Source organism: Pezoporus wallicus, unplaced genomic scaffold (genome assembly GCF_028554395.1).
Source record: "Pezoporus wallicus isolate ANWC-B61680 ecotype Strahan unplaced genomic scaffold, APGP_CSIRO_Pwel_v1 contig_4161, whole genome shotgun sequence".
Lineage (NCBI taxonomy): Eukaryota > Metazoa > Chordata > Aves > Psittaciformes > Psittacidae > Pezoporus > Pezoporus wallicus.
The window spans coordinates 919,096-1,162,888 of record NW_026639584.1 but is presented as its reverse complement, the minus strand read 5'-3'; the positions used below and the strand labels follow the sequence as shown (position 1 = coordinate 1,162,888).

General features: G+C 41.7%; 4 protein-coding genes and 2 long non-coding RNA genes across 9 annotated transcripts; 5 read left to right on the top strand and 1 right to left on the bottom strand.

Moving 5' to 3' along the window:
• Positions 1 to 3,616: 3,616 nt before the first annotated feature.
• On the top strand, positions 3,617 to 16,769 carry GABRP (gamma-aminobutyric acid type A receptor subunit pi). The gene is made up of 9 exons (XM_057415131.1): positions 3,617 to 3,865; positions 5,226 to 5,323; positions 7,687 to 7,754; positions 9,731 to 9,948; positions 10,833 to 10,915; positions 13,198 to 13,335; positions 14,553 to 14,705; positions 15,210 to 15,403; positions 15,987 to 16,769. Exons 1-9 carry the CDS (start codon positions 3,810 to 3,812, stop codon positions 16,287 to 16,289), a joined length of 1,311 nt encoding a protein of 436 aa, XP_057271114.1. The 5' UTR covers positions 3,617 to 3,809; the 3' UTR covers positions 16,290 to 16,769.
• An 8,445-nt stretch (positions 16,770 to 25,214) lies between these two features.
• On the bottom strand, positions 25,215 to 26,771 carry LOC130602333 (uncharacterized). The gene is made up of 3 exons (XR_008972876.1): positions 26,572 to 26,771; positions 26,177 to 26,277; positions 25,215 to 25,308 (listed from the first exon to the last, which is right to left on the bottom strand). It is a non-coding gene; the product is annotated as an uncharacterized LOC130602333 (long non-coding RNA).
• A 1,458-nt stretch (positions 26,772 to 28,229) lies between these two features.
• LOC130602332 (kazal-type serine protease inhibitor domain-containing protein 1-like) lies at positions 28,230 to 39,220 on the top strand. 2 transcript variants are annotated; one of them, XM_057415123.1, is made up of 5 exons: positions 28,230 to 28,475; positions 30,075 to 30,563; positions 36,049 to 36,209; positions 37,812 to 37,956; positions 38,858 to 39,220. In XM_057415123.1, exons 2-5 carry the CDS (start codon positions 30,107 to 30,109, stop codon positions 38,986 to 38,988), a joined length of 894 nt encoding a protein of 297 aa, XP_057271106.1. In that variant the 5' UTR covers positions 28,230 to 28,475; positions 30,075 to 30,106; the 3' UTR covers positions 38,989 to 39,220. The 2 variants fall into 2 exon arrangements, with proteins under 2 accessions (XP_057271106.1, XP_057271104.1); XM_057415121.1 differs by lacking the exon at positions 28,230 to 28,475 and having other exon boundaries at positions 29,667 to 30,563.
• Positions 39,221 to 47,391: 8,171 nt separating this feature from the next.
• On the top strand, positions 47,392 to 200,285 carry RANBP17 (RAN binding protein 17). 3 transcript variants are annotated; one of them, XR_008972889.1, is made up of 27 exons: positions 47,392 to 47,701; positions 48,612 to 48,702; positions 49,894 to 50,060; positions 52,898 to 52,963; positions 53,496 to 53,600; positions 56,251 to 56,416; positions 58,011 to 58,084; positions 58,534 to 58,653; positions 58,909 to 59,055; positions 60,161 to 60,333; positions 62,916 to 63,109; positions 66,971 to 67,076; positions 68,673 to 68,808; positions 127,101 to 127,174; positions 134,820 to 134,893; positions 140,069 to 140,139; positions 140,225 to 140,333; positions 145,016 to 145,119; positions 151,277 to 151,365; positions 157,526 to 157,633; positions 160,084 to 160,166; positions 169,972 to 170,186; positions 171,358 to 171,496; positions 177,473 to 177,639; positions 192,758 to 192,856; positions 195,235 to 195,410; positions 196,714 to 196,845. XR_008972889.1 is itself a non-coding variant. In XM_057415157.1 (27 exons), exons 1-27 carry the CDS (start codon positions 47,618 to 47,620, stop codon positions 199,981 to 199,983), a joined length of 3,186 nt encoding a protein of 1,061 aa, XP_057271140.1. In that variant the 5' UTR covers positions 47,394 to 47,617; the 3' UTR covers positions 199,984 to 200,285. The 3 variants fall into 3 exon arrangements, 2 of the variants coding, with proteins under 2 accessions (XP_057271140.1, XP_057271141.1); XM_057415157.1 differs by lacking the exon at positions 195,235 to 195,410 and adding an exon at positions 199,887 to 200,285 and having other exon boundaries at positions 47,394 to 47,701; positions 196,714 to 196,841; XM_057415158.1 differs by lacking the exons at positions 47,392 to 47,701; positions 49,894 to 50,060; positions 195,235 to 195,410 and adding an exon at positions 199,887 to 200,285 and having other exon boundaries at positions 48,638 to 48,702; positions 196,714 to 196,841.
• Positions 82,648 to 84,064, top strand: LOC130602359 (uncharacterized). Its single transcript, XR_008972890.1, has 3 exons — positions 82,648 to 82,787; positions 83,670 to 83,849; positions 83,931 to 84,064. It is a non-coding gene; the product is annotated as an uncharacterized LOC130602359 (long non-coding RNA).
• Positions 200,286 to 209,843: 9,558 nt separating the features above from the next.
• TLX3 (T cell leukemia homeobox 3) lies at positions 209,844 to 212,005 on the top strand. Its single transcript, XM_057415132.1, has 3 exons — positions 209,844 to 210,252; positions 210,648 to 210,891; positions 211,718 to 212,005. Exons 1-3 carry the CDS (start codon positions 209,844 to 209,846, stop codon positions 211,926 to 211,928), a joined length of 864 nt encoding a protein of 287 aa, XP_057271115.1. The 3' UTR covers positions 211,929 to 212,005.
• The last annotated feature ends 31,788 nt before the right edge of the window (positions 212,006 to 243,793 follow it).

The window sequence follows — 243,793 nt, the reverse complement described above, 5'->3', positions numbered from 1 at the left end:
GAAAGTTATTCCACAGCAGTGAATACAGGGAGCAAAAGGGGAAGTCTCCGCCTCTGCTCTCTCTGTAGCACCATTCCTATTTGCTGGTTGTGTTGACACTGCACAACACAACTGGGCCTGGGTGGAGGAAAGGTTGGGAAACTGCTTCCAGGGCTGTGCTGCTCCAGCTGCAGAGCCAAGCCAGGGCAAAGCCAAACAATCCCCATCTCACCGTGTCTGAGATGAAAATAAGCATCCTCATCCCTTGTGATGTCCATCAAACCTCGTCCTGGGAATCAGAGCCCTTGTGAAAACTCCCCATTGAAATGGCTGCTGGAATTCTGGGATACAGTCTTACCTGTGCGTAGTCCAGGCAGGCTGATGTTTCTGTGCCGGGATCTGCACAAGGACCAGGCATGTGGGACAAGGGCTGAGCCACCCCTGCCCACAGCACAGGAAGCCTTGGGGGGCTTCCTGCAGAGCTTGCAGGGGAAATGACAAATTATGCCCGAGTTCATCATGGAAATCTTCACTTTGTGTAGTAAGTAAAGGCAGCACCTAAACTGGCAAAGGAAATGCAATCTGGTTGTGTTTCGACATGTCTTTTGTTTCTCTCTCTTCCCTGGCCAGGTTTCATTCTGAGATGCAGGGGTGCCTGTGTTGCATGTTCTGCAGCCGTAGCAATTTTGCTCCAGTTAAATTTGACAGGGTGAATTACTGTCATAAGCTTAGTAAACAGGTTGGTTGGTTGGTTTTTGTGGGTGGCTTTTTAGATCTTCAGAAATGCTCCCATTGCCTGTCGTTGGGATGTCATCAGCACGTAGAAAACTGGAGCATATGCTAATCCCCTGTTCTGTGTCATGAGACACAGATGATGCTTCCAGATGGGAAGTGGGAGGTAAGGCTCTGCTGCATCCCTCCCAGTAGTTACTGCTCAGGGGAAGGAGACTCACTCTGGGTTACACGGGCACCACTCCAGGCCCCATCAGTGACAGTGTACATCTCTCCTACCCTATGCCCTGTAACCTACAAACAGAACTGAAGCTGTCAGGGATTTTTCCACCTTTTGTGTTTTCACTCTTACCACCCCTTCACAGACAGAGGAATAAAGCAGAAGTAAGGAAGTGCAGAGTGAGCTGTAGCAGGAGACACGCTGCTGTTGGTTGGTGTAAAGAAACATGACTTCATTAAATCCTCTGGAAGTGGACACAGGCTTCCACAGAGCTGGTTTATCATAACACCTGTATCTTTGTATAATGCTCACTGCCAGCAGGGAGAGCACAGAGCTGAGCCAGAAGCCATTGTATCCTCCTGGTTTTCATTCTCTCCGTGTCTACATAATGGATGATTTTTATGTAACTTTGGCACTGGGTGCAGTCTCTCCCCTAGCTGTACTGGTGCTGCCTTCATGACCACTGCTGTGCTGGCATTGTCTGCACCGTGCTTCCGTGACCACAGAAAATGTCCAGATTGAACAGTGCTTAAGGTTCTTATTTTGTTTCTATGAAAGTGAACTAAAATCTGGATGGAGAAACGTAAACACACAGTCTTGTAACCATTTCTTTCCCAGTGTGCTGTATAACAGAACTGGTCGAAACTCCTGCACTCTAAAAGCAGAACTGAACTGTATTAACTGACACACTGCATAGTAAAGGGATGCTCTGGATACACTCAGCTCTGTGCACCGATATCCCCTTTTCTTGCCCATGAGTGCTTTGGTATGCCTTGTTTCTAGCTCTCTTGGGTACTTGCAGATCCCCCTGTCACTGTTTCAGTCTCTGATGTATTTATTATCTTCACAGCCATCCTCTGAAGGAGGAGAACGAGATTTTCCTTCTTTTGCTAAGAATTAGCAGAGTTGGGGAGGAATGGAGGCTGTGCAGCTCACTGCCTGTGGCAGCAGCTCTGCATTTACCTGAGTTGGTCTGCTCCAGCTGTCTTCACTAGGTAATGGTAGCACATGCTGCAGTGTTCTTTTCAGTTACCTGACAAGGCAACAGGGTCCCAGGAGGGCTTTTTACTACTCAAGCTCTCCAACCACTAGTCAGAATAAACAGAATTTGGCTTGCTTTTATTTTTTCAAAAGAAGGGCTTAGCAACTAGGATCAGGTAGAATAAAACTCATGCACCATGATTCTAGCGATGCCAGTCCCTGTGTGAAAAAGGGGTTCCTCAGCTCTTCATGAATCCTCTTAGACTTGAACTAAATGCCCATTTGTAAACTCATCTTTTCTTCCTCCAAGTTCTGCTTTAAACTACCTGGACTAATCCTTCTTCTTTCCCATCAGAACTGTGGTCTGACATTGTTCTGGGCAACTAGATGATCCCCTCTCTATCCCTGCATGATCACCTTATAGTGAGGAGCACTCGGCACTAGAAACATCTGAACATCGTATTCAGAGGAAGGACTAGAAGTGCAAAGCCTTGTTAGGAATTCAGATGTTGGACACATATTAGTGTATCTGGTTTTGAACAACAGCCTTTCTCCAGTGGGATTTCCTGAATTTGTGATGCTTGAATGTTCAGATGCTTTTAGTGGCTCTGTATGCTCAAAGATGTTCTCCTGGCCTGAAGCCCTGCTGCCCCATGGCACAGCACCAGATCCATACAACTAGTGGAGAAGGCAGAGTGGCCTCTGGACTGCAGTGAGCTGCCAGGAAGAAACTAACCTGAGCAGAACATTCCTGCTTTTTGGGTTGCTGCGGAACAACCAGGTTTGAAGTTGAGGTCCTAACCAGTTTGTGTGATGGAGAAGGCTCTGAATCTGAAGCTGAGATCTTACTCTCAGAGGTGCCAAGGTACAGGGACTAAAGATTTGCATAGTCATTCCCAATTTGTAACAGCATAAAAACCAAGAAGACTCAAATCCATCCAAGGATGATGTTGCCTTGCCTGTATTTGCAGGAAAGCTCTGACACACAGGGTACGCTTCCAACAGTGTAGTGAGGCAGGGCAGGCAGTACTGTGTGTGCAGCTCAAACTAACGATGGCTGAGTAACCATCTCCCCTTGGCAGCTACGGCAGTGTCATACTCACCATCCCGTCCTGTGGCAACACACACTGGCAGTGTGGCAGAAGGCTTTCTGGATGCTCGGGAAAAGGGGTGCATCTGATGCAGCATTCCAGGCAGGGAGCTGCACTGCAGCGTAGTGCACTGCCGTGGTGCCTGCTCCATGGGCAGCATAAGCCCCTGGAGTCTTGGGCCAGAAGCCAAGATTTGGTTCCACTCCCAGAAAAGTCAACGAAACCCATTTTAAGTGGAATGATTTCATCCAGTTCTGCATGCCGAGTGCCTTGCCAACATCACTGTTCATAGCATGAGTTATCCCAGGTACAAGCTAATGGGGTGCAGGGCTGCAGCATTTCTGTGCAGATTTGTGAAGCCCTGCGCTAAAAGATGCTGGATCTGTCATACATGGGCAGGATTCCACTTGGCTTTAGAGTCTAAAAGCACCTGGGAATTGTCTGAACCCTTTTTTCTTTAACAAGTCCCTTCCCATTCCCAACAGCAGCTAACCACCATCCCGTGCAGAAAGAAGAAAAGCTGCCACAAAATGGCAGCTCAAATGTGGTGACCTTGTCAGTGGCTTCAGACCTGGAGCTGTCACTAGTGTCTCATGTGGAAAGTATTAAGGGAGCAGCGACACAGGCTAGAAGAAAGGGCAGGAGCCACTGTATTGGGAATGTCAAACATCACACATGGTGCTGGCTCTGCAGGGCTTCTTTTCCCTGTGCCCTTCCCTTAAAATAGTCTTCCTTAAATCACTAAACTTTGCTTTTCCTTTCAGCTTCACAGAGAAGCCCAGCAAATACAGAAATAACCTCTGGAGATGTTCTGCAGATATTTCTGCTTCTTCAGTCTGTGTCTTTTCCTTCCAACCCAAAGGTAAGCAGGGTGTTTGTTTTGTTTCACAGGGAACAGCTGAATTATAGCTCACATAAGTAATGTGGGTCAAAAGCAAACTATGGTTCCAATTATCCAACCCATCCAAAGAAAGCTGAATGCTGTAATGGATGTAGTGTAGAAGAGACCAACCTGCATAGGCCCCCAAAACACAACAGACGCATTAACAGTGCAACCCCCGTTTCCTGCTCAGGACCACAGCAGCTTGCAGTTTGGGCTGGAAGTGTCTCCCACAGGGCTCCCAGCTGTGTTACTGCCATCCCTGGAACGATAAGTCCTAAATTTCTGCAATGGTTTATGTTTATACTGTGCACAAACCGGTTCAGTTCTGCTGTAAGGGCCTTTTTGGTCTAAAACTCACAGCAAAGCTCCCAGGACTAATAACCCAACTTGAAATGGAACAGAAGACACAAATCATCAAAGCTTTGAATAACTGCACAGCTAAGTTCTTACAGCCCCATGGTGCTGAGGTGCTGGGGAGAGGCACAGACACTGCCTTCCACCTCCTTTGGCCCTTCACAAAGCAACAGCAAACTCTTAACCATTCCCTTATTTTCACCAAGTGAGCACATGCCCCAGAGGGACACTGCAGCAGAGAACTTACCTTTTGCAGTCCCCCCCCAACCCTCGAGCTGCCTGTACAGATCCATCAACCTCCTAATGCCAGGTAACAGCACCATTGTCCATCCACCCAACATGAATTTTGACAGGGTCAGTGAGAGCTGAACCCTCTGTATGCACAACAGCTGTGGTGGCTCAGCCCTCCAGCCCACAAAGCTTTGCTGGTGTCTGTGAAGCTCTACCTTTCCTCTTCTGGTGTACTCGGAGGTTTTACTCCTGAGAGTAGCTGCAGGCACTCTGCCAGACACTAACATGAGGATGAAAGCTTCTTTAGGGGACTAGTGATGAGGGAGGAGGAGCTGTTGGTCTGTAACTTTTGTCTCAGGTTCTCAAAAGCAGACAGGAAAAAGAAATGCATTTTCCTTACACAGACTGCATGAGGGGAGGGAGAGATTGTGGGTTATTATTAAGACCTGTTATATATAGACCTTGCTTGATTTGTCTGGGGCATCTTAAGAACATCCTTAAGCTACCACGTGTGCAAACCTGTATCTGTCAGCTGAGGAAACTTGCCATTTTCCACCTCTTCAGAATGCTGGCTTTTCAGCCAAGACAAGCAATGAGCACAAGTGCTTGTGATTTCAGTGATCGACTTCCTTTTAATAAACATTGTATGCAGTTTGTTTGGCTGCTGGAGCACAAGCTGGTAACACAGCTGCAGCTGCACACCAGATGTGCCTGGCATGCCCAGCCACACGTAACTACGTATTTTTGTCCCCAGGAGGTGCTCCGTGGGCCACACGTCTGACACAGCATCCCTCCCTGGATTTGAGAACCTCACCACCGGATACAACAAGTACCTCCGGCCCTACTTTGGTGGTACGTTGGCGCTGAGCATTTGACCAATTGAAGAACAGTCTGTAAGGCTTGTGTGGAGGGGAGAGTGTGCATTCAGCTTTCTTTAGGATGCCCCAGTTTAAAAGATCATGTTTCTTTTAAGCCAGCCAGTAGCCAGGGATGCCCTCCTCTCTGCACATCCACTGATGTGCTGAAGAGATTGTGCATGCATGTGTGGGACATGAGTATGTCCCCATCTATGAGGTTAAGAACAGGGAATTGATAAGCCTCAATACTTCTGTGAAAGACCTGACAAGTAGCTAAATTCAGCTCTAACTGTATATGCTTTTGTTTAGAGTCTGACCCTTGTGATTTTCTGCTTTATTCTGGTTCATGTGTATCTCGTGGGTATACTTAGCGAATGTATGCATTTAGTGGACTGTGGCAATAGAGGAGTAAAGCAATTCTCCTTGCCAGAAATACTGACTCTTGACACATGATTTTACTTCACACTGAGACACAAAGTAAACCTGCTTTAAGCCCTCATAAAACTGTAGGGAGCACCTGAAGGACAGTCAGCTAGATAGGAGCTTACCTGAAGCTAACCTGAGGAGCCTACATGAGGCTATTCCACTTTGGGTGTCAGGTTTCCCACTCTCCAGGTAAATGCTGTGAGGAAGGAGTTTCTCAGAATGATGCTCGCCACCTGACAAGTACTGATTAAAGTTTAAAGAACAGTTACAATTTTTTTTTTTACTTAATTTTACTTTTTTTGCCAGAACCCATTAATGAAATTCCACTCAATAAAAAACTTCCCCATGTGCTTTCACCAGGACTTAGATGTTTCCCATTGTACTTCCTGCAGACTGGCAGACTGTAGACTTCTGCTACTGGCAACTTTGAGCTTCTTCCGTTTTCTGACTGGGGACAATACAGAATTTACCATCTTGTTTTGCCTAGAACGTCTGATCACATGCAGGATGGAAAAGCTCCTCCAGATCATGTCACATCACTATACAGATGCTTCTGAACTGCATAACAGCGGTTAACTTGCATCTACACCAGCCTACACCTACCAGTACTATAAATGCTAAACAGTAGTCAGGACTGTGGTTTGACCTCCTCCAGAGACCCTGAGTCCTCATAGATCTACCCCGGTCATTAATTTGAGTGGGCTTCAAGTGTGAATATCTAAATATCTGAAAACAAGGCCAGGTTGGGCACAGGGGCTTGGAGCAAGCTGCTCTAGTGGAAGGTGTCCCTGCCCATGGCAGGGGGTTAGAACTGGATGAGCTTTAAGGTCCCTTCCAACACAAACCATTCTTTGACTCTCTTAAGATGGAAGACACGAACGACAGCTCCTGTAAAAAATACCCACCATCTGGAAATGAAATTACATTTTGGATTTTTAAATAGTTTGATTAAAAATTAAAAATCAATTAAAAAAAAAACCACAAACAAAAGCCCCACAAAACTACCTGGAAGCAGATTTAGAAGTTGCATCCTTTGGGCTTTCCTAAATGGTGTTCAGATTATCAAAAGGAGTTTCAGCACGTCCCACGAGGGAGGGCCTTGCCGTGGTGTCACCTCGGCAGCGAGGGATGTCTTGGAAAGCGCCATTCCTACTCAGCGCCCCGACTTCAGCCCGGATTAGACAAACCCGAGAGAGCCCAAGGGAAAGGCTTTGTCCTGCTGCTGTGATGCTCTGCTGCAGGATCCGGAGAGCTCTCCCCAGCGCCGGCAATTCCTGGGCAGGAGCTGCCCTCCTGTGGTGGGTTTTACCGGTCGGCGATGGAACAGGGAACTACCGGGGCTCGGGCTGGGCGCTGAAAACTTGCTTTCAAATAGACCTGTTAATACAGTAACCAAAAAGAGACAGAGGCTGCTGCATTTCTGCGCTTTAACCCGGTGCATGGCCTCGGGAATCACTGACTTTCTCTGCCTGTTTGTGTTCCCCCTCTGAGAAACAGGGCTGTGATCACTGCGTGGTTGTGAGGTCTCCCAGAGCCCTGTGTGACAAACAGCACGGTTGACCGTTCTTGCCACTGTGTGGGTTTTGTGGCTGGGTGACAAGGGACGGACTGGCCCTGGCTGACTGCCCTGTGGCTAATGCTTATCTAAAGTGGCCTTTCAGTGCCCTGGAACTGCTGCTCTTCCCAGCTGGTGCTCGTGGGTATTTGTTCTCTGCTCCCATCACCAAACACAGGACTCCAGCTCCCCAACAGAGACAACTTCATTTTGGATCACAATGTCATTTGTGAGTCTAATGCTTTGGAGCTGTGCCTCTATGGGCTTCTGCAGTGTTAGGGATAGCATGTGATGCTGGAGGGGTGCCATGCTGCACACAACCCTGGGTGGTTTCATTGTGCCTTGCACTCTGCTTTAGCTTTTCTTTCCCTCCACAGGAGAGCCTGTTCAAGTTGCAATGAGTCTGGACATTGCAAGTATTTCCAGTATATCTGAGAGTGACATGGTAAGTGAAAGAAATCTTATTCTATAAGAGTAGTATCTGCCCAAGAAACTTGTCATATATTCCTGTGTGCTCAGCCCAGAAACTGTCATATTCAAGCTGCTTTGCTTTTCTGTGTCTGTTGATCACTTTCAGAAGTGTGATGAGGACACAGCTCATTTATGGCTGCAGACTGCAAAGGTAACAAAGTAATGTGGGCTTCTAAGTAAATATAGATGGCTTCAAAGGTCCTACTGGGCAAAACCTCAGCACCTCCTGGAAACTGGGCCTCTTGGAAACTGCAAAAGTCACTCCTGTGGGACATTTTGTGTCCTTTACCTTTCCTCTGTGCAGGAGCTCTCTGTGCAGGGTAGGCCTCTGTTGGATGTGCTCCTGCTGACTGAAGACACAGACAGGGTTTCTTCTCAGGGAGGAGAAATGAGGTTTTGAGCTGTGACACATGCTGAGCTCAAAGGTCTGGTGATCCCAAGAGAAAAAAAAAACCACAGTTTCCAATATACAGAAAACATTTTCCCAGCAGTGCTGAGTGTGATTTCTTCCACTTCTGGTAACAGCTGGATTTCAAATACTGATTGCTGAAAATTCCTGTTTCGGGTTCACCAAAACTATGGGCAACTTAGGTAAATGCAGTAAATAGTTTCACATAAAAGTTCAATCAGGAACAATGTCAAAACTTAATACCAGCACTTTCATGAACACTACTGGCTTGTTTCTTATCCTCTCCCCCAGCAAATTAAACAAGTTCACTAAATAAAATATTGTTCATTTTGGGGATGGGGGGAACCAGCAGAATCAATTATTCACATACCTCTAACCTGAGTAAAGGGCCTTGTAAAGCAGCTCCTGTTCTGGAGCTTTTGTTCTCAATGGTCCATCTAAATTGCTCTTGCCGCATGGAAAACACTACAGAAGCTTACTCTGTGCCTCAATAAAAGCTGGAAAATCAACCAAGAGTCTTCACTTGAGTCACTGTTAGAATTCACTGTACTGGCAGCCATAACAGTGCGTTATTTGACATGGTTTTTCCTCTGTCACAGGCAGTAAAGTTTTAAAAGTTGCAAGAGCTAAAGCTGATACCAGGTATTTACTCAGACCTTTTCTCTTACAGCATTTTACAAATAACAGATCAAATTAAACAGGACTGCTTCATCCTCCACAGACTGGCAGCATTATCTGTGGTGAAACATAGTGACCTCACACTGTTAGCACCATCGCCAGCATCAGTCTGCCTGTGACAAGATGTTTGGAAAATGAAAGGCATTAACTGGCTGCATTTACTTTGTCAACAAGGAAGGAAGTGAAATAGGGCATCAATGCCATGGGTCTGTCCAGCAGCTCAGTAAAGAATTCTCTTTAGAGCCAAGTACTGTGATTATTCTTTTATGACAGGGCACTGTAAAAATGCTCCAGTCACTGCATGTAGGTTTTGGCAGACTGACCTCAAGTTAATCCTAATGCTCTTAGATACAAAACTCCAATTAAAAAAGATGCTACAAATTTGGGGGGGTTATTTGTTTGGGCTTGTTAAGACCTCAGTGAAATAACACATTGGATTTGATTACCTTTTGTTCTCCAAAGTGCTGATGTCTTTCATGATCACGTTTATAGTACGTGTGTAATCTTCCAGCTCTAGACAACAAGTGATTATTAATGTCAATGACTTGCTGAATGTGTCCACTTCCTATCTATTTTCTTACCTGCAAAATGGACACCAAAATATCAGTTACAGTAACAGCTCATTAGAAAAAGTATATGAGTATGATCTTTAGATCTCAAACGCTACCTTAGAGTGTAAGTATGTGAGAAATGTGATACAGGAAATAAAACTATGATGAAAACCCACCAATCAGATTTACTGCATGTATTTGAAGCTGAGCTTGGATAGGTTAAATTTGTGCTCTGCCACTTGTCACACACAGAGGCACCATGCAGATGTGCTGGACATGCATCCTCACAGCTTTTCCTCTCTGTAATCACAGGATTACACAGCTACCATCTATCTGCGGCAGCGCTGGACAGACCCCCGCTTGGTCTTTCACGGCAACAAGAGCTTCACGTTGGATGCTCGGCTGGTGGAATTGCTCTGGGTACCAGACACCTACATTGTGGAGTCCAAAAAGTCCTTCCTGCACGATGTCACCGTGGGGAACCGCCTCATAAGATTGTTCTCTAATGGCACTATCTTGTATGCCTTAAGGTAAAGCCACCTTTGCTTTGCTGCTGCTGATGGGTCAGGATAGATTTCTAGAATTACACTGGACAGAAGCAGATACCAGCTATCTCCGGTAATGAGCTTGGGATCAACAAGCCAACTGTGACAATACTCTTCTGATCTGTTACCCCCTCTTTGGGCCACGTGGAAACGCCAGTCAAGGCTCAGGATTCCCCACCATGGTACGTGCTGTGTCCTGAGCACAGTGCCTGCTCACAAAGCTCACATGTTGAGGTGTTACCCTAAAGAAGTCCAGTCAAATCAGATGGAGGCAGGACAGGAATGGAAGGAGGGTATCATAACAGTGAAAGTTTAACAGGCAGTGGGAAACTCTTTACCCAGTGCATGTAGCCATGATTTCTTCTTTTTAGCAGAAAGTGTACTTGTAAATATACTGCAGAGCTGTGTTCTGTAATTGTGTTAGGAAATCATGCAGTGTTATGTCTTCTCAGCTCATGGTAACTGTGTCCCAGTTACCTTAACTGCAAAGTAAAACTCATTTACAACCCACATTCAAGCAAGCCGGAGTATGTGTGCAGTCATTTACTGTGCCTCAGGTAACAAGCAGTGACTTATTATGAGATGCAAACTAGCACTGGAAAACACGTAAATCTACACTAAATCTCCCACCATAGCAAAGCAAAATTCCTCCTTTGGTTACATTTTCACCAGTGGGCTGCAGAGAACACATCATCCTATGGAGGGTTCTCCCGCACTATATCAATCCACTCATTACATAAGTCAAAATTATCTAAATGACAGGGCATTTAAAACCAGAGCAGAGTCTTTGTGGTCTATATTGCTATAAAAACCAGCTATTTCATTACATGGTTTTATTGCAACTTTCAGAGTTCCTTCTTTTCCTACAGGATCACTACAACTGTTGCTTGTAACATGGACCTGTCAAAATACCCCATGGACACGCAGACCTGCAGACTGCAGCTAGAAAGCTGTAAGTGTAGCATTCTAGAAAAATCATTCATTTATTCATATGTCACTATGCAACTTGAGTATATGGATTGATCCCAGTGGCTTTCTGGAGTAGACTCTTATTCCCGCAAACATTAATGTCCGAAAGAAAACAACTTTGCTTCATCGTTCTTCATCTGTGGTGTAATCCAGAGTTCAGATTATCACTGCAATTTATATAAAAAGATATTAAAGTGTAGATCGCTCAATTCTGTTCAACAGAAAGGATGAAGTAACAACAGAGCATCTGCCAAATTTGGTCCATTTTGCCCAAACAGCTTCTTCAAAACTAACTGGTGAGGTAAGTGCACGGGACAGAGTACAGCAAGGCACCATCTTTGCCTTTCCCAAACCTCCACTGCAACAACACAGTGTGAAGGGTGGCTCTTACCAGAATATGAGTTGAACAAACTCTCCAACACATGAACAGAAACTAAGGCAAACCCAACGTCATGGGATGTGCTTCTCCCTGAAGCCTGCCTGCTGCAGCAACACAGGTGATGGGACTCTGGTTAAACACAAGGAGTCTCAGCCTTGGAAGCCTTAAAAAAAAAAAAAAAAAAAAGGAATAATTAGTGAGTTCTGCTCTCCATTAAATTAAAAGTTAATTCTCAGGAAAGCTTGCTGGGAAGGACTCCAGGACAAGCTGGGCCACTCCAGGGCTTGTAGCCAGGAGCTCAGCAAGAGTAGTGCTGCTTTTCCATATCTGTACAGCTCCGGAACAAGCAAGCAACCATCTCCCACTTCATGTCACAAAAATCTCAGTAGTGAAAAGGCCAGATTTTAACTTCTGGGGTTGCAGCACGAAGCACCTAGGGAAGCACATATTACTTTCACATTAAAATCCTATTAGTTCACCATAGTTAACTTTATTACAAAGAATAGCTCCTGAAAAAACAATGATTGGCCTCTTCTGCTAAAGCACGACATGTTTGTGACTGTTTGAAAAGTGATTGGGTCCTACATCATGCTCAGTTGTGGTATAATTCCAATGAAATTACATGCACATTGCCCACTGGAGATTTCATTAGGATAAGTGCCCAGAAATAATGCTATTTAAACACACACCAGATGAATTAACAACGATCTATCATTTATTATAAAATTTTCCTGAGTAACCACAATGTATAAAACTGCTTAGAAACTTTCCAAAGTCACATGCTGAGGATTCTACACTGGGATTCATACCCTGGACACGTCATTTAGGAGTTCATCACACTCAAGCGCTGATAATTTTATCTAATAAGAAAACACAATTAGATAAAAACAGAGCTGCAACTGCATCTTATTCCTTCTACCAGGCCAAAGAGGTTATTATCAGAATCCAAGCATCCCTGCTCATCTTCTCAAAGCAGAGCACTTAATAAAAGAATCCAATTGGTGAGATCCTAAATGGAATGATATTTTTGAAGCGAATGGCAGCTCCATACAAGCTTTATTCCTCAGTCCAACCTGAGGTCACGTAATGCCATCACTTACATTCCTGGAGACGATTATTTAGCTGCCATATATGGAGTTTACTGATAACTGCTTCAATTGTTGATCTCGTGTGTCCCTCCATTTTGAGGCAGGAATTCAGCCTTACCTAAATGTCAGATGCATTTATTTGCCTTCTGTAACTTACAGCTTTTAGGGATAGGAGGAATGGTTTGTAGAAAAGCTGCCTTCATGAAGAAGTCTCATGGGCAGTGCATACCGAGGCATTGAGCCTGGTTCAGAACCACACAGCAGCCTCAGCTCCAAGCTCTTGACTACCTGAAAATGCCTCTTCTGCTATTTTTAAGCATTTGAATAGATAGTTCAGTGAAATGTGCCCTTGCCAGTTGGTAAGGAGCTCAGGGGGATCTGTATCCTCTGTTTTCTTACCACTGGGTTTCTCCTCCTCTCCTGACTGAAGAGACTATATTCAAGGGGTTATCACTGCATGTATTATCTATCCTACTGCATGTTACCAAACTGTGGATGACAGGAATGTGTTATTTTCTAAAATGCTAAAATACTTTAAAGTACAAATACCCCATGTAAACAACTGAAATAGGTTCTCTGTTGCCTTGCATGTTATGCATCATTCCCAGTGTCTGAACCCGCAGATTGAAAGTACAGCAATGAAAGAACAGCCAACCTCTACCCATGGTCCAACACAGTCAACAGGGTCTTTGTCCAGCCTGGATTGTGTTTCTGTTCTCACTCAGGGGACAGGGCAGGGCAGTAGCTGGGCTTTTCCTGGCTAAATCACAGTAATATGGGTCTTTATGTTCTCCTCAGGGGGATATGATGAAAACGACGTCATCTTCACGTGGCTGAGAGGAAACGATTCTGTCCATGGCATAGAAAAGTTGCGTCTCTCTCAGTACACGGTGGAACGTTACTACACCCTCGTCTCAAAGACCCAGCAGGAAACAGGTATATCAGTGAAAGAGAAAAGCAAGAAAAGCTCTCAGGTTATTTCTCCTCACAGCTCCCTTCCCTTCTCTGGGCTTGAACATGTGAAGTCTTTAGCAAATCTTAATCTCACAAAAAGAGATGGGCAGAAACATGCTGAAATCCAATTAGTTGCAATCAGGATGTTGCGTAAGACGGAAGTCCATGGAAAGATGGGGATTTTGATATACTATATTCACTTGATAGATTTGGAATTATCTTCTTTTATCTCCACTTCTTTCCTTATCCACCAAAAAAACCTGTCCCCTCCTACCAGGTGCGCAGAGATCCATGTTCACAGTAACTGGGAGTAAAAGTAACTGTTAAAATATACTTTTGCTTGTAAATTACAATTCTGTCCTGATGAAATAAGATCCCTTTGTACATCAGAATTCAATGTCTTTTTCATTATCAGTGTAAATACTCTTCTCTCCAATCACAGCCACTATGAATAGGGGCAAGACTTCCTCAGAATGACCAGGTTCTAAACATAAGTGTTTTGTTGTTTACTGTAGTGTACACAGCCCACAGACAACACAGGGTTTGTTTCTATGTTTCAAAGGGAACTATTGTTTCAAGAGCAGAAATATCTCCTGAAAATGCCAGTAACCCAGCTGAAAAATGGAGTTTAAACAAGTGACTGATTTTTTTTGAGCACAAAGAGACATGGGTATCAAAGATAACAAATAATGCATGCAGGGGTCTAATTCCCTCTGATGATAAGGTATCGGATGCTATTGGATGTAAGCCAGAGCCTGTTGGAATGGAGATAAAAATCTTGTGTTATTTCTCAGCCACCAGATAAGACTGAACTTTGCAATGTCCCTCCACAGTGGAGAAAATGTGTTGTGCTGAGTATAAGAGCAGATAAAAACATCATCCATCCTCTCCTCTGAGTTAAGACACTGGTACAAAATGTTTCCACTGTGGATTAAGTTCAGGAGCCCCCTTGCAAGCCACATATTGTTTTAGATGTCTCTTGCCAAACAATGCTGTGTGCATGTGTCCTCTTGTCTAGGGTATGTTAGATAAGTAAAACTTCTGAGGCAAGAAGTCAAGCTGTGTAAGAAATGCATCTCCCCTGATTTCAGTGCAGCTCTGCTGATGTACATCAGCTGAAGGCTGGTGCTAGGCTATCCCAGCATCAGTCCAAGTGTCCTTGGGACCTCATGTTCAGAGTTTCTTCCTTTCATGAACAGGCAGTTACCCACGACTGATCCTGCAGTTTGAGCTGAGGAGAAATGTCCTTTACTTCATTTTGGAGACCTATGTGCCCTCCACTCTGCTCGTCATGTTGTCCTGGGTTTCTTTTTGGATCACATTAGATTCAGTGCCTGCAAGGACTTGCATTGGTGAGTTATTGCCCAAGGGCGGGCAAGGGAGCCTCTGAGGGCTGGGTAGATGGTTGTTTTTTTGAGTTCTCTTCTCAGTGATAAACGGTCTGTTCACTCTCTCTTTTACTTGCGGTAGAGCTGGGTTAGCAGTATGGAGGATGTGCTGTGGCCAGCACATTTGCCCACCTGCAGAGCTGGGTATGGCTGAGGCTCCCAGCAGATGCACAGCAGGAAGTAGAGCACATGTTATTTGGGATGTGCTTTGGGCAGGGAGGGGAGGATTTTTTTACTGAAAGCAAGAAAAATAAGAGCCAAATGCACATTGGAGCCAAGGTGTCAAAGGCAGGAAGAGACTGAGTGGAGCTAGTAGCTAGCACTACAAAAGCTTTTAAACTGATGGATGATTTGGATTTGGTAAGTGATGTGCTCTATCTGGCAAGCAATAGAGAGTGACAACATTTGAAGAAGGATAGGCCAAGCCTTTTCCAAAGTGACCCCAAAAGATCTCTTCTGCTTTCCAAGGAGTAACAACGGTGCTTTCCATGACAACTCTGATGATTGGGTCACGAAGTTCACTTTCAAAAACCAACTGTTTCATTAAGGCCATTGATGTTTACCTCGGCATCTGCTTCAGCTTCATCTTTGGTGCCCTTGTGGAATATGCAGTGGCTCACTACAGCTCATCACAAAAGTGTGCAGCTAAAACACCTCAAGAGGTAAAGCTTGATCTACCTTAAATAAGCCCAGTTATCTTGGATCTTTCTAAGATTACTCCTCCATTAACCCTTCTTCCTCCCTTCCCAGAAGACAGTACCAAACATCAGTCCCACAGTGTTCTGGGGGTGGGGGTATGAGAATGAATTGTTCAAAGTGCTCTGCTTCATCGTGAGAAATCAAGTAGTATGGCTATAGTCCAGTGGTCAAGGGTCCAAATCCTGTCAGAGGAAAAAGGGGTTTCCCACCTTGATGCTGAGTTCCCCAGCCATTAAGTTACTGCACAGACATGAAGAGATGGATGTCTTGTAGGAGATGGATGTTGGGGTGCTTAGTGACATAGAGTGAGACTTGTTCAGAGATCTCAAAAATACCTCTAGAAATACCATGGTGGAAACACAGGCATCTCTGGGACTTCAGACACTCCTAAAAACAGGCAGCAGCTGAAAGGCACCTCTGAATGTTTGGATGAACACATATGAAGCTGTGGTTTTATCTTTACCTGTATGGTCTCCTTTTTGATTAAAGCACTTCTCTGCAGGAGAAGACAAGTCCTAAAATTAACTGCATACTCTTTCTTCCTAGGGGCCTTCAAATGAACTCACTAAAGACATGGCAGAGGTCAACATTGCTAACATCCTCACCAGCTACAGACGGAAAATCAGCTTTACAAGCATTGAGATTTCCAGTGATAATGTTAACTGCAATGACTTGACCATGAAAACTCATGAGAAAATCAAACGTGTCTTGAGAAACAAACTGCACAGGATTATTGGTTATTTTACAATTCAGAACCCCAGCAATGTAGACCACTACTCCAAATTGCTTTTCCCTTTGTTCTTCATGCTGGCCAATGTGTTTTATTGGGCTTACTACCTATATTTTTAGTAGAAATTAGTGGCTTTATTCTCCTACTTCAGTAGGAGAGGAATCTTGCCAGGTATCTAACCTGGTATCTACCCTCAGTGAATCCAATGTGCACAAACTGCTGTGTTGTGCTTCCTGAGGTACAGAAAGAGTATGAGGTATGCAAGGTGCAAAGCCTTGGTGCTTCAGCATTAGCAATGTTGACACTGGACAACTGCTTGTTCAGCTGAGTGGCTGTATTGGGCTCTTCTGCTCATACCTGCTCTTCATTCCAGCATCCAGCCTCTCACCTGGCTGAAGATGGGTGTGCAGGACTGCATGAGGCAGGCCGCAGAACACTATAGGTGGCAAAATTATCTTTGTGTACTCTGAGGCAGGATGGAACCTTGTAATTTAGCTCTCCAAGAGGATGTAGGATTATAGCTGTTATTCTTTGTTTGCCAGAGATAACAGAGCAACTGTGATTGCAGTCTCAATAGCTCCTCTGTTCAACGGGACCAAAGGCAGCAGTAGTGTGCCCTGCGCAGGCTCCATGCATTCTGCTTCCTTGTCCTGGGGTAATGTAGTGCCAGATCAGGGGGTTTGGTGTGGCTGGCATCGGCGCAGTGGTATGCCTCATTGTTTTCAACACCTGTTTGACTCCTTGAGGTGACCCTCACTTGCTGCAGTTATCCATTCCTGAGATACAGAGGGTGGTTTTGTTTGTAGAGCTGCATTTTTTCAGAGATTCAGGAACACCAAATAGAAGCACATCTCTTGCACTGTTGTGGTGCAGTTGAACAGATTCTACCACAAATCCTTGTGTCTTCCTCGCAAATTCTTTCTCATCCTGCAGAGTGCCTCCTTCAGCTTCCAGTGCCAGAAGCAGCTCTTGTTCCTTGCTAGCCATATGCAAGAGTGGCCAGTATGTCGTCCCCTCCTTTATGTGGCTGTGCAGCTGTGGCAAGTCAGCAGTGCTACTGGGTGAAAATCTGTGTTGGGCTGACCTACAATGATCTAAATCAGCCTTTCACTCACTATTTTAGGCTGAAACAGTGTCAGGCTTCTGCAGAAATCCAGCTGGGCTCTGGGAACTGCTGGTCAGGTTTGGTTATCCTGCGATTAGCAGGACTGAGAGCTTTGTTTTAAAAATAAGTATGGGGCAAGCACACATATTTGAAAACCAAATGCCATTTAGGGCTGCTGGTAGTCTTTATTTCCCAACTTTAAAATGGACATTCTATGGCAGATTTCCCCCTCTTCCCCTCCTTTTGGTCTATGCAGCCTTCATAACTTTGAGGGTGAATTCTTGCAGTCCTATTAGGGAAACCTGTCATTGCCTGCAGTAGCCAGCATTCAGCAGGAGTTCTGACTGAGCAGGTAGCTTATGTTACAGTATCATGCACACAGTTGTTTGCTTAGGGTAAGAGTCTCTTACTAGAGGTTCCTACAGAAGCTGGGAAAAGCACATGAAACTATGGATTTTTTGCTTTAATAACTTTTTATTGAACCACTTCTCCACACTCTATTGTGACGGATCTAAACCACATATTCATAAATCACAGCTTTTACAAAGAGCAGCACAAGAAGTCAAAGGGGAGCAGACTGACAATGGCAAGTGAATAAACACAAACTCCAATAATGAAACATTGTCTTGTATGTACTGGCATTTAAAGCCCATCCCATAAAATGTAATCAAGTGAATGTGTGTGATATGAACACAAACCCCTAGACAGATCCTCTATTAAAAACAAAACCAAAATCATTACCTCTTTCTGTATCAATTTCTGTCTTTAAAACCCAACTAAAATGTCCTAATGTGTTCTACACCAGCTGCCAAATACTGTTGACAGGAATTTCTTTGTATGTTATAGTAGACTGCCACTCTCAAGGCCTGCTTTCATCAGATGCTGCTTCCCTTACAACTTTCTGCTCTGAAGTTGCTCAGGACATATTTTAAGTTACACCTCTGTGTAGCAAAATGATTTTTATTGATCCAGTCTAGCAAACAGGATGTTGTCTTGAAAAGTGTCAGCTCTGTCTGTTCTCATTTCTCGCTTATTTTGGTTACTTCAAGAAGGAAGGAGGGGAGGGACAGAAGGTAGTAGGAGAAGGAGGGTTTTTTTTTAATGCCTTGTGAGAGTATTCTTAAAGAGCTGCTGGCTTGACCAAGGGAAACATCTTACTTGAGAAACTCTCAAAAACTAGAAAATATGGACTTCAGAATGGGTTACAACTTACACAGGGGAAGTTTAAATTGGATATAAGGAGGAAGTTCTTTCCTGTAAGGGTGGTGAGGCACTGGAATGGGTTGCCCAGGGAAGTTGTGAATGCTCCATCCCCGGCGGTGTTCAAGTCCAGGCTGGACAAAGCCTTGGGTGAGATGGTTTAGTGTGAGGTGTCCCTGCCCATGGCAGGGGGTTGGAACTGGATGATCTTGAGGTCCTTTCCAACCCTAACTATTCTGTAATTCTATGATTTGCTCCTACATGCAATTTTTCTCTCACTGATGGACTTCAATACACCTCACACATGACCGTCTCCATATATAGTCCTACTGCAACACAAGATATTTACTCCAACATCAGTTGGGATGCACACAAACTGGTCCTGAGGCCATTTCAGTGGTCAAACTGATGCTCAGTAAAGACCAGATATAGAGAGTAAGAGACAAAGGAAGGCACCTAGGCTCTGTCCTGCTGCAGGTGCATCAGGCATGGCAGGGGAGGCAAAATTAACGTTTGCTAATATATCCTAGAGTGAAGCAAGTCAGCTGCACTGATGTCCTGGAGCAGCCTGGGGTTGTTACCGGTGTTGCTGTCATCCCATGTGGGATGCAGGAGGAGGGTAGTGACAGATGAGCGTTGTGAGCCCAGATGTGTTATTCAGAGCAAGGAGGATGATGCACTGCACAATCTCAAGTCTTTCCCATCTCAGGTGTTGTCTAACACAAGCTAGAAACAGCACTGAATTCAAGATTAGACTTTCATATCCCCATAGGTGTAGAGTGCAGAGTAGTTTCCACATCGCTGGTGTGCAAAGACAAGCCCTAAAATGTTGGCAGACACCAACTGAAAATAAGCATTTCCCACAACGGACCAGTATGTAACACAAACCGCAAGTGAGAACAAAGTCACAGGCAAGCACTGAACACAGCTCTGTTGCTTAAGGGCTAAGCCTTGCACAGTCTCCACAGGGAACAGGATGGGTTCTGAGTAGCAGCCCAACCTCTGAAAGAGCCGCCAGGCTGATGGCTCCTGAGGTGGGAGCTCTTTTGCCTGCCACTGACATCTGCCCTATAGCTCTGAGGAACTTGGCACCACAAATCTGTGTGAGCCGCAGGACAGAACTACCCCAGTGTTCACTATTCCACCATGGCCCCAGTTTGTTTGTGCTCCTGGCAAAATGTGAATGTATGGAGGAAAAGACCGACCTGCTTTTTGAGCAAATTCTGCTTGAGTGATGATCTGGTCTGCTGTCTTATGTGTACTTCCTAAAGGTGCAGCTTCTGGAATCTTTGTCTCTTGTTAAGAACGTTTGCACTTTAAGGCTTTGTGGACAAATGCTTGTAAATATGTGTTAGCATAGGAAAGCAGAATGGATAGTGAGCCAGCCAACAGGAGGAACTTGAGGAGCTCTCAAGAGATGCAAATGCTTGTATCTGGTGCAACCCAGAGGAATACAAAGTCTCGTAACATGCTGCAGAGAGTCACCCTAGCTAGCACTGGGACCAAAAGCAGTCTAGCCACAGCAGCATGAAACATTTTTGGGATTCATTTAATCCTGTTTAAAGTATAAAGGCACAGCACTACAGAGGAGAGTTAAAATAGGCTAACATAGCCTATTTGCAGCCCTCTTCTAGAGCTAATATATATATGCCTAAGCCTGTAGCAGTGAGTGACAGAGAAATACCGCCACCTTTTAGTACATCCCAACATCCCCTTGCTTCTTTCAATGCTCCCCTCCCCACTCCTTGTTTTGCCTCTAACTCTTCTTGTGCCCTCTTCAGCCCAGCACAAGCAGGAGCTGGTCCTGCTGCAGCATCCACCAGCGTGAGCTGGGAGAGAGTGAGTTTTCATTTTCAGGATGATGAAGGGCTCAGCTCAGAGGTTTCAGAACATGTGGTTTACATTATGATTTCCAAGAGGTATTTCTACATGCAAACACTACCATCTGCTGTAAGGAGTACTTTGCATTTTTAAAAGGTTAATTCCATTGCAAACCTACTGCTTGAATTGGTAGCAGACCCCACTCTCATTTGCTTACTGTATTTAGTGTCACAACACACAGCCAGACTGCAAGCCATGTCTTCACACGGGAAGACTGTTTAGTGCTTACAATTGGCACAGGGTTTCTCCAGATTCTCACTGAAATAACTTTTCACTGATGAATAAAAGCTGTTTTAAATTACAGCCTGTTGTTACATTTGGGATCAGACAATGGGCCTCTTGCTGACCTGAGGTGAGTGTTCAGCCTGTAATGAATAATTTGATGCATTTTCTTTCTTTCTCCCTCCCCTTTTGAGATCTGTCTCAAACAGGCTGCAGTTCTCAAAATTCCTGTGGTTTGAAACTCCTTTTAATTGTGTTTTGCTCCCAGCAATTCACCAGGAGAACTCGATACTGAACTGCAAGCTGCTTTGGTTGGGCATGAAAATCTGTGCTATGTCTTACTTTTTTCATCAGATTAGTGCAGGAACCTATGAGTGCAAACAAGAAAGCTGTATTTGGGAGCTAACAATCTGGGTGATCATCCCTGCTAGTAAGCTAAATGAACAGAAGAGTTAAGAAAAGGAAGAAATCATCTGGTTTTGTTTTTCCCAGTGTGTTGTAGGGGTTTTACTTTCAGCCACGCTGCAGAGTTCGGCCATTTACCCAAACCTCTACCAGCAGAAGGATTTGGACAGAAATGGCCTGTTTCAGTTTCAATGGTTTTTCAGTTCCACCAAATTACCAAGCATGTAGATTTTTATCAGTCTGGTACTCTATTATATTTTATTGGATTGAGACCCCCCCCCAGAATAAAAATCCTTAAACTCCGGAGAACACAGAATTAAAGTTCCACACGTAAGGTCTGATTACGCAGATGACTCTCATCATTGCTGTCAGACCAAGTCCTCCCAGCAGTCCAGAGCTTTTATTTTACCCAGTTTGAGACATACGCCCACCTGCAGTGCCTTGTTTTCCTTGTTTCTCCCAAAGGAGAGAATAAGTTTTGGCTTTATAGTATCAGTTCAGATTTTCCCAGAGATGTCCTGGCATTTCCTCTCCCTGCAGTCCACAACTTTGTGCTCTGAAGCACAAAGACAAGTAGGTTTGCCTTTGCAGTGTGCTGTATGTGGTACAGGAGAGCAGCATGAGAGCAGTATCATTTTCATTCTATTGATAGAATAAGAGCAATCCACTCCTGCAGCATCAATGGACACCATTGACATAGTATTTTCTATGAGGGGAGGTAGTCACTTCATAGAAAGCCTCTTTAGGGCAGATTTAGATTCATGTCAGTTGTCATGAAACATGATGACAAACGTAAGAAATTCAAGACAGCTTGTGCTTTCAGACATGTCTTTTGGACAAGCAGGTCAGCAATTAATGCAAAACCATTATGACTTTCAGTGCATGTGAGATGTTTGTGGTTGGTATCTCTAACCACACTGCAGCTGGAACAGGCTGAGACTTCCAAGAGTGTCAGCCTGGACAGGAAAACAATCTGCAGCATGGCCCGTTGGACAGGGTGAAGACATCTGCCCTGCCCGCTCAAGCATGAAGCTGGCTAAGCTAAAAGAACAGGGTGAAATCCTGAGCCCACTGAAGTTAATGGGCCATTGATTTAAATGGGCTCAGGCCTTTACTTCTTAAGTCATGCTCATGCACAGTTTTCATTCATATTCCCTGACTTAATGCTGTTTCTAGCTACCATGCCCTTGATTAGAAACAACCATGTAAAGCTAAGAGCTATCACAGATGAACTGAGACCCCAGAAACAGCAGGAGAGTGAAGGGGCCAGGACCAGCACTGTGCTTCTAGAAATCGGCAAAGGGAACCCAGAGACCTGACCCCAAAAGCGTACCCATTAACAAAAGGTAGGAGTAGCAAATATCCCTAGAAAAGCCTCATCTTTTCCAGGGGCACAGTGTGGTCTTCAACATTTGTGGTAGAGATCCACACTGACAGTTCTGTTTGTTTCCTTTTTAACCTCTGAGTATTTAGAAGAATGATCTTACCTGGAGATTGCTGACCAGATCCTGACCAGAATTATAAGCCTGAAAGCCCAGAGGTGTCAATCTGCAGGATTCTTTGACGTTGTCCTGTTAGTCCAAAGTCCTGAGAACAGCAGGAAATCTAACAGCAAGAGGCAATACCTGTGCTCCCAGCCCTTCTTTCAGTGGTAAGTGCTGCCCTCCAAGCTTGCTTCAAGCCTTGCCCACTCTGAAGCTTCCTGCTGTCCCCTCCCTAAACTTCTACCTTCTACGGCTGTGCAACTCAGTGGTCCAAGCCACCCCAGACTGAAGCCAGCAAAGCCTCCCCTGCCCACACACAACCTGCATGTCCCCTTCACTGGGCAGCACAGTGCATCTCTTCAAGCTCTCTGGTCACATATGAACATAAATGTTTGTCAGAAGTGTTAAATTTTGCAACAATTCCAACCAAAGCACAGTGGTGGGAAGAAGATGCCTGCTCTCTTCTGCACCTGCTCTGCTGGGTCACTTTGATCTGACCATTGCTGTCCAGACACTAGGCTTTTTGCAAGACTTGGTTGGAAGCTGTATTAGCAAAGCTCACAGTCTGAACCTGTTTCTGCTGCAGATCTATTTCCCTTTGTAACAATGGTCAGAGCTAACTATGTCTTCAAAGAAGATATGGGAAGAAGCTGTGGAGTCTGATCTATGGTTTTGCAGAAGGAGCAGGAGTCAGCACAGCCAAGCAGCTCCAGGAGGTCCCACTCCGCCTTTCCAGACTGTTGTGGGACTCCAGGCACCCTACCAACACCATGCACGCTGTGGGCCTGCAGCCCTTAACTCTGGATGCTCCTAAAAGGGTAAGTGAATCACTTGAAAATATTCCATTTATACACAAAGCAAGAAAGACACTTAAAAAACTCCACTTAAAAAGCCTTCCACTTAAAAAACTCCCCTCCTCAGCTCTTCTGCATCCATCTCAGAGCAGTGCCGGCCCAAGGGGAGGGTCCAGCACCGTATCCTGTTTCCCTCAGGAGATAAAGTGTGTTTTATACAAGGTCTATGTGCAGCAGAGAATTTTACTTTATATCAGAGATCAGTTTCTGGTTGCTTTTCTAGAGAAGGACCATTACAGTCTATCTGTACAGTTCCTGTAATAGAAAACACTACTTTCTTCAGCAATACTGTGAGAGAAGGCAGGTGAAGCTGAAGGAAAATCCCCTAAGCTTCCTCTCTGTGCCCAATTTCCTGGCTGGTTTTAGGGACAGGTAGTTTTTGCTAATGAGACTTTCCATTATAAAGTTTCCATTGCTTTGGAAAATATTAACTTTGCTGAGTAGATCAAACAGCTCCTGCAGTTACAGTTAGAATATCCTAAAGATTTAGTTCCCAGTAATAACAGGGCTAAACCACAGCACCGCCAGAGGCAAAAACTATATTATTTGAAATGAAACTTCTCATAAATATCCAGCTATGAAGTCATTTTATATCAGCTGCTCTTATATAAACTGGACAAGGCAAACTGTCCTATCCATCAACATTAAAGTTGCCAAGAAAAATTACTCTATATTCATTGTCTGCAAGTTTCCCAGATCTCCCTCCCTCTCTCTTTGGCTTTTCCAGGAAACACTGTGGTTTGCTCTGTTTAAGAACTTTGCTGATACGTGCAACTCATAACAGCATCAGTGTCATCTTCAGGCTTAAGCCTACTCTTGTCACCACTCCTCTGCTGCAAAATGGATGGACAGATACACACAAACACACCTGACTCTTTAGCCACAGGCCAGAGCTAACATTACTTTTCAGTCTTTGCTAAGTGGAAGCACCTCAAACACTGGCAGAGCTAGAACTATGCTGGTTTGGGGTTGGTTGGTTGGGTTTTTTCTTCCAGCCCCTCTCCAGATGCTTAGAGCACGTTTGTTGCAGGTCTGTAATAAGGACCAGGCCAGCCTTCAAACATACTGCTGAAAGTTGCACCCAGGAAGGCTTGAGCATAGCAAGAGGCACACATGGGCTCTCTCACACTCATGCCATCCACCCCTTGGTGGCATGGGTGAGTGTCACCCACAACCCCAGGACAGGCTGGGGATCTCAGGGCCTTACCTATATGTTCCAGCCCTTTCTGCTCTGTTAAATTGAAGAGGCTGCTGCACTAGAACATGACACCTGTGGTCTGTGCAGAACATGGGGATGCATTAGTGCTCTCTAAGGCAGAAAGGGGACAAACCTTCATGCCCCTCCTCCCTCGAGAGGAAGGAGAATGATGCTGGCTACTGCTCCTATATTGCACTTGTGATTAAAGTGCATACAGAAAGGTTCAAATGAGCAGCTAAGGTTTCACAGGCTGGAAATGTGGTCAAGACACAGGTGGGAAATGCCCCCATGACACCTTCTGTGCAAGTCTCTCCATAGTAAGTCTCACTTCTCAAAAGAATAACTTCAGAGAAATGTCTGATTACCTACTGCTGATTCCCTAAATGTTTCTAGTATTATCCTCCTATTATGGAACAGGAGGCTTGAGTGTTTCTGGATAAAACTACAAAACTTTCAGAAATGGGGTCTACTTAAAGGCTAGCAGAGACCTGAAGGAGGCTTGAAGTGAACCCTTCAAATATTTGAGCCCTTGGAAGGAAACACCAGCTTGTGAAAAGTGATTTCCAGACTTACTTGAGTAAAAAGGAATCAGCAAGTTTATATTAAATAAAACCCAAGCATTTAGTACTAGAACAGCGCTAGCCTTGCAAGTTAAAATTTGAGCGCCTACAGTCACCAAGAGCGATGCTGGACTGTGACACAGGAGGAATCTATAGTCAGTCACTGCTGGAGACAGATCCAGGCTGAGTCACCAGAAGCCTCGCCAAAGCCTTACATGAGAACAGTCAACTTGCAGGAGACACATTAAATTTCCCTTCTCCCCCCCCCCCGCTCCTTTAGTAAATCACATGTAAAACCATAAAAAAGGGTTAATGATCCTACATTTTCACTTTAGAAAGAAAATAATTAAAATATATTATTAAAATATGCAAAATTTATAATTTAATTATACAATTACAGAGCCTTCTAGTCTAACAGCCCCACTGTATTTTGCGTATCAGTGATCAATTGCTTTCTTAAAGCTCACAGCAGAATCATTTACTTGATGCTTGAGAATAAGTTAATTACGAATCTCCTGCCTTTGAATAATGGATTTAATAATCATGTTACAGTAGAATTAACTTACATGTCACGTGCTTGCAGCACTAATGATGAGGGTCATGAAAGCAATGTGTCAGCAAATAGGATGGGCACCAGCAAAGGCAGAGTATGTATATGCCAGGACACCCCGTGCCTGCATTGCTGCTGGTCAGCAGTTCTGTTAAGAACCTGCAAGTGGCATCCAACCATTTTTGCATCATCTCTCATTAACCTCCATCATTTGTCACTTACTTCTCCAGAATCAAATACTGTTTTCAGGTGAGCTGAGCACTTCAAATGAAGCTCAATTCTGGATATTGTGTGGACAATGTTATCCTAGGAGATTGGTTCAGTATCAGGTAATGCACATACCCAGCAGGCACAGCCACCTGTAGTCTGTGATTGCCCAGTATAACAGACCAAACATTAACTTTCTTTAATGCATCCTTTGTGCACGTAACACAACTATAAAGTTTCTTGGATGCAAACATGCTGAGTGAGAAAAGATTTGCTCTCTCTAAAGGGACCTCAAGAATAGATACTCAAGACACAGAGCACTGTAGTTTCCAACCTTTACCTGTTCAAGGAGAGGCACCATTGCAGGACAGAGAAGGTAGAAGGGACATCTCAAAGTTTTTTGTGGTCTGCCATTATTCCTCACAGGGCTCCTGTGTGTGTCTGTGTAAGAACCACATCTGCAAGTCTGGCAGGAGCCAGATTCAGAAGCCTTCACTTAAATCTCATACTGACACAAATAAGAACAGAATGAAGAGCTGAACCACATTTTGTCTGAAAGAGCAGTACCTCAGGAATCACCAGCAATGGGATTTCAAATTGCATCAGCCAGGTACCTTACTTATTACCATGCAAAGTAAAGCAATGCAATACAAGTCAGCAGCTTAGCATAACACTGGGCCCCAAGAAGGAGGCAGGAAATGAACAGGAATACAATTTCCTTAACAATTCACTTACAGGAATTATTCTGCAAGACACTGCCCATGTCCTGGTGAAAGATGCAGTCTGAGGGTACAGAAGTGCTGGACCATATTGCCATGTCCCCACCACTGCCCATCACCCAACTTAGGTACCAGTTCTTTCACAGGATGGTGACAGAGCTCCTTGTGCTGATCATGCCATATGGAAATATCCAGAAAAAGCCAAAGAAATTGCTGCATGACCAATACCCTGCCTGCTAAGACTGAAGGCATACTGTTAGAGAAATTATTCACCAAAATGTTATTTCACAGGTGAAGGTAGAAAGCTCCCCTCGTGCACTGCAGCTGCTCAACTCCCGTCTTTGAGGGGTGGTGGAGGTTTCATCTGCACTGCTCCTCAGCTCTCCAGGCAGCTTTTGGGGCATGGTGTGTGAAAAGCAGACAGTGCTTTGGTGCCCGTCTTGCAGCTCAACCACTGATGCTAATATTACCACTGCTGCTTGTGTATGGTTCTGGGAGATATTTAGGGTTAAGATAATTCAAGACCTGTGATTCCTGCCAAACCCACCAAAGCATGCTTCAGGTGTTAGAGGCATACAGCAATAATGTGTGTTTTAGTACTGAACCAGACAGGACTATGCCCTTAGATCTGTGGCTTTAACCCCAGCAGCTCATCCTGCTCTATTTCATTGCTCCCACTTTATCCTCTTGCTCTGACCCTGCCACACATCCATCCGGTGTGGAGAAGTACAGCAACGCTCTTCTCAGCTTGTCACAGAATGGCTTGCTAATTTTAGCTAGCTATCAGCCATTTCTCCATGTCATACCACAGGGCGTTAACCTCTCCCCACCCCAATTTGTTCCAGGTGAGTTCAGGAACCATTAGCCAAATATCCTCTAGCTGCAGACTGCCTATTAAAGGGCAGCTGTTCAGACGAGACCACTGGCATAATTTAGAGGCTGAACCCACATTACATTAGTCAGGTAAGTGCCAGAAATGCTTTCTAGGATATTTATGATGGGTTTCCTCAGGACACAGAAGGTACTTCCTTGTATACTTCTGGTTTACAACCCTCAGATCATACTTCCTAGAAGACAACAGGCAAAACTCAGCCTTATAGGGGCAGTGGCATCCTGCAGCCTCCCCCTTGCTTTGGCTCCACTTTGCACACATGGTTTCACCACTATGGTTGTTTTTTACTTTATATGAGCCTTAACAAATCCTTTTCCTATAGATATTCATCCCCCACAACTGTAGTAACAGGACAAGGGGTAAGGGGTTAAAACTTAAAAAGGGGAAGTTTAGACTGGATATAAGGAAGAAGTTCTTTACTGTTAGGGTGGTGAGGCACTGGAATGGGTTGCCCAGGGAAGCTGTGAACGCTCCATCCCTGGCAGAGTTTAAGTCCAGGCTGGACAGAGACTTAGGTGACATGGTTTAGTGTGAGGTGTCCCTGCCCATGGCAGGGGGGTTGAAACTGATCTTAAGGTCCTTTGCAACCCAAACCATTCCTTGATTCTATAAAACAGACAGTGATGAGTAAACACTATAATGCAAAACTAAACATCCAATTAGAATTTGGTGAGGAAGTGTGAAATGTAACACATTCACCAGAATAAGAATGTGGGACAAAAAAAAATCAATTTCCCATTAAATTCTGTGGTTACTTTTTTTTTTCTAACTCTCAATGTTAAAAGCATCCGTTACACACATAATTTACTCCTTTGCAGTCTGATTCTGTGTTTAAAGCAAGAACATGCACTACGAAATATGAATTAGCCCAGCTATCACACAGTGATAAGCAGTGTTCTATAGGTCTCTTCAAGCTGGCCTTAAAAAGTGTTCCACCCATGCAGGCCAGGGGGAAATTGCATTATATGCAGTAGTCTGGGAGAAAGAACTGATTTGGAAGCAGCCTGCTACTTCACTCCAAGCAAGAGGTGATCTCAACTGGTGCAAAAGGCATGAAGCTGAACTTCTGCATATCCATGGAAAAGCCGTGGATAAGCCATGGATCTGTTTGGGATGGAAGGTAAACTTCCCTCCCAAAAGATTTCCCTCTGTGGATGTGTCCATAGGATGTAAGGCTGGTGCAACAAAATGCATCCTTCATTGAGCTTTTGTAAGGAGCTAAGCACCATGAATATAAAGAGTTGGAAAAGCCCCTTGTGGAAGATTTCAGGACAAGCAGGCACAAGCACGATTTCTCTTTCATTTTATTAAGTGTCTTAGTCTTACGTGTGTATCTTGAAAATGTGATGTACGCAGAGTTATTTTAAGCTACCACACAGAGATGTTCCATTTGTAGGGAGTGGTCATCTTTGACACATGGCATTGGCCCATATTTGCAGGTCTCCAAGTCCACTATGCATCACTTTTACCTCCAAGGCAGCAAGATGCATCTCTGCTTAGCTGTACCTGAACACTGGAAACAGCAGCCGATGGTCTACAGAGTAGAACTCTTGTTGGCAGTGAAAGGGAGGGGAGTTTACAAAGAAAAGTGCAACACCTGGTGAGAAATGACCCTGCAAATGCATCTCCGTGAACCGGTAGAAATTTATGCACAGAAAAAGGGGGGGGGGGAAGATCTCAGAGTTGCCTCTTTCATCCTCCTTCCTAATTCACAGTGTAAGCACGTCTTAGGAAATGAAGGCAGAAAAGTGCTCTGAAAAGATAAGTGATGTGTCTAATTCTCCAGCAAACCCCCCTTCTGAGGTGCCCGAAGATGCTGCAGCAGCTGGCTCACCCTTTATCTATGTTCTAAACCTTTTGCACTTAGTTCTTAGAGCCAAGTGTGGACCACGTTACTCTGGGTTGCAAACCAGACACCCATAAACACTGAAAAGAAACTAAATGGAGAGAGAATGATGGATTCTGCCATGTGTCTGATCATCTCTCATCTTAAATCCAAGAGTTTAAAGTCAATTCCAGCTGTCTTGGATTGTCCCTTGCTTACAAAGAGCCTGTAAGTAAATTGTTAATTCAGAACCCCCAGCTGTGATCATTAATGGATGAAATCTGGTGTTAAACCTTGCTCTGTTCTCAAAAACATAGGGTCTTGTCAAGGGTACAGCTATCTTTGGTCCTACTGTGTGCATCTTTTTCTGACTTTTTCAGCTGAGAGGGGACAAGCTCATAGCAGTTCATTTCTTCATTTTACACTAATTTACCCCATTCCCCTTTCTACAATAGCTGCAATATAGCTGCTGTTTCAATAGAGCAATGTTTTGCAAATTTGGCTCAAGGAGACACTGAGCAAACAGCTTTTCAGAGAGCTTCAACTCAGCTGTCAGAAGGGGCAGTTTGGTTTCTGTGCAAGCAATAGTCACATTCCAAACTGCATTAGAGAAAAGCCGGTGGGTTTGCATGCATTTTTGTTACCAGTTCAGACTAGGAATCTGATGCTAATTTCTTCTTAGAGCCTGTGTTTGCAGTAGAATTTATATTCTAAAACAAAAGGATTGTACTGTTTTTCTCTCACTAGCTTGCTCTCTTTTTCCTTTTTCTTTTTTTTTTTCTGCCCCTGGCTTTACTCCAAGGACCTTTTCTGCTCGATCGTTACATTCTGAAGATGAAGCACCCAATGGTTACAGCAGTGCTGGTAGTGCTGGTGCAGGTTTCTCAGAGTTTCCCTGCTTTGTACCACCGAGGCTGGTGGAGACTGTTAAGGGAAGCAGATAGTTGTGGAAAATGCAATTTGGCACTTTGCTCTGAGCCTAAAGACTGTCCAGCTGGGACTGTATTGGACCGTTGTGGCTGCTGTCCTGAGTGTGGGAATGTGGAAGGTCAGATCTGCGACCTGGACCAGGGCAATCATTTTTATGGGCAATGTGGGGACAACCTCGAGTGCAGGTTGGATGCTGATGAAGCAAGGTTTGGGGAAGTCCCTGAACCTCAGTGTGTGTGCAAGTCTCAAGAAAGCATCTGTGGACCTGAAGGGAAAACCTACGAGAACATCTGTCAATTCAACAAGGCTTATGCTACAAAAAGAAATATCAGCATGAAACACAAAGGGCCATGTGAATCAGGTAATATGTACAGAGGCACTTCTAAACCGAAAAATGATCTTGTTCTTATTTTCAAACATGTAATAGATGCTCTAGTCTAACTTTATTAAACTAATTCTGCTTTTTTCTTATCATTGTTTTGTTATAATACTACTTTGTGTTAGGCATTTACTTTGTGGTTCAGCAGCTGGTAATTTTGTATGTTACTAGACTCTGTATTAGACTAGTGGATTAAATCACATGGTGACTACTAAGACACAGATCTGCAGACTAGTTCTGCTCTGAATAAGCAGAATATGAGGTATTTTCTACAAGAATGTGTAGTTGGGGAGAGGTAAGCTTGCAGGATAGTCTGGGAGGACTGGACAAATAACTATATGAGGACTGACCTTATATTGAAGTGGTGAGAGCAAGGCATACCTTATTCATATATATATACACACATACATGTACATGTATGTATGTGTTTATATATATATGTGTATGCAGAGCGTATCCACCTGTGTGTATATATGATTAGCAGTGTAGAGACAATAGAAGATGAGGCTTAATTAACAGGTCTTTTGCTCTTGCAAAGAAGTCCAAGATAACAGAGTTTTGGAATCATTGTAAAATCTAGCTAACCCATGAAACAGAAATCTAAATATTATAACAAAATCAAACTGAAACTGTTTCCCTAAATACATGCACAGAGCATGAACAGCTGTCTGTGATGATTTTTAGTGGAAGGATTCTTAGCAGGGTTGTACTGGGGAATCCTGTCTCTTGCTCATATACTGTTCTTGTTCTTCACATTATTACAAGTCTTTACTCCTGAGTACCTTTCACCTAAGTCACATGAATATAAAATGAAAAAGTGAACAGGCTTTTGTTTTCTGAATGAGAAATTATTCTTTTTTAACAAGTTAATGGAATATTTTCTGAAATCATAGAATCATAGAATAGATATGACATAGAAATGAAGTAGGAGAAGTCTCTGAGTCACAAATGGGTCACAGTTATGGGAATCTAAGATTGCATCTCTGGCAAAGGTCCACATGTGAGAGCAACTTGGGTATGTTTTACCCACTCCTCACTACCTATCTGTTGCCTCCAATTTAGACTGTATGCTGTGCTTTGATATTGAATGAACACTGGATATTGAATGCTTGAAAGGAAAAGTGATGAACAACTAATACCAGATTTCTTTCCTCTTTCTCAAGTTGCAAGAGGACAATACAATAAAGAATCAGGAATCAATACAATAAAGAATTTGCCATTAGGGTATTAAGTTGGGAAATGAGGCTTGTCAGTAAAGAGACATTCAGAAAACCCAATGCATACCAGCCCACAATATGACTGAAAGCCTGTTAGCTCTCTCACAGGTGTTCTTCTTCAGGGTTAGACCAGCACTAGTTCTTGTGGTATAACCCTTTCAGGCACATTTCAGTTAGAAGGGCCACTCTACAGCAAGTAATGGTAACTCTGCAGCAGAGGCAGCTGTTCAGGCTTACAGGCTTAAAGCAATGCTCTGCTTTAATTAATTAAACAGAACTGCCCATGTATAAAAATCTTTAATTTGGAAGTACTGCCAGTTTTAATTGCTGATGTTGTCATCCACCGGGCCTTGCAGTCACCCCTGAGGTGAATAACACTGCATGTAGAGCTGCTTTGCATGCAGGAATCACTCCCAAGGCTTTCCCACTGCTTCCCTGGCTTCCCAGAAAGGCTGGACTCTCTCACCAGGAATGCAGAGAAATTTCCTAGGTTGGCTCATCTTACTGAACTGCTCAGAAGCCTGGTTGGAAGTTCATAGCCATGTCAGTGCTGTGCAGAGTTCAGTTAAAGAAAAATGGGGGCTCGTCTCTTTGGCTCCTGCCAAGGCCACTGTCTGTGCCCTGCTGCAGCAGAGCGCTCAGGTGACTGCTGGGCTCGCCGGGGAAAGGAGGGGATAAGCACAACTGTTAACTTCTCTGAGCAGCAGCTGATCAAAGCAGCAGATTCTCTTTTAGACCCTGCAAGGAGCCTGGGTCTTTTAGCAAGCAGCACGATACACAGGTGCTACCACGGGGCTCCTCTGAGAGTCTACCAGTAAGTCCCCTCTTTGGCAAGGCAGCTATCTGAAGCAGCACAGTAGGCATGTGAAGGTGCTCCCTGATTTAGGCTGCTTTTTCACGCCTGCAACTGATGACAAAAGGCAACCGGGAGTCTGGCTCCAAGAGCAGCAGCCTCGCTGCGGCACTCGCTTTCCGCTGACTCCAATTTGCATGAGAAACAAACACTGAACACTGGGGGGTTTCGGTACCAAGCTATAAATACAACCTTCACTCAACTCAAAGAACTTTGTTTTGTTATTTCTCCTTCAAAGCATCTGCTGTTTCCTATTGATGCCAAATGGATTAATTGTATGCAGCAAGCAATGAATAAATAGATAACAACAAACTCCTTTCATCACAAGAGTATAGCCTTTTCTCTTCAGTGCATCACCAGAAAACGAAGAAGAAGAAGGCCCAGCTCCCCAAAACAACAGTGGAAAAGTCTTTCTTTTCCTGAAAGCTAATTTTGATCAGTTTATCTAATAATTTACCAAGGCTACCAAGTACATTGATTATATGTAGATTCTCCACACTTAATTCATCCCCATTCACATTCAGACCTCTCTTGCTGATGATTTAATGATGTAACAGAACAATCTAGAAGTGATTCTCTGTATTTAGCTATGTCACATAGATTATTTTAAATGTAAATTTCATATTAAAAAACAAATAAGCCATGGAATTTTCTGCCATTTTCATCAAATCAGACATAGATTAGAAAAAATTAGTTAAGGCAAAAATAAATATCTAATTCGTTAGTTTGGGGTAATACTGGGTTAATGTTGTTTGTGAAAGGTGAAGCAGTATTTTGACATTTTCTGGCTTCTGGTCTATTTTTTCTATAATACATGAGGATAATTCACAATGGGGACTGTAAAAGGAAAGGAGCAACTACTGCACATATACTCCAGGAATCAAAATGACATGTTATTATAACAGTAAAGATCTGTTTCTAAAGACACAGTTATGCAAAAAAAGTGCACACAGATACACATGGCAGAATTTAGCTGAACACAAAATCTGAACCACACAAACCCAAAGTTTGGGAATTTGTGTTAAAGTGATATCTTGCTACTTCAATTTTCTTCTGTAAAATAGAACAAAATGGTGGCTTGAGATGTATATTATTTTATTTCTGGATGCACTTCAAATTTGAGTCAGTAATGCAGGTATTTATTGAACGTTCAGATTCAGAAAAGGCAGTTTGGTTATTCCTACTTGCTACGAGTTTGAACTCACATGTTGCCAGTCCTGGTCAGCCACAGTCCAGCAAAGCCTTAACTACCCCTATAGAAGTGCCCAGCTGTGTGGGACTGAGCATACTACCTCAGCATTCCAAGCTGTCACAGTATTCTCCTTACAGTTAATGGAAGATGTATTTCCAGTGTGGAATTCATCTTCATGTATGGTAGACAGTGCTGGATAAATTCCTCCTAGGGGAAAAGTCATAATGAATCTGTAATTGAGACCCTTAATTCTCGAGGCTAAGGGTACATTTACACTGCATGGTAAAGCCAGAGCCCTCACCCTTGCACAGCTGAGCTATGTCTGTGGACACTCCCGTAAGTAGGACAGATCTTGGCAACACTTCAGTGTTGTTGGTGTATGCACAAGACACTTGTGTTAGCACCACAACAAAACCACCAGTCAGGCAGCATCTGTCTATTTAAAGAGGTTTTCCTGCTGTCTCTCTACAGCAGTAATTTAAAGAACTCATGTGAGACAACACAGACATTTGGTTTCTATTTTACACTTAACTTTAAGCTTAACTACAGCACACATATGACTAAAAGAAACATGGCTGCTTTGAGTTTTAATATTTCAAATTATATTTTAATATCAGACCATATGTGGTAAGTTCATGGGTAAAAAATTCTCAACCAAAATATTCAGTTAATGCTGATCTGAAGACAAGATTTTTGAAACAATATACAGTTCTCATGAAAGAATGAGCACTTAAGGGTTTAAGTATCCTAGCCTGAGAGCCTTACTTTACTTTTCCTGTTTAATGTGTCATTCATCAATGGGGAATTATTTTGCTGTATAATTTGTTTGCAATCAATTTTACTCAGGATGCATCTGACATTTTCTGCAGATATAAATTCTGAAAAACTGACAAATGCATTAGAAACTTTGCTCAAATACCTGGAATAGGCTGTTGCTATTTCAAATGGTGAACCATAATTGCTGTACATACTGATTCAAATCTTGCAAGTAAAAATATATTTCCCATCAATTTCTACTTCCAAGCATCTGGGATCTGTACAAAAATCAAAGCAATAATTAAACACAAATCTAATGGCCCAGAAAACATATAAATTTTTAAACACTGGTATGGAGATAGAAAGAAAAGAGACTTTAGAAGGAAAAACACTTCTTGCTGAGGACAAATAGGTCAGCAAAAAAAAAAAAGCAGAGATCTCCAAAACAGGAGAGGTGTGATAACAGTAACTGTTATTTTTCTCTCTTCTCCTCAATATCTTAGTCTCCTGTTAACATTTAGTATATTCATACATGCTTACAGAGGGATGTGTAAATGATGTATGAATGCATCAGGTGATAGTTTATTTTTCCTGTCTTCAAATCCCTGGACTGGCTCCCTCTCGTGGTTAACGTCAGCTTTTTCTTTCGGAAAAAGGATCATACAGAGGCAAAAACCAAATCGGTGGAGGGGGTGAGGGTAAGAGAACAGGAAACAAGTAAGTGGAAATCTAATTATTGTAATAAACATAACATAAAACCTTACAAAATAAACGGATTTCAATCCCTTTTATTCCTTGTCTCATAACAAGAACATCAGATGAAACCGACAGCAATTCTGGATAAATGTGGAATATATTTAATGCTGTTACTCTGTAACTTGTTGCAATGAGTCCCATGGGTAACAGAGGGGGACAAGATCTTAGCAAGCTCAAGGCAACGATGTAGTCAGTAAACACAGTCTGACAAACTAGCAATTGCACTATTTTCACTTTCAAGATATCCAAAATGTAACAGAAATTCACAAGAATTATGTACAATGAAGTTACTCTGTGATCGTCTGCTACAGAATTTCTTCGGCTTTCTTCTGAAGGTCTCGCTGAGTACTGGCTGCTTGACTGTGGAGCCTTGAGTCTAGCCCATGGTAACAGTTCACGGGACATAAATGAAACTTTTGATTTCTGCTTAAGTTTCACAATCATGTGCAATGGGAAGGACAGACAGGTCCTTTGAGGGAGAGTTGTTGAAAACCCTGTTCACCTTTTAAGGGGACACAGGTATTCTGAGCTTTAAAAGCTGCTTGGAATCATGTGGCTCTTCATAAAGTGTGAGATGGCAAAAGGTAAACTGGTTTTATAACGTAAAGTAGGAATTAATGTTTGTATGCTTTTGTGTTTGTGTTGTCCTTTGCTCACTGTCTCCTAAAGCACTGTGCTGTTGGTTCCTTGCAGCTCCTGTTATTTCTATGCCACCTCAGGATGCCCAGAATTACACAGGAAATGATGTCATTTTCGGCTGTGAGGTGTCAGCCTATCCTATGCCACATCTTGAGTGGAAAAAAAAGGGGAATAAAATGTTCCTGCCAGGAGATGATACCCACCTCTCAGTACAGGTAAAACCTGACTTCTCCAGGTCATACGGTTTCGGACGAAGGAGTAGGGGGATTAATGAGTGAATTCCTCCTGCAGAATACAGTAGTGCTGTAATGAACAGATTCGCAGTAGAGGTCCTGTGACTATGTAAAGAATTATGATTTCAGTCAATGCAAGGATCACTGCTTTAGCAGTCTAAGCAAAAGAAACGACAGGGTCCTACCTGCCCTGCTTCAGGGAAAGAAAAGATGAAGATTGTCCTGATGTAGGTATGACTCTGGAAAAACTGACTGAACATACAAAGGGAACCATTTAGGCTACTACCTAAAAGAAGGTGGGTGCATTCTGGAAAGGGTGGCAGTAATTTTTCTACTCTTAATGCAGAAGCACAATTCTGCATAGTATCTAAACTCCTTTGCAAGATGCTGTTTCTGGGACCTGCCATTTCAGTTCAGTCCCTGAGACATTCAAAAAGAAAGCAAAAAAATTTGCTCATTTTATGGAGGATACTGTGTTTTAATCTAAGTGGAAAGAGTAGAATGGCATTAGTACAGGCTTCAAGCAAACCTAGAAATAGCCTGAAAGTCTAAGCTAAAATTAAATAAATCAAAATGCTAATTCTTTTAAATGGAAATAACATTCTGGGGTGACAAGCTAACAACAACAGATGTACAAGCAGACTGTAATAGGGCTGAAGCCGCACCTGCATGCTTCTCCAGCGGACAAAGAAGATGAACAGAGACTGTATGGAGAAATACATGGCAAATTTAGCTTTTTGCTTACACAGCCCAGGAGTGGTAAGATAAAATGGACATGGGGCACAACCTCAACAAAAAGGTAGCTAGCAAAAGCACAGAAAAAGCTAAGTAAATTACCAAAAGTACTAAGAGTCTAAGTTACTTAGAAATGTTTCCAGATGCAGCATGAACACAAGTGGGATCAGCAGACTTAAAATTGCTCGGAAGGAATGGTGCAAGGAGCCACATGCAAATGTTGTCCAGCTCAGAGGCTAAACTGAACCCTGTTAACTTAGTTCATGAATAGATTCACCACAAAAGCATCTCTGTTAACATGTGTTAATGGTTTTGTTTGGAAAAGAAATTCCGCCCCCCCCCTGCTTTAAGAGGCTTTAGCCCAAGCCAGTTGAGAGTGATTGTCGTGAATTGTGAAAGCTCATGGTGTGTCATGTCAATCCATTAAAACCCCAATGCTGAGTGTCAGCTTGGTCAGGCCCCTTGGCCCTGAACAACTCACCCAGACCCACCTGCCACTCTCATGCTGAAAAGACTTACGAGCTTGAGAAGAGGCAGCAATGCTCTCAAGCAACAAGAAGTGCTGCTGGGACAAGAGACAGGAGGAACACTGGGAGTCCGTAGCATGGAGGAAACAGAAATGAGAGCACTGTGAAGGACAACGAAATTTAATGAGCAGAGATGGGGAAGAGTGAACTCAGAGACACAGAGCAGTAAGTTAAAACATAGGGCAGCAGAACCAAGCAGAATGAAAACATGGCAGCAGTTACAAGTTTGGAATGATGTTTAATCCATCAACAGTTCCTTTGACAAATATCACGGTGTCTTCTAGCTACTTAATCTCAACTTTATTTTTTCCTCTTCTTAAAGGCAAGAGGTGGGCCTCAGAAATATGGTGTGACAGGCTGGCTGCAGATTCAAGGCCTCAAAAAATCAGATGAAGGTGTTTACATCTGCCACACCAAAAATAAGCATGGTGCAACATATGCCTCTGCAAGATTGAAAGTCATTGATGGTAATTATTTTGGGGTTTTGGATGTAAAGTATATAAGAATGCATACAAGCAGGCTGCAAAGGATGGGCTTGTCAGAATGCAAATGAAGGATATGAGAAATTACCTAAAGACGTCCATATTTTAATTTTTCTGTCCTTTTCTTCTACTTTATCACCTAATGGGTTAATAGTGTAATATTCTGCTGTGTATTACACCAGCTTCCAGAAATCAGCAAGCTGTGGACTGTAGCCATACAACTGAGACACATCCCACTCCACTCACCTTTATCCTACAGAAGTCCTCTGATGTTAACAGGAACTCTCACCCAGAACAGCTGCTGTAGCTGGGGTAGTCTCTGAACCATGGCAACTCTGCTTAGCTCTTTATTTTTCAATATACTGGGAAAGAAACACCTGTTGCTCCTTAATAAGAGTGTTTGAAAAGATGTAAGAAACAGCTCTACTATCATTCTGCATCAGGCCTAGTCCTGCAGAGTAACACCCTTCTTCCTCTGAAGAGAACTGGGTTTCCTGGCAAATATGGAATAAAGATGCATTGTTTTATATTTGCCTCGTGATCTAGAGGAGTTTGTCACTGGTCTAGTTTGTCACTGGCCTTGTTTGTGCAAGTGGCTTTCAAACTTATTGGCTCTGGTTGTAAGTTCAGGTACATATGATCTGCAGATGACTGAAATCTCAGTTTACTAGTATAGGGAATTAAGTATATTTTCAACATCTTAAAATGTGAATGATCTAGAAATTTGGCCTATAAGCATTGGGTCAAGTCATCAGTTAAAAACCCTCTCCCTTCGAATAGATAATGAGGATTCAGAAACACTGAGCTTGCCATAGAGATCCAAACCCATCTTTCCTCTGTGTTCCTATGTACAACTAATTTAACCTGATTTAATTATGTCTTGCAGGCTCATCTCCTTCATTTGCATTTAATGCTGGCAGTAGAAGTGCAAGCTACAGCGTTGAATATGGGGAGTATTATGACCATTCTGATGAGGAAGATGATGAAGAATACGAATCCGGGGACTATGAAAATTGAAACAACTCTGAATAACAGTTTTTATACATCTGCTGTCCAATACCTTTCATACTCTGTTACATCTACTAGTAGTCTCTGTGCCGTAAATGGCCCCACTGATAATACACATACTCACTTCTGTATCCACCTTCCTGAAATTCAACTTTGGCTGCAGTGTATCATTGTACTGACCAGAAATAAGAGCAATTGTAAACCCACACATTCAGACTGTTGAATAAAATCCTTAAGCATGCACCTGTCTACAAAGTATACTGAATGGATCACATTTTATATTCATTTTTAAGACGTAAATTGTAATTTCTTTCAAGCCTTCTGTCTGGAAAAAATGTTCATAGTTAAAAAAAAAAACCAAACCAACAAAAAAAAAAACAAACCTTGTATCAATTCTTTTTTCTATAATGTATTTAGAAATATCAGAAGATTGTTCATGTGGCAACAAGCCTAAACGTGAAGGCTGCAAAACAGTCTTCAGTCTCCTTAGTCTATGTTTTATCCTAAGTTTCAGCAAGATTTTCCTTCTTATTTGAAATTTTCCATCATTAGTCTCATCAAGGGCAAGTTCTCTCTCTGTTGGGGGTTATTTTGTTTACTTTTAATAGATATAGGAAGCAATGGTAGTCTAAAGCAACTGCATAGTTTTACTAGCAGTACTCACAATTACTCAGAAAAGGTCTCTTGTGCACTCAATCAGATGAGCATGCCTCTGGCTCTGAATTAATGTATGACAGAAGATTCTAAGTTATGAAAACCACTTTTGAGAGGCAGTTATACCTATTGGTGTCCATTGGCTGAGGATGAATGAATAGCAGTAAATTACTGAATGGTGTTAATGCCTAAGGAATAAAAAGTTCAGGCATCTACATGCAAAGCCTCAGTATTTCCAGTCATCTTTATCCAATGGACAAAAATCTGTAGTCATTACCGGATGCACTGAAGTAACTTAAGTTAATGGTGTTAAGGAAGCTTTAAAGGTAACCCGACTGTATGCATATACCTACAGCATAGATTGTTTTAATGTATATACAGGGCATCACAAATTTTCTTTAACACGCTGGCTGGTTTGTGCTTTTTTGCAATTAGACAGATTTTTCCTTTCAATTTGAGTTAGATAAAGAGATTGGCTATAGACTGTGTTTGCCGTGAGGTATTATTGATCCTTCTCCAAGTAGCAAACAAGCAAAGAAGAATCTATTTTTTTTCAGACTTCCTAGGGTATTGTCAGCTCATGAGCAGAAAGTATGCCACTGTGTCACTGAAAAGATTCATTAGTTTCATTTGAAGTAAGAAATGGCTTCATATTTAACTACTGATTCTGCTGTTACGGGCTCTTCCTGCTCTTCTTAGTGATAGGCCTAGTAACTTTTTTTGCTTATCCACTGTGTATTAACTTGAACATAAAATTGTGTTAGTAAAAATCACTGAACGTTTTTTAAGCGGTTTTTGGTTTTGTTTTGGTTGGTTGGTTTGTTTTTTTATGGAACTATTTAATCTGCAGACATACACCAGATCAACTGTAATCTGTATTGCAAATGAATTGATTAGATTACTAAACCAATCACTAAACTGTGGCAATATACACTGGCATAGGATAGTAAGTGGCACAGAAAAGAATTTTGAAATGATTAGCCATAGGAAAGAATTACAATTCTCCAGGCTTTTTTGCTGTTGTTAATGTAAAATGAAAACCAGAAATAAAAGAATGTTTGAATGCGAAAGCTTCTTATCAGAACCATACCACATGCCAGGCTGCGAGTGTTTGGATGATGGAGTACATCTACTTGGAAAAAGCTAAGCTAACTTTCCAAGAACAAAGGGTTCTAAATTAAATATACTGAATTTGTCTATGTATATTTTAATATATTTAATAATTTGTTGCAAATTATCAGCCATTTTTTATCAGTAAGAAAACTGCATTTTAGGAAAAATCCTGATGTGATGCAAAAAAAAAAAAAAGGAAACAGATACCTTTATCATTGGCTAGTTCGTTTTACAAATGGCTGGTTTTGTTTTTATGCTTTAATTGAGTCAGTTAAAATAAAATTTAAAAAGCATGGAGAAGGTTCAGCCCTATATAAGCAGTGTGGAAAATGAATGGACATAATTGTGAATGCACTGCCTGTAGCAACAGATCTATTCCCAAAGTAACAACAAATTCAAGAAGTTGGTTTTATTCCACCTACCAGAAATGAGCTGGAAACTGTATATGAATGCTGTGGGGAGGTCTCAGTAGTGCATCTTCTGAGGCAGACCTAAACCCCTTCCTTAATTCAGATTCCACTGAACTCAGCAAAAATTTTATTATTATCTTCCATGAAAGCAAGTTTGAATTTCACATCCTGCTGATATCTGTCTCACAAGCATTGTCACTGTGTCACTTCCCCCTCCTATGAAAAGATAAAGGAATTGTATGAAAGTTCCTAAATAAATTACAATTCTTAATGCAGCTTTGTCGTTTAGGCTAGGAGTCTGACAGTCTGGGGTAGTTTCACAATCTAACATTCTTACTTGTGTTAAATCCCAGGAGTTTTGTCAGGTATTAGTCTAGGAATCCATTAATTCTTTAGCCAGACCAATTTTTTTCCCAATTAAAATAATCAGTCTATGGTTGACAGAAATCACATGCAAAAATGCAACTGCTCGTGTCTTGGAGATTAAAACGATTCAACTGATGATTAAGTAAGGTAGAGTCACATGGCTCCACTGTGCAGCTGAGCACACACCTGAGCAAGTGCTCCCTGCCTACTTCATGGGACAAGCTCTGTGCTCTCAGTGTCTGTTTATGCCACCTGCCAACACTACCTGCAAACCCAGGGGGAACAGGTGTTTCTGGCTAGGAAGAAACACTGGCCCCAAGCAAGCTGGAAACCGGCTCATTGCTGCAGAAGCCACAAGCTCTCACTAGCACTTAGCAATGCATGTGCATCTCTCACGCTGAGCGTCCATAGATTAAACTTGGTTCTTAAACTATTTAACTTATTAACCTTATTTCTGCATGATTTTCCACAGCTTAATGGCAATGGCCCATCACCTGGAGCAAGATTCATAGTCATTGCTAGGGCTGATGCTCTGCTCACAAGGTCAAGGTTTTTGAAGGATATGCAAGTTTCCTCTTTTTGTCCCATCTTAGCAAGCAGCTTCTGGCTCTTAGGACAGTTTGTAATTGTATTGCATCTGAATGTCTCCCAAATTTTCCACATTATAATTTGTGGCTGACTTTTCTAACCTCCGAGTCACCATGCCATCCCTTGTTCCTCAGTCCTGGGAATTCCTCTGTTTCACTCTGTCTGCTTCCTTTAAAATCCTTTCTGTTCCCTTTCTTCTGTGTGTTACCACCAGTTCTTTTATTTTGCTCCTGCTGTTTTGTGACTTTTCTTTTAGACTATGGCTATATATAAATTATTCTATTTCTTCACAGGATAATGGATGAAAAATGAGGCTAAGGCCCATGCCAGGGATGAGGCAGTCATTAGGGGACTGCGCAAGCCGAGCCCGCTTTTCAAGTACAATCCAACTGACTCTCAGCAGTGTCAGACACCAGTCACTTGTGAGGGCAAGAGAACAAGAAACTCCATTTAAAACCATTTTCCATTTTCATTTTGCTTCATTCTCCAATAATTACTTAAAGTATTTTGTGCAGTGATGCTGAACTCCAACTGTCGTAGTTCACATACAAAGAAATTACTCTTCCTGCCCTAATTAGACTGCCGTAACAGTTTCTCAACCCCACTTCTAAGAGGTGAATCCAGCTAGGAATATGTCCAATTCCCTTTTTTATTACAGGTGCAAAGCAGCTTCCATTTCCAGAGTAATTCTACCAGTTTGTGCCTCTTCTCTGGGACTACCAGGCTTCACATGGGAATTTCTGCAGTGGTGCAGCAGGGAAACATGAATGATTTCACACAAACTGCTCAAGCCCTGTATCACCTGCTAACCAGAATAAAAATGGCATGGACTTTCGATCACAGTTGAGAAGCTGGCTGCATTAAAACAGGTTTTACCGTGCAGACACTTGTACACATTGTTCAAGTTACTTTTTGCCCTTAACTTGGAGGTTGACCTTTTTCTGCCTGGGATTTCCATGCTGTGCTTTCCTTACTTAGCCTGAATTATTCCTTGAACTCTAGAATGTCATAGATCCAACTCCGCCTTTGCAGTTCTTAACATGTAAAACATCTATGTTAGTTTAACAGTGCTTGCTATCACAGACCCCACCTGTTACCTGTACCAGGGTTAGCAATATATGGGATTCACCTTTTCCAACTGGAAACTGACACAACTCTGTTCTCCGAATCTAATTTTTTAGATCCTTTATAAGCACCTGTCAAGGAGGATTCCCCCCTTTCTGGGCTAAGTGAGCAAACTGTCCCTTCAGACACAGCTGTCCCTTCAGACATATCTCTGCTCATCACCTCTCAGCAACTGTGCTGTTTTCACTGAGGAACGCTTTCCTTTCGCTGTTGTCACCGTCCTAAATTCACTGGAACCCGCACATCCTGCAAAGCCACATACAGACTTATAGCAGCACTAAACTGGGGTAACCACTTAAAACCACACGTTTCCACTCAGGAGAGCCTCCTCTGCCTGGTGCTGCCACCAGGAGCTACAGAACACACTCCCACACTCTACCACATCCCCACGCCTCCGCGTAGGGCTGCGCGCACAAAATGGCGCCTCCCGCGTGAGGCGGCCCCTGGCCCCGGCCGGCCCCTGAGCCCGCCCCTGTGACAGCCCCGTCCCGTCCCGCCTCAACGGCCGCCCCCGGCGCGGTCCCGGCCAGCCCCTCGTCCCCGGCCGGCCCCGGCACGGCTCGGTGCTTCCCCGTACCCTGGCCGGGCCCACCGCTGCTGGGGAAGATGGCGCTGCGCGTCCAGGTCAGAGCACCGGCGCGGCGGGGTCCGGTGGCACTTGGCGTGGCCGTAGGGGTGCGACGGGCCGTGGGGGGCCGGGGCCGCGGCGGGACTGCCGTGAGGGGGCGGTGGGAGAGCGGAGGGCGGGAAGTCCAGAGGTACGCGGTGAGGGGCGGAGGGCGGCGCTGGGGACCGCGGGTTGCGGGGGGGTCAGCGCTCGCAGAGGGGCACAGGGTGCGCGGGAGCGACGGGCGGGTGAGGAGGCGAGCGGGAGCTGGCTGGTTGGCCGGAGTGCCGAGGCTAGGTCGGGCTGCTGGGGGCTGGGAGGCTGGTGGCAGGCTGCGGGGTAGTGCCGCGGAGCTTGCAGCGGTCGTGTCACCGTGCCCGTGGTGCGCGGGGCCGGGTCGTAGTGGCGGCGGTAGTGGCATGCGGGCTTTCCCTCTTCCCGCTGCATTAGCGAGTGTCGGCTGGAGACCCGCGCTGGGCTGCGGCTGCTCCCGCCCGTGTGAGGCAGCAGCACCTGCTCTCCCGCTGCTGCTTCTCCTGCGGGCGCTGGTGGGGCTCCCTGGGCAGCAGGGGCAGCCCCGCCAGGGCTCTGAGAGGAACATCAGCCACCGCAACTGTGCCTCAGACAGCGCAGGAAGAAAAGGGGGGGGGGGGAACGTCCCCAGAGGACACTTGCTGAGGTGTTAAGCGCTCCTCCGGAGTCCCCTGTGCTATCACTGGATTGGTGGCATCAGGCTTTGGCAGTGCTGGAGAGGCCATTTTAGGCATTTACTTAAATAGTTGGCGACCAGGCATGCTACGTAAAAACACTACTAAAACATCTTTTGTTATCACTCATACCCAAATGGCCTTTTTCTGTTTGTTTAGTTTTTATTTTTTTTTTTCCTCTCCTTTTAAGCAGTGGCATTTCAGCAGTTATGCCCATCCTGTTGCTCTTGCATAGAGCTGGTGGAACTTTGTTGATAGAACGTTTTCAGTCTGCAAACGCCAATTAAAATGTCTGTGGGAATTCGGCCGTGTCAGCAGAACTTTGATCAGGAACCTGCCTGGTTTGCTGCCAGTTTGCTTGGCTCCGTGGCTGCCTGCCTGGTGGGTTGCTGTGGAGCCGGGCCCCTGGCATTCCTGGCCCTTGGTTCTTCCACAGGCTGGCAGGAGACCTGCCAGGGACTTGGAAGAAGAGGACCAGAAGTGTATAGAGAACTTTACTTATTCTTGAATATTATGCAGTTGTGACAAGCAGGTGGAAAAATTAAATAAATAAATAAGTCAATCACAGTATCTGACCTTTTTCATTAGGGTGTGAAGCTGTTTTCTTGGAAAAAATTACACTTTGTGATCCAGAATGCCACTTACACAGGTCTGTTTCTACCTGTGACTTGCTTAAAACACTCAGCATCTAACTGGAAGATCATCTTCATTGACACAAGTGTTGTTTTCTTAGGAATCACCTTTCAGCTATTGATAAAGGTCTGAGGGAAGGAGGGATCTGAAGGCATCCGTTTCACATGCAGATTGTGACAGTCTTCTTTCTTGAAGAAAATACATAATAAATACAGAGCAGGTTTTTTACTTTCTGTTGGTTTCTCAGAGTATTTTCTTAATAAAGTTAATCTCTGTTGCACAGCTGAGTTGCTGTTGTACACAAGACGGTTGTGTTTGCTGATTTTAGGTTGTACTTTTTGGTTTCACTGTCTGAATCAAGGAAAATCAGCATGTTTCCTTGGTATTACACATACAGTATAACCCAGGGAACATCTGACATGTTCCTTGGCAGTCTGAGCATTCTGTGTGCTTTCTGGCCATACCTCAAGTCTACCAATGAGAAGCTTTGTTGTAATTCTCCTGAGACCAACCATGTCCAGATAAAGCATTTCGAAGTGCTGCAGGTCATCAGTCTCAATATCCGATAAAGCAACTTTTCTCTGAAGATTGTAACCTAGGGTTTTTTTCAGGCTTGCTTTAAAAATACCCTCATTGTCACTCAGATAAAATGCTTCAGTTTTAACTTTTCAGCAAGAAGTTAATCCTGATCCTTAGCCTACATTTCTAAATTTTGGTGTATCCTTAATATATTAGCACAGTATGTTAAAGTGCCTATGTTATTGAAATCCACCATCAGTTTTTTGTGTGTGAGTGATTTGTTATCCAGCTTATAAATTACTTGCTATTTTAATGACAGTTAGTATACAGGTGATTAGACCTTGGTGGTTGTGCTGATATCCATCCCAGTTGTATTCTGGACTTTCTCAGGCTTGCTGCCAGGTTTGTCCAGACTTGAAAGTCAAATTTCAGATCACATATAGATGCATCTTTAACTTTTTCTGGTTATGAGATGATAATTCAGTTTACGCCTCTCGGATCATATTGGAATTATACCATTTTGGAAAGATGTATTCTCTGAAGGCTGTCTTTGCTAGATGGCCTTATTCCCATGGTTTAGCCCAATTGCATGGGGTTTATGTTGTTTTCCCTGGCATGTGTGCTTGCATTTTATAAGTTAATTTTAGGTTAATTTTCACTTTAATTGGCATAGCTCTTGCTTAATTTAAAATTGCATTGCTGGGGTTGTTACCTGTTCCTTATTTTTCCTTTACTCTCTCTGAACATAGTGGGGGGGGGACCAAAACCAAAAGATGTCTCTACTAAGCTCAGCCTTTGAGGTATTTGATCTGTTCATTGCAGAAGCAAATGTGCTATTTCTTAAAATTTCTCCAAAGGAACATTTCTCCTTTTTGACTGAAACTCAGGGACTCTTAAAATGTCATTGTTACTGAAATTCAGAAAAAGCTGATTAAAGCCAGGAAGTCAATATGCACAAAATGAGGAAAAGGCCATGATGATGGTTTGGGGGGGGGGGGGGGGGGGGGGTGTCTAGACTGTGCCGAACCAGATCTAATGTATAAAATATCTTTTTGGAAGGGCTAGTGAACAGGCTTTCGACTTTTAAATGAGACTGGTCAAATACTGTGGTTTCTCTTTTCTTTCTAGGCCATGCTTAAGTCATGAAATATTTACTGGATACCCTTTAATGACGTGGCTAGTTCTTGCTGGGAGTCACACAGGCTTTTGGTGAATGCTAAAACTTTTGTTTGTGTAATGATCCCAAAACATGCTCAAAGGGTTCATCTGTCCTACGAGAATGAATCCCTCATGTAGGAGAGAGAGGTTCCCAGCATGCACCTTCTTTACCAAAGAGAATTTTTTCACCTTCTTAGTAGAGGGGAATTTTAGCTCTTCTGTTGCTATTGTAGTTTCACTTCCACTGATATTTGCATTAGCAGTTGTAGGCAATTCTAATTTTTTCCAGATGCATCAATTTAATGAGTAATTACAGCTTTTGAAATGAAATTTGCCAGAAGTTTTCCAAAATAGCATAACTCAAACTGCTCACTGTGCTCTGTCTTTACATCTCTCTTTGGAAGAATGATGGAATTACCATCTAAAGACTCAGAAAAAATAGGGGAATTGAACCGTATTAAGAAATACTTTGGTAGCTGAGAGAATAAGAAATAGCAACTTAATTTTCAGTGTTACTTTTGGCTTCTTGTCACAGAAAGACTCCTGTTTTTTTGTTTAAATGCAAATCAACTGGAAAGCTTAACATAGGTAACAGTTCATGTTACTGGTATAGTATCTAGGTTTATAAATACTTCAAGAAATCTATGTGGTTGAAAATTCTTTATGAAGGTTTCAGTTGTATTCTTTCCTAACAGAGTCTGGCAGAACTCGAAGTGTTGTGTAACCACCTATACGAAGGAACTGATCTAGAACAGCGAATGCAAGCTGAGAAAGTAGTCTTAGAGCTTATTGACAGCCCAGGGTGTCTTAGCCAATGCCAACTTCTATTAGAACAAGGAACAGTAAGTATCTCGAGTGTTATACATAAATGTAATTTTGCTTGTGGAAGCTCACGTATGTTTCTCAGTTGTGGGCCATTACCTGTCAGGCCAATTAAGGCAAAATGCTTTCTCTTTTGAGACATACTCTGTTTCATAAATGATTCTAGAAATTTTTCCATTTGGAGGTGGTCTTTATAGAAGTGATAAAACCTTGTGTTAGAGGTATGAGGGACAAAAAGGGAAAGCATTTTAGCTTTCAGTACTTTCAGAAGGGTTGTAATCAGGGGTTGTGTCATCTGTAGAGCAGTGTGAGGACACAGTGTGGTGTAAGTCAGTGCTTGAACATCATATTAGCTACCGTGACAAGAAATAAAGTATTAAAAGAAAAAAAAATCCGCAAAGTGCTTATGTGTTGTTCTGTTGTCTGCTAGTTTAAACCATTCTAACTCTAGATAAAGCAATCGAGTTGATTCTTATTTGATAGTCTAAGCTAAGTCTAATATAATTCTTGCTGTGTGTTTCAAATAATTCAAAAAGAGAGAGAAAAAAAAAGATAAAACATAAAAAAATATCTTTAATCCAGGGCTGGACCCATGATAATCATCTCATGGTTCTAAATTATCAAATGATTTAAAATCAGGTTTCAAAACTAAAGAACTCTACTGAATAGTGAAATTACTTTAGATGAATGGTTTACATCAAAAGAGATGATAATTTTAGGTCTCCACCTTTTTATTAGTGTTTTGTAATTTAGGTTTGTTGAGAGTGAAACAAAATAAATCTTTTATAAGTTTTTGGCACCCAAAACAAAAATAACTAAAATCTGGTAACCAGATCTGGTGTATTGATTATTTATCAGGTTTTGACTTATTGTCGCTGACTTTAATTAGCCATTTTTTATTTAATAGTATCTTTTGGTGTGCTTTTGTAGACATCCTATGCTCAGCTTCTAGCAGCAACGTGCTTGTCTAAGCTTGTAAGCAGGGCATCTCCATTACCTGTCCAACAAAGGATTGACATTCGTAAGTAATGTTTGTGATTCAAATTTCATTATATAAGTTGGATCTAAAACTTCATGTTAGCACAGTAACCACTTGGTCTGTTTTTTCTCTAGTTCTTGCTATTTACCAAGCCTGTTATAAATAAGGTAGTCATTGTGAAAGAGTGAACATAAAGGTGATTGAGAGGTGTTTCCTTGTTTCTCTGCAGTTAGCTCATAAATAACATTTCCTGTTTTCAAAATTAAAATAAATTCATTAGCTCGGATTAATTAATATTTTTTCAAGAACCCTAATTTTTTCATGGTAGGCTTTGTACTTATCCTGCAAGATGCTGAAGTGATCTAGTATGTATTTGTAAAGGATCAAAGTTGCAGATATTGTTAGTACACCTGCCAGTCACAGGTAACTTTGCTCATGATCAGCTCTTAACCTTTGTAGAAATCATGCCAGGTCAGGTTTCTACTTGCAGGATTAAGATCCTACAAACTTCTTACTTTTCAGGATCTATGTTAAAGTCATTGCTATATTCTAAAAGAGTAAGCAGGTATGTGTTAGGTCTTTAATAGTGAAAGGCTTTGCATGAGGAGCATACGATTCAATTTGGGTTTTTAGCACATTTGCACTGTTGTATCAGTTCTGTGAGTAGTAGTACTCAAAAAGGCATGTCTGAGAATCAGCCTGTTCTGATGAAAGGTTTCAGTGTTCTGTTAGATAAAAATTAACTTGAATCAGCTTTAATTATGCACATTTCAACAGCTTTTGAAACAGGTTAGCTTTGTTCTAGTTAGAGAGGAATTTCTGCAGCTGCAGTGTGCATTGCCTGAAAGGATGTTCTAGGTTGAATTGAGAACGTTCAGGGGGAAATCTTGTCTGAAAACACTTTGTGTATCTTGAGTTGGCTGTGATTGCTGCTGTTACATAGTGAAATACTCAGTCCCCAGTGTATAGGTCCTTAGTGAAAAGTTAACTCTGTTTTACCTGCCACAGTTCTCTGAATTCACAAACTGTCATCGCATGTGTCTTAGAAAAATGATGATGTAATGTGCTTTGTGTTACTAAATGTTGAGCTGTATTTAATGATTTGGCATAACTTATATTAACTATAAAAATATAGCTTTTAAAAAATCCATACTTTGGGTTTCTATTAGAACCATTTAATTAATTTTCTTTTCAGAAGACTTTTGTTGCTGATTATAAAATGCTTCTTTCCAGGAAATTACATTCTGAACTACCTAGCATCTCAGCCCAAACTGGCTCCTTTTGTCATCCAAGCTCTTGTGCAAGTCATTGCTAAAATTACAAAATTAGGATGGTTTGAGGTACTAAAAGATCAACTCATCTTCAGAGACATTATTGCTGATGTAAAAAAGTTTTTGCAGGTAGGAAACAGTCCTTCACTTTTGCCATTTTTTTCTGTTTGGACCTCTTCCTTTTTAGTGGTTGGCATGTTATGTCACTTGGGTGGGAAAAGTGTGAAGAGCATTGCTTAAAATAGAAGATCTCCCTGCAGTGAAGAACCAGTGTGGGTTTGATACTTGTGAGCTTGTGGGGTTTGATGCCTTATAGTGTTCATAGTGCTGTCATGGTTTCTGTTCGTTTTCTTTCTCCAGAGCACTTTTTCATAGTGTGGTTGTAAACCATCAGTCCCTGTTGTCAAGCTATTCTGTGTATTGCCTTTTTTTTTTTTTTCTGTTTTCAACGGATGTGGAGATACATTTCTGATAGTGTTAGCTCCAGTTATCTTATTACCTGATACTGCACCATCGGAAGAGTGAGACTGTCCAGGGCTTTAAAGCATGAGTCTGATTGTTATTCTTGTAATAATGACTGCTAAAATTGTGCCAAACTGTTCAGTTGTAGAACTGTATTTTTTCAGATGCCTGTCATGAGTAAGAAAGACACCCTTAGGACACCAAACAAGTTGTTGGAGTGTTCACTGTTACAGTCTTACATTGTTGCTTTTGTGTATCATCAGTGGGACTTCACCTGCAATATAATGCTTAGGAGTAATCACTTTACATCCTCTTCTCTGAAGAAAGCTTATGTAAAAGTAGAACTGAAGTACACAAAATTACAGGACACTGTACTTGTTACATGGTTGTGGTCCTTGTTTGCCCCATTCCTTTTTCACTTAATGAGAAATTAATGCCTTGTATTTGCGTGCATGAGCAGTTAGGCATCTGCGTGTGTATATGTTCTCTGTCCATACATGTAAAGAAGAGTGAGAATAAAAAATAAACCAAAAGACATTCTGTCTCTCCTAGGATTGTAGTGTACAATCTAGGGAGATAATAAGTTTAGAGTGTTTTTATAACTTTACCTGTTTTAGCATATGTATTTAAATCTGACCTAAGTACGTTCTAGGTAGGGATACGGGAAAGTTTAGGAGGACAGATCACTCATCTTCCCTCTCCAGTAACTGGATGAGGCAGGAATGTTCTTGTTTTATATTTCTTTCCACATTGTTTCCTGTTTCCACGTTGCACTGGTCACTGTGAGAAAGATATGTTACAGGGTAGGAAGATGATCTTGGTACATAGGATTTGAAAATTGGAAGTAATTTACTCTGTCAGAGTGCACAGTCATTTGCTGTGGACTGTTCACTTTTCAAGTTTACAAGTCAAATCTGGAGTAAGCACTGTCAGACACAGTGGCTAAAGATAGAGGACATATAGCACCTTCTGTGGAGTAAGTTTGAAGAATGTGGTTGGCTGTCACAGGTTATTAGCCAGACTTGGTTATTTCATACATTTAATGTGTACAGAAAGGTTCTTAAAAGGTTTTCTGGAAGATGTTTAATGTCCTTTAAGAGTTTAATACAGATTAATCTTTCTGAGTGTCTGTGTGAGCATAAAGCCTAGTGCTTATTTTGAGGAAAAAATAATCAGGAAATTTAAGCTATTTGGAAATTTACTTCCAAAATGATCTATTATGTGTTTGTGTGTTGGTGATTGTGGCAACTCAGCAAGAAGATAGGAAGTTATATTTCTTGCCAATAAATTTCTGATTTGTTTTTCCATCTTCGTTTATAATACTGCTGAAGTTAATGTACTTCTTGAGTTACATTGGGAATGTCTAATAAAAGATAAGTTGCAATATTCTGTTTATTAAAAACAAACATATGATTCTACAACAGTTTGCAGTTATTTTTATGAATGTACTGTAATTGGATTTTGCATTTATTATTAAACTGATTGCAATGTGAGTCTTAAGTGTAGCTCATTAAAAGTGCAGATTTAAATACAAAATTTAGCTTCTTAAGAGATTTCTTTAGTTAAATTAAGAATTCCTGTAGAAAAGAAAATTAAGCCATAGATCTACTAGTGAATTAAATTTTAGGTAAAAATGTAAAAGATAATCCCTAAACAATACTAATATCTGTTAATAATTAGCATATGGTAGTTTCAAATACATATGCATTAGTATTCCAGTTTAAAGTTCATCCAGTATGAATTTGAGTGTGATTTAATGTAGGAAAATGGGTTAGCAGCTAGGACTGGAGTTCTGTTCCCAGCTCCTTCATAAGTCACCACACAGCTTTTCACACCTGTGGGAAAGGGGAGGTTGCATTTTCCATGTCTGTAGGCTGGTGTGATGTAAGGAACGTTCTTATAGACTTATTTTAAAAATGTGAAATGTAAAAGGAAGTTCTGTTCAACTTACGGGACAGGATGTTTAATCTTACTGAATGCAGAAAGGGCAGCAATGTAAATGTTGCCTGAGAGTTCTCTGACATTTTGTCTGTTGCTTCATAAGTTGAACTTTGGGTGAAGTTGCAAAAATGAGTGTGGTTGTGACAGGTATCAAAGATATTTTGACAAGGATGACATTGCTTTTTGAACACTTGGGGAACTGAGCCTGCAAACTGCAGCTGTGAAAGTAGACATAGAGATCTTCCCCCTGACTCGGTGATAAGCCCCAATTGCAGTTGATTTTAATGGGCTACTCACAGTCTTATTTTCAGATGGGTTTTTGTTAAATCATGATTGATAATGATTTTTTCAGAGCCACATAGGAAGTTTGAAGATCTAGTTCTACTGATGTTGATAGAATTTGGCATGAAAGTCTTCTAAACAGCTTAGGGTATCTCAGCCTAAAAATTCTTCTTGATTCCAGAAATGTTGGAAAATAGAAAATTGTCTGATTCTAGAAATGTTGAAAAACACTAACTACAAGCTGTGATGTTTGAGCATTCCTGCCTGTTTTTTTTCTGTAGGGCACTGTGGACCATTCCGTAATAGGAGTAATGATTCTCTCAGAACTGACTCAGGAAATGAATCTAGTAAGCATGTTTGTTGGGTTTTACTTTTTTCCTTCCACAAAGGATGTATGTATTGCTCAGGAAGCAACGTGTTGAATGTTTTTGCCCTTCAGAAAAATGGCTGGAGAAAGATTTCTTAGACATGAAGGGATTAATACGTACCCTCCTCCCCCCATCAGAATAGAAAGACAGACTAGAAATTCACAGTGCAGGGATTCTACCTGTACCAGATACCCTCTGTCAGATATGGCATGTAAGTTTCTTTCATCACAGTCACTAGAACTGATAAAGCAAAGCGAGTGATCAAATTCAAGTGTATTTCTGCTAATGATATTCTTTTGCCTACATCTTAACCTGAGGAAGTGCCTTAGAGCTTTTCATCCAGATATACAACCTTGAAGGATAAAAACAAAGGACTTCAGGAAGCTGTCAAGAACTGTGTTTAGTGCTGGACCATAATTTTAATTTTTAGTGTCAAATAATCTGACAGATATATCTGTCATAGTTATGGCAAAGAAGGGAACAGTGTTTATTCTGTCCTAACTTTTCTTAGGTTGATTATTCGAGACCTTCATCAAAACATCGTAAAATTGCCACCTCATTCCGTGACACCTCTCTAAAGGACATACTGATGCTTGCGTGCTCACTTTTGAAGGAGGTGAGGCTCTTTATAATTGCACCTAAATCATTAACATCATAATTGTCCCAGTTTGAGTCCTTAAGCTTTTCTGAGTTTAGGAATTCTGTATTTAAATGGATTATGTGACACCCAGTTAAGCTCAAGTGACTGAAAAACTACAATCATCCTTGTGTGTCTCTTGCTGTCTCTCAGTCTGTCTGTGCCATCTCTCTTTTTATATCTTGCCATAACGAATGAAATACCTAAATTCTGAGCTTCTCTTTTTTTTTGATGTTTTTCTCGATTGCATCTCAGTTTTGTTGGGTCTGCCATCTCAGTATTTGCTAAAGCATTATTTATTAAACTGGGAGTGACCAAGAAGACAGACAGATGCTCTGTCTGGTGGTATGGCAGTGCAGTCCAATCTGGCCAAAGTGGTTTTCCCCTTCCCTAGTTCTCTTAACCTCTCTGTAGCATTTTGGGGTTATTCAGGCTGCAGCCTCTCGAGAGCCTCGACAGGAGGTGGTGAAGAACTGCACACTGTAAGCTAGGTCTCTCAGGACCAGGTAGGTTGAACTGAGATCAAGGCTGGAATTTGCACACTTTCCCTTTTGCGTTGATCAAGGCCTTCTATAGCAGTGGAATTGGCACCATGAGGTACCATTCTAATTTTCTTTAAGCTCAGGAAACATTTTGCTTTTGAGAGCAGCTTATTTTTTTAATGTTGCTTGATTTCTATTCTTTGACACTTGGGAGTGCTGGTTTATTTGTTTTCTCTGAAAACCAAATGAATTGGGTGGTGAAATTTGGACGCAGGCCCTTAAGCTAAGAATTTAAACACAGATGCCATCTCAGTGGATCAGTGGATAATGGTTACAATTACTTTTTTGGCTAAAGAAATAATTCTCAAGGTTGAGAGTTGTGACTGAGTTACTGCTTAAAAAAAAACAAGAGAAACTGTGTTAACTTAAATTTCTTTCAAAGTACGTTTTTCGTCTAACTAGCATGTTTTACCTCACATTGGCAGTCAGTTTCAAGGGCATGTGTGGTCAGCTTCCAGTGCTCAGGTGACAAGCAGTGTATTTATTTAATATATAGAGCAATTAAATAGTGTGTTAACCCTCACCTCTGAAGGGGAAATCCTCTGCTGATGTACAAAGGATGTTTTAAATCAGTGTTGGGATTGAACATTAATGGAGAAATTGTATATAATTTAAAACAATTGGATAGTTTGGAAGCATCTTCTTAGAGATAGTAAACCCCATTCCACAAAACGGTAAATATAAGTGTGAGAACCTGTATCCTGCAACAGGTTCCTAGCTTTCTTGAAGCTCAGCTCGTCAGCAGGTGCTTTCTTAGTCTCTCATATGTTGAAAGGTATGTCTGAGTAACATCACGCAGATTTCCATACAGAAACATAAGAAAATTAGAATTTGCTTCTTTATAATGCCAACTTCAGTAGAGTAGGCTGGGTTTAGAAATATTTCAGGGTCTGTAATACACTGAAAAATACACTCACACAACTAATTCCACAACCACTAATTCCACAACTAACAAATGTGGAATCACTAAAATAATCCCAAGAGATTAAACATTACTGAGAAGACTGGTGGCAAAACAGGTTCTGTTCATACAAGACGTACTAAAATTCAGTGTTGATTTCAAAGCTAAATTCATAATTTAGTGTCAATTCTAATGTGGTGCAAGAGTTATTATCAAGTTAATGAGGCATCTGATGGCACACAGTTGATTTAAATTCCTATCATCAGAATTTTAAAACTTCCTGTTAATAAACCTAAGATGTGACTTTGAATTTAAATAAGGAGCAGATGAACTAGATGGAGTTGTTGCATTTGCGTTTATTTTACTGTTTTTCTAGGCAAAATTATGTCAGTATTTTATGTTCACAATCTGCATCAGTGCTGAGTGCATTTGAGCTTTGTTTTCAGTGCTATTATATTGTGTATGTAATCTTGAGGTAGTAATATCTTCAAGCTAAAATGTTATCATTATAGAAGGGGATGGATAAAATGTGTTCTCACAGTATGTTGAGTATAGACTTCAAAATTCAGACAGCTTGTTTAGCTTAAAGTACCTTTTTATTCTGACACTATGCAGGTTATAAAGCAGTAGAAACAGTAACAGCATTTGTACAGATGTTGTAAATAGCTACATTTAGATTCCAGACTGCTCATTTCATTGTTTTTTTAATGCCACTTTTTTCTACACTTAGCAGAGGAACAGTTTAGCCGCTTGGACATCAAACTTAAAAATAACCAATTGTAGAGGTATTTTTTACCCACATGATTCATATAATCTGTACTCCCCGCTGGTCTGGAGTAACTGAAGTTACATGACACCTTACAGTTTAATTTTTGCAGTGAAGTTAACACTCTTTTTAACAAACAGTGTTGGTGATGTGCTGAGTTTTACCTGGAAGTATTTTATGCAAAAAGATTATTTCACCAGGCTTTGTAAAATTTGTAAGTCTGGGAGCTTTAGCATGACGTGGAAGATGTCTCTGAGGCAGTAATAATAATTTATTGTTGAAGGATTTATTTTTTTTTCTCTTAATACGTGCTCTCTTGCTTTGAACTTTGCAGTTTTATATCCAAACCTTTCCCTTTTCAAAGCTGTTTTTAAGGCATGTTCTGTGCAGGTGACCTAACAAGGTTTCTTTTCTCTTTAGCTCTTGGCAAAACCTTTAACCCTTCAGGACCAACGGCAGCAAAGTCTAGCAATGCAACTTTTGAAGCTTGTACTAAACTGTCTTAATTTTGATTTTATTGGAAATTCAGCTGACGAGTCTGCAGATGACCTGTGCACTGTGCAGATTCCAACAAACTGGAGAACAAGTAAGAAAGGACCATAACTGTTAGTCTGAAATTTATATCCAGTGGTTGTATAACTGCTTTTGTCACAGGACTTGCAAGTATGAAATAGTTTCTAATGTGGAGTGGATTTTTTTTTTGTGGCGAGTTGTTTGTAAACCTCTTCTGCTATTTCTGTCACATTTCTCCTATTGTTACTTTTACAGAAAGAAATAACAGTCTGTAACATAAACATTCACAGTAAATTAAATTTTTCTGATTAGACACTGAATGCTATTCTCATTCCTGGCTTGAGCACCTTGAAGAGGTACTGCAGTTGCAGCATGTCTGTTTTCCCTTGTCTTCTTCCTGATGAGAAAAATGTGATAATCATGGTTTAGTGTGTTCTAGTATGTGAGCTTGTTAATAGAGGCAGCAGGAGGATTGCATCTTGATTCTTAGATTCTAGAGCTTTGACTTCCTGGTATACAGTGCAGACGGTGGTCTAGTATAAGTATGTCTGTGGTGGTCTGACCCTGGCTGGAGGCCAGGTGCCCCCAAAGTCACTCTGTCACCCCCCTCCTCAGCTGCACAGGAAAGAGAAAATACAACAAAAGGCTCATGGGTCGAGATAGGGGGACAGGGGGAGATCACTCAGCAATGGCAGTCATGGGCAAAACATACTTGACTTGAGGAAATTAATTTACTACTGGCTAAAATCAGAGTAGGGTAATGAGAAATAAACCCGAATCTTAAAAAACCTTCCCCCACCCCTCCCTTCTTCCCAAGCTCAACTTCACTCCTGTATTCTCCACCTTCTCCCCTCCAGTGGCACAGGGGGGACGGGGAATGATGGTTGTGATCAGTTCATCACGTCTCTGCTCCTTCCTCCTCAGGGGAGGAGGGTTTTCCCAAGGCTTTAGTTAAGATACTTCAGATTGTCCGTGAAGGGATCTTTCTTTGGTCATTAAACGCAGAGAAAGCCTAAAGGAGATTAAACTTTATTATGTGAGGCTTTATTTTACATCAGTCATCCTATGAAATAATGCTTATAAATGGAATAACTTTGAAATATCACTTCATTTGTGAGATTTATTAATTGTGAATTATTGGTGAACTTCTACTCTGTTGTTACCCCTTCATAAAGTGTGGGGTAGTGTTGTAGTTCATTTGCATTGTAGTTCATTCAGTGTGATTCCTCAGTGTATTGGTAACTGTTTAAAGCATTTTCTTCTGTTTATCAGTCTGTAGACTTCAGGATAGTCTTTGGAACTTCTGTTAAAAACTTGTCTTTTTTTAAATACAGACTAAACTCATCCTTAGTATCTGAAACCTGTCTTCTCTTAGTGTACTACCATAGTAACCTGAAGGAATCAGTTTACCTACATCTATAACAAACCTGACAAAGTATTGTATCATCAGTAAAGGAAGTATTCTTTATGAGCTGTAGCACAGATTAAATGTGATAAAAAGAGTATGGTGCTTTGATATTTTACAGTGAACTGATTAATCCATCCATTCATAATTTATTCTCAGTTACAGTGATACCTCTTACTGTTTTGGTTACAAAGAAGATGATACAGTTAAAGATAATTACTGCTTGTAGAGTGTGTTAAAACCAATTTCTCTTTTTCCATAGTCTTCCTGGAGCCAGAGACCTTGGACCTGTTTTTTGATTTGTATCATTCCCTTCCACCTATGCTGTCTCAGTTAGTAAGTGAAACTTAGTGATTTACACTCAAGTAATGATGGAAGATAGTCTTTTAACAGCTATACCTTGTACAAAAGACTGTTTTATTCCCTGCATTAGCATTTTATGAGTTCTTATGGGTCAGTGCCAAGTCAAAATGTCTTTTCTTTCAACTTCAGCCCCAGTTTTCATTTCTGAATCGGAAAGCATCCAAATACCTCCTCCCCCAGTTCAGCATTACTCGGCCACCTGATGATAAGTCAGAAGCTGTTATAAACAGGAATTTTAAAACTGAGCCACATCAGTGTTTAGTGATTGCATAGACATTGCTGCAAAAATAATTTTCAGCTGCAGAATGTACTACAGACAGCAATGGGATGGATTGCTCTAAACATTTAAGATATATTTATTCTGAAAGTTTAATTATTTTTTTTTAGTCTTACAGTATTTTTTAATTATTACTATTCTTTAGGCACTTTCTTGTTTAGTGCAGTTTGCTTCTACAAGGAGATCTTTATTCAGCAATCCAGAACGTGCCAAATATCTTGGTAATCTGATCAAAGGAGTGAGACACATCCTGGAAAATCCACAGGTATCTCTTTAATTTTTATTTGATTTATTTGAAATGCTAAAACATCATGGATTTGTTGTTCCAGTTACACCCTTCATTAATATACTCAGTTGATCAAAACCACTTTCAGCCAGATTTCTGTTTGCTTTGATTTCCTATTCAAAACAAAGCAAAAGTCCTGTGCAAATAAAATTGGCACCCAGTTAGCAAGACTGCTTATACAATTTCTGTTAGATTAAGCTATTAACTTCTGAAAAATTGCTGCTTTTTATTTAGGGTTTATCTGATCCGGGTAATTACCATGAATTCTGTCGGTGTTTGGCTCGGCTAAAAACCAACTATCAACTGGGAGAGCTAGTAATGGTGAAAGATTACCCCCAAATCATCCAGCTTATAGCAAATTTCACTATTACTAGCCTACAGGTAAGAGTATATACAGATTTGGTTTTGACTCTTGAATGACAAAGAGGACTGGCCCCGGTTCTCTGTGGTGTTTGTGAGGAGGTGGTAATGCTTGTCTTTACGTGAAGTGCATTTTGTCAGAGATGTAACTCAGATGTAATCTAAGTTCTCTGGAACCGGTTTGCACTCTTCTGATGCAGTTTTGTAGTGGGAGCAGTTTTAAAGGAAAGAACGACAACTGAAGCACGGCATCGATGAACGTTAATCCTTCAACCTTAGTTCTTGCCCTCAAAAAACAAAAATCCAACAAACTACACCCTTTATACAACCCTAAAATACTTAACACCTATGCTCCCATGTAGACTTTGAAGTGCCTACACTGACTAGGTTCTTGAGTTGTGCTTTTGTCCATGTATATATATGTTTACACACACACAACTTCCTGTGTGCTGAGCTGTTGAGTGCAGAGTTCCCATCCGAGCTGGATTAGGAAGATTCGTGGAATAATGGCTACATTTTTGTGGGACCTACATCTGTACAAGGACACATGTCTCATGGTCAAGATTCTCACAGTGTTAAAAATGTTACAGATTTGTTTTTGAATTACGCCATGATAGAGTCATGCACTGTTTGAGTAATAAAAGAGTTGTTATTTTATCATTTCCTCCAGAGTCGTTCTCTAGTGTTCAGGGTAACAGCTGAAGATAGTGACCTTCAGGAGAAGATTTTGACCTCTGAATTCCTGAATTATCAATGGCAGCTCCATAAGCTTGGAAGAGAAAAAAAGAGTTGAGATGCATTTTAATTCTTTACATTCCTTCTTAGGTGGCTCTGGACAGTTTCTTATTCCACATTTAGGATTTGTGAATGGCCCTTTTATAGCACTTAATTCTCACCGTGCACTGTTTAAGAATCTAGGCCTAGGTCTGAGTCCTGGATTTTACTGAGAGGAGGTAGGAGTGCCTAAAAGTAATGCTGGATCTAATGTATGCCATAGCATGTCTCAGTTCTGATGGGGTCCTTCGGTAGCTATGTGAATTAATAAGACTAAATAAAACCATCATGTTTCACAGCTAAAATTTCACACTGGGATGCTTTAACAGAAGTATGTTTTCTTTTCTTATAGCACTGGGAATTTGCTCCAAATAGTGTTCATTATTTGCTAACTCTGTGGCAAAGAATGGTAGCATCTGTTCCATTTGTGAAAACGGCAGAACCCCACCTCTTAGATACATATGCACCTGAGATAACAAAAGCTTATATTGCTTCTAGACTGGAATGTGTTCCTGTAGTTATAAGGTAAACTTGTAATTGCAACTTTAAGATTGTAATGTGGAATGTTTAATTTTCTGGTTTGCTGGCATATTATGTTTTGTTTAAAATGGAAGTACACTGGTTCTCATTACCGTGGTGATTTCTTTAGCTGCTCTTAGTTGGCTGATATAATTTTACTCATTTTGCTTATTAAATCCAGGCCAAAATCAAATGTAAATTCTAATTGTGTTTCCTTTCATGGGCCTTTGTGTTTTGAAACAAGCCTATTCCCCACACCCCTTCTTTTTCAAGGCTATCTAAATTAACTATTGTGACATGTTTTCTCAGTGAATCACTTTCTAGGGCCATAGAGGGTAGAGTGATGGGGGAAAGCAGATTGAACCCCATTCATGAGAAAGGGTGAGACCGAATAAAACAAGCTAGTGAGTGTCAAGATTGAAAGTGGCCAGTTTAAAAGTTCTTAGCTCAAATCTTCTTTTTAATAGTTTAAATAAATGACCTGTAGTCCACAATATAATATAGCACATAAGAAAAAGGTGTTTAGATTACTAGGAAGGATTTAGTTTTCTTCAAGGGCTTTTATAAATTCCTACTGATAGGATTTCCTGTCAGACTACAGGACTGCAGAATAAGTCACATCTGCTTTTGGTTTTCAATTTTGCATTACTGAGATGATGTTATTTGTTCAGTTTATGTGAGGAAGTACATTCAACTTTACCATTATTGTCCTTTTTGTCTTATCTTGGCCAACATCTCATGTCTGCAAATTACATCATTTGCCATTTTACTGTTTAGTAACTAAGCTGTAGCTGGTGTTATTTGCCTTAAGATATCACCATAGGTACGTTAAAGGCTGACGACCTTAATGGCTCGGAATCATGAGCTTCACTATCATTGTCTCAGAACCAAGAACTCATAGAACCTAGGGGAGCTTCCAGTGTTCCAGTGCTAGGACAGAGACGGAGAAGCAGCTGGTTGCAGATGCAGTGAGTTTTCATGAGCCTTCTTTCAGCCAGCCTACAATTCTAGTAGCATTTTTATCTTCTCTGTTCAGCTTTTCTGTAGTGGAATCTCAGGGTTGAACCTTAAATCTCAGCTTTTTTCTCTACTGAGTGGTACATTACATATCACCTTCCAGATGTGAAGCACTTAGTAGGGCTGAACTGCTGGGTCAAACCATCTGGCATGACCAGATCTGTTGAAATGAGCTGTTGTCTTCATCAGCACTGAAAATTCAGTGATGGCACTGATGAGAGATTTCCTGAATGTCCTTGATACATTTTGGAGGAGCAAACTGTCTAATCCATGAAAAAAGCCAACAGGGACAAGATGAGGAAAGTACTGATCTTCTTTTCTACCAGTCCGTCATTCTTAAGACAGTCTGTGTAATGCTGTTGGTATGTATCCATTCTTAGCTCTAGGTGATTAGTATACCACTGTTGTATTGTCTTATTCTGTTATGTGATGAAAATCCTCAGCTATGGCATTTTTCTACATAGCAATATCAAATGTAGACTTTAGCATCAAACATCCAGACCATTCTTGAGAAACGTGGGATGTCTGGGAGTCAGTTTCATAAGACTACTGACGTTTGCTCAAAGGAGATGAACTGGTGTCTTTGCAAATGAATCCTGTTTTCTGGGATGACCATTTTTCTTATAAACCAGTCAATAGCATCACCCACCATTCAGAAGCCATACAGGTCCTTCAGACAGAGAAAGAACAATGGAAGGAAAGTTACTTTTGCCTTTTGGGGGGTTTAAATAGCTGTTCTCCCTTTCAAGTAAGGGTGAGTGAGGAGGTAGTGATTCTTCTGCAAAGAGTCAGCAAGAGGATGCTCTTCTACAAACTATAAGGAGAACTTTTATGTCACGTATTTGTAAATACCTGAGGAGAGGGCTGAGGAGAGGTCTGTTTCAGCCCATCTTGGACATTAGAATTTTCAGCTGCTGTATATCTGTTGGAGTTTGGTTGTTAGCACTGTTAGCTTTGTTAGCTTTTTGGATGTTACTGTTATCTGTAGATTGATTGTTGCCTGTGCAGTAAAAGGGTAACCTTCTGATGAATGAACCTTTCCTACTATGGCTTGTGTAATGAGTATAGTTACATTTTATGGCAAGAGCTATTGGTCTCTTTGTTATAAACATTCCGTAGGGTCACAGCTTGTTTATGGCAGGATAGAAGATTTACAAAGCAGTTGCATGGAGCTTTAGTGAAGCTTGCTTGTTGTTGTTTTGTGGTCTTGTGCTTAGTTTGATGAATATATAAAATCCATTTCTACTCAGTATTCCGTTCTTTCTTCTCATCATCCCTGCAAAAGATGCTGCTTGTTAATAGCCTAATGTTCTTTCTGTGTTCGTACTGCCAGCATCTCTTCTTTGCTTTTTAAAACGTGTTACGAGGAAGGCACAAATAGCATAATGTTCTGTGTTTGTGTGGATGTGGATTGTTATGTAGTAGAATGAGACCTTATGTCTGTCTGCTGTATTCACCAGCTGCTAAGGCTTTTATAGTTCAGTGGTTCAGTGTCAGTGGTACAAGGTCTGGATGGGAAAAGAGCTGTTAAGGAATAGTGACTAAGTGATTACTTTATATTTCTATTCCAGAGATGGCTTAGAAGATCCACTGGATGATACAGCTACAGTATTCCAACAGCTGGAGCAACTGTGCACAGTGAGCAGGTGTGAATACGAAAAGACCTGTACATTTCTTGTACAGCTGTTTGACCAAAATGCACAAAACTACCAAAAACTATTGCACTCTTCTAGTAGGAATCCATTAGAAATCACAGTTCAGGAAGGTTAGTATTTAATTTAATTTTTAGACTGTATTTTATGTGCAAATAACCATATACTTGCATATGAAAAGGAGCAGTGATCTTACAGCAGATATAACAAGACCTTTTCCCAATCTAGAAATTAGTGATCTGAGTCTGTACACTGGCAGTTTTTGATGTGTTTTAACACACTGTTACATCTTCAGAGTATAGACATGAGAGCTGTAAAAACTTTTAATTGCTGAAAATCAACATTTTAGTGCCTCAGGTGCCCTCATGGGAACCAGCTGCAACTTGATGAACATTTTTTGTAAATGAAGACGCTAACTTGCTGTCTTTTTACATTTATGTGTCTGTAAAAATTCATGTAAATTCCTTAATTTATTTTATACAGCTCTGTTATAATGAATTACCTAATTTTCAAGAAACTCAAGTTATTTATTGTAGTGTAAGCTGTAAAAATAATAAGTATTTTTTATATCTTTTTTCATATACCTATTTCGGTCCTCTCTGTGTCTCACTTAAACTGTCTTTATAACTACTGGCTCTTTCCTAATACAGTTATCTTATGGCTGTTGCATCTTTACATGGATAAATGGTGTTATTTTGAAAAGGTGAGACAGGTTACTGCATAATACAGCTGTTTCTTTGCATGCTATTAAGTATTCATGATTGATTTTGCTTTTCCTTTGTTGAGTTTGAATATGCTGATTTTCTTCTATGTAGGAGCCATTTTTTCACTAATTTCTGTAAAACCTTCTACTTCTCTGTTTTATGAATACCACTTTCTTCCATGCACCTATTGACTTATTTGGGAGAACTTTTATTACTGACCTGATCTCATTGACCAGCTGCAGTCTGAATTTCTGCTCCGTTCCCCAGACCTGATGAGGCAGAGGGAAACAATCAGCCAGAGTCTGTCAGTGTCAGTGCTCTAGGGGATTGCCCTCTTACCTCAGAAAACGTTTGATGCAGTTTAAATACTGTGTTTCTTTTCTGCAAACTAAACATTTGTGCTCATATTGAACAATAACTGTTATATCCCCTAGATATACATGGTTAAATTTAGATGTTTAATGGCTTTTAATGTTACAAAATAAGTTAATGTAATATTAAGATCTCATTTTATTATACTGTCTTGCTCTGTGTATCAATAATGATGTGGTCATGGTTTACTAAAACAATAATCCCCAAGAAATGGGTCATTAACAGTAGTTAATGATTACTTGTGATCCATGGTAATGACTGATTTCTTTGGGATTATTGCTGTTATAAACCATAATTACAGATTATTACAGCAATAATTATTTTCTAAAAGAAAAGTTGTTGTCTGCTTCAGTAATTGGAAAAGCAAATGCACTGGAAATTTTAAACAGTGAAGAAAGAAGTCACACCTATGAATTGGTATTGTGCAAAGAGGAGAGGGCTATCATCAGAAAAATAAGTATGGATTAAAAAATGAGTTACTGCAATTTGTAAAAAGAAAAATAGGGGGGTTATTTTTAAAAGGGCTATTGGCCAAAGCAGTGGTTCTGCTCTTTGAACCAGCTAGCACCACACACAGTTGCTTTTTGATACCATCCTCAAATGGTCATTCTTTAGTAGCTGTTAATGCTAAATTTATTTGAGCATCGTCTGTCCTCTTTGACGCTTCAGCTTCTTGCCATTTTGCTAATGATGGTGCAATCTCTTAGCAGCTGTTGGTACTGCAACTTGTAGTGTGTCTGATGGGGTTTTCCTTTGAAGTGTCCTGTTTGTGAAGACGCACAGGGAAATTGAAACAGGGAAATATGTTGATTGTTGGATAGCTGATACTGTCCTTCCACATTATTAGGACTGGAACAAGAACAACAGGACAAGATATTTAAAGTTTTCCTCATATGTTGTGTCACGTGTCAAAAATCAATGCTTGTTCTCTGTTAGAGATCTCAGACTATTACATACTCATGTGGTATATTTAAAAACTAAGACTGAGATTTAAGATAAACCTGAATGCTTTCCTGCACTTGTGTTGAAATCATCTGCATGTTATTCCATACTCTGCATTATCTTTTTGTGTACATTTGATCTCAGCATCTTTTTTTTATGCATAGAACACCCTGTGCTATATACCTCTGACTGAAATAGAATTGCTTATGATATATAGTCACCAGATTCAGACCATGAGGATACTGGAACACCTCAGAACTCCTTGAAGGAGCTTAGGAAGTAAAGCATTCAGTGCTCTCTCAGTTCCATGTTGTCCTAAAATACAACATTGCAAGTACAAGGAAATGAAGTTTAATGTTACATAAATGAAGGCTAGTTTATCAGATTTTAAATAAACATGAAATAAAACCTCAAGACTTCTGGTAGATACTGTGCATGTCCTGATATGTATGTAGAAATACCCACAATAAAATAACTGATTTACAGTCATAACATGACCTCATTTGTTTATCTGTAGTTTATCCTTTATGTTAAATTTCAGAATGAGTTCAGAAGACAATTTGTTCGTCAGGGTATTGTCTTCACTCTTGTGAGTTATCCTGTCATCACTTGGAAGAATCCTAGTAATGAGGGCAAGACACCTCAATATCTCACTTATGGAGTAGCCAAGTTGTCTTTGCTGCATTGCTATTTTCAACCAGTTTATTTCCATTTATTACAAAGTATATTTTGCTAAATGAAGATCGAGTCTAAAAGTAGCTTTACTGTGGTATAGTCTCAATGCATTTCAGTTGAGGAAGAAACCTTTAGTGGTATCCTGAAGTTTTAACAGGTCTGTGTGTTACTTTGCTCTTCAGTTCGTTTTGATCATACTTTAGGGAAAAATACTGCATCTTTCCTTGGAGAGAATACCATTAGTTACTGGAGTTACAGCTTAAAAAGCTGAGGCAGGAATTGGGTTGGTATTGAGTTGGGTATTAGTAGGTCAAATTTAAAGATATTCCACCTTAATGTGCCAGAGAGGCTAAAACAATGCCAGTTTTGCAGTGTGGCAGTTATTTTCCAGCAGAGAGGCCAAAAGAATTTGTCTGAGTTCAGTGTTTGTGAGTTCCGTATTTATAAAGCCAGATGTCAGAATTTGAAAGCCTAACAAAACACACCACGTAGACAAACTCAGAGTTATTTGTAGAACCTTAGTTTTACAGAAATTAAGATCTTTATGTTGTACTTTGATTCTTGGCCCATGGATCATGTAAGTGCCATAGTGGAAACTGATAGCTAAGTCATCTGGAAAACGGAAGGCATGACAGCATGGATTGAAAGGGGTGAGCTCTGTCTTTCAAACCCTTTTAAAAACAATCCAAAGAGACTTTCAAAACATTGTGGTCATTCACAAACTCTTTTCTTGAACAGTATAGCTGAGTTACAATTACTTTCTTATGTGCAGATCACTTCAGATAATAGTTTAATATTCCCAAGTGTTCTTTATTTGAAATAAAACTAAGAACCAAGTAGATTGGAGTGAGTCTCAATTGCTTTCTAATACTATGACAAGGAGATGAAACAGCCTCACTGTGAATAAATTGTTCTATGCCTTGAAGTAACCTGTGGCAGGCAGGTGAAGATGGTAGATTAATTGTATGTCTAATCTTACCAACTGAGTTTGCTTAATTTGTATTAGGTTAATTCTTTGTGGTTTATTTATAAGTGTGTCCAGATTAATAGGCTGTTCTACTTTATCTGCCAGCTCTGCTCAGAATTTTTTGTTAGTTGATTTGTCGGGGTAGGTTTTAACTCTGGTAAAGGAAGAAACCTTTACCATTCTCTTGACAGCATCCCCAGTCTGATACCATATAGAACTGCTGGTTCCTCATGGAAGCGTATTCTACTATTGTACTATTTATAATTCTACTATTTACTATTTATAATCACTGTTTCTCTTTCTTTTAATGTTAGGATGTCTGGCATGGCTTGTCTATTTTGTGGGTGCTTTTGTGGGAGGCCGATTAACATACACTAGTACTGAGGAGCATGATGCTATGGATGGAGAGCTGTCCTGTCGGTAAGTGTGGCTTGATTTGAATTCTTTATTTTGCTCTTTTTTAACAGTGTTTAATATCAGCAAGTATTTTGAATTTAAGTGTTTCAATTTTTTGTCCAGTTCTTGGATGGTGGGTGCTAAAGGGCTGTACTCACTTTCTGTGGTTTGAGACCAGTCCACTGGCTTTGACCCTTCCTGATTCATCGTCCTAAGCAGTGAAGAGTCAGTAATGCAATCATTCCAAAACTATGTTTCAGAGGAAGGGAAGAGGATTAAAGGCAAATATGTCTCTTATTATAAACAATATTTAGATATGCCCATGTAGATACCTGTTTTCCTCTGTGTTATACTTGTATACAAGTGTTAATTTTATTAGTTGTGAGTTATGGCTATTATTTTCTGCACTACTTCATTTACATTAATTATTGTGGGTGAAGAATTGCAGAGGAACTGCTGGTCAAACACCAAAAATTTACACTTCTTTTTAGACTAGAACTTGTTAAGAAAAGAAGGCTTAAAAATGTTCATGCTAAAGTTGTCCTTTTGCAAGTTTTAGGGCATGGGGTGAGCTAGGGATTGTTGTGAAGGATACCTGTGTCTTGTGGCAAACTCAAATTAAGTGGCAAACACTTCCTAAATCCTTGTTTTCACCCACAAGTGTGATAAAAAAAGGTGTGCACATTCGGTCCTCGTATTTACATTCACTAGCTAACACATGAAAAAGGGCGTACAATTTAAAATTAGATAAAAAGCTTTACATTTTCTCCTTTGTGTCTTGCCTTCCTAATCTACCCTGGGGCTCTGTTGTGTTAGCTGTCTTCCACTATGTTTTTATTAAAAGTGAGAGGTTTTAATATACAGACTTATAGATGAAGTAGCTACTGACTTCTAATCCAGTGACTGTGCATTTCAGAATCGGGAAAAGGTGAGAGTAAGTTTTTGAATTGCTAGGAAATTAGGATTTCAGGGAATAGGTAGCAGAAGAACATGAGAGATTAAATAAAAAATATTCCATTATTAAAAAAACAGGTACTACATTTTGTTCTTAGCTGCTGTAGTCTGAAATTCATTCTTGGAAATCAGTCCTAGTAATCTGGAGATATATGCGTATGAAGTAAGGATTTAGGTCAGAAAATTCATGTTCAGATGTGTTAAGAGAGATAAAAGTGGGAAGAGGTGATGCAGGCAGTGCATTATGCATATGTAAATTTATTTCCAAGTACAGTAGCTTCAGTTTCCAAGGAACTTGAACAGCTCTTACCCTGCATTTACAGTTTGAGACCTGTGCTTCTTCAGTTTGTTTCTTTCACCATGGAATTGATGCTCTAAGAAAGAAAAAGCAGTTGACAAACTCACTGTGTTACAACATACATATCTGAGAAAATTTCAAGTGACAGAGTAATTAGAAAAGCATTATGTTGATGTTTATGTTTCATAGTGGTCATTTAGCATAATTAGCATCTAACTAAACAAAATCCTAGAAGAAACTTAGGCAAACAAAAAATGCTTGATAGGTTCCTAAAGAAATCAGCTGAGACAATATAATATGATATAATTTAAGAATTCTTCCTGAAAATTGTGGGGTTTTTTTGTCTTTTTTTTTTTGCTGTCACAAAGAGTTTTTCAGCTGATATCTTTGATGGATGCCCAGTTACCACAGTCCAGTAATGAAAAAGTAGAACTGGCAGTTCTGTGGTTCTTGGATCAGTTCCGTAAAACATATGTGGGAGACCAGCTTCAGCACAACTCAAAGGTAAGAGTTTGCTGTAAACCACTGCCTTTGAAATGAGGAAGCCTGTGCAGAAATTCACCTGCCAATGCATCTTACACATAAAGGCTTCTGAGCTTATCTGTTGGCTGATTTGCTAGATGGAGAGATAGAGGAATAGGTAACTTATTAATGTTTTGCTTATCTGAAAATAACTTATTCATGGGTTGTTCATCAGCTTATGACCATATATGCATTTGAGTTTGGTGTGCAAGGAGTTAATATTTTAACAGCTATGTTCATTAAACCGTTTTAGGTTACTTTGCATTTCAGTTTTTTTATTTCAAACATTTAGCTGGGTTCTGCTATATTGTGTTATATTTCACAGCTGGGTACTCAAGATTTATTCTTTTAATAGTTCTCTTCTTTTGACAGTTACTCATTTATGTGGTTTCCACTGTATTTCTCACATTACTTGGCTTTTCTGCATTTTAAATAGGGAAGAGGGAAAAGTAAAATGCATTTTTGAAGAAGCAGCTCTTAATTCACCTTAACTGTAGGGGACAGTCATAATATAGATGTTATAAAGAGAATGTCAGTAAGATGAGATCAATTGATCTTGAGAAAGACTGAAAGAATTCTGTTGGAGCCCCAAGCAAATCTTTAGCAAGAATTGTGACAGTGACTGAGATTTGGTTTTACTTGTGTAGTACTCTATCCTTGCTTTCTGGTGAACAGTCCAAATCTCAAGAATTCTTTTATCCCTTCAGGTTTGAACTGTACTTCAACTTTATTGAATTGTTCCTCACTTAATATTAAAGTTTTACACTGTATGGAATTACTTTTTCATGAAAGCAATGTGTTCCTTTCAATTGTCAAAGCTGATTTTTTATTTTTAAATATGGGGCACTGCTCTTAACACTAAGTAACACAAAGTACACAGTAAAAACATACTCATGGTCCTGGTATTTCTGCTAGCAAAATTCCTGCTGATGGCAATTCATAGGCAACACGGCTGTAGAGTAGTTGTTATTCTGATCTCTGATTCTTGGATTATGTTTTATTTTGATCTGATTTTGAGGGGTTTGATTTCACTTTGTATTCTGACTAATTGATGTAACTGTGGAGAACCACTATCAATGTAGTATGCCGTACGGATTTTCATAGGAGATTGTATACCTAAGCTTTTGATGTCCATCGTACAGACGGCTGGAAGAAGCACTTGTGTGTGGGTGAAGCAGTGGGCAGGAAACTGAAGTGCAGTATTTATACTTAAATCCCTTGGAGCTCCATTGTCAGTAAAAAAAAAAATGTGAAACTTGACCATTTGCCAGCTACATCAGAGTTTATCCAGCTCAGCTGTGTGTTCTGAGTGACTGTCATGCTTTAAACCCAGCCAGTAGCTGAGCCCCACACAGTCACTTGCTCACCCCTCTAGTGGGATGGGGGAGAATATTGGAAAGGTAAAAGTGAGAAGGCTTTGTGGGTTGAGATAAAAGCAGTTTAACAGGTAAAGTAAAAGCCATGTGCACAACAAAGCAAAGCAAGGAATTCATTCACCACTTCCCATAGTCCGGCAGGGTTTCAGCCATGTCCAGGACAGCAGGGCTCCAGCACACCTAGCAGTGACTTGGGAAGACAAACACCGTCACTCCCAATGTCCCCCCCTTTTGTCCTTCTTCCCCCCTAGTTTATCTGCTGAGCATGATGCCATATGGCATGGTATATCCCTGATCCCAGGGGTCAGTTGGGGTCAGCTGTCCTGGCTGTGTCCCCTCCCAACAACTTGTGCACCCTGAGCCTCCTCACTGGTGGGGTGAGGAGCAGAAAAGGCCTTGACACTGTGTAAGCTCAGCAGTAGCAAACACATCCCTGTGTGATCAACACAAAAATCCAAACACGGCCCCATACTAGTTACTGTGAAGAAATTTACCCCAACCTTAAACCAGCACAATAACCCTCGGACTGCCTGTGCAATTGCATTGTGTGGGGCAGGTTAAATGGTTAATTATTGAGTAAAATGCTAATATTTCCATTTGAATTACTGAAGAGCACTTTGAGCAGAAAGAATTAACTCTCACTGAAAGGACATGGGGAAAAACTGTGGATGAATTGCAGAAAATGGTTTTGTGTTGCTTAGTTTCATTGTTTTGGTTTTTCTCCCTGCCCTGGTAGGTAGGCATGAATCAAACTAGTAATATATCATCATAGAATCCCAGACTAATTTGGGTTGGAAGGGACCTTAAAGCTCACCCAGTTCCAAACCCCTGCCATGTGCAGGGACACCTTCCACTAGGGCAGGTTGCTCCAAGCCCCATCCAACCTGGCCTCGAACACTTCCAGAATCATATTCTGTATATTTACTGCCTCTGCTTGTCTTGTATGTGTCTTATATGTAACCAGACTGGGAAAGTGGAAATTTTGCAAGGCTGTCATGGTGTTCAAGGGGTGTTTCTAAATTCTAGCCCCACTCTGGCAACTCTGAAGTTCACTGCAAATACATTTTCAAGCTGTGTTTTCTTTGTTGTTTTTTTTTAATGGCTTGATTACATTATCTACCCCTGTAATTTACTTTCTTTTTCATTTTGTTCTAGTAGGCCTGATACAACAGCCTCTCATTTGCATTGACAGAATCCTGTGGTCAGTATGACATAATTTCACCAGATCATATTACAAGAGCTGTGTGTAAATGCATCGGAGCTCCCAGTTTTGGTGTGTTTGTTTGGGTTTTTTTAATTTTTAATAAAACCAAATGAGATGTTTGTATACAGTTTTCATTTAAGAGGAAGGCAGAAGGCAGCCCTTGTATGATTCCTCTGGTTTATCCTGCTGTAGCAGCAAGCATAGCAGCAGATGGCATTCTACCCTCACAGTTGTAAATCCTGTGATACTGTGTCTCGCTGGCAGCTATCTACAAATGTGCAATAAAAAGGCTCACACTTGGAAGCAGAAAAATCAGACATATATCAAATGACTCAGTTAATGCACGTTTATATAAACATTCAGGATTGCTTGAATTGTTTTATTTACAGAACAGATAATGGAAATTCTGCATGCTTCAGCCATAGTGAGGTAATTTTCGAGAGTATTTCTCTATCTGATCATACGCTTGCATACAGGAAAACAAACAATGGTTAGAGAAGGCCAAAGAGTCTAATGAAATTATAGAACAAGTCTTCTATATAAATATACACATTTTTTTCATTAATTAACTCGTAATCTTCAGGATAAGAAAAGGAAACTCATAGAGAAAAAGAAGATTGGGTACGTAAATTAATGCATTCTTATTAAACTGTCCACTGGGGCTTGCTGTCTAAGGAAGAAAAGCAAAACCTTGAAGATCTGTTCCATGACACTCTAATATAATTTTAGTACCATTAAATTACCTATACAAAAATAACACATTAACCATCTGTCATTTGGATCAGGTAGAGTTCTGAATTAATACGTATATATGTTGAATGCCAGACTGGATTCTCTGGTACTGTACAGCACTATTAGTATCTTTCTATTAATACATGTTTTAATGCTGATGTGACTTAGCTTTCACATACTCATCTTTTTGTGGCATATTGTGATTTGATCCTGGCAGGGTGGTAGAAAATAAGTTGGCTGGAAAAGCACTGCATGTGCTTTACTGGAACTGTAATCGCAGCTTCTATCTGTTCTAGCTCTGGCATTCCTGTAGCATGCCACTGTTAGCTGTTGCTGTAGTAGTGTAATATTGCATTGAAATCTGATTCCTGACATCAAACATGTTATTTATTAGACAAAACATTTCAGTTTTGAATGAGGCGTTTCCTTTGAAATATTTTGATGTATCAACAGCAATAGAATTATTTCTGTTTGCAAGTGACAGTAGTCTGGGGGGAAACAATCACAAAGGACAGGATTTGAATTCTGAAAGATCTTCATAAGCTGGAGACATAACCTGAAAGTTTAAAATGCTGGTGAAACACCATGCTTAGGAATGAAAATTTCCACTTAAAACTGGGAAGTCTCTGCCGAGGCAGTGTTATTTCAGAAGATGCTGTGGAGTGTATCAGGATAACTCTAACAGCGTGCGTTGGATTTATGCACAAGAAAAATACAACATCTTTGTGACTGAAGTAGCAGGAATATTGTGTCAGGTGCTGGGATTTCTTGTTCAGCTCCGAATATTTGTCCTTGATGGGGCTTCAGCTGGAATAATGTGTTCAAGTTTGGACACCAAGCTTTTGAGCAAACCATAGGCAAGGGTGAGGCTACACCACCACAAATAAAATGCTGAAGATAACCCTTTGGTTTAGTTTAGGAAATAGAATATTGGGGTGAAACAAAAATTAAGGATGTCAAGCGTAAGTTTGGAAAAACTGGTGAGCAAATGTTTTCAGTGCTCTTCAAGGGAAAGACAGGATGTAATTGGCTTAATTTGTAGCAAGGAAGACTTACGGAAAGCTTTCTAACTAGGCCAGTAACAGTACTGGTGGGTACAACCCATGATGCTGTGGAGGCTCTTGGATATGCCCATATGCCCAGGTAGACTTAATTAATTCCCCTATAAAGTACAGAATAAACCAGATTCCTGCTGTCTAATCTCACGTTTCATCGTAAGACTGTTATAATTGATCAAGGTTGTTTGCTGTGTCTTAGCCAGTGAAGGGTGTGCTTGGGGAGCAGTGAGCCCTCCTGGTTCTATTGTGACCATCAACCACAATAAGAAATTTTTCTGTTATTTCAGGATTTTTATTTTAGCCTGGTATGTTTCAAGTAACTCATTACAGCCATTTTAAAAGGAATAAGTATATGAGTACTAAGAGTGACAGGAATTACAGAATCTTTGAACACAGAGGAGGCTGACTCCTTTTCCAGCTCAGAGCATGAGTTCACTCCTCATTTATCTGTGCTTAGAAAGGTCTCTTCTTAACTACCCAGCCACCAGTAGAACTTTCATGGGATAGTCTACGGTTTAGAGAGACCAATAGAATCTCTGCTAAGTTGTGTAACTTCCCATGGCAAGTGCAGAAATTAAGTTGGGGGTGCTGAGAATGCGGTTTAGCTGCCTTTTGTATTGTTGGTTAAGCAGAGGTGCTCCACGAGTTACAGGCAAGTTCTTACCTTGCTGGGTAAGTCGGAGGAGATCTTGAGGTTTGCACTTGAATGCTGCTTGTGTGTTGCAGAATGTATTTGTAAACACATGTATTTATTATATACTTCAGTATTTTTGCACTTGGGCTTCTTAATTTAGGCTAACCCAGGATCAAAAGGCAAAGACTTGTTAACCAGGACCTTTTCCTGCTTCCAAACACGTCAGAGACTTGTCCTTGGAGGGGAAAAAAAAAAAAGCAACAGGAGGGGTTCCTAGCCTTTCCCAGAGGGGTTCAGACTGCATCTATTCCAAATGTCCCCTGGGGAGAGCCTGGATCAGCAGCTGATGGCTCTCTGGCTGTCTCTAATTGGTAGTCAGAGATTGCCATGAGTAAATCAAACTGTAGCTTGTTGGATAAGTAAGTTCTGTTGGTTAATATATCATAGGAAATTTTTCATAGCTAAGTTAATTTCTAAAACTTAACTTAGAATTCTGTCTTTAATTTGAAAAAAGTTTAACACTAAGGCATCTTCATAACCTGAAGTCCTGACACTTTTGCCAGTGTTCAGGTTTTCGTATCTACACAGCTTACAGTGATCTTATCAGAAAGGTGGGTTTGGTAGAAGGCTTTTCTCTCGAGGTAAAATGAGGAGTTATTCTAGTAGTGTGCTCTTGAAAAATGTATGCATGCAGAATTGAAGTTCCTTTTATCGTTGGTTCCTTTGCATCTTCTGTTTTTAAGGGGGAATTCTTCTAATTGTTAAATATTTTGTGACTGAAAATAGAAGTATTTAATGGGGGATTCAGTGGCCCTATATGTGAGAAAGAAATTACGTGAAAATATTCATGTAATTAAAATTTAAATAGAGTTTAGAATTAGCGTATAGACTTGTCTGTCATGTTGCTTATTTACACTTTTTTTTGTGGCATTCTGACTGAAATTAAGGATTTTCTCTTAATTTTGCACTTGTCATGTTCTGTTTCTACAGCATGTGGCACTATTGAACTAGAGTTATGCCTTCAGTTTACTGTTGCATCTCCTGAAACACAGAGGTCAAAGCTGGAACCTATTCACATGTTGGATAAGGGTAGTGTGGTGGAAGAGTATTAGTAAGAGCAGGAGTTTGAGACTGAGATGTGCTTTTTAAGCAGATCATGTCTCTTCTACAAATCATGCCCAGAGTTCTGTTTTCAGCTTTTATAAGCAGAGTAATTTTTAAGAAATCCCTACTCTTAACCAGAATAGTTAGGCTTGCAAAGTTGATGTTTTGCTTTGCATATGGAATGTATTGGTGTAAAATGCATTTAGGTAAATTCTTCTGTTGCTCTGTGGAACAAGTAGTGGTTCCCTGTTCTGCTCTTTCTCATCAAACAGTAGCCCTGAACGTGTTTGGAGAAGTCTGGAGGTAATTGTGATCTGTCTGAGGTGGCTCTAATTTGAGGAATATCTCAAGAAGTGTAAAGATCACTGGCAGCAGGGTATTCCAGCAAGCAGGGTTTTTCTTTTGCCGCAGCGTTAGCTGAAAGTGGCAGGGATACAAGGTAGGAAAGTAGGGATTGGAATTCTGACCCTCCTGTTTCTGGGAAACAGCTCCATGTGCACTTGAAGAGATAGAGCTGTCACCTTTTGTAGGTGCGTCAGTTGGGGGATGCGGGGAATCCAGTCTGGTTTTCAGTCGAAGCCAGGTGAGGGTGAAGAAAGTGGGAGTATGGATTAATGTTTCATGAGGAGCCGTTACGATTATAAATTGAAGCATGATTATAAGCCAGGGGGGTGGGGGACGTGGGTGCAAATGTGATTTCTCAGGTGTATCTTGCACATTCTTCTGTGGTCAGCGTAAAGAAGTTACTGTATGAGCATTTAGGATCACACCTATATGGTTTTTTTTTAAATGCTAGACTTGCCACATGAGGTAAATCTGCATTATGATAAAAAAAATACCTGGAGGGTTTAGAATTTAGACTAGAGTGTGTTCAGAGGGGAGGAAAGAATGTCATCTCCTGGTTATATGTTGTTTGCAGTAGCTGAAAGCAAAAAATACATGTAACCAGAGATCGTGTAAGCACTGAACACAGACTGGTCTGCTAATGGTGCATTCTCTTGACTTAGTTATTTTGATAGTTCTTCAGTATATGGATATTTCTTTGATTACATTGCCTGCAGACACAGAAGTATGATTTAGAAGGAAAACACATAGTTGTGCAGAATGTGACTACTGTTCACCCTGCATAAGAGCCTGAGATCTGCAGCAGTGCCGCTGACTTGACTTTGTGAGTAAAGGTGTTGATCTGTGTTCATCTGGTAAAAGATTCTGGGTTCTGGTGTCTTTATGATTAATGGTATCTTAACACTTGTGAATGATTATCCTTTTCTGAGCTGTAAAAATATATATACTGTTTTATTTCATTACAGTGAGGTGAAGATCCCAACACTGACAGGTGCTGGAAATTAGCAGGCAGTTTTGAAATTGTTCTGTGCACTAGAAATTAGATCTCATTTTAATTCAGCTTTTCCAAACTGGTAAATGAGGTTAATGCCATACATATTCAGCTGATATGGATGAAGAAATTGATATAAAGTAGATCAACATAGCTACAGGGCTACTTTAATTTATACGTAAAGAGGCAGTGATAAATGAAAGTAATGTAGTAGTGGTCACTAAACTCCTCAGCCATCAGGGATTCAATAGTGTTAGCTGCTCATTAAAGACATTGTAGGGGTACATCAAATAGGAATTTGAAAAGAAATAGCCAACTAACCCTTAATTATCAAAACATAGAAAATACTAATTATGCCTTAATTAGCTTTTCTTTTAATGTACTGAAATTCTTACTTTTTGTGTAGCACAAATGGATAGTTATATCAACAATAAATAGGTTGTTTTAATAACTTTCTTTTACCTCTGGGAAAACCACACTCCAATTTTTAATATGCAATAATGCTTCTCTCTAGCCTGTAGGAGATGAAAATTATTAAGTAGCTTTATTTTTTGAAGATTTTACAGCAGCTTTGGGAAGAATTATTTCACCATGCATCAATTATTTTTAATTGAACTGAATATTTTTCAGATTGCATGAAATGCCTCTCATTTAAGTTTAACATTTAGAGTTTGTTAAGGAAGCATCACAGTGAGAATTGGGTACAGCTTATTTCTGTGGCATATTCTAGGAAGAATAAAGAAAAATTGTTTCAGAATAAAAATACTGTCACTGGTATTTTTCACTCCACTGGGCCATATCGCATTTTTACTCTGTTACTCAGCTGCCATGCTGTTCTTATCCAATCTGAATGCAGTTGATACAGCAAAAGAAAGTAGGGATTGACTTTAGTGGGGCTTGGATCCATCTGGTGCTGATGAAAAGCTTCAGCAGCTGTTACAAAGTTGGTTCCCTTTTGAGGCAGTGCATAGCCTTCCCTCTGTGGTAGTATGTGCAGGAAAGGAATGTCACAAGCCGAACTGGGTTCCTTTTATCCAACCCAGCAGGTATTTGTTTTTTCTAGATAAATGATGAGAGAGAAACACCACATAGTGCTGGTTATAAAAGCCTCAAAAGTCCATGCTGAATTAAATAGAATGTCATTGCTAGTACAGAAATCAAAGTAAGTAGTTGTTATTGTGGTGAGTGATCAAGGTATTGTAGGATTTTTCCAAATCTGCGATACAGATACAGCATCCTAAGAAATCTGATAAATGACTCTTTGATAAACTTTTTCTTCCAAACACTTTTAGCTCTACAACAGAGCAAGTACGATACTGTGCTTATCTACAGAACTTCGAAGGTTATGAGGTACCAACTTAACTTTCAAATAGACTTCAAGCATTTTACGTACCCTTAGTTTTCAGTATCATGAAAGTGCTGGGAAAGATACGACTGAAATGGACAAATACAGTTGTATTATTTGACAAGTAATTTCCTTGTGATTTTAGTCATACTTTTGAAGGAAAACCTTGTTTCCAAAGCTTTAAAGAAAAAAAAATGGTATAAGAACATTTAATGTTTCTTGAACTAAATACCTATCTTCCAACATGGAGACAGCCACAAAATAAGTCAAACCTGTATCTCAAGGCATTCAAGTGTAGGATCTTTTAATGGGATTGGAGTTGCCAGTTTGGCTTGTAGCAGCTCAGTGCTCAGAATTCATCAGGGTTTTGAACAAAAGGATTGGCAGTATGGGACTTCTACTGTAATCCTCAGTAAAAGCATTGCTTCAGATGTATGTGAAATACTTTGGGTCTCTCCTCTTTGAGGCTCTGACTTCTCAACTGACTTACCAATTTCTAGCAAGTTTAGGAGCTAGAGAAGCCTTACTCAAGTCAAGCAGATCTCCTGTCATGTTTTCTGTCATAGTTCCTATCCTGCCATGAGCAGAAGTAACTTCCAGCAAATATTCCGGAACTCGTATTTGTGCTTGTGTAACTGCCTAAAGATTGGACAAAGCCAAGTTAATTGTGCCATTGCTTATAAGAAGAGTATAGTTATTTTTAAGTCTCTGTTTTGGCTTGCACTGACAACCACCTTGCTTCATGTGAAAAATGATTGGATTCCTTTCAAGAAATCTAACAGTTTGAAGGAGTCTTGAAGTAGTGCAGGTTTTTTTGTTTTTTTTTTTTCTGTTTTGAAATTCAATAAAAACAACAGCTACAAACCAAAACCAAGTGAGCTGGAATCTGTGGCATTTTGATTCATGGGACAGGACAGCAGTTCTTACTTTGCTTTGGCAAATACTGAATCACAATATACCATGGCTGTTCCTTAACTACTTCTGGAAATCTAGAATTGGGTTTCTCCATTACCTGGAAATTCTGTACAGCAAAGAACCTATCAGGACATAAAGACAAACACTAAGAAGTTTGAGAGTCATAAGTGTTGGTTTCCTCATCAGGTTAAGTTGTAAAGTGTTCTTTATTCTACATATCCTTTCTTCTCTCATTTTTTGCTTGGTTGTTTCATGTGGGAATCTGTGTGTATTTTCTTGTACTACATTGACACTTTCTCTTCTGTGTTTGCTTGGGGAATTTTTGGCTTGCTTTCTCTTTTCCCAGGTTTTACATTCTGTACTCTTTAGTCTTCCTCCTTTTCTTGCAGTGCTGTTTAAAATCTTTAAATCCTTAAAACCTTGGGTTTTTTTCCTCCTGAAGTGCAGTGTATTTGCTGTTCACTGACCTGTGCCTTTATCTTCCTAACTTGTTAACTTCTGTCTCATTGCTCATGACAACTAAAACTTGCATGAATCTTTATACAAATATTTAATCTCATGTTTGCAATTAAAGCACTGGTTTAAGTGCAGTGCTGTTTTATTTTAGAATTCTATAACACAAATCAGGCAATGCTAAAAATAAAGAATTAGCATAGTTCAGTTCTGCACTTGGCTGTAACTGAGCTTTATTTTGTAACTGCTAATAAAGGCACATTATCATGTTCAGGGATTGCAATTATCATTGAAATGTGTATGTCCATTAACTGCAACATTAGGCTGAGGATATAATTACTGTCTAGAGCCAATATCTTTGTGAAGTTACGTCTATGATGCTATTAAGCTATAAGCAATATTTGTAAACTAATATTTAAACGTTTCAGAATTGATACCATCGCTTGTGGACTTAAGAACTCCAAATTATTGACTTCTTAAGTGTTTGGCAAATATGTGATTGGGTTATTTGGATGTGAGTGTAATTTATGGTTTGAAAGAGACTACTATTTTTCTAATAGCAATTGCCCAGAACAAATTGAACTGGTGGTAGAAGAGAGATGCTCTTGTAACGGCAAATGCTGATGTAACAGTGCTGCAGTGTATCGCAAAATAAAATCATAGAAGAGTTAGGGTTGGAAATGACCAGAATTAATATTTCTTTTAATAGAGTTACATTTCAGACAATTTAGTGTAGCAATTTACTACAAAAAACCTGAAAACGCTGTTGCATGCTAAGAGATTAAGGAAAACACTTTGCAAATAATGTCACAAGGATGTTTTAAAGAGGAATGAGATTGAGTCAATTCATTGATTCTTCTTTCTGAATATTTCTAGTATTTATGCTATAGAAGAACATGAAATTCCTTGTGAAGTTAGGTGGACAGGTCATTTGAAAAACTGGATTGTAATTGCACACGTGGAGATATTTGAGTCTATAATGAAATGTCCTTTTTTCATATTTTGATTTTATATGCAAAGTAGTTGACTTTTCAGTATTTGCATCAGTTAATTTTCTGTTCTATTCCCTTGGTATGTGAATGCTAGCCATTAGTTTGTTTATTTTGATTACCTGTCTCAGGGAATGCTGATGGGGGGCATAAATGTTAATCCATCTTTCAGCATTTTTTGTTGTATTTTGAACGCAAGTGTATTTAAAATTTTCCTAGCACAGAGGAAATGCTACATTGCTTAGGGATTTTTATCTGAGAGAGCCCAGTATAATTCCTTTTTCTATTTTACAGTAGTAGTTTCAAATTTTGCTTTCATGTAAGTCTGCTTTTTGGCTTACCTGCCTCTGCTTTGTCTTTGACTGGACTCGGTTGTAATGACCCTGCTTACGTTTTCTGACCACTAAATACTATGTTTGATTTATTATATCATTTGTATTATATTGGTTGTGTTCTTTGTTTAAAAATCAAGTCATCATTTCACCAAAAGCAGATTCTCTTCTCTGAGTAACTTTTAACCGGTGGACCTTTCCGCTTGTGCTGTATATCCCATTCCATCCTAGCAAACTGCAGATAGGGCATCATGGGGGTGGAGATGAAACAGGCTATCTTGTGACTTACTCATGTAAAATATATTAGTTTTGCTCCTGCATGTTGGCCTCATATCCCCATTATTTAAGTAGCTTAATGAATTAATTTCCCAGACCTTGCAGTAAGTAAATTAACCATCAGAGTTCACAGCAGAGTGAATAATTCTTTAATATTAGACTACGGCAATTTTTATGGCTCAAGTTAAACTCAATTATGAAATTGCTCATTGCATATTTGTGTAATCTGGAGATGAAAAATATGCAAAGTAACATGATAAGTGCCTCTGTCAAAAAAGAACAAACCAGTCAAATCCTTGGAGGTTACATTGCTCGTGTTGGTACTGGTTGATTTATACTTCAGTGTAGGCACTGTGTGCATCATCTGCGCTGGTCAGCAATGCTGAGAGGATTTTGTTTGATTTTAGCTGATCAGCCGTTTAGCATCTCCAAACTACGGAACAGCTTAATTTAGTTACCAGCAAGTAGTATATTACTAAAACAATCCTCTAGATAGGATTATAGCGTTGTGTTGTTAGATTTGTATAAGGAATATGTATTTGTATAGCAGTGTTTTAAAGTAGGAATTGCTCTAGAGCACTAACTTAAGTTCACTTTAAAGATTTTTCATTTCACCCTCCCCGAGTCAGTATTTAACCCAAGTAATAATCTTTCCAGATAGATTATGCACTGACATTTTCTGTTCTTACATGTAAAACAAATGCGGTAATTGAGTAGATAAAGTACAAAATACCACTCTTTGTGACCCCCAGGCCAGTTAGTTTTGACCTTAGAAAAAGGTGCAGTTTCTGACCCGTGTTAAACATCGCACGTGAACTGTCAGTCTCTTGGAGTATTTTCTGCTTATTTTGTTACAGGCATAAGTTCTGGCATGAAACAGAATTGCAGAGAACATTCTGTTTCTCCTGTTACCTTTTGTCTCATATCACTACTTGTCGTGGTTTAAACCCAGCCAGACAGGTCGTTCACTCACTCCCCCCCTTCTTTCCCTCCTCCTACTCCTGAAGGGATGGAGAGGAGAATCGAAGAGTGCAACTCCCATGGGTTGAGATAAGAACAGTTTAGTAACTAAGGTATAACACAAATCACTGTTGCTACCACCAATGATAATAATGATAAAGGAAATAACAAGGGAAGAGAATACAACACCTCCCCACCAGCCGACCGATAACTCACCCACCCTAGCCCGACCAAGCACCGACCCATACCTCCTCCAACCCCGCAGTCCCAGCCCTTCTGGCTAGCTCCCAGTTACATCATGGCCATGACGTGCTGTGGTATGGAATACCTCTTTGGTCAGTTTGGGTCAGGTGTCCTGTCTCTGCTTCCTCCTGGCTTCCCCTCCTCCCTGGCAGAGCATGAGGCTCACAAAGTCCTTGGCCAGACCAAAACATCGGTGTTATCAGCTCTGTTCCCAGGCCGAAAGTCAAAACACAGCACTGCGCCAGCTACCAAAGAGAAAAATGACTGCTACTGCTGAACCCAGGACACTCCTCTGTTTTTTTTTTTTAGTTAAACAGGATTCGATAGTTTGCATTATGATGGTGGGTTGGTTTGGGTTTTTTGGTTGGTTGGTTGGTTGGTTTGGTTTTCTTTTTGGTTTTTTTTTTTTTGGTTTTGTGGTTTTGGGGGTTTTGGTTGGTTTTGTTTTGGTTTTTTTTTTTTTGCTTTTTAGACTTATTTCCAAGTATTTGTATTGAAAGATCAGTGTTGACCTGATCCTTTAAAGCTGAAGACAGCAAGCATTTGTGGAGCTGCATGTACAGAAAGCTTTGTCTCTTTTCATCAAGCTGTTGTCACTTAACCACACAGGCTAACCAGCAATACATCACTTCCACTCTAGAGGAGATAAAGTCAATGAAACTGATTGCTGAGGACTATTTCCTGCAGAGCAGTAGCAGTCATATCCAGGATATAGCATAAGAAACCTTTTGGGGTTTGAGATACAAATGAGGCTTCATCTACTTCCTCTGTTTTGCAGGTCCTATGATCTGGAAACTTTCCAGGTTGATGAAGTCATCAGATTTCTGAATCAAGGAAGGGTTTTTTGTTTGGTGGGGTTTTTTTGCCTATTTGGACTGCCCTTGGCTTCGCATACCTGATGTAAATGGCCTTGATACTCTGAGATTATCATAGTAAGGAAAACATCCACATCATTGTAAGATGCTTCATGATGAATTAAAGTAAAAGGTTTCCTCTCAGATTAGGTGTCATACCTGTGTCCTTCCTTCTGCATATGTATGAAAGTAAATACCAAGAAAGGTTTGCACAGAAACCTCTGTAGAAACTGCATTTTGCTTCCAGCATGCACCCCTGCCCTTATTTGTGTCAGTTCGTGGCTTATCCAGACGTTTGGATAATGCCTGCACTCTCTTTCCCCAGTGCTTTTGGCAAATTACAGAGATACTGTCGTGAATTAAGATGTTCCAGGCAAAGCTGAGTTTAGTGAAATTTGTTGGCAAATACAGAAAAATGAGTTGAACCACAAGGTATTACTTGCTGTCTCTGCTGTTGATGTTAGGGGGTTTTAGCTTGCTCCTGCCATATTCCATTAATGGACAGTCCAGTTTTGTTCTTTATAATTTATTACCTACCTACCTTGTGTATACTAATGTCAAATAAATCAAACTTCAGATACAGTGAGGTTCAGAATTTGTATCTGTGTTTCCAGTGCTTTCAGCAGCATTGCTTCCTGATGACTAGCAGGTCAGCTGTGGCCTTTTGGTCTCGAGGACTTACTAGTTATTAGCTCTAAGGAGGGTATTTGCTAGCCCTTCATTGCTACCCAGAACAGTCTTTAAGGGCTTTAAAAAATATTGAGAATATTTTTATACGGGTCTGCCTAACTCTTATGTTTCAGGTTAATTGAAGAGGCCTAAAGACACTGAAGAAACACTGGTTGTTAATTCATAATAGGAATAGGAGATGATAAATAAACTTGTTTGATAGTTGGTGATCAGCTGATCACTAATTCTCTGCATGGGAATTTCCCTTTCTCAGTTGAGATTTAAAGGTTCATGCTCTAATTGAAGTATCTCTGTGGCAAAAAGGTTTAACTTAACTTGAATTCTTCTGCCTCCTCCACTTAGTCCCTCTTTTGATGAAATGGTGGACATGTGGAATCCCTGGAGCATACTTTTCTGAGACAATGGATTTCTTGGGCTAAGAACACATGAAACCAGCAGATCAAAATGTCTATTCAAACATCAATTAAGTGCAGGTTCCTTCAATATACTGGTGGGATCCTTTCATTTAAGTCAGTTGCTTTAGTTACTATTTTAAGCTTTACTTTTTCTATAGTAAGTGCAGGAGTTCAGAATCTGAATTTCTTCTGTTCTTGTCATTCAAAGTAATCAATGAAATGATGCAGAAGAGAAAAACAAAGGTCACTGCAGAGAAATTGTGACTTCTGTGGATATCTGAATTTTAAATGGATCTTTTAAACCTATTTTTCTCATCCTTTTTAGAGTTGCTCTTGCTTCAGTGCTCATTGGAAATGTTTACTGAGATTAAGCAGCAGAGTCATTCACCAGAAAAGTAGGATATGGATGTTTGTCTTTTTTTCCATAGCCTTAACTGTCCTGAAAGTGGGGTGAAATTAAGATGTTGAGTCACTCTGAAGTCAGATTTGTTTTTGTGATAACTTTGAATGTAGAAAATGTGTAATTATTCATTAGAACAGAACTGTTTCTTTTTCTTAAGATACTTAAGTATGAACTCAGAAATTACCTTTCCTTTAGCAAATATATTTGCTTATAGATAGGAAGAATTCTACTAATTCTGAGAAATTTTATCAACTTTCTTTGAGATACTATCTAAGGCCTTATCTTCTATGATATTGATCTAGTAGATTCAGAAACTTAAGGCAACCAGCATTATCTGAAGTTTCTTAGGCTTCTTTGTGTGAAGATTTGGGAGGCATACTGCCTGCCCTTGAAAACGTGGAGCAGAAACTAGAGACAGAAGTTGACCTGACTTGGAGACTGAAAGACCAAGACAGTTACATGGAGTTGGTCTGAGAGTTTTTTAGCCCAGCAGCATTCTGGAATGGGTGAGTGAAGGTGGGCAGGCTGACTGGATGTTAAAATGGGATTATTTCTTTTTTTCCATTATCTGGAGCATTTGCACTTTGCATTCCATTTCATTGTTCCATTAGGAAAAGCAGTAAAGTTTTCTTAGATAAACCAGATATTTTATTGTCTTAAAGTTTAAGAAATTTCAAGTTTAACTAGGAAAATACTTTAAAAATATATGAATATGGAAATATTTTTTGTGTTTGGTTTTGGTGGTCACAATCAAAAGAGCATACAAGGCATGGTGTTAGAGGCTACCCATATATGGTCCTTCTCTTTAGGAAAAGGAAAATGAATGCACTGCTTCTGTACTGTTTCCTTTTTGTGTTGCACAGAAGATTGGCATCGTTCTGGGGGAGGTCTTGTGGCAAACCAGCCTGTCTTGGTTCATTCTCCTCCTTAGGGAAAATTTGGCTTGTCACCTTCAGATCCAGCACCATTCATAAAGATCCATGCTCAATGTCTTTAAATGTTCTTTTCATTCAAGCAACATAAGCCAGTGAGGATTATTTAAGCAATGGGAGATGAGCAACTTCACTTTAGGAATCTATAGTAGGGTTGGTATGGACATTTTGAAGAAGTCTGTTTCTCCAGAGGTTTTTCAAGGCATTGATAAGAGCTTATTTTTGCAAGGCCAAACTGCTTAGGCTGGAAACCCTTTCACATCTCTTATCAACCATTTTGAAGACATTTACAGTATAAAAATGTTGAAGTTCTGGAATTCCCAAGGCCTTCATTAAACACATGGACTTCTGCTTGCTCTTCGAAGAGAATATTGGGTTCCGTAACTTTGACTAAGGAGACTCATTCTTAAGATGCTTGTAACATGTAATGAAATAGATGATTTCAAATGAGGGCAGGATTGAAAATGATACATCTACTTTTTTCTGGTTGTGCTATCCATGATCTTGGCTATATAGGACATTGGATAATTTTCCAAGTAGAATCTGTGATAATTTATAATTTCCTTGCAGAAAAGAAAAAGGAGTTCACTGGTAAGTTTCTATGAACTAGAGATTCCAGCACTTGCAGTAGTTGCAGTGCACATACATCATTCTTTTCCACGTACATTGTTCCCCATGTTCAGCTACACATCCAAATGAGGGTCTTCAAAGACTTTGTGAGAGTCATTCCATAACTAGTGTTCTTCCACATGAAAAAAAGAAGTACTGCTTCCTGATGCTGTAATGAAAATGCCATCTTTTGTAACAGAGACCCAAGTCCCAGATGGTGGTTTTATGATGGTCTAATACAGACCCAAGGAGCTCCTGTATATGTATCCCATCATTTTAGGCTTCCACATGTTCTTGGAAGTTATAAAAAATTTCAAACCAATTACATGCTGAAACAAACACATCCCTTAAATTATGAAAGAATACTGATTTCATGAGCATTTATCTGAAATAATCACACGCCAACTCACCAAAGTCAATTACTTGTTCCTAGGCCAGGGAAGGGGTTTTAGAATAGCCACAGAGGAAATAATTCACTAGCAGTTATGTTTCCTTCTAGCTAGCTATCTCATAGTTACAGATATCTCTTATCTTTCCCTTGCCTGTGTTGGTATATTACTGTTTGTAGCGTTTTGAATCAGAGAGAGGTTTGTTAACTTACCATCCTTCAAATTACTCTAATTCATCGTTGTTGGAAATTCAGATGCAGTGAAATGAGAATGGCCAGTTGCTTTTCTGGGTTCTCTGTTAATACTAACCACTTCATTCTTCTCATGCTAACCAAGAATGTCTAAATGTGAATGATTTCTAAATGATTTTACATTTGCTCTGTGTCAGTCACTTTTGGAATTCCTTAATAGGTGATAAATGCTGCTTTTTTCATCAACATCATCATATTTTAGAGGAGTTTCTTGCCCAAAGTATGGCAATAGTCATCATCATGTGAGAGAATTGTCCTAACTACACAGGCTTTGCAACTGACTGTAGTTTATACAGCTCTTCTGTGTAAGTGATTTCTGAGTGTCATGGTGCTGTGACTAAACGTAGTATAGTACCAGGACCACTTTGCAAAGCTGCCAGCGTCCTTTGAAGCTAAGTAGGAAAGGTGTTCTCCTAAACAACTGGGATTTAAATGAAGTTTGTATTTTGCAAAGTAAATATCTAGAATCAGACAGAAAAATTATCATTCATATTATTACTGCTATAAGTGATAATCCTTTTAAAATGAGAGAGTTTTAATTGTTGGTGTTGGGAAAGCCACCATTTTCTTTACAAATAAATAGCTTCTATTGGGAAAGATACCATGTGTTTTAAGACTAGAAAGTCAGCAGAGGGAGCACGAGTTAACAGTTGTGTTCAGTGTGATGGGCTGGTGGTGATAGTGGTGCTGGTGAACAAGCAGTGAATAATCAAATACTTGTTTGGTTTGTATTCTATAAAGATTTAATCACAGGAACACTTTCATACTACCAGCTTGAATACACTTAGATGATAAACTGTATAATGTTATTTCTAGAGGCATACAGAACTGTCAGGCAGAACTGAGGTATGATATGTAGGGGCGTTTCTATCACAAACCTTGAATTGCTCTTAGCAATTCAACTTTGTTCTAGTTTGCCTTTTGCTTTCTTCACTTGCCAACAAGCAAGTACCTTGTGCAAATATATTCCTTGTGTTCATCTCCGGAGGGCCGGGGGAAGGGAAGCAGGGGGGTAGGTGGAGGTTGCTTGCTCCTCTGAGTCATCACCTACAAGTTGGTGACATTTTCCTACTTGCCATGACACTACTTTGGGCCAAAACAAGTGAGAAAATACTTTTGAGAGAGCATGTTTCATTTTTAAGCATGCTTAACCTTAATAGTTATGACAGGTTTTTAAAAATCTGTGCATATGAGACAGCATTAATAATTCATGTGTGTTTCATTAAAAAAAAAACACAACCAAACTGTAAGGTCATTAAATTCTTACTTGGTTAAGATCATCAAAGTTTAGATGACCTAAAATGCTACATTGTTGGGGTCGTAATTTGCTGCTTGAAAAAAAAATACCCTGTGATTTAGTTTTGATTTTGACAATACTCAAAAGGATTTGTTATGTCTTACAGACCTTTCTACAAACTACTAATGGGATGAACACAATATATCACTTTTATAATAGTGAGCTATTAAAGGCAAACATAAAGCAGTCTGAAGCCCATAAGTGCTGCCAACAGCTCCTGCTTTAATGAATTCCCTTTTAGATGTCCATTAAATGCTCATGGCAAATGTACTCATAATGGAAATGGCAAATCTAAATGGGTAGATATGAATAATCCATGGAGTTTAAATTCTGTTTATGATCATCTTCACATTTAGTTTTCAAGACAACGCAGTTTAGTTTTCATTACAGTTTGGAATAAAGAGGACAGGGAGTAATTGATTGCTTCAAGCAGATTAAAATCAATGGGTTGCTTTTCAAAGAACCCGTTCAATGCAGTAATTTCAACTTTAAACATTGATTTAGGAAACTCAACACAAAATGTTTTGTGCCGTGTGAACTTTTATGTGAAAGACTAATACTAATTTTATTTCTATATATCTGTATATAGAAATATATAGAGGTTGTTATCAGTATGTGCATGAGTAAATAGTGATCTATATTAAGTCATTTTGATATTATTGCACTCATATAATGAATCAATGAGATTCCCGTCATCATTGTGATACTGTTTGTAAACCATTAGCACACAGAAATTACAGCCCATCATACATCATTACTGTGATTGAGGCTTTATTACCATATTCTCAAATTGCTTGCTTGCTATAAAACTAAATAGACACCAGACAACTATAGGTAGACGATAGACTGTGCATTATTGTACTGGAATAATGAAGGATTATTGTAGCATAATGGGGCACAACTTATGAGGAAAATAAACTTGGCAGCAAAGGAGAACTTGAGTGTTTTTAATGTTTGTTGTTACTGCTTTAAAGGTCAAATATATTTGTTATGATCAAGTTACTGTTTCCTTATTTCATGAATCATACACTTTTCATATTTCAAATAGGCCTTCTTTTATATTTAAGCATTTAAAACCCAGGAGCTGCACTGCACTATTCAACTCCAGAGACAGATTGACAGCTTCTGAAGTACCATTGTGGAGGTGGTTGGGTGGGCAATAGGACATCTGTAATAATGCACACTTATTTTGTGTTGTGCTGAAAAGAAACAGGGAAGGAAGGAAAACCGCATCAACAGACATCAGCTGGCAAAAAGTGACGAAGGTCTCCAGACAAACAGAGATAAAGGAGACATTAGGGATTTTAGGAGCTGTAGCAAAAGAATCCATAATCTCTTGATCTTAAAAGAAGAGAAAAAACAGTGAATTTGGACTTTGAGAATTTAGCAATCTCTCTTGTCAGAACTGGTGGCTTTACTGTACAACCAGCACTCACAGAATATGCCCAAAGTGTTACTTTCTCCAGCTACAAGAAAAGCTTCTAATTTAGAAAATTGAATTAATTTTCTAAATTTTAGCATAAATTTAGGCCCATTGGTCACCCATTTTAATCCCAAAGACTCAATGGAGATAGAACTGCAGCTCCCGAAGGAGTTCTGTATCATCCTCTGGGGATACCTCAAGCCCACTCATGTACTCTTGTCCACTTCAGTTCTCACATTCTTGCTTACACCTTTCTCTCCCCGCTTGCTTGCACTCAGTTTCTCCTGCTACTGTCACAATGAATTCCTTGTGTGATTCAGTGACTATAAAGTGACATTTGAAATAACTCATTCATAATCGTAGGGTTTTGTGGAAGGTTTTTTTTTGTGTAGAATTTAAGATTTTCCATAACAGGATTTATTCTGACTAGGCCAGGTAGGCAGTGTTTGGATGAGGAGTAATGGAAGCATTGGGTTTCTGAAGTGGTCCAAGGTTATTACAGTGATCAATTGCTTGTATTTCAGTAGGAGCTGCAAGCCTTGGTCATGCTGAGGTACCAAATCACTAGTGTGCATGTGTGTCAGCCCTGTTTTGAGGTGTGTAGAAACACACTTTGCTTTAACAAGGGTTGTAACCAGCCATAGTGAAAATGCAGTTATTGTTCCTAAGAGTTTGTAGTCAAGCGTACAGCAAAAGACAATGGATCCTTACAACAAATAGGAAAATAAGAATGTGACTGTATACCCATGTATAGTCTGGGAGTGGGATACAGTGTCTGGGAGTATTGTTTTATTACAAAACTTGAATGATCAGCTGCTGCATGATGAAGTTTACCCTCCTGTGGCTCAGCTGGGATCTCCAGGACTCAGTTGTCTGTTCCCAACTCCTGGTTTTATTCCCAAGTAGCAGGAGGTGTGTTGATCCTAGTAACTGTTACTAAAACCAGACATCGAACATACTTCGTTTGGAGGAATTTTCTTAATATAGGCATAAAATTCACTACAGTGGGCAGTGCTGTCATCCAGGAGCTTTATTATCGTTTGTCCCATGTGGAACTGAGTGAGTTGGGAGACAAAGAGAATCAAGCAAAGTTAATTTTTAAAAACTACGTTGCTGGTATAATATGAATGTATAAAGTGTGTGTGAGAGTAAATATGTGTAATTATTTCCAAACTTCTTGGGTTGGATGCTGTATTTGAAAAACAGTCTTAACTTTCTAGTGAGAAGGCTTAGTTATAGGTAAGTGTTGACTTCTTGCATAAGCATTTAACTTCTCTTGCATAAAAGCTACAGGACAGAATGAGAGTATTTAAACCTTAATACAGTTGTTAATTGTTAAATTATACTCCAGTTAGCTTTGCCAACACCATAATTGTGCAGAAAGCCAGTTAGATTAGTATGTAAGATATTCGAATCAAATATAGCTTTTTTCAGAGCTTCCATACTCATGAAATATCTCCGTGTGTGCTCACTTGTAATGCTTTAGCATGGACATTTAGGTCTTGAACTTGTATTTCTTTGGTTGCTCTCTCAGATGGCAGATTATTCTTTCCCCTGTCTTTAATCAGAAAAGTTTTACCATCTGAGACCTGAAGTTTGAAGCATCCCACTGCTTTTCCTGAAAACTCACGTCAGTGATGGTTGGTAGCTGAGCCCTGACAGAGCCATTTTGGGCAGTATTGATTGTAATAGGTGTTTTAGGATGGAGATGGATGTGTTTTCACCTGTCTAATGTGGCATGACAAGGTCAGAAAGCAAAATTAAGTTCGGTTCCCCTTATTTACTGGGGACTGGTACTTCTGCCTTCCGGCCATGAGGCATTCAAAGATGGAAGCTTCTCTGTGTGCTCCTATTTGTTACCATGAGATTTCAAAGATAGGTTCTGAAAGAGGAAAAGACATAATGGTCTGTTACCATGACAAGAAGGTGTTAGCATCCTTCAGCAGTGTTGTAGCATCCTTCAGCAGTGTTGTAGCATCCTCAGAAGGACCCAGATCTTCACACCCCTCTAAATGTGTGCTATAGCCTGTGCCATCTTTCATAAGTATTCATTGCTTTGCCTTCTAGACTTAGCATATTGCAGCAAAATGTGGTAACTGATTCTCGGTTTAGGAAGGTAGAAACATGCTGCTTCTGGAGATATGAGTATGTGAATTTTTGCATGGGCAGGGTTTGTCAGCATTTGGATGCTGAGCTGTTGGGAGAGACTTCTCAGGGCTTGGTTATCTGAGATTGCTGAAAAGGTAACAGGCAGTGTTAAAACTTCTCAGATGCTATCAAAATGATAGTCTGATTCATTTAACCCAGTGTATTTTTACAGAGATAAATCTACATTTGTGTCCACACAGAAAAGTTTCTTCATTCTTCTCATCTGCTGAGCAGCTACCCAAAGGTTTCTGTAGCATAAATACGAATTTCTGGGTTTATTACTTGGGTTTTCTCATTGTATGAATATCCATCTGAATTATCATTCAGAAAAAAAGAATAATTCGTTACCAGTAAAAGGAATCTGTGAGATGCATAGTCCAAATGCACATTTACTTCCTGTGTGTCCTCGTTTTCTGAGCTCATTTATGTCTAACACTCGGTGAAATGGTGCTGGATGTACTTTGCTTTAAATAGTCTTGTCATGCATGCAGCAGTCAGGGTTTAAGTTTAGTCTTGTAAATATGTTTACTAAAGGAGGGGAAGGGGGTGAACCCCTGTTCTTAAAAGTAATAGGCTGCATTTGCAAGTGCAGTGAGATACATAAGAGGACCTTGTAATACAGGGAGTTCTGGGTGCTGTAAGTTGTCTCATTTGACTAAAAAGCTCATTTTGTGCTCAGAATGTGCCTGTGGTAGAAATAGGATCTGTTGGAAGGGGAATCGATGTAGATGTCACAGCTCCAGGGATCACACTTAATGAAGTTTGACAGTTCAGTTTCATGGTCCACTTAAGTTGATATAACACCACTCTACTGCTGAAAAGGTAATTCTGCCTTTTTTCTTTCTTGCTTCCATCAACATTGCTGTTTGTGGGGCTGCGTAGTTATTGCTGTTTCTTGGTTTTAGGGTTGGCTTTTGGTTCTGACTGCATAATTGCTAGTGTCCATGCAAGAAAGCAAGTGGAGTTAGTGTATATGTGGCTTTCTTGGTAGCAGTCTTGTGAAAAAGCAAGTTGCTTTTACTTATATCGTACTACTATTCCCAGGCACATGTGCAGCTGTCAGAAAAGAAGTTTTAAGTACATTCACTCATTTTATAACTTTCTTTGTAGTTTGCATTACAGGTTACCAGTTAAAGCAAGACATCTTAATTTGGGAGTTACATGGATAGAACATGTGCAGTTCTTCCTGTTGGATGCTGAGCAGCGATTGCCACAAAAAAATCTGTGAGAGGCCTATTTTCTATAAAGCCTGATACAGCACTGATGCATCAGGCTTTTGTATTATAAAAGCTTTTAAATACATGAGGAGTCCTGTTGAGTTCTGTAAAACAGTGTATTTGCTGTAAGTTAATGTACTGATATGTAGCTGACAATTCAAGTTTCAGAACGTAAAATAATAGTAATATTCCATATTTCTGCATGATAGCTTTTGGACCTCTTAATAGGTAACAGTGAAACCATTGATGTAGAGTGTGCAATTACGGAGAGGCAGCAAGTGACCTGATGTGAAATCACTTTTGCCAGGGGTTTTGGAAAAACATGCTTTTTAATAAAGTGCACTTGACCTTTCTTTTGCTTATATTTGGCATAAATTCACAATGTGATTTCAGTTCTCAAAGAAGTAGAGGCAATATCTGTAAACCACAATATATTATTATATACCAGTCCAAACAGGAGGTCAGGATAGGAGAGAAAATGATGGGTTTGTTGTATTTAATAGATGTTTGACCATAAGCATGTGTTTAAGTTATTTTTATAAGTAGGATATATACAGTGAGAGCATCCCAAGTTAAGCAGTGCTCACAGCATGTTGCTGATACAGAATCTACATACAAAAACTTGTTTGCTTCTTAGGAATAGAATGTTCACATGGAAAACCTGAAGAAGAGCTTCTCGTTCTTTTATTCCCTGTTAGGGCAGTTTTTACTGTTCAGGTGTGCTGAGAGGCTATGTGCATGTGTGCTCCTTTTAAATTGATATGCAGCTGCAGTACTTTTGCCTGTGCAGCTCTAAACCTACTTACAGTCCCCCTCATTACAAAAGCAACCTCCTTGTCTCAAGGAAAAATACTTTGAAGTAATAATGATGTTCTAATATATTGATAGGAGTTTGCGTAATTCCATTATCTCTTTAATGGACATTAGTTTAGATGGAGCTTTTCCATTGTCCTCTGGTCCTTTCATCATGAATTGGCTAGCTCAGTTGTAAATGAGTCAGTATCTTATTTCTTCAGAGAGAGCTGTCTGTCAGGAGGTTTGAATATTCTGGGAGTAATCTTTGTTAGGCAATATTCTTTTCTTCAGTTTGAGACAGCTATAATTATAAACATCTCACAAATTGTTTTTATAATAGACATGATTCCTGACAGCAAATATCTTCATATTAGGTTTGGAGAATCTGTTTCTATTAACTTTTAAGCAATTGTTTCATGTAGTTGCAGAAGAAGTCACTAACTTTGTGTTGTGGTAATACCAGTTTTACATAATGGTGCCCTTTGTCTTATAGACTGCTATGTGAAGCCATTTATTTGTATTCATGTCAAGTCTCAATACATACTTGGTAATATTCTTATGTGTATGTTTCAGTTCTTCTGCATATGTTTTTATTTAGTTGGCAAGTGGAAATCAAATCTCTTGTTTGCTTGTTTCTTGTTTTTTAGATATATTTGATTTTTTTTTAAATCATTATTTTAGTTTAAACTATTTTTAAAAACATTTCCTTTGGTGGTATCGCTCAGGTTTTTGCAATTAGATTTAACACATGATTGCATTTAGTTTGCTCATCAAAAGTGGAGAACATTTAATATTTATTCATAACAAAAGTATTAGAGAAGCTGTCAATAAATTTTCTGTCCTAATTGAATCATAGGATATCTAAATTGTTGATAATATGATCTGCTCGTTAAACAAAAGTGTCTGGAGAAAATGATGGATTAATTGACTGATGGCTAAGGTTTCTCTCAAATATAATGGTTTACCCAGTTTGATTTGATTTGTGTAAAATAACTTTCTCTAATAAACAATTTGCTCAGAGGCAATAGGAGAAATGAATGGTTATCAAACCAAACTTAATTAGTCTATCCTAGATTGATATTACTTGGGGAGTCTTCGTTTTAATTGTGGAGGGCTGGCTACAAAGAGTTTGGTTCATTATATTTTTCCTGTAGAAACACTATTGTGTAACTACCTATGGAATATAACGTGAATTCATTTTAATAAATGCTTGTAAAGTGAATTAGCTAATTATGCCAGACTAAAAATGATTCCTTTAATTATTTTAGTTATTTAACTAGTACTTCAATTTTATTATTGTTAGTCTGTAAACGTAATTTGTATTAGCTCTGCCAAACTAATTAGAATATATAACTTAAACAGTTTCAACAGTTTTGTAATGCTCATAATGAATTCTTCTCTGGAAACAAGTTCTATTTTCAAAATGTTCAAGTGATGCACAAATTCTTGGCATAGAAATAGTTTTGAGATGTGAGGAAGAATAACTTCTTTCTGCAAAATACAGTTTCAGAAAAGTTGAAATGGTTCAAGACTCTTGAATGCTTTTCAAATGAGGGAAAACTCACTTTCTTTTCCTCAGAGATGGGGTCAAACTAAACATAAATCACTGGGTAACATAATTCCCTGATGCTCCAGAGCCACAGATTATCCATGTATAATATAAAACACAAATATAGTTATATCCCACTGTTTTCAAAGGTTAAGCGCATGCTTAATTGCATTAGTAGATTAAAATTTGCACATTCAAACTAAGAAGTTTTGATCTTAAAGGCTTCCAGCTAATTCACTCTAAATAATTTCTTCTTTCCTCAAGAAAAAAAAAAAAAAAGAATTTTCAGAACATCTGTGGAAGGTTTACAAAATCTTAATATAAAAGGTACATGAGAGGGATGTTGTTTGGAGCTGAGTAAGTGTGGAAAGAAAACATTATTAGTGAAGAGTAATTTAGGTGTTCTTAGTTATATTCCTTCGTGATTAATCTCGGTCTTACAGAAGCAGAAATTAAGCTGGTTTATTGTTTCTTCTCACATAAAGTTTTCATTGTGACACTTCATTACCTCAGTTTTCTTTACATAATGTAGGAAACTGCAGATAACGGAAAATCCAGTGAGGAAATAAGGATCATCTTTTGTTTCGTCCATGTATAGTCACTGAATGTAGGTTTGTGTTCTGTCTTTGAGAAGTAAAGATTTATGTGCATACATTTCTGCTATGAAGATGACTGTCCTGTCTCATCCATTTGAGTGACAGAAAACTGCTACAAAGTGCCAAGTGAGGCGTTTCTTTGAGCAGAAATGGTATAAACCAAAAGCTTTGGTATTACCAATTAACCCATTCTCACGAGTTCTTTCTGAGATATGGCTACTTTACCTCCTGACAATCTAGCCATCTGAAGAGTAGTTCTTCAGCTGGTATATCTATACTTAGCACTAGTATGGTTCACACAGAGTCTCAAAGAGGATTCTGACCACAGGATACTGAGAGTATATAGTAGTCCTTGGAGTATTTTAGAATGATGAAAATAAAGAAAAGTCCATGAACACTTCTTAAGGATCAAACGTTATCAGTTACATCTCATTAAAATCAGTGGGAGTCTCACAACTACCTTGAGGTTAGGCCAGCATTTTCACTTCAGGATTGTGGGAGCTCCTGTTATTATATGGCATGTCTCCTTGTTTGTGATGGCAGGAGAATTTCTCACACCCCAGGAGCTGCAGGAATTCTATGGGAATTTTGGAAGTCCAGAACTAAACTTCACTATTCTGCTCAGATCAACAGAATTTCTTCCTCTGGCTTTGGAAAAAATTCACCATTATGTTTGTTTAAAGGTTTAGTTTGGTTTGATTTCTTTATATCATCATTAGGTACATGCAGATTAAGCTGCAGTAAACTGTGTTCCTTGTACCCTCTGGTGTACCTCCTGCTGTGACTCAACAGTGACCATGTGGCTGCTGAATCAAATCCAAATATCAGATTCATGAGTACATGAGCATCATTCTGTTCAAATACTGTGTTACATTGACCTGTCATGCTGGGCTCTTCAAGCTCGCTGAAAACTTGACCAGAGGCTTGAGTCTTTCAAAAAGAAGTTTTCACAGCCTAAAGTAGTAGGAGACTGGCAAACTTCAAGGACTCTTTGAGAGGCAGGAAAACGAAGGAAATAGAGCATCTTACAGGAGAGCAGTTTATTTTTTCATTGAGCATGTAGTGTAAAACTTAAAGTTGCAATTTAGACTCCTTGATCCTTAGTAAATACTACTTTTTGCACAGAAATCCTTGGAATACCAAGTTCTTCCACAATAGCACAGCATGTTCTGTACCTCTCCTTTTGTATATAAGAGAGAAGCAGCTGGAATCCCCCAGGAAGTGGAAGGCTGCTGTTTAGTTTGTGGTAAGCTTGAGGGGGTCAGGTCTGCATCTGTGACCTGTGAAGTGAATACTAGGCGTTGAGTTGCGCCGTGTTGAAGTGTGCTCTGTTGCTCATGTCCTTTCAGTGCCATTATGCAAACAAGAACAGTGGGGTGGAAGGAGAGCAAGAAAGCACTTCAGTACATAAAGGTTACCTTGTTTGAGTGGAGGGAGGTCACCCTTGCACTGCAGGTTATTTATAGCTCTATACTTAACACTCACTGATTTACAAATAAAACCAAATGATCCTGAGATCAAGATCATAACCATTATACTATCCAATCATGGAAGGCAAGGACATCAAAGAAAAGAGTAGCAAGATTTTATAGCAGTTCCAACTAATAGTTGTAACTTTAAAGGTTCTCCACAGTGATTTCTTTTGTTTGGTAAACCATAACATTTTCCTATACAAATCATAATTTCATTAAGCAATTTTACTCGTTCAAAAATAAGAAAAAAAAACCTTATATACAAATGTGTGCCTTCCAGGCAGGGAATAAAGGCTCTGACTTTTTGAAAGCCTTTGAGATTCAGGATAGTTATTGGTTTTTAATAAAAAAGAGAGCAACTATAAACCATAAAAAAAATCATAGTTGTATCAGAAGTTCAAGATTTTTCTTAAAGCATTTCGGTTTTGGTATCTGAAACGAATATTTAAGAAATATTAAAGGGTATACAGGTTAATATAGGATGTGATCTTGAAATATCTGAAATACTTAAAGCACTAAAGTTGTGTTAAAATTACATTAAATTTGCATTTTATAATGTTTAATCTTTAAGCAAGGGTAAACACATTTTCAGATCAAGTTTTATAGTTGTAATAATGAAGAGATTCGTGGATTAAGTTTTACTCGGGTTATATGCTGTTCTTTACTAATTCAGTATTCTCAATAAGCATGTTTCACTTCACTAACTGACCAATTCTTGAGGTGTTACATAGGCTAAATATCTGTAATTTCTATATCATGCTGTGTGGTTAGATAAACATGTATACAATCTCAGGTTCTGTTGGTGCTGCAGTTCAGGTACCATCCATAATGTATGGCCAAAGTAATGGTGAACTTTTTAGTTTCGTTTTTTGTTAGGGTTTGGGGGTCTTGTGGTTTAAGTTTTTTATTCTGATGGTTTCAGCTACAGAGTTTCAGCACACACTTAATTACCCTTGTGGTGCTCGTTGTGCTTCCCAAGGAGTATTTTGTGGGAACAGGTAATTCCTCATTAAATATATCTAGTAACTAATGCAGATCTTAGGGGTTCCCTACATTCCCTGTTTTCTCTGTTATATCACTGCCAGGCCATAAGCATGTCTAATGATCTGTCCTTGCTTTCCTATCTGGTAAACAAAGTGTGTGTAGCGAGCAGCTTGTGTTAATGTTTTATTTTATACTCACGGATTGTGACCCTTTATGGGTATCTCTTTTCACATCAGTTTGTGGGAGCAAGGTAGAACTCAAAAAATAAAGCTGGAGCACCTCCCCTATGAAGACAGGCTCAGAAAGTTGGGGCTGTTCATCCGGGAGAAGAGAAGGCTGCGTGGAGAACTCATAGCAGCTTCCAGTGTCTGAAGGGGTCTACTGGGATGCTGGAGAGGGAGTCTTCATTAGGGACTGTAGTGATAGGACAAGGGGTAATGGGTTCAAAATGAAACAGGGGAAGTTCAGGTTAGATACAAGGCAGAAGCTCTTCCATTTGAGGGCAGTGAGGCGCTGGCCCAGGGTGCCCAGAGAAGTGGTGAATGCTCCATCCCTGGCAGTGTTCACAGCCAGGATGGACAGAGCCTTGGGTGACATGGTTTAGTGTGAGGCATCCCTCCCCAGGGCAGGGGGTTGGAATTGGGTGATCTTAAGGTCCTTTCCAACCCAAACCATTCTTTGCTACTGTGATTCTATATAACAAATCATAATTCTCTATGTAGTTATTTTGATGTTAAAAGCTAACCAGTTGGTTATTAATTAGAAGAGTAAAAACTTTGGTTTTATGTGCTTCATGTTTTTTAATGATCTGTGGTGAAAATTGTTGGCATTTTATTAATATTCCTGGCTTGTTATAAAAGCCTATCACAAAATCATCCTTCTTTTTCTCCAGTGTGATGTCCTCTCATCAGCTTTCGGTACAGTAAAACTGCATGCAGCATCAGGTGCTTGTCAGTACGTGTAACACAGCCCTGATGAGCTGGTCTTAAATGAGTTGTTCTTGCTGATAAGTGAGCTAACTTTCAGGAAAGTTAAGCAAATTCATGTGCAATACTGTCATTTTCTTCTTCAATTTCTAGACAGGTACATAAAATGCATGGATAGTTACATAGGTGAGAAGTATGCATAAATAAATGGAGCTCTTTCCACTACAGATTGGGAATACTGTGTAAATTCTTGGTAGATCCTCTTAATCTTGAGGTTTAACCCCAGCCAGCAGCTGAGCCCCACACAGCTGCTTGCTCACTGCACCATCTATGGGATGGAGGAGAGAATCAGAGGGTAAGAGTGAGAAATCTTGGGTTGAGATAAGAGCAGTTTAATAATTTAAATAAGATATAAACTAAAAGGAAAGCGCAGAGAGAGAAATAAAACCCAAGACAGACATCGCAGTGATGTAAATGGAGACAGTTGCTCACCACCAACCAACTTATGCCCAGCCAGTCCCTGGCCAGACACTCCTCCATCAGCCTTCCCCTGCTTTATAGATGGCATGGAGTATCCCTTGGGTCAGTTGGAGTCAGCTGTCCTGGCTGTGTCTCCTCCCAGCTCCCTGTGTACCCCCAGCCTCCTCACTGGTGGATGAGGAGCAGAAAAGGCCTTGCTCTGTTAGCACTGCTCAGCACTAGCAAGCACACCCCTGTGTGATTAGAACTGCTTTCAGTACAAATCCAAGCCAGTCCCATAGTAGTGCAATGAAGAAAATGAACTATCCCAGCCAAAACCAGCACAGTCAAAGATGGCAAGCCTGAACAGGCCCTTAATGCTTCTAGACAGTATAACAGGAGGAAAAATGGCTCAAGTTTTGTCATTTAGAACCCACTGAGCATGAAGAGATTCTTTTTTCATCCTAACACCTGTCAATATCTCATTTATATTGTTAATGTTTTCTAAACTGCAGCAGTCATTCGTAGTGAGATTGGCAAGCCAGACCAAAACTTTAAATTTACCTGCTGAAATAAATTCACCATTATCCAAATCTGGTGGTTTCAGCCTTGGCCATCTGTGTGGCTTATTTAAGATTTACCTTCACAGTTTATTGTATGGTTATTTGCAGGCTTCCAGTCCCCCTGCTTTGGCTCTATGCATGTTGGTTCCATGCTTTTCCTCAGGATACAGGTAACTGTTTAAAAGGTTGAAGAAAGTAATTAGTTTTAGGATTGGACTTGATAAGTTTATGAATGAAGTAATATGGTCTGATTGCCTGAAGTAGCAGCAGTCTGGATAGAAAAGGAATGGGAGGCCTCTTTCAGGGCTGTGTTCTGTATTCCTCTGTATATCTGTCTGTTCAAGCATACAGCGATTTCTAGTGTAAAGTACTGTATAGATAATTAGCAATTAATTTGGTTTTGGTTTAGGGGGTCCTTTGGATGTCTTCGGGTTACCTGTGTCCTGGCTATGTGTTCAGTAACAGCTGTGAAAATAACAGTTGCTTCCTGGATGAAGTTCTGAATAAAATAAAAACAATCCTTGTAATACTTCAGTCATATAGTAAATGGCATTTGGGGTAAATAGAGGAGCTGACTGCAAGTTCTAATGGAAAAAGGATTTTTAAAAGGATTGTGTCAAATATAGTACAATAACTCTAAAATAAGAAAGGGGGTTAAAGATGCAAAAGTGAAAGAATGTGCTCTTACCTGTTGCCAAATGTTTTTTCATGTATGCATTATAGCTCTCTTTTGTAATGGTCAGTATTACCCTTATTGTGTACTGTTTACATGTCTGACTTCTTGTTTGGATTTTACTTGGTGATTTGGTATTAATTTTTAATGTGAAAGCACTTAGCATTAGGAGTTTGACATTTTGTCTGACCTTAATCACCAAGAGGATCATGAGAGGTTTATTCAGTGGGAAGAGAACTGTTACAGCTCCGACAGAAATGATGGGAAATAAGTAAACAGCCTTTTAAATCTTCACCAGAAATCAATAGAGTTTAAAGATGATGGACGTTGGTGTTTTTTGCTGCTTAAGGACTTCAACCTTTTACGGGAAAATATCTTCTCCAAGTGTCAGCATTTTTTTCCCCCAGCACAATGAATCACCACTGCAAATAGAACACTCTGCATAGAACGCTTCATCATTATTACAAAGACGATGTTATATATGTCCCTCTGTGATAATGCAGATGTTTTGTATTTTTACACATAGAAGTGCGGTGCTACTTCATAACATTGCTTATTAATGGATGCTGTAGATCAGCAAAATAATGCTATGTGTGTTTGATAGTATTGAAACTCTTTATTCTGTCATAATGGCTGCTGTTTATAACTTTTCCGGTTTTGGACGTTTTCCCCATGTCAACAGAAATAGCTTCGTTTAGGTGAGAGTTCTCAACTTCTTTTAATAACTGAGAATAAAAGCTACTCTGAAGTCATTGCATCAGCAGGCATTTAGAAATGATGCAGGTTTTGAGCAGTTGCACAACAAATTGTGGAGTTTTGCTTTTCATGAATGATTTATTAGACGCTAGGATGGTACAGTATTTAGCAATCTATCCACAAACAGCACTATTCAGACCCAAGTATTCATACATTTGCATCATCATCAATCACTTGTGCTGTTTGGGGTTTTATTATACAGTATTGGATTCCATTTTAAAACAGCTAAGTATACAGTAAATTATATTCAAATAAAAGTAAAGTTGCTGTTAAGTAGTAATTGAGAACTTGACTTTCAAGCTTTCAGTTAATTTGTTTGCATCCTTATGCAGCCATTTACTCTGGATAAAGTGAAGGGGATTTAATTTTGATTTGTAGACAACCTTTTATATTGAAAATAACTGTAGCGACTGTAGTTTTATGCTAATATCTAAGCATGCCACATATACTCTTAGACAAAATCGTCCCTTAAGACCTCCTGATATGAAGTGATCTTTGATTTAAGGTTGCAGTACTTTGGCTACAACTGTGTTCAATGATTATTAACCTGGAGTTATTACATACAAGCTGATGGAATATTTTCAGTAGTTTATCTCAATTGATTAGCCGTATTGAGTACAGAGTGGCAAAGAAACATTTAAAGCTGTTCTTCCTGCTTCTTGTGAGCCTGCCTGTCTGTGCCTGCATTGCGTTTGGCTTTGTGCTTTTCCCTGTGTAGCACAGTGGTGGAGCTGTAATATAGCCAGCTCGGATGAACGTATCCTTTCCGCAGGGTGCTGAGAAACCTGAGCTCAGTCAGCGCATTGCTTAAGCATGGGCTTATTTGTAAGCACAGCTGTAGTCCTCAAATTTACTTAAAGAGTGTGGATGTTGTCTCACCAGCCATTCCAGGGTACCCAAATTTGAGAGCAGTGTGTGGAAGATGAGGAATATCTTCCTTACATGACAGCTCTATGGACGTTTTCCTGTGTGTGTGTTCCACTGTGTGGATTTTGATGGCAGTAGGTAGTCTTGCTTTCATTTAACATGAAACTAAATCTCTCAACTAACAGAAATAACAATGATATTTCAGGACTGGAACCTTATTTTTGGATGACTTTGCTGTCATTAAATCCTCATTTTCAATAATTCGTACAGAGCGAAGAAGCATCGAAGAGGGAAATATGCATGCAGTATGCTGGCTCTTTAGCTCATGTTATGTAGTTTAGCTGATCATGTCCTGTATTTGCCATTGTTAAGGAGACTGTTTTGCTTACTTTGTTACAGGTTTTTGTACATTCAGGGAATTCTCGCTCTGTGATGACAGGGTGAAGTTTTGCCTTTAGTTCCGTTTTATTTCTTTTAGAGGAAAGGCTTGGAAACTTGACTGTGGGCCAGAGACATCTTAACTCTTTCAGGGCCAGAAGTTCGGACTTTCTTGGGAAGTTTTTCCCTGGGTAGCAAGCACATCTCTTAATGTTTTTCAGCCTTTTGCTATCATGTACTTTTTATCATTTTAGTATCTGCAGTATATTAATGTTGGATGTGGGCTTTCAGTAGTGTTACTAAAGATGAATAAGCTTTCTGTGGATTGATTAACCGCTGAATGCCTCAGTAGCAAGTTGCAAACTATATTTTTCTCAGTTTATTTCCCTTTTTACTTTGTACACCCATTTATGAAGTTTATGTTGTCTTAAAAAAAATAATCACCTCCTTTGGCCTGGAGCTTCAGAATTTTTATTTGCCTTATCTTCATAATAGTGGCACGGTGAGATGATGACAGAAGATTGTGTTCTAGTGGCTTAATTGCTCAGCACCTGAGGTAGAGCAATCTGTTATCTGAGAGTTTCTGTCCTGTTGGAAACGTGAAGCAGAAAATGCGTGAGCATTAACCACCTTTGTATGGAATGTCAGAGATCCTGTGATAACTGCAGTTACATCTCTTTGAGAGTGATTCATTCAAAATAGAACAGATGTGAAATGGAGACCTTGTCTGGTTGCTTTGGTTAGCCCTGAAGTGAGTGCTGAGATAGGATGTGATTGATCGCCATCAGTGCATGTGGGTGAAGGGAGGGGACAGGGCTAAAAATGCCAGGGAGCTAAAAGAGCTTTTTAAACTAAGGATGCTCTTGGCACAGGAACAAATGGATGTGGCTATCAATAACCTTTGGCTAGAAACTCAAAAATGGTTCCTACTCCTCCAGAGATCAAGGAGGCTCCAGAACAGCCTCCCAGAGGGGGAATTATGGAGGGAAAATTATTAACAGATTTTAAAATGAAGTTTGAGCGATTTATAAAAGGATTAAGTGACGTGATTGCCTGTATGGGTCAGAAACTGTACTCGGCATCCACAAGGTCCCTTCTGTATATTTTGGGTCTCTCTATATATTTTAACCATTCCTTAACATGGCTGAATCGTATAAAAGTTTAATTTTAGATTTCCCTTTTAAAGTCTTGTGTTAATGCTTGTGAATCTATAAATGTAGAGCATAACTAATGAGATTTTCATATTTTTCAATCTGAAACTTGAAAATAATCTCTAACTTAAAGATTCTCAGCTCGGAGAGCAGAAGCAGCAGCTCAGAATTCTTCAGAAGGTAGTTGTGTTTCAGCAGATGGAACATCCTCACTGAGTTAGCTGGAAAAATGCAACTGGCTGGCATTACTTTTTTACTGCGTGGTTTGCTTTCAGAGCTGCTGTCAGTGATTGCCTTTTGCGTAAGGAGTACAATAGGTCAAAAGAGGATTTTATTAATCTGCGCTCTGTAATATAAGTCAAGTTAAGTTTGAAAATACTGTTACTGTTCTCCAGTGCACCCCAACAGGTAATTGTGATGCTAAGGATCTCCATGAGATTGCTGTATTGCCTCATGTTCCGTTTGCGAGGAAAGAGACTGAAAAAAGCACACTGCGCATCTGCAGTCAATCCCTGCTTGCTTCTTTCTTTGCATCATGGAATTGGATGGGTGACTGGAAGTGGGAGATTTGATACAGCTGGTGTAGTGCCCAGTGGGGTTTTGCTCCTGTGTTTTTTCTGCTCTATCACTGTAGTTTTGTGTTGAATTCGAGCCCCTTTCTCCTGCACTAGAAACTGCGGCTTATGTGTGGAGTATGTAACAGGGTCTTACTTGTGCTGATCTTCTGGATTAAATGATTAATTATTCATTTATGGCATAATGCTTGGTATAGCATCGCTCTCCTTGTGCGTGGTAATTTTCAGATGTCTTTAAAATGTATTTTTATACATTGTGTATGGGTATAATTAAAAGACACTGAGACTACTTGGGTGCACAGCTAAATCCAGTGTTACAGGGGAAGGTGACTGAGAAGGTCGCAAAGTGTTGATCCTTTCTCATGATAATTTTGTTGGGTGTTAATGGGTAACACGTTTTCGATTGACACACTACCATTGATCCCTGGATTTAATAGAATAAAAAAGTGAAGCAAAAGCTATCTGAAAAGACAACTAGAGCAATATGTTTTCTGAATGACTGACAGGGTTGTAAGCTGTGACGTTGACACTTAAACTGCCAGAGTGACTGTTAATGCTTGTTGTGTGATGTGAGAGGTCCCGGTCATTTGTCAGCGAGCTGCTGTAATCCATGCAGTACATCTTCATTAACCAGGCATACAGCAAGCAGCTTCGTGTTTCCGGATGAGCTGTGGCTGGGCCATAATTAACCTTTTGAACCTGGATTTGTAACAGAATGTAAAATCAGCTCAGGTTATCAATTACAGTCACACTCAATTGATAGTTGCCCAAAGAGAGTTTCTTATGAAGAGAAAGGCATTATAATCTGCTCCTTTCCTCAGAAAGTAACAGAAGTACTTATGAGTCATCAAATAATAAATATAAATAATGCCTAATTCATAGCTTTAATATCACCTTCTTTTGGTGCCTTATACACAGAAGGTCACAGGCAGTGCTGACTGTGTCTGTTGGTAGCAGGGCTCACAAATAAATTGGTTATAAACCTGGATTGAGAAATGTTTACAAAAGGAAATGCACTTTTTTTTTTCTAATGAGAATTTTACCAGTGTTTTGAGATGTCTGCATGAACGATTTGATCCATACTGCACATACTTAAACCTTCCGTCTATGGGAAACTATGCTTACATCCCTTAGGGACTTCAGAGTCCATATATTGTGGTTTTGAAAGAAAATCATGAATTAAAAATAATTGTGGGGATTATTATCCTTTGAGTCTAACTGTCCTCAGACAAACTGAATGTATCTCTTTATTTCTGTCAGTACTCAATGGTGATTCTTTATAGCTCCTTATTTTGTTATGTCCAAAGCAAACTATATTCTGGTTAGATCTAATTTTTTATGTTACACAGTATTGTGTAAATATGCAGAGTATTGTCAAACAAACTTTTAATGTTTCTTTTCCCTGTAATATGCCTCATTCATCATAAAAATGAATGAGGCTATCAGTCAAGGACTGACTGCTTTTTCTTAGGTTGATTGCTGTCACCAGTGTTTTACAGATCTGGAAGGATTTCCCTTAAAGTGTAGTTTTTCATTATTATTCTGTGAATATAGACAGTAATTTATCTGTCCACCCCCCAATACCTTATGTTAGAGAAAAAAATCCTATTACATGCCCATAATACATAGAAGATTTTTAGCATGTGCTTCAATAATTCTTATTTGCTCTTTTCCCTTGTTAGTACTGAAGATTTGATTTTAAAACCCACTTAAACAAATAAACACAGAATTACTAGAATATCTCATCCCTGAAAAGCAAGAAGTGTTGTTTTCTTGAGACTTGTAACATACTTTCGGTCTTTCACATATTGTTGTCCATACCTAGAAATAAAAACAATAGGTCTGTTTTGTAAGTAAAGACAAATACAAATTTCTCTTTGCCCATATTCCATGCATGAGCAGTCTTTTTTTAAATTTCCCTTAATCTTTTTCCTTACTTCATTTTCTGTAAGCGCGGTTCGTTAACTGGTTTGAAGATATTTGGGTTGTATTTTTAATCATGGCTGCCCATTAGCAAACAAGGGGCCTTTAGGAAACCATTCGTCCTCAGGAGAAGGAAGCTTTTAAAGTAGGGCGTTTGGTTCGGTTTTTTTACCAGCCCACAATTTATACAGTCTGTTTGAACAAATAGTATGAACCTGGTGTCAGAGTATCCATTCATGGTACGTGAATGCAAAATGTTACCTTGTTTTCTGTATCCTTATTAGATTTGGAAAAAAATAATTGTATTTAGTTCTCTTTAAAGAAATCACAAGTCCTGTGTAGAACATAAAAACTCCTGAACTATAAAATTCAAATAGCATAAGTTTATACTTACAAAAACCCCAGAAAATTATTTAATCTTCTTTCTCGTCAGGATTTACTGATGTCAGTTTTCCTGCTCTTACCTCCACAGAATTTCACTGCCCGCTCAGAACCTTATTTTTCCACCTTCAGCTCTGTCTTCTTGGTCATTTAGAGCTGTGTTACAGTTAGCATAAGGTACTGCAGGATTTCTCGAGCAAACGCAGGGCTGTGTTGTGAATGAGATGCCATTCAGGGTGGGACGCTCAGGGTTGGCGTTTCGCTTGTTTTATTTTTTAAAGCAAACACGTTAACTCTGTGACCACATGATAGGTTTTGTGCCACTGCTGGTTTTGAAGTCTGTGGAGGGAAATCGGTGTTTGTTTAGTTTTGATATCTCCAGTAAGAATTCTGAAGGGCTCTATGCAGGCATTCCCAGAAGGTTGCCTTCACCAGCTACCAGTGCACAAAATGTCACCCAGATTCAATTCTGATTCTTGGAAACCAATTCAGAAATACTTTATTACCTATTGAATTTCTTTCTCTGTTGTTTCTTTCTCTGTCCTTCTGTCTTTCTGGAGAATGAATGACTTAGTAATATATTTGCTAACAGATATTACAAAGAGTTGCTCGAATAAGACAATTAAAATAATTACCCCTCTCAAACACATTTGCACATAAGTGGTATCTGCATTATACAAGCAAAAGCCTTCTGGTTTCAGTTTTAGCTTGTGCAGACAGAAGCTCAAAACCTTGGATAAACATAAGATTTTCATTCCTTAATGTGCTTAAATTCCACAACATTTAACTTCGTTTACGTGCTGCTTCCCCCCTCCCCATCCTAAATAGGAAAGGGGAAGTATAAGTATAAACGTATAAAATACAAACTAAGCTTCCATATCTGAACAGATTTTCTCTATTTTCTGTATTCTTCTGTATTTTCTACTACAATATTTAAGATATTGTAGTAGGAAGTGTATGGAAAGGCCCATTGGCCTAATTTTTGGAAGCAGTGAGCATTACTAATGCCTTGGAAATCAGGAGCAATTTAACACATCTGCAAATCAGATTGTTTCATAATAGGATCTCTTCTCTTGCATTTTGGGAACCTAAAAATTCTTTAATTCTCAGATTTATCATTTCAGGCTCTTAAAGTTCATTTTTTCCCTCAATCTGAGGGTGATTTATGGTTGCTCTGTTACAGATGAGATAGTTTCATCTTTCAAACTTGCTGCATTTTCTCTAGCATTTCTATCACTTAAGACTTTGAGTCTCAAAATAAAGGCGAGGTAAGATGAATGTGTGTGTATATAAGAACTCTCCGTTGGACCCGCCCACAGGTATCTGAAACTTTACAGTTCTCAAAGTTTAATGAATGCTTATTGTGCTCAGCATAGCAAATCCAAAAGGTCAGATGGAAAACCAGAACTATTATTCCACTTCTTTTTCACTGATTTTCATCGCTGTGCCGCTACTGGTATAAAGAAAAAAAATCCCTGTGGCCAAAAATTTGTGACGAATACTGTGTTTTCACGTCGTGTGAAGCAATCTGATGCAAACTTTATTTAGATCAAAAGTGACATGATCTGATTAAATGGAAAGGAAAAAGACCCCAAAACCTTAAACTCAAGCATCTATACAGTGAGTATGGGCAGGAGGTTTTATCCACAGTTCATGTGGGTGATCCTGTGCTGGGAACTGTACAAATGCCTGCAGAACAGTTGGTACCCTCCAATTCTTCATGCTTCACACAGTGTGCATGGGCAGTTTCGTGTGGATGTGATGCATTCACTTGCAAGAACACTGCGCTATATTTTTTGTTTGCTCCTTCACAATGGACTTTTCAAGCCTATATTCTGATTTTGAAGATACGGAAGTATAGTGTGGTTAAAAACACTGTTTTGTTGTAGAAGATAGCTGTAGAAAAATCACGGGAGTTCTGTGCTTGTAGATTGCCCCTTTCTGGAGGTACAGCTCAGTGGAGCGTGAGTTTGGGGAACTACAAACTTACTTTCCATGGCAAGGGGGGTTGGAACTAGATGATCTTGAGGTCCTTTCCAACCCTAACTATTCTATGATTCTCTAACCTAAAAGAAATATTAGTATAATCATAAGTGAGATTTGAGGGCTCAGTGAGTTCCAGAGATCAGATAAAACCGCATCACTGAGAAGATTTTGACTGAATATGCAGGTTCCCCTGGTCACACGTCTGCTTTCCAGGGTTTTTATGTTACATGCATGTCTTCTGAAGATGTGTAGCAAGTCTTAATTCTTTCACTCTGATTCTGCTGCTATCAAAGGTACTAGGTGCAAGATAGCATAATTTATCTTACTATTGCCTTCTGTTTGCATACCCTGTAACTAGTGCTTGAGGTTAAAGGTGGGATTCAGTATTGCGCCCAGCACACTTCCCACTAAGCAGTCAGCAACATTACCCAAAATCTGCAGTCTGAGCTATGAACATGTTACATCTGCCTGTCTCCGAGTGAAAAAAGTCATGGAAGAAAACAATCAGGAAAGATCCTGAAGCATATTTTAACCTACACATCTCAGATACCAGTAGCCCAAAGTACTCTGTATCCTCTTTGTTAATTCCTAGCGAATGCTGGGTCTGCTTTAAGAGGTGCTTTAGCTGTGCCCTAGCCTGGATGATGGCATCATGGATGTATGTATTACCCAGCATTAAATGTAGAAGTGTTTGTGGAAGACGTGAACACACACCTTTATGTTTCCTGATTTCATCCTTTCGTTATACTTCCAGTGATGTACTGGAGAAAAAAATAGATGTTGTAAGCAAATGATCATGCAGTTTCCTATATTCATGTGCTGGGCACACATGGGGAATTCATGAAGGCAGAACCGACACACGTGTGTGCTTGGGTGTGCTGTTCTAGCCCTGTTGTTTCCTAATTTCTGTATTTCTTTAAAGATTTCAAGGTACACATATGTGCAAATAATGATCTTTATGTAAAAGAAGTGGCTGTGTGAGTAGGAGAAAATACCCTTTCCTTCACTGTGGTTTGATGGTTTCAGTTTGTTCCAAGCAAAAGACAGGAATCTGCTATATTTTAGTCTGTTACTGTGAAATGGAGTCCAAAGGCACAGGTAGGTACCGAATGCATTAGCAGGTAGACTTGGGTGTAAAAGTGTTTGCTGCCTCTTCTGAAGGCTGCTGAAAGCTGCTATGTGTTAGTGTGAGATGAGGGTGACTTTCTTTTCTGTCTGTACTGAATTGTGCTGAGAAACATGTATAAGAAAGCTGTGATAATGAGCAGTACAGTAGAGAGAGGTGATTTATGATACCTGTTTCTGACAGCTATAGTGCTGAGATTCCCAGGGTATCTGATCACTGCATTAGCATGCTGACAGCTCAGCATTTAGGACATTATGGTAATTTATCCTGCATGTGCTGTCACCTGCACTGTCAGAGTTTCTTTTTAATGATGGTATAACTATTTTGTTTGTTTGTACTGCATTCTTTTCATTTGGCTAATGTCTTCTCATTAGATTGCACCTAGTAAATGAGAGTAATTAAGTGTTTCCTATAGCTCAGATGCAATGATTAAGTTGCAGAGTTGGTGCTGATTATGTTTTGTCATTTATCTCTATTAATCTGAGAATAATCCAGATGATAAACACATGTAATTTTTTAGGTAATGTTCAATAGATGAAATTTATAGCTTCTCAATGGAGCCAATCAGTAAGTATGTATTTATATATGAATAGTAAGTTATTGTACTTGTATTTCTGTTAACTAAACATAGGATTATCTGTGCAAGGAAAAAGAAAAGAGCATTTACTGAACATAGAGGTTTTCCCCTTTTTAAAATTCATTTTTGTACAGGAAGCTGCTGTTCATAATTCACAGTTAAGTGACTGCTCCTTTTTATTCTGCTTTCACAAATAACTACAGAGAATACCGTGGTGATATCTTTGAGGATTTTTCCTGCAGTTGTCTGTATTTGTTACTATTAGTTCTAGAATACAAATCTCATCTCTAGTAGCAAAGTGCAGTTTTCTTATAAACACTTCCAGATTACTCTGTTTAAAAAGTAAAAAATTATAGTACTGCATCAAGTTAAGCACCCCACAACCATTTGTAAATCTTTATTCAACTTGCAAGCTGCAAAAAGAGGCAGAAAAAAAGCTCAAGATTTTTTTCTTCAACATAGGAAGTTGCAATACTAAAATGTTGCTACAAATAGTAATGGCAACACTGAATTTCAGGAGCACTCTGTGTTGTTTGATCACGATCCTTTGTTTTCCTGGTTCTGTAAACTTTCTGTGACATTCCCCTGTTTTTACTCAACATGTAACGTTAGGAGAGCAGACAGCAGAGCCCCATGATTGTTTGGGGGTTATGCAAGAAAATTCTAACTGGTTTCAAATTTAGCAAGTTTTGTGTGTCACCAGTTAATAAATGTCTTTAAAATGTAGAACTTGCAGTTATAATAGATGCTGAAGCGAAGATCCCAGCTAGCTGGAGATTTGTGTTAAATATAGTGATTTATAGATAAATGAGCTGAACAGTCTTTTAACGTCTATGTACTGCAGTGTATTACTGCCTAATACAGGAATGTTGTCTGTACTGTGCCTGTGTCCATGTGGTATCTGAAACTCTCTTCTGTTCTGACAAGTGTCATTTAATAATCTGGAGCTGCAAGCAGTAGCCCTTTGTTGCATGCTTCATTTCGTTTTGTACTTTAAAGTAGAATTACCAGCCATACAGTGACATTTTGTTTGGGAAAAGATCCTCTGATCTGGGCAAGTGTTTCCTCAGTGTTTTACAGGGAAATCATTACTGGCCTGTTCCAGCGATGTATCTCCCCAGATAATGTTGTGCAGTGTTTCATTCTGGTAACTTAAGCTCAGGGACCCCCACCCCAAATGGCATTTGGGCTGTTTGGGTCTCCTTATTGCAGTCTGTGGTGCAGCCTGGCCATTGCAAGCCCACTTCAGACCTGACCACATTTGCTGTTGTGGAGCTAAATCTGAAAGAGTTGTTTTCTGTCCAGAATTACTCAATAAAATGAAGACTGATCAATAAAATCACCTAGATTTGTCATTTGTCCCTGTTCTCATGTGCTGCCACCCTTCACCCGTTGAAGAGAGGGAGATGGTATGTTTGGAGCTATAGGGGGGAGTTAGGCTTGGAAAGTTATGATGAGATTGAGTATGGCTGGAAACATAGCTGAAAGTGTGCTGGGGCATGAGAGCCCAGGGACCTGATGTGGACAGTCCAGCGTTAGTCCATAAATTGTAAGCGTTATTTTCAGTCTGTGCACATTCGTTGGACTTGCTCAGATTTTCACACTGTTTTCTAGATGAGCACATAATTACTTAAGGATTCTAGTTTAAGTTTTTAATATATAAAATCATATTATTATACAACTCAGTAAATTGCTAGCTTGAAATATATGTTAATTGGATCAAATTGTTGTTCATTAACAATTACTAACTTCCTATGAACGTAAGTTTTAGGGAATCAGCATTCTTTCTGGAAAAGCAAATAGCCCGTTCTGTTTATGTGGGTCAGGTCTAGAGTAGCTGCTTAAAATCCCCCATACTGAATTCTGTTATCTTTTCTCTTGGGTGGCTGAGGAGAACGGTTGAAGCAGCCAGTGATGGCTGCTGGGCTTTCATTTCTTTGTGACTGGTAAATGAAACACATGCAGCCTCACCAAACTACATGACTAATGACAACCTCCAGTGGCTCCTGCAATCAAAGATTAATTTGCTTTATCAAGTTTAAAGAATAGTAGGCGATAAATCATGTCAAAAAGAAATAATCAGTGGCAGGCTGATGTTCTTCTGCACAGTGGAGGACAGGTGCAATAGAGGATTCATCTGCCATAGACTGTTAATTTTGTTCTCACGCTGGTGTGTTAATTCTTGTTTAGTTGATTTTTAAGTCAAACAGGATGCATTGTCAAACAACATTTTTGTCTAAAATGTATAGTGTTGGTGTTTAGCTCTAAAATTAAATACTTGTTTAGAGTCTATCACTTGACACCAAAATATTTAACTTAATCCCTTTAGATAAATTTCATTCATATCCGTTTGTTGTCTTGGAGCACAGTTTAATGTGGACAGGAATAAAAATGTGTTGTACATATCTAGTGCAGACATAATATATTTCTTTTCCTTCATGTTGATTCCTGTTTAGTTACATGTCTCTTATTCTGTCTGTGGGAGAGATATAATGTAAGTCCTAGCATTTGTATTGGGTGTTGGCCTCTTAAGTGGAAAACTGATGGTGCTGGGCACTTAAGGCCTGACCCGCCTGGGACTTTGTGCCATCTCCTCATGCCACAGTTAACAGCACAACAGAGGAAGTGCTCATCATGTTGCAGGACAAAGTTCTAGATGGTTCTCAAGTGGTTCAGAGACAGCATTTCTATTGCATTTGTAATTACCGACTATAATCATGCCAATAAAACCTGCATTTAAAAAAAAAAAAAGGCAAGATTAAGTGACCATTAAGTGTGTAAGGCTATCTATTGTGTGTCATTATAGTATTGCATTGCATAGTATGGCACTGACTCTGACCTGCATTTAATGGTGAACTGTGCTGTACACAAAGCAAGGACTGCAGCTGTTTGTTTATCATGGAAGATACAGATACCTTCTGCTAAGTTAACGTTCGAGCTGCACAGTTGTTGACAATTTTTAGTCCATTATTAGCTCAGTTAAAGCATGGCCCTGTCACATACTGGCCAAACATGTTTTTCCATGTTTAAAAGAATTTTAGTGCTGGAATGACGCAGATTGTGTAAACTCCCGTAATGCATAGAAGTGATGTGATAGCCTAGTAATAATATGTGAGCCCTCTAGTGGCATTCTCCATGTTGGAAGTTAAGAACTAATTGTGTGCCAGAGCGTAGAGCAGTGCACATGTTCAGACAGGAGGTGGAACGGCAGAGCAGAACTACCCTCCTGTGCAAGGCATCGTAAGGAAGAGACCTTTGGAGACAGCAGCAAAAGGTTCCTGTGCAGCTCTCAGGGCAGTGGAGATACTTGCAGTGAATCTTTAATACTGATAGAGTTGCATTTTGCAAGAGAAAAACTGTAAAACTTCTAACCAGCTCCAGTATTGGGTCTTGCGTATACAGTAAATGGGCTTATTAGGACCCATCTGTCCCAATTTGATCATATTTAGATTGAAAGATGTGACACCATGCAGATATTAAAAGTTACATTGCATACAAATTAAAGGTTTTTAAAAATTTAAAAAGCTTCTTGTGAAATGAAAGAAAAGAGTTTGCACAAAGTACATTTTAAGCAAGCCATTAGCATTTTATTGTAGCTTCTGGGTGTATGTAGGCTACAGGCCATACTGTTAAATGTGGTTTCATTACCGTGTCAGAGTTAACTACCTGCCTTCCTTCCCTGACACTGAATTTGTATGCCATTAGTTTGTTGATTGTAAAGACTGAATAGTAAGAGGGCAAGTAGTACGACGGGTTATGTGTCATGTTGTATTAAGAGGTCTGTCTTTTCACTAGCTTGGGCACTGGCACTCAGAATACTGACTGCTGCTGATTTCGTTAGTCCTGCTCACAGTGCTGGAAAATTTAAAGCTGAGGAGTCTTGAAAGTACAGCTATGCAAAAACAGACCTCCCTTGCTTTTTATTTCATTTTAGTAGTAGTAATACAGCAATGATGCAGGAATAGTGCTTCAGTTCCTTTGTGCCGTTCTGACGATGGCTAGAAAGCTGAAAATACAGGTTTCATCCAGTAGAATGATTGCATCTTGCTACTTGTGAATCCAACTTAAAAGCAGGGGGAAGAAAGCACACTTATCTGTGTGCATCTTCAATTACTAAAAAATCCATATTGGCTTTTTTTCTGGCTCTCTTAATTTTTAATACGAAGTTTTAACACATAAAGTAGTGATTCAGACAGATCTCAGCAAAAACTTGAAACAGATTTAAATCTGAGTTAACATTAGTGATTTAAATTTAAAATTCATAATGGCTAAAACAAAACTACCTTAAAAGTAAGTATTATAAGAAAATGTAATTTTCTCATACAAAATGTGTTTGACCGAATCAGTGCTGAGCAGAGGGGAAGGATCACCTTCCTTAGCCCGCTGGGAATGCTCTGACTAATGCAGCCCAGCCCACTGTTTGTCTTTCTGCTGTGAGGGCACAGTGCTGGCTCATGTCTGGTGTGGTTCATTTAAAAGACATTCCAATGTTAAGGTAAGAAATGCGTATAAAGCAATCTTAAATTACATTGTGATGCTGATGGGAAGGAGAAGAGAGTACTTAAAAAGCACAGTCCTCTCAGCTGCAATCACACATATTATGAGGCATCAGCTATAACAGTATGGAGTATGGCATGATACTGCTGTTCATTTCCACCACTCCATCTTTTCTTACTCTGGGGTTTAGAGCGCAATGCAAACCTGAATTGGAGCTCATCAGGCTGGAATTGAGATAATTATAGTTATGCCTGTTCTACTGTGATGTTACTCATCCATAAGTCAAGTCTTGGCTCATTTTTAATATAATGGTGGCTCTGGGAATAGATTTTGGGGGTGAGGTGAGAAGAGTCTGTGTTTGTGTATTTGGGGTCAAACAAGAAAAATAGCCCCTTCTCAATTTTAATTTATAGTTCTGGAACTAAAATGGCAGAATTAAGACATTTCATAAATTTCTTTCAACAGTCCTTAGGAATATAACCCATCATAGCAGCACTTTCACCCTGGAAAAAATCTCTAGCTGTCTTCAAGTTGATAACAGATGAGAGAAGATAGGTAATAAATAATAGTATGGAAACTCTTCTTGTTTGAACATATTTTGCCAAAAGCACTGAATATGAAGTTGGGTGAGAAAAGGGAGAAACATTTTCTGAGTATTACTGACATACTTTATGATGACTTAGTGGAACACCTTACGGCCAACTGTCTCCTTTATTCACAGATGTTCTAAAGCTGCCAGAGCTCCGTTTCTTTCATACAGCAAAGAACTAATTTATTGTTAATTGTTGAATGTTATAATATCTAGAGTTGCCACAGGAGCAATGTGCCTTCCTTAGCTTGTGTATAATGTGTTCAAACAATGGGAGACTCTGGTAGTCTTAGTATTTAAAGCAAAATGACTTGTTTTTTTATGTGGAGTGCTTGAACTAGGAATGAGTTTTGTTCTTTCCGCTTATGAAAACATGTATTTCAGCTAAAACAAAACTGCAGATGAACATTTTCTTGAGTGTCTGCTTTAGGTCTGTGTCAAGACTTCCATCAGTATCAGTGTCACAGTTCAGAGTACCAGCATGTGATTTTCGTATCTAATTGGATAAGTAAAAAGCAGAGCATCTAGTTCATCTTCATGCATCCGAGCAGTGAAGGAGCAATGATAGAGCTGTCTCACCCAGACAAGGCAAGGGCTGGGGTAGTGGTGACTGTTATCTTGCATATAACCATTTTCCATATCCTGAAATCAGATTTGCAGAACAGACAGCATTTGGGCTGTACTTCATGTTTCACATGTTTCACACATCCTCCCCAAATTTATTTTATCAGACTATTCAGAGCTCTTTCTTGCTTTTGTGTGCTTATGGAGTAATCCAGAACGGTTAGTAATGTCGTCCTGATAGAGATCTGTTTAGCATACAGGAATATATTTTTAAAGTGCTCTTCTCAGACTGAACTGCACTTTTGTTAAACATCATAGGAAGGCAAATGGTGGCTGTCTTCTGCCATTTGCCATTCTTCTGAAACAAGGAGGAAAAACACCCAGCAGTATTTCAGTGATCTGTTCCACACAGGTTTCATCTGTATCTTCTTTGTTGGAAGAGTCGGTAGTTGGCATCAATTTGGATCAAAAGAACTGCAGTTAGGAAGGCCATGAGGAAGGTTCCATATTATTTCTCCAGAGCATTCTCACTACTGACGAGTTGTTTCTTGAGGCATGTAGCTCTATTGAGAAAGAAGTCTTCTGGGAGCACAAGTTTTATTTCTGAAACAGGGTTTTTGTATCAATTTAAGTATTAAATGATTTGTATAGATATCATCTACACAACAGTGTGGCTTATCTCAAGATACATAGAAACTTTTGGGTGTAAGTGGATATGAAATCATATTATTTTAGATTTGTAAGACTGCACGCGGGAGCTAATAGTTTATGTAGCATTAGTGTAATGGACCTTCTCTGAATGAGCTCTTTAACAGCACAAGTACCTTCTAGTTTATGCATTTTCTTTAATAACCAATTTCATTCTAATCTGATGAATAACATTTAGAATATTTATATTTTTATGTAGTCACCTAAATGTATGTGCTACTGGAGCAAAAGAATTAGGTTTGCAGTATCCCTTAAGATAAGTGTGAGTCAGCAGCTGACAGTACACCTTAGTGGATTGCTTTGCTTCTGAAGTGTGTGGGATTCTGTGGCTGTAGAGATTAGTGGTGCCTGACAGTGTTCTGTTATCTATCATGTTTGCATAGATCTGATTATCTCATTTGCTTAAGAGGTCAGCAAAGCAAACCAAAATATTGCAGTAGATATTATTAAAGACCATCACTATCAGTCATACTGTAAAAAGATGACACTGCATGAAGGGCTGCGTCCAGAGTGTAGGTGTTGCGGCCACGCTTTTGAGTCGTGCAGGATCCCAGACGTGTGTGTATGACATCAGGCTGTCACAGGTGATGCCTGTTAGGTCATCCTGTGCTGCTTCTTTACCTTCTAACATGAACCACTGTGTTCTTTGGTGCTTTCACTCTAGTGTGACTAAGTCAAATGGTGGATGAGATTGCCTTGTTGTGTTTTGTTCTGTATTTTCCTCTTAACTTGAATGACAGTCTGGGGTTCTCCAGCCAGAGCCACGACAGTCCAGGCTGTATGTTTTTCTGTGCACAACTTCAGTGTCACCCTATTTATTCCTAGAAGGCTTTAACATCAGAGGCTGAAGTCTGAAACATCCCACGTGTTACTGACAGTAATTATTGATCAAGGCTCTTGACCAGTTTTGATTGATCAGTTTCATTAGTTTTGTAAGCTTTTCAGTAAATACTTATGTATCTATAATTCTGTTCCCTGCTGGTGGTCTCTTTCTGTTACCTGTGCACTATATTCGTGTTCGGAATTCCTTAACTTACAGTATGCTCTGCCATACTACCTTTGGCTACATACATCACTGGCTACCTTTACAGTTGTTTATTTTCAACTAAGTTTGGTATTGACCTCTTTCTTTTCCAGATGCACCTCTTGGATTCTTCCTGTGTTCATAGGCCAGACCATGTGGCTCCTTCCTCTAAGCTCCTGCTTGATTTCAGTGTCCTGTGGTTTAGCTTAAATTCTTGGGTGAAATTAGGAGTGATTGAATTTTCAGTGTCCAGATATCAATGGTTTGGGTTTTTTTTAAATTTATATATGTCTGTAACTCCTCTCGAACAAAACCACTGTTTCTAGGACTCTTGTTAAATCCTCTCTTCTCTCTTTGCAGTGCTTTCTAGGCATCCTGTTAGGCAAAGGACACTCTCCTGGCACGGACACACCAGGTTCCATTCACTCATGATTCTCTACCATCTTAAAATTGCACCTATTTTTCATCCCCACAAGTAGACTAACCTGAGTTAGGAAACTGTGGGTTTGGTTTGGCTTTGTTGTGCTGGCCACTTGGTTTGTTAAACCGCCTTTTTGTCTGCTGTAGATTAAAATGTCTTTGTCTTGATATTTTAAGTGCTGATGACATGTGCAAAATACCAGAAAACACATTAACAAAGTAAATCTTTGGTTTCCATAGGGAAAGGTGGCCCTACGATGAAGGGAGTAGAAGAGTGTCTGAGAACTATTTGCCATCTCGTTTTGCATCAAGCAATGCTCAGTCAGACTGAAAGATCTGCCCCACAGCATCTCCATTCAGAATGAGTGATAGTGATGGTGGCGTGCTTGGTGAGGAATTGGGGATCACACAGCGTCTGCGCTAACATGTCAGGGGTTGTTATTCTTCAATTGAATAGCAATATTTTAAATCTTTTATTAGGAGGAAGTTAAGGTTTCTTTTCATGCTCAATTAAAGAACTGCCATTTTGGAACAACAACAGTGAGAAAAAGTTGTGTGAGCAAAGCAAAACCAAAGCCACAGATGCTATAAAAATAACTGCGAGCAGAGGAAATCAGTATCAGAACTACATGTCTTAAATTGAGATGCGTGATGATATAGAGACAATTAGAATGTAATGCTTAGTTTAATGATTTATGAGACAATCAAATTGTAAGGAACAAATGTATGAAGATGGTTGAGCACATCAGCCTAAAAATAATGCAGTAGAAAAGGAAAAGACAATGCATCTCAGCATTCTCTGCAGATAAGCTGGGATTGCTGGGCCAGCCATCAAGAAAATATATTTCAGAGCAGTTTAATCAGTTTAATAGATATGTATAGATTTAAAGCATTTCTTGGCGAGATATGATGAAATAAGACTGCAGGGGTTTTGTTGTTGTTTTAAATCTCTATTAACCAAAAAACGCTTTCCCAAAGCTCTGATACTTAGTTTAATTAAAAATACAAATCCTGGTTTTCTTGTATGTGATGGAGAATTATTGTTTTACATAGCAATAATACATTGCAGTTATTACTGAAAACCTTCTGTAACATTGAGAATCAGGAGTAAATCAGTGTTATCATGCAATAATTGAAAAATTGGTGATCACTTTTTTTTTCCTGAAGCTTAAAGGGCACACTTAAAAATAGGTTTTATTTAAAAAATACTTTTTATCTGAACCACTGAGGCCAAATTTTTATTGAGTCTTCTGCTTAATTATGTAAATCTGCAGGAAAGCCTTAAAAAGTTACCCTTTGTTTAGTGTCTTATGTAGCCCCTGTGTCATACTCGGCTGTTTAATAAAGGGTCAGGTTTTATTTATGTGGTTAAACATAACATAAATACAGACATTTCACATGATGTACCATGTAAATGTAAGCCTTTGTAGTTACAAGTTTTTGTAGCTGGAGAATTGTTTTAAAAGGCATGTAATTTATTAGCTATCAGTAGCTGCTTTATTGCCTTGCCGCGCTGCAGTAATAAATAAAAGAAAGTGAGCTGATTTTACAAATGGCACACAAGGTGCACATTTTGTGAAAAAAAGTCTTTTTTTAAAGAATTGGCATTAAATCCTTTTTTTGTGATGACAAAGAGGCTAAGAGTGCAAACTGTATTTTCTGTTTATCGAAAACAGAGTCTCTTTTTCTCGAGGGCATTTTTTCCTATGATCATCAAGGGATTTCAAAAGCAATAAAGTGTGGAATCATTGTTCGACTTGAACAGTATTAAAACTTAGGTTTTAATTTCAGTGAAGTAATAAGATTTGAACCTGTCTCACATTACAGCACTGTAAGGCATTTAGCAATTGTATTTTAAAGGAGGTTTTTAAAATGCAGCTCACTTGAAAGCTAACTGTCTGTCTAGTAATTAATAGTTTCTCTTCAGCAGAGGCTGTTGTGAATCATCCTAAGAAATCTCAGTTTTGTTAATAACAAATTATGATAATTGTAAGGATGTTACTTCCTAATTAGTTTAAACCTACAATCTTTTTTGCCCTTTTCCGAGATTGATTTTCAAATGAAGACAAAAAAGAAAAGTAGCGACTGAGGGTTTCAGCATGATTTTCACCTTAGAATTAAAATGAAATTACCCACATTTATCTGTAAATTTCAAGAAACTTTATCCCTTGGTTAGGAGCATATGTCACGTTCCCACTCAGAAGTGGTGAAGTATTTAATCTGTAACATATCTGATCTCATTAATTCCAGAACTGTGTTTTGAAGATAATTCTGCAGAGCACGTCTCCTTTCGGTACCGACATGGCGAACTCCGGGATGCTGGAACTTGGTGTGCATGGTTTGCACAGATATTCTCCGGGTTCAAAGTGTAAATATTTCTTCAGGCTGGTTGATAAAATGTTGGCTGATGATGAGAGGATAGCAATCCCTGTTCCTTGTAGCTGGAAATGAGCGTGGATGGTTTTGGAGGAGGGAGGAGGGACAGTTTATACACAGGTGCATGTTCAAAGCAGCCATCAGTGTTTAACATTGGAGTGGTGAGCTATGACCTTCCGTGATGATTTTGAACGGTAACTGCCTCCATTAGCCATAAGGTTTGTTTCTTTATTTTAGTAGATGGCCTAGACTGTAAATATTAGAGGATCTAAAATAAATCAACATATTATCCTAAGGATACAAAACGTAAGAGCTATTTGTGGTTAGGAACCTTTGACAGATAGTTTGGATGAGGCAGATGATTGCCCGCCTCTCGTATCTGGCTCCCATTGCTGTGCCTGCAGGCAGTTTAGTGTTATAGTTGTATATTGATGTCAGGGTTACTACTGAGTGGCTAGCAATGACAGATGTCTATAATTACAGGCAATGCTTCCAGTATTTCAGAAGAGCCAGCCTATGTTGAACAATTATCTTATTTCTGGCTTGCCAAAGAGGGTTGTTCAAATTGCTAGTATTAGCTGTGGTAGCTGTAACACCTCTCCTTATGCCGTGGGATAAATGTGCAAAAGCACTCTTCCGTAAAACCTCTGTACAAATCCTTAAAATACAGGATCATGCTCAATTTCCTATGCTTAAGGCTTGGTCCTGAGCAATGCAGCACACCTGCAGCAGTGTCAGTACGATGAAATAGTTTGGGATATAGAAATTTTAGGAGTAGAATAAGTAGCTGTGATCTTTATTAGTTGTTTTTAAGTGCCAAAGTAATGGTGATGCTTTAGCATTGAGGTTTATTGCATATAAGCATGCCGAGTGGGCCACTCATCTAGATACAACTGAGGAATTAATAAAATTAAGTTGGACACTTTTAATAGTTACAGGGGCAAGCAAGAGTGGTGATTACTGCTGCTGAAGTACCTATAATACTTTATGTTGTGGAGTTTTCTGCCTGACAGAAATAATGCTCTTGTAATCACTATAATATTGGTTCCTTTCAGTCATTAGAGAATTTTAAAGCAGCATTTTGGCTTCTTCTTAAGCAAGTACCTGACCGTATATATTGGCTTGAATCTCTGCAGTGCAGTGTATAGCTCTGATGGAAAGTGCAGCCCAGAACTGTGCTTCAGAAAGGAAAAATCTTCAGGATGATGTTCAAAAAGTAGTAGCTTTTAATAGTATTTCTCAGTTTTCACTATAATATTTGTACTCTAAGCCCTGGAGGGAAACAAAAGAGTGGAATTAAAAATCTCTAACGGTGCTTTACGAAAATGGAAGTCTAAACAAGACTTTTAAAGCTAAGGACCTTTTTAACAATTGGCTACCTGAAAAGCTAGCAGATAAACTGCTTCTTTTTTCTTTCTCATTTTTTGTGTCAGGGAATACTTCTTGTGCTGTACCAGCAATAACAGCAGGTGGTTCCTAGTAGGTCTCTTGTAGTAAGTTGACCAGAATTGTAAATGTTTCTTTCAAGATTTTCAGAAAACAGGAATTAAGAAAGGAAGAAATGTATAAATAAGTAAATAAAAGCTGAGAGAGAAATTGTTGAAAAAGAGATCAATTTCCGTGCAAGAAAAGGTTTCTTGCTGGCAATGCATGGGCACTTTCTGGAGTAGGAGGAGGGGAGTTAGTCACTCCCCCATCCCAGACTCCTGTGAATTCTCTTGATGTGTTAAGAGATCAGGGAAAGGATTGGGAAGAGGGTCTGGAAAAGAGCCTTTGTGGGAACTGTTAGTACCTCTGCCTGCCTCAACTGGTGATGACAGAATATTTCAGCAGACTAGGAGGGAAATAACATCCATAGCAATGAGTGAGCCACGCAGCAGATTTACCCTTCCCCCTGCTACATAGCACACATTGGTTCTAATAACAAGACCCTAATTTTTAAATGTCATCTTATAGTAGGTCTCTTCTTTCAAGTGAGGATAACTTTATGTAATATTTTAATTAAGTGTGGTTTATAGGTAAGCCAGTATATAATTTATATAAGAAATATTATACACTGGTTATCGTTTATATACTTGGTTCCTCTGGTTGCTTGCAAACACATGTAGCAGTGAATGAGAGAGCAGCCTACTTTTTCTGTACCACAAAGCCCAACTTTATCTTCAGAGGTCCTGTCTGAAACCAGGGCAGTTTCTTATGGCCTATCTTGGAGGTTTTTTCATTTGGGGAGCTAACTATGAAATGACAGATTAGCCCATTCGTGCTTCAGACTCAAGAGTTAAGGGTGTTTTGAGATCTTACCTCTTTAAGTCAGCTGGTCAGGTGTGGAGCTGACAGAGGTTTTCCTCTGTTAAGGAGAGGATAGAAAAGCCAAGGCTTGTTAAGCCCTTAGTTTGGTCAGGAGGTAAAGGTGAATGATCCAGCGCTCTGATACACTGAGTGGGCGATTAAGCTCAGATATCCAGGCTTTGTCTGTGGGATTTGGAAGCCAGATTTCTGCTGTGTTGTAATGGAGCTTTGAAGTGCTGAAAATCAAAGATACCCGAGTGCAGTTTGAAAAGCAGTGGAAATTACTGACTGTGTTGTGACACTCGACACCAAGAAAGAAACTCCTGCATACTGTGGAGTTTCAGTGGGTGATGTACCTGTCAGAGAGGTGGGACAGCACTGTCGGGAATGTCTTGTGGTCGCATGGCATTGCGTGAATTTCCAGGCAGACGTGAGGAAGGAGATGCTCCCTTTTGCCTGCCCGTGTGTTCCAGCCCTAGTCCACATCTGTCTGGAGTAAAGTCTGGTTAAGGTCTGGTTTCACCCTCAGTGTTCATGACAAAAGACTTTAATGTTGTAGTGATTGTTGTCTGCAGCAAGGCCTGGAGAGCTTCAAGGAAGTTATAATGTCTTAAGCATTTACACTGTGCCTATGGGGAATAACTTTACTGTAATTTTCTGAAGATTCATTATCCAAAATCTTAATTCATTATAATAGCCGTTATGAAACATATAGAAACCCCCATTTTCTTGTGTTTTCTTATTTGCACAGTGTGAGAGATTCATTGCTCTGTTTTAATTTGTTTCATGGGGTGCGTTGGAGTACATTCCATACAGTGCTGTTATTGAATTTCTGTGACTGTCATTATATAGCCATACAACCTTTAGGAACTCATATTCTGAGCTTCCCAGTTCTGTAATCTGCTTCACATTTAAGAATTGACATAATTAGCTTCTTCAGAGTTATAATGAGAGTACCAAAAAGAGAAGACCTCAAAAGATAAAGCAAAGTTAGGCATATCTAGGGCCGAAGAGTAGAGAAGACAGGGAAACAGTGTTTTGGTGTGATTGCTGAATTGTTTCTCCATTTTCTCGGACTGTATGTACATACAAGTGCTTTGCTTTATGAAACATTGCTTCCACAATTTTATTTTCTCATCCTTTTGAAATGCAGCAGGTACAGTTCAAGTAATTGGGAAGTATACAATTATGTAGTTTGAACCACTGATAAATCTGCTATAGATCATAAAAACACTGCCTGGCAGGAGAGCTCGTGAAGCTGCTGTCTTCCTCCAGTGTCCTGATTCCACCCAGGCAGTTTTGCTGGTCTCTTCACTGTCATGGCCAGGTTGTCAAGGCCAGGTTGGATGGGGCATGGGGCAACCTGCTCTAGTGGAAGGTGTCCCTGCCCATTGCAGGGGGCTGGGACTGGATGAGCTTTAAGGTCCCTTCCAACCCAAACCAGTCTGGGATTCTGTGACCATTGCTGTCACCTTTGAATGCAGCATTGCACTTGGGTGTTGGTTGTGATGGTGGGATCAGCTCCGACTTGCTGTAAGGACCTCGAGTATGTGCTTGTACCTGTGAAGCTCATCCAGTATTGTAGTCTGTTGTTATCACTTCTGTGGATTTTTCACTTACGCTTCTGACTGTTGTAAGAATGAGATACTGATGGTGGGATATTTTACTGTTAAACTTGCATTTCTGGCCATATCATGGCGTGATTGCATAGTGCTGTGTGTTGATGCAGGTTTTGTGCAGCAGTTGTAAATCCTGCAGTTGTAAGGATTTGGGAATGGTTGTGTAAAGGTTTTCCGCAAGTCTTCAACGGGCTGTTCCCTACTGAAAGCTAATTATGCTGCTCCTATTTGAAATGTCTAAAGGGAAGTGAAAATGAAAGCCAGACTTTTTTCTTGCTGGAAGAAGGCAGGGGAGGTCTCCAAGGAGGGGACAACCCAGTGGATGTGGGGTTCTGCAGCCTCCCAGAGCTGCCTTCACCTTCACGGCTTTACCCATGGCGATGGGAACTAAGCTGAAGGTGAGATCATTCCACGTGTGAATCCGCATCCTTTTATGCCCCCTTCCAGCAGTGTTTTTCTCTGCCTTTTGAATATGTAGCACAGTCTTTGCTGTTGAAGTGTGTTTTATTATTATACGTCCAAAATGCTTTATCATTAATTTTTTATAGTGCTTAAAAGTCTAAGGGCGCTTCACTGTTGTGATTAGGGGTTGGTTGGTCTTCTATATTTACATGCTAAGAGCGTGCATTGGTTTTGAAAATGATTTTGAAGAAGGTGTTTAAAATATCACATTTATTTTCGCTTACAATTTGTCACATTAGGGAACGGGTAGTAGTTTTTATTACAAGCACTGTATTCATGCTGACTCGAAATGACCCTGTCACACGTGAAAACAAATCAGATTGTTGCTGTTAATGAGCTTTTCAATTTACTATTCAGTGGATCAGATAAGTGGATTTAAGAGGTAATGATCCTGTTTAGCACTCAAGCTTGGCTGTCAGATCCTAGTAGTTGTGGGAAATCCCCAGGGACAAAAGCGTTGACACAGTTCTTGATGGGATAATGGGAATCAAAGCTAATGGATGATAAAAGGAGTAGTAAGAGTTACAAGGATAATTGTGGATTAAAGCACTACTCTTTGTCAACACTGACTGCTGGTTTAGTATTTTATTTGTTAAACTCTGATGTGGGGAGAGCCTAGTTTGACAACAGAGCACAATGCCACCAGGATCAGGCTGGCTTGCTGGTTTCCGTGGCAGAAAGGAAAGCTCTTAACAGGGATGTGAGCTTGCTTCTACGGTTACATTGCTCCCTCTCTTTTTCACTCTTCCTAATATCAAATACGGAAATTCTTAAACTTTGCTAAAATTGCAGCTGCCATAGGTTTCAGAAGATGCTATTTTTGTATTTGAATATTCTTATTTAATTTATTAATTATATATGGAATATATACTTGAATGCATATTTGCATTACTGCAAATAACTTCACATTTACAGTGTCAACTGACTATTTCGCAACGTTTGGAGGATTATATATTACAAACTTTTTAGTATCTTGATTATCCTTTCAATGACTTGTTTGAATTGCAGCTAATTTTGCCACAATAAATACAATTATAAAAGGGTAAATTAGCTCACAAGTCACCCTTACCCTTGGTGCAGGTTCTGGTTAGAGCTGCAAGTTTATTTACTCAAGCCTTATTATGCTCAGATTTAAAACTAAAGTCTCTGGGCTATGAAAATACAGTTTTATTCTGTATTATTATTGTTTATTATTATCATCATCATTATTATTATTATTGTTGTTATTTATTGACTTCCTCAGAAACCTGGGTTTGGTTTTTAAGCACAGTCATGGGATTCCATCGCTGGCAGGAAGGAAGTTGGCCTAAGAAAGGTTAGGTACAGTAACAGAAGTATTGCGTGAGCTAAATCAAGTTCATTGCTATTTGTGTGCCATATGAAACGTCAGCGAGCAGAATTGACAGCTAGATGGCACCAGGCTTTCACCGCTGGGTAGCTGAGCCTGCATGTGCTCTGCTTGGTGCTCTCATTCCAGACCTTCGTGATACCTGGCTTGATCACATCATATGGAAGAATTACCTATAAGCGTAATATTTGGGTTGGTGTCACGAAAGGTTAAAATGACTGAAATGAAATGTACTGACTGGCTGATCTGCATTTAGCCTGCTCGTAAGCAAACAGCAGTGTTACGTGAGATCAGGGTGAAGCGAGTTGGCAGAGGATTGCAATGAAAAGTTGCAAAACATGTCTCCCTTCTGTTTCTGAAGTCGATTGAACCCAAGTGAATGTTTTCACCCAGGCTAAATGCCAGGCTACTAAAACTACCAGAAACATTTAATAAGATCACACAGTAAGGAAAAAACTATACTTGGTGTGCCTTGCATTTGTTATGGAATCTGATAGGTGAGGTGGTGGGTGAACTTAGGTGGTAGTATATGTCTGGGATCTGAAATAAAGGGGAGACATGTACAACTGCAGGTTACTTGGCTGTCAAAACCTTTGTTCTTCCTTCACGATAACGAAACTGGATGTCCAAAGAGTACCTAATTTACAAGATTTTGTGACTAGCAGTTCAAGAACTTACACGTGCAAGCTAAAGAACAGCTCTGAATCGCATCCCACTGAGGACAGAGACCAACAGAAGAATGTTTTCTCCATCCCTGTGCATTTATTGTTTTTGGTAATAGAGGCTGTGTTGTTCTGTGAACAACAGAGTGGGTTTAATGCAGGAAATTTACATCTCCTTTGTGGGAAGAAATGTATGCAAGGTCAAGTAAAAGCCTGTCAATCCCAAATTCACAGAACACCATTGAAGACTGAAAAATCCATCTCTTCCAAATGCTTCAGCTAGGCTGGATGGACAGGCATATGTGCCTGTTCTTTTCTCTTTCAAAAACAGTATGGGGAATGTTTTAGAATAACTGAAAATGCTGGTACGTGTAAATGTCTATAATATGCTACTGTTGAAATGTTTATTTCCAGGTGTATGCCCGAATGTCAGAAGTCTTAGGAATCACAGACGACAACCATGTTCTGGAAACATTTATGACAAAAGTGTGAGTTTGTGCTTGGGTTCTCTTCTGTATGTATTTTGTCTTGTCTTTAATACTTACATAAAATCCCGAGTTTTATTTTGTTACATTTGCTCTTTGCTAGAAAAATGGTTTCCATTAAATTTAAAATATTTAAAGTAAGGGATAACCATTTTCGGAAGCAGCCATATCTTATTTTCTGAAGGTACTGCATGTCCCAGAATAAACATTCGCAGCTGGGTATATCCTCCACAGTGCCTGCATCCTTTCTTGAATGGCTTATGGGAGAATAGAGCTAAGATTTCAGACTCTGGTTCAGTGGCAGCCTGGCCTAAGCAGTCCTCATCCCTCCCCACCCCTCATTCCTGCACCATCAGATGTCAGTGGAATTGCCTGTAAAGCTTCATGGTAATTTGCATGTTTGCATCAGGGAACTGACCAAGTTAAACTGATCTCTTTTTTGTTGTTTTGGGGAGGGAGGCTCTTTTGGGTTGCTTTTTGGCAAGATCTGGCAAATTGTGCTCTCAAAAATACAGATTCAGGGAGGAGGATTTTAGAGCCTCATGCTTACCAGCTGTTTTCTCATCTGGGGCATTTAGCAGAGTAAGAGGTGTTTTAATCTGACAGATAAGTGTTGCAATACTTTCTCTTTAAGAATAATCTGAGAAAATTACTCTGGAGAAGGTACCTTTTTCTCATGCCTCTGCTGCAGCCACTCTCCTTGCATGCCAGCAAAACTACCAGGATCTTGTCTTTTATTACTTATGTCCTTCATGAGATTTGCTAGTTTCTCCTGACTCAAAAAGAGTTTCATCTAAAATCAGTTTTGCTCTTGAAGCAAAACAAAATGGGCCCTCTGAAAAATTGTGAATATCCACTAAAAAAATCTAGGAGTCCCCAGGAGACAATGAGTTCTGTGTGTGCCTGGAGAAAGAGAAGCAAGTACCTTACCTCTTTATTCTGCAGTGGGGAAGATGCTGCATCATGTCATTTACTTCACATCCTCTAAATCTGACTTACAAGACCTTTAAATACTTTCAGTAAGTAGACTTTGACCTGCTAGAGAAACATCTCTGCTGGTGTTGCAAGGTTAGTTGTGTCCTGTTTGGACAGGATTAAACATGACTTATCTTTTGCTACCATGACTACCAACCTTGAGAAATAGTAGCAATTAGGACAGGGTCATTTTCTAATACACTTAACTTTTCTGTGGAAAACCAGGCATAAATGCTTTGCTTCCTCGAAACCAGAAGCCGAGTGTTGTTACATCTTGCCTTAGGATAACAATAGTACCCGTCAAACCTTGATATTTATCTGGAGTATGCTTTGAAGACAGGTAAATGGAGGGTGATGAATGGAAAAATATTGATGGGTGCTTATTGTACAGTTTCTGGAAGCAGTCCATGTCATGTTATTAGACAGCTAAGCTTCATTTTATTGTTTCAAACTACAATGAAACTTGGAACAACTGAGGAAAGAAGGGGGAAAGGGGACTCTTGTTTGGAGACCAGATGCATCAGTTTGCTTCTCTTTTTCTGCCTGTTTCTGCTACTGAGAGGAAATCTCTGTTGCCTTTGTTAATTGAGGAAATACCATAGCATTAACAAGTTGTATAAGTGCTATATGTGTTTAGATTGGATAGGGATGTATTTGCACAAGTAGTGTAAGTTGAGTAAAAAAACAGGGTTTTAATGTTTCGTGGAAGATTTTAAAAGAAAACAAAGTACATAAAAAGCAAAACTCCACTGCTTTTTAGGTTGCACACTCTACATTTTTGTTTTCTCTTTCCCCATAGCTTACTGTATTTTCCTAAAAGCATGAATTGTTCATTGATAGATCAGTTTAATTTTACAGAATGGGTGTTACAGCTTGAAATGGACAACTCAGTAGCTTTAAGAGTTAGCTGTGAAACTGCTCTATCAACACATTCATAATTGTGTGTCCGCTTTGCTAGCGTGCCAGTTGGCAAATCTGAGTGTGAAACCGTAACATACTGATACATAATCCAAAAGCTACAGTCTGATGGGGCAATCCAGTCTGGCAGCATTTCTGGTGCTCTGTTACTGAGAATAAGCTGCACATTCGTAACAGCAGTGGGCAGGATATGTGACTGAGAGACCATTCCCCTTTTTCTCTTGTGGATGTAGTCAGCATTTTTAACCACACTGTTATTTTAGAAAGCCACCAGTTTAGTGTTCTGTCTTACCCCACAGATCCATTCCTTTCCTTAAGTAGCTGAAATTTGTTTTCAAAGGCACACACTATCCCTCTGTTTGCATGGAATTCTCTGTCCTTGGTGCTCCTGCTTCCTCACCAAACAGCCACATTACATGTTCTTACACCTCTTGGCCTACTGGGAGGGGACCAAGGCACAGACTCTTAAGTCAAGGAGTAAGGCATTGTACCCAAAACCAGTAGGAGTCTTCTCTCTCCTTCCACTGATCATTTCCTTTGCGATAGCTGTCTAGGTGTCTTGATCCTTCCACGTATAGGTAAGAGGCAAGGAGTAGACTGGAGCAGTTTTAGTTCCATCTGCTTCTTGAGCTTGTTCTGGGCATTTGGCTGAAAGTGTTTTCTGTTTATTTTGGCTACAGGCACCTTTTCTTCACTTACCCTTCGTGAGCCTCTTCTTGTTTCTTTCAATTATTGTCAGATTCCTGTGGAAGGGATTTATTGTGAGGGGTGGACTTACAAAATATTTGCCCAAATATTTAATATTTTTGGCTGTGATAAAATAAATGAAACATGAATAAAAGGTGCACATTCAGACATTGCTGTTGGATGCTTTTTGCCCTCCTTCCCCCTTTTGTTTTACCACCGTTATGATTTCACTATGGTGGATGCACGTATACCTTCATTATAATAAGAGAGATTTTTCCATGTGATAGTGTTAAAGTAATACATAAGTATAAAAACTCTTGATGTTTTTTGAACATTCATACTGATATAACTCCATGGATCATAGCATAGTAAAACTTGGCACTTTTTTTCATGACAGAATGTGTATTTTTGTAGCTATTCACCTTTGTCCAGCTCTAATGAAAAGTATAGATCCAATCACTGTCACTGAGCCACAGAGGGCTTTCACTGTAAATGATGATAATCTACAAGAAATAATTAAAACATGACTGTACAAAGCCAACAAATGGCTAAGTTCAGTATTACTGAAAGTTAAGTACCACATAAGGAAGAGATTTTATACGTCTTTGTAGGCGATTTGGATGCCCGTTTTTCTCGCACGGTAGTGGGAATTGGCTAGCACACACCTTAAGCAACTTTGGAAGTTTTGTTGTAAGTGTATAATTTTTCTAGATTATTTTTATAATGCAAATCCATTTATAATATCCTTAGCTTGAGACCAAAGCTGTTCCTGAATGTGCATGGTTCCAGCTTTCCAATTCATGTTGTCCTTATACAAGCTTAAAAGGTTTTCACTCTCTGCTTCAATTATTTAAAAACCAAACCAAACCAAACCAAACTTGCTGATTTACAGCAGTCATTATCTCTTCTGGCTGGTAGCAACTTAGCTTTTGCAATTGCTTCTTTGTCATCTTACCGAGTCTCCTGTGTGTGAGGTACCGTAACCTATGCGTGTGCAGGAAGTATGATGTTCCTGGGGTTCCTCAGCTTGGTTCTGATAACAAACCTGCCCATTGCATTTCAGAGAAGGGATTCAAGATCTTGAAAGAGAATGGGTGAATTCTTTGGGTGCTTACAAATGGCCTATAAGCAATGTTTGAGCACCTTGGCATGCAGTGATAAATGAAGGTACCCACCATCCCTGTGGCCAAGTGGATTTTCTCTCTTTGTACAGTACATACTCACCCTTCAGCACTTCCTATTCTGTGCTGACTATGCTTTGCTTTTGCTTTCCTACCTTGCTTTCCTACCTTGCCTCCCTGATTCTGTCTCCTCCTCTAAAATTTTCTTTTTTAAATTGCACTGCAAGTTTTAAAGTTCTCCCTTTTAAGCTGGGGATTCCACTCCATGTACGGGAAGTACTCCAGTATATTCCAGGATACTCCAGAAGTATCATTTCCCATCCACTACTGCCGTAAGAACTGCTGTGTCTTGTATGAAGGCTGCATGAGACTTTGCTGTGCACCATGCAGAGCTTTTCAGAGCAGTGTGGTACGCTCCATGTGTCTGAAGAGGCGTTCCCAAATCATAACTGAGGACAGGACAGGAAATGGGGGCACCCACTGGGGGGGGCGGGAAGACGTGAAATAGGTTTAAGAGGCTGGAAGTGCCTGTCTATACCTTGGCCAGATAACATAATGACTTTGAATGTGCAAAGAATTTTGATTTTTCTGTGGATAATATAGTAAACCTTCTGCCAGAGAACTGTAAATTGGAATATCTAGTCATTATTTATCTTCCCTTTCTAGATTTAGGTTAAAACACACAGGCTCTTAATACATTTAAGCCACTGTATTAAGGGAAGAGGTGTTCAGTGTGCTGATGGAACTGCGTTGGTAAGCAGTCACGGTGACAAACTCATAGCAACCTGAAGGGTTCAGAAGATGCAAGGCTCTGAAGCTTCTCTGGTGCAGTTTTTAGAAGCTAGGGTTTTATTCTAGGCAAACTAAAGTATTTCCAAGTGTACTGGCTGCTTTATGTAATGCTCTTTTGTTTAACTTTTTCAGTCTCACGGCCTCTCAGTGTGGGTCAGCGTTACTGTTGCGCTTTCAGTATTGTGTCTGCAGTTCAGTATGTTCATACCGGTCACTGAAATTGGAAATATCCTGCCATTTTTTATTTCCACTTTTTTGTTTTTGTACTTGCCTTTAAAATGTGTTCGGCATTCGTCTACCATCGATGTTTTTGGTGAATTTGGCATTTAGCTGTTGATGAAGCTCTTATTTTCCATAACTCATTTGAAACTTTATGGTAGGTTCCTTTGACTGTGTTGCATTTGGTTCATAGTCTAAATCAATAAGCTGCTTGAGAGAGAAGGAAACAAGGGCACTAATACTTAAATCCAAGTGCTGTCTTGCCATGATTCCTCCAAGAGCTGTAAATTTTTCTCCTTTTTTCATCCCTTGGCTTCTCTTCCGCACATGTTTTTGTATTACAAGATTCCCCTCTAGATCGTCACAAATTTTCTAAGGTACTTATAAAGTTTTGTAGATATCTCTTAAAATATTACATTTTAGGTGTCTTTCATCTTGCCTGATATCGATAAGGCAGAAACAGAAATGGGAATTGCTATGATTATAATAGAAATTTTTCAGCCTCTGTTCACTCTTGAGAACTTTCTGACTTTTATATTATTGCTCCATCTTTCAGGCAACCAGATGCAACCATGAAGTGAAAGAACAGATGTACACAAAAGTACTCTGAATGGTGGATGAAGAGTCTTATTTATACAGTTTTAATTCGCTCTTCAGACTGTCACTGTGACTTCTTGTTTTTCATTAAATGTCTTATATCTGGCTTCCTAAGGACAAAGATTCAGCTCTTTTGCAAAATAGCCCTGTTATGATTTTGATATTGATGTCAAATCTGGGTACTCCAAATTCATTTTTATTGCTTTGTATGGTATATACTTGTTAAGGATTTAGTGCAACTATAAACATCTCCAGAACTCCCCGTAGTAGGGATAAACTGTGAATTATGGACTTGCTAGAATGGGCTGTTTCTTTAAGACAATCTGAACCTCTGTAGCTTTCATAGAGATTTTAGAAAGTAAATCAATGTTTGTTTGTAAATCTAAATTGAGGATTACTGCTTTGGTAATTGCATTGTTATTTGCCTTTTCCTGAGCAAATAATACTAAACAGATGATTTAAACTTAATCTCTTTTTCAGGAAGTTATAAACTCAGGAATGCTGTTTATGCGGTATAGTACATTCTTTAGGCTGTGGATACGTAAAAGCAATAATCGATGCTGATTTTAAGGCATTTAACATCACTTCTTCAGGTTCTGTATTCCAAAATTGATATCCTACTGCATCATCGTATAAATAGCTGTTACCAGTGCTCTTACATCAGGGTCTTGCATTGATAGATCTGACAGTGTGAAGTCAAAATCATTATGCGTATTCTACACACAAGGAAACTGAGGCACGCAAATCTGTAATGGCTTATTCTTGATCACCTGGAAGTTTGAGATACACCCTAGCACTTTGGTATCCCGATCAGGAATAGGTGCCTGGGCTTCCGAGCCAAGAAGTCCTGCTTCCTTTTTATGTGAATGGGCTATGTTTCAAAAGGCTGCGATGGCCTGGTTTTATTTGTCCACATGAATCCGGTATCAGAAACTCTGCTGTGAATCACTTACACACCATTCTCTCCCTGTCTGGAAGAAGAGGGTGTTCAACTTTCCTCAGGGTTTTTGAGCAACTGAGGGAGATGGTGTATGTCCCAGAATGAGTAGGGCACAGTACTTGCCTTCAGGAAAGGGAACTAAGAGGATGCAACTTGCCAAGCAACCTAACTTGGATTCTTCAAGGAGTACTAGAAAAAGTTACTAGTGGTCGGTGTATTATTCATACATGCATTTGGGCTCGCGGGGGTGGGGGGGGGGGGCAGCATTGGAGGGGGTACTTTCTATTTGGACTCACTGGCTGAGGTTTACAACAGAAAGAGAAAGTCTCAGATATTTGCCCTTCAGTAAGATTGTTGGCGTTGGCCTACCTGACATTCCCCTAAGAAAGCTAGGAAATATCAGATGTGAGGTCAGTGACTCTTCACTTACTGTTGTAACTGCTCCTCGTTTGGAAAAGTTACATCCCTCCACTTTACTGGCTTCAATTTACCCCTTTCATCTGAAGGCTAATGCCACCTCTTCTCCTAATAAATCAGATTCCATCCCAGGTCGCTAGTGTCTGCACTGTCACACAATACAGAAGAGGTTGTAGAGGGTCCCAGCTCTGTGTTTCATGTCTCACGTCAAAATATGGATGGTAGCAAAGCAAGTGTTAGCTGCATGATTTCACTGAAAGGCTAACTCTAAGAGTTTGTTGTCAGAAATGGTAAGTTGTTTTATGCAGTGTTCCCCAAGGATTGATAATAGGTCTAGAGTTATCCTATATCATTATTTATGCATTGGTCCATTAATCAGAGTATGCTTCCTATGTCTGAGAGGGTTGCAATTAGGGAGATGCAGTATCCCCTATGTATCTTGACTTTAGTTAAGTGTTTGGTATAGGGAAGAGGAGAAACAGGGATTAGTACAAGAGCTGCAAGGCTGAGTTTCACTGGGAATTAGATGTATCAGTAGTTCTGTGAACTGCCCCTTAGTTTTTCTGTGTCTCATTTCTCCTGTGGAAATTTTCCTAGGGAATTTATAGCAATTTGTTTTTACCTTGTGAAGAACTGAGCAGATAAATACTAGAGAAGTTAAGTGGCCAGATATTGTGTCAGCAAGTAAGATAGATACAAGTAGTGGTAAGCTCCAGATAATTTATTTCATTATGACAGATGATGGATTTTTAAAAAATGAATGTATTGTTACAATATTACAAAAATGTTTGAATCCCCTGTTCGGGAAAAAGGCAGAGCATGATTTTATAGCATTTTCTGTCTCATAAATGGGAAATCCTAAGATGTATCACAGAGATACGTTTGTAGTATAATGTGCTGTTACTTTGAACTTTTGCACTGCACTTCTCAAAAAGGGGAAAATGTGTTGCAGAATCTCACTCTTTTGTTTTATTTATTCCAGTGTGACAAATCTTAAATACTGGGGAAGATGTGAGCCTGTGATTTCAAGAACTCTTCAGTTTCTAAATGACCTTTCTGTTGGATATCCTTTGCATTGTCTATGGCATATATTGTTTGACAATAATAAGGGAAGTATCATTAGCAAGTCTTTTGGTGTCTCATATGCCACATTTTTAAACCAGTCAGGATATCAATATTTACTCGTTTTGGTTTATCTTTTTCTATGCATAGTTTTTTAAAGGTGCTCTTATTTCCACCTACTTCTTAGCCACAAAAGAGAAATCATGTAACTAGTTGCTTTTGGTGATCTATACTATTCCTAATCTTCTAGAAGTCAATACCGTTGATGAGTTCAACAGTGTTGAGAACAGAAGCGTTGCTGTTGGCAGTTGAGAACAGGATTGCTTCTGCTTTCAGGATGAGTCAACTGGGATATGAAGCATGAGCTGAGATTTTAAGCACAAGCCTCTACACATGTTTTGTCATTGCCTGATTCCAAGTTCCTTACTGTGTCAGTGCCATCATTATTACTCATAAAACAGCTTTGACTTTGCACATGGATTTTATCTGGATTCAGGTATTTTTGTGTAAGTCTTGGCCAAATCGTGATGCTAACTTGCTGTCTGTTGCAAACCTTTTGTATCTTATTCTTGCTTACCACAAGCTGGAGAATACTTGCTCTTTGAATTTTCAGTCAGTCGAGCAAGAAGATTGAAAGCAGTAGCTGGTTTTGATGTGACACGATGTTTAAAGGTACAGGGCAGATAATAAACCACCAGGGCTCAATAATACATTCAATCTTGAAATCCTTCTCTATTTTAAAATACAAACAACTTTTCAGTAATTTTGTAGAGGAGATTGTTAGAGAAGCAGAGGGGAAGGCACCTGGAATACCACAATTGGTATCATTTTGTTTCTCCATAGGACTCTAATCCTATCAGAAGGATTTTAATACATTTCCTTGGGTTGAAAGATGAGTGTGGGTTTTCACATTCCATAAGTGAATTTTGTTTAATGAAAATCATACAATGTGTACTTCTATTCGTTTACTTGAAATACCATTAAGCAGCTAACTTGATATTTTAAATACGCAAGTGTTCATGTTCTCATGGCATCACAGAAGGAGGACTGGAAAAGACTTGAAACATTACTAAGAAATTTGGCAAGAACAGAAGGGGAGGCATTTCTTGATGGTATTCATGGAGGAACTAATGAGATCTCTCTTCTTTTGTATTATATACTTATTGTTTCAGTAGGGTTCAAGACACTTTCAAAATAACCAAGAAATTTAATGTGGTGCACCTAACTTCAAGTGCTTACCTGTTTATGTATGTATGTATACTTGCTGAAACAATCAGCTAAAGCCAACAGGCATCTAGCATTTCAGATTGTTTTCTGGAGGCTTGCAAAGGCATGTGTTCCCATGGTAGTTCTCAAAAATGAGGGTCACTTTAAACTACTGGTGCAAATAATACTTTCCAAGGCTGAAATGTCTGGATAATTTTAGTTTTCAAATTACTCAAATTATATTTGCAGCAAATGAGTTTGTGCTCATGAAATAGATACAACATCAGGATCTAGATAAGGATGAAAAAGTAGCTATTTAATAACCTATGTTCCCCTGAAGAGTAGAAGTGTGATGAAATTGTGGGGTTGTTTTTCTTCGCAGAAACTTGCTAACTGTTGCAAGAGCAGTTTCAGACCCCCGTGCATAGTTAGGATGCAAAGCAGCACATAAATCTGAACATAAAGGAGCATAAACCTCAAACATCAGTGTGAAATGTTTAAAGACTAGCAAAAAAGAGATTAACTAAAACCATAAATACAAAAATTTGTTCAATGACTCTTTAATGGAAATGCTTCAAACAAAAACTCTGAGAACAGTTGCTTTTCTGCTTAGCTGGGTGGGGTGGTACAAAGACGGCTTTAATGCTGGTTCACTTCCCCGTGATGCTGTATTAGTTAAGTTTAAAATTGTGTTCCCTGGCAAACCATAAAAGATTTCAGAAGTATTAGACACCCACTTTTGTGCTGGAATTTAATATGCAACTTTTTATTGGAAAATAATCGTCCTTGTCTGGCAAAATCCACCATGCAATATTTCTGTTAGTAGGCATAATGCAATAAAGACAGGGAGGGCTATTTATCACTACAAATTTTGAGGATTTCAGGATTCTTTTTATTATTTTAATATATTTCTTTGGTATTAAATCAGAAAAATGATAAATTACACCTGTCGAGGCTGTTTTTCCTTTTTCCCAGAAAATGATGTACAACCCAATTTCACTGGTCATTTTGGCTTTTAAAGATATGTATTTTTTCCTATTAAAAACTCTACCAATAGGGTTTTTTTAATAATAATACTGAAGTACTTTTTATTTCAAACATATGAAGTAGTTTATAACTACTTGCTGGCATTGCAAACTTTGGCCTTTTCACATTATATTAGGGGTTTTTTTTAAGGCATTAAGTATATATTGCTTTGAAAGAAAGAGTGTATTGTTAAGATGCTGGATCCAGTGGATCAATTTTCAGTATTTGATATAGATTAAATTGTGGCTAGCCTGAAAGGTTAAAATAATTATTTATTTAATTTCAGTACTTTCCTGGATGTCAGTCAGCTTCCACACAGTCTTTGAAATTGGTCTTCTTATGTGTATAATAGTCTTATTCTAAAGGATAATCAGGAATTACAAGCAAACCGTATTTTCAGCAACTTTACTGCATAACAGAACCAAAAACAAGAAGAAAAGCCATAGGACAGTATTAACAACAAAGGCAACAAATGATTGGAGCTGCTGTCATGGTTTACATTACTTTCACAATTATTCCAGGTTTGCATATTTCGAAATATATTAGCCCAATTTGATTTCAAAGCTCAGTTATTTGAATTATAAATCATTATGTCCCTCCTAGCTGATCAGTCCTGAAATATCTTTGAATTCATTTACATAATGGAATATGTTAGTCATTCCTTTATGTCTTTGAAGCCATAGTGCTCCCTCATGCATGTTTAGTTCTTCTGATAATTAACTTCTTCACTGTATATTTTTGTAGCAAAATAAGTACCATTTTGGTGTTATTTTGTACAATAACTTGGGGTAAAATATTTATAGTCTCTCAGAAATTCCTTTTCCACAGCTTTGTTAGCCTTATGTTATGAAGGGCTTTCCCTTGTAACAGGGAAAAAAAAAACAAACCAACCGTGTAGCTTTGCAATATAAAACCATGTAATGCGATGTCAAATGTTATAGATTGACAGAGGAACATCATCTTAAAACTAGATTAGGAGATTTTCCAATAACAGGTATGAACCCTATTCTTACACTTTTACCTGCTTAAAAAGAATTTAATCCATTTACAATGAAAAGGGAAATTGTTTATTCCCATAAAAGTAATTGAACTCTTCAATCAATTATGTGCAGGAATGGCAGAGTGCAGCAAGCACTCAAAACCAAGTAGTAACAATAATAAGTGTTACGGGTGTTTGTGCAGGAGTGTAGGCACTACTGTGCAGTCTAAAGTTCATAATAACTCATGATAATCGTACTGTTTATTTCTTAAAGAACTTCATCAGTGTCATGGATCAGCAGTGTTTGATAAATCAATGAGACCTGATGTACAAGCCTGTAAGTCAGTTCTTTCATTTGATGCCTTCAGTACTTACGGGTGTTTCTGTGGTTTGAATTTTCCTATGGCATTCCTGAAAAATGTGTCAGTATACTTGGATGGCAAAAAGCCTTTTATATCCCCATTGCAGAACTGAGATGGTGAAACTTTAACTGTCTTGTTGAAAGCCGTGCAGGAATTTTATGTCAAATGAAGGGGAAGCAGGAGTTGAAAACTCCAGGCCAGTGCTCCGGCCATTCTCTTGCTTCTGTTTTGCTAAATAACATCTGGTTACCTCTGTACAAATCTCACACAGATACCAGCGTGGATCTCTTTGGAATACACAGTGAATTTCCTGTTACTCCCACCCCAAATGCTTGCATTATCTGAGGCAGGGAATTGGTGTGTGCTCTTGCTATTAGAGATGTTCATAGTGCACACAGCTAGGAAAAGAGTCCAGTTGTGAACAAGTCTTAACTGCTTGAACTTTACAGGCTTCTATAACATAGTTTTTGCAAACTCAACTTTTGATTTAGTACTGTTTCTCATGCTTTTAAAAGAAGTATTTTTAAGAAACATATTGCATTTCATCAGGTGTAACCACCTAGTAAATCAGGTAGAATATGTGATCTGCAGATACATGCAGTCCAGGAGACACATTGCTTCTGTGTCATTTAGTGTGCATCTCCCTGGGAGCCATTCTGTACAAGCAGGTGTAAACAGACTTGAGCTTATCCCATGGGACCAGGGCCAGGAGCTCCAGCCCAGGGGTCATGCATGCTAATACAATGCATAGACCAGACCAGGAGACCTTCCCAAGGCAGAGCATGGAGCCGGGACCGATGCCACGCTTCTGGGCTGGCACAGCCTTAAACTCAGCCGGTTTGTGGAGTGGGACACTTCAGTTCATGCTTGGCAGTAGTCAGTTAGATTAGCTTTGTATTTTGTAACACTGGATTCCTGTAGATGTATTCCTAGATAGCTCCGAAGGTCCCAGCTGTACTACCTTGTGTTGGACCTTGCTCTGGCTATGAGATCTGGTATGTTCTTAAGAGGTTCCCATTCAGTTCTTGCACATCTGAAAATAATTTGGTTAAGTGTTCAACATCACTTAGTATGTGTGAGATGTATTTTCAGCTCTTATAACTGAAACAAATTAAATGTGATTTTGATGGGGCAGGAAGATCACCTCTGTAATTTTGGGGCCATTACTTCAGTGCTGCTTATGGCTGCAGCCAGTCCCATTGCCAAGGGCTAGTCATCTCCAATGCAGGCAGTTGCAAAACCACTGGGTTTTTTTACATGCTGAAGAGACAGGTCTATCTGGGGAAAAAACAGCACATTTATTACCAGAAACTCTCTGTTTAATTACAAAAGTCATTTAGTTCATTCGTCTCTTTTGTGACTAGAATCTATGCCATGAAAAGTAATGGCTTTAATTAATAATAGATTATGGTCTTTAATGTTCTAAAGAATATCTCTATGATGTATATTTCTGGATGAAATTCAGATATGGGGTTTTTTTAATGTATATTTGTTATTGTTTCAGTAAGGATTTTTTTTCCTCACTAAAAATTCCTGGCAGTTTGTACAACCTGGTAACATAATCATGATGCTGCAAAGCTGATTCTTCCTTAACACCTCCTACTTACAGTCTCCTGAAAAAGCTTGTGAAAATAGAGGCTGTGAAATTCATGCTTCAGAATCACACAGTAAGTTTTCGTACTATGTTAAAAAGCGTTGGGTGTAGTAAATCTTGTAGCACACTTAACTTTTCATATGCTTACATTTCAACAGAGTAAGCACTTCCCTTTCTTGGGTATCAGTGATAATTCCAGCCTCAGTGACCTCAGGTGCCGGACAGTGTTCTACACTACTCTCACTCGTCTTCTCATGGTAGAGTTAGGTAAGATCCTTCTCCCATGTCCTGAGACACCTTCCTGTCTTGTGTCGTACCATGAATTTTTAAGGTTATTAAACCAATCAGACAGCAGCTGAATTGTACAGTAAATATGTTGGTGTTTAAAGCACTGCTGAGCAGCTTTTCGGATTTATGTCATTAAGCATGAACACCGTATTTGTTGCCTTCTTTTGAAGAAATAAGATATTTTTTTACACAGAAGTACTTTTTTTATTAACTACAAGGATTTACAGTACTAAGTGCCTGTTTCACATTTCCAGGGGGACATAGCAATTATGCCAGAACTTTCTTGCTTCTAGTAGAGCGTTGTTTGGGTTTTTTTATTCATAAAATCCTAGAATGGGTTGGGTTGGAAGAGACCTTAAAGATCATCCAGTTCCAGTCCCCTTCCACAGGCCCAGGCACCTTCAATTAGAGCAGGTTGCTCGAAGCCCCATCCAGCTTGGCAAGTCTCTCTGCAAAGACTTAACTAGGCAATGTGTGCAGAGATGATCAACACAGTCACATAAGGCAGCAGTAGTTGTTCCTCCCCTTGCTGATAATGGGTGCTTGCACTGTCTAGTGCTGAAAACAGTTAACTTTGAGGCAAGACCAGGCCATGTTTATCAGTGTTTTCTTAAAGAATGGCAGCTGTGAACTGGACCTGCATTTACCTGCAGTTTAACTGCACGGGCTCAGTGTTCTGTAATGTAAGCAATAGGTACATTTGCTAATATAAAATGGGTTACACATGCAGTTTCTGTAACTTTTTCTACAGGGTGGAAATAAAAAAAAAAAAAAGGATTTGGTAAAAACAAGATTACAGGTGTTAAAAATTACACCCCAAAGCAGAGGTCATGTAAGTATATGTCAGCCAAAATGCAGGCGTGTGACTTATGACTGGCTGCAAGCTGACAGAGGTCACTGTGATTCCTCTGGATTAACAGCTCCAAGATCTGAAATCATGAGGAGTATCTGGGAAAAGCGTACATCAGTCTTGTGGCTGTTGTCCTTTGGGTTCCTACTGAAATAAATTTGGTGTTGAACTCATAAGCACAACTAGAGACGCAATGAACTCTAAGTTGTGTCTTATGATCCAGATTTTAAAGTGAGGTGTACACAAACTGTCCTTCCTGTGTTTGTGTAAGCAATAAGCCAACCTTGGAAATCAAAAGACATTTTCAGACTGTGAAATCTGGCAATTTTAGATAAAAAAAGCATTGTACGAGGTATCTTCTCTGGGATTTTTTTGGATGGTTGAGGTTTTTTTCCGAATTAAGAGCTTTATACAAAATCCTTTTATGTGAATGATACACAACTTACATTGAAACAAAATCAAGGTGACTTTTTATTGGTGAAGGTTGTTTTAAGTAATTTTTTGATGTAGAAATATTTTTGGAGATTAGTTGAATTCAGGGTATTTACATTTTAAACAGTGTGCTGTTGGGGGGATTGTCAAGATTAATTTGTAGTAGGAAAGAACAAAGATATGTTACTTGGTATTTGTGTCAGAATGCACTTTCTGTTGATTTACTTTAAGTTCATGTGAATGTAATTAGACTTTAAATTCCTTATGTGGCCCAGGTTGTGCTTTTAATTTTTTGGCATTTAGAATTGCATCATTTTGTCCAGCATTCTTAGTCCAAGATTTGTAAACTCAATATGCTTTTGTTGAAGTATGTAGTGACCAAAATTAATACAATACCACCGGTAAGCATATGTTTAAATAAAGGTTTTTCCTTGGATTAATAAATTTTAAGCACTTTTTCTTCTCAGTATCAGAAGAAGTAGATCTAAGCTGTAGAAATACCTTCAGGACGTATTCAGCATGATTTGTCAGTGTCCTGTACTTACAGGTATGTGCAATCATGCTCAGTGCCAAATCTCTCCCAAGTGAAGCAGGTTAGAAATACTATTACTGTAAGCCTCGTGCAGATTTACTATGTATAACTTAGAAGTGAGGCATCTTTTTTCTTTCAAAGGACATAATAAGGATGTGTATGCATAGTTTCAATTGTAGAAAATGAGGAGTTTACCATGGTAGATTTTTTTTTAGGGTAGCTTCTTCTTTTCCTCATTAATAATGTGCTGTTCATGGATGTGAATGCAGCTTGTACCGGAATGCAAAGGAAATGCATAGGTAGTAATTTGTGTTGCTTTTCTAAAACTTAAAAAATATTTTATTAATAGAGCAATACTATATCGAGTCTTAATTGTGTCTTTCTTCACTTTCTTCACCTACACAGAAATAGCACATCAGATTTTACTTTATCCATATCCAGAAGTAGCTGGTTTGTCATTCAAGTGTTGGTCTCAATCAACATTGGGCCAGTCTGGTCCAGCTACCATCTGGTAGTTCTTTGGTCTTCTCAACTTTTTAACACATGTTTGAGATTCTGCCTTCAGGAATTCATCAATTTGAGGGTGTGTACATAGCATCTTTGTGGAGACAGTCGTCTAACAATATGCAGCACTCGAGATGAGATGAAGTAATACTTCATCTCATTATCTTGTGGTAATTCAGGTTTTTCCTTCTCTGTCAATGGCAACTGAGCCCTGCTGCTTCACAGAGCAGTATCCAGATGACTTCTGTTAGTCTGTATGCTGCCAAGGGGCAGTGCCAACATGGGACTCTTTCTGAATGATTGGTCTTTATTTATTAATTATTTTAGCATTGTTTTTTCCTCCGAGGAAGATCTGACAAGCAGTTGAAAGGAGAAAAGCATCAGGGTATGTGATGTCTGTAGAAACAGTTTAGCTTCTAGAAAGGTAAGAGGAGGCTGATGCTGGTTGAGCAAAGAGATTGGGAGCACAGAAAACTAATACCATATTGGAGCTGCCTGAGGAGCTGGAGCTGGTAAAAGAAGAGGGAAACAAAAAGCCGGATGAATAGTCTGGGGTTACTGTGAGTATTCAGAAGAGAAGACAAAAGTCCAGAAATGATAAATAAAAAGACTGACTCTGGTTGAAGGGAGCAGAGAGGAGGTGGCAGAGGAGACAGGCAAAGATGGACAGGGTTGGATTTTCCCGAAGTCACCAGATCCCGTTGCTGCCAGCATTACCTTTGAAACCTAGCACAAACCGTCTCATCCTCTTCAGTCCTGCTGCAGGTGCAGGAGGCAGGTCACAAGTTTGGTCGGTTACTTTGCTAGGTTAAGAAAGTATTTGAGCGTATGTTGCGGTTTGAGGGCTTTGTAACTGACTGACCAACACAGCAGTGGGAAGTGATTGAAAACTATTTCCTTTTGCTTTCTAAAATATATCTGGCAAACTGGCCACAAAAGCCCTATATTAAAAGGAAGTAGTTCAGGCCACAAAGCCAAGCATTCAGAGCTGAGGAAATGCCAGAATTGGGATTGCTTTGTAACTTTCCTCTCCTTGTAGTATTTACATTGTTAGGAGGCAGTTTTAATTGCAGGATCACAGTTATTTCTCTCAGAGGATGTTTGCCTCTTTCAGTTCAGATGTGACATCTCAGCTTAATGAGAAGCTGCTGAGTATTTTGATTTTTAGAGGTCTTTTTCTGTCATTTTTTGCCGTTTGGATTTATGTGTTAGTCCATGTTTTGCTTCCTGTTGTGGCTGGTTTTACTTCCTGGCCTTCTTTCTTCTTGGCCTTTTGTGTTGTTCTTACTGTTGTACTGCGGTGAGTGATTTGCTCTTTACAGTATCCCTAGAAGTAAGAGGTTGGAATTAGGTCCATTTTGCAGATGGCTGTATGAAGTGTAGAAGCTAAACTGTAAGGCTCACACTAACTTTGCACAGCCAATTTGACACACACGAGACTCCTAACTTCAGCTGCAACTTAGTTTGCCAGACTTTGCCTATGAAGAGGGAAGGGAGAGAAGCCCTATAGCAAAGAGCTCTTTAAAGAACATAAATTAAATTCCTACTCTGAATTACTCCCGAGGGGAATCTGCAGTGTGAGAGGCAAGCTACCCTCATTAAGGGCCTAAAGATAAGTGGCATGAGTACCAGTCCTTATGCAAATTGACATTTCTAAAATGTTGTTGTTTATAAGTTACTTGTTCAGCATCACGACAAAACAAATAACAGCCCAGACTTCCAGTTAATCATTCAGCTGTCAAACCAAGACAATCTCTTTTTCCCTACCCACAGCATCTTGTTTCTTTTACTCTAAATTCACACCTTCTGAAACAAATGAGTCAATAGTGTCACACAAATAACCCCAGCACAGTTCAGATTTATTTCCACAGCAGCTTCGTTCTGTGTACTGAGGTAGGAGTTAGAAAAAATAGCATACGATCATAAAAGATGATGATTTAAACATCATACTCCAAAATACACATGCGAAAGGGTCTGGTTTATTATTGCAGTTTAACATTTTCTAACTGTTAAGTCGTGACTTTATGTGACTGTTCTTCTAGGGCACAGAACAAATGCTGTCAGATTAACAGAGGGAACAGAAATAGGAAAAGGAGAAAGATGTGAAATGCAGAGATGTGCCAGTCTCACATAAAGTTGTTTACAATCAACAATTTGTCTTCTTTGTTTATAGCTCAGTAAAAATGTGTCAGACCTCAGGTTTTTGTTCCTGTAGGTCATATGAAAGTTCCCATGATGTCAGTGAGATTTTGCTATAAAAGCCTAAGAGGCTGACCCTTCCGAAGAACAGTGTGACTATGATGTGATGCTTCTGCTGTTTTGTTTTGGTTTCTTTTCCTGCAGGTGAAGATGAGGATGAGTTTGAGAATTTCATGCTTCCTCTCACAGTTTCATTTGAAAATGTGGCTCAGCTATTCAACAGTAGTTTTGTACAAGAAGAAGCAAAGGTAGGTTTATTTCAATTACAGAGAAAGAAATTACTGATGGGAGAAACTAATAGTGGAACAAGCATTTAGCAACAAACTTGTCATCTCTTCTGTCTGTCCCTCCTGGCATGTATATACCTGTATACTTGTGTGTATATTTATACCTGTATACATATATACATATTTAGGAAAGTAGACAGTAAAGATACAAAAGGTACTGATTACTATCCTAAGCAAACTCTGTACAAAGATTTCATAAAGGCATTCGGATTTTTCGGTGCTTTGTGGATCAAGGGCCCCTGTTTGACCCTATTTATAATTGAAGGAGCAAATCTGTCTTCAGTGATAGCTTATCTGGTTCATATGTAATATTCCCTTTTGCCATGTAAATATCCTGTTTGTGTATATTCATATATTTATTTGGGGGTATGAGGAGACATGTTGCAACACGATTGATAAACACTGCTGCTTTGAAGTATTTTTTCAAACAAGAATTTATTATATAAATCAAGACTTTATTAAATGGCTGGGCATATATGTATAAATAGGAACTGGTCTTGAAGTATTGCACCCTTAAACTGAACAAAGTGATTAGGATAACTGATAGCTAAATAAGGTTTTTATGTGCCTGTGGGAGCCATATTAGGATTGATTTGACAAGTCAGTTCAGCTGTGGCAACAGTCATAATATCTAACACAACATTATGTTTTATTAGTAAAATCCTTAAGTGTAGCAAGCTGGTTGTGTCAAAACAACAGTATATTTTAGGGAAGAAAAAGACTTGCTAGGTAGAAGCTGCATCATCAGGAATGGTAGTATATTGGAGCACTATTGCATTAGAGATCCCCTTCTACTGTCATGGAATAAATAGTTAACAATGTGCACTGGAGTGCTCACTTCAGCTATACAGGGTCATTTTGAAGAAACCCTAAGAGTTTTTAATTCACTGTTTTGAAATATGATGAAAACTTAAGTGCTACATCAGCATATTTACCCACTTTTTTGTAAGAAAATAGATAGATATGGTAGAAATATTTAGTAACTGATTTGCCTGCAGTACATGGCTGACATGACCAGAAGATGCTCAGCTCACAGTAATCGTTTGAATTAAGCGAATATTTTTTAAATAGTAGTTAAGGTTATTTCAACAATTAATTCTACTTTCCTCATTTGTTGTTGCTGTATGTATTTAATTTGAATAACTTTTCATTTATGAAGTAGGCACAGTTCATCTGTGTTGGATTCATCTCTTATATTCTGAAGTTAAAGCCCTAAAAACTAGGACAAAGAGGTCACTCTAGAGAATCACCCTTTCTGTAGGAAAGTGGCTTTATCTCACGTGAGGATTCAGTTTATTAAAATATTTGTCCTGTCTCCTTTGCTTGAAACTATCTTGGTAGAAAAATTTTAATGGAGTGCTAGTGATATATTCCTAAACTAGCAAGTTCCTAACGACCCTGGAAAGTGACTGCTTGATTACACTTTAACGGTATTTGCAAATAAAATCACAAGTAATTAAGGGGAAATCTCCAGGCTTTTGAGCAAGTTTGATGCATGATAACTGCCTGATTCAGCTTCATCTAGAGTAATGCTGTGTAGACAAGAGCTACTGAGATCAATAGCAACATAATGATAGTGGCAGAATTAAGTGAGTAACCTGAGAACTGTGTCTTCAAAATGCATGCAGCTGCCACAAGCCAGGGCCACACAGTGCACTCCGTGCTTCCGTCCTAAATGTTCATCAAAAGACGCCCTGCAGGAAAATGGAGTTAGATGCTCTTTATTGCTGATCGTGTCTCTTGCCACATTTATCAGGGAAATTGGATTAGCAGTTGGCAGCTGCAGGTAGACAAGGTTCTGCAGTGATTAAATATGCAGCTTGGCTGCATTTGTTGTGACAGACCTTTAGTAAATTCTACTGTAAGCACCATCTGTCTAATTTGTATAAAGAAAACTTGGTGCTTTAAGCTACTGATAAAGAACTAAATCTGTTGCTTTATCATAAACAAAACTTTTGCTCTAAATTCTCTTAAACGTAATTTATTAGGTTAAAGCTATTTTTTCTATCATAATGAATAAATAATACATGCAAAAGCGCTTTCAGGTACTTCATTTTGCAAGTACTGAAAACAAAAACAGTTCGGTTCCTCAATAAAATGCTTAGTATTCTGATCCACAGGGAGATGACACTGTTAAAATATCACTATGAAAATGGTCCAGGACTGCCAAATTCATTTAATTTGTGGTTTTTACTAGGACTTTCTAACTGGCTAGGGTTTGGGTTTTTAGTTTTTTAGTATTTTGAACTACACCATTGAAAAACAGCTGCAACAAGGGAGCTCTTTCTTTTAGAAATACATTTGTAATCATTACATCTGCATACAAAACATATGTTTAGGTTGTTTTTTCCAGGGAGAGCAAATATAACTGAAGATGGCTTAAGTAGTTATGTGCCCCTTTTTTTCTTTTCTGATACTTCCTTCTTCACGTTTTTATATTAATAGGAAAAATGTCCAGTATTAAAACAGTGCCTGATTTTCTCCTCAGGATTTCCAGGTTTCTCCTGCCAATCCAGTTAAGTAATATATCCACTGGGTAGCTGGAATCTCAGTAGTACTTTGTTTATAATTGTGACATCATCAGGTTTGCTAGAAATGCATGGAAAAAAAAGATGTGTGGAAAAAGCAGTTAAGTAGCACCATGCTATCTTTAGCTGGTTTGTAGAAACTCCATGCTGTTAAATTATTTAAAATCCTTGATTTTCAGCTTGCACACATTAAAAGTTTTCACACTAAGTGCCAAATGTTGCAAACAGCACTTTAACAGAATGATTTTGCTTTGATCCCTGTAGCAGTTCCTGAATAATTTATCACAGGTTATTGCCTTAATTCTGGAGAGGGATAGAGCAATAAAGGCAGATGAAAACACTCCAGTTGAAACACCTTGGGGCCTGCTCATTCCTCTGACACGGCTCTTTTGTTGGAACTATTTAGAGGTTATTAAGATGTGTCTCCAGAATTAAGAGTATGCTGTAAGGATGAAGACAGCCATCTTAATTCTAAAGACAAAGCGCAATGACCCTTCACCTTTTTTTTCCTTTGTTGTTATTATATAGTAGAATTATGAGGGTAATATTATAGCTGCACCCAGTAGTGCCACTATAGTTAAGGGTCTGTCAGACTTTCCATTACAAGCCCCGTTTTGGGGGTGGGCGGCGTGAGTAGACTCGTCTGTTTTAAATTGCATTAGTCACACACTTGGCACGTGTTGGCAAGTCAGAGGGGGTTTTCTGTGAATATTGAAATCTCCAGCTCCTTTTAAAAAAATCCATTGAAAAAAATCTTTTTTCAGGAGTTTGAAACAAAATGAATGGATTTCTTTTTAAAATGGCTGTGTTTTAATTAATCTTAAGTAAAGCTGTCCCTGGCATGTAGGGAAGGATATTTCAAATCCAACATCTGAACACAATTGTTTCATTAGCGAGAAAAGCTATATCTAAACCCCACATCACTGACAAGCTCCTCTTGCTATGTTTCGTGTATTTACTGCTCTTCACTTTTCATCTTGCTCGTCTTGCCGTTGCTGGTGTTGTTATTAACTGTCACTTTGCCCCAGAAATGGCTGGTGGTCAGTTGTGAGTGAAGCAGTAGCTTCATGTATTCTTCAGATTACTCTGTTAAGTTTGCAAGACACTTCAAATCCCACAGGACAACAGACAAAAACTAGATGTACAAGTGTTTAATGTTGTTTGTCAGTAATAAATTCTATGCACATGCTGTATGAAAATTTATAATGGACTAGAACTTGGCTATCTTGGGATAATAGGGTTAGGACAGGGGTGTTCTACTAAATGTGACTTAAGCAAGCATGGAATCTAGGGTGATTTTTTTGCTCCTATTAGAGTGTAAATGTATTTTTACTAGTGACTTAAATGGATGAGGATTTATCTCAAGATTCTACAGGCTGTTAGGATGGTGCCAATTGTAGGCAGTGTTATTTGATAAAAGTTGAGTTCTAATGGGGAATACCTAAACCACTGAGTTTGCTGGTATTTTACAGGATGAGACTGTTACTGTGCCTTGTAGAGTGAGGTCATTTATTAAGAATAGTGTAGTTAATGGTATGGGCTTTTTCATAACAATACCTGAATTTAAAGACTAGAAACCCAGGGAATTAAGTTTATGTAGTAGTTGTTCTCATTTCTTTAGAATTCACGGTCGAATGGTGTCTGAAATTGCCTGGTGTATTGCATATTTTGTGTGGTTTCCCACACAAATCATGGTGTTTAAAGAAAGTTGCACATCTACTTTTATTAACAGCTTTTAAAATCTCACAACCAAACTGTTTCTTAAATATATCTGCAAACAAATGTTTTCTTACAGCCAGCTGTTTTTATAAAGACAGGAAAAGCATGTTAGAGCAATATGGGTTTGTCTGGTTGTCTTTTTCTAATCCATGTTCTGGAGACCACAGTAGATGGTGAGCTCTTCAGCCCCAAGCACATCTTCAAACAAAGGCAAGTTCATGTCTTGCCAGGGGCTGCTGCTCCCCTCTTTCCCAGCTCCAGCCTTCTCTTTGTGTAGGCTTGCTTGTCTCTTTGTTTTTTTGGCTAGAATGGGCAAAGGAACCACAATCAATCTGGAAGATTTCCACTTCCTCGTACGTATCGGTGCATCTCTGTATGCCTTCAGAAGGAACTAAAAAGCGTTGCTGCCATGTTCTTCTTCTAATTCTTTACATTTTGGCCACCATGTCTGCTAAAGAATTACTTTCTGTGTGGACAAAACAGCACACGAAGTATGAAAATGCAGATGAATATAAAGTTGGAATTTTATATTGCATCTTCTCAGTATTGAACACTTCCTCTCTAGCGATTTCAGAGTCCCATTAAAGTTAATGAGAGTAGAGACCTCTGAGCATCTTGCAAGTTCAGGCCATTTCAGTGCACAACAGAAAGGAAATGCAAATATTAAAATACTCTGAGCACCCTCACCAGTGTTTTGTAGAGAACTCAATTTATCCTTGGATAAATCTATGTGTGCGCCATCCATGTCAGTTGGATTGATGGGTCTGTATCTGAAAAGTAGAAATCAGTCCTTGTGTAAGATTACATTTAGCAGTTTAACAAGGCATCAGCCATAATTTGCTCTGTATGGATCAATTAAAATTAATCTATGATTCTTATCTTCTGTATTTTTCAACACTACAAATACTCGTGTTAACACCAAAAGGTACGTTGTTGAAAACTCTGGTTTTAAAGAGCTCCTTACTGGGGTGTTTTCCCATATTTCTGTGATTATATTTTGACCAGACTGCAGTACTGTAGTCTTTTATTATGGAAAAAAAAAGTAAAAACCCCACCTGCATCCGTGGATAAAATGTATTAAAACCACTTTGTTGTCAAAAAAGCATGTTCATGTCTAAGTAAATTGAAAAGTATGCGTGTATTGTTAAAATATTTTTCATTCTCTGGTGTTTCTTAGTGATGTCTATTAATTATCCTGAAAACATCCCTATGGCTTATTATCTGTGCACAAAATGTTGTCTGCATCTGAACTGGAATGATTCTGAAGCCACACTTCATTCACTATAGGGAAAAAAAATGCATCTCAGAACTAGTATTAATACAGATGGAGATCTGCTGTGTTGTCTGTGAACAAAAAAGTCAGGTTTTGAGGAAATCTAACTTGGAAAATTACTTAAAAAAAAACACACAACCAAAGGATATGTTAAAATAACAGTACAGTGAGCATCTCAGTGCAACCTTAGTTGTAGCTTGAAATGAGTGTCAGTCTTACACCTCACTCAAAATATTACAAGATTAAATTAACATTTTATTGTTATTATTACTTTAAATATATTGATACCGGAAGCACTTTTAAACTTTGATACATGGTATTCATATATTATGTTTTAATTTGCATTATTCATTAGGAAAGCATATGGAATAATCAAAAGCTTTTCTTAAGGGTTTTGTTAGTGTTATCCCTATAAAACTTGTGGAAATCTTGCTTGATAAAAGAATCTTTGTGGTTTTGATTAAAACAAAAAGGTTTTGAGCGAGACATTTAAACTAATGAATCACAATCAGATATGTGGTCATTATTGGCTGATTATTACTCCATCTGCTCTGTGCTAACGTGAAAATCAATTACTGTGTCTCTTTCCCACTGACAGCGTATGTTGATCGGGCTGGCAAGGGATCTTCGAGGGATTGCCTTTGCACTAAACACAAAGACCAGCTACACCATGCTGTTTGACTGGATGTATCCTTATTACACTATGACAATACCAGCTCTGTGCACAGAGGGATACCAGGCCCCTTGCATTAGTTTAATAGTATGGCACAGTGGGGAAGAGGAAACAAAGCTAAATGAACTAATGTGTAATCAGCTAAAATTACAGCACAATGGCAACCATGCAGTTAACTGGGAAGGACCACAGAGAGGTCACTTTTTTGTTGTGTCACACTACTAATCTACAAAACATATCCAAGCGCTTTTTCTCCCTTCGTAAATCCCTGATGTTTTCATTAAAAAAAAAAAAGCTCTGTCTAACTCCAAACACAATGTACCAGCATTTGCTTTAACATCAAAAGTGCTTAAAAAAATACTACACAAGTGCTATCTGGGGAGATTCCTCTCTCCGGTATGAATCATGTCTTTAATTTAGTCAGTTACTTTCTATTTATGTCAACTCTATTAATACCACAACACCTGCAGTCTTCTTGATCCAGAAGAAAATGGACATGTGAAAACAAAATCAAAACCTTTAGTCTGTAGTTTTCTCCAATAAGGAATGATAATGGAATTCTTTAAATTTTTGCTTTAAATATTGTATATACATTTTTATGCCAACAAATACAATAATACTGATGGGAATTTCCTAATACTATAGAGAAATATATTTTGTATTTTTATAAATGCAGTAGCTGTAATTCTCTCTTCAGGCTCTAATTCTCTCTTTAGTAACAAACTGCTGAAGTACATAGTGAAGTAACTAGAAAATAACTCGCTTTATAATTTAGATCTCACAAAGCTATTGAAGGTAATTATGTATTTGTTTATTTTATGGACATAAAAAATGCCATTCAAGTACAATTGCATGCTTGACCTTGACTAGAAATCAAGCTTTTAAAACCATTTTTATTTGAAGTAAACAATGAAACCCTGCTGTTCACTAATAATCTTCCAGGTTAAGAAAAAGGAATGCATCAACATAGAAATGCAACTAGGAATTTAGCCTTTAAGGACTGAAAGGCTTATGCCAGCAGAGCCTGGTATGATCTGACAGACATCCTTGTGTGGTGGGGGTAGGATTCTGATGACCATTCAGATAAGCCCTGTTCAAGACCTTCGCAAGTCTGCACTGATTTTGTCTATGTGCAGATGCAGCTTGCAGAAAGTAAGTCTAAAACATAAAGGAGTGTAATCTTTATTTCTTTTAAAATCAGTGGAAAGCATCCCTAAATTCCAGGTTTTGAGGACTGGGTTAAAAAAAAGGAAAAGGAAAAAAAATTGAAACAAGCACAAACCCCCAACACTACTGAAGACAGACTATGAATTAACATCTCATTTTCTAGTGGGCACCATTGGGTACATTTAACTTCGTTAGTACTGTTTGTGCTTGTGTTACCCTAAAACTTAATCATGAACTCAGGAAGATGTGTAAAAGCAGAGCTGTGCTGCTTCCATTTCAGGTTCTTTCTACTTTGTTTCTGCTAGTGCAGCATGAGTATCATGCTCTGCTCCTGTGCAAATCTCCAGTTGTAGGAGGAGGGATAACAAGGCACTCACCTCCTCTCCATTTGAAAGGAATGGATTCATCCATGGAGGAGGGTTTTTTAATACAAGGCTATGTAATCCTCAGGACCCTTTCCTGATTTTTTAATTAATGAATTTATTCTTTCCAGTTTATGGATTAAGTTTATTTCAAATAAACAGCCTCCAACTTTTTATTTCATTATTCCATATGAATAATAAAACCAGATTGAAATGTAGCTTTATGTGGAATTCAAAGCTTTGGCCTTCTCAGCTTCTTTTCCCTTATGCAGGTTCAAAATCTTTTTTCTTCCTCACCTTTTGCTGTAAAAGATAAGTGCATGCTTCTGCTCAGTGGATTTCACCTCATTTGGCTGAGCCCAGCGTCATCCAGGTATTGATCCGAAGTATTACAGCAGAATAAGCTGCTATTATTGTGACTCTTATTTACTGTATATAAAGACAGAAAGGTAAATGGGAGCAGAAGAGAAGGTCAGATGCCAATTGTATCACATAAAGTTTAAATATCCTTTGATTAACATTTTTGTAGTTTCAAATACATCATCAGGAGATGGTTTTAATAGCAAAGAAGAGCTGTTTTTCAAACAGATTTTAGTCTGTTATGTTTGAAGCCCTAGTATTTCAGTATTGCAAATGGCAAATACAGAATATGAGGCAAAATAAATCTGATTTACTTCTATTTGTTCAATAAATAAACAATACAAAGAGGCAAGGGATAAAAGGCTAAGCTTTTAATATACCATAAGATGATGTTTATTCTGTGCTAAAGACTGAACAGAAATAGTCACTTGTAAATCATTGCTGGAAGAATGCATTGATAAACTTTTCAGCTGATTGCAGGAAATATTTTGGTCTAAGCCCTGTCCCTAACAAAACAAACAACACTCGGTGATCTCTCACCTGAGAGATTTTTTTTTTCCTCATGGTGCAATTTAGGATTAAAGTTTTGTCCAGTAGATGGCAAAAATGAGCAAAAATAATTTCTTTGAAGTCCTTTTGGTCCGGGGAGGGGGGAGAGGCACGGGGGATGCTGTTGGATCTTGTATTTTACCATTATGACTGGGTTATTAGGCTCATGGTTTAGAGGTGAATCGTCAGGTATGCTGAGGCTGCGCTAGATTGCCAAATAGGGCTGTTTTGTAGCAGGCTTGCTTATACTAATTGAGTTTCTCTAGCAAATCAGGCTCCTTGGAAAAAGGCCAAAGGCTTTTCATAATTGTATTGACAAGAAAATGAATATGATAAATGGTGTTCATTCAGCTGAGACAAGATTTATAGTTTTCCTCTGGCAAAGGATGAAGAGAAAATACTTATAATAATAGTAAAATTTGTTTTAAAGTTGTATTAGGTGATCTCTCAAAAGACTTCATTAGAATATTTCCAAATATTTTAAGCAGCTTCAGGTGTTAAGTATAGCATCTTCCCAAAGTAGCGGGTAATGAAAGATGAGGGAAGACATCACACAAACAAACAAACAAAACAAAACAAAACCTAAAACCCTGGATATGAAAGTCATTTATTCTTCCTGAAATATTGATATGTCAAGCTGTCAATGATGATTCCAGTACCACAGCTTTGGGAAGTTTATTTGCCTTTTGTATTCGTTACATGTGGTCTCTGCAATTTGTAGGTCAGTCCTGAACATGCAGGTGTGGCCTGAAAAAATCCTGTATAGCAATTTGAGTGGCATCAAAACCTGGTTTTGTTAATGGTGATGATTCTCCTTATGTATTTCATTCTGCTATTTACTGCAGGACTGCCTGGATGAGATGTTGAATATTTAATCTGTTTTCTTCCATACTAATATCAGACTGCAGTCTAAGGTCCGTGGTCTCACAGTCAGATACACCCATGGAGATTCAGTTGTGAGTTCAGGGTAATATCCACTTTTTTGTTGCTTTCATTTAGTGTTTCTTGCAGTTAGGTGGTAACCCATAGGCAGTTTTTCCTGTGTTCCTCCCAGTTGATTCTCAGTATTTAATGACTTCTGTTGTCTGTGAAAGGAAAAGGTTGCAATAAGAAAATGGGTTGCAAGAATTAAATTATTAGGCTGGCTCAGAGTTGCAGTCAGCTAGAAAGCATAAAACTATCTATGTGTGTAGAATCAGAGACACTAAAATTATGGAGAAGTGAGCTCTCATTGAGGTGTTTTACACCATTGAGGTGTTTTATCTAGTGGTCATTTAAAAGTTCCAGTTAACGTAGACATTTGGATATCTGATTGTGTGCTGCTTCAGACATGGATCACTACAACAAGCAAAACTCATTCCATCTAACTACTATTGTTACATGTTTATCCAAATTTATATCATATTTCTTAATGAAATAACAACCACATGCAGCACTGAGATGGCTTGTTCAAAATGAATCTATTTTTTAATAACTAACTTTTCAAGCTCTTAGTTTTGAGGATTCAGGATTAGGTACAAACTTGGAAGAGCCAAACAGAAAGTAGAGATTGAAGTTCCCCACTCACAAGAGGAGAACACATTTTCTTATGAAACCAATCTGTTTGTAATAGCAGTTATTGCCAGTTGCATTGATTCAAACCACAGTATCACTTTTTGCAGTTTGAATTTCTTTGAGCTCAAACTGACTGGTCAGGTTAAGTTCATGACTTAGCCAGATTCATGGAAGCTTGTGGTTAAAAACACTTAAAAGTAATACTCTGTTTAAAACCAACTTGTTCCACTTCATCGGATTTATAAAAGAAATAATAAATTGCTGAAGCCTTTCTGGTGACCCTAGCTTTTATAAAATTTGACTATAGTTTCCAGACTTTCCTTGTCAATGAATATGGACTCAATGCTTAAGTGTTTTAATTAGATAGCTAATCATACTGGATGTATTAGCAGCCTTTGCTGCTGCCGACTTACATTTCGGTTGGGGGGTTTAGCTGTGAAGTTACTCTATTCACCATGAAATGTGAAAAGATGTTGTTTTCTACCCCATGAAATTACACAAAGGGGCTTTTGCAGCATCACACCATGTCCCTTTTGTGTACATAGGGCTACTAGGAAGGCTAAGGAAGAGGCATGACCTAAGAAAAATCATTAACAGCATGTGTCAGTTCTGTATCTTCCGTGGTACCTGCTGCATCTTGAGAACATTTGACATCCTCTGTTGGGAGTGAGCTGGACTGGGAGTCCACTTCATAGGAAATGGAACTGGCAGTAGTGAATTTTTAAAGGTGTGAGGTGGCATGGATCATCTGTGCCCTTTGAGGATGTTTTAGGTAAGTGAGATTTGAATTGAAATCCCAGTTTATTACTGGATAACTCTCCATGGTATCTTTAGTCTGTTTGATTTAAAATGTAAAGAACCCCATAAAGGAGTGAGAAGCAAGGTCTGAAAGTGTATTTCACATGTCACCCTCTTCTGCTATATATAGTTTATGCCTGCAGTGCCTCAAGCAGCTGGCAGCAAAAATGCACAAGTCTTTAGATGTCTCAGACAGACAGCAGTAGCCAGAATGCCTCCCATCTGTCTGCACAGCCTGTCATTCATCAGCAGTGCTACAGCTGATGGCTTTAGCCTCCTCCAGAAGAGCTGTATTGAACTGAGACATGACTGTGTCTACATAGCCTAGAAGCATGTAAACCTTTATGTATTTCACAATTCCATGTTGAGTGCTTGGCCTGTATTCCACTTGGTAAGGTGTCTGAATGTGCAATAGCATTTTCCTAATAATAGTCACTGTTTCTGGTGTGGTTAAATAAAGCAGAATTATATGACATGAAACAGAGTTTAAAATAAAAAATAAGTTTATTATTAAAACAAAACCAAGCCACCACTGACTAGATCAGCTAGATCATGTTTTAGTAGCCAGTTGTAGAGTTAAAATTTCTTGATTCAGTATAAAAATAATTGTGTAATTCTTTGCCACTCAGGCTGCGCTACCTCATTTCCATTTTCCAGTCTGCATTCATAGCCAAATAAACTCTGTTTTTCAGCATGCTGGGAAAACTAGGGGTCAGTTTTGTATTAAATCATTGCATTAAATAATTTGATACGGTTGGTAACTGATAAGATATTGGTTTTAAGTTATGTTGCAGAGTCTACTAAATGTATTTGTTTCTGTATTGTGTTCTGTAAAGTCCTGATTTAAAAGAACAGATATCTCTTGGGTGCTAATGAGCAAACAGCTCTCCTGAAAGAAATCAAACTTTGCTGGTCTCCCCCACACAGTTTGGCTGGATTCTTTTCTTGAATGCTCTGAAAAGAGCTTCATATAATCAAATTGTTCCCAACCATTTATATAGCTAATTTATATGCGAGGTGTCACTGAAATTTGGCGGGGGGGGGGGGGTAATTAAATTGTCATTTGTGACTTATGCCATTCATTGAAAATCCGAACTCATTTTATATATGTACTTATAGGTTAGCATCACACTACAAACTGCCTTTCTTTTCCTTCATTACAGCTCTAGTATATTTACTGTTTTCCACTTAACCATTAACGCTTCCAAAGGATTTAGTCTTCTAAGCAAACACTTCCTTAAGTTTATAGGTGTTGGCCTTTGTGAGAATGAGCTGCCAGGCTCTGTATCTGACCCACCCATCTGGAGGTGTAGAACAGTTTTAGGCAAAGTTGTTTTGCAAGGTGTTATTTAATCAATATCCTCTTTAACTTGGTCTGGTGAAGATACCCCACATACATTTCTGTTCTGCAAAGAGCCATTGAGCTCTGGTACCGTGAGCCTGCGTGCACAACCCCCATCTTGAAGCTGATGGCAGAATTCATGCAAAACAGGTAAGAAGTATGTGAAAGTAAATGATGAGTACTGCAACAGTGTGCATTCTCTGCTCCATCTTTCTATGTTTTGCTTATCCTTTTGGTGTCTGACTTTAAGACTGCTACTTTTGTATTTGGAACAAAAATTCGCAGTAAGAACACAGCTTTCAGTGCCATCATATTGTTTTACTAGAATGGTAGATGTTACAAAATCAGCTGGTAAGGGTTAATTACAGGAATATATATGAGAGACTGCTGTGATTTTACATTCAATGTTAGTGGAAGAGTATGCTTTAACCAGGGATAAATACCGACTCTATAATTAAATATTGGAAAATTGTCTGCTGTCAAGATTTGCTGCAGGCTGAATTTTTGCCTGAAGCCAAGCAGCATACATATGTGACTGGAAAACCACAACTCCCTTCACAGTTTCTTCTGCAGCTTGTCTCTCTCAGCCAAAATGGGAAAAAGTGGCATTTAATACAGCAATATTTATAATCAACATACAGGTAGCTTCTCTCACAAGTTATACCACCTCTATGGGCTTCAGAATGATTCTGGGAGGTGGTTTCAATACTTGGCATTGCAATAGTTAGAATGAAATTTCTGGTTTACCACAACAGAACAACTTATTTTGGGAAATTATCATTACACTTGGAAAGATGTAGTGTGCTGCCCAAAGGAAGAAAAAGGATTTTTAAATGAAAAATTGATAGTTAAAGTCTCTGCGCTGGGTATCTTTGCAACCAAAGTAATGAGAGTTTTCAGCAGTGAAGTTTGTGTTCTCATTGTTTCTTATTTTGCCTTGCAAATCAAACTTACAGGGAAAAGAACGTGAAATACTTGAAATTTGAAAAAATATTCTGTTGAATCCAGTGGCAGGAAATTGGTGCCTTGAAGTTCAGAGCTGGCTCCCAGTCCGACAGCAGTGTGTGCGATGGGCACGTCATCCCTGAATGGCTACACAAGCCTTATGGCAGAATTCTCTGTTTCTTGTTTGTGTTGACTTGCTTGCTGTGACTCCCTCTTTGGTTTGCGTTGGCTAATTGTGTCTTTTATCCTGGTAGGAGCATAATAAATTGCTGGGAAAGTTTAACCTCTTTTTATTCACAATGCCATGTAGAAGCAGCGCACTCTGATAGTGCTGCAGCTGATTCCAAGGAGGAGATTGTTAAGGCATAAACACAGAACCCTAATAATGGTAAACAAACGCAAAAAGGAACTGGAACGATAAATCTTATGCAAAATACTGCTCTTCAAGCTACTTTCCATATTCATGTTATCCTTCTACTTATTGCTATTCAGAAAATCTGCCATGTTCCCTTTAGAAAACATCATCTGGGATAGTGTTTGTTCTTGTGTATTGCATTAGCTTTTACAGGTTAGAATGCATTATACAATATGCTTTGATATGGTTAAAATATGTTACAGAGTATCAGGTTGTGCATTATGCCACTCTGATACTGAGAGGATGTACTGGTTTGGGGGTTTTCACCTCTGCCAGCCATTGTGCAGATGGAATACAAGGATGTTTCATACAAAGTGTGTTTACAAACATCCAGATCTACTCCAGGGTTTGCAGCAAAGGACTTTGCAAATAGGCACTCTAACAGCAAAATACTGGACATACAGCGAATACAGATAAATACTGCTGTCTCTCTGAAAGGGGTGACCCAGGGGCTCCATGTTTGATCAGACATGGATGGGTAACAAATAGGGGTGAATACTGAGCCAGGGATGCTCTGGTTTGCATCGCTCAGTGATGATTCCTTCCTCTTTCAGCTCAAATAAATGCTAAGGGTAAGTTTTGCTCAAGTTAGAAGCTGAACACCTATATTTGAAGTTAACTTTTAGGCCTGGACTATGAGTTAGGCTTCTTTATCACAAAGAGAAACGGAAAGATACAACAGGGACTTTGGCAATGACTCTGCTGTATTTCCTGATAGGGAACAAAACAGTTCTTGTTGGCTTAAATAGTACCTGTATATCAGGGAAGACAACATGGTGTGATCTTCCTCAGGTCTGAATGTTCACAAAAACCATGTGTAACAATTTACACTTGGAGAACTGGTATGGGATTGCCATAGATTTTATGTAGCAGAATAATCAGTGTGGATTAGTCTATGTTTAAAAGCCGTACAGATGCAGAAGCCAGGTAAAAGCTACCCTGACTGCTTGGATTATGAATCCTAGTAGCATTTTTCTGGACTGTACATGGGTGCAAGATACTGATCAGTCTCTAAAAACTGTGGTGTCACCTTTTCTGTTTCAGATTGGTTTGTCTTTTGCCATGGGATTGTTTCATTGTAAATGTATGGCGAGTGCTTATCCTTGGCCTGAAAACCAGAATTACTTTATCAAATAATTGTACGTTGTAATCAGTGAATGTTTTTCTTTGTTTTAGGAATGAGCCCAGTGCAGTTTTCTGCTTCGATGACCATCTGAATATTTTTGCTGTTATTTTTTAGATCGCAACGTTTAAATTTTGATGTATCATCTCCAAATGGAATTCTTCTCTTCAGAGAAGCTAGTAAAATGATTTGTACCTATGGTAGGTATTCATTAACACTTCCTCTGCAGTGAAAGTCTTTGCCTGTTAATTCGTATTGCTGAGCACCAATGGATTTGTGGAATACGTAGCAGGGCTGTAATGTGCTGCAGCCAGTACCAGCCCTTGTGTGCAGAGCTGATGTGGCATGCCTTTGGGGTTTATTTGCCTTCATAGACCAGGGTTCATTCATGTAGCCTTGTATCACTTTTTAACTTGAATGTCAGTCTTCTGTCAACTGTAAATGTATTTCAGCAAAGATGCAAGTGGGGTGTTTGATCTAGGCTACAACTGAGGTGTGGGCTGGTTTTATGTGTTCAGATTATCTTCCAGCAGTTCCAGAACATTAATAGGACCATAACAGCTTTACCCTAGAGCACTGTTAAAGGTGTTTGTAGTAAGTTGCTCCATTTTACTGTTCCCACTCATGCATGCAACTTCAACAGGTCTTTGACACAAGCGGCTTATCTTACACTCCAGCTAACTTTGTTACTTACAATTTTGCTTTCTAAATATTTTGAAAACAACATTACCAAGTTTTTGAAGAGCAGCCTCATTTGTAGTCTGTGTAAACAGGAAGAGTCATAAATGTCCTATTTCTTGGAAAGAAAGAAAATTGGTGCATCAAATTTGCTTTCACTGCATTGAGGTTGCTTTTTGGGTGTGGAAACTGTGTGTTGCATTGTCTGCCTGTATAAAAAACTTCAAATGTAATTTTACATTGGATCTGTTGGGCATGGAAACAGTATATGCATACAGCATTTACTTACAACAGAAAAAGTCACACCCAGGTAACTCTGAGCCCTTGCAAAATCATTTTTCTGTTTCTTTTTCAAATCCACCACGTAGTAAGCCAGCACATTTTTTCAACTACGTTCTTAAGTAAAATTATTAAAATTATTAAGCAAAATGAAAAAAAAAGGGGGTTCCATGTATGAAATGAGGAAAGGTGAACCTTTAGATTTTAATATTCAATTTCTATTAGTCTTTCATACAATCACAGAATCACGGACTGGTTTGGATTGGAAGGGACCTTAATGCTTATCAAATTCTGCTCCCTCTGCCACAGGCAGGGACACCTTTCACTAGACCAGGTTGCTTAAAGCCCTCTCCAGGCTGGCCTTGAACTCAAAAAATATTACTGGGCATCCACTCCTCTCAGTTGTTGGCGTCAGGTTTCTAAACCCTGCTGAGTAAACCACACTATGTGGAATCAACCTGTTTCATTCCTTATTCATGCCTTAAAAAAACCCAACTTTGTGAGGAAACTTTTTGCTTTCAGTTGAAGCTTTTATGGTGTGTATGTGAAGTTCATCACATTCTCTGCATTCAAGTATTGGTAGCTCTTGCACATGAGACAAGATTTTCTGTCTCATGCTAGAATTTACTTATGCAACATAAAAGGAAATTTCAGAATGGTGCAGGTCTAAGATTTAAAACTAGGCAGTGGAACCACAGAGCTGTTGAAGCTTGTGTCCAAATACCTGCTGCCTCGTTGTTACCTTGTGTGAAAGATACTTAGCCATGTGTGGCATCTGTTTGGAGATGTGTGCCATGGAAAGAAGTGAAATGACCGTAGCAGCTTTCTGTCTTTTCTGGTTTTAATAACTCCTTTCCTGTGGGAGGGTGACATTTTAGTCAACACATGTTTAAGAGAAGAACTTTTCCTAATGTCCTCCGAAAGAAAAACCTAAGATCCCATATTGACTGGAAGTGGAGGAAGCTGTAGATGTGGGAGAAAGCCTCCACTCAGTACATGAATGCCTTTTCTTTTTTTTGCATTTTGCTTTTAAAACACATTCATATTATCAGTGTCTGAAAGGGTCCCATCAGGGATCTTTCCACTACTTAGCTGTGACATTTAGAGGAACTGTGTAGGTTTTCTTTTCCTACATCAGCGGCTAAAGCCGTTTCTGAAGTGGTCACTGGCTTGGAGTCTGGGAAGGTTTTACTGTCCACTATGAGTATTTCAAGATACCACAATTCATCAGCTTTCAATAATGGCTGCTAATATTTTTAGCTTTTATCACCAATTACTAGTTTATGAGGTTTCCATTCCAGTGTACAGAAAGATGTAACTCTTCTGGAAACATGTTGTAAGGATTCATTACTTGAATTATGTATTATTTTTTTTGAACATACGGATTCCTATAAAATCAGTGATATCAAGGGATTTTGCATTAATTTCAGTTGCCTTCTTGATAATGTTAAAACTTAATAATTGTGCTTTTAAAGAAAACTTTAATCCAGAATACTCTATGACTTTTTAGAAGTATATCTGTCTTGTAAGTATATGCAATCTTTGCAGACATCTGGGGGAAAATAAACAAGTACACCAAGTGATGATTACAAAATCTCCCTGTGGTGTTCTTGAGCAACATTTCCAGCCCCGCATTCTGAAGAATTGTGTGATTCAGTTAAAAGAATGAATATGTACATGAATACTTCTAATCTAATCTGGTCCTTTGGCTCAGCTTTCAAATTTTTGGCTGTACAATTACTGCAAGTGTCTTAAAACTCTGAAAATAGTTGAGCTTTTATGGCTGAAGCTTTAGAGAAAAAAATAGAAGATGCACAGCAAATGTCGACAGGCACTCTGTGATCATTAATCTTACCAAGTTAGCCCAACTTCTTGTATATGCCTGCAGCTTATAGTGACTTCCTCAAAGCTGATCAAAAAGACACTTGAAACTCAAGATAGATTTGATTGAAATCTATACTATAATAATTGCCTTCTTAAACAGAGAAACACAGAAGTGTTGACATGAGGCAGAGGCGGGGGGGAATAGAAGCAAACATCTCTTTCTTTCATCACACTGTCCTTGTGGGAAGATGTGTCATTTCAGTCTCGGTTTCAGTTAATCCATTGACCGAGTGGCTTGCCATAGGCTCTACGCAGCCTTCTCTCATCCTGGAGTAGTTCTTTCCATCCCCTGGAGACCTGGCTTTGTTTGCTTCACTTGCCAATCCCTGTCTGAACACCAGACTTTACTCTGGCTGTTACCTCCCGCCTCCTCCTTGCCATGCCTTTGACGGTGAGGGTTCCCATGGCTCAGCAGGTCTCCAGGGACAGGCTTGGTCCCTCTCGTGCAGACGGTGTAGCCTAGTTGGGTTGTTTCTCTTTCTTAGAAGAATAGAACATACAAATAATAAATGAAAATATAGCTTAATTGTATTTTGCTTCCATTGGTGATACTTAAATTTGTTTTAGGACAGGACTTTTCCTTCTCTTTCACATGTGATGCTGTGGAGAAGATGCCAGGACAAGTATTATTTCCAGAAATTTCACCTGCACCAAATTCAGCATGAAAATTTCCAGTTATGATTCGGGTCCTCTGGGAGTCTTCTGGCTATGTAAAACCTAGGAGTACATAAATGTGATCTAAAATGTGTCTCTGTCCTGTCAACTAATTCCTGACAAGGAATTAGTAACTGAAGGGAGGTGGCATCAGGTGATTCTTCACACCAACCTCAGAGCACAGTGCGCAGGTAATCACTGACATAATGTTGATTTTAGCTAAGTCTGGACTACACCGATCAGGGCAGTTTTGGATAACATACAGATACTTTGCAGATCTGGCCTTCTTCAGGTGGTGAAAATCATCTCGAAGTTATATGTGGATTTGTTTGCGGTAAACCCCTTACTGTTGTTTACATGGAAATAACTTTGAAGCAAACCAATCTAGCATGTTGCTTTCTTTCCATCTTCAGTTTTTTCTGAAGTTTATGATGTCTGTGTATGGTACCTCCATTTACTATCTATATGTACTGTAAGATCTGTGCTTGGGCTGAAAGCAGAAAGGGGAAGAAAAGGGCAAAACTAAGGTGTGAATATATGTTAACACTTGTGAATATGGATGCTGAAATCTCTTTAATTCTAGACTGAAGCATATACTTTTTCTCCTCTAGACTGGCATGTAGTAATTTCATATTTTCTAGTGTAAAGTAGAAAAAATCCAAAATGCTGATTTTTAAGCTAGGATAAACATCCTCAGCTGTCAGGGAATAAAATCTAAAATAGGAATTCCTTGTAGAATTAGCACCGCAGCGAGCATTTAATTCTGCTTCACAGACCCCGCTTTGCAGTTAGGGCAGTACTAGTGTGTCCTGTCCTGTTCATTTCTCACTGATGCTGATACAGTGCTGAAGACAAGTCTAAGATGTCTACAAATGCTGTATGTTCAAAAGATGTCAGGCCTGGTGTAGGATGCACTTAGATTGTCAATTATCCTCATTAGGACTCTGCGGCTGCTTGGCAGGGAGTGTTGTGTCTTGTCCATTACGGCTAGAGCCAGTCTGACTGAGTGATAGTGAATTAAAATAACAGACAGGAGAGAAGTGAAAGGAGTTGGTATAGTCTAGTCCACCATTCTTCATCCCCAATATATTTCACTTCTAATTCTCTATGTACAAGTCTCCTTCCTATGTGTTTTTGAACTCCCAGTTGTATAGGAATGATGTTTCAGTGCATGTTAGGCCCATCTATTTTTGTTTTGTGGTTTCTTTACATTTTAGTAAACCTCTTCCCTTTCATTATAGGAAACTGACATAAAAATAATACTTTCAATATGCTGGTTTTATTTATCTACATTCTGTCATGATATACTTTGATGTAAGTTTTTAATTTTGCTTCAGCTTTCAGCTCTTGTAGCAGTTACTGCTCAAGGTCAGCGATGAGGTTAGCCACAGTAGCACAAAACAATTTCCTGTTCTTACAGCCCAGGTAGCATTTGGATGTGGATTAAATTTTACCACATTTTCCAGTAGCCAGACACAATTATTTCTGATGAGCTTTAAATTGCTTCCAGAACATGTATTTCCAAACTTCATGTGGTAATCTATTCAGTGCCAACGACTTCATAACATAACAGTTCTTCAGAGTTTTGGTTCAGCTGATTCGTGCTGTATAACAGGTATTTCTAATCAGCAGCTTAGCTTAAAAGTGGAGTGCTGACTGGTCCTGGTTGCCATTGGTCTTCTCTCTTTTGTGACAGTGGTTCCAGAATATATTGTTCTTCATTACCAACTCAGATTTCATAACCAGTTTCTTCTGGCAAATTTATCTTGGTGCTGTGCGTGCTCGTTTTGCTGATTTGAGAGGTTTTATGCATGTTTTGTTATTGTGGAAGCTTTTAAAAATGGGGTTTTGAAGCTCACTCTCTTTATGGTTCACATTTTCCTCTTCGTTCTCTGTATATTGCCACTTCTTTATACTGCCCCAGCATTCTGAGTGCCTGGAAAGCATACTTGCAACACCATTTTTATGGGGCAGTGGTGAATAATAAAAATAGGAAAGGGGAAAAGGCAAAAACCACTTTTTTTTCTATAAAGGTGGTAAATTTTCATAACCTTTGTTTAATCTTGCCAAAGTCTAATTCACACATGTTAAAACATGATTTAGTTGTATTATTATACCTAGTGCTTATTGGACTGAAATCTAGAACAAGCTCTGCTTAAATGAAGCTCAGCCATAAGGAAATCATTTTTGTATTATAACTCCTACTGTAAAAGCAATTAAGGAGGAGAACTGAAGAGGAAGCTGCCTGTCCTGACATGCTCCCACATCTGGGAGGAGAGAGGGAATGAGCTGTGTAAAGAGCTCTGGTGCATATTGCCAGTGGGATTCTGAGGCTTGGTGATGTTATCTTTGGTCAGAGCATCCCAGTCTGGGGGCTTGCTGGCTTCGTGCTTCCCCTCCGCATACACACGCTTTTTCTTTCCAGCTCCTTTGTTTATGTACCAAGGAGTTTTGGGGTAATGAAATGCTTCAGTTACCAACCAGATTCAAGCCCTTATTTCCTATCTAGCCGCTTCACCCAGTATCTTTAAAAATCCTATAGTTATTCCTGTCAGAATCTTGTACCACATCTGAGGCTCAGAGAGTTTTTGTGAGTGACGTTGTTGTCAAATGCAGGGCAAAAAGCTGTATTAGAGGAGTCATTGAGAATCTTGAACGTCAGTGTGGTTTTCGTTTGATTTTTAACTCAGCAGTATCGCTGCAGCTTCACTGATCAGTCTCTGCGTAGTTTTCATTTTGACAGGAGCTATGATTTTCAAACACAGCTTTTTAAATTCAGCGTGTCAAAGGTCACTCTTATGCTGATTTAATTTCTCTATATTGTTTCTTTTAACAAAAGGGGTTTATGAAATTGCATTTTGGTCCTCCACTACAGGGATTATGAATGTAAGCATACCCTCAGTAGCTGAGGAGTTGTTCTTGACCTGATTCCAAGTACCTCAGTAAATTAGTTTATGTTCAGTAGTATCCATGGTGTGTAAAATATTCCCCTGAAGCTCCTGCTAAATGTTACAAGTAGATCATGCTTTTTTCATCTAGTCAGGCATAGCACTGCACTTCTTATTTTTTTCAATAACTAATGCTGAAACACCAGTCTTTGTTCTAGCACCACGTCCCTTGAATCATAGGCTGGTGGCTTGGGGCATTGGTAACAGGCACCATGTGGTCTTTCACCTCTGCTACTAATTTGAAATCAGCTCTTCCCACTCTTAGGCCCTTTTAAAATGAGTCCATGAGCACAGAACAGTTCTCTGTGGACTTCGTCAACTTGCAAAAAGCAACTTTTAATCTTGTGCAAGACCCAAATTCTTCTGTGTTTTCATTAGGAGGGATAGGCACCGAATTCTTCTGCCCGAGGTGAGGCAGTGTGAGGGAGCAGGGGTTGTGACTTTCTCTGCTGAATGCTTTATGCTGATCAATGGATTTAAAGTTTTAATTACAGGGTGGTTTTTATGAGGTAATAAAAATGACAGAAGATCAGCACTAGTGGTACCTCCTAGAATTCATGTTCCCAGGCTAAGGGATTCCTCGACTTTTGCAACTTCTTTCTTCATCATCCGTTTTTTCCACCAACTTCCAATTAATTTCCTTATTAAGTACATAATTGCTTGTTGACAACTACTGAGCTCTTTCCATCTGTTGTTGTGTATTACACCAGGTACTTCAAGGAGCTAGGACTGTCCAATGTCGTGCTTGGATGGCTCAGCTGTAAACTCAAGGCTGTTACTTTCTTGGATCCAGAACCTTATCTTTGCTTATTTCTGAAGCCAGATACATATTTGGGTTATTAGAGATTAGCAGCAGAGAATTCAAAAGGGAAAGACCAGATGAAGTTAGTTTACAGCGCACTTACCTTCCAGTCTTGTTTTTTGCCCGAAGAATTGCACACTTTTGCACAGTAGCTTTCAAAAATAACATGCATCCTCCTGCTTGCCCTGGGTTCAGCAGTAGCAGTCATTTTTCTCCTTCTTAGTAGCTGATGCAGTGCTGTGTTTTTGACTTTCAGCCTGGGAACAGCACTGATAACACCGATGTTTTTAGTTGTCGCTCAGTAATGTTTACCCTGACCAAGGACTTTGTGAGTCTCATGCTCTGCCAGGGAGGAGGGGAAGCTGGGAGGAAGCAGAGACAGGACACCTGACCCAAATTAACCAAAGAGGTATTCCATACCACAGCACTTCATGCCCAGGAGGTAAAACAGGGGGTAGTTACCCAGAAGAGCTAGATCGCTGCTCGGTCGGGCTGGGTATCGGTCGGCAGGTGGTGAGCGGTTGTATTCCCTCCCCTTGTTATTTCCCTTATCATTATTATTATTGGTGGCAGCAGCAGTGGTTTGTGTTATACCTTAGTCACTGGACTGCTCTTATCTCAACCCGTGGGAGTTACATTCTTTGCATTCTCCTCCCCATCCCTTCTGGAGCAGGGGAAGTGAGGGAGCGGCTGTGTGGTTCTGAGTTACCTGTTGTTGGGCTTAAGCCACGACAGCACTGCATCTCACAGGCAGCATTTGAAATTCACTGATCTTCTCAGTAATAACTAGACCAGGTCCTGTCAAATTTTAACACTCATTGAGATGACCTGGCTGGGATATCTTAAATGGGGCACTATATGAAGCTAAATGTATTTTATCCTTCATATTATGTAAAGGTAATTTCTCATTAATGCGAAGTATTGCAATAAGTGAATGTCCAAGTGCACTAAGAGACACTCTTCTTCTGCTATGTTTTGGTTTTCAAAGATGATCTTCTGAATATCAGTCACTTTTAGTATATGGGAGATTTAACAGCATTTGGAATTAATTTCCATGTAGTAGCAGTCATTGGAATTATACCCTTTTCCCCAGTTACACTGTGTTCCTGACTGCAGCATTCAGGGTAATAGAGGCTCTTACATGACCATTTACAGTATCAAAACCATTTTGTCTTTTCATTCTTTTTTTCATTAAGAGGGCTTCACTTTGATGGTAAGTGACCATCTTTCCTAGGTATTTAATTCTTCTTTTCCTTTCAGTAATTCCAGTGATGCCATTACGGCTTCTTACAGATCCCAGTTACTTCTTCCAGGCAATCCCTAATTATACTCCTAGTCTTTTCTTTTAAATCAGCTTTTCCTTTACAACCTGATGGATAAATTGCCTTGTACTTGCTAGAAGTGGTGAACAACATCAGTGTTTTAAACGGCAACCTAGGCCTTTCCCTCTTTGCATCAAATGATACCAAATGGGTGATACTTTGATGTGTTGGATGTTTAGAAACAAGACTTTCCCCCTCATTTTTTGAATTACATGTTGTAAATTCCTCATTGTCAGTAATCAACAGCAGTAAGAGAAAGAATTAAGGCAGACATATGATTTGCAGTGGGAATTTGTGTGAGGTAGGAATGAGAGCTGTGTAGTCAGTTTAGTAATAGGCCTCAATATATATTAAGCAATCCTACGCAGTCTATGAGATCTATTTCATCTCGGGCAAGTTTTTAGGGGCATTTTTTAATTGTCTATTAGAAAAGCAAAACTGTTGTCCTACCTACTGCTCTCAAACAGCAGTGTTTGGAACTGTGAGTAGTTAATGTCTAGTTCACTTGTCACTCCTTCATCAAAGTTGTTATCGTGGCCACGACAACTATGTTAGATGCTGAAAGTCAAGCCAGACATCTGATTTGTAGACTACAGTGACTTTAACTGCAGGAATACTTTTTGAAATACACAGTTTTGTGTTAAAATTGCCAAGAATAATGAGTATTAATGCCATTATTAATATAATGAGTAGTATAATTGAAGACCCAGCACATGGTTTTTGTTAAAATAACCTGTCTTGAAGACTGTGGGGTGCTGTGAAGATGAGCATTAAATTACTACAAGGTACTTAGAAAACTTGGTAATGAGGCCTTGTGAATAATTAGATTTGAACAGAGGTGCAGCGTGATCCCCTGCACTGCTGCACAGTGGCTCCAAAAGTCACTATTGCTGGTTAGTAGCAACAGCAAATATTTACCATTAGCTGTTATTTTTACATTATAAACATGGAGTTTTTAATTAAAAAGTCCTTCCCATCTGCGCCTGATAAAATAGAAGCTTTTGTAATGGACATATTTGTTTTCCGAGGGGTATATTTAGTGTGTGTATACATCAGCAACCATCCCAAGAGACTGTCATGGTAATGGATCAAAACCAAGCTTTGCTGCAGCACGAGAACCTATAAAACCGTGTGTTGCAACTCTGTTCAGATTAAGGAATTCATGCTGGTAGACTCAGTCATGGTCTGGCTGTACATCAATGACAGGAATTCCATAGCCTGTATTTTAAATTTTGCATACTAATTCCTTAGTAGCTTTTAAGCTCTAGTCATGCTTGCTAACAGATCTTTCACCTCAAATGCAGAAACATTTTTTCTTCTAAGTAGTAATGAAAATAAAGGCCAAAACAATGAGTTTAGAGAGTGCCATCACAGTATTTTAGATTTGCAGCTGCTTATATAAGTTTCTTTCTTTCTTTCTTTCTTTTTATGAAAACAGGTAATCAGATCCTCTCTCTTGGGACTTTGTCAAAAGATCAGGTTTATCCGTTGAAACTCAAGGGCATTTCCATCTGTTACTCTGCACTCAAATCTGCCTTATGTGGAAATTATGTCAGCTTTGGCGTCTTCAAGTTGTACGGGGACAACCACTTTGACAGTGTACTTCAGGCCTTTGTCAAAATGCTGCTTTCAGTATCCCACAGTGACTTGCTAGTAAGCAATTACTCATCTTGGGAGTCTTTACGTGAAATATGAAATAATACCACCACAGGCTTTGTATTGTTATAATGAGACAGAGGGATCTAGAACAGCTCAAATGTAGTTTTCAGTTCATTTACTTGTATTTATATAGCGATATCTAAAATATAGGTATGACTGAACTGCCGTGTGAAATGGGAGCTTTTCCAGAATTGTCACTAGGCTGGTCATAAAAGAGAGAAATGCGATTTTTTTCCCTTTCTATATTTGCAAACCCATTTGGGTTGCCTGTATGCACTGTAAAACATCCTCGTGTATCCAGCTACTCTGCAATTAGTTTCAATCTGTAAACTGTCACTGTATTTATTCCCCATAAAATGTAAGACTTTCATTTTAAAGTACACCATGTTCCCACTTCTCTGTGGGAAGACAACAGATTTTGCGCAGTATCAGCCTAAGTTTGATCTGTGATACATTCTTCATGGCACTTTAGTTCAGAACTGTCATTTTCTTGCTGAAAGGAACAAATTTTGGATAGTTCAGGATGGGTTACACCCAGATTTATGCTTGCCACATAAAGAAAGTCCTTGGAACTGAAAAGTTACTCTCCACTAAAATTGGGGTATCGATTGTGTAGTGAAGTGTGCATATTTGCACATTCCTAACCACCCAACAATAAACACCCTGAGAGTACTTAAGAGTAAGGTGCTAATTGGGCCAGTGGGTTCAAGCAAGTGCCTTTGCCTGTGCAGAGCCTGTTACAGGACCTCACTTAAGCACAAAAAAAAGCCCATCTCTGAGATGTTGTGGGGGATCTGTGATAAATCCTGTCAGATCTCCTGCAGCAGGTAAGATACAGGCTGTAATCCTATCAAACTGACACCTGGCAGAATGCTATACTGCTTTTTCTAGACTGATAGCTGTGCAGAATGTCAAAGCATGGTGCCATTATTGTATTATCCTCAGCTTATTAAAACTAATAGCAAGTTTATATCCTATGGTAAATTTGAAAAGTGGAAATCTGAAGACGAGCATATCTTGTCTTTAAATATTCTCATTTAATGGCCAATTAGAAATTATCACATCATAAAAACTATAAGATCACTCTGCTGTCATCTGTTAATGTTGTTAATATTAATCAGTAGTAATATCTATGCTTTCTATGAATGTGTACTCTTTTTTTCAGCAATATCGAAAATTAAGCCAGTCTTACTACCCACTTTTGGAGTGCCTGACCCAAGATCATATGAGTTTCATTACCAGCTTAGAACCTCACATCCTGGTCTATATTCTTACCTCAATATCTGAAGGACTGACTGCAGTAGGTAAGAATTTCTTCCACTCAACTAAAGGAACAATTCAAGTACTTAGCTATCTGGGATTTTCAAAGCAGCACATTAATTTGTATTTCTTAAAAACGAATGTGAAGTGAGAGTGGAAGATGCTGGCTTTTGATCGTTTTAAGAATGTGACTGTTTTGGTTAATGGAGCCAACATGGAACATGTAGGTTTTTGCAGAGAGTATTTTTAATAGTCTTGTCTTGCAAGCCAGGATTGTTAGAATTATTTATGTCCCTCCACTAGGACTGTACTGAAAATGTATGGAGTTGTTCAGAAGTAAAATACATTAATATGTGTACAGGAATCTGTGGAGTTTTGGTTTTATTTGATCATTGCAGCTGTTGTATAAATAATGCTTGTTTTGCACAGCTGTGATACAATTTGAGAAATTGAAAGGTTTCCTCAGAAAAAAGAAACTACTTATTCAGTAATTCCTGAATATAGAATCATAGAATGGTTTGGGTTGGGAGGGACTTTAATATACTTTAGAGGAGAATCAGTGCAATGGTGGAGTAACAATAAAAAATCAGCAATTTGATTGGAGTTGATTTCATTCTCTGTCGTGATTTAATTTGGTTTTGAACCAGATGACTGTCCAAACATTTGGGGCTTGGGCAGGGGTGGACAGGTTGGTAGCCTGAAGTCATTTGGAGTATGGAGAAGGAGAGTAAGCATTTGATGAGGAGAAAAAATAAATCATGCAGTTACATTCAGACCACCTAGGAATCATGCATTTATGTGATTTTTGACTGAGAAGCTGTTCAAAACCTTCCAGTCATATTTATTGATTGGGGTGGTTATTAAGGAAAAAAAACAAAGAACGGGTAATGTTAGTGTGTATAGATGTTATTCTGTAATAGCTGGTGTTTCTCATTACCACCAAGTGTCAGTCAAGCCCCATAGGAATGCGTGAATGCACCGAGACTCATGGAGCATTCACTATGTTAAACACGTTCAGCAGTTTTTGCTGCAAGAGGGGAGCTGCTCTTGAAGAGAAAATGGGTAGTGAATAGCTAAGCAACAGTAGTAAAGAAGTATTCAGGTCATTGGGTTATAAAGTGCTGAAATCCATCTTCTCCCGGATACTCTGAGGGCTGTCAGCTGCACCAGTGGTGCTGCAGGGAGTCTGCCTGTTGGTCCTTTGCAAGTGGGACATTGTACTGAACCTTAGCTCAGCCGATAGCTACCAGTTTAGCAAGCCCTGCTCATGTTCTGTTATCACCCCATGTAGCATCTCTTCCATTTGAGATATTAGTTATATTAATTTTGATAATTCACTAGCATACAGAATTCATTTTAACCTTCTGATGGAAACCCAGGTTGAATTCATGTAGAAGCTGTATAAGCTTCAACTTCCATGTGTTATGTTTGTTTTCCCCCTCTCAAAAAGTGTTGGTCTCTCACTTAATGTAGGGAGGAGGAGTAAGAAAAGTATGTATTTCCAATTTTAGCTTTAAACTTCGGGGGTTTAGGTATGTGGGAGTTTAATCGTGGAAAACTATCAATTTCTAGGAACATAGACGTTTTCTTAGAAGACTTTTATTCTGAGAAATTCCTGATACTCTGCTGAGAAAAGTACCAACAAAAATTTTAACTTGCCTTTTTTTCACGTTTCATAAACCGTAGATTTGCTTAGCCAGTGCTCCCCTTCAGTTCAACTTAATGTGCTTAAAGTACCTAAAATAAATACAAACATGCATGACTAAACCAAAATGCGTAGGAATTTGTAACTTCATCTGACATCACTAAAGCCTTGATGCAGTCCATCAAAAGCTTCATGTATCAAGATACTGATGTCAGCCATTAAATTCCTTATTTGTGTTCAAGAAGGTTTGTTTTTGTAGGGAACTGAATCATTTTCCATACTTTTATAATGATGTGTCCAGGTGAACTGCTCTTTGGTCAGTTTATAGCTCTTCATGTTAATTGAATTCTTTTTAGTCATCTCAAGAGTTATTTACCTGTCACTGCGTTTCCTTAAGAGTCATTCTTCTAAATGTTATATCCCTTTTAAAATTTTGGTATTTGGGACATTGCCAATTGTCAGACAGTGAAACACAGATTTATTTCCTATGTGTTACTTGGTCACATCCATTCTCCTGCCCTTGGAAAATGGGTAAGTAGATCCAAGTGTTGCCTTTTTCACTGAATTATGTCAGTGCCACCAGATCATCTCAGAATAGTAGGGCTCAGGGCTATAAGCCATCTGAGGGGAAATTGTGTTTTAAACTGATTAGAACATACAAGTCTTTTTCAGAAATGTTTATAAAAATGAAATCGCTGTCTTTTTATTTTAAAAATTAAATGCCAGGAGAAGCCTTCTCTCTCAGAGGAAAAAAAACCTGTCTGACCTTTTTTCCTCTATTCCCTTTACGTACGTTAAACCTTTGAGACTTTCACTGTTGTCAGTTGAAGGATAAACATTCCCCAAATCCTTATTTCTGAGGGGTGTTCATTCTGTTGCTGAGTAAATACCTTGCTTGATTCCACTCTTTATAAACACTGTGAAAGAATACGTATTCCTTCTGAAGCGCCTGGCTGTAAATCACCTATAATGGAAGCCCTCTTCTGAGCTTTTATTGCGAGGATAAACACTCTTCTAAAGTGTTTACCTGGCTTTTTCACAGCTGACTCAGTGGCTCAGAGCCTTTTAATGTAGTCAGCCTGGCATGTTGTCACTAATCTCTGCAAAGCTTTTCTAATTCTCACATGATTAATAGTATAGTATGCTATTCATTGAGGAAAAAGTAAAACATTTTTTCTGTCTTGCTGCCTAATTTAGATGTTAAATTGCTAAATCCATTTACTTTCCAGGTTTAGTCTCAAAGGCAAATAATGCCAGTATTGAACTGTAAGCAATTGATGGACAGGGAAAATACCACTTAACTCCCTCTCCTTGCCTTTATCTGAAAACCAAACCAAAATCTTTTAATTTGCAGAGATTCAACAATATCATTAAACTGTTGAAAAATAGTTCCCTTTCAGAATAATCCTGTCATATTGCTGAGACTAAAAAACATCCTCAAGTTGTTTGAGGGTTTTGTTGGCTTTTTGAAAGTAATACAACCTATTCTAACATACATGATTGACTTTAAGTTACTTGAGCTGGTGGCTAATTGGAATCACCTAAATAAGGTAAAAACACACAGATAGTAAAAACATGCATGTAAAGTTGGCCCCCAAAACATGAAATGAATGCATACTGGCAAAGAAGAAACAAAAAGAGGTAGCTGAAAGTGATGGTGACTGGTGCCAGAGGTTTCATCCTTTGCTACTCATCACCAACACCTACCTCGCCATCAAGCAAGGCCAGAGAGCTCAGTTTTGTTCCTCAAAACTACTGGACTGTTCTGGGTCCGTGCTGACACACGTGGAGCTAGTTTTGACATTTTCTGTAATCACAGCCAGCTTGCTCATGATCCATATGATTAGGTCAGAGGTGAGAGAGCTGAGCAGACCAGACGTGAGAAACGTGGTTTGACTGCATTTTTCCTGGTTACTCCAAGCTTTTATCTTAGTTTCTTTCATAATTCTATTGTTATTCTGTCTTCTCTACCCATTTCTTACACCCACAGCCCAGAATTGGTAGTTCCCTGTTGCTCTTGTTCTCTCTGGTTGGCTGGATTGTCTTGCTAAGATTTAGTGAGAATACTATTCTGCTCCCGCACAAGGTTCCACATGCCCAGAAGAGTCATTCAAGGGATGCGCTTGATGCTCCCTGTCTGTTACATCCTTGCAATCAAAAGGAAAAATGAGTATAGGGAAGCATATTTGATATATAGTTATGGGCAAATTTAAGTAGCTCTTAACACTCATATCAGATTGTCATGAGCGAATGATAGCGTAGACCTGTCTGCTGTCCTGCTAAAATCACTTACTGTCGAATGTAAAATATCTACTTGTACAGTATCAGCATGTTTAGAACTACTGCTGTTTTGTAAACTGATGATAGTGATTTACTTTGTATTATTCAATTTAAAAAGAAATAGAGTTAAGCACTGGTTTAGAAATACAGCAGAGCTCTCCTATGAAATATGTATTTTCAAATCTCTCACTTGTTGTTATTGATGGTGATTCAATTCCACCATGAATAGTATTTCTAGTTTAAATGCAGGACTGTTTTGGTTGAGAGCACAATGAGTGCCAGGTTCTGCAGGCTTTACTTTGGCAAGACTCATAACTTTGAACTGAGCTTTGTTCCTGCAGTCTCTTAGCACCCTGCCTTGTTGAATTAGGCCCTGGGATGCTCACTGGTCCAGCGGGAGCAGAGTTGAGATGCTCCAGCTCATTTCTGTGAGCTGTTAGATCATTCTCTGCTCCTGCTGCTAAGTCAGCAGGTTGCTGTGGAAGATGGCAGTCTTAGGAGACCACTTGTATCTCCTTTGCCTGTAAATGTTTCTTCAGTGTTTACTTCAAAACACTCTTAGCAAAATAACAGTTAGTTTTTAGATGCCAGAGGGTTAATAGTGTCAGCACAGGGCTTAAGGAGTTAAACAGACACAGATCAAAATACTTCAGTGTCTGGAGGGATGCGTTTAAATGAACACTGCAAGGTTGGCAGGCCTCCAAATTAGCAGAGTTTAAAGAATTCAAGGTACATTTAATTGGATCCTTCTAATCCCTTTTCCCTCAGAATGAGCATTTTAACAGTTTAATTCGTTTTTCAGCCCCCACACATCCCTACTCCAGTGGCCCATCTAAAATAAATACTGTGAACTATAAAAGGCCTAGACACGTTCTAGCTGAAGTCAGTGGCAACAGGATGGACTCCTAAATGCCTCACTCATTTGAATCTGATGTTTGAAATGGCAGAGGGTATCGGCTGGGGCTAGACCTTGCACCCAGCAGGTTAAACCTCTGCGTGTCTAGAAGGAGCTGCAGTTGGCATTGGCATCCCAAGGAACCAGCAGTTTAAACCTGTGGCTCTGGCCAGGATTGCGGAAGGGAGCTGGGAGCAGCAGGGCTGTCAGTGCTGAAGTCACAGGCCCCCCAGACTTGGGTGCAAGGGGTATCTCAGGCAGCAGGCCAGGGGAAAGGGTGCACTGCTGGTCTGCAGATGAAGGGGAAGGTGAGTGAAGACCAAGGACCAGGACACAGTTACCATCATGCTGCTACACGAAGCGAGACGAATCCTCTTTCACAGCAGCAGCACAGCAGGCGACACCTACCAGCAAAATAACGTACATAAATCAGACAGACCTATTTACTCTGCAAATAGGTTTAAGCTTTTAATATCTCTTACTTACAGAAACAGTAAGTAAAGATGCGAAGTGGTTTTTGCTTCTACCTTTCAATAGTATCTTCCTTCACTGTTACAACTTTGTTTCAGGGACATTATGAAGTATTTGGGTGGTGACTGTTGTGTCGTTGCTAGCCATATTAAATGTACTCTAACCTACTTGAATGATTAGTTCTTAAGCAAGATGACTAATTAGCTGTTGTGCGATCCCCCTTCACTATCTTTAATGGCCTTTTTTCACTGTTTGCCACCTGACGTTGATTGTAACCTATTTGGGGCAGAGAAATCCTATTGAGGAAAACCCGAAGAGTAGCTCCACTTGACTTAACCTCGCCTTTTCAGCAAGCAGGTCAAACCAGAATTCCAGAGTTACGGTTTCCAAGAATCCAAATGTGAAACTAAACACCGGTAAAACATCAACCCTCATCCTGCACTTCCCAGGACGCATTCATACGGTTGTGAATGAAGCTCACTGGAGTTCACAGGATCTTTGGTACATCGGGCTGCCCAGTTCCTCAAAAGCAAAGGTTTAATACCCCTGTGTGTTAATAAAAGCAATCTTCAAAACTAGTCAGTTCACGTGTAAAAATAGACTTGTTGATGTATCGATTAGCCTAATATCAGAGATTATTAAAGTTGAGCTCTCCAAGCACTATAAAATGTCATTATTAATTATTCTTCTATGGAAACAACTTCAAAAACTCTTTCATTCTTCACACAGATACAATTGTCTCCTCCAGCTGTTGTGCTAGTTTAGACTACATTGTCACCTACCTCTTCAAGCACCTTGCTAAAGAAGGCAAGAAGACTCGAAGAGGTAGAGAGATTTCACAGGATGGACAGAGATTGCTTCATTTCATGCAGCAGAACCCAGAAGTTCTACAGCAGGTGAATTAGTAGTCTTTTCTATGGGGTGTTACTATGTTTCTGAATTTTCCTGATGTTTGTGGCACTGAACACCAGGGCAGTATTGGCTATTAGTAAGAGAACAAACCTTGCTATGCTGCTATGCAGCCCTGAGTGGCTTCTGCCGGGTTCTCATGACAACCAAAGATCGAAGGTATATTTTGTCATAGTGGAAAGCATAGGCACTGCATCTGCCTGTACAGTATCTTAAAACTTGGTGCTTCATTTTTGCTCGTAAGAACGGGTATGTGAGATCATTGATACAGCTCTACAGACAAATTGGAAGGAAAGTTCTCTCAAGTATTTTAGGATAAAGAAGATCAAATTGTGGCATTGAACCACATACTTGGTGATGAAATGTGTCCATTGAATGGCTAAATGCTGTCATGTTTGAATATTTTATTTTCAGTAGGTGACTTAGTGGGATTTTTTCTGTTAAAGGTAAATACAATAGAAATTAGATCTTCTTCTGAAAAGGAAGTGGTGGCTGTACTGCTTAGGAGAGATTTTCCCTTCCCAGCTCCATCAGGCCTATCACACCCCAAGTACATTCCGGGGAGATCACAGTGTTCGTGGCTATGTATCTCTGTCACTCTGTGCCACATTCCCTTAAAATCTCATTAAACTATCTGACAGTGCATACTTACAGGAGTCTCTGGATTCCTAATGCGGTTGCAAAGATGCCGTTTCAGGAGATGCATTTCACAGGTCTGGAGGCTTTTAACAAAACCAGAAGTTATTAACAAGGTGCAAATGACAAAAATGTGTTTCCCTAATAGGTACAGTGGTGTTTGCAAAAAGCCTGGCATGCAGTCACCGCTCTTATTGTTGTCATTTATCTACTGTTCTAATTGAAGGTGAAAAGTAACTAATGGTAGCTAATATGTTCCTGGCAGTATATAGCATATTGCGAGATTAGTGATGTTTATTATAGACATCGTTATCAGGATCCAATAATTCCACTGTCATATTGCAGATTCTTATGTTTTACTTGCCTAATAGGGGTTTTGTGGAAACTAGCACTGAAGTCAGCGTTCGGGTGCGTCGGATTCCACAGTGTTGTACCATGCGTTCAGTGACTGGAACAGAAGGGACAGGACAGCGACGTGGCCTCTGGATTGCCCTGCCTTTGTGGCAGTCTCAGTGCAATACTTTGTTGGTTAATATGCAGTAATTTTTCACTTCACAGCAAATGACTGGGTGGTGATCTGTCTTTATTAACTTCAGATTCAGTGGAATACGTTACATTTATGTGAATGCAGGCTTTCACGTACTCTTTTAAATATTAATGGCTGGTCTCCAGTAGTCAGCATAAATATGATTTGCATTAGCACTAGTCATATCATATTGAGTGCCTCTGATGTCAACTACTCAGTGTACTAATATCTGACATCATCTCCCGGGGTCACTGACAACTTTGACCTTTATTCTCATGCACAGTTTCTGTAGTCTCAGAAGCTCTTTTGAATTGATTTGAAATTTTGACTCTTCCCTTTGTGAGGCAGTAAAATTGATAATTATTCAGATGGGAACTGAGCACTGAGTGAAAAATCAATTCCACCCGCTCTCTGCTGCGTATAAAATTACTTGTGAGTCTGCCGGACTGAACGGATGGCCAAGGTAAAAGCAGCAGGCAGGAATAGTAGAGAGGATTAGCTGGACGAAACTAATAGCCTAAAGGGATGGCTTTTGAGATGAGGGAGTGGGCCGGTTGGGGGTTATTATCAGCAATGATGGGACTCATTGATCATATGTTTACATCAGGTTTCCATTGGGTTATAAATCAGCCCTGAATAGAAACGGAACCCAAGGCCTTGCGCTTTACCAGGGGGACAGCGTATTAGATTATTCTCACTTTCACACTCAGATGAAAAGTGAGACATTGATTATTCATCGGCTGGCCATTAAACACAGGTTTTATAGATGATTTGACTATCAGGGAGGCTAATGAACAAGGTTGCTGCTTCATAACCAGCAGTTTCAGTTTTCAAGACATCTGTGTCGGTTAAGTAATGCATAACCCTATTAAAAGGAATGGGTTACAAATTGCTTAACAGTGCTGAAAAACTAGACCCTAATGACTAATTGTGCTTTGAGTTTAGAGAGGTTTGTCAGCTCTTTAAACTAAACTGATGCAACGATAACTGCAATTATTTACTAGTTAGAACAGTTCTTCCAAGTTGGATCTCTGGAAGCCGCTGGGTAATTCAACTTCCTGGCAGTGCTCTGGGTTCTGCCCCTCAGCCTGCAGCGGCTCGGCATGCCCTCAGAATAAGCAGGAACCTCCCAGGGCTGCTCCTGGCCTGGCTCTGTTGGGCAGCAGGACCTGGGGAGTGGGGCAGGACCGCAGCGGGAGGTGTGTGGGGCACAGTGCAGCTCTCAGGGCAGAGCCACCTTCCCACTCCTGGCTCACCTGTCTGGGATGTGAGGACATCGTGGCAACCTGTGCGCCCGCACGCCAGCATCTGGAATGGCACAGTGTGCTCACAGATGAGGCTGTTCAGCATCTCCATGCAGTCCAGTGCCTGAGGCTTCCACCTTCTTCAGCCTCTGCAGGAGCAGAGTTGTGTGATTAAACCCTGCGTTAGTTCCTCAATTTGCTTAGATATGCCCTAGGTTGATGTGACTGTGCAGAGACAGGAGCAATAGAAAATACAGGCATGATACACCTTCCTCAGTTCCAGAGCAAGCTGTGACATCTTTCCGTGATGTAGCACTGGCTGTTGTCAGCTTTGGCCAAGCTTTTTGCTTGTTCCCCTGGGCAAACAGCTTAGTCTGAGCTCAACCTGCAAACAACAGCTCCATGATGGCATCTTACAACCAAACTGAATTAACAGTACAAAGTAATTTGGGATATATGGATAGAAAGTGGTATTAGGTTTACTACATTCAGCTGTTGCTGTTGCATTATGTTGTTTTATAAGCACTATAAAGGCTCCTTTTCTGTGCTGTTATGCTGGGATTGACAGGTGAAGCTGGCTTTTTATCCAGTTTATAAACAAAAGTGTAAATTTTGGTTTTAAGATGCCACCTTTACCTTCTGTTAATGCTTACCTTGCTGAATTGTACACTTTAGTTAGTTAAACTTATTGGTTCAGTTTTGATACAGCAAAGTACTGTTCATGTTATTTCTTTCCAAAAATCAGTCAGTTTTGTGGCGTCTTTTTTCGTCTGCAGTTCAGACAAACATTCCCAAGAGCCAGGCACAATAGGTAAAGAATCCTGCATAGCCATTGCTGAAATAATTCTGTGCTGGATATGGAAGGGGATTGAAGGTTGATTGAGTGAAAACAGGATCTCCATGACGTTTCAGGTTCAATTCCTTTCCTGGGCAGTTCACGAGAGTGTGAGGTATAGGGGTAACAAGAGAGGGAAGGTGTTGCATGGTGGTTACATTCTGTGCACTGTTTCCAGGAGGAGTGTGTGGGTAAGAATAAGGAGGGAGTTTGGTGAGTTTGAACATTGTACTGATGATCCAAACGATGCCAGTGACAAGACACAGCTTGCAGCCCAAGCATGGACCTCCTTCAGGCCAGTGGGTCCCTTCTAAGGGTCCAGCATTTCTGGAGGTGATGGGTGAGGAGTTCTGCAGTAGGGGGACAGTGGCAGGGATGTGGGAACTCACAGTGTGGTGAGGTGCTGGCACAGGGTGCCCAGAGAAGCTGTGCCTGCCCCATCCCTGGCAGTGTTCAAGGCCAGGTTGGACACAGGGGCTTGGAGCAAGCTGCTCTAGTGGAAGGTGTCCCTGCCCGAGGCAGGGGTTGGAACTGGAATTTAGGTTCCCTTCCAACACAAACCAGTCTGGGATTCTGTGGGGAGCTGCTGTTTATTGCTGTAGGGAGATGTGGTAGAGTACATGGGTTGGAGAGGGATCTCTGGGAAAGGAGTGTAGATGGGAAAGTATCTGGGTAAACAAAGGGCTCACAGGGCATGCGTGATGGTAAGCGTGGTAGTGCTGGAAAAGGGAGCAAGGGTGGAGTGGGCAGACCACCAGGAACAGGAGGATGTGTGCTTTAACGGTAACAGGTAAAACCTCACCAGGCTCCTTGCTGGAGCTGAGCATTTGTGACCTGGAACATCACCACATAACAAAGATGCATGAAATGAAGCAGCCCAGCAGCTCTGCGCAGCAGCTGTAAAACAGAAAGTAAAGGTGCCAGCTGCAGTGAAAAATCAAGTGGCATTACTAAAATAAAAACGTATTGTAAACCACAACTTTCCTCTTTTTTCCCCTCTTTTATGTAGTAAAATCAGTGGTTTGTTTTTCAGATAAACCTCAATGGCATATACAGCTAGTCTGGAGGTCTGTGCGGTAACTGAAATGAAAACCTGAAGAGGAGACGTGTTTATGATGCATGCTTCATGGCCTGTGCACAGGCACTTGCATGTGAGCACATCACAGAAAGAAATCTGAATTGTACTGACAGAGGGCAGTTGTGCCAGAGGCTGAGCACCTTGAGGCATGTGTGTGAGCATATGCTGAATATTAAGAGCAGATCAACCCCACAGGTGCGATTGTTCCTATACTTAAAATGAAATGTGTTTAAAGGCTGAGCTGAATCAGGACCAGAGCGCTCAGCTTTTGCCAGCTTGAGCCTTGGAAGGTTGGATACAGCAGTGAGAGGGATTTTCACTGGGACATCTGTTTGCAGCCTCTTAGCACAATTTAAAGATGTTATCCAATACTATCATAACTTTCTTTATTAATTGAAAGGAAGGGAGCTATACCAGCTGTAGCCCAAGCCAGCAGAGACTTGGGTGGCTAAGCAACAGAAAAGGCACCATATTGAGTGAGCCAAAATTCAGTCTCAAAGTCATTTATTTTAACCAGCGACAATGTGTTTGGACTCTAGTGTTTCAATTTGATTGATGGTTTAATATCATATATAATTTTTTTAATGAAGGGAACCCATTTAAATGTGTTAACATTTGCACTAGTAGTCTCGCATGTACATAACTGCATTTAATCATTACTCTGATTGTTTTTGTGGTTGTGTAATTTGTATCAGCAAAATAACTATGTCAAAGCCATCTTATCTTAATGAAAAATAGGGCTATTTCTCTTTTACATGTACTTCTCGCTGTACATGTATAAAGGCAGGAACAGCCTCAGTCTAGAATATATTGCTCAATGTATAGCTATAACTGAGAGTGCTGTCAATTAAGAAATCAAAAAAAATTAATGAGTTTAGTGTCTTTTCTAATTCAGCCTTGTTTAAAGCCTTGTTGTGATTCGTTGTCATGTGAATTCAGTAATTCAATTGTAAGAATTTTAATGTTAAAATACATCATCATTAGGGATGTATCTGAAGATTTCACGCTCTTAATAATGGTGCTAAATCAAATTGGGAACCTCCTCTTCATCATCCAAGCTGCGCTATAGTTTACACAAACAGTTTTGGGGGTGGAGGGAAGTTTAGTTCCGTGAAGTAACAAGTATTGTACAGAATTGGTGTATGGAAACAAAAAGCGGCTCTCGGGCTTGGAGCACGAACTGCTGGAGGTGTCAGTGTTGGATGTGCACCCCCGGGCTAGGCAGCTGGTGTATGTATGCTTTTGTTTAGCAGTTACTGGTTTATGTAGCCTTTAGGCCAGCACATGAAACAATCCTTCCTGCAGGGTCAGCTGCTGGTCAGAAGCAAAGTAAGAAAAGACTTTGCCTTAAAACGCCTCGGCCATAATTTTAGTGCAGCTGGCACCTGCTACTGGTGCGCAGCGGGAGGGTTAGGGGTCAGAGGCAGTTGTTCTAAACTCAGTGATGGCTTAAAGGGACTTGTAGATTAATCTGCTTTATTAACTTCTGTATATTAGATAACTATTGCGGTGAATGACAGTCCGTCTTTCTGAATAAGTCCCTTCACCTCTTTCTCTTTTAAATTGGCTTTTGAGTAATGAATATTAAATAGAATACATTTCAGGGTAATTAAATGAAAACATTAGGATGATGTTGTTTTACAATCGTATCTATAAGTTTCTTGTGTATTTATCTTGCATTATTACTGCTCATTGCTTTTTGCTTGCAGAACAAAAAGCATAAATGTTTCAATTAAAGAAGAGGGACTGGCTGTGTTTCTCAATAACCTCGTGGCTTCTGTGCCGCATAAATATTTTCAAAAAGCAAATAAGTTTAAGGAGAAGTATAAAAATGCTTTATTCCTTGTTTACTGCGTGCAATGTAATACTTTACTTGGAAATGTTCGATTTCTGCTGGCCGTGGTTGTTTTCTATAAAACACTAAGAGGTGCTGGTTTGGGAAAGGGCAAAAAATATTGCCATTCCGTAGAATCTAACTAGCGATATGAATAGCACCAATAATTTTGTAAAGTTCACATTATAATTCAAAATCCAGTTAGAAGTGATGCTTGCAGTCTGGAAAGAAAGCAATATCTTTACAAAATGGATAGGGAAAGGTAACAATCCATTCCATGATATGCTACTGGCAGATTTGCCATGTGAGTAATGAAATTCACTCTCGGTGAACAAACCCCCTCCCTTTTCCCCATTTAAAATAAAAATCAGGTTTAACATTCTAGAATAGCAGTGGCTTACAAGGATGCTTAATTGCTGTTGGATGTGGTAGCAGTGGGCCATCGAAGCGCGTAGGGAATGAGATGATGCTTGTGGAGAGATGAGGAGTGTGATGAGGCTGTGGTGCTCTGAGCGAACAGGAGGGTGTGTGTCAGTGTTGCAAAGGGCTGGTTCAGTGCTGAAAGCTTCCCGGTGACTGGCATAGACTACATATGTGTCCTGCTGAACCTTGGCACATTTCTGATTTTGAGGACTCTGGAATTGAACCTCAAAATCTACGCCTTTCCTAGGCTAATAAATTGGTGTTGGTTGGTTGGTTGTGCGCTCAGGGTGTCTGCTGAAATTGTGAGATGCAGAAACTTCGGTTGTTGCCTTTTTTTTCCCCTGGTGTTTGATTGTTCGGGGTTTTACTGAAACTGGGTTCTGGTGTGTTCACCTGTCTCCAAGAACCTGCACAGTTTAAAAATAAAATGCATTTCTAAAAAATATCCCAGTATCACAACAGACGGAGGAGGTTTGGGAGCACTGTTAGTTTATCTCAGTTTAGCTTAGCGTAGTTTAGGTTAGCTTAGTTTAACTTGAGCACATCCTCCTAGCGCTTGGCTGGGCCCATCAGGGTCAAGCCAGTTTAGTTCTTCAGAGAGCACCACGTGCAAAGGACTACTGCACAACATGGGACTTGACCTTTCAGCATAACCACGTTTCTGAATCCATGATTTGTTTCCCTTTAAAAGGGAAAAAGAAATAAAAAAAATTAAAAATGAAGTGTGTGCAACCATTCTTTAAAATCTCTTTAGTATGACAAGTAAAGTAATCTTCCATTGATACTTAAAAGTCCATCTGCAGAAATTCAGGCAGAATGTTAGAGAGACGCAATATCTATTGAAATGTTGAGTGTCAAACTGCCAGGGTAATGTATTTAGTATGAAATATAATATTCAGTGCATTTTGTTTTGATGACTGCATGAAATAGCCTTGTGCTCTTACCCTTTGTTGTTGTTGTGAAAGATGATATTCACTAAGAAGTGTTGGTGACTGTTCAGGACACAGTAGCAATATGCTTATTACCATCTTTATTATCTGTCTTTTATGTTTATTTGCGATAGCTTTGGTTACAGTTCAGTTCTTCAGGATAACAAGAATACTTTTAATTGTTCCACAAAAGAAATCGGAATCAATTTGTGAACAGTTTGAATACCGAAGAGGCTGGAAAACTGTCAGGCAATCGGTAATTAATTCTTGGATTAGGCTTTTTAAGTTCTGTGTTAGTATATTACTCCACTCCAGTGGAATGGAGGACATCACTTTTCTTTATGGATGATCCTTGAATAGTGTTTAGAGCCAAACTTCTAGGTTTCTTACTCTCTGATTGCTTTCAAGGTGTGGTTTAAAAGCCCAGCCTGCCTCCCTGTCCCCACTGATTATCTCCATATCAGTGCTAAACTAAGGTAAATATGGGTAAAATGATTACCCTGGTTCTAATTTTCTCTGTACTACTGGTTACTGTTGCTGTGTGGGGGATGCCTCTGAGTCTGCTGCTGGCAGGCATCCACATGGCTTGAGCCTACGCTCAAGCTGCCTGCGAATCCCAGCTGCCTCATGGCAAGCAGCAGCGAGGCTCTGGAGAAAGAGATCTGCAAACCTCTCAGTGAGGCTGCACGGCCAGGTGGGTTGTGTGGTAGGTGCTAGGTTGGACTTGACATGGAGCTGAGTGTGAGCTTAAGCCCAGTTTAAGGATTGCTCCTTGGCACGTGGGGTTTGCGTCCCTGAGGGTTGCACTGAGCACGCTTGCACACAGTGTCAGCAGGAGTCTAGTTCACATTCAGGGATAAGCACATCTCACATCTCAAGTGTGAGATCCTTGAAGTTCCTTGGATGAAGGATTTAGAGCTGATCTGGTGCTCAGCCTTTTCCTTCATTCTGGAATATTTCTGTAGATTAAGTTTGCAATTAGCCTCAGATTGGTTTTAGACTAAATGATTTTATTTTTCCAGTAACAGCATTTTCCGACCCTGTCTCCCCAACCCGTTTGACTGGCATTTTGGAAGGCCTTCCTGTAATAGAGGTTTTAGAAAACTAATGATGCAGCAGGCAAAGATCCCAGTTCCTATGCTGAAATATTGGTGCAACATTGAAAATGTCCAGATGCTTTTGTACATCAACTCCCAGCAGTTGATGCAAGCGAAGGCACCAGTGAATTTCTCAGGAGCTGGAAAAGAGAAGGGTGATGGCTCACGTTTGAGGAATTTAACAAAGATGCATACTGAAAGCCCTAGTGTCAGTTAAGGGGAAGGCTAAAAGATTTAGACATAGGACCATTTACATTCCTGAAGATAGACTCTTGCTGGAAGGCATTGGTGTAGGTAAAGCTCATGTTCTCTCCTCCCAAGAGGATTAAATAATCTGTAGCCAGTCATTTGCTCAGAGGTGCTGGTAGTAGGCACAGACTTTGTACTTTCTGTGTCAGCTTTCAGTAAGAGTGCTGGATGTGCAAGCAAGGGAGAGACCTCTTACCATGTGCACTGGAAAAATGCCTAAGGATCTTCTTCTGAAACAGGACCTAAACCTAACTGCTTCTACACATACTGCTAAAAGCAGAGGGGAACGTGTATTACATTTCTTTAAGGTTTTAAAGAGCTCAGCCTTCTGCACCGCACCAACCTGAAGTGCAGATTACAGCAGGTTGTGCATTCTTAGTCAAAGTTCTGTTGTCTTTATAAACAGCTGTAATGCTGTAGAGTTACAGCTGCTTGTTCAGAAATGGCTGAATCTTAAATAAACATCTGAGGTTAATTTAAAATGACATACTAGGATCTGTAACTGAAAATCTCTCGTTGCTACCAGCTAAGAAATGCAGATTAAGGGTTGATGTCACAATCTTAAATTATTCCAGCCTGAGGTGGAATAATCTGCTGTCTATCGGGAGGACAGATGGATAGACAAAAAGAAGCTGTGCAGATACATGAGTTTGTAAACATCTGTCAGCTACACCAGATATCCAAATACAAAATCTAGCACTTCAGGCAGCATATGAGTATGTGACATTCAACAGAGGGTTTACATGAAATTCAGCACAGACAGAAGCAAGTCAGCACACCCTGGAAGGTAATAATTAATGAAATGTATGCCCTCCTCCTTGCAGAAAGAGGAGCTGTTCCATTCATCAGGCATTTTCAGTGTTGCTGCAGTTAACTGTTTCATTTCCAGTATTTAATGTAGCCAAGCCTTAGACTAGGCAAAATGCTCTATATGTGAGCCTTACTGATTTACTGTAGGTGAGTCTATAGCAGCCATCTGGCAGCTCTTCTCCATCCCTGATGGATGCCAGCTCACTCAGGAGCATGGTCTCCCTTGGGAGAGAGGGATCCAGTTCTGATAGGTGAGACTGGACCCAAGTATTACAGTCCTTCACAGGAAAATTCAGATGCAGCTGTAATTTGAAAATACATTTGTCATATTAGAATATGCCATCAAATGAGAGGGAAGATACTAAAATTCCTGTCTGAAACATGCTAGTGCAGGGCAGAGTCTCACTATGACCAGCTCATGTGCAGATGTAGCTGCTGCCCATGTCCCAGCTGTGCTGCGGTTATTCCCTCTTGTAGCACAAGCATCTGCTTTCTGATCCTGCTGGCTGCTTGAAAGGTATGTCACAACTGGCTGAAGGTAGGAAAGGGTGAGGGTAAGCCTTTGCTTTGAAAAGTCCACTTTGCACTACTAAGTCTGTGTTCTTGTGCTGTTAGCATACAGCAGTTTAACAAGGAAAAAATAGAACATTGCAGTAGACCAGGTGTAGTGAATATAGCAGGCACATTGAGGTGCTTGCCTTTAGAATTAAGCCATCATCCTATATGTGTCATATGAGTATGTTCCTGTTTCTCTTTCAGATATAAAATTGGGTTTGACATAAGTTAGTACAATCTTATTTTACTGTTCTTTCTGCTGGCTCATGATTTGGACCTATTTCAGGTGACTCTGCCATACTCAGCCCTTTGGCCAGTTCTGAAGACATATAGAAGGAAATGTCAAGCTCCCTGCTACCTGTAACTGTTCCTTTTTTAAATGCAAAGCCATACTTTTTCCATCCCTTCAGAACATCAGGAGAAAAGCCTCTCCCAGCAGGACATAGCATATAACTGATAGGAATACCCTGTAAAAGATACACCTAAATCATATTTCAGTCCGTCAGCTTCAGGCATATGTTAGCCCATGGTATGCAGTGTCTCACCCACATATCTTGTCCTGACACCAGGATTGGGGGTTTTTCAGCCATTTATACCCTAATTTTTCATTAAAGGAAACAAAAAGGCCAGACCCAATTGCAAATGGGCATCTGAAATTGGGTCCCTCACAATTTTGAGCTTCAGCTGTTGAATTGTGGCATTTTAGTTATTAATTTTTAATTATGTATAGTGGAAGTATGTATAAATAGGGTGAAATGATGGACTCTGTGAACAGGAATCTGGAGGAATCTAGCCTGTACGGGCTTGGTCTGAGGGTGGCTGAGAAGGCTCAGAGCAGAGGCTGCTGAGATGAGCTCTGTGGTTGTGGTAGCCAGTTGCACGGACTGCCTGTGTTTCCTGGCTGATGCCCTTTCCTCTCCCTCCTGCCCTTCCTCTCTCCTTCCACAACTCCTCCTCTCTTCCTATACCCTGGGAGAGGGTCTCCAAAAGGAAAGGTGCTGTAATGTAACTGGGCCCATGACTCAGTGCTGCTCCACAACTTGTTTAAAGCTCTGTGCTGGTCTCATGTAATTTCTTAATGCAGGGGGACAAGCCAAGTGATTCTTAATCTCTTACATATTGCAAATCTCAACTGATTTGCTGTTTCTGACAGTTGAATATTTTTAGTTCAGGAATTACGGGCTGGTTCTCACTTCCCATGGTAAAGGCTTGGCTTTAGTTTTCTTACTTCATCTGGAAATTTCAGCTTTGAACTTGAAAAAAAATCAATGTGAAAGTTAGGCTTTCTGGTAAAATAAATATTTTAAAACAACAGATTAAAATTTAAGGTGTTTAATAATCTTGGAGCAGCTAAATCTTCCTGGTATTATTAGTAAATGACGATCCATTTATTGATATAGGAAGAATTTGATGCTGAAAGAACTGAGAATTCCAAAGGACATTTAAATTAGTAATCACAGCTCCTAAATTAAGAGTGAACTGTCTGGAGCCGGAGCTATAAAAACCTACCGAATTTCATATGCTAAACAACAAAAAAATCTGAATCTTTTTCAGATCGCAGTGAACAAATGAGTGTTATCACCAGCCAAGTGCTTGGTTAAAAGCTGTGCATGATCCTGACCATTCTGAATCCTCTGTAAAGGATTACACACTGCTGTCTTTGGTGTTAATATCATGTTCTTTATGTTAACGTGTGATTAGTTGTAGCAGAATAAAATATTCATCCCAACATATGGGAGAAAGAAATGAGTTCCAGGACCTGCAATGATGCAAGTGCTCTCTAGTGATAACATGGAGCAGCAAAAAAAGCCTTCTTGATGGAAAGGCAGCTTCTTTTCCAGCTTCCTTTAGAAAAAAGTTTTCTCTTTCTAATGAGGGTTATCTTGACCAACATTTTGCTCCTCCACCCAAGAAAGAGGTTCTGAAGGAGGAGAAGCTCTAAAGAATTAATTTATTGGAAGAACGGTTCTTTATTCTTGCCTGTTCTGTCAATAGTTCCTTTTGTAAAGAACAAATGTGTCAGGAGAAACATTATTGAACCAGATAAAGTGATGCTCTATGTTTAAGGTAAGAGAACAGAGGCAAGGTTGCTGTTTTGAACTAAGAAGAAAATAGATTATCTGTTCTGCCATCCCTTCCTTTTTGATGTCTCTTTTTTCCCCCTTGAGACCTTGTTTTCTGCCTGCATCAGCGTGAGGAGTGAGCCTGCCCCAGGCAGGTGTCCCGGCTGCTGTGCTGCAGTGGGGCTTTGGCAGGATCTGAGAAGTCATCTTCCTGAAGTAAAGTGTAGCAGAATAAGGTATTTTCCACCCAGAAACCAAAACAATGCATATCTGTGATCAGTTCCACTTCTGTGCTCTGTGCTTTGTGTTGCCATTGGGTTGGTTTGCGATCTCCAATTAGATGGTGAGACTTCTAGCAAAGGTGGAGCAAGGAGGGTGTCCCATAGCATGAGTTTCCCTCTCACACCTGCATGCTAAATACGTTTAAGCCGCCTGAACCAGCTTCTGGGGGAACCTGCTACAAGGGACTGCAGGTCTCTAGCAACAGCAAGATTGGGTGATGGCTGGAAGATGCTGGGGAAGCTGAGGGGTGCCCCAAGCTCAGCCTCTGTTACAGTGGCTTTGCAGACAGACTTTGTCTTCAGTCAGCCCTTCTATAAAATGCAGTGGCAAAGCTGATGTATCTCAGTGCACACTTTGAAGCTAACTAATATCTGGGAAACGCTCTGCAGTTCTCAAAAGAAATGAAAGAAAAAATACAGGCTTGCTCATGTACCTGGATCCAGCTGGTGGCCTGGGAGCAAGCAGGGTTGCTCTGGGGCAGCAGTGCATCCATCTCCTTGTTTGTACATATCACTGGGCAAGATCTCCTCTTAAGAAACTCATGGTTATCATTTCTGTACATGTTGCCCCCATAAGTACAAATTCATGTAACTGTGCATCAGCAAACAGGTGACACATTATTTCAGAGCCTTCTGCAGAAACTAAAAAGAGTTGCAGTTCCTTCATGACCTGAACAACTTGGGAGAGCAACAAAAATGCACATATATCCTAGAATTGTAGAATCCCAGCCTGGTCTGGGTTGAAAGGTACCTTAAAGCTCACCCAGTTCCAACCTTCCACTAGAGCAGCTTGCTCCAAGCCCCCATCCGCCCTCAGGGGTTGTTTGATAAAGCTGGAGTTTGAAGAGGTGAAACTTTCCCTGTGGATCAGTTGTGAGCTTGTCCCTGAGCATGCCCTTTTTCAATGAAGCATCACTCTGAAAGTCTCTCACAGCGCTTCCTCTAAGAAATATGGTTATGTCAGACGTGGTGCTCTGACTAAATCACAGCTCAAGTTTGTTGAATTACTTTTAATAATGCTTCTGTCCTAATAGCTGGCTTTGTTACAAGCTACGGAAATTAAAACCTGGTGATATTTGAATTATAGGAAATTTAAATTATTCTTCATGTTTGGTAATTGAGCCCCTGTTACTGCTCCTGCAGAGGTTTTTGAGATGTTTGCATTGGTTCCAAGGCCGTACAGAATTGGTTTTGTCCTGTGAGTAATGGAAAATAGTTTGTCTGATCTATAAACTGTGAAGTCAGGTGAAGAATTGGCTGTTCCCACGCCAGACCACATGTTCCTAACCTGAAAGCTCAAATGATTTGTGGGTATCTCTGTTCCAGGTGATTTGTAGTGCTAGGATTCATCTTTTTCATTTAGTGAAACATGCTGTTTGACTTCGCTTGGTCAGTTATTACAGGCTAGTTTGCAGTGTGGCAGCTCTCTGGAGACCCTGCTCATAGCTACTCATTGGCCTAGAAGAAAGGATTTAATGATTTTCTACTTCCTCTATGTTTGGTTTTAGGGTGCAGATATTTTATAAATGTGAGTCAAACTATTTACTGGTGACACTTTACAAATTTTCACTCTGTTTAATCTCTGAGTAATGTTTTTAGGTTCATATATGTTGCGGCCTTTGGCATTTTGGACTAATGTATCTCAAGGATATCTTAGAGCATTTTATCTTTAAATGGATTCTATAGATATTTTGTAATTTCTTTGTCTGAAAGTTATGCCAATCCCTTAAATAAAGTCCTGCCCTTCCTAGCTTACACACACCGGAGGTGTAGAGGCCTCAGAGGGAGCATACTCCTTGTGGCATTAGCTGAAGGCTCTGGTGACATGCCAGCCAAAGAGCAAAGTGAATTATATAGCTTCTCTTTGGGTGCCAATAGAACTTAATTGTATTAGATGATAGATCTCAGTGCTTTATAAAGTTGGAGTGGCTTTATCCCTTCTATAGAGCTCTGTAAAGTCAGTCACAGAAGTAAAGTAAAATGTCTAAAATCAGAGACTGGATTTGTAACTGTGACAGAAATGGTGTAGATTTATAGACTTCTTGCTGTAATCATGACTGCCTTCATCGAAATGGAGAGTGTTCCCTTCAAATTCCTTGCGGTGTCACACACAAAGAAAGGTGGATGTGTTGTGAGAAAACCAGAATCTTGAAGACCAACTAGGGATTAATCTGAAATTAATACAGATTACTGGTTGCACATGTATTGCTCTCCTAGAAGTAGTGTGACAGAGAGCAAATCCCTGTGGTAAAGTCAAAGCCTGTACCTTAAATTAATTGAGCTCTAAACTTCAATTCATATTTGTTTAAACTTCAACTTTGGAGCTGAGCTTTGATACAAGTTGCCTTTAACTTTCTTTACCTGGTGGATTTGGTTATGGAAAGATTTGTTTGGAAGAGTAACTTTTATAAAACCATGCTCATACATGAAATCTCAGTGATTTCAGTATGGTTCATAAAGGTTCCATTAATTTTTCCTTCTGATCACATCACACAGTGTAACAACAGTATCCATATTCATGTAAAGTGTGTGTGTTTTCTTTCAGATGATGTCCATCCTAATGAACACCATCATTTTTGAAGACTGCAGAAATCAATGGTCTGTGTCAAGACCGCTGCTTGGACTTATACTTCTCAATGAGAAAGTGAGTATTTGAGAAATGCCACCGGATTAACTCTTCATGTGCCCAAACAGTTGAAGTAATTATTGCATATAGAACAAAGCTGCCTGTTGCCCTGATTCAGATCCCCCATCTCTTTCCTTGGGATCTTGCTCCGTTATGCTGACAATAGGAGTGAAGAGCAGGGTCCAGCTCATGTACTAAGTATTTCCCAGGTTAGTTCACAGAGCCTGAGTGGCTTCATTTTGATGAAGAATCCTCTCAGACCTCTACCCCAACTTTCACACCCAAGCTTAGATCATGCAAGTACGTCATTAACCTTTCTGTAATAAATGTTACGTCTCCACTTTTCCAGAATTAAGCAGGAATAGGAGCTGTGCAAGCTCATCGGGCTTTTAGATAGAAATCTGAAACAAGAACACCGTGGAAATCACATCAGAAAAATTGCTTCCTAGAGAAAGAGTTAACCAATTTCTTTTTCTGAAAGGTTTCACAGGAGCAGCCAGCTTTGGGGGGTATTATCTGAGTGCTTACACTTAAGTACTCGCATTGATTGCAATTTGAAGTATATGCATCTGTGGCAGATTCTGTAAACCAGGAAATACTCTGCAATTTGCCCTTTCAATAAAATCTGAAGCTATGAATTTGGATATACCCATCATGTTTCCCTGGTGACTTAATAGAGACAATAGTGTCTGAAATGGAAACCATCTGAGTAAATGAATGCGAGTTGATCCAAATGTGTGCATTTTTTTATGGCAAGGCATTGTCTGTGAAGAACCTGACCTGTTGTATGCACCATACTTCAGAGCCAGCTCTAACTTTATTCTGAATTGCCTTATCTCTGGGGCAGTCACAAGCCTCAGTGTATTACTGCTTTGGAGAATGAATTGTCTATACAATAAGAGGGCGCTGGAAGAAAATAAGACACTAAGATTAGCAGCAACCGCATACATTAAAATTCAGACTGAAATCCCAGCTATGGAAGGAAACTAATAGAAGAAGAAAATATATCAAGAAGGGAAGCGCTGTCTCATCATTCACCTGTGCTGAAGGATCCAATTTTAGCCATATCCAACAGCACTGTCATTCATCTTCTTGGTGTGTTATTGTGATTTAAATCCAAGCTCTATAAGAGAGAGCAGTTCTTTTAAAATGATTGAGAGGGAATAAGGGCAAATTCAGTGTTTAGGAAAACTTTATGACATCACAATATTATACTTTACAGATGGAAGCAATATTTCCTACTTTGGAAGGAAAACTAATCATTTTCTATCTGCTCTGAGTCACTGCATCATTATAAAAGTGGGAAATAAGTAGTTTTGTGCATTCCCAATCTTGTTCAAGACGACACTTTTGTTTATATAATGCTTCTGATTTATAGCGTGTAAGTATTAGCCTGACTACATATTAATTATGTGGTTTTGATGCTTCAGTATAAGAAGAAATTAAATATTTCACTTGAAGATAAAACCACGGAGCTGTAAATCATAAGGAATAAATTTGTGACTGGCGGAATATTCTTTTTACTGAAATTAGACTAGTTCTAATGATTATGTGTTTCGCTTAGCAGACATGGATATGTACAAGTACCTTTACTTATGAACAAGTCTTACAATTCTTCTGGAAGGGTGGAGAACAGGAAATAGAATTTACAATATTTGTATTGCCCCTTTTGTATCAAGGTTATTTATTTCGTGTTCAGAAAAAGTAGGACACGTATGTACTTATATATGGCAGTAAAAGTCATCTTTTCTTGGCTCATTTCAGTGTACAGCTGGTTCATGTATTGGAAATGGGTTCCTTTATTTCAGGTAGGGTCTCTGTCTCTGCAGTTCCTGAGGGAGCAAACATACGTTTACCATGTTTTACTGCTTGTTCTCTTCCTCTTTTGTGTTAATGAGATCTTCTTTGCCTGTAATTCATCTCGAAGGGAAGGCATCGAGTTTACTTGGGGACACAGAAAGACTGGGATTTATACTCTTAGCTTGTGCTACTAGGGATAATTATGCCAAAATGGGAATCATACTCAAGAGTCCAATGTAAAACAATGCTAAACCTTTTGAGACAGCACCAGCTTAATATGAAATGGGATGGCTGCACATGGCTCCTGACATTGTTTCTGCACTGAAGTGCAGCAGCAAGTTTAAATCCTAAGCGCAAGAGGTTGGCACAAAAACTCTCTGCATCCAGTAATGTAGCAACCATGTCTCCTCCTTGCTGTTGTCCTTCAACCGAAGAACACAAGCATTCAAGTGTACAGGCAAAAGTGATGTTACTGCAGAGAAGCCCTAGAAACCCCAGGGCTCAGAACAGCTCCCCAGTGTTGAAACGGTGATGTCATGGGATGCTGTAGTCATTAATGGTAGGCAGAAATTGATGTTAATACTTTCATTTATTAGGTTGAATGAAGTTGTTCTTGGAATGCCTGTTCTCTAAAAACAACTTGCAGACCCTGGGCAAGGTCTCAGGCTTGTGGCCTTCTCTATACTGAACTCTGCATTTGTCACCTTGAGACAGGGCTTTTGGGAATGTGCTTGTTGCAGGCAGATATTTCATCTTTTACACCAGCCCCCAGGTGATTTTCAGTTTTGAGCTCCTAAGTAGTTTGGGACCCAGCTATTTGATCAGCTGCTGCCTTCACTTCCAGTACTGTTGCAGTGGTCAGCAAAGATGCATAATACAGGATGTTTCTGGTTTGAAAGGAACTGGTTTGAGGGCAAGTCATTTGCCAAGCAGACATTAAAGCAAACACTTCCTATAATCCTGCTGAGTTGTCAGGGCTTAGTATTAGTGTTACGGTTTTACTCCACTTTCTTTTGTTATCCCATACTGTTTTGTGTGTACAGGAGAGCTGTAATTTTGATGGAAAAGACGTGTGTTTGATTTGAGATTTGTTTAAGGTTTAACCCTGTTAAAGGTTTTAGAAGAATCTGGCAAACTAATCCCAGACTGTTGTGCTTTCTGACACTCTGTGACATACTCAAGTTACGTTAACATCAAATGGGTACTAAATTTTGCATACAAAAACCTGATTTTCAGCCTAATTTTAACAAGCTATCTTGTTACACACCTGAAATTTGGGGATTACCGGCAATATTCCTCTTGACTGCAATATCAGACTGCTCAGAAACTTTGCCAGGTACTTGGGCACAGCTTCATCAGAATGGTTCATTCTCCTCTGAATAATTGTCTGTATCAGTGCTTATACCATGGATGTGCTTACGCCCAAGGCCATAAGACTTTGACTGACACAGCCAATATAATAAAGACTAAACAGGATTATATGACTTGCTTGGCTGTAGTAGTAGGGTAGTGGATAACACTAGAGGTCCCCTCCTGCTCCGTATTTCTAGCCTAAACCAAAATTTTCCTGAGGTGATAAAAAGTTCTATTTTAACTGTCTATAGATCTGCCAGAATGTGATGGGAATAGTAATATAAAAAAGTCATATAGATTACTTAGCTGCTAAAGAAATGAAGGTGAGTCTGCCCTGTCACAGCACTGAAGCAATTAGAGCCCGCAGCAAAGTGTACAAATTTGCACCATTCTGAAAGACTTGAAAAGTGGTCAAGGATGTTTCTGCCACCTCTCTTAGGTGGCTTTCTGTGCTGGAACTGGTTAGGTGGCCAACGCCAACTGGAAAATTGGCATGTCACCCAGTACCACTGAACTCCAGTCATGATTCACTGCTGGTGCAGTCCAGGAAGGCAGCATCTGAAAACCCAGTGCAGATAGAGCTCTGTGTGCTGCCTGCCAGACTCCTCTCCTAGAGGGCAATATAGGAAGCACTTGCTCAAGAGTGCTCCAGGTGTAGGTGAGTAACTCTGGGTTTAAATTTCCAAATCTCATTTTTAATAGTCTCTGCTTTGCTATCACAGTACTTCAGTGAGCTGAGAGCAACCTTGGTAACCAGCCAGCCTGACAGCAAACGGGAAGTCCTTGACCAGTGCTTCAGGAATCTAATGGAAGGAGTTGAGCAAAACCTTTTGGTAAAGAACAGAGACAGGTAAGTAAATTGGAAAAAAATAAAAGACAAATGGAAAATTTAACTGGGAAAAAATATAGGAAGTATTCCAGGTAGCCATAAAGTGCAGTTCCTTTTGAAAGAGGCATAATACCCTATCAGAGAATTCATCCCTAGACTTCATAGTTAGAGCCTGAACATTTGATAATTATGAATTTTCTTGGTCAGAAATGTATTTCCTAATGTAATCCAAAAGTCAGGGTTTGCCAGGCTGCAGCTGCTACTTTTTCACTTGGGAACAAGCTGCCTCATTTCAGCAGGTGAGCCTCAGAGCTTCCTTTTTCCAACCTTAAACCCCTCTGATAAAACACTTGCTTCAGCCTCTGTCGGTGCTGCTGCTCTGACATGGTTTTTTCTTGCTGCTGTTAGGGTCAGGCAACTGCCTGTGGAGTGGCAAGATGAGAAGGGATCCAGTGGGGCCACTTACTCATGTACATAAATGAGGCAAGGAATTCTGTAATACTTTTTCAACATGAATTACAAATCCACCCTATCTTGCCCTCATTTGAAAAACAGAATAGAAAGTTTCATGAAGGCAGGGGCAAGGTTTTCTGCATTTAATGTTCACACTAACATTTTATTCCCAGCTAGCTGTGTTTTCTCTTCATGTGCATTATTCAACCAAAGCAAACCTTGAAAGCATAGAGACACAAAATCCAGGCTGTGGAGCTTCCTGGGAAGCTTGAAAGAACCTGGAAAGGGGCTTGGAGAGAAGTTATGGCTAAAAACCATTTAGTGGTTTTATTTCTCTGACTTCTTCCATTTGTTGGTGTGCAAATTATGTTGAACTTGTTTAATTCTCAAATAGTTTTGCATTAATTGTGGTCTCCACATTTTTATTTCATTTTCTTACTCAATTCTGGTACTAAGGGTGCAGGTTCCTTATGGCCTGAGTGTGGATGGTGCCAGAGACAGGGGAATTTGGAAGCAAAGCCAGAGAAACACAGATCATATCTACGGCACTAATGAATCAGACAGACTTTGTGTGTAACTTATGTTCTGGATCAGCAGAAAACCTGGGGAAATGGCAGAGAGCCACCGGGAAGGAGGAGAATGCCTGTTAAAACAAAGGAAAACTGAGCTGCCCGTGGCAGGCTGTAGGATGTAGTCTGACCTTAGAACTGTAAATGCCGAGGGGATTCATTTGACTTGACAGTCCTTCAGGATTTAAAAATTAAAAACTGAGTAAAACTCATTCTTGTAACTAGTTTCTTAGTTCCATAACTATTTATATTTCTTGAAGGCAAGGAGTCCTTAAGATAACACTGTTTTCTGAGAAAAACAGAAATAATGTGAATTTTCTCTGAGCTGCCCTATTCTGGGAACTGCAGGTGTGAAGGACAGGGAAGAGCTTCTGCCTAAGAGCTCATCTCAGTCTCCCCTCTGGCAGGTTAAAGCCATTCCCCTTGGCCTGTCCCTACAGGCCCTTGTCCAAAGCCCCTCTCCAGATTTCTTGTCAGGCCCTTTAGGCACTGGAGCTGCTCTAAGGTCTCCCCAGAGCCTTCTCCAGGCTGAACAGGCTGAATGCAGCTCCCTGTGCTCTCCCTGTTCATGGCATGGACAGAGGCTTCCATCTCTTAGGCTGCCAGCACATATTAGGTTTGGCAAATGCTAGATTCAAATATCCATGGATTGAAAGGGGATTTTCACGTCGAAGCACTGTGGAGTCCTCTCACACAGGCAGTGGTGCGGAAGCTCTCGGAGAGCTTTTGTGGGAGCGCAGGCAGGGAGGAATGGGTGCAGGTGTTGGGGGATAGGCATGATTCAGTCGAACAAGCAGCTCGTCTGTCTCAGTAGCATCCGCCTGTCTAACTTGGGAAGACTCTTAAGCCATCACTTCCCCAGCAAGCAGCATGAGTTAATATGATGGCTTTTCTGTTTTCAGCTGTTGATTTGTAATCCTGCTTAGATCTATCCTGTGGAACAGGAGGCTTCTTTTAACTGTGATTGTTTAAAATTGAGCAGAAATCAATTTCCATTAGTAAGGAAATAAGCACAAACATAAAGAATTATGAATAGAATAAAGAATAAACTCCTGATGGCATCCTGTATTTCCACAGCATGCCCCAGTTTACCACAGTGCCAGATGTACCCATCCACTGCAGTGCAGTGGAGGCAGGCAGGAAGGGTTATTACCCTGGTCCTGCACAGAGACCTTTGCTGAGATCCCATCGGTTTTCCAAGCACTTGTCCAAAGAGTCCTCTTTTCCTCTGCAGGAAGGAGCCCTAAGGAGCTTTTCTAGGGAAGCTAGCAAAGTCTGACACAATTAAAGCAAATAGCACTGAGGCAACAAACAAAAGAACATTTGAAAAGCCCTAAATGCAGGGTGTGATACATGTCTGGCATTGTGAATCTTGTTTTGGTGTGGGTTTGGGTTGTTTGGGTTCTTCAAATGCATACATGAGATGTGATGAATGGCAGTTAAACTCTTTGTTTGAGGTACGGATAGGCCAAGGGAGTAGATCAGATTTGGGCTGTCACACAAGCTGAGTCAGAGCTGACACTCAGTCCTGGATGTGATGGCCACCAGACAGACTTCACGTCCTGCACCTTGCCGCTTGCTTTCTGTGCCAGATGGGTGATGGTACCGCGTTTCACTGAGACACAGGTTGAACTCTGACACCACTCACGAGGGAGGAAGGTAGGTGGAGAAAGCCAGGCCTTGACGGCCATCTGGACGTGTCCCAAAGAGACCATTGCTGGAGCTTTGAGAGAAGGGACATGTTCCAAGTCACGGGAGATGGAAAGGTTTCTTGTTGCATTGATTTCCCAGCTGACTTTTAAAATGTTCCACATCTTCACATGTGGTAGGCTGAGTTTCTGATACTGCCCATACGTGTTTACGTGCTCATTGGTATTTGATAGGACTGGTTTTGAGGGCACCTGGTGATTCTGTTTGTGAGTTTTCCTCTGTTTTCCTTCTCATTTCAAATTTCCATTACTGTTTTTCTTCTTAGGTTTTTGAAATAAATCTCTCACAGTATCCGGTCTCCTTTAATCAAACATTTGGCTTTTCCTTTTCCCAGGTTCACTCAGAATATGTCAATCTTTCGCAGAGACATGGCTGAAGCCCTGCGCAACGAAGGGGCCTCGGATCCCGTTACTTTAGATATGATGAGTTAACAGTGACTGTGGGACCAGAGCACTGACTAACAAACCAGCCCTGAACGTTTGGGGACCCACTTACATTGTTAAGATAGATTTTTGACCCTTGTGAAAACTATTTTTTTAAGATATCTTCTGCCTTTTTGTATCTCTGGCCTAAATGTAAGGCTTTATAACAGTGAAAATGATGGAAAATCTGAGTTTGAAGGACGTTTTCAGCCTTTCTTATCAAAATTTATTATCCTGTTATTTTATCTTTATGGAACAGTGTAGAAACAGTACTTAACCAAAGAACAAAATAAATATGCATTCCTTCTAAACTTGTATCAGTTAATGATTCTCAGCTCTACACATTATAGTAAATAATATCTCATCAGTTAAGAACTCCCCAGCTCACCCTAAGGTCGTATCTGTTTGAACATGAGATGAAAGCCAATGTGAATTTTATATGACAGCTTCCTGAAATAATAAAATCCACTATTTTTTTACGAAGTGTTATATATTTCTTTTCAGCACAGTTAATGACAATGTGGACAACAATGTAGAAGGCTAAAAATGAGCATTTTAAGCTTAATGGGTAGCAAGAAAACTGAGAATGTAAGCGCAGAAGAAAATAAAGTTGTTAAAACACTGTTTAAAAAGAACAAAACCTATCCACCAGTACAAAAAAAGCAAGCAAATAGTTACAGAGGCTTACAGCCCATGTATAAACCGCATGTGGCGCAATGAAGATGAATTTGTGCGTCTGAAACAGCAACTTCAGCAACTTTGTCTCCACCTCTCAGGGGACGGTAAGTGCAGCATCTACCAGAACAAGATTCCTCCCCCAGTCCAACGCTCACACTGGAACTCACGATCCTGGGCTGTGGGAACCATCAGCGTGGTCCATGGTGGGCAGGAGGCACCACGTGAGCTGCAGAAACACCCAAGTGAATTGAAGCAAGATCTACCAAAAACCTGAACTATTTAAGCAGTAAGTTCAGGTAGTAGCAAAGCTGTTTGGTGCCATTACAGGCGCTTGGGATTGGGTTTGATTTGGCTTGGGGTTTTATTACTATTTTTTCTTATGTAACTGACTGATTTAATGTTTTTCATGCTTACTCTTGTGCATTTAGTAATATTTCCCCACTGTTTAGATGAGAACGGGGATTTTTAATGGTGGTCAGCAGGGAGGAAAGGTTCATACCAGTATTTCTTACTGCTGCCTTCCCATTTTTTTCTTTGCAACTGTTCTTTCCCTGCACATTTTGAAGTTGGAGGACCTAAATCTGAAAAGAAATAATACTGTTGGGCAGTTTTCTGTGTACTTTTAAGCTCAGCTGGAGAAAGTATTTACTCTGCAGCCAGAGGCTCTGATTGCCAACAGAAAATAGTCAATTGAGGTTACTCAAAAGCTGCAGATTTGGGGTGTCCCTGCATGCAGCCTGGTGCTGTGTGCCGAGCTTTGGAAACTGCAGGCAGTGGGCGATCCTTATCAGCACATGGAGCACGTACGGATTAGTGTGGTCATTAACTTTCCATTTTGAGCCTTAAAGGAAACCGGGATCTGTGCTGCCAAATGGGATTTTAAAAGCTGCAGACCCCATCTCAGGAACGTGTGTGGAGGTCTCGGGGTGAGCTGGGACTTGGGGAAGGATTTCTCCATGCCCCTCGTCCATGGTGCCTCGGTGATGCTGCATCCCTAATGGCAGTTCTGATGGAGAAGCCCTCGCGTAGCCCCACAGCTCTGTGTGTTGGTGTCGCAGGCTCAGATGAAAGCTGATGGGTTCTGTGACTCCACTTTCTTTGCCCAACAATGGAAATAAGTAGTGGGTGCACACCGGGAGTGTGTGCTCGCACACCAGCCCGTTCCCTGTTGAAATCTGAGCTGAAGTTTGGCATACTGTAAAGGAGGAACCTGTGTCCCCATAACTTGGCGCTGAGACTTTAATACTTAATAACTTGCTTTCATAGTTAATAACTTGGTTTAATACATGGCTACAGACTCCCCAGAGCACTCAAGTACGTTTCTGAAAATTCCCCTTTAACACATCCCTTGTTACAACTTACAAGTGAGATCCTAAAGAGCATCTTCTAAACTGGTCACGCTCAAGACACGTGTTTGAACAGCATTTCAACCTTGGTTAACGATTGACAACAGGAACTTGCTTGGAGTAGCTGGTGGTACAAATACACTTGCTTTTAGGTTAGGAAATGGATAGTATAGCAAATAGTGTGGTTTATGGCTCCAGATTCTTTGTTGAGAGTCTTTACTGTCAGCTTTAGAAAAGGGCGCTGTCGAAGTGGGTACAGCCCAGAACTGCCTCGTGTTTACAGAGCACATGTAATGCCTCGTGTGCGTTTTATAAGGACAGAAGTGCCTTTAGAGGGGATGGAATTTTCTTTCTGCTTTCAAGAAAAAAAAGAAAAAGGTGGAAACAAGGGAATGGGAATGTCAGGAAGGAGACACCTCTCAGACCTGGAGTGCTGCCATCGCGGGAATCTGATGGGAGCCTTGAACAATACAGTCTATTGGAAGGTGTCCCTGCCCATGGCAGGGGTTGGAACTGGATGAGCTTCAAGGTCCCTTCAACCCAAACCAGTCTGGGATTCTGTGACGCTAAACCAGGTCTGATTCTCCCCAAAATGTGTTTTATATCATCACAGTGAAAAGCACCAGCTGCTGAATCCCAGGTAAGTGTCTGCCCCCCTGCAGGGAAGAGCAAACCCCCCCAGAGCAGCCTTCACCCCTGCGCTGGAGCAGGCAAAGGCAGCCTGCTCAGTTTTATTACCCTGCCCTGCCTGCATAAGGAGGCTTTGAACCAAGTCAGCCCCGGTATATGCACACCTTACAGATCAATCCTTAGACTTGTTAATGTTTTATTGTAGCGCGAGTTTATGATGACAGCAAACCTTTCAAACTGCAGAGGGATAACACGCTTCCTTGCCGTATTAAAAAATAATGTTAGTGTAGATTTTATGTCCCGTAGTTTAGGCTGCTGTTAAGAGGCGCTTCTTTGACAATATTCTTCTTGAGGTTTACAGAAAGCATAATAAAATATGTAAGTTACATTTCTACAAACAAAAGCCATAACATAAGTTATTTATAAGTGTGAGATCCAAACAGTATCACGATAAATAAACCTTAATGGATACCTGTGGCATCCATCCTAATGTAATTTGCCCAACAAAAGTCATATTTAGTGGAAAAACCTGGCAGCAGCTGCGTGTTGGTGTATAAAATAAGAATGCAAGAGAGAAGGAAGCTGTGTGGGAACACCGGCTGCTTTACCGGCTTTAGCCTCAGCCCTGTGCTACCTCCCAGCCTTCTCCTCCTACCTGAGGCTGGTGCTGCTGCTCGGGGAGACCAGCTGTCTGCATCGTGCAGGGTTTGTCCCCGGTACCAGGACATTCCCTGTCGGCTTCACTGCAGCCTGAGTTTATCAGAGCTGGCAGAAAGAAATTGAGCCCCATCTGCCCGTCATCCTCAGCTCTCTTCCGTTGGAGCTGTGGTTCCTTCCCCAGCGCTTCCCCTGTACCTTCCCCATCTCATCTCGTCTCGGGCATTCATGGACCAGTGCATAGATTTTGAACTAAAACGAAGTTCTGGCTTTTTTAATACGATGATTAAGGTTACCAGCCCCATAAAGATGTGCTTTGAAATGTGAATTGAAACCACGAAGCGCGTTCATCCTCCCGGGCTGCAGCCACCTTTAACTGCGCTCTGTGAGAGGGTTTAACTGTTTCCCTGCACCGAGGTTTTACCACCAGTCAGCCTCCATTCACTTGAGCTCCTCCGCGCAGGGGAGGGACAAGGGGACTACACTTGGGCTGATGGGGAAGGGGCTGATGAGGGCAGCCCTCAGCCTGCCTGCATGGATGGAGCTCTGCTGCCTGCAGCCAGGACGGGTGCAGCCCTCCCGAGCTCACAGCAAAGGGCAGGGCAGGGCAGGGCGGCCCTTAGAGTGCTCCGCACCCGAGCTCTGCCTCGGCAAAGGCGGCCCTGCTGCAGCCCCTGCGGGCTGACGGGACCCAGCACCCGCTCTGCAAGCGCCAAGAGCCGGGTGCGGGCCACGAGAGCACGGCCACAGGCACCCTGGCGGCCTTTCCATCCCCAGGGTGTGCAGCGAGGCCGCTGCGGGGCCCCGGCGGCTGTTGGCTCGCACCCGGGGTTAGCGCCGACGAGGAGGACTCTGCAGGACAAGGCACAAGGGTAAAGACCACATCACCCTCCTGTGTGCCCCTGCCCAGGTGTCCCCTCGGGTGGGTGCAGGCAGAGCTCAGGCAGCAGCTTGCTGCACCCGAGCTGCTTTTGACTCTCCCCTCGTCCTTCCCCTTCCCATGCCCAGCTGCAGAGCACCCGTGTCCCTCTCCAGCCTGAACCCCAGTATCGCCCTGCCGGGCCTGCAGGGATGCTGCTTCCAGAGCCACGGATGAAGAACAACTTATTTTGTCCCCTGTGGTGCTGGCTTCCACACGAATTGTCTGTAGTCAGTGCTGTGCTAAACACCCAAAAGCGTGCCGGGTTTGTGCAGCAATATCCATCTAGAACAGGCTGTGGAGAGCAGGCCTTGCTCATTCTGAGATCTGCTGCCAAAGCCAGGAGCTAAAGCAGAAGCATCTCAGCGTCTGCTGCTACTTTCTCATGCGGCAAGATACCGCTGTTCCTGTCATCCTATGGGAACAGACAAAACCTGAAGCAACAGGCGATGCCTTTAGGGGACGGCGGGTGCCTCCTGCTGCCCTGTGCTGGGCTCTGGCACCAGCCTCAGGCTCACATGGCTCCTCAGTTGCCTGGCATTAGAGACCAGCTCCCAGCATGTGAGCTCCTGCATGTTAAAGGAGGGTCTGAGGACCACAGAAGGGTCTGAGACGTGAGCACTGACATCGCCTTTAGCGTCCTGTTAAAGAAAAGGGATTTGTTTGTGGCAGTGCCACCACCAGCGAGGAAGCATAAAGATGCAGCTGAGGACAGGAGCTGGAGGTCAGACACTCATCAAACCCCTCTTCCTCTAAGCACTGGCTTCCGGCTGCAGGCCATACCTTGGGTGAGGGTCACTGTGACCATTGCAGGTCCCAGGCCCTGAAGGAAGGAGCCTTTGGAGAAGTTGGAGCCTCTGGACCCCCGGCCCTGCAGGACAGTGTGCGAGGGGCACAGCCCAGGATGTGCGCAGCAGAGTGCTGGGGAAGAGGCAGTGTGAGAGGAGCTGAAGTGCAGAAGCGGCTGAACAGATGTACGGGGCTGGGTATTGCTCTGTGGAGCTCCTCGAGGCGGGACGAGGACCATAAAGCACATGCTCAGCATTTCAGGTGCGATCAAGCCCTTTATAACGACCTGGGCTCACTGAAGACCCTGAGCCTGCGTTCCCATTGCGTTGTTGCGGGTTGATTTGCTGCTACTGTCCCGCAGGATGAGCTCTGCAGGTACTGCAGCCCTGGGGACTGTGGGGGCACCTTCTGGGTACCAGCATTTGCACCTCTCTCCCTGCAGCTGTGTCAGCAGCTGCAGGCTCGGTGGCTGTTCCAAGTGAAGGGCTCCCAAGCTCGGGGATGGTTTCTCCTCTCCAGCCGGCGCAGCATCGCGGCCCGTGTGCGAGCACCGCTCCGGACGGGGGCGGCTTTAGCAGCCCCTTGACCCCCTCCATCAGCTGCTGGAGCCCGACCAGCAGCACCTTGTGCACCCGAACGGGCCGCCCAGCCCCTGAGTTCCCTGCTTGGAGCATCCCTCACGCTGCGGCCCCTGCGCTCGGGCTGCTGCGCCAGGCAGCTCGGGAGGGACTGCGCAGTAATGCGCCATCAATTAACGGCCCATTAGTATAAAAGGCTGGCTACCGCTTTGGAGAGGCTGGAGGAGTTCTGCAGTGTTTTCTCTTGGTCTCGTTCCCAGCCCGGTCCCTGTCCCTCTCACCTTCGAAGCAAAATGCCTCATTTGAAAATAATTAATGATAAACATAAAAAAAAAAACAAGGCTGTAATGGATCAATTGGTCCACGCTAGATTTTGACAGGAAACGTTTAACAGAGGCTACTTTACAGCAGTGCAGCACAGAGGGATGCTGTGTGTGCCAGTCAGGGTGTGCATCCTGCCTGGCCCCTGGGTCTGAGCCATTCCCGGGGGTCTCTGTGCGGCGCCGGGACTGGCTCGGGTGGCAGGGGACCCTCTCAGGGTGCAGCCAGATTCAAATCTCTGGGCTGCTCTGGGTCCCTGTTGTGCCAGCTGTCGCTGCCCCAGGGTAGCAGGAGGATGACGGGGCAGGAGCGATGCTTGAGACCGCTATGGGGAATGGCCCTTCTTGAGTCTCCAGCTGCTCAGTGCTGGGTCTGGTCCCAGCGGGGACCCCTTGTCCCTGCTCCCATGTAGTGTGCTCGTCCTTGGAGAACCTCCAGAGACCTTGGATGGGAAGGAGCTGAAGCCCTTCTGCATGCCGTTACCCACCAGCCTGTGCCACTTCCCGATCTCACCACTCCCAGGCACTAAATACTATCCTGGAGTTGCCAGCCACCTCTGGATGGGGATTTAGTTTTCCATGGTACTGGGACATGCCCTGGAGAGGAACCATCCCCATCACTCCTCTGCTTTCCAGGAGTGTCTATGGCCCCCAGATCTACAGCCTTGGCTCTTTCCCGTGGTGGCACAGCCAAAGGGCCCTGACGTGGCTGTGGCACACGTTGGTGCCAGCAGCACAGCTGGGGTCACCACCAGCAAACCCACTCCAGGTGCAGATACAGAGATGCCCGGTGCTGAGGAGGAAGTATGTTGCTTGGGTTGCCTCGTTCTTAAAAGGCAGAAGCAACTGGGGCTGGGTTCATCATGTGCAGTTCATCGAGTTTTTGTTGTCTCGTCCCACAGGAAGCACTTTGAGAGGTGAACGGTGGCATTAGCCACTGCTTGGCACAGGCAGGTCCTGTGAGGACACCCTCCCTCCTTGTAGGGCCCACTGTGCTTCGAGCCCAAAGACATCCCGGACTCTGAGGAGTGCAAGTGCACACCAAAACCGAACGCAGTGATGGTGGCGGGTGGTGGCACATCCGCATCCATGTCCCCCCATGGCAGCCAGACCTGGGAGCTGCACCGGGATTCAAGAATGGCTGAGGCAGATGCTGCGTCTCTGTGCCTGGTGATTCCCAGTGACAAACTGGGCAGGGGTCCCTCTGGCCAAAGCAGCAGCGCTTGCACCGTGCTCTGTTTTGCCGGCATCACGCTTGGCACCACATCGCAGTGAACACTTGTACAGCATGCTGCCTGAGTTTACAGGGAATGACAGTGTTCCACCTCTCACCCCACAGCTGCCCCAGAGCTCTCCTTTCCTGAACTCCCCAGGGCCTGGGTTAGTGGCACCCCTGCAGCAGGTTGCCTGTGTCTGGCACTGCATGCCATGCCAAGCAAAGGCCATGCTGTGCTGCATCATACTGCGCCATGCCCTGACCTGCTGTGCCGTGCCATACAAAGTCCATGCTGCGCCATGACCGGAGCCCGGCTTAACTGATGCACTCCTGTGACGGAGAGCTCCCCGGCACAGGGTACTATGGGCAAGCTACAGGTGCCCTGGTCCTGCTGAGGGGGTCCCGCTGCATCCCCCTGGCCAGCAGGGCTGGCTCTGAGCAGGGTCTGGCTCCCCTGCTACGAGGAGCAGCCTGGGCACGGGTGGTGCTCCTCATCCCGCCCGGCCCCGGGCGCTGGGCAGAGCCGGGGGGACCGATGGGGAGCGGGTACCGAGGTCGCGCCGTCGGGGCCGCGGCTCCGCTCGCTCCTCGCCGGGCGGACGGGATGCTCCGCGGGAGGCTGCGGGAGCGGAGCCCGGCTCGGGGCCTCGGAACGCTCCGGAGGCGGTCCCGGGGCCCGGAGCGGTACCGCGGGGCTGCGCCCCCGGCCGCGGAGGGGTGGGGAGCCGGGGCGGCTGCGGGGGAGCCGCGTTTAAGGACACCATAGGTCCCGGGTTATTAATTATAAAACGTAATTAAAGTAAAACTGCAGAACGTCAACATATTAAATTTAAAAGCTAATATTAAAATAGAGTTAATATTTAATAAGATAGCCGAGTGTTACAAAGCTGTGCGCTGATACTCTATATTTAACTGTGTAAAACCAGGAGAGTTTTCCCAAAGAAAAATGTATTGTTTAGCTGATTATCAAAGACTCTGTGATATATTATCCATTTCACAAAAATAATATAGATATCTTTTTAAATATAGTAATAAAAACATACTAGCGCCTTTTAAATATACTATTACTTATCACCCCTTTTCATATTGTACTATCACAGACACTTTGGAATTGGTTTAAAAGCACATCATTCATTATTCAAAGCTCATCTTTGCATATTATTCCAGCTCAAGTCTGCCAGGCTCCCTGTGAAATCGTTCACAAAATTGATAACAGCAGACACACATGCAATAAAAAGATAGCCTTGGGCAGCCCGCGTTCCCATTATGCAGATCAAGCTGCAATTTTCTCTAACAAAGCCTGCCCTGATTCAGGACTCGGTGTCACTTTATTTATTTATTTATTTGTCCTCCCCCGGTTCCCTCCTCTCTTGGTTTGGGTTTGGGTTTTCCCCCCCTTTATTTCCCCTCCTTTTCTCTCTTTCCCTCCGCCTCCCCGCCCTCTCCGCCGGCCCGGACCCCCGAGGGCCGGAGCCCCGCGGCCATTCCCGTTGCCTCTGGGCGGCCCCGCACCATCTTGCCGCGATCGTGTCAATCCGATTCGCTCCGCTCCGGGGAAGCGGTCGCGGATGGCGGCTCCGCGCGCACCCGCCGCACCGACCGGGGACGATCCGATTGAGGCTGCCCGGGGCCGCGGGTGGCAGCGGGCGGACCCCCGCGGGGAAGGGGCGTGTGGGGCTTGTGGCCGTGTCACCGGGCGCTGCCGGCCGGGGAGCCCCCCGACGGCGGCCGGCGGGAACGCGCCTCCGCCGCGCCGGGAAACTTCCGCCGGCAGCTCCGAGCCGACCGTCGGGGGCAGCGCCCGGTGCGGGGCGCGAACGGCTCAGCCCGGCCCTGGCTTCCCCCGGGGAGCGGCACCCTCCCGGCGGGTCGGTCCGTGCCCCGCTGCCGCAGCGATTGGGCGCGCTGCGGTAATTGAATCCTAAGCTTTAAAAACTAATCAAGTCCCTCCTGTCACGGCTCCGGCATCCCGGGATCGCCCTGCCAGGTGCTGATCAAATGCCATTACATTCTATTAACAGGGAAATTCTATTCCCTGTTTTCATTTCCCTCTGTAAGCGGGAAACTAAGTAAATGCGGCTGAGCGTTATTTAATTTTTAACGCCTTTAGTCCAATTTGGACGTTAGGGAGCGTCTGCAAACTCGCTCCGCAGCCGCGCCGGGCACTCCCGCTGCCCGGGCGCACAACGGAATCTCGCCCTGCGTGGCTCCGGGCACCGCCTCTGCCCTCCGCTCCGCGCTGCCGTCGGGGCGGCCGCCGGCCAGGGCCGGAGGACGTGCGGGGAGGGGACCGCGCAGGGCGCGCGGAGCCGCCGTCGGGGGAAGCGGGGCTCGGCCGCGGGTCCTGCGGGCGGGCGGGGGGCAGGGGACGGAGCGCGGCGAGAGCGCCCCGACGGCGGCCCCGCGCCCCGCCCCCGCCATTGTTCGTGCGCCCCCGGTGATGTCACCGCGGCGGCGGCGGCGGCGGGTCCCCGCGCCCGGGCGCGAGGCCGGCGCGGAGCGGCGGGAGCCAATGGGAGCGCAGAGGCCGGTCGCGGCCGGCCAATGGCGGCGGCGGGAGGAGGAGGAGAGGGGGTGCGCACGCGGCGGCGGGGCGCGCGGCGGCCCCGCGGAGATGACGGGGCGGCTGCCGGGGCGGCGCGCGCGCGGCAAAGTTTCGGCGGGTCCGGCCGGGCCGCGGAGCGCGGCGGCGCCTTTATAGCGCGCGCGGGCGGGCGGCGGCGGTGGCGGCGGAGCATGGAGCCGCCGGCGGGCGCGCAGGGCCAGCACGAGCCCATCAGCTTCGGCATCGACCAGATCCTCAACAGCCCCGAGCAGGACAGCGCGGCCCCGCCGCCCCCTCGGGGCCCCGACGGCGCGGCCTTCCTGGGCGGCCCCGGCGGCCGCGGCGGCGCGCCCTACCCGGCGCTGCCGGCCCCGTTCCCGGCCATCGCCGCGCCCTTCGAGGACTCTGGATCTTACAGTGTGAACCTCAGCCTGGCCCCGGCCGGCGTGATCCGGGTGCCGGCGCACAGGCCCATCCCCGGGGCCGTGCCACCGCCCATCTCCAGCGCCATCCCGGCCATGCCCGCCGTGCCCAGCCTGGGCAGCCTCAACTTCCCCTGGATGGAGAGCAGCAGGCGCTTCGTCAAGGACCGCTTCACAGGTAAGGCGCCGGGGCGGAGCGGGACGGTCCCCGTCCCCCGGCAACGAACGGAGAGGCAAACAAACGGTACAAAACGAAATAGCCCCGGCAGTGGCAGTGCGATGGCCGCCGAGGCTGCCCGCTGGACGGTTACCCTGGCCGCGCCCGCCGCCGTCCCAAAACTCGTTCTCTTCCCGGCGTGGGGAGCGCGGCATCCCCGGGGCTGGCGGCGATGGGGGCTGCCGGGCCCCGCTCGTCCCCGTTTTCCCTCGGCAGAAGCGGGAAGCGGCACCTCAGGGGCAGACGCGGTCCCTGCGGGGCCGTCGGGGCGGCCGTCGGGCAGAGCAGCGGCCGCAGGGGGGGAGGCTGGCACCGTGCGGGAGAGGGACTGACCCCTGTGCTTCCCACCCGGGCAGCGGCGGCGGCGCTGACGCCCTTCACGGTGACCCGGCGGATCGGGCACCCCTACCAGAACCGGACTCCGCCGAAGCGCAAGAAGCCGCGGACGTCCTTCTCCCGGGTGCAGATCTGCGAGCTGGAGAAGCGCTTCCACCGGCAGAAGTACCTGGCCTCGGCCGAACGCGCTGCCCTCGCCAAGTCACTCAAGATGACAGACGCGCAGGTGAAGACCTGGTTCCAGAACCGGCGCACCAAGTGGCGGTGAGTCCTGCGCCCCCGGGGCCGCCCCGTCCCGCCGCAGCCCCCCCCCCCCCTCCCCGGCAAGCCCCGGCTCCGGCAGGGATGGCCCCTTGCCGGCTGCCGGCAGCGGAACGGCTGGGTGGATCGATGTTGTCAGACTCGCGCTGTAATTACCGTTATCATTATAATTATGATTTCAATTCTTTATTTTTTAATGGTCCCCCATTCGGAAAAGGAGGGATTATCCGAAAAACGGGGGATTATTCATCAAAACAAGGGATTACTCGAAAAAAATGGGGACTTATTTGTAAAAAAGGTGTCATTATTCGAAAAAAAACGGGGAAATATTCATAAAACCCGAGGGATTATTCAAAAAACGGGGAATGATTTGTAAAAACGAGAGATCATTTAAAAACCGAGGAATTATTTGTAAAAACGAGAGATTATTTTAAAAACGGGGAATTATTCGTAAAAAACGAGGGATTAATCGAAAATGGGGAATTATTCATAAAAACGGAGGGATTAATGGAAAAAACGGGAATTATTCATAAAAACTAGGAATGGTTGGAAAAACTGGGAATTATCCAGAGGAAAAACCAAACGAAAACAAATCAACCCGGGGGAATATCGGGGGAGAACGGGGAATATTCGGGATCAGGGAATTCCCGGTCAGCGGGGGGTTCCCCGGCGTTGCCGCCGCCCGGAAGCCCCCGTCAGAGGCCGAGTGCTGCCGCTGCCCGGCGGTGCCCGCCCGGGACGAGGAGGCGGCCGCCGGGGATGCTCCGGCCGCAGCGCGGAGCCGCGGTCAGGGCTGGCCGGGTCGCGGGCTGAGCGTGTCCCTCGGCAGGCGGCAGACGGCGGAGGAGCGGGAGGCCGAGCGGCAGCAGGCGAGCCGGCTGATGCTGCAGCTGCAGCACGACGCCTTCCAGAAGTCGCTGAACGAGTCGATCCAGCCGGACCCGCTGTGCCTGCACAACTCGTCGCTGTTCGCGCTGCAGAACCTGCAGCCCTGGGAGGAGGAGAGCGCCAAGATCCCCCCGGTCACCTCCCTCGTCTGAGCCCGGCAGCCCGGGCGCGCAGCGGACTCGCCCGCAGAGCTCGGCCGGCGGCTCCCCCCCGCCGCGGGGCCGCGGCTCGACCCAGACGGGGCGGGCGCCGAGGCAGCGAGCGGCACCCGCGGGGCCGGGGCTGGGACAGGGACAGGGGCTGGGACCGGAGTCGGGGCTGGGGCCGCCGCTGCGCTTCCCCGAGGCCGGCCCGGAGTGGAGCGGAGCCACCGGGCGCTGCCGTCGCGGGGCCCCACGCTCTGCTTGTATATTCGTGTCGATGTTCCACTAGGAAGGGAAATATGTCACTTTTTGTAAGAAGTGTTAATAATTTAATTTATTTATGCATCGAGATTTTGGGCACTATTAATATGGAATTATATAAAACCTCGATTATTTATATCGAAATCTGAACATAGGTATTTTGTGTTGGCTTTGGAACAAAAGGCTATTTTTTTTTTTCCCTGTTCTGAGATTAGTCTAAAGAAACAAAAATACCTACCTATCACTTAGCGGAGGGGACTGAGTGGAGCCGGTGATGACTCGTTAGCTTAGGAAACCCTATTAAGCTGAAAAGCGGTAGCTTCCATCTGTCCCAGGTGAAGTTAATGTCAGCTGTAATTTATTCACCGCAGTAATAAGGGCTCCTTTCAGGCAGCACACGCTCCGGTTTTGTCCTCACCTTTTCAGCCGATGAGCTTTCGTGCACCGAAAGAGCACCCGCACCCTCTCCTTTCGCCGCCGACTCTAGAGAAAGCGCCTTATGTTTCATAATAAAGAAGATTTGGGGTTGACACAGACCATGTATAATACTTTGTACTTGCCGAGACGTGTAAATAAACGTTTTCTTTAAAAACGCCTCTCCACTCCCTGCGGCCGCCGCGCCGGGAACAGCCGGGACCCCTCCGCGGAGGTGCAGGTGAGGAGCCGGCGGGAACGGAGCCGCGACGGGAGTGGGGACCGGGGCGCCGGGCGGGCTCGGGGCAGGGCTCCGCCGCTGCTGTCCGCGGTGCTCCCGGTCGCTCTGCCGGGGCCGCGGGGAACAGCCCCGGGTTTGGGACAGCATCGGCCACGCCGCGTTGGAGCGGCCGGGAGGGACGGGAACGGACCGGGGCGCAGGAGCCGGCGGCGTGGCCGGTGCGAGGCCCCGCCGGTCCCCGGTATTTTTTCCCCTCCGGGGCCGCGGTACCGAATCCCCGCCCGGCCGGCGCCCATCGCGTTTCGTTTTCGCTGCCTTTGCTGCGCGGACCCGCGTTGGCAGTGATGGGCAGTGACCGCGTCTTGCCGGTGTGCCAGCTCCCCGGATCCCGTTTAACGGCCCCCGGAGGGGGGGGCTGGTTGTTGTGGCTTTGCTTTCGTTTGGTTTTTTTTGTTTGTTTGTTTTGGGGTTGTTCTTTTTTTTTTTCCTGGCTTGTTTTTTTTTGAGGGGCCGGGGGTTGGGAGGGTAGTGTTATTTTGGTGGGTTTTTTTTTTTTAAGCACAACCTCCCGTAGTTCTGCGGCTCCAGGTGGCAAGGGGGGAAGCTGCAAAAACGACGTTTTCCTAAAGCAGCGCTGTTCCAGGCACGGACCGGCCCCGGGGCTGCCTCTGCAGCGCAGTCCCGGTCACCAGGAGCCGGCAGAACCTGCCCGCCGTTCCCGGGCATGGCTGTTCCCCTGCCCGGCCGCGGTGCGGCTGTTCTGGGACGGCCAAGCAGGTTAAAACAGTGTTTCCCTTGCTAGTCCCTTTCTCAGCGGTACCGAGGCACAGGCTTGGGTTGTAGCCGGAATTTCGTTTGTAAGGGGGAAAGATGCAGAGGCCCGAAATCGGGAACGAATCCTGCCCCACCGTGGGTGACGATGCTGGGACCCAGCACCGGCCGGGCATGTGCAGCCAGCGCCAGAAAACAGCGATCGAGGGGAGGTGTCTGGTAGGGAAGGAGGGGGGGAAACCCAACGCGGGGATGTATCAGTGGCGACAGGGCCCCGCAGTGCATGTCCCCACCGCATACCCCAGCCCTTCCCGTGTCCTTTTCCCATGCATGGGATAGCGGGCGGCCGGGCCGTGGGTCCTGCTGGGGGGTCTGTGCTGGGTTTGTCCCCCACATGCTTGCACTACACGCAGGACAGAGGGGAGAAAACCCGGATAGTGTTTGCAGAACAACCGGGAGAAACCCGCGTGCTGGCTGCGGTAGAGTCAAGCTCTGAATAATTCAAGGGGTCGGAATAAACGGTACCCATATTCACACGTGTATTTGATGTTACATCTGTACCCCTAACATCTATAAACCGAATTGTTTTCAAGCCAGCCTTGCTCTGTAACTCTTGGTGCGTACCACGACCATAAACTTCTGTATCCCTGATTTCTCTGCAGTTTTTTTTCCAAATCCCTGTAAGCCAGAAGCTGCGTATTTGCAGAGAGCATAATGATGCTGCATATTGCAGTAATCAGCTTTGTGGCAGGCGAGGACCTAGCGCAAAGCCACGGAGCGTTTCCAGCCCTGTTATTCATAGCAGCAGCGATGCCCGGCAGGTCTGAGCTGGAGCCCAGGCAGGCCGGGGGTCCCTCACCGCTGCTGTCCGTCAGTGGGACTGAGCCTCGGGGCACCCCAAACTCGCCAAAGGCCTTCGGAAACCCTTCCTCCATCTGAACAGCCACCGGCTTGGGGGGGTTATGCAGTGGGAGCTGCGCGCTTGGGCTTGCGGGGGTTGTGGCCGGTGTCTTTGTTTTGGAGGAGCTGGTCTCGAGGCTTTGAGATGTGCTGAGTGCGAGGGAGACGGGCTGCCTCGTGCATCCACGTCATGTAAGGCAGGAGTGCATGGGTGGTCGGGGTACTGATGCGAGCGGTCGTGCTGAAGGGGACAGACGTGGGGGTTATCTCCAATTACTCTGTTCAGTAAACCCAGTGTTTGTCGGAGCCTCAGGGAAACACCAGTGGGAACAAACAGACAATGCTTCCCTCTCTGTGGATGAGAGCAGTGCTCCCTGCCAGCCTGACCTGGGTGCAGCAGGGCTGTCTGATGGTCCCTGCTGTGTAACTCTGAAGGTCCACTAACAGACAAAGCCACCGCAGGGGCTTGCATGGACTTTAGACCCTAGCAGCTTGAGCCTCTCCATTCCAAGGAACATAATCCTAGGGGATGTGGCTGCCCCACAGAGGAGAGGGCACCTTTTAGGGGTGGTCTGGCTGTTGTCCTGATCCTGTTGGCTGTCCTGTCCAAGTACTGCACTTGGGCTGTGTGGTGGATGACCTGAGTTGGGCCGTTGTGTATGGGCAGCAGTTTGACTTCCCAGTTTCTGAAACAGGCTTCTTGCAGGGCAGGCTCTGGATCAGGGTTTATCCTACCTCCCACTCATCACAAAACGCTCCTTTACCTCCATGGGAGGCTTCTTAAAATACTCAATTTAGCAGAGGATAAAGACCAGTGGTGTGCAGCAGCGTGAGGGCAGCAGCAGCTCCTCTAACTGTACTGCAACAAGGCACATTTGAAGGAGTCATTTGAGCACAGTCAGTGTGATCCTTGTGCTAGGGATGTGGTCTGAGAGAGCTGGAGATGCAGCACATCTCATTGAGCTGGGAGGTTTAATATGTTGATGCTCGATGCTGCTATGAAATTGATAACTCTTAGCATTGGGATGGTCTTTCCAAAGCAGCCTTAAATCTCCAAGTGAAAAGCTGTCTCTGGGCATGTGTGTTCTGGGAAGCCCATGCTGCGCGCTTACATTCCCTCCTTTGGAAGTTTTAAGCCCAGTAGATACAGTGTTTGTGGAAAAAGGCAACAAGAGTTAATGCTTATTGAGCTATCAGTGGGACTTAACTTCGGGCAGGTCACTTTTTGAGCTTTGCTTGACGGTATGTGTAAGTGATTTCCTGTGCAGGGCTGAGCAGATGGGCGCCCAGGGCAGAGCTCAGGGTGATCAGAGCCATGTGAAGAAACATCAACCAATCCCTCCAAGTCCCTCCTGGCTTCGCTTTAAGCCCAAACCCGAAGCAGCCCCAGCTTGCATGCACAGGCACAACCCCTCTCAGGATAAAAATGGCTCTGTAATTTGCACATCTCAGCATTATTTCATGCCCAGGGTATTAGATGTTATGAAGTAATGCATGGTGATCAGATCTCTATAGGCAATTCTTTTCCTAAATGGGCCTTGAAATCAATGGGTTATTAGCTCTCCTCCTCCGCTCCATGATGAAAGCCCAGTCCTGTTAAACATGCAAACTACACAATATTCAAAGCCTTAGTTTACTGAAGTGTTTTGCTCAGCTAGGTAATAGTTTAGCTCATTTATTATAGCATAAATAATACTGAGATTTACATCTCACACCTATGACTTTTCCTCGAAGCACGTATTTCTGCACTGAAACCATCCCCAGCACTGAGGAGGAATAATTTAAGGGCCATGACTGACCCAGGTGAGTGTTTACTTGTACAGCTGCTCCTCCTCAGCTGGTAGAACCCCTCCTCCTGTGCTGCTTGAGCAAGTTGGACCAGGTGGGTGAAGGTATTTGCCTTCTCTTCAGGTGGGCATTTTTGGGAGAGGGGTTAGCAACACCATTTGCTTTAGGCTCTTTGAGGCATCTTCCTTCAGTACTGCGTGTTTCCCTTGCCCACTCTCTGGTGTCTGCTAAGCTCCTAACTTTTTCCTGGCTCACAAGCAGTGGAATAAATATTTCTTCTTCATGCCCCTTTGCTTTTCAAGATCTAAATCTGCCTCCTGGAGGCACTCAGTCAGCTTTGATGGGCAGGGCTATAGCACAGTTGGTGGCAGTTCGGCACCTATGTGTTTTTCCCCCTTTTTGGAGGGTCTTTCTGCATTTCTAGGCATTTCAGGTACGTTAAAAATCTGCTGTTCAGGTTGAAGCAGTAATGGTGTTTAGATATTTTGCTCCCATGCATTTAGTTTGAGGGTAAGAGATAAAATACTCTTTCCAAGCTGTTGCAGAAAATAGGAGCTAGCTGCCTAAAGGCATCTCTGCACCGTGCAGTCAGAAATGTCCATGTGTCGTTCTTAGGATGTGCCCAGAGGTGGAAATGCTGGGGACTGTGAGCAGGGATGTTTGAGATGGGTCTCGTGCTCTTTAGGCAGCACAGGTGAATGTTCCAGCTCTTCTGTGGGAGCGATGCATTACTGCACACTGTGCCGGGTGATCTGAGCCCAGTGAACCGCTGGGATGTTGGACATCCATGCACTGCGCTCTGCTGAGCGGTGGCCTGAGCTTGCTGAGCGGAGCTGGCTCTAAATGCCCGTGCACATCCAAACTTTAGGCCATTCTTCAAAATACCTTCAAAATTAAGCAGTCAAATTAATAAAACCCAAGTGAAATCTGCCTCTGGATCTCCCAGGAACATATGCAGACATCAAGGGGACATACAAGGGTGTTGATCCTCAGTGAACTTTCCAGCCTGAACCTGGAAGTATTTATCTCCTGAGAGGCCAGCTGAGTGCTGCTGCTTCTCTGGGGAGCATCACACACTTTGGTATGTAAGAGTGAGTGGGAGCAGAACTAGCATCATTAGCAGCATGTGGTGTTTGCTGGGTCCTTCCTGGCTGCTCTGCCCAGTGGCAGGACTACAGGGATTAGACCCAGCTCATACCTCTGCCTCGTCCTAGTGAGGGACTGTTTGCTGGCATTTTGGAGCAGTGTGCTGTAATTCATGGGGAGAGAATGGGGACAAGGGAGAACTGCTCAGTCTCCAGCTCTGTCACTCATCTGAGCAGCTTGAACGAATCTCTGCACCTCATCCGGTAACTATATGTTGTCAGTGAGATGCGTTTCCCTCCGTGCTATGATCACCTTCCTTTGGGAACTAATCAGTGTAGGAAGTGAGCAGCATGGAAGATTGGTGTGAACCTGGTGGCCCAGGGAAGGTGCTCAAGCTTAGCAGGAAGGTTGGAGTGCACGCACAAACCTGGCAGTGTCTGGTCCATTGTCTGCATGCCTGAACCTCCACCTCCCTGTGCAGGTGAATCTGTATTTTTATGTATTTCTTATCAGGGACACCAGGTACAGTCTCATTGTCTTGGTTTCATTGTCTTTTAGCTTTGGACTAAATAGCAGTGGGATGGAGAGGATAAAATTCATTGTCATGTTTTGCCTACAGTATTACAAAGCTTCTTCGGTCTATTGAAAATGGAAGGTCATCAACCCCTGCCAGGCTCCTTAAATGACTTAAGCTCAATGCCACAAGTGTTCCAGAATGCCTAAATGATCCCATTAATTTGGCATCCAGTATATACTGCATTATACATACTGACTTCCATTGGCACATGCCACATCCAATCCATTAGTTGTGCGCAAATGCACTTAAGTTTTATATTGCTCTTAGTTTTGTGTCATCAGCAAAGAAAGGTAAAGTTGATCTTCATCTAAATCACTGACATGGATTATTGCAATTGATTACAACGAAGAAAAGAGCTTTTCAAGTTTCAAAGTTATGTTGTCTTTTATTTCCCCAAGTAGTAATCTGTACTGTTTAAGTTATTGCACAAGAGCTATCCGTATTGCATTCCTCGGTGAGAACATTGGTGTTGGTAGGCTGTTGTGATATCCCCCCCTAGTTCTGTACAGAACATTGATTCTATTCCTTCTAGTGGCAGAAATGCTCTAAATGTTCTTTATTCAATCCAGGTACAGAAGGAAGAAAAGGGGCAAGCTGCATGCCTGCTGAAGCTGTGTGCTGGTTGGGAAGTTGTGTTTTCATGTGAGAGTCAGCTATCTGTGATTAGAAAAATAATGATTATAGTTTAATCCAGCTTTCTTCTCAAGCTTAGCTCCTGTATTTTGGGCCAGCATGTTTAAGACACCTGAGTATGCAGAGAGCGCAGCACCTAAGGGGACAGATGTGGCCCCGCATCACCCCACTTTTCTGCCCAGTGATCAGTTATGTACAACTGCAAAGAAAATGAGGAAATATGTCCTTCCAAATCACCCTGCTTGCCCTGTGCCAGAAATGCTCTGGATATTCAGCTATTACTTCACAACTTGGTGATCCCCAGTGCTTATACTAGGGGAGGTACTTGCACTCGGGCTTATTTTTGCACAGCTCAGGAGTCTTGTTAGAACCCGTGAGGCTGGTGGTGTGGTTAAAATCAGCTCTGTGTTTGCAAGAGAAATGTCTCAGCTTGAATTCTATGAACTCAAGATGCTAAACTCCCAGGCACTTTCAGGGGCAGGAGATGCCAAAACGTTTGTGGAAAGCCCCTCTGCATCGTCAGGGGCTGAAGCCCCTGAGCAGCCTGGTGATGTCTCTCCTCTGCTTCCCTCCCACCACTTCCAGTCCCTTCAGAATTCCCACCTGCCCCGAGGGCAGCAGTTCTTAAAACATGACTGTGAAACTTAACTTGAAAAACTAATTATTAGTTAATAAAGCTTGTGGTTTATGGACTGGAGTGATAGAAAAGCCTGGCTGGAGCACGAAGCTGTTAAACGTGAAGACTGCTGGAACGGTTCGGCTGTTTTAATACAAGAGAGACAAGGCCAGCCCTTCATTTGGTGTAAACCAGCAGAGATCCATTAAGTTCAGTGTATCTCATCTACTTTACATCAGCTGAGGACATGACCCTGAGTACTTAATTGGTGGTATAATATAAAGGCAATAGAGTCTCTTCTCTTGTTCATCTGCAAATGTCGTTCCCATTAAAGGTAATGGGAGCAGCCTGTCAGGGATTATACAGCCACGGGTGGGTATGGCCGGTCCCATCAGGGCTGGTGCTCCGTAAAGCTGCTCCTGCCTCCGAAGAGCCAGCGCTGTGAAGTGGAGAGGGAAAACAAAGCACAACGGTTAATAGTTAAAGCAGCCTTCACATCCCACCCTCAGACTGCGGGGAAGGAGCGGGAGCTCTGAGGGTGCCTGCGTTGGGTTGCTTCCGGCACCCTGCTAGGAGGGGATGGGTGAGCAGCATCTCTGACCCCATGGCTGTGTGTGGCTACAGCACGGGCCATGGTGAGTGCTGTGTTTTCATGGAAATCTAGAACACGGGATTTTGCCACAGCTGAAGGTATTTCCAGGTCCAGACAAAAGGCATCCCAGAGGCAGCCTGGGAGGAAGGTCCCTGCCTGCAGCTCATGGGCAGAGGTTCTGGGCTGTGCTGTTCCTCCACACCAGCTCGTCTCCTGTCCCTTCCAAATGCGTGCTCAGCACTGCCTCTGGGGGCAGAGATGACAAAGAGGGGACAGGGATGCTAGAGCTGCTGCAGAGCTGCAGATCTGGGAGAAGACAACAGGGTTCCTTCATGGATTTTTGGTCAAATCTCTTTTCTTATGCCTTTTCTACCCTTGAGGTTCACACAGGGGTAGGGGGGTGCAGTGGAGGAACCTGGCTATCTGCATGGATGAGGTGTAGGGGATGGTTCCTTCATAGGAAACAGAGATCTGTTGATAAATCATCTTGTTTTGGTCTGGCATCTAAAACCATGTCAGGGGAGCTGCAGTCCTGCACCCTGCTTCATAGATTCTCCTGAACAGAGCTTCAAAACAGAACTTGGCCGTGCTTTTCCTGCAGTTTCTTAATATATTCTTTCTCCTCCTCATGGCATCCATGTCCTGTCTTCATGTTGCCCTTCTGCTCATGGCTGTAGCTCGCTACCCTCTCTCGAGTCACAGACTTCATCTTTCTGCTCTTGTGCAGTTCCTCAGCCATTAACTTCAGTCAGTCCTTTGGCAGCTGCTGGGCACCCTGCTCCTGGCTTTCCTTTCTGCATGGGTGCATGTTTGTTCTCTGTTCCTTTCTGTTTGTTCTCTGCCTGGAGCCAGGAGCCCCTTCGCATTTTCCTGCTAAAATGGCATCCTAACACTGCTCTGCCTTCTGTTTCATGAGGATGCAGGGAAAAGAGGGAAGCAGAAGCAGGATGTTGCATCTTGCCCAAAGAGGCTGAGCTGGGTAATTGATTCTGAAAGCAGTTTGCACAGTCGGGGACTCGCGCGCTGAAGCTGTCGCGGTGCACTGGGGAGCTTTGCTGTTGCGGTGCTCCAGCGGAGCAGCTGTTGTACCCGGCATCGCTTCCAGATTGTCAGGGGCTGAGCAGGTTCCTGTGTCCTCACACTGCTCATCAGGAATGCTTTCAGATTGAATTTGACCCCTTTATTTAGCAGGAGGCCAATAGCGGGCATGGGGCTGGTGGTAAGGAGGCTTTTCAGTTCCAAACTTGGCACATCAGGGTTAGTGGCTTCGCTTGGAGACATCATTTTAGAGTCATCAAGCCCAGTGTGCACATGTCTTGTGCTCCATCTCTGTGCAGCAGGAGGATATCATCACCAGAGCCCAAGCAAGGAAAAAGCCATTTTGACCCCTCCCAGCTGAAACGTTTTGGAGACCCTGGAATAAGTGAAGCGTTCTGGGGAAAAAAAGACACTTGCGGGACTTTGTTGGAGGTCTGAAACACGATCCTCCACTAAACTCATCAAAGGTAGAAATCATAGGGGTTTAGGGTTTTTTCCTGCTTTGTCAAGCTTGTGGCTTTCCTACATTGATCTTTATGAAGTTGACCTTCTCTATTTTGGTCTCTGCCAAGTGCTCAAAGGAGAAAGGATATAGTTCTGCTGCATGGGGGGGGGTGATCAAGTGAAATCACCGCATTCTTTTTGCTGCCATACTGAGTAAGGAAGGGAAAATGAAGCAGCCCGTGTCACGTCAGGTCTCTTTCAAACTGTGGACAGCTGTTTAAAAACCTTCAATGGAGTTCCCAAGCTCCTCTGCATGATTGACTCTAAAAGTGCTCCTAGGGAGAGGAAGCTCCTGCCTGACATAAACCTGCTGTTCCCCAGTTCAAGCTTTCATCTTCCTGTGCCGTTCAAAATCCACATGGACAGCTGCCTCCCCGTGTTCCCTCTGCCAGGTACCGACAGAGCTGTGAAGGCAGTTCTCTTCTCTTCTGGAGGCTGAGTCTTTCAGTTCTTTTTCTGGATCTAGGCTGTGGTCCTATAGCGCAGGTGGGACTTGCACCGGTGGGAGCTAAGCCAGAGGAAACTGAGTCAAAGCACACACCACTGATCACTGCACGCTATTTCAGAGGGGGGAAAAAGAGAACCCACCTCAGCCTTGCCCATCTCGGTTTACTTCTACCTCCTTGCTTGCTTTTGATGCCCAGTATGCAGCTTTCCAGCTGCAAAATGAATACCTCCCTGTGGCATTGGCTCCCCTTGATGAGGGTGTTTGATGCTTTGCTCTTTGCTGTCTTCTCTGGCCAAGAGTCTTCCTTCTGGTGATTAAAATTAACTGTGGGCAGAGGCAGAAATGCACGGCAGGTGTGATTCACACTCTGGCTGTGTTGGTCATAGCACAGTGAGTGAGGTGGGAAGGCTCTGGTGGATTGAGGGTGGATGGAGCTGGTGGGGCTGGAGGGGAGGGAGTGGTGCAAGGGGAAGATCAGCAAGAAGAGACATCCCAGACCTCTGCCCATGCACAGAAACCTGAGAACGAGGGAGGAAGCCAGGAATGGAAATAAAGAGCAAAGCTGGAGGTGGGAGTGATGGGAATGGCTGGGAGAGAGCAGGGAAAGGGCTGTGCAGAGCCACGGTGGTGGAGAAGGGACACAGGGCTGCCCAGAGCCCAGGGAAGCTCTGCCATGGGACTCTGAGGGACTTTGTGGGTGGAAAAGAACCTTTTGTGCTTAAACCCACTGTGCAGTGGGGCTGTATGTGAGCACACAAGCAGGTACTGCCTTTCGACATGGAAATGGTTTGGTGGGAGTTCATACAGAGGGGCAGGGAGGGGGGAATTTCTGCGCACAGTGTTTTGGGGTCCCACTGGATACTGAGCGTGTGGTGAAATCACCAGATCGCTGAGCAAGCCAGAAGCCAGCAAACGTGCTAAAACACGGCGAGAATGACTCAAACCCCCTGCGGTGTGGAGAAAGCAGTTGGTTACACGAGCAGCTGAGGAAGGTGGGTGGAAAAAACAGACACGGTGCATGAGGAAACCCAGGCGGATGCCCCTGTGAACAACAGGATGCTCCTCACGCCGGCTCCGGCAGCGCTGCCGCAGCCCACTGGGCGAAGCGGGGCGATGCTGCCCAGGCGACATCTGCGCTCGGTGACAATAGCTCGGGCTGACAAGTTCCCTGCTGCTCGGCACGGGGCAGCCACCTGCTCAGCGCCTGTGCACCCATCCCATGGGACCCTGCGGGTGCTCCGCTGGACCCAGCCCCAGCAGAGCGATGGGGAGAGCTGCCCCGGGAGGGTGTGGGGTGGACACCCATCAATGTGTGCGATGGATGGGGGCTCTTGAAGTAGCTGTGGAAGGGCCGTAGTGTTACCTTTTATAGATTTCACTTGGTCAGAGAGCAGCACTTGGTTTTTTCTTCATTACAAAAGAAAAAAGAAAAAAGGATCTGTTTTAAGATAATTTTTGTGTCTGGAATTTCACAGCATGTCATGAAAGGCTCAAATGTGTATGAAAATAGATGAAGAAAAAACCAGCCAAGCCAAATCTTACACCTGTAACTCTTCCTGAACCCACCAGGCAGTGGGAGAGCTCAGCTGCTCCCAGCACTTGGCTTGTGCTGTCTGGATGTCATTAGTGTACAATAGGGTTTGATCTGAATTGGCATCATTCGTGCCGGGGAGTGAATGGACTGAAAGCAGCCGAGGATCCAGCCTCCCGCACTGTGCTAAGTAAGTACTTGTGCAACAGTCAGCTCTGGTTTAGAGGCCAAAGTCAATTCAGAATAACACCAATAAACTCCGGCTGTTCACTTCTGATCGGCCCTGCTGTATCTCAGGGACAGCCAATAGGGATTTTTTTTCTCCTGTCTGTACGTGCCAGCTAGGAACAACAGGGTCTGTCTGATTCAGGGTAGCACGAGGAGCTTGCTGTGCTCTGATGCTTGCTGCACAAGTCTCTTTTTTGAGCTCTTTGATACTCGCTCATATGCTGGGACAGAGCATTCATAGAGCCATTCTGATTTACTGAAAATCTGGCTCCTGGGTACCATTTAACAACCCTGTTGATTGCCAAATGCTTCTGCGCACGTTTCTGCTTTGAGTTTTCATCTTCGTAACTGTGTGCATTTAGTTTTCCTGATTGCATGTACAAATGCTTGTCTGGACTGACTGCCTCACGTGGGGAGCAGGGGAAGGCAGCAGGGTGGCAGAGCTAGCTCAGGGGTCGGGCTGAGCTGTTTTTGGCTGGCACCTACCCCCCTGCGAGGGCTTTGTGTGCTGCTCAAGCGCGGTGCTGAAGATGCTCCCTTTGGTCTGCACAGCTTACAGATGCAGCGGGTAAACACAGACCTGAATGCAGAGATACCAGTTCTGTGGCTGCACTCAAGTAGCAGGCTGGCTTCTGCTGTGACAAGGCAAAACAGCTACTGATGGGGAAGGAGAAAGTAGCTGGAGTTGTCGCTGTCTTCATTCAAAAGCCAAGCTTCGCATTGCTTGTTTTGGTGCCAGATACGACGCGGCAGAGCTGGTTTCACAGCAGTAGCTGCTGCTGGGGCTGAAGGCGGTGCAGCACCTTTCCTGGGGGGCAGGGTGTCTCTGGGCAGTCTGTCTGTCCATCCTCCTGTCATCCGTTCCCCCCGCCCCAAGTCTCCAGTCTTAAACCAGTGTTAAAGAGCTGCAAGACTCGCCCCTTGAGCTGAGCTCTCCCAGCACAGCACTTGAGTCCTCTCATTAAAAACGTGTTGCCAGATTTCAAGGAATCTCAGGGTTAGAAGTGTTTTCGTACCTACCTCGGTGTTTAAAGATGTCCTTAAGACTGATGCTTAAAAAAATCAGCCTAAGGTATTTAGAGATTTGCTTTTAATTACGAAGAACAAATTAAAATGTAGTTGTTCCATGGCAAGGTCATCTTAATTCAGTGTCTAATAACACAGGTATTATATTTCTCCTGAATAAAGCCTTATTTGAGCTAAGATAATTAGTTTAAAAAGTAATCAGGTCTTGAATGAAACATTCCTAATGATGAAGAATCAATTCAAAATTTAAGTGCCTTATCACAGTCATAGTAAAAATTAATCTCTTGCTTCCACTTTTTTGCCTGTCTTTACATAACTTTAACTTCCAGCCACTGAAATTGGTGGCACACTTGTTTGCTCGACGGTGCTGTTTCAGAGTCCTAACAATGGAGACTTAGGTTTACTTCACCTCCTGATTATCCTTTGTTCAACTTAACAAACAGAACTGCTCCCATCCTCTCTTTACTTCCAGAGGGGTGTCTCCCACTGCAAATGTGCTTTGCTGGAGGCCAAGGAAAAGTCCTGGAGCAGAGGATGCTCTCATGAATCAGTGTGACGCTTCCCCGTCTTACTTATTCTCTTGTACAGCTTTGGGGTTTGTGCTGAGGTTCTTTTAGTGGTTAAATTAATCTTCCCAACATCGACACAAAATTAGCAATAGTCTGTTACCAGTGTGGCTTGAATTTGTCTCCCCAGGAAATAATACATGTGACCTTATTTTATCTTAGGGATGGTGCGTAACCACATCATGTCCCAAAAGCTATAGGGGGACAAACTGGAGAGCTGAGGCTCATCCTAGCAGCTCTGAAAGCATGGAGGGGCTGGTTTGCAACCTGGGATAACGACTGCTGTTAGGTCTTCTTATGCTAAAGTGGCCTGGAGTGACATAATTAAAATACAGATATTTGCTTTCTCCTGAGTTTCAGAGTTAACCCATTCTGCCAAGCAGGGCTACTTCATGTGTGAAGGATCTTGGATGGCTCCGACATGGAAAGGCTCAAGAATCTTAACCTCCCTTATTCTTGAGCCACAGGATTAGGGTGCAAACCATTAAAATAAAGATTAATCCCTGAGCTCTCTTTGCTGATCTCGGTGGGAGCACGCGTGGCACTGTCAGGGTAAAGCCTCTGTTCACACTGATTCTGCTCCACCACCACTGCGGCACTGGGAAAAAGGGGGTGCCGGGGGAAGATGCTGCAGGGAGATACCTGAGGGGCCCGGTGGCTGCTCCCCGGGGCCGGGCACGGCTGCGGCATTCCCCGCAGCACAGCAGCCGGGAGCATCCTCCCAGACTCAGTCAAAGGGGCTCTTGTCCTGCCTGGCCCAAATTTATTGGTGCGAGGGCTTATAATTGATAGCTCTGAAAGATGCATTGTAGGCTGTTGTGTGGCTGGGAAGGAGGCATGTTAATGGGGTATTGTACGGACCGCTGTGATCCTCAGACGCTTTGTCCGTCCTGAAAAGTTAGCAAGGGGAAGCCTTGTTCCTCTGGCGCTGCCTCCCTCTGATTTACTGCTGCTCCCCTTCGCTTCGGAAGTGCCGCGACATTCCCCAGTAAATAGGGATGTATGAACGATTTTCTCTCCCTCCTCTTTCCCCTCTTATCCACTCTTCCCAAATATGTAAACTCTGAGAAAGCTTTATTCTTCTTCAATGATCATTCAATTGTCTCCAGACCGTATCTTTTGGTAAATTTATTGCTGGCTTTTTAAAAAAAAAACTCAAATGCATTTTGCATATTAAAGCGTAACTCTTGTTCCTGTCTGCTCAGTTTGGAAAGGCTTGGATTGCTTTTATAAAGAAAAAAATGGCTAATAAAATTGGCCTCAGCACCGTTGCTTTGCAATTCTTATGAACAGTAAAGTGCCTCTTACAGTCATTGATGTTAAAAGCTATTTCTAAATTATGGTGCCATTTATTATCTCTAGTGTCCAAAGTAAGTTTAAATGATGCTTATAATTCATGTTTTACCAAATTTCCTTTCCCCCCCGAGGATACCTCTGATTAACTTATGCACATTTAAGCGCTTTTTAAATTCTTCTTTTATTGCCATTATGCTCTGAAAATCTCAGCGATTCTCAAAAATGGGTAATAAACTTGAGATAAAATGCTGCAGTTTTAGATCAATGCTGACATATCACTGTGGTGATTTCTTCAGAGCTAAAGTGATAATGCTTCATATTTACAGAATATATACTAGGTTATTACTACAGTATTACCATTTTGTTCTAAGATGAAATGAGTAATTTACCAATTTATTAAACAGTTACATTTAAGTATTGCTTAGGACATTACCACACCAATCTGTTTACTTAGCTTGAAGAGTTACCATTAAGAAACCCTGTTTATTTGGGTAAAATTTGTAATGATCATGCCCTCCATTAAGAAACTTATTTTTCTGCAAGCCTAATTGCGTGGAAATGAGTTTCTCCTTATTTACTATGGTGCATTCTGCTAAGCCAGCTAAAAACGTCACCCTCCCAAGAAGTGCTGGAGGAATTAATAATACATACATGGAACAGTTTTAATTAGTATCATACCAAACGTTAATAAAAGATTTATGACCCAGTTAAAAGTTCGAACGATCACAACAGGAAAAGGTCTAAAATGTGGCGGCGGTGAGCCGTTAAAAATAAACAAATGCTGCCAAACTCTCCAAATTGAGGATAGAGGGCTTGGGTTTTTTTTCCTGCCCCTGTCCTTATGTGAGTTGTGGCTCAATGATCTGTAAGGTCAGGCTCTGGCCCCACAGAAACCAGAGTGAATCCAGGATGGCAAGAAGATAGCTGTGGGGGTTATCCTGGTATGGTGGGAGAGGATGGAGAAGGCCATCAAAGGGAAGAGGCTGTGTTTAAGTCAGTTGGCACTGCCGAGTGTGAGCAGGTTTAGCAGGAGCTCCAGCATTGCTGGCACAACCTTCTAGCCCAGCTCTAGGGGAAAAGTCCATGTTTTGAGTGGCTCAGAGGCCAGCAGTTGGAGGATGGAGACAGAACCCGCTTGGCTCCAGCCAGAGGTAGAAGTGATAAGCAGTAGCTGATTTTCCAGAGGTTAATTCTAGGGGAGCACATCAAATAGTACCTCAAGTCACAAGTATCTCGGGTTCACCTTGCAGGCCTTGTGTCGCACAGGGACAGTGTCTGCTGAGACCTGCTCCGAGTGTCTTTAGTCAGATGAGATAAATCAAGATCCTGCCTTGATCCCTGTGGAATGTACCTGCCTAGGAGTCTCAGGAGTCTTGAAGATGAAACCCTTAACAGTGGTGTTGGAAATGTGAACTTAGAGATGGAGTTTGAGCCATTTTGCACTGTGCAAAGATAACTGCTTAACCAGGGTATATACCCGAGGAGAAACCAGGAGGGTGACTCTGACTCAGGGGCAGCAAGTGCAGAAAGGAGCTGGGAATGAGCTTTCGCAGCAGGTTTGCCCCAGCCAAAGGTCTGCTGCTGTAGGAGGAATATGTAGGATGTGTAAGATGAATGAGCAGCCTGCTCTAGTGGAAGGTGTCCCTGCCTATGGCAGGGGCTGGAACTGGATGAGTTTTAAGGTCCCTCCCCACCTGAATCAGTCTGGGATTCTGTAATTCTATGAATGTCTTGCTGGTGGGGCCAAGCTTCTTTGTTGCACTGGATGAAGCAGTATCCCAGAACAAGTAAGTGGTAGAAAAGTGTTTTTCCATAATAAAAATGGATGTCCCATGCTTGTCACAACCTGTACCTTTTACAGCAGTGAATGTGTGAAGCTGTCTTTTACTAGGAGCACTTTGTCATTCCCTTTTGCTTGGGTACTGGGCTATATGCAGCTTGGGAAGGTGCTGGTTGCAGAAACATGGGGGTAGTGAGAGCTGTGTGCTCCTCCCACACAGGTTGGAAAGCCCTTCCTCTTGAGATTCAGGATGCTGAAGTGGACACACACTTTATGCTGGGGCTGTTTCCTGTGAGTCAAATTCCTTTTGTGAAGCTACCCGGGAAAAACACGAACCAGGGTCCCATGCTGAGACCCTGGGTGCTGCTTGCCCAGTGCCCTGCCTGGGGAGGTACTTGCTCTGCTTTGGAGAACAAATGAATGTCAGAGATTTACTGAATTGCCTGGGAAATGTGGAGGTTTTATTCATTCCTAAACTTCATAATGTGACTTTCCTTATTTGTTCTTTCCAAGGCCGTAAAAGGAAACACCATATTTATTCTTGCTAATGTAGCAATATTGATTAAGTCATAAAGAACATATAAATACATATTGACTCATATTACATTAAAGTATCTATCACTTACTACTTATTCCTAAATAATACTATAGTTGTGTAAAAAAAATTACATTAAAATTGGCATTACCTCAAACAAAGTAGGATCTGCCATGACTTTTAATATTAGTCTTTGGCAAATAAAAGCTTTAAGAAGGATGTAAGTGTTAAAAATGGAAACCCACCTCCCTTCTCCCCAGCAGCGACCAGGTACGTACCAGTCATTCAGGCACAGGTCCTGACCTCGGCTGATTGAGTCAGCTGTGTAGTTTTGTTGGAAAAGTTTGTTGTGGGTGATGCCTGACCTGTGCACGAGAGGTCTGGCACCTCTTCAGCATCAGCACATCCCCTGCAGAGCTGGGGGGTTATCTCTGGCCATGGCTGAAGGGGGACCACCGCTCTGTGCTTTGCTGGGTGCTGGAGCAAGGTGCACAGCTCTCTGCCTATAGCTAAGTCTGCATCTTGGGTGCTCCTGCCAAACTGGTGTTTTAAACCTTAATTCACAATTGAGATACTCACAACCCACGGGAGGCTCGTCACACTGCCAGGCACCCAGCTTTCTGCATCCAGAGTCTCACGAGTGCCAAGACGTTTGCAGGTTTTGGAGGTTATTACAGATAACTGCACTCTGGTCATGCCCTGCTCCAACAGCAGGCATTCAGCCTGGCATTCAAGGCAGGCAGAATTCCCAATGGCATTCAAGGGTGGCAGGGTGGCCCCTGGTTTGAGATCTGCTGGGTGCTCAGTGTCTGTATCCCAAATACTGCCTGGATCTTGTAGGCCTGCAGGTCATGTGGGCACAGGGCAAGGACTTCCCGTATGCACTGGATGAAGGTATTGATGCTATCAGGCAATGAGTGTTTAGGGCATCCTTCAGAAAACAGGGTCAATTTGTAATTTGAGCGGAACAGAGACTTCAGTCTGGGTTTTCAGCATCCTAAGGACAGCATTGCTTCTCTGTGTTTTGAGTGAGAAAACACTCGTGGTTCATGAACCTGGGAGCAGGGAGCACAGTCATAACCATCACCCCTAGTAGGACCAGACTCCTCTCTTCAGTGAGGACCCAAGGGCTTTGGTGCTTTCTGCTGCAGCTTTTTCCTCTTGGGCAGCTTCTGGCTTGGTGTATTGGATTTTGTCTCCTGGTCTCAGAAGCTGAGCTTTTTCCCCAAACACATGGATTACTGGGATTGACATACATAATGTGTCATGACCAGTCCCATAAGTCTTGCCTTATGGGGCTCAAAGATGGCATGGGTGCTGCAGAAGCAGCATCAGTTCATGCACGGGAAGTCACTGGGTGTGGTGGAAAGGAAGACACGCAGGAAGAAGCCATCCAGCTTGTGGAGGGCAGTGGGAGGGTAAACCTTATTTCTAGGACTGTAAATAGGGTAGGAATTGCAGGAAGGGTGCTTAGCTTTTTGCTGTTGGAAATTAAGGACTGGACTTTGGGACTGGGCAAGGTGAATGTACCAGGTTGGCAAGAGATCGAGTGTACCTCATCTCCAAATATGCACAGAAGTTTCTGTGGCTGTGCCAGAGGAGGAGTGCGGCCATGGTGGGGGGCACGTGTGTGGAACAGGTTGTGCTCCTTCTGTTGTGCAAAGACTCCAGCGCCTGGAATTGTTCTGCAGGTTAATTGCATGGAGATTTAACAATTTAACGTGTGCAGTTCTGGTGTCCTCAACATAAAAAGGACATGGAACTGTTGGAACAAGTCCAGAGGAGGCCACAAGGATGATCAGGGGACTGGAGCACCTCCTGTATGAAGACAGGCTGAGGAAGTTGGGGCTGTTCAGCCTGGAGAAGAGAAGGCTGCGTGGAGACCTCATAGCAGCCTTCCAGTATCTGAAGGGGGCCTATAGGGATGCTGGGGAGGGACTGTTCATTAGGGACTGTAGTGATAGGACAAGGGGTAACGGGTTAAAACTTAAACAGGGGAAGTTTAGATTGGATATAAGGAAGAAATTCTTTCCTGTGAGGGTGCTGAGGCACTGGAATGGGTTGTCCAGGGAAGCTGTGAATGCTCCATCCCTGGTGGTGTTCAAGGCCAGGTTGTACAGAGCCTTGGGTGACATGGTTTAGTGTGAGGTGTCCCTGCCCATGGCAGGGGGGTTGGAACTGGATGATCTTAGGGTCTTTTCCAACCCTAATTATTCTATGATTCTATGATTTCTGTTAGGATTAAGAAACTTGTTCCTTGTTAGGATTTGGCCACTGCTTTACACAACCTAGAAGACTTCACGTATGTTTACTGCTTTCCTATGTACAGTCTTACATGAACGAAATCAGAAGAGGATTTTTTTTTTAATACTCAGATTTCTCTTCTGCAGAATGTTTTTAGCCTTTTCCATGCAAAGAAAAGAAATCCAGTAAAATGCTCTCCACATGGCTATTTAATGTTTCTGCTTGTCTCTTTTTCTCTTTATAATTAGCCTAATGCGACATCTGATCCCTGCTCTTTTTAGCGTTTGTGTACCAGTCTGACAGCACTAGGGCTGTTATTTCTTAGATAAGCTAATTGCTTCTTAATGACTGGACAAGGTATCTTTATTTAACAGCATAAAGAGATTTAACTTTTCCCGTTAACATATGATGGCTGGCTTACGTTTTATTAATGACACCTAACACTGGTTTAAGACTCAGGTAGTACATGTGTCAAAGCGGGCTTGGGTGGCTGGTTTTAGAGAGGAAGGGCAGGGAGAGGAGGAACTTGTTCTGTATTAATGAGAATTTATTAAGCCCTCCTGTGAGCCCGGTTAGGTGCTGCTGCTGCTTCAGGCCTTGTGTGCAGGCATGGGGTTGGTGCTGCAAAATCAGAGTTGGGTTTACGTCCTACCACCTTCTTCATGCATATAAAGCATATAGAAGTGCTTATTTGCAGTATTATTTTATGCGCTTGCTGTAAGATTATTTTAAGGGATTATTTATAAGATAAACACATCCCTAATATGTGCAAGCACCAGGAGCACTGCTCACTTAGATCCATACGTGAGCAGTGCACAATATAGGACCGTATTTCCTTGTCAACCTGCTGTGCCCCCATTGTTCCTCCCTTTACTGTCAGACAATGAAGGGGTCGCTAGATGAGATGAGATGTGCAGAGCCCTGCAGCCTCCTGTGCTCACAGCAGAGCCCCATCCCACCTGGAATGAGGCCCCTGCTCCACGGGGGCACAAGGAAGTCCAATTGACACCAAACTGCATTGTGCGATGGGAGAGCTGTTGTCCATGCTTTCGGTCTGTCCATGCCAGGAGGCTCTAAGCTGGAGCCTTGGCGCTTGCTGCTGGTAGAAGGGCTGGGTACGAGACAGCCAAATTCAAAAGCTTGACCTTCTGTGCCCTGAGATAAAGGACCCAGACACAGAATCAACTTCACTCTGTCGTGCAAAAATGTGCTTTCTGGGCAAGGCTTTCTCTGTAAAAATGAAAGAGGAGGATGAGGCCAGTGAGACCATATCATAGAATCATAGAATAGTTAGGGTTGGAACGGACCTTAAGATCATCCAGTTCCAACCCCCCTGCCATGGGCAGGGACACTTCACACCAAACCATGTCACCCAAGGCTCTGTCCAACCTGGCCTTGACCACTGCCAGGGATGGAGCATTCACAGCTTCCCTGGGCAACCCATTCCAGTGCCTCACCACCCTAACAGGAAAGAACTTCTTCTTTATATCCAATCTAAACTTCCCCTGTTTAAGTTTTAACCCGTTACTCCTTGTCAGAGGATTCGTCCGAGTTCTGAGAGTTTACTGAAGAGTTGTCCAGGAGCGTAACTCCCCGCACCTCTGAGCTTGTGATATCTCCTGCTCTAGCTCCAAGAGCCTGCAGATATCAAGAGGAACTGGCTTCTGAATTGGTTTTATCTGTCAACACCCTGCGCACATGTGCTTTGAAGTTCTGGATGCCACCACAAACTCACTGTGGTGCTTCAAGGTTTGCTTTCTCTTGCATTTAGACCAAAGTTTTTGGAAGGAAGCAGAAACGGGAAATGCTTCCAGCCATGAGTGTATGGACACTGGTACCTTCCTGGGGCTGGGTCCTCTTCTGGGGCAGGAGGGTGAGTGCCCAGATGGAAAGCCATGCCCTTTAAAGCATCTGAACCTGGTCTACCAGAACTGAAGGTAGCAAAAAATCCTTTCCTTCTTTATCTGAAAGTTTTGTCCCTAACATTTATGAGTATCTTAAAGTGTTTGGCAGAGAATCTGTATTCCTGCCTGACAAGAAAAGGGCCAAGCCAGTCCTTGGGGTTTTAATTTTACTGGCTGACTCTAATGTCAGTCTTATCAATGATATCTTTTCTTTCCCAGTAGCATGTTCTAATAAGAAACTAAATCACAAAGACAAAAAGCTTCTGGCATCTCCATTTTGTTGGCTCCTACCTCCATCTATGGCATGTTTACAAGAAAACATTTATCGCTGGAGCACTTGCCTGCAATAAGGAAAGAGCTGATAGCAACATCTTTTAAGCGGGGTCCTCATGGTGGGCTGGAGTGCCCTCTGCTGAGCTGCACAGCTACTCCTGGGGACCAAATCTGGACTGGTGCTGGATGCTGGAAACCATCCCCTGGGCTGGGCACCTCCACACCAGGCTCTTGGCAAGGAGAAGCTGGTGAATTGCTTTGGAGGAGTGAGGGCTCGGCTGGCTGTACATTTGTACGTGGGTTGTGTAAGTGTGGAGTAGAAATGAATTTTCCTGGTAGGATCTGTACCAGGAGCAGTGCGGATGGCGGGGTCGCCTGGGCACGAGCAATGGAAAATCCAGTGCGTTCCAGAAACGTGAAATTAGAGTGTGGTGGATCCCTACTGAGGGCAAAGGTGGGTAGCAGCAAAAGGGATAAAAACCATCTGACAGTGTTGATCCTTAAAGCGCTCTCCAAACCCCACATAACGGGGTATCACACGACATCTTCACGCTGTGCTGTGGCATCCCCAAAGCGAAGCTGTGAGCAGCATCTGTCAAACCCATCCATGTCCCCTAGACTGCCTGGATGTCAAAAGCGTTAATACCCTCTTTTGCAGATCGGAGAATGGGGGTAACAAGAGGTCAAGTGGCTTCATGAGGCCCCGGAGGATTTCACTGTCGGAGCTGAAAGCCAGAGCGTGCCGTGGTGGGAGCACTTTGTCCTGGCTCAGCGCTTCAAAGGCCCGGCCCTTGTAAATCCTCACGCGCTTTGATCTCGCACTTACGCTTCCAGTTAACTTTGTCCCTCATGGTTTTCACTGTTGGTGTGGCGGGCGCTGGTGTTTTCTGAAGGGGTCAGCGGGCTTGTTGGGGTGGCTTCGACCTCCCTCGCCATGGGGGGGTTTCTGCTGAGGGAAACACTGCCAGTCATGGTGGGATCCAGCATCCTCCCAAATCCTATAGGGAAACAAGCAGCAAGAGGCATCTCTGGGCAATTCTGGCATCAACTGCAGTAGTAATAACAATTAGCAATTATGCAGAGTTATATGCCTTTGGTGCCTATTACAGGCATCAACAAGGAGTTCTGCTCCTGTTTCCTACTTGTAGCTTGGCCTGGTGCTTGCATTTTAATAGCAGATGCTCTAAGATAATTAGAGCTACTGCAGATAATACTGGGGGTGATTTGCTGCTGCGTGTGGTGTGACATGGCCAGTCGACCTTATTGGCCCCTCAGTGTGTGCCAGGATCTTCAAAGGTTGAAAGCCACATGCCATGTAGTGTGTATGATGGAGAAGGAGAAAGAACTGAAGCAGTTTCTGCTGCCCACAGCAGAATTGTCCTGGGATCCATATCTTTGTGATGGGGTGGGGTGGTGGGTACCCCTCTGGAGCTTTGGGGCACATGGGGATCAGCGCTATCATCTCCTTACCTGGTGCTCTCTCTGGAGTTGGAGCTGCTAGAAACGAACTTGGAAATGATGGCTGGGAGGCTGTAAAGGCTCCCGCCAGGCTCCGCGGATCCGCAGCGCTCCCTCCTCACCGGCGCCGGGGAGCAAACGCGCTTTTACCGAGGAGATGAAATGCAGATCTGCACTTCAGCTTCCCTTCCTTTCCTCCAATTCCCCCAGAAAAAAAAAACATGGTTAATGTAATATTACATCAGATTGGACTCCCAGGAGCAGAAAGCCAATTTTGGGGGAATGTGAGCCAACCAACATTTAACTGGGATGCTGATATTTACTGTTGCAGTGATCCAGGCCTGTAGCATGGGTGAAGTCGCTGGCTAGGGATTCAAAGTCCAATTAGGCAGTGTTAATAGAGGAGGCAGCTATGCTTCATTGAGAGAAATTACTAAAATTGTACTTTTAGGACAGTCAATTAGCTGTGTTTTGACAAAGCAACAAAAAGATGAAACTGAAGCCCTTGGAAAAAGAATGAGAGAATTCAGAGGGAACATGTCTGTTTGGGGAATCCTAATATTTTTTGTTGAAATCATTAAGTGAAATTAAATACTATTTTAAACCAAAGGGATAGAATATCTAATTAAGATAGAAAAAAAAAGGTTTGGGGAAGGGTATTGTTGAGGGGATTAGAGAAATGGTTTACAATTCATGTTGACTGAGGCGGGGCCCCCTGAATATATTAGGTATATTAGTAGCGGGGATGGGAAAAATCTCTTGGCAAGCTGATCTGAAGTTTAGGAAGGGTTTCTTTAGGGTGACTCCAAGGCTCCTGGACTCCACAGTGAAGTGTGGGAATGAAGCCAGGGAAATCGGGGAGATCGAGGATGAGGCACGTTTTTGGAGCTGCCCCAGGGCTCCCATGCTGCAGTGTGGTCCTGGTGCTCTGTGGGAGCTGCTCCAGCAGCAAAGGGGCTGCAGGGCTTGCACAGCCAAGGGATGGCCGAGCAGCCCAGGCGGAGGAGGATTTGGGGGGGTCCAGGGTAACCTGGATGGTGGGAGCAGGGGAGGTCAGTGGGGTAGAGCAGACTGTGGACCCCATGGGGTGCACCCTGTGTCCCTGGTAGCTGCGGGAGCCCATCCATGAACCCTGTCCAAGCTGCTGGCCAGGTCCCCCTGGACAACATGTTGCAGGATGCTTGGGTACCTTCATTCATTCACTCACTGTTGATCTAGTTTATTTCTTCTAAGGCCTACATCTCTGCTTTGTGGTGATGTTTCCAGGAGTCAGTCTTTGCCTCCAGAACAGAGGACAGGGTGATGGGCTGGGGGTCCCTCCCAGCCGTTTCTGTGATGGTTTGCAAGACCCTTGCCACCACCAACCCCTTGAGCAAAGCCCCAGCACACGGAGAGGGCTGTCCCTGCCCTCAGGAGGGCACAGGCTGGTGGGGAAGGGCCAGAGGTTTCTCTGGCAGTTTCTTTGTAACTTGGGACATGTTTTGCAGCTGGTGCTCCAGACTCACACCCTCCCCCCAACACACAGCTCCAGTAAAATACTTCTGTCTAAAGGCCTCTCCTAAAGAACTCTGTTTTTGACCAGTATCATCATATTGTTTAATTCATTTGATATATAGAGACAGTTAGTGAAATATGCATGCTATATTATATTAAAGAGAAATGTAACCTTCAATTGGTATCTGATGTGCACTTTGCAATAACTGCTATTAGTTGTCTATAAAACTCCTAGACATCATTTGATTTTATTGCCATTATATTATTTTACTTGGGAACATATAGAAGGGAGGGGTGATTGCAGGTCTTCAAGTGCTTACTGGGAAATATTTAACACAGAATGTTTTATTTATTAGCATAAAGAGACACAATGGATTGTTGGTGATTAAAGTGATGATACTGCTGCCATACTTGTCAAAAATATAGACCTAATTCAATAGAAAGGCGACAGTCAGTCTCCATGTTGATCTATGCTGAAGCAAACTGCCTCTGAAAGCAGTACAAAGCCTGAATTGGCCTCTTAATTTTATGCTCTAGGGCATAGTATAAAAAAGGGAATTCTTTCTAAGTGCCTGTAATTGCATGTTACCAGAACCTAAAATATAAGCCAAATTTTTGAAATTATAAGTGTTAAGCTTTCCATTTCAATTCCTTCCCCTCCTCCTCCAAAAAAAACCCCAAACCATCAAAACAAAAGAGAGCTTTAAAATGCCTTGCTATCCCACATCATTAATAAAATATACAGCATACTTAGCCTTTAATTGCAAATGTACATTTTGCAAGAAAATAAGTTTTAAAAAAGGAATAGTTTTCCTTCTCTCCCAGGCGCCGGGTGCTGGAGCCGGACCCGCTCGCCCCGGCCAGACGTGCCACCCTCCATTCCGGGATGGTGTGTTTCAAACAGCAAGCTCCTGCGTGGTTTAGGTCTGGGATATTGCCTCCCTCACTTGGATGAGTAAGGCTTTGAGTTGGGAAGTCGTGCAGGTCAGCTGCGCATTGCTAAGCCCCATGTGCCACCAGGAAGCAGGAAGCCCAGCAGCCCCCGAGCTGGGTTTGGGGTCCTGCAGGCTCTGCCCAGGCTGGTGATGCTGATGCACCTAAAGGTTGAGCCAGCACAGTGACACCAGGGAGGTTTGTCAGCAAGTCCCAACCATTCAGGTGGAGCAGCATTGCAGTGGGAGTCCGAAGCGGGAAGTGCTTATGTCCTTCCTTTGCCCTGTGCTAAAATGGGATTTGCTTTGCACAGATACACTGCAGCATCTGCCTTGAAAAAAGGGAAATATATCCCCCACCTCTACCCCCCTCCTTGCATGGGTCTGTGTTTACAACTTCACTCCTCTAGCAGACAGCAGGAAAAAAAAATATAAGATTAACCATTTTGTACACTTGATGGCTTCATTGGACAGGCAATAAATCAATACAATTGAATTGGAGAAGATAGTGCTCAAATGCTATTATCTGTCTCTCTGTTATTGAGCTGGGATCCTTGGACTGACTCACAGAGATCCCTCCACCTCCAGGATTCCCTTCTCCAGGAAACCTGCAGGATTTGACCTGCTCCAGGGTTCACCCGAATCCGCAGGGCAGTCCTGAGCTTTCCAGCAGATTTCATTCTTTTTGGGTTCGTTACCCCAAAGCTATCCTTTCTGGGCTTGCTATTACATGGTTAGGCTGTTAGAGTGCAAGCAGGAAATCATCTTAAATGATAACACTGGTGAAAGATACTGTGTTTGTAATGACAGAGGAGGAACCTGTGGCCAGGGTCGATGGTGGCAATGCCGTGTGCCCCAGGGGAGCATTCCCAGGGCTGGCAGCAGGGGCTTTAGAGAGCTGCTCTGGGCCTCCATGTATTTGCTTTTGCCTTCTAGTGGTGAGATCAACCAGCAAATGTACAGCTCCTACAGGCCCTGCAGCCGTGAGCACTTTTTTATTCGGGGCTGCTTGGAGAGAACAAGGATTTTACCCAAAGGAATTTCCTGATGCTCCCTGTCTGATGCGGATGCCCATATTTCCATGGCTTTCCAGGAAAGATGATGGCACAATGAAATTTGTTTGTTTTGCAGAAGAGTTATCCATAACCGCTTAATATACCCCAAAGGCCAGATTTAACCTTGATTAAATGGGTCTGACTCCAGCAGAGTTGCTGCTAAGTTATACCTTCATAAATGAAAGGTAAATCAAGCCAGAAAAGTAAATCAAGCCAAAACTTCTATGCTGCAAGAACTGATGCTGATTTCAGGGCTTCAGAGGTGTTCTGTTAGCAAAATATTTTGTTTCTCCATTACAGTTTTCACAATTTTAAAGTCACCCTCAGGTGGTGGTGTAAAGGTTACAAATTCTTTGATTACAGGTGAAATCCCCACTCCTGCTACCCTACATCTTTCCTCGGCCCAAACGATTTGATGAATTTTTCCCTCCAACATATGTAATTTCAGAGTGCCCTCTCGTGTACAGACATCTCCAATGCACCTCCCCTGCTCACGCCTTTTTCCTCTGACAAATCCACTTGCTTGCAACGCTTTGCATTTCTTCATCCCGCTTGCTTCATGTTTCCTACGAAGGGGCATTGGCCCCACCTGTGAGCCCCATCCTCTAAATGCACTGGCATGAACTTGGGTTGAGTGCCCTGGGAGCTCCCAGACTCTGCATTAGTTAATGAAGGGCTCTGTCTATCTGATGGCAAAACCAGAGCCCAGAACCGTGATGAGAGCAGTTTCATGTTGCTGCTGCTGAGAATAGCTGGAAGTGTGGGGCCTTGGGTGAGTCTGAGAGAAGCAGCTTGTCTCAGCAGTGGCACTCTTGGTGTGGTGCCACCAAAGGCAGCGCTAGCAGACCAGTGGAGGTACCATGGCTTGGAAGGGACCTTGGATGCTGGCAGCAGGTGACAGTAAGGCATCCCAAACCTAACAAGTGGGTGTCTCAGACCCCCTCAGTTGACCTGTGCTCCACTATGGCCAACATGTACATTTTGGGTTTGCAACTGATTGGAACTGCTTCTCTTCAGGTTGGGTCTGAGGCAACCTGTTGGTAGACACCATGATGACCATGATAAAGCATGGAGGGATGCCATTGTGAACCTCATGGACCATGTGGAGCTGATCTGCCTGGTCTCCTGCTGAGCTCCAGTACAGCCACGCTGCTTGCTCCAAGGGATGCCCAGGCACATGGGAGGTGTCTCTGCCATATGCCGGGTGTGTTTGCTACACAGGAACATGTAAGAGTGATAACTCATCCTGCGAGCAAGTGTGGAACAGTGACAGCACCTGGGCAATGCTAACTTTGGGAGTGCCAAGTGCTAACTGATCTGTCAACAGCTAAGCTGTTAAAGGTGTTCCTGGGACAAGCCTTCCCTCCTAAAAACGCTGCTGGTGAAGAAGCGGGAGGAATTCTGTGCTCTTGCTGAGGTGACAGGAATGGCAGATGACAACTGAAATGACTGACAAGTGCTGCTTTGTAATTAAATGTTAAAAGGCAGTGAAGGCAAATGAAATTGATGGGCTCAACCTGGCAGTGGCAGGAAGCTGCTGAGATGTGTGCAGTGCATCTGACTGTGTCAGACCAGTTAATGTTTTTACTTAACAAAACAAAGACATTGGCAAAGAGGCAAAGAGCTCTGCAGTGACTTGTTAGAGATCTGCAAATAGAAAGCAAAGCCTGGGAAGTGTAGTACAAAACAGATGGGAGCTCTATTTTGAGGTTGCTGTCAGCACTCAGGCTTCCAAATTTTAGAGTTAATTGAAGAATTACTGGAAAAATCATCTCTTTCTTCTCAAGGAAGACGGAAATGCTTTTGTAAAGGATGTTCTATGTTCTTTTAGGGACTGACATCCCATAGGACCCTGGCTGGCGGTGAACTTACCACCTGCTTTTTGAAAGTCTGGGTCACAGAGACATGCACCATTTGTGGACCACTGGTACGCAGAGAATTAAGCAGGAGGTGCATGTGTTTTTCCTTTGTGTCATCCAGGAACCAAGGGAGTTGGGTAACTTTGCCACTGTATGTAACTGCTCTGGGGATTTGTTTTCTCCCCTACAGGACGAAGCTGTGCGGTGAGCATCAAGATGATCATGTGAATATTTTGCCACTTTTCCATTTTACCAGCTGCAAATCACAGAGGCTTCACTTGAAGTAAGTTTCCAGTGTAGGTTTTAGTACAAGCATGTAGGAACCCCTGCTGTAACTGAAGAGTCTCCCACCGTGGGCCTGTCAAAGACTTAATGGAAATGGGCAGCCAAAATATCCCAAACCTCTGCTGCTAGACCTGAAACCCCACTGCAGTGTGTGATCAGCCTTGAAACTGGACTCGATCCTGGACTTGGGTCTTGTCACCAGCACTGAAAGTCTATCAGGCTGGAGTCAAGCCTGGGGCAAAGGGCTCTTGAGATGCAGGTCTCTTTGGAACATCCAGCACTGATCCTGGGTGAGGAGCTCCCCGCCTCCTCCCTGTTTGGATCAGATGAACTTCTCAGCCTGCCCGGCCCCATGTCTGCCTGCCAACAATGACTGGAAGAAATGCACAAAAGCAGGTCAAGATTACAGTGATATTTCCCCCAGAGGAAGCAGTTCAACGACTTTCTGAGCCAGAGAATGGTGTCTTTGGTCTACTCCCCCCGGCTATTTTTTCCTCCCATGAGTGTATGTCCAATGCATGCAAAGTTCTGATGTCCCCAGCATCCTGTGGCAGAGACTTCCTCAGGTCTGCTGTGTGTTGGGTGAGGATCTGCCTCCTCCCTTTTTACTTCTTTTTTTTTATTATTTAATCTGCCACCTACAAGTTTCATTTTATGCCCTCTATTTCTTGTATTAGGAGAGACAGCAGACAGTTGTTTCTTGTTCTCCATGCTTCTTGTTATTGAATAGCCCTTTATTCTGTCTTTTTTTCCACAACACGACTATTGCTACCTATAGTAGTCAAGATGTGGTTGTACCCTGCACTCATACACTGACCTAATGATATTTTCTGTTTCTCTCCCAGTGATTCCTAGCATTCAGTTTGATTTTTTGATCTTTGCAGTGCTTCAGACAGATCATAGAGCCGTGTATTACATCTCTAAAGCCACATTTGTGATCAGAGATCAGACCAGACTCTGCTGGTTTACCTGTAAAATTTTCACAACAGTTGTTTGAAACTGTGATAAGCCTTCATTTGTTCAGTAAATATCTTTGTGCAAAAGCCTCCAGAAGCCTATAAGCATATGAGCATCTCTATATAAATAAGTACATAAGGTGAACAGAAGATATTTTATGTGCTGGAGCAAGTAAACCACCCTGGAATTTTGCTGTGGTGCTAAAAACCCCATCCAGCTGCCCCAACGGGACAAACATAACCATGAACACAGGATAGTTTAAAATTATCATCTAAATTAGATAAGCTCAGGAAATTCCAGGAAAGAAATTGATTTATGGGGACGGCTTTGAACATCCATCTTGTTCTTCTTCATGATTCTGAAGCAGTTTTTCTTTTGAAAGACCTTTCCCAGGCTTGTTCTCTGCAAACCACCTGGCTCCCGACTCCTCGTCTTTAAGAGTGCCCTCTAGCACAAGCTGGGGACATGGGCCTATTCAGTCTAAACAGCAAATAGAAACGTTAAGAGCTTGCCACATGTATCTCACATTATATGGTTTCCCTGGCCATGACCTTGATGCTGAAAGGGGTGCTTGATGCATCAGAATTCCTCACCATGAGCAGTCCTTTTGTCTCCTTCCCTGCAGCATCCTCAGCCTGCAAAGTGCCACAATGAAGAGTCAGGGAACTGAGAGAATGCAGTAGTGGAGAGGGTTGAAATCGTGCACGTTGTTCTGGCTGGGGAAAAAAGAGGCACAAACTGATACTGCTGTCAACACGATGTCCTTCTGTCTTTACATCTGGCATGGGGCCCTGGAGACTGCTGTGGAGAGGGTAAAGTACAGCAGTGCAGGAGCTGGGATGACGATGAAACCTCGACCTCTCCATTTTGTGTGCACATCCTGCAGGTTTATTTCTGTGGGCTTTTTGCAGGAGGGGCAGTGGGGAGAGGAACAGAAGGGCTCGTTGCACGTGAGAGATGGGGAGCTGCTGCCTGCTTGGTGCTCTCAGTCAAGAGACCAGAATTAATGCTGGATGTGCTTTTGACTCCCTTGACAATTGTTGTACCAGCCAGGCATGCCAGTGGGATCCTGGGGGACAAGCCATGACTTTTGATGGGTGTGTTTGAGATCCTTACACAACATATGAGCATGATGAAGCACCGCAGAGATCCGAGGGGAGGATTATTTTCTTTCACTGAGCTGATTTCTTTTGAATGTGGAAGCTGTGAGAGGTGCTTGGGAAGGCAGAAACGATTCTCACTGAGCCAAACGGGATCTGGCGCACAGCTCAGTGATGATTCTTGACCTGTGAGTTAACTTGGGTCGTGTCACCCCAGCTCTGAGGTCTGCGACCGTGACTCCACCATTCAAGGCCTTCTAGTAAGCAACTCTTTTGCAGGAAAGGTATGGATAGGCACAGACAGAAAAACCTCATCTGGGAAACAGGGAGGAATGTGCGACATGCGGGAGAAGGCGGACAGGCTCCTAGGATTCTTGTTTGGTGTCACTAGATGGTGCTGTTGATCGTGAGATGAGAACAGACCCTGGAAGAGGAAATCTCCCTCTCCTGGACTTGGACCCAGGGCATCTGCCTAAAATGACAGTTGACTGTCATTATCTTACGTGTTTCTCAAACATCAAATGGACCTCCACTTCAGGCTCTGATGTGAAGCTATAGAGACGAAGGAGAACAAGAAATACAAGGATATCAGGAACTGGACAAGCGTGTACTGTGCCCCCTACCGCAGCCTTAATTCTGCCCTTCTCAGGGGATGCAGGAGCCATGCGGTATGGGGGCATTCTGTACTGCAGAAGAAGTAGATGTGAAGGGTGACCACATGAACAGGCTACTTTATGTGGGGTACCACGTGTTCTCTCCTATCTCCATGCCTTTGGACACCTGGAAGTGGTCAGCAGAGCTCATGCACGTCAACAGTTGATCAGAGCATTATTTGGGGGTCAAATCCATTGAGATCAACAAGCAGGGAAGTGCCAGAGAAGACTGGCAGCAGGTATAGTAGTAGTGCACAGTAGCAAGTGGTATTCCAGGGGGAGGCATTGTAGACAAGCATGATATACAATATACAGAGGTTGGTAGAATTCTGTTTATCTGCTGATTACATCCTGTTTAAGGAGCAGAGATACTCATTGGGTAAGGACTGTCCTGAATATTACCAAATGCTAGTGTAAACATTCAGGATATTATTTTCCCTTGAATTGTATCTGGTACGCAGTTTTCCTCTCTTTTCTTTAAAGGTATGGCTCTAACACGTCCAGCATGAAGGCAGGCGACCAGAGACAGCTCATCCCTCCATCAGGTCAGGTAACTCAATGGGAGAAACATCCTCTAACACCCTGTCTTCTTCCCTTCCTCCCTCCCCAAAGCGTGGCCATAATAATCCAGGTACTCAAACATCAACCTCCAGTGACACTCAGAGCCCTGACCCTCCTATGTGTCCTGGTCCATGACCTGGAAAAAGAGAAATTTCAGGCTATGTCAAGTTTTACTGTTGTGACCCTAGCACTTGGTGAAATCTATTTGTCTAACTTTGATTCCTATCCTCACTGTCACACCCGAGCGCCTTCCTTGTGGACATCATGG

Bases quoted from the DNA above. Each gene is read 5' to 3' on its own strand.
- GABRP (XM_057415131.1), top strand. From the start codon at position 3,810: ATGTTCTGCAGATATTTCTGCTTCTTCAGTCTGTGTCTTTTCCTTCCA. The intron at 3,866-5,225 runs GTAAGCAGGGTG...TTTTGTCCCCAG, and splicing joins CTTTTCCTTCCAACCCAAAG to GAGGTGCTCCGTGGGCCACA. The intron at 9,949-10,832 runs GTAAAGCCACCT...CTTTTCCTACAG, and splicing joins ACTATCTTGTATGCCTTAAG to GATCACTACAACTGTTGCTT.
- LOC130602332 (XM_057415123.1), top strand. From the start codon at position 30,107: ATGAAGCACCCAATGGTTACAGCAGTGCTGGTAGTGCTGGTGCAGGTT. The intron at 30,564-36,048 runs GTAATATGTACA...GGTTCCTTGCAG, and splicing joins CAAAGGGCCATGTGAATCAG to CTCCTGTTATTTCTATGCCA. The intron at 37,957-38,857 runs GTAATTATTTTG...TATGTCTTGCAG, and splicing joins AAGATTGAAAGTCATTGATG to GCTCATCTCCTTCATTTGCA.
- RANBP17 (XM_057415157.1), top strand. From the start codon at position 47,618: ATGCAAGCTGAGAAAGTAGTCTTAGAGCTTATTGACAGCCCAGGGTGT. The intron at 177,640-192,757 runs GTGAATTAGTAG...GTTTTCTTTCAG, and splicing joins ACCCAGAAGTTCTACAGCAG to ATGATGTCCATCCTAATGAA. The intron at 192,857-196,713 runs GTGAGTATTTGA...TTGCTATCACAG, and splicing joins TTATACTTCTCAATGAGAAA to TACTTCAGTGAGCTGAGAGC.
- TLX3 (XM_057415132.1), top strand. From the start codon at position 209,844: ATGGAGCCGCCGGCGGGCGCGCAGGGCCAGCACGAGCCCATCAGCTTC. The intron at 210,253-210,647 runs GTAAGGCGCCGG...CCACCCGGGCAG, and splicing joins CGTCAAGGACCGCTTCACAG to CGGCGGCGGCGCTGACGCCC. The intron at 210,892-211,717 runs GTGAGTCCTGCG...GTCCCTCGGCAG, and splicing joins AACCGGCGCACCAAGTGGCG to GCGGCAGACGGCGGAGGAGC.